The sequence below is a fragment of the Gorilla gorilla genome, chromosome 12, assembly GCF_029281585.2.
Source record: "Gorilla gorilla gorilla isolate KB3781 chromosome 12, NHGRI_mGorGor1-v2.1_pri, whole genome shotgun sequence".
NCBI lineage: Eukaryota > Metazoa > Chordata > Mammalia > Primates > Hominidae > Gorilla > Gorilla gorilla.
This window is the reverse complement of record NC_073236.2, coordinates 90053078-90341435: the sequence shown is the minus strand read 5'-3', so window position 1 is coordinate 90341435 and position 288358 is coordinate 90053078. Positions and strand designations below refer to the sequence as shown.

General features: G+C 36.7%; 1 long non-coding RNA gene across 4 annotated transcripts; it reads right to left on the bottom strand.

Moving 5' to 3' along the window:
* Positions 1–68546: 68546 nt before the first annotated feature.
* On the bottom strand, positions 68547–279047 carry LOC129531819 (uncharacterized). Of its 4 annotated transcripts, none has more exons than XR_008677246.2 (6): positions 278897–279047; positions 100577–100792; positions 92688–92745; positions 88547–88718; positions 75335–75407; positions 68547–69711 (listed from the first exon to the last, which is right to left on the bottom strand). It is a non-coding gene; the product is annotated as an uncharacterized lncRNA (long non-coding RNA). The 4 variants fall into 4 exon arrangements; XR_008677244.2 differs by lacking the exon at positions 68547–69711 and adding an exon at positions 91729–91979 and having other exon boundaries at positions 73184–75407; XR_008677245.2 differs by lacking the exon at positions 68547–69711 and adding an exon at positions 88216–88335 and having other exon boundaries at positions 73184–75407.
* Positions 279048–288358: the final 9311 nt, after the last annotated feature.

Here is a 288358-nt window from a genome sequence, read left to right as displayed (position 1 = left end):
TCTTCATTCATCAGTTTTCAACATTTCTATTTAACTTAAACAAACTCTCCAGTACCATATGTGCACATCACCTATCCTATCTTCTCCAAACAGTTGTATCAATTTGGGGGAGGTAAAATGCATTAAAACTCTTGCTAATCTGACCAAACAAGTAACATATCAGTTATTCTACTTCTTTCTTTTGAATCATTCCAGAGTCTTCCCCCCTCCTGCTCCCATCTGGTATGACTGTTCTCTCAGTGTCTGCTCTACAGCTGACCTCCTTGCTCTTCCTTCATCTTCACCCTGGAAATTCCTTTCCCTTCTCTTTTGCATTAAAGCAAATGCTTTTGTTTCTGGGTTGTATCATTGTATCCTCTTGGTTTATTCTTTGTATTTTTTTCTTTAAGCTTTGGGGCATCATTTCTAGGATGGAGGGCAGATAAAATATCTCTTCACAAGCCAGAAAATATCCTTCTTGTATCTTACAATAGGTTGACAAATTAGTTAAGCACAGAATTCTGAGTTGGATGTAACTTTACTCAAATTTTTGAAGGTATTGCTTTCTTACCCTCTATATTTAGCTATGGCCACTGATAATTCTGAAGGCAATGTGAACTTTAATTCTTTTCCTCTGTGATCTAATTTTATCAACTCCCCTAAAATAGTCATTTTTATTAGAATTCTGAAATTTCAAGATGATGTATCTTAATAAAAATTTTATATTTTTGTTTTCTTTTATTAATGATCTATATACTTAGAGGGCCCTTTCAGTCTGGAAACTCAAGTCCCTCAATTCTAAGAAATATTTTAAATTACTCTTTTTTGTTTTTTTTGAGATGTAGTCTTGTGCTGTCGCCCAGGAGTGCCACAGCGCGATCTTGGCTCACTGCAACCTCCATCTCCCGGGTTCAAATGATTCTCCTGCCTCAGCCTCCCATGTAGCTGGGATTACAGGTGCCCACCAGTATGCCCAGCTAATTTAATTTTTGTATTTTTAGTAGAGATGGGGTTTCACCATGTTGGCCAGGCTGGTCTCGAACTGACCTCGTTATCTGCCTGCCTTGGCCTCCCAAAGTGCTGACGTTATCAGTTACAGGCATCAGCCACTTCGCCTGGCCCTGATTTATTCATTTTATAATTTACTCCAGTTTTTTCTTCTTTTTCGCTTTCAGAAAGTATTATTCTTCATTTCAAAGTTGAATCTTCAGGAAAAGTCATCTAATTTTGATCTCCCTCTTTATTTTCTTTTGCTATTGCTCATTCATTGTATATTTGTTCTATTTTTTAATTTACTCAACTCCATTGTCTAAACAGCTATTAAATTATTTCTTTAATAAATTTTAATTCTCAAGAACTATTTCTTTTTCTGTAATCATCCATTTATTTTAGCATCCTGTTTTTTTCATGTATAAAATATCTTCTCTCATCTCTGGTGATATTAATTGCAGTTCTTTTTAAAAGCTTTGTATCACATTGATTGTATTTATTTTTTAACTTTTCTTGTTTTGCCTTTTCTTTTAGGCTAATGGTTTCCCAATATATCTTAAATTCTTACCTGCCTTTCATATCTAAAAATGAGACCAAGGCATTGAAAGTTTGATTGGAAACTGCGTGCCTGATTAGGAATTTTGACCAGAGAAATTCAGTGGAGAGTTATCAGGCAGAAGCTCTGGCATTTCATCAAGGTACCCAAAGTGTCAGAATCTCAATATATCTGAAGCAATGTCTTTGAAGTAATTACATATTTTTAGGTTATCCTGCAATATTCTGACTGAGTAGGGGACAGATGATAGGCCTGTTTATAGGTTTTTAAAAAGGTAGAATTGTCTCATCAATCATTATAAATGAGACAGTTATTTTGAAATAGCAGAATTCAATAGAGTATAATTCCATAAAGAAATTTTGGGGACACATTCTGGGTTTCTAAGCAAATCCCCTCACTGGGAACCTGCGTTTACATTTACCATATTCTGCAATGCATTTTTTCTAGTGGTCTTTTTTTCTTGCTCCCTCTAACCCTAAGTTTCTGGCAATGCAAATCCTCCCTATGGGTCTCATCATCAGGCTCTCTCAAATAGAATTTTAAAAGGCCCCCAAGCCTCTTCCTACTCTTGGGTCCTCATCTGGCCCTCATAACAGGCTCCTTTGCCTCATCATCTAAGAATGTATATCTACTTTACACTGCCAGTCTCTTTTTTGCTACTCAGGACCAGGCCATGGTTCTGGCACCAGTTTCTGCTTCCTGAAAAGTCCAGTGAATACAGACCAGAGTCTCTCAGGAGTTCTCCTGGAGCTCCTTTCATGCATTTTAGGCTGATTGTTAAGCAGTCCCTTTCCTTTTCCCACGGGGGAAACGTTGCAAAGAGATTTTCTCTGAAAATAAAACTCCTTCTTGGCATTTCAAATCTTTTATGCGCTCTCAAGGTAAAAGTTGAGCTACAGAAAACAAACTGGCCTTCAACGCACTGCCTTTCAAAGTTTTTCTTAGGTGGTTCAACATCTAGCTATTAGATACAGTGTTTGGTCTAGGCATCCAAAGCTTCAGACAGAACTGAAATGGAATCTTAATTTGAGATCATGTTACCATCTCCTTTATCTCTCAAATAAATTGTTTATAAAAAAATAAAAAGGCCGGGCACAGTGGCTCATGCCTGTAATCCCAGCATTTTGGGAGGCTGAGGTGGGCGGATCACCCGAGGTCAGGAGTTCGAGAGACCAGCCTGACCAATATGGAGAAACCCCGTTTCTATGAAAAATACAAAATTAGCCGGGCGTGGTGGCACGTGCCTATAATCCCAGCTACTCGGGAGGCTGAGGCAGGAGAATCGCTTGAACCCCGGAGGCAGAGGTTGCAGTGAGCCGAGATAGAGCCATTACACTCCAGCCTGGGCAACAAGAGTGAAACTCCGTCTCTAAATAAATAAATAAGAAGAAAACATTGCTTACAGTTACGTTCTGGCCAGAGTTCTGCATATTTTCATAATATCCAGAAGTTTATCTTGTTTTTGTTATGTGATATTTCAATTTGTTTTTGACTCTTGATACTTATGGATTTCACCGTTTTGGTTCTTCCCTCCGTGGTCAAGTTTAGAGCAAAGAAAATCCCACTTTAATATCATGTTTTGTCGGGACTTTTACGTGATCTTCATGAAATCATGTCAGTATGTCAGTATTATTTGGTTCATTATCCCCCAATGTTCCATGATTTGAGGTCTCTCCAAACTCGGGTTTTGAGAGAAAACTCTTTTCTTCTGCCACAGTAGGAGAAGAATTGTCATTTTGCTGTGACTGTTAAGGAAGAACTGTAAAGCATTAATTGCTACTTAAACTGACCCTTAACCAATTTTTTGCTCTTCACGCCACCTTTAAAGGTATCTGGTACCATCAAACCGGTGTCTCCACACCAGACATGTTTAATGGATTACCACTTTATCAACATCTGCAGTAATTCAACCTTCTCAGACACCAACTTAACTCATTTACAAAAGAACTGGGTTATGCAATCTCATGTCAAAGGTTTTATGGCTTTTCATTCATCAAAATAAGTTTGTCTGAGGTAGAATTCAGTAGCCACCTAAACTTTCAATAAAATTAGTATACTAGCTTTCTATTTCTGACAAAAGAAATGTTTTCCTAATGATCATGATTTCACTTCCTAAAAAGGCTGATCAGTTATGCCTTAATGCACAGATCTTCATACTGACACATTCTCAGCTGTCTGGAAACATTTCACTGCATTTTGAATTTAATGTGTTTTAACTGTCTACTGGCACAGTAGATTTATGTGACCCAAATAACAAGACTTGCAGTGGTTCTGTCAAAGCTTCATCTTAGCAACTTCAACTGGGAAAATTTTATTTTCCAAAAAATTTAAGGAAAGATTTCTTGAAACAACAACAACAAAATACTAACTCTTATACTCAGTGTTGATCTATGAAATAAGCTTAGAGGGGATTTCATTTGCACATCTCACCAAGGGGCTGCCACATATATTAGCTCATTAGCCCTCCACTGTTTCCCTTTTCCCTGGAGATGAGTATTTCAAACTGGCTTTAAATTGATCATTTCCTCCTTTAACTCACCCCAAGTCTAATACTAATCATAACTAGAGTCACTGGACTGAAAAATTAGCACGAATATAGATGAAGGGACTCAGTATTTACTGAACATCTTCCATGTTTCAGACACTTTATATGAGTTGTAAATGAAGTAATTTTCAAACATTCCTAAGAAGTAGGTACTATTCTTCTAATTTTCTAACATTAATAATGAGGAACCGGAGGCTTGAAAAGCAGGGTCTTATAGTTAGTAGTTGTGGTCCAAATACTAAAATATGTTCCTCTCACTTTAAATCCCATGCTCCATGCTTTACATAGCTTTGCACGAAGGTCAACATGGAGTAAAAGACCCTTCAATTTCACAGGTAATCTCTTGAGGTCTGACTAGTTTCTGCAACCTGCCCATGACTTCTTTGGGGAGAGCTTTGTCCTCTATGAATAAATGAAACTTAATTTTCTTGCTTGAGCAGATAGAAAAGTTATAATTCAATTTGTAAAGATTGTTAGAGAACCAAAAAGCATCTCTCTCTCTCCCATATGCAAGCGTGTGCAGATACACACCCACACAGCCACATCACATCACATCACATCACATGATCCCACAGAGCAATTACATTATAATGGATCTGAATGGATATACTATCAGTCCTAAGAGCCATAAAGGCAGAAAGCAGATTTTCACTATGTCCCAAGGAATTTATCTTATTATCATTATTTTATTTTTAAATATAGGTGTGTAGATTAGACTCATATTCTCTGCCTGGATTTAAATCATGAAAAGTTTTAATAAAGTCATCCTTCAAGTTGCTATATCAATTTCAGTTAGCTGAAGAAGACAAAAAAAAGGAATGATATAAATATTATAAATATTGGCAAATTAATATATATTGCTATTTTTTCAAGACTTTGATTTGATATTGTGATAACCCATTTGCTGTTAAATGAATATGTGAACATGTTCATATTCTTTATTAATATAAATAATTATTTTTATAGCCTGGATGGTTTTATTAGTAAACCTACTCCCAGTCCCTGGAAAGGCAAAGGAAGATATTATTATTAAATAAACACTTTTAAAATTCAAATATCTGCCCTCATGCCCTCTACTTCTTTAGCATGAAAACTGTTCTATTTGTGGAAGTGTAGACAGGACAAATAAAATACAATTTTCTGGGCCTACTTCTCCTATTAAACAATAATTCCTCAGAGGTGAGAGATTTCAGAATGAGAAACTAAGGTGATTATCTATGTTTTGTTTTAATTTTTGGTAGAAGCATAAGAAATACATAAATGACTTTTGACTCTTCTCTCCTTTAATACAGTGATGAATTCAAACTGTTCATCTAATAGGTCATCTAAGGAAATGCACACTGAGTTCAACTTGTGTGTGGATGAAGAAAAACATATGGACATCCCTAGCCCACACACACAAAATGCACAGACACAAACACAAGATTTAAGTCAATTGAAAACATTGTAAAGTCAAAAATGAAGAAGAATATGTTTTAACAAATGTTTTTTATCAGATACAGGTTACAGCTGCAAGAACTATAAATGTTTAACTGGTCAATTTAATAAGAATAATCGTTCCACAATAGACTTCTTTTTACTATTAAAATTTTATCTTTTTTTTAAACATTGTACCATTAACATCTCTGCATGTGATAATCTAACCTCAGGTTTTTAAAAATAAAAATTTATATTTATTCAAAAGCGAAATTTACTTTGGAAATAAATAACAATATAAACACCTCACAGTCAATTTAATCTATACAAAAGATAGAAATGTGTAAGATATTACTATGACTTTAGCCACTAATATATGTTACATTTATGTCCTGCTTTAAATCTTCAATCAGTCTTTTCCATCTGTCAAAATTTTATAGCTACTGCAAGATAAAGGCTCTGTTGCTATGGTAATTATTCCATTACCTAGGTGACAGTGTTCAAATGATGTCCTTACTAAAGTGATCTAACTCATGAAACATTTTTAGTTTTTGTTATGGGTAGGCAGAGAGAAAACTGATTAGTGACACAAATTCAAGAAGGCTAGAAGAATGCCACTTTTCTCAATACATTGGGTACTCACAAATGAGAATTAGAAGGTAAATGCTGAAATGAATTTCCCCAATTATCTCTGCTTACAGTTGGGTCAATATCTTCATCAGCATTTCACAAAACTGAAAGAAGAGGAAGAAAGATTGCATGTGCAAGGAAAAATAAAAAGATAGCAAGGTGTTCTACTGGAAGAATGGTAGAAAAGATGTCCTATTTAAAATTTTTCCCCTATCTCTTCAGTTGAATCTCATGTGTGCAGTTATAAAAAAAAATGCACTTTTATTTTTGTACCATGATCTAATTCTTAAACAGAGAGCTGTATACAAAGAGATATAGAGAAGGACATAGAGGAGGAGGGGGAAATAGGAAATTAGGTAGAGAAAATAGCAGAAAAGATCAGAACAGGGTTATAGGTCACTGTTCAGAATATGATAAAAGAGGAATCAGAAAGCAAAAAGGAGGCAGCAAGAAGGGTGGATGACAGTTTCAAAAGTTTGTCAAACTTCAATGACTTGTTAGGAGGTGACTGCCCTGTGACCAGAACTGATTCTGTCTAATCCAAAGGACTTTTAGATGTTGTCAAACATATAGCATGACACTCTCCAAGCTTACCAAACAGGTAAGGTTGTACAAATTGTTCCCAAGAGACAGAACAACTGATCAGATGCTTTTGGAAATGTCCTTTGAGCTCAGAGGATTCTATAGCCAACCATGCTCTAATGGCTGCAGATGAATTACTGCCCACCAAAGGAAAGACATACCAACATTTCCTTTATGAAGAGAGTAAAGCATTTGTACAGAGATCCTCCTGCTCTTTTCCTGTGTTTTGGTGTTCTTTTCTACATATTGGCTTACCCTGTTCTCTCATACAATAAGGGTTGAATTATGAAGCTTGAAGAGAATGGAGAAATCCTAGCTGTATATTCTATAGGTAAGGAAAAAGGTCCAGAGAGGTTCCTTGCCTTGTGGAATGATGACTATAGTTAATAAAACTGTATTGTGTACTTGAAATTTGCTAAGAAAGTAGACCTTAAGTGTTTTTAGCACAAAAAAGGGAACTATGTGAAGTGATGTTAATTCACATGACTGTGATAATTATTTCACAAGGTAGATGCATATCAAATCATTATGTGTACATCTCAAATATATACAATTTTGTCAATTATACGTGAGTAAAAGTGGAAAAAACTCAGAGTTGTAAGACAAGTGTACACCATTTAGTCGTCTAATACCTACTAAAGGCTTGAATCCCTGCTAACACCTGCTAGCCTCTCTGTCTGACACTACAGGGCACAGAAATTCATTACAGCGGGAAGCAGCACATTCCATTTTGGCCAAGTTGACACAATCCATCGAGGACAATGCAATTATATAAACCTATGAGGACTTAATGTGTTGGTCTCTCATGATATTTAAATTTTATAACACAAACATGGAAAGAGTATAGTTTTTCCCAAAAGCTCAAATGGCAGAACTCCAGGCACCAGGATACTTAGGTTGGTCGTGGGAGGACAGGGGAAGAGGCATCTCTCCTAGAAACCACACAAATCACACTGCTGGGGGTCACTGCTCTCTTTATTTATGTCTATAGCTTGTTTGGCTTAATTGGGGAGGGTGAGCTTACACATTGTGCACACATTTATTTTCTGGAAACAGTATGAAGCAGGCAGAATAGGAATGGATGATAGCCACAAGCTCAACCAGAGAAACAACAGCTGCTAGGGCATCACCTCACTTTGTGAAAACTGGTAATGGACCCATTAATTGTAGTGTTTTAGGCAACTCCCAGAGCTAATATGAAAGCCATTCCCTGATTAATAATTAGCCTTTATCCAATTAAGAGCTTCATGCATCTTGTTCTTGGTATGTATTACACGACTTGACATTGCACTTAGGACACAGTTTTTACAAGAAAATGTGGCATGGCAACAATATTACTTTACAAATGCCCACTCATTTCAAATTCTAACAGGTTTTGTTCTTTCTCCAAGGGATTGGGGAAGAAATAGCAAAAGCTGGAATCTAAATGTCTAAAGCTCAAAGTAATATGTCAGATTGAACCACCAACATCATAAATCAAGTTCATTAACAGCGTCTGATAAAGCTTATCTGCCTCACATCACCAGGGAGGCACTTGCTAGCAGGGCCTTTGTAGATAGAATTTTTTCAATAGATACCATCATTAGAACTCAGTAAAATAGCCATCCATGGAACAGCTTGCAGCAGTTGCTTCTGTATCATAATTACAGAAATGATTACAGTAGCAAATATTAAAAATGGTGCAGTTATGCATAATTTCTACAACATCTAATTTACCAGCAGTAAAAACAGTAATATAAGCATTGCCCAGTGATGGGACAAAGCAATTTTCAGTCAAGATGTCCAAAAATAACATCAGTTTTCTTATAGCTGGATTCATTGTTAACATGGTTTGCTTAGACTCTTGCTTGAGAGAGCTTAATCAAGACCTAGGTGACAACCGTATTAGCTAACATGTGATTCTAATGGGCTTTTAAGACAAAAATAATATGACTTCTGGATTCCCTGAAAAACTACAGCTTTGTAAAAGGCCACCCACAGAAGATAATAGAGACTCATAAGAAAGGCACCACTTCTTTCAGCCAGGGAACAAAATTATATATTTAAACTTGACATGATCTACTTCCTTGAAGCCCCCATTTCCCATCCTGGCATTTAATCTTTCTATCCGCTCACCTATCTCCACTTGATATTCTACTACTTTGGATCCATACTAATGCTATTCTATTATAGTTTAAGCTCTTGGATGGAAGGGACTATAACTGATTCATGCCCCTAATCTCTCTCTCCCCAGAGAATCCAGCACCATATTAAGCACAAAGTAAATGTTACACATGTTTGTCAAATTAAATTGACAACCCTGAGCTGTCAAGTTATACAACATAAGTTAAATGTTACTCAGAAATGTTAGAAAAAAACATAATATACAATAACTGTACCCAGATGAGCTTGAATTTGTTTGCTGAAAGCAATAGTTCTCAATCCTGGCTGTTCATTATATCATCTGTAAGGCTTTAAGAAAACCTAGTTGCAAGGTGCCACCTTACACCATTTAAGTCAGAATTTCTGAAACTGAGGCCTGGACATAGGGATTTTTAAAGCCTCCTTGAGAGAACCACGGTTGAGAATCACTGACTTAAAGGGTATGAGTAAACATAGACTGGGAGTGTAAGCATGGAAAATAACTGATTCACTAGGAGTAAATAAATAGCTTCCTTTGCTCTGTGTCTTTGGCCATGTGCTAATTCTCTGGGCTTCATTTGGTCCCACTATGAATTTAGGGGAGTTCATTACATATGCTGTAATTCATAATTATTTTTCAGAACAAAATTACATGAGTATATTGCAACACCAACACCAGAAACACCAGTTCAGTGCCTAGATACTGGCTTAATAAGTCACAGTTCCCAGCAGTGGGAACCAGGAATTCATATTTCTGAAAAACTCCCCAAGCCACAAAATTGCTCTTTGGACAAAAATGACAAGAAATGATTACTTTTGTGGTGTAATCTAAGAATACAACATAAAAAATGGGAAAACAAAGTATTTCTAAAAAGCAGTATAGTCCAGATCTTGATTGCTAAATAACCATTATCCAACAAGATTTTTCTTTGAGGAACCAAGACTCTCTGGGGAAATGCTAATTCTATGATTGAGAAGGGTATTATATAGGATAAACTTGGAGTACCTTGAACGGCCAGAAAATGTTCAAAAATATAACTTAAGTGGGCATGCCAAAGGGAACAGGAGCCAGTCTGAAAGAATTTCCAATGTCCAAATGTGGATCAGTCTGAGCAACATAATGAACAGCATAGTATTGGATGATAACTCCAAGTATAAAATAAATATTTTCTATAGATTGAATGTTTGCATCCTTGTTCAAATTCCTATATTAAAACCTACTATGCAGTGTCACGGTATTATTAGAGGTGGGGCCTTTGGAAGGTGATTAGGTGATGAGAGTGCAGCCCTCATAAATGAGATTAGTGCCCTTCTTAAAAAGACTCCAGAGAATGCTCTCACCCCTTTCAGCATGTGAGGACACAACAAAAAGGCAGCTGCCTTCTATGAACCAGGACATGGGCCTTCACCAGGCGGCAAATCTGCAAGTGCCCTGACCTTGGACTTCCCAGGCTCCAAAACTGTGAGACACAAATGTTTGCTGTTTATAAGCCATCTAGTTTATGGTGTTTTGTTTTATCAGACCAAACACTGAAGACAATATTCATGGGTCCATAATAATATAAATGTTTGAGTAACTAAAGATGCGGGCAAAGGGACAAATCTCCCTTAGAGAAGAATTCCAAATAAATTATGTAGATATCTCTTCCTCTAAGAGGTGCAGCATCACTTCCATCACATTGGTTGTGGGCTGCATTTGGTAACTCCTCCCAAAGAAAGAGCATGGAAAGAAAGAGCATGGAAAGAGTATGGATGGGAAGAATCAATATTGTGAAAATGGCCATACTGCCCAAAGTAATTTATACATTCAATGCTATCCCCATCAAGCTACCATTGACTTTCTTCATAGAATTAGAAAAAAACTACTTTTAAGTTAATATGGAACCAAAAAAAGAGCCACATAGCCAAGACAACCCTGAGCAAAAAGAACAAAGCTGGAGGCATCATAGTACCTGACTTCAAAGTACACTATGAGGCTACAGTAACCAAAACAGCATGGTACTGGTACCAAAACAGAGATATAGACCAATGGAACAGAATAGAGGCCTCAGACATAACGACACACATCTACAACCAACTGGTCTTTGACAAACCTTACAAAAACAAGCAATGGGGAAAGGATTCCCTATTTAGTAAATGGTGCTGGGAAAACTGGTGAGCCATATGTAGAAAGCTGAAACTGGATCCCTTCCTTACACCTTATACAAAAATTAATTCAAGATGGATTAAAGACTTAAACGTTAGATCTGAAACCATAAAAACCCTAGAAGAAATCCTAGGCATTACCATTCAGGACATAGGCATGGGCAAGGATTTCATGTCTGAAACACCAAAAGCAATGGCAACAAAAGACAAAATTGACAAATGGGATCTAATTAAACTAAAGAGCTTCAGCACAGCAAAAGAAACTATCATAAGAGTGAACAGGCAACCAACAGAATGGGAGAAAATTTTTGCAATCTATCCATCGGACAAAGGGCTAATATCCAGAATCTACAAGAAACTTCAGCAAATTTACAAGAAAAAAACAAACAACCCCATCCAAAAGTGGGCAAAGGATATCAACAGACACTTCTCAAAAGAAGACATTTATGCTGCCAACAAACATATGAATAAAAGCCCATCATCACTGGTCATCAGATAAATGCAAATCAAAACCACAATGAGATACCATCTCATGCCAGTTAGAATGGTGATCATTAAAAAATTAGGAAACAACAGATGCTGGAGAGGATGTGGAGAAAGAGGAACACTTTGACATTGTGGTGGGAGTCTAAATTAGTTCACCAATTGTGGAAGACAATGTGGCAACTCCTCAAGGATCTAGAATCAGAAATACCATTTGACCCAGCAGTCCCATTACTGGGTATATACCCAATGAATTATAGATCATTCTGCTATAAAGACACATGCACACGTATGTTTATTGGAGCACGTTCACAATAGCAAAGACTTGGAACCAACCCAAATGTCCATCGATGACAGACTGGATAAAAAAAAATGTGGCACATATACACCATGGAATACTGTGCAGCCATAAAAAAGGATGAGTTCATGTCCTTTGCAAGAACATGGATGAAGCTGGAAACTATCATTCTCAGCAAACTAACACAGGAACAGGAAACCAAACACTGCATGTTCTCACTCATATGTGGGAGTTGAACAGTGAGAATACATGGACATAGGGAGAATACATGGACACACAGCACACACCAGGGCCTGTTGGGGAAATACCTAATGTAGATGACGGGTTGATGGGTGCAGAACCATCATGGCACTTGTATACTGATGTAACAAACATGCATGTTCTGCATATGTATCCCGGAATTTAAAGTATAATTAATAAAAAAGGAAATAAAAAAAGTTTCTGAATATGCTGAGAGGACGATGAAAAACAGGGGAGTAAGGTGGAGAGAAGAAACACAACTTAACTGGCAGTTACTATTATACAGGCAAGAAGAGATTAGGTTGTAAATAAAAGAATGGCAACGGGTACAGAAAGTAAGGGAACCAAGCAAAGGTAAAACTTGGAGCACTTGGTGACTAGGAGGTGAGAACATACGAGGTATCTAAGAAGATCCTAGGTTTCTGACTTGGACGGATGGTGCTATTTCAAAAGACAGGTGATAAAAGAAGAGGAGCAGGTTTGAGGAAGATGAGTTAGGTTTTAAATTCGTTTGGATCAAGCTCCTACTGGCATTCAAACAGAAAATGTATTTGGATACTTTCTAGCATTGGCCAAGGGGTACAATTAAAAATAACTCATTGAGATGGTATACATTTAGATAGTATCACCGAAAGCGAAAAGAAAGAAATACCTAAAGGTGGAATCTCAATGAACATCAACATTTAAACAAAGAGAAGAGAAAGAGGAACCCTAAATGATAAATGAGAAGACATAAACAGAAAGTAAGAGCAGACCAGGAGAGTGTAACAGAATATTATCAGAAAAATAAATAGAAGAGCAATTCTGAAGATGAAAGATGTGTCTAATCAACAGTGTCAGAGTCCAGAGAGAGGTGAAGCAAGTTAAGATTAAAACTATTCCTCGCTGACATGATATTTTTAACTGTTTGCTTAGTTCATATAAAAATCTTATATATTTCATATTCAAGTGTGGAGATTGGATTTAATTTGGCATGTATAATGGTTTTTATGACAAAAGAGGAAATTAGTTTTATTACTGTTCTCAACTTGCCATAATCTGGAAGATGCAGTCATCACAATGCTTAGTACTCCAGTGTTGGTATGTGAGAAATCACATGATAATCCCAATTCCTCTTTCCTATGTATTATGTATTAAAAAGGTCTCTGGAGATGCTGAGGAGAGGCCTCACATTATTCAAAATATTCCAACACTAGGATTTCCTCCCCTCCCCCTTTTTAATAACCACACTTCAGTCAGATGTGCAGTTAGGAAACCTGTATCCTAGACAAAGATGTAACTAACTAGCTGTGTATACTAGAGAAATTATTTACTTTCTTACGACATTTTTGTTCATGTATATATATTCATTGAATTGAGTTATTGAAAATAAATGGATTGAGATAAATCATGGTCTGGAAGAACAAAGCCATGCTTCTAATTGAACTGCTATACTAAACTTTCACCAAGTACACATATCCTTTCTTAGAGTTACTCTCGATGGAAATGGGCCCTTTTGCTGATCCCTTTCACACTGACTATCCTGTAAGTGCTTGTTTCATCTTTGCTTCACTTTTCTTCTCACTCTATGTGTTAGGTGTAACTCCTTCTTCCTCTTTAATTCCAAAATATACTTTACAAACCTCTATTACAGCATATATGATATTTACCCTAATTACAAGATGATGTGGTCATTGAGGCACTAACTTTAATTATATGTAAATGTGTATCCCAAACATATAGCACATGTCTGATACAAACTGAAAACACACTTACTGGTGTTTAGTGAATGTATAGGAATTATTGAGGCAAAGGAGTCAGATGTATCATGGTGTCTTCTGATAAGCTGGGAGGGAGATACGTAGCTCAATTTGCCCCAAACACTGAATGAAACTGAAAGTCTATGGATCTGTCATTGTATAGAGAGTGGTGAGAGCTCATGTGGCTCAGGACTTTATAAATGGTTCCCAAAGAAGCTTCTTTTGGAAGTCCTATTTAATTAAGTGGTATGGTGGCATTACTGACAATGAGATACTGGAGGGCACCCAATCTACTCACTTTGAAGCAACACATATTGCAGCATAACTCTTCTGGGTAGGATATACTGGGATATGGATGATTATGGAATACCTAAACAACTGCAGGCTGATAGGCTTAAACACAGCAGGAGGGATGCTTTATTAAGTGCCTGCTATACAGCCCAATTACAAATAGGGCAGAACCACTGTGCACACAGAAAGGAACTGTAGAAAGCTGACTTACCAAAGGAGACTTGGAAAGGCACTGGACAAAACCCAGTTCTCAAAATGAGATCCGTCAGGCTAAGCAAAGTCAGCCTTGCCATGCATGTGATATTTTGAAATCACTCATATCCTGGTCAAGTCTATGGGACTTTAGCTTACATTTTCATGTACTGTTGTTTTCTTTTGTTTTCAGCCAACTTCGCTATAAGCTTTTTCAGGGAATACCATTTGTTAGACCTTTCAAAGAGTAAGTTAGGATATATGTTGTTTATCCATGCAAGATGCCATTTGAAAAATAGTTTGGACATGGAGAAGATGAGATCATCACGCATATTTTGACAGTGTTTGAAGACACTACTGTTCTAAAAATCTAGTGGAGAGGCACCTCTTTGTAACATAGCATTATGTACTATTGTGCTTGTATCAAGCTGCTTAATAAATGTTTAAAGATGACAGTTTATTGATCTTTTTTATAACCGATCATATAAAGATAATAAACTTTATCTACAGTGTTATTTTCAAATAAACGATGGCATACTGAATAGATATGCGATACAGGATATAAAATACAAAATAGATGAAAAATAATTTATTAACTTCTATTATTGATTCTTTCATCAAATAGAATTTTATTTGCTGATAAAATGAAATAATCTAACCTCATCTCTTCTCATAGCTAATCCTCAGATATCTCAGGCATAGTTCAGCTTTAATTGAAAATCCATTTATAGGTAGCTAGTTCTTTGGATACTTGTAACTACATATCATAATCTTAGTTCCCACTTATTGGAGGATTTCTGGTTAATCAAAATATTAGTTAATCTTCCTTTTAGAAGGAATTTGTAATCATGATAAAGGTAAGTTTCTATACGAATCTTTAAAACCTGAATCACCAATCAAATCATTTAACACAGCTTAAGCATCTAACATAGGCAAAATATAAGACTATCAGAATACATAGCCTCAACAATTAGAGAAGAGAATGTTGGCGAGATCAATAACTATGATATAAGATATGATAAAATATATGTGATATGGGGTACAATGTTGTATTAATTAAGAAAATGCAGTCAAGTTGCAGTGATTATTGGAAATAGTGCAATTAGAACTTAGGTAATATTATTGGTTTTGCAACCTTTTCCGAACCAATGCCAAGGTTCTGTGATAAAACGCAAACAAAATATGAGGCTTATTTTCATCATACAGACAAAATATGAGGCTTACTTTCATCTATCTGAGATGAATTTATCTTATAAGGTCCATTCTAATAAATAGAATTTCTGTTAAATAGTCTTGATGCTCTAGAATCTCAAAACACTGTAGACAGGTGCCCTACTTAGAAATCAAAATTTATTGAGTATTACTTAGCCTGAGCATTACTCTAATTTCCAGCACATTAACTCTGAACCTTGTCCCATATACAAGTAGTTCATAGGAAAAAATATATGAAGAAAATACCATTTAACACTGGAAGTAGCAAATATGTGAAACTTAGTAATTTATGACTGGATATTAATGAAGAATATGAAAAGGGACTTAATCCAATTTACTACAAGAGCATACTTAGACACATGGCAATAGAGTGAGATTGAGTTCAGGAATCATTGCTTATCCTTATCTCCTATTTCTATGTATCTTAAACCAATACACTTGCCCTTTGATTCTAAGTTTCCGTGGAAGTTTGGCACTAAAAGTTAAACAGAGAACATTTGTTTTTTGTTATTTTCAAAGAATGGTGACAATTCTACCTCTTCCTAAGAGCTACTCAGCTGGAAAAAAATACTATTTCAGACCAAGGGAATAATAATTACCATTTCTAATCTCTTGACAGCTCTGCCTGTGACTAAAATGACTGGGAATACTCACTTTCTAGACTTTCTAACTGCAAGGTAGGAGGATTTTGTTTTTTGTTTTTTGTTTTTTGTTTTTTGAGACAGAGTCTCGCTCTGTTGCCCAGGCTGGAGTGCAGTGGCGCGATCTCGGCTCACTGCAAGCTCCACCTCCCAGGTTCACACCATTCTCCTGCCTCAGCCTCCCGAGTATCTGGGGCCACAGGCGCCCACCACCACGCCCGGCTAATTTTTTGTATTTTTAGTAGAGATGGGGTTTCACCGTGTTAGCCAGGATGGTCTCGATCTCCTGACCTTGTAATCTGCCTGCCTCGGCCTCTCAAAGTGCTGGGATTACAGGCGTGAGCCACTGCGCCTGGCCGGTAGGAGGTTCTTATACCTGTCTGCACTCAGGCAGTGCTACATGACAACCCAAGATCTTGAAGTAATCCGTAAAATATATCTAATAACCCAGGTATTTTTCATTGTAACATAAAATACCCAGAAACTTCAAAAGGTCTTCGAATTAAGATAGTTTTTCTAAGTGTGAATCCTTGACTGCCCATCTCAGAATCATTTGGAGGACTTGCTAAAAATACCAATCTCTAGGTTCCACCTCATTTCTACTAACTCAGGTACTCTAAAGCTAGAGACTAGGAAACTAACATTTATTTTCTTCATATGCGTAAGTTTAAGAATTGCTTATTTAAGTTGGGGATGTCCCAAGGAAAAATGAAAAACACACAGAAAGTAATTGAAAAATTCAAATAGTGTGATAACTAAAGATCTCATTAGTTATATGCCAATAACAGGCAGGTAACTCTTTTGAGTATCTGCTATATTTACAACATCTTTCATGTAGAAATTACAGCCCACCTACATTACAGATAAACCAAATTGAAAAGGGAACCACAGAATAACTTATGCTTATGAAATAGAGGTTCTACCAGACTAAAGAAACATAGTAGAGAATTTCTACACACATAGTTAATTACCACATCAGAGCCTTGGAGCTCGTGCAGATGAAAAGAAAGTATAGCCATAATTTAATACTGCACACAAACTGCCTTTTGAGACAGCCAGAACTCACCCGCCAGGCCCCATATCTCTCTCCCTCAGTATCTTACTTTCACATTCATTCTGAGGCCATTATCTCATAGAAGTGGCATATGACTGTCACTTCCTAAGATTTTCTGGTTTATTCATAAAAAGTATGTGGAGCAATGTGTTGGAAAACTTACAGTGTTTACAAGCTACTTTTTAAAATTAAGAATTTCAAAGCATTTCAAACTATGCAGGAATAAATTTTCCTCACTATATTTTGAGAAGCAGGAAATGGGAACAGGTGAAAATCTCATCATCTCATTACATTTCAGCAAAGTCACACTAGGTAAAGGATTTCCCAGACAATGGAAGCCTAATGAGAGCCTGTGCACATCAACGTGTCCTCAAATAAGATCTAAAAACAAGGTTATTTGATGCACTCAGTTGACTAAAGGATCAAACATAATACAGTCACCCTGAAGTTTCAAATAGAACTTGCATACGTAAACAGATACTTTATTCTTTGTAAAAGAGTCAAGAGAAAAAGAAAAACAGCAACAACATAGAGCATGTGAAAAGTTTTATAATATAAAAGTAAAAGAAAGTTTTACAGGATAAGCATGCTATAGAAAAGGTTCTACTATAAATAAACAAAAGACACTTTTAGACTGTATATGCTTTGTGCTCTCAACAAAATATAGAAAAGAATAACAGACTGGGCACAGGGGCTCATGCCTGTAATCCCAGCACTTTGGGAGGCCAAGGCGGATGGATTACGAGGTCAGGAGTTCAAGACCATCCTGGCTAACATAGAGAAACCTCATCTCTACTAAAAATACAAAAAAAATAGCTGGGCGTGGTGGCGGGCACCTGTAGTCCCAGCTACTTGGGAGACTGGGGCAGGAGAATGGCGTAAACCCGGGAGACAGAACTTGCAGTGAGCCAAGATCGTGCCACTGCATTGCAGCCTGGGCAACAGAGTGAGACTCCATCTCAAAAGATTAAAAACAAAAAAAAAGAATATAGCCTAAAATAAGACACAACACTTAGATTAAAATGGAGCTCTCAGATATAAAATATGCAGGAAACAATAATAATGCAGGAAAGCCAAAAGCAGAAAGAATTAAAACTCTGTATTGGCTATATTAAGAGAAAATATCTTTATCAGAGTAAACTAAATCAATAAAGAAAAATCTAGTGATATCTCAGGAAATAAGGAAAAAATCTTCAGAAATGCATTTGTGGGATATAAACACACTCCCCTTAGTCTTTGAGATATCAATTACATCAAACATACATAAAGAAAAAGATTAATGGAAGGTATAATGTGAGGTATTTTACTTTGCGGAGTTATTTTTGACATGTCCTAAGTCAGCAGCTTCAGTCTAAATCTGTCTTGCCACCTGTTTTTGTACATAAAGTTTTATTAGAACACAGCATCACCTGTTCATTTATCTATTTATCTAATGTCTATGACTATGTGCATATTATGTGTAGAGTTGAATAGTTGTGGCACAGACCATATGAATTACAAAGCCAGATATTTATTCATAGGCCATATGAATTACAAGGCTACATATTTACTATCTAGTCTGTATTAGTCCATTTTCATGCTGCAGACAAAGACATACCTGAGACTGGGAAGAAAAAGAGGTTTAAGTAGGCTTACAGTTCCACATGGCTGGGGAGGCCTCAGAATCGTGGCGGGAAGCAAAAGGCACTCCTCACATGGCAGCAGCAAGAGAAAATGAGGAAGATGTAAAAGCAGAAACCCTTGATAAAACCATCAGATCTCATGAGACTTATTCACTACCACAAGAACAGTATGGGGGAAACCACTCACATGATTCAAATTATCTTCCACCAGGTCCCTCCCACAACATGTAGGAATTATAGGACTACAATTCAAAATGAGATTTGAGTGGGGACACAGAGCCAAATCATGTCCTAGTCTATACAGAAAATGTTTGCTGAATGCTACCCTAGACCACTGGACATATAGACACATTAAATCAGCAGATCCCTGAGTGTTCATGGCTTGTATATGGTGTTTAATATCATATACATGTGTTATAAAGGCCTCTAAAGAATTTGTTACTCCTTTCTCACCAGACCTAATTATTATGATATCATCAATGTACTAGATAAACATAACATGTCTCCAGATGAAGATACAATTTAAATTGATTGCCACATGGAGTGGGAGAGTTAATATTGCTCTGAGATAAAACAATAAAGGTCAATAGCTATTTCTGCCAGTTAAAAGCAAATAGCTTTATCTAAGTATTTTTCTAATTGATATAGAGAAAAAATAGATTGGAAGATGAAGAGAACAGCTTCAATCAGAGGTACTTTTTAAATAAAGCTTATGATATGCTATTGCCATTCCTTAAGATCCATTTGTTTTCTGCACAGGACAAAATGGGCATATTTCATGAAGATGTTTGAGTAAGCACCTCCATCTGTTAAGTTTTTTATGAAAATACTTCCATGGTTCCAGGGATGTAAATAGTTTTGAGAGACTGTCGTGATAAGATGGGTTACCTCAGGGGACAACAGCAGCAAAATGGTGGAACAGGAATCCCCAGGCCCTCCCCTTACCGTGAAGACATGGACTCAACAACAATCTATAGACCAATTCCATTTGTGAGAAATCAGAAACCATTTCAGAGGCTCCTGTACTCCAGGCAAACATGAACCAGTAGGAAAATTAATGGCACTTACTCACCGGAGTCTCACCTTTTGACAGCATGAGGCAATCAGGAAACTTCTGGCTCCTGGTTTTGTCACTGGGGGAAGATAGAGAAGACTGAACCATATGTCCAACATTTTGACTTTGTGTGAGGTTGGGGGGATTGCTGGCTGACAGACTAGCTAGTCTTGCCAGAATCTAAGCACTGACAGGAAAAGGTGCCAGGTAGAATCCCACTGAAAACAAAGGCAATACTTAAAACTCTCACACATACACACACACACACACACACACACACACACTCACTCACTGTATTCCCTTCTTCTGTCTCAGCACAGAATGAGAGGGAGAAAATGCCCAACTTCTATCTTTAACCTGGGGAGAAAAATATTTGGAGAAAATGTTCAACGTTTTGGCTTTTTGAGAGACTGCCCAAGAAATCAGCTTCTGTCTCACCTGTTTCAAAGAATTAATGGAAACCAGCATATTCTAGATGCCTAGGGGCTACTAAGAACAAAAGAGAGCTGGCCAGTTTGCTCTTGCTCTAGAAGACCCACAGTATTGCAAACAGAGGCCAATGCTGTTTGGTAGCCTCTCAGCTGGAAAAGAGAAGAGTAGAATCGACATCCAACATTCTGCCTTTTGGAGGGGCTGCCAGAGGAACTGATTTCTGTATTTTCCCATTCAGAGTACTGATAGAACCCAACATACTCTAAAAGCCTGAGGACCACTGAGCACAAAAGTGAACTAGGTGGCTTGCAGCAACTAAAGAGAATCTGCAATACTATAGACACCAAACGATGCAAAATATTATAAGCTACATTAAATAAAGAAACCAGCAAATTCCTGTAATTAGGAAATTACCCACACAAGTCCAGAGAAGATATATCTACAGAAAAGGTACTGTATTAGTCTGTTCTCATGCTGCTATGAAGAACTGCATGAGACTGGGTAATTTATAAAGAAAAGAGGTTTAATATACTCAGTTTCACATGGCTGGAGAGGCCTGAAGAAACTTACAATCATGGCAGAAGGGGAAGTAAACACATACTTCTTCATAAGGCGGCAGGAGAGAGAAGTGCAGAGCAAAGGGGGGAAACGCCCTTATAAAATCATGAGATTTCATGAGCACTCACTCACTATCACAAAACAGCATGGGGGAACCATCCCTATGATCTAACTACCACCCATGAGGTCCCTCCCCAAAGACATGGGGATTACACTTTGGAATACAATTCATGATGAGATTCGGGTGGGGACACAGAGCCAGACCATATCATTCTGCCCTGGCCCCTCCCAAATCTTGTTTTTCTCACAGTTCTAAACAAAATTATGCCTTCCCAACAGTTCCTCAACGTCTTAACTCATTTCAGCATTAACCCCAAAGTCCAAGTAAATAGTCTCATCCGAAACAAGGCAAGTCCCTTCTGCCTATGAGCCTGTAAAGTCAAAAGCACGTTAGTTACTTTATCAACACAATGGAGATACAGGCATTGGGTAAACACACATTTTACAAATGGGAGAAATTAGCCAAAACAAAGAGGATATAGGACCCATGCAATTCTGAAAACCAATGAGGCAGCAATTAAATCTTAAATCTTCAAAAGAATCTCCGTTGACTCAATGTCTCACATCCAGGTCATGTTGATACAAGAGATGGGCTCCTATGGCCTTAGGCACGTCTACCCCTGTGGCCTTGCAGGGTACAGCCCCCAACTCCTGGCTACATTCATGAGCTGGTGTTGAGTGTCTGCTATTTTTCCAGGTATGCAATGCAAGCTCCTGGTGGGTTTACCATTCTGGGGTCTGGAGGATGGTGGCCATCTTCTCGCAGCTCCACTAGGCAGTGCCCAAGTGGGGACTCTGTGTGGGGCCTCCAACCCCACGTTTTCCTTCCACACAGCCCTAGCAGAGCTTCTCACTCTGGGCCCCACCCCCGGAGCAAACTTCTGCCTGTACATCCAGGAGTTTCCATACACCCTTTGAAATCTAGGCGGAGGTTCCCAAACCTTAATTCTTGACTTCTGTGCACCTGCAGGCTCAATGACACATGGAAGCTGCCAAGGCTTGGGGCTTTCATTCTATGAAGCCATGGCCCTAGCTCTACCTTGGCCCTTTTTAGCCAAGGCTAGAGTGACTGTGACACAGGAAACTAAGTCCATAGGCTGCACACTGCAGGAAGACCCTAGGCCTGACCTATGAAACCATTTTTTCCTTCTAGGCCTCTTGGCCTGTGATGGGAGGGGCTGCCATGAAGGTCTCTTACATGTCCTGGGGACATTTTCCCCTTGTCTTGGTGATTAACATTAGGCTCCTTGTTACTTAAGCAAATTTCCACAGCAGTATTTTCTTCCTAGAAAATTGATTTTTCTTTTCTATTGCATCATCAGCCTGCAAATTTTCCAAATATTTATGTTCTGCTTCCTCTTGAATGCTTTGCCACTTAGAAATGTCATCTGCCATATACCCTAAATCATCTCTCTCAGGTTCAAAGTTTCACAGATCTCTAAGGCAGGGGCAAAATGCTGCCAGTGTCTTTGCTAAAGCATAGCAAGAATCACCTTTATTCTAGTTTGCAACAAGTTTCTCATCTCCACCTGAGACCACCTCAGCCTGGACTTCTTTGTCCATATCTCCGTCAACATTTTGGTCAAAGCCATTCAACAAGTCTCTAGGAAGTTCCAAACTTTCCCACATTTTCCTATCTTCTTCTGAGCCCTCCTTCTTCTGAGCCTTCTGGGTAACTGTGTGTTACCCAGTTCCAAAGTCACTTCCAGATTATCAGGTATCCTTATAGGAGCACCCCACTATCTGCCAATTTACTGTATTAGTTCATTTTCACACTGCTATAAAGACCTGCCTGAGACTCAGTAATTTATAAAGAAAAGAAGTTTAATTGATTCACAGTTCCACATTGCTAGGGAGGCCACAGGAAACTTACAATTGAGGCAGAAGGGGAAGCAAATATGTTCTTCTTTACAAGGCAGCAGGAGAGAGAAGTGCAGAGTGATGGTGAGAAAAGCCCACTATAAAACCATCAGATCTCATGAAAACTCACACACTATCACAAGAACAGCAGAGGGGGGCACAATTTAATCACTTCCACAAGATCCGTCCCTGAATGCATGGGTATTATACTTCATATTACCATTCAAGATGAGATGTGGGCGGAGACACAGAGCCAGACCATATCAGGTAGAAAAAGCACCAAGAATCTCTAGCTAGATTGATTGGTGATCTTTCTCTGTATGAAGCCAGTTCATATAGAAAAAGAGGTGGCTGTTTTTAAAATGTATAGATTCCAATACATATTAAAAAGTCTGAGAAAGAAACAAGGAAACATAATCCAATCAAGGGAACAAAATAAATCTCCAGAAATCAACCTTAAAGAAAGGCTGCAATGCAAGCTTTGCATTGCATGCCTGGAAAATAAGAATTTTGGAGCCAAAGAATACAATAACTGAATTGAAAAACTCTCTAAAGGGGTTCACCTGCATATTTAATTAAGCAGAAGAAAGAACCATTGAACCTGACGAAAGGTCATTTGGAATTATCCAGTGACAGTAACAAAAAGAAGGGAAAAGAATGAAGAAAGCATATGAGACTTATGGAATACCATAAAGCAGACCAATATACTCATTACAGAAGACCTAGAATGAGAAAAGAGAATGAATGTGACAGAAAGCTTATTTGAAAAAATAATGTTATGAAACTTTCCAAGTCTGAAGAAGGAAGAAAACACCCAGACTTAGGAAGCACACAGACTACAACTAGAACTACAACTAAAATAAATTCAAATAAGTTCACACTGAGAAAGACTGTAATTATATTGTCAAAAGTCAAAGACAAAGAAAATGTTGAAAGCAGCAAAAGAAAGGAAATTCATACAGTATAGGGAGTCCAATAAGACTCTCAACAGATTTCTCAGCAGAAACCTTGCATTCTAGAAAGAAATGCAATTATGTATTCAAAGTGCTGGAAAAAACAAAACCCTGAAAACCAAGAATACCACATCTGACAAAACTGCCCTTCAAAAATGAAGGATAAAAAAAGACTTTCTTAGATAAATAAGCCCTGAGAAGATTCATCACCACTAGACTCATGTAATAAAAAAATTTAAATGGAGTCCTTTAAGGTGAAGTGACAGGATGCTAGAGAGTAACACAAAAGCATATACAAATATAAAGTTTATGATTAAAGTAAATATATAGACAAATAATGGATACTGTAATATTTTTTAAATGGTGCTTAAATAACTTTGAATTCTGCTATATAAATTAAAAGTAAATAACATAAAAATAACTATAACAATGTGCTCTAATAGATACACAATAAAACGGTGTAATTTGTGACATAAAATGATGTGTGCATGGGAGAAGCAATAGAGTTTAGTTTTGTATGAAGTTAAATTATGTTGTTATAAATTAAAAGAGATAGTTATAAGATGTTTTACAGAAATACCATGATAACAACAAAAAAAGCCTATAGAAGATATACAAAAGAAAATGAGAAAGAAATCAAACCATGTCACCACAAAAAAATTAATGAAACACAAAGGAAGAGAAGAAGAAAGAAAAAAACGGGCAAAAAGTTGCAAGGTAGACAAAATAATTAACAAAATGGCAAGAGTAAGTTCAACTCTATAAGTAATTACTTTAAATGTAAATAGATTAAATTTCTCAATCAAAAGACAGAGCAACTGAATACTTTTCTAAAAAACAAGACCCAACTATATGCTGTCTACATGAGACTTACTTTAGATTTAAGGATACACATAGGCTGAAGTAAGGGATTTAAAAAAATATATTATATGAAAATCGTAGCCAAAAGAGAGCAGAATTGGCCATAGTTGTATCAGACATAATAGACTTTAAGTCAAAATTTGAATTAAAAACAAATAAGAACGTTATATAATAATAAAAGGACCAATTCACCAGGAATATATAATAATTATAAATATATTTGCACCCAACATCATAGTACCCAAATATATAAAGCAATAACTGACAGAACAAAAGGAAGAAATAGCAATAGAATAATGGGGATTTCAATATCCAACTTTTAATAAACAATGAAACATTTAGGCAGAAGATTAATTCAAAAACAGAACAATGTTTCAAAATTGAACAATATTATAGATCAAATAGACCTAACAGATACATGCAAAACACACTACCCAACATTATCAGAATACATATTCTTCTCAAGTTTACATGGAGCACTCTCCAGGAAAGATCACATTAGGTCACAAAGCAAGTCTTAACAATTTTAAAAGATTAAATTATACCAAATATCTTTTGGAATAAAAATGGAATAAAGGTAGAAAGAAAAGAAAAAAATTTAGAAGTACATGGAAATTAATAAAACATTCCTGAAAAAAATTAATGAGTCAAAGAAGAAATCAAAAAGGAAATTAGAAAACATCCTGACACAAACAAAAATGATAACATAACATGCTAAAATTTTTGGGATAGAACAAAAGCAATACCAAAAGGGAGGTTTAAAACAGCAAATGCCTACATTAAAAAATAAGACAGATAAATAAAAGACCTAACTTTAAACCTCAAAGAACTAGAAAAAAATTAAGTCCAATCTCATAGAATAAAGGAAATAATAAAGATTGGAGCAGAAATAAGAAAAATTAAGAATATTAAAACAGAAAAATATTATTGAAACTAAGAATTTGATTTTTGAAAACAAAGTTGACAAATTCTTAGCTAGATTAAGAATAAAAGAAGGAAGAATTCAAATAAATAAAATTAGAAATAAAACAGGAGATATTAAAACTGATGTTGTGGAAAGAAAAAAAGGTTATAAATGATTATTATGAATAATAGTACACCAAAAATTGGATAACCTAAAAGAGATGGGTATATTCTAGATACATATAACTCATCAAAACAGAATCATGAAAAAGTATAAAATCTTAACAGACCAATAATTAGCAGGGAGATTCCATTAATAATCAAAAAAATCTCTCAACAAAGAAAAGCCCAGGACCTAATGACTTCACTAGACAATTCTGCTAAACATTTAGATATGAATTAACACTGATTCTTCTGAAACTCTGCCAAAAATGAAAAAAAAAAAAAAAGAAACAAGGGTGAGAACACTTCCTAAATTATTCTGTAAGGCCAGCATCACTATGTTACCAAAGTCAGAAAATAACTCTACAAGAAAACTGCTGGCCAATATCTCTGATGAATACAAATGCAAAAATCCTCCACCAAATGTAGTGGTCCTTCTGTGGGCGATTGGTTTCAGGACCCACTGTGGATACCAAAATCCACAGATGCTCACGTCCTTTATATAAAATGGTGTAGTATTTGCATATGACCTACACACATTCTCCCATACACTTTAAATTATCTCCAGATTACTTAAACTATCTAATACAATGTAAATGCAATGTACATAGTTGTTATACTCTATTGTTTAGGAAATAACAACCAGAAAATTTGTACATGTTTAGTACAGATGCAATTATCCATATTTAAAAAATTATTTTTGATCCATGATTGCTTGAGTCCACAGATGCTGAACTCACAGAAACAGAGAGCTGACTATACTAGCAAACCGAATTCAACAGCACATAAAAAGTGCTACACCATAACCAAGTGGAATTTGTCTCTGGGATGCAAAGATGGTTCAACATACCTGAAGCAATCAATGTGATATACCACTTTAACATAACAGAGTATAAAATGTATGATTACCTAAATAGATGCAGAAAAAGCATTTGAAAAAATTCAACCCCATTTCAAAAAAACTCAACAAATTAGAAATAGAAGGAAATTACTTCAACATAATAAAGGCCATATATGAAAATACCACACATAACATCAGTATCAAAGGGAAATGCCTGAAAGCTTTTCATCTAAGATAAGGGACAAGTCAAGGATGCCCACTCTTGCAACTTCTCTCTATCTATCCAACATGGTACTGGAATTCCTAGCTAGTACAATGGAAAAGAAAGAAAGGAAACTAAGTCAATAATCAACTCAAAAAGGACAAAATAACTAAACATATTGAAACTGTATCTCTGGTATACTTGAAACTATAAAACTTCTAGAAGAAAACATAAGAGAAAACCTTTATAACGCTGTTCTTGGCAATGATTTCTTGTATGTGACACCAAAGCACAGACAACAAAGCAAAAATAAATAAGTGGGACTACATCAAACTAAAATGTTTCTACATAGCAAAGAAAACATCAACAGAGTAATAAGGCAACATACAGAATGGTAGAAAATATTGCAAACCTTATATTTGATAAAGGGTTAATATCCAAAATATATGAAGAATTCAAATCAATAGCAAGAAAATAAACAATTTATTTAAAAAATGGGCAACAGACTTTAATGGACATTTCTCCTAAAACATATACAAATGACTGACAGATATATAAAAATATTCTCAACATCACCAATCATCAGAGAAATGAAAATTAAAACTATAATGAAATGTTACCTCACACCTGTTAGAATGATTATTATATTAAAGAAAGAAAGGAAAATAACAAACCTTGGCAAGGATGTGAAAAATTGGAGCTCTTGTACACTCTTGGTGGAAAAGTAAAATAGTGCAGCCACTTTAAAAAACAAGATACAAATTCCTCAGAAAATTAAAACTAGAATTACTATATAATCCAGTCATTTAACTTCTAAGTATTTATCAAAAAGAATTGAAATCAGGATCTGGGGTGGGGAAAGATATCAAAATAGAAGGCTCCACTGAACAGTTCCCCAAAAGACACCAATTTAAACTATCTACACACAAAATAAGCACCTTCTTAAGAACCAAAAATCAGGTGAGTACTCACAGTACTGCTTTTAACTTCACATCACTAAAAGAGACACTGAAGGCCGGGCATGGTGGCTTACGCCTGTAATCCCAGCACTTTGGGAGGCCAAGGCAGGTGGATCATGAGGTCAGGGGATTGAGACCATCCTGGCTAACACAGTGAAACCCCGTCTCTACTAAAAATACAAAAACAAAATTAGCTGGGCGTGGTGGTGGGTGCCTGTAATCCCAGCTACTCAGGAGGCTGAGGCAGGAGAATGGCAAGAACCCGGGAGGCAGAGCTTGCAGTGAGCGGAGGTAGCACCACTGCACTCCAGCCTGGGCAACAGAGTGAGACGCCATCTCAAAAAAAAAAAAAAAAAAAAAAAAAAAGAGACACTGAAGTGGTAGGAAAAACAGTCTTTAATAATTGACACCATCCCTCCCCTATGCCCTGGCAGTGGTAGTCACCCAGTACACTTTTAGTAGGGGTTGCCACAGGATTGCTTGTGTCACTCCATCCCCAGCTCCAGGTGGCTCAGAACACACACACACAGAGATTTTGTTTGTTTGGGAGAAAGCAAAGAAAGAGAAGAAGAGTCTCTTCCTGGCAATCTACAGAATTCTTGTGGATATTGTTCAAGACCATCAAGGGGATACCTCTATAAGTCTGCAAGAACCACAGCATTACTGACTTAAGAGTGCCTCCTAAAGTAGATATAGCTTAGATAAACAACACTCAAATACTTTCAAATATCTGAAAAGCCTTCCCAAGGTGGATGAATACAAATAGGCCCAGGATGAGAAGACTGCAATAAATATCTAACTCTTTAATGTCCAGACGCAGATGGACATCAAGTATCAAGACCACCCAGGAGAACATGACCTCAACTAAGGAACTAAATCAGGCAACAGGGACCAATCCTGGAAAAACAGAGATATGTGACCTTTCCGAAAGAGAATTAAAAATAGCTGGGTTAAGGAAACTCAAAGAAATTCAAGATAAAACAGAGAAGGAATTCAGAATTCTACTAACAAATTTAGCAAAAATTGAAATAATTTAAAAGAATCAAGCAGAAGTTCTGCGGATGAAAAATTTAATTGGCATACTGACAGATACAGAGGAGTCTTTAATAGCAGAACTGATAAAGGGGAACAAAGAATTGGTGAGTTTGAAAACAGGCTATTTAAAAATACAGTCAGAATTGGCAAAAGAAAACAGAATAAAAAACAATGAAGCATGCCTATAACATATAGAAAATATCCTCAAAATGGCAAATCTAAGAGTTATTGGCCTTCATGAGGAAGTACAGAAAGAGATAGGGGTAGAAAGTTTATTGAAAAGGACAACATTAGAAAACTCCCCAAAGCTAGAGAACGATATCAACATTCAAGTGCAAGAAGGTTATAGAACACCAGGCAGATATAACTCAAAGAATACAACAAGGCGTCTAATAATCAAACTCCCAAAGGTAGAGGATAAAGAAAGGATACTAGAGAGAAAAGAAACAAATAACATACAATGGAGCTCCAATATGTTTGGCAGCAGACTTTTCAATGGAAACTTTACAGGCCAGAAGAGAGTGGCATGGCGTTTTTACAGTGTTGAAAGAAAAAAAGTTGTACCCTAGAATAGCATATCTTGTGAAAATATCCTCCAAAGATGAAGGAGAAATACTTTCCCAGATACACAAAAGCTGAGGGACTTTTATCAACACCATACCTGCCCTGTAAGAAATGCTAAAGAGAGTACTTCAATCAGAAAGAAAAGAATGTTAACAAGAAACAAGAAATCACCTGAGGTAAAAAAAAAATCTCACTGGTAATATTGAATAAACAGAAAACTAGAAATTCATAACACTATAATTGTGGTGTGTAAACTACTCTTGAAATCACCTTTGCAAAAATTATAACTGAGAAAATCATAACAGTGAAGGAGATCTGACCTAAGTAACTCTATCTGGCTTCTAATCTCCAAGCTGTCCTTGCTCATTCCTAGGCATCAGCCAAACTAACTTTGGGAAGAACTTAGTTTATAGTTCAACTTTGAAACAAAGACAAAAAGAGCCCTGGCCCAAAACAAACCACCTTCCTGCTTAAGGACTAGCCTGTCTTTGCAGAACTAACAAATTAACCACAAGATGAGAAATTATGGTTTAGGAGTCACACAGCTGGAGGCTGCAAGATTCTGAACCTCCCCAAATTGCTCCTGGGGATAACATCACTATCATAAAACCTAAGATCAGTGCTTGAGATATTTTGCAGACCCTGTACTTGATAGATAAGCTGGCATCACCAAAATGGATAAAATGGTTCATCATGTATTGGGGCCCCTACCCAGGAAGTGACTTAGCAGAAGATGACAGCTTTGACTCCCTATGACTTTATCCCTAACCCAACCAATCAGCACTCTTGACTCACTGGCCTCCTATGTACTAAATTATCCTTAAATATCCCAATTCCCAAGTTTTTGGAGTTACTGATATGAGTAATAATAAAACTCTAGTCTCCCATACAGCTGGCTCTGCATGAATTAAACCATTTCTCTATTGCAATTCCCCTGTCTTGATAAGTCAGCTCTGCCTAGGTAGTGGGCAAGAAGGACCCATTGGTCGGTTACACTCTTATCTTAGACTAAATGATGAACCAATCAAAAATAACACCTGTAACAACATTTCAAGACATGGACATTTTAAATAGAAACAACAAAAATTTACAAAGTTTAGGGACAAAGTTGAGGTATAGAGACCTTATGAGTCCTTATTAGTTTTCTTTCACTTGTTTGTGTGTGTGTGTTTGCAAATAACATTAAGTTGTTATCAGCTTAAAATCATGTGCTACAAGATAGTATTTGCAAGCCTCATGTTGACCTCAAACCAAAGAACATACAACAAATAAACAAAAAAATACGAAGCAAGAAACTAAATTGTATCATCAGGGAAAATCACCTCAAGTAAAAGGAAGAAAGAAAGAAAAAAAGAAGATTACAAAACAACCAGAAAACATGTAACGAAATGGCAGGAGAAAGTACTTACTTATCAATAATAACATTAAATGTAAATGGACTAAACTCTCCAAACAAAAGAGACAGAGCACCTGAATGAATTAAAAAACAAGACTGAATGATCTGTTGCTGAGAAGAAACACACTTCTTCAATGAAGACACATATAGACTAAAAATAAAGGAACAGAAAAAATATTCCATGCAAATGGAAACCAAAAAAGCAGGCATAGCTGTACTTACATTGGAAAAAAACAGACTTCAAGACAAAAACTAGAAGAGGAGACAAAGAAGGTCACTATGTAATGATAAAGGGGTAAATTCAGCAAGATGATATGGCAATTATAAAAATATATGTACCCAATACTGGAAAACCCTGATATATAAATAAATATTGCTAGAGCTAAAGAGTAGAGCTACTACTCCAATGCAGTAATAGATGGAGACTGCAACACCCAATTTTCGTTATTGGACAGATCTTCCAGATAGGAAATCAACAAAGAAACTTCAGGCATAATCTCCACTATAGACCAAATGGACCTAATAAATATTTACAGAACATTTCATCTAACAGCTGCAGAATACACATTATTTTCCTCAGCACATGGATTATTCTCAAGGATAGTCCATATGTTAGGTCACAAAACAAGTCTTAAAACATTAAAAAAAGTGAAGTAGTATAAAACAAACATCTTCTCTGACCACAATGGAATAAAAGTAGAAATCCATATAAAGAATTGTTGAAACTATACAAAAAATGGAAATTAAACAATATGCTGAATGGCCAATGGGTCAATGAATAAATTAAGAAGAAATTGAAAAAGGTCTTGAAACAAATAATAATGGCAACACAACATACCAAAACCTATGGAATACAGCAAAAGTACTACTAAGAGGAAAATTTATAGCTATAAGTGCCTACATTAAGAAAGAAGAAAAACTTCAAATAAACAACCAAATGATGAATCTTAAAGAAATAGAAAAGCAAGAGCTAACTGAACTCAAAATTAGTTCAATAACGACAATGAAAAATAAAAACAGAGAAAAAATGAAATTGAAATGAAGAAAACAATACAAAATATCAATAAAACACAAAAAGTTCTTTTTTTGAAAACAAACAAAATTGACATAACCATTAGCCATTCTAATAAAAAATGGAAGATCCAAATAAATAAAATTATAGTTAAAAAAAGAGACATTAGAACTGATACTGCAGAAATTCAAAGGATTAGCTAGGCACAATGACTCATGCCTATAATCTCAGTACTTTGGGAGGCCGAGGTGGGTGGATAACTTGAGTTCTGGCATTCAAGACCAGCCTGGGCAGCAAGGCAAAATCCACCTCCATAAAAATTAGAAAAATTAGCCAGGCATAGTGGTGTTCACCTGTTTCCCAGCAACTTGGGAGGCTGAAGTGGGCGGATCACTTGAGGCTGGAAGGTAAAGGTGGCAGTGAGTCAAGATCACACCACTGCACTCCAGCCTGGGCAACAAACTGAGACCTTGTCTCAAAAGAAAAAAAAAACACTAATTCAAAGGATCATTAGTGGCCTGATGAGCAACTATAAGCTCATACAGGAGAGTCTAGAAGAAATGAACAAATTCCTAGGCACATGCCACCTACCAAGATTGAACAAGGAAGAAACTCAAAACCTGGACAGACCAATAACAAGTAATGAGGTTGAAGCTGTAATAAAAGTCTAGTAAAGAAAAGCCTAGGACACGATGGTTTCTCTGCTGAATTCTACCAAACATTTAAAGAAGAACTTATAGCAATTTTACTAAAATTATTCTGAAAAACAGAGGAGGTTGGAATACTATCCAGCTCATTTTATGAGCCCAGTATTACCCTGATACCAAAACCAGACAAAGACACATCAACAAAAAAGAAAACTACAGGTTGATATCCCTGGTAAATATTGATGCAAAAATCTTCTACAAAATACTGGCTGACTGAATTCAACAATATGTTTAAAAGATTATTCATCATAACCAAGTAGGATTTATCCCAGGGATGCAAGGATGGTTCGACATATACAAATCAATGAATGGGATACATCATTATCAACAAAATGAAGGACAAAAACCATATGATCACTTCAACTGATGCTGTAAAAGCGTTTGATAAAATATAACATCCTTTCATGATAAAAACTCTCAAACAACTGGTATAGAAGAAACATGCCTCAACATAATAAAAGCTATACATTACAGACCCACAGCTAGAAACATACCAAATGGGGAAAAATTGAAAGCCTTTCCTCTAAGATCTGGAATATGACAAGGATGCCCATTTTCACCACTGCTATTCAACACAGTACTGGAAGTCCTAGCTAGAGCAATCAGACAAGAAAAGGAAATAAAGTGCATCTAAACTGGAAAGGAAGAAATCAAATTATACTTGTTTGCAGATGATATGGCCTTATATTTGGAAAAACCTAATTACTCCACCAAAAAACTATTCAAACTGATAAACAAATTTAGTAGAGTTGTAGGATACAGCAGCAACATACGAAAATCAGTGCCATTTCTATATGGCAATGGTGAACCTTCTGAAAATGAAATAAGAAAAGAAATCCCATTTATGATACACACAAATACAATCAAATACCTAGGAATTAACTCAACCAAAGAAGTAAAAAAATCTCTACAATGAATACTATAAAACTGATTTAAAAAAATTGAAGAGGACACTGAAAAAGGAAAGATATTCCATGTTCATGGATTAGAAGAATCAATATTGTTAATAAAATGTCCATATTACCCAACACAATCTATAGATTTAAAGCAATCACTGTCAAAATAGCAGTGACATTCTTCACAGAAATGGGAAAAACAATCCTAAAATTTCTATGGAACCCCGAAGATCCAGAAAGTCAATGCTATCCTGAGCAAAAAGAACAAAACTGGAGGAAAAACGTTACCTAACTTCAAATTATACTACAGAGGTATAGTAACCAAAAGAGCATGGTACTGGCATAAAAACAGACACATAAACCAATAAAACAGAACAGAGAACGCAGAAACAAACCCACACACATACAGTGAGCCAATTTTTGACAAAGGTACCAAGAACATACACTGGGGAAGACTATCTCTTCAATTAATTATGCTGGGATAATTGGATGTTTATATGCAGAAAAATGACACTAGACTTCTGTCTCTCAGTGTACACAAAAATCAAATCAAAATGAATTAAAGACTTAAATCTGATACCTCAAACTATGAAAACACTACAAGAAAACATCAGGGAAACTCTCCAGGGCATTGGCCTGGGCAAAAATTTTTTGAATAATACCCCACAAGCAGAGGCAACCAAAATAAAAATAGACAATTGGATCACATCAAGTTAAAAAAACTCTGAACAAGCAAATGATACAATCAATAAAGTGAAGGGACAACACATAGAATGGAAGAAAATATTTGCAAACTACTCGTCTGACCAGGGGTTAATAACCAGAAAATAAAAAGCTCAAACAACTCTATAGAAAAAATCTAAGAATCTGATCAAAAACTGGGCAAAAGGTTTTGTGTTAGTCAGGGTTGTCTAGAGGGACAGAACTAATAGGATATAGATACATACACATATATGATATAAAGGGGAGTTTATTAAGTATTAACTCACATGAACACAAGGTCCCACAATAGGCCATCTGCAAGCTGAGGAGTAAGAAGAGCCAGTCTGAGTCCCACAGCTGAAAAACCTGGAGTCCGATGTTTGAGGGCAATAAGCATGCAGCATGGGAAAAAGATGTAGGCTGGGAGGCTAGGCCAGTCTCACGTTTTCACATTTTTCTGCCTGCTTTATATTCACTGGCAGCTGATTAGATGGTGCCCACCCAGATTAAGGGTGGATCTGCCTTCCACAGCCCTCTGACACAAATGTTAATCTCCGTTGGTAACACCCTCACAGAAAAAACCAGGATCAATACTTTGCATTCTTCATTCCAATGAAGTTGACACTCAGTATTAACCATCACCAAGTGTACCCCTTGTCAACTTGAACCCACACACATCTCCTGAGATCATACATACTCTTCAAATAAAGATAATAATAAGGTCATAATTATGCCTACCATAATACAACTATCCTTCGTGCAACCAGAAATGCACCAATCCCTAAACCAAATATTATCACATAAAGTTAACAATACTTAAATGCTGATATGAAGTCAATAAATCTTATGTCACATGATAAAGGAAAAGGAAATAAAATGAAGATATTTTCTTAGTACAAGTGTATGCACGCACAAACGTTTTTAACGAAAGAAGGAGGATATACTTATGACAGTTACAGTCTTCGTTTCTGCAGGTAGTCATGTGGTCGTAGCTGCTATTGATGACTACCTTCCTCTACCACCCATTATGTGTTCCCTTTGCCTTCAGCAAATAGCTCAGCAGGTCGTGTTTTTTTCCTGGTGGAGTGACCCAAACCTTCATTCCTGAAGGGTCGGGGCCATTTGTAGTCCTGCCTGGATTGGGCTTTTGTGGTTTCCCATTGATGTTAATCACAGGGCATGGTAATACTAAGAGATGCCCTAATGGATCTCCTGTATTCCATGTACACTCTTCTTTACCTTCGTTGTGGAATAATACATCATCTTGATAGTCTGGGTCAATCACTCCAGCCAACTCCCTTCTTAGCCTGTTGACTTAAAGGTAGGAGGAGCCCAAAGCACCCAGGCGGCAATCTTAACTTCCAGTTTAATGGAACCATTGTTGTGCCTCCTAGTGGCAGTCTTCCTCCCTCTGGAACTAAGACCTCCAGGCCAGGAGAACATAATTTCATGGGAGTAGGAAGCAAAAATTTTGCTAGTGGATCACTAGGGGTGATGGTGAGTGGTGCCACTTCCACTTTTACCCTTTGATTCCTGGACCCATGAGTCTTGGCTATGTGAGAAACAGTACTATATATCAGATGCTGATTCAGAGCAAACACAGCCTTCTGGAGAACTTTGCCCCAGCCCTGCAAACTATTGTCACCTAGTTGGTGTTATAATTGTGACTTCAAAATGCCATTCCACAGTTCTATAAATCCAGCCGCTTCAGGACGATGAGGAACTTGGTAAGACCAGTGAATTCCATGACCATGAGCCCACTGCTGCACTACTTTAGCTGTAAAGCAAGTGCCTTGGTCAGAGGAAATGCTGTCTGGAATACCATGATGGTGGATAAGACATTCCATGAGACCATGGATGGTAGTCTTGGCAGAAGTATTGCATACAGGATAGGCAAACCCATAGCTGGAGTGTCTATTCCAGTGAGGACAAACTTCTGCCCTGTCCATGATGGAAGAAGTCCAATATAATCACCCTGCCTCCAGGTACCTGGCTGAGCACCCCGAGGAATGGTGCCATATCGAGGGCTCAGTGTTGGTCTCTGCTGCTGCCACAGTAGATACTCAGCAGTGGCTGTAGCCAGGTCAGCCTTGATGAGGGGAAGTCTATGTTGCTGAGCCCATGCATAACCTCCATCCCTGCCACCATGGTCACTTTGTTCATTGGCCCACTGGCCCACTGGGCAATGACAGGGGTGACTGGGGAAAGAGGCTGAGTGGTGTCCACAGAATGGGTTATCCTATCCACTTGATTATTAAAATCTTCCTCTGCTGAGGTCACCCATTGGTAAGCACTCACATGGTATACAAATATCTTCACAGTTTTTGACCACTCAGGGAGGTCCGTCCACATACCTATTGCCCAAATTTCTTTGTCATCAATTTTCCAGTCATGCTTCTTCCAAGTCCCTGACCATCCAGCCAAGTCATTGGCTAAAGCCCATGAATCAGTACATAATTGTACATCTGGCCATTTCTCCTTCCATGGAAAGTGAATGCCAGGTGAATTGTTCAAAGTTGTGCCCACTGGGAAGATTTCCCTTCACCATTGTCCTTCAGGGATGTCCTAGAAAGGGGCTGTAGTACCAGCTCCTCTTTTTACCTCTGGTAGAATTCGGCTGTGAATCCATCTGGTCCTGGACTTTTTTTGGTTGGTGGGCTATTTATTATTGCCTAAATTTCAGAACCTGTTATTGGTCTATTCGGGGATTCAACTTCTTCCTGATTTAGTCTTGGGAGGGTGTATGTGTCCAGGAATTTATCCATTTCTTCTAGATTTTCTAGTTTATTTGCATAGAGGTGTTTATAGTATTCTCTGATGGTAGTTTGTATTTCTGTAGGATCTGTGAGGATATCCCCTTTTTCATTTTTTATTGCGTCTATTTGATTCTTCTCTCTTTTCTTCTTTATTAGTCTTGCTAGTGGTCTATCAACTTTGTTGACCTTTCAAAAAACCAGCTCCTGGATTCATTGATTTTTTGAAGGGATTTTTTGTGTCTCTATCTCCTTCAGTTCTGCTCTGATCTTAGCTATTTCTTGCCTTCTGCTAGCTTTCGAATGTGTTTGCTCTTGCTTCTCTAGTTCTTTTAATTGTGATGTTAGGGTGTCAATTTTAGATCTCTCCTGCTTTCTCTTGTGGGCATTTAGTGCTATAAATTTCCCTCCACACACTGCTTTAAATGTGTCCCAGAGATTCGGGTATGTTGTGTCTTTGTTCTCATTGTTTTCAAAGAACATCTTTATTTCTGCCTTCATTTCGTTATGTACCCAGTAGTCATTCAGGAGCAGGTTGTACAGTTTCCATGTAGTTGAGCGATTTTGAGTGAGTGAGTTTCTTAATCCTGAGTTCTAGTTTGATTGTAATGTGATCTGAGATACAGTTTGTCATAATTTCTGTTCTTTTACATTTGCTGAGGAGTGCTTTACTTCCAACTATGTGGTCAATTTTATTTAATAAATGGTGCTGGGAAAACTGGCTAGCCATATGTAGAAAGCTGAAACTGAATCTCTTCCTTATACCTTATACAAAAATTAATTCAAGATGGATTAAAGACTTAAATGTTAGATCTAAAACCATAAAAACCCTAGAAGAAAACCTAGGCAATACCATTCAGGACATAGGCATGGGCAAGGACTTCATGACTAAAACACAAAAAGCAACGGTAACAAAAGCCAAAATTGACAAATGGGATCTAATTAAACTAAAGAGCTTCTGCACAGCAAAAGAAACTATCATCAGAGTGAACAGGCAAACTACAGAATGGGAGAACATTTTTAACATCTACCCATCTGACAGAGGGCTAATATCTAGACTCTACAACAAACTTCTTAAACATATTTACAAGAAAAAAATCAAGTAATGCCATCAAAAAGTGGGCAAAGGATATGAACAGACACTTCTCAAAAGAAGACAATTATGCAGCCAACAGACACATGAAAAAATGCTCATCATCACTGGCCATCAGAGAAATGCAAATCAAAACCACAATGAGATACCATCTCACACCAGTTAGAATGGTGATCATTAAAAAGTCAGGAATAAACAGGTGCTGGAGAGGATGTGGAGAAATAGGTACACTCTTACACTGTTGGTGGGACTGTAAACTACTTCAACCATTGTGGAAGACAGTGTGACGATTCCTCAGGGATCTAGAACTAGAAATACCATTTGACCCAGCCATCCCATTACTGGGCATATACCCAAAGGATTATAAATCATGCTGCTATAAAGACACATGCACATGTATGTTTATTGTGGCACTATTCACAATAGCAAAGACTTGGAACCAACCCAAATGTCCAACAATGATAGACTGGATTAAGAAAATGTGGCACATATACAGCATGGAATACTATGCAGCCATAAAAAACGGATGAGTTCATGTCCTTTGTAGGGACATGGATGAAGCTGGAAACCATCATTCTGGGCAAACTATGGCAAGGACAGAAAACCAAACACTGCATGTTCTCACTCACAGGTGAGAATTGAACAATGAGAACACTTGGACACAGGATGGGGAACATCACACACCAGGGCCTGTCGTGGGGTGGGGGGAGGGTTAACATTAGGAGATATATCTAATGTTAAATGACGAGTTAACGGGTACAGCACACCAACATGGCACATGTATACATATATAAGAAACCTGCACATTGTGCACATGCACCCTAGAACTTAAAGTATAATAATAATAATAAAAAAGAAATGGGCTGTAGTGCTATAGCTGTCCACTCTTGGGTGGTGCCTACATATCATGCAGAACTACCTGTGAACCAGGCCCTAGTCTTCTATTCCTCTGTCAGCTGATCATAGAGAACTCCCCACGAGGTCATCAGTGCAGGCCGGGGGAGAGAAGGCAGGGTGGCAGGAATGGAGACCATAGGCATTTGAGCCACTTCCTTGTGTAACGTACTTGTGCCTTCAGGACCTGTTCCAGCCCAATCATGTATATACCACTTCCATTTGATGATGGAATGCTGCTCTGCATCACCCACTTTATGGCTAGATGGGTCAGAAAGCACTCAGTTCATGATAGGCAGTTCAGGTCATATGGTGACTTGCTGACTCATAGTCAAATGTTGTTTCCACCAAAGCCCAGTAACCGGCCAAGAGCTCTTTCTCAAAAGGAGAGTAGTTACCTGCAGAAGATGGCAGGGTCTTCCTCCAAAATCCTAGAGGCCTCCGCTGTGATTCACTTATAGGGGCCTGCCAAAGGCTCCAAACAGCATCCCTATCAGGCATTTCCAGGTCTCTCACAGTGGGCCATCTTTTAATCCATATTTCAGCTAACCAAGCAAATAAATTATTAGAACCTTTTTTAACTCCCCAAGCTGCAACATTAAATGCTGAGTCCCTACTTAGTGGGCCCAAATCAATACAGTCAGCATCATCAAACTCTACGTTCCTTTCACCATTATCCCACACTCTTACTATCCATTCCCATGCCTGTTCTTCAGATTTCTGTTTATATAAATTGGAAAACTCAAGCAGTTCTTTTCGAGTGTTATGTACCTCCTCATGGGTCACACTCTCAGTCTCACCTCTAGGGGCCTGCTGAGACTTTAATCTACTTATAGGTTTAGAAGCAAACAGGGATATTAGGGGTGGCTCTTGAGGAGAATCAACATTATCTTGCCTGGCAACTGCCTCAGGGTAGGCCATCACTGCTGCCTCAGGCAGTGCAGGGTTTATCTCCTCAGACAAAGGTGGAAGGGCTAATGGCAGCATGGGTTGGGGTGGGGATGTTGCCATCACTGGGAATGGGGAAGTTGTTTCTTCTGGCAAAAAAAGTTCATCAGAGTTTACAAACTCACTGTCCCCAGCTTCATCAGAGTCCTCAAACACGTCCCCATTCCAAGTTGCAGGGTCCCATTCTTTTCCAATCAATACTTTCACTTTAATCGTAGACACCTGGCAAGGCTGTGCATGCATCTTTCATTGCAGGCTAGCCACTCGCATGATAAGAGCTTGTGTCTGCTTTTCCACAATTTCAGTTCTTTCTGTATGGAAGATAAGACTCTCACTCAGAACAATATTAGCAGATTTGAGGCTCAGTATTCGCTTCTGAAGCCAGGAAATAGAATCCCTGAGTTCAGCTTTTTCTTTCATCACTTTGTCCACTGAACTTTATTAGCAACCAACAAGCTTGGTTGGTTCTCCACATATGGTTAAAGGTATTACGTACAGGTTCACTAAACTCCTTCCCTCTCATGAGTGGTGAATCAGGAGTGTCAAATTCATTTATTTTGCATAACTCTCTAAATAGTTCATGGCAAGGACTATCTTCTCTATACTGTTAGAAGTAGAGCCCTTAATATTTTTGAGTCTAATCATATTAAGCAGCCAACTCCAGAAACCCCAAAACCAACAAAAGAACTCCATTCTTAATATTCTGTTCCTCTGGAACCACTCCTGGTACCAAAATCTGTATTAGTGAGGGTTATCTAGAGGGATAGAATAGAGGTTTACTAAGTATTAACTCACACTATCACAAGGTACCACAATAGGCTGTCTGCAAACTGAGGAACAAGGAGAGCCAGTCTGAGTCCCAAAACTGAAGAATCTGGAGTCCGATGTTTGAGAGCAGGAGGGATCCAGCATGGGAGAAAGATGTAGGCTGGAAGGCTAGGCCAATCTCACCTTTTCATGTTGTTCTAACTGCTTTATATTTGCTGGCAGCTGATTAGATGGTGCCCACCCAGATTAAGAGTGGATTTGCCTTCCCCAGCCCAGACGTAAATATTAATCTCCTTTGGCAACACCCTCACAGAGAGACCCAGGATTAATACTTTGCATCCTTCAATCCAATCAAGTTGACACTCAGTATTAACCATCATAAGTTTCAATAGACATTTCTCAAAAGAAGAAATACAAATGGCAAACAGGCATATGAAAACGTGCTCAACATCTTTGATCATCGAAGAAATGCAAATGAAAACTACAGGGAGATATTATCTTACCTCAGTTAAAATGGCTTTTATCAAAGACAGGCACTATTAAATACTGGAGAGGATGTGGAGAAAAGGGAACCCTTGGACATTGTTGGTGGAAATGTAAATTAGTATAACTACTATGGAAAACAATTTCGAGGTTCATCAATAAACTAAAAATAGAACTACCATATCATCCAGCAATCCCACCACTGGCCATACACTAAAAAGAAAGGAAATCAATATATCAAATAGGTATCTGCACTTTCATGTTTGTTGCAGCCCTGTTCACAGTAGCCACAATTTGGAAGCAACCTAAAAGACCATCAACAGATGAATGGATAAAGAAAATGTAGTACTTATAAATAACAGGGTAGTATTCGTCCATAAAAAGAATGATATCCTGTCATTTGCAACAACATAGATGGAACTGGAGGTCATTACGTTAATTGAAACAAGCCAGGCACAGAAAGACAAACGTATGTTCCCACTTATTCATGGAATCTAAAAATAAAAAAAATTAACTGGCTGAGACAAAGAGTAGAATAATAGTTACCAGAGGCTAGGAAGGGTAGTGGAGCAAGGGGGAAGTGCTGTATATACAATAATGTTTTCTTTACTTTTTGAAAATAAGTATGCATTCATGTATTACTTTTATAATATGGAAATAAAAAAGCATGGCCTCAGTTACAAAAAAAAAAAGAGAGAGACGGGTTTCTTTCAGAGTATTTTGCTTGCCCTTTCTAGCATAGTAGTCTTTACTATTTGAGTCAGTAAAATGATGTGGGGATTATCCCATCGATGAGTACATCTTGGACGCTTCCAGGAATTGAGGAAATGATTAGTAGGTTATTTTACAGACTCACTGGTTCCATTGTCCAATGGATTTTGGCCAAAATGCTTATCTCTTGACTTCCATAAGTGTCCTCTCTGATGGCTAGGCCACAGAGAATTTCCAGTTTTTCTGGATTACTTCAGCTTTAAATTAACATCCCATTAAAGAATAGTGAGTGCTTCACTCTTCCTTAGGTTCAATCAATTTGGTGATTCCTTGCAGGTCTTTTAGCAGAAGGATAAACAGAAAATTACAGGATATACCTATGGCAATAGGATCTGGCTTCCCCTTTGTGCCAAACATTGCAGGTCTCTAAATTGGCTCAGATCTTAGAATTGGATGAGAGGCTCTAATTCTCTATTGTGGAGTAAAACTGTCTCTCCACCAGACTGAATTTTTTGCTTGTCATGGAGGATTACACTGAGTAACTTTCTAATGTTAAACTAATGATCATTCTTGGGTTATGCTCAAGTAGGTTGTGAAATGTTATACTTCTCATATATTGCTAATATATGTTATTTTCATCTATGTCCACAAGTGAAATTGGTATGCTATTTTTATTCACAAAATTTCATTGTCCTGTTTGGTACCAAGGTAATGGTAGCTTTATTATGTGAATGGAGTAATGTTCTCTCTTTAGCTATCCTCTAGAAGACATTGTATAGATTTGAATTTTTTTCTTTTAAATATTTGACAGAATTCTCTTGAAATCTACCTATGGCTTAACTCCTCTGTGGAAATATTTTTGACTAATTCAATTTCTTTCATGGTTATAGGTGCATGAATTTTTCTTTTTCTTGAATTTGAATGTGATGTTAATTTTTCTAAAAATGTAGTCATAACATCTGTTTGAAATTTATTGTTATGACATTTTTCATTACATGTTCTTATTACTTCTTATTATGTGCAACACCTGTTACGTCTAACTAGTAAATACTGATATTTGGTCATCCCTCTCTTCTCTGTCTTATATAATCCATTTTACCAGAGGGATGTCAATAGTATTAGCAATTTATAAGAAACAACTTTTGACTTTGTTGATCTTCTCTATTATTTTTAGTTATTTTCTATTCAATACATATTTTTTATTTTCATTATTTCATCCTTTTTCTGTATTCATTTTGGAATGCTTTATATCTGACCAATTACTTAGAAAAAACAAATATCTCTATTCTTTAATGTCCCTTATTAATAGCATTTACAAATTTGAATAATACAGATATTACCTATAAGAGCAATGCTAACATTAAAAATCTAAAATATGTGGCTCTTTCTTCATGATTATTGAAAGTCAGCAAGGAAATGGCTATTGCAAGCTACATAGTTGAAGACCTTTACTATGCAGACAAATATTTCATTATGCTGGCATCTGAAATACCTTGGAAAGCAGATTTAAAATTATAGCTTACATAACTTTAATAGAATTGGATGGAAACCCTTAGAATATTGCTATGTCTTACCTTCTTTTGTGAGCTTTGCAACATAGGCTAGTTAGAACAGGTTGCTCTGAACAAGCAGCCTTAACAGTTGATAAGATTGTGTCCTCAAGTCCTTCTCAAGCAGGTCCTATAGGAATTTTCAGTTAGACAATGAAAGTGAGTTTAGGAGCAAAAATCAAATTAAGATGTTCGCCTTTCAATCCATTAAAGGTAGAGTAAAAGAATCCAGTAAATTAAAGAACAGTGTGTTCAAGTATAAAAAGTGTTTTTTATGAGATTTTTGCTTATGATTAGTTGCAGAGGATATTGATTAGAAGCCTACTAAATGTTTTACGGAGTTGTATTTCCAAAGAAACACAAACCACCTAAAAAACCCTGTGATTTTTTTAAACCCTGAAGCAAAACCCTGACTTCATACCTGTACCGCTGGCACGCAGACTGCACAAACTATCCAGCCTCTAAAAACACACTTTTCAATGTTTTGATTATGAAGGATAAGGAGAAGAAAAGTTTCCCAAAGGACAAAACCAAGAACCACAATAGCAATTTCCAGAGGGTATTATAATACAATGAGCTACCATAAGTAAACCAAGGAACTTAATTCAGTGACAAAACAAAGACTTTTCATGACTCTTGCCTAGTGGGATTTGATGGTTGCTACAAACTGGTAACTGCTTAATTTCCTATGCTTCTTTTGAAAAGATATTTTAATACATTTGTGCCATTATTATTTCATCACTACATATTGACATAGGAGAAAAAATATCATTTTCCCTTATGTTTTAATATTCCAAATCTGTTGAGCCACATCAAGTGAACTGCACATCAATTTTGGAATTGTCTTCCTTGGAATATTCATTCTATCTACAAGGAAGACAATCACAAAATTGCATCCAACTCGAAGTCCATCTCTCTGGGTGATGTGCAGTCCTCTCTATCAGGTCTTGTTGTGGCTCCTCATGTTGCAGTTTGATGCATGGTAAGAAGGGATTTGAACTTTTAGAGGAGAGATAAGCAGCGGACCATGGCAAAGACTGATCTTTTCTCCTTAGATATATATTCTACCCCTCTTCTACAGCTAACAGAACTTTAGTGAGGCATATGGCTGCACAGTTATAAAGACAATTTCTAGCCTCCCTTGAATCTAAATGTGCCTGTGTCCTGGCCAATGGGTTATAAGTTAAAAGTAATCATAACTTCTAGGTTATGCCTTTTTAAAAAGTAGCTCGCTTTTCCCTTTCCCTTTCCCATTATCTTTTCCCTGTGGTTGGCTGAATATGGACGACTTAGCAGGAGCTAAAGAGAAGTTATCTAAGATTGGCAGATATGTAATGCCTTAGCAAGAAGAAATAAAGGCCCTTGGTCTCTAACACAGTAAAATACTCATATCATTTCTAGACCATTTATTTTTGGACTCTATATGAGAGAGACATGAACTTCTATTTTGGCCTTCATTACAAGAAATGAATCTATACTTTAGTAAAATGCTAATGCCAGCAATTATAATGTTTGTATGCAGATAGCTGAAAATTTTCCCATTCTTCTTTTCACATATTCAGAATCATATTATTTGAACTTTGAAGAACACTTGAAGTTTGTATTAATCCATTTTCATGCTAAGAATAAAGACATACCCAAGATGGCAATTTAGAAATGAAAGAGGTTTAATTGACTAACAGTTCAGCATGGCAGGGGAGGCCTCAGGAAACTTATAATCGTGGTGGAAGGGGAAGCAAACACTTCCTTCTTCACATGTCAGCAGGAAGAAGTGCAGAGCAAAAGGGGAAAAGCCCCTTGTAAAACTATCAGATCTCATGAAAGAACTCACTCACTACCATGAGAACAGCATGAGGGTAACTGCCCCCATGATTCAATTACCTCCCACCAGGTCCCTCCCACAATACTTGGGGATTATGGGAACTACAATTCAAGATGAGATTTGGGTGAGGACACAGCCAAAATATATCGAAGTTATTAATGAAGCTCAGCCCTGCCCCCCTTTGATTTGAAACAGATACAGTGTCAAAAAAATACCAAAATTATTCTTATAGTAAGTGATCTGTCCACTGCATTTCTCTCTTTGGCATTGGTAATTCTCCATTACTGTTTGAGTTTCAGTGGTTATTTTAGTTATTGTTTTCTGCCTTATCTCCCTGCATTTAGTGAAATCTCTACACTCCTCCTGTTACTGAACATAATAAATCACATCATACTCAAGCTATCTGGAAACTAAACCACTGGCATTTAAGATAATAAATTTCACAGCAAAAGCCCTTCTCTCTTCTACCACTAATCTCTTTTCCATCCTCAGTCTATGACTAGTTGGAAATAACATTGCTTTGGTGTTGAGATGGCAGAGGATATAGAAATTCATACTTTGTGATAGTTGATAAAAATGAATTTTATCAGGAAAATGAGAAAGTGTCTTCATATACTGAACTTTAGATAACTGTAGAAAAATAATCTGGGTATTTACTGTGAGATGAATACTTAGATTACTCAACTAGACTAGCAGAAAAAAAATTATTTTTTGGATTTTGTATTACATTGAGAATTTAAAAACCCTTGACCCCTAAAGGCCTCCCAAATGCACTTAATATACCCAATGACTGTTATGTGGTTTATTCCATGCTTCCAAGAACATTTATTCTTTTTAGGTAGGTGAACAAACGTTGCAAGGAATATTCATAAGTCATGTTTTGAGTCACTAGAGGAACCTGGACTGAATTCTTGAACCTTTTCTCAAACCAGTTTAGTTCAATTTTTACTACATTGTATATACCTGAAAATTTTCAGTGCTGTATATGAAGCATTGTTTTGCATGACTCTCTGATTTTCACATTTTCTTATCATATTTTTAGTTGGCTATGTTTTACCTTTTTTTAAAGTCAGTCTAACCATCTAATCTTACAACGTCACATTTCTTACCCTTAGGTTGTAGGTGTGCATTATACAGCTTATCACATTTGGGCTATGCACAGATGGTGGGTCCAAACCACTAAAATTTACTAAGCATGTCAATGCAAAATACAACAAAAGAGGGAGTATTTAAAGAGATTAGCCCTGACATTGGTGAGCCTAAATATGTCTTTATAGATGTGTCCTTTGTAGATGTTAGAGGCTACTTGTGTGTAATAAATGTGTAATAAATTAAATGTCATAAAGTGAGGTGTTTAGAGTCCATGGAAATGAAGTAAAAACTCATTTTATAGCCAATTATCTGACTATAGGTTGGATGATATTAAGGCATCAATTATCTTTTTCCTAAGCATGCAGCAAGGTATCTTGTATTTCCTTTAGCATCATACTTTTCCAGGATTTGGCTATTCTGAAAAAGTTGAATGATAATGGGATTCTCTTTACTCTTTTTCAAAATTAAGATTTCCTTCTTTATGCTTTCAAAGAAAACAGAATTCAATTTTCTCAGCTCTTTTTCATCAAACCGTAAGGAAAGATATATGTTCTCAGAAGCACCAGTCACACCCGAAAGGAAAGTGTTTGTCAATGGCTCAATAGACCAATCAATGATGTATACTTTTACAACTGTATGGGTACACTGAAGTACTTAAAATAATAATAATATTGTACACTGATAGAAGTAACAAATATTATTATAGAAATATCCAAACTAATCAGTATGATGAAGCCTCATATGCATTACTTCTCTCCATCCCTCCTGCAACTTACTCTTTATTCTGGCAGTATGCTGATTCCCCCACATTCCTTTCTGTCTTTGTTTTGTGATCATTTACTATGTGTAAGGTAATAAGAACGTTAAAGAAAACAACATTGCCAACCAGCTATCAAGATCCATGTTGTATAGAGAAGAATAAACTTATACAAGTGAAAAGAATAAATAGCAAGTGCCCACGTGAATGACACAAACAAAATAATAACAACAGCAATAAAATGGTAATTAATATTCATTGAGCATTTACTACTATCTGTGCTAAACTCTTCCAGGTACTATATCACTGAATCCTCACAGCATCTGTGTGAGACATGAACTAGTAGTATCCTCATTTTACAGACTGGGAAGGATTCAAGAGGTTGTATAACCCACGTAGGTTTACCCAACTGGTAAGGGATAGAGATGGAACTGGTTTTCTGAGATCATAACTTCATAATACTCTAAAATGAAGAAGCTATTTTTTTTCTGGGCATCACTAGGATGGTGTAATTAAATGATGTATAGAATACAACTTACTCATTATAAAATAATTTTTTTATGTTGGGGCACAATAAAGGCACAACTTTCATATGATTTCAGCTTATGGGAAGAGAGAGATTTCCCCGGGGTTTTACTTCACCTTTGGTTAGAATTGGTGCTCAGCCAACCTTATTTCCATAATGTTTTGAAGCCTTGCTGTATTAAGCTATATTCAGGATAAACATTGACAAATCAGTGTGGCACATACTTAAGATTTCAAGTTTTCAAAATCCATCCAAGATAACTTAACAGGATAAAAACATTGTTCCTAATATTGCAGAAGTTACCGTGGTATATTTCAAATCGCAATTCTGAAACCGAATCAGCATACGTGATCATATTACTAATTGAATCTATAGCAAATATAGAAACAGGTGCATACATAAAAATCTACTTTGATAATTGAAATCCATTTTGAATAAACAACAAACAATATATCTTAAGTTGTCATTACTGTAGTATTCAAATGAAAAGAGATTCATGAATGATTATGCAAATTTTCAAGAAACACATTCAAAATGCGGTTTAAAAGCAGTGTGCAAAACATGAAAAGATGTCTATGCCTTGTTTTCTTTGGGCGACTAAGGTACTTGCATTTCATAAATCTAATATTGAAGGAGGATGAAGCTGGTAATTTAGTTGTCATGGCACAGATATAACTATGGGAAATTCCTATAAATATTGTTAGTCAATTAGTGTTGGCCAGGAAGTTTGAAAATACACGATTTATGGGGAAAAAGACAAAAAAAAAATCTTCAAACCATAAGACAGTATATAAAGAAACAAAGAAACAGGAGATTCATTCATTCATTATTAATTAATTCAATAGATTCTTATTAAGCACTTTCTGTTTGCTGTGCAAGATAAACAAGTGGGCATGGCCTCTGCCTTCACAGCACATTTTAGCGAGAGGTGCAGAGATTCTAAGACTAATAGCCCAATTCATTATTTAAGTAAAATTATGATAAATGCTCCTAGACATCAGAGTGGACTATGAGTGTCTTAGGAGGGCTCAAATTAGTGGGAGGCAAAAAAAATAGGGGGCATGGCAGGCACATCAAAGATAGATTCATTAGTGAAGCAACATTTGGGCTGAGATCTGAACAAACAAGGTCAACTGATTATGTGAAAGAGGAAGACAGGCAGATTCTTTTGTGATGTGAAGTCCAGTGCCAAACAGAACTGTCATGGACATAACATGGAATGGAACCTCAATGGTAACAATAACCTCTACCATTTGTATAGTGCCAGTCACCATGCTAAGAACTGCACACATATTTATTCACTTATTTATTATACCAACACTCTGAAGTAGGATTCATTATTATCCCCCTTTAAGGATGAGAGAACAGAAGTGAAATAACTCCAGGACCATGCTGCTGGTTTGTGGCAGAACCAGTTTGAGCCCAGGCCATCTGCTTCCAGACACTACACTCTTGATCACTACCCATCCAGTCAAGGCACTCAACTGTAATTGTCCAACCTTAATGTGAGTTCTAAACAATGATTTTTTAAAATAGCATGGTAAGGTATTTGCTATAGAGTTGAGCGTAATAATGGTAGAGAGAGATGTTTGAGAAAAATGCTGTATTTGGAAGAAGTACCACATGGTAGTTAAGTCTACTCTGGAACCAAACAGCCAGAATTTGACTCCCTGCTCCACCATTCCTTATTCTCTGTGTGAAGTTGGGCAAATTTCTTCAGTTTTCCAAGTATTGATAACTATAAAATTGGGATAATAATGATGTTTCATCACAGGATTGATGTAGGGTTTACATGAGATAATAAATGTTCAGTATATCCCTGGCACAGAGTATTTGCTCAACACATGTCAGCTATTTTCATTAGCAGATAAAAAGATTGAAAATGAATGTCAAAGAGGACTTTGAATGCCTTTCATAGGAGTGTAAATGTTATTCCATAAGCAACAGGAAACCATTGAAGTTTTGTGAAACAGAACAACTTAAGCATACAGAATAAATTATTAGTGATAATCTATAGTTTAAAAGTGTTCCCAAACAGATTATTTAATTCAACATTCACCAGTCTCAGGGGCTGGGGGTGGTGGTGATATTCTGATTACCGTTCTGCAGATAAATAAACAAAACTTTGTTTAAATGTCTTGACCAAGAGCTCATGGGCCTTAGTAGCATAGTTGTGATTTAGATTCAGGACTTCTAGCCAAAGAACAGTATAATTTTCACTGTAACACAGCTGGCAGATGATTTTAAAACACATCGTAAAGAGGCTACATGGCAAAAGTGGGGGCAAAGCTGTTTTGGTTATTCTAAATTTGAAGTAAATTTATTTTTTAAGTTTTAAATGACAGTGGGAGAAACATAGGTATCCAGTGAAGGTTTGGGACGCTGCAAGATTTGGTTTTGTTCCCATCTCTACCATTCTTTAGCTTTGTGAGAAGTCACAGACAAGTCATTTAACCTTTATGAATCCTTGTTCGAGAAAAGAAAAATATCTCATTCTTGGGAGTACACAAGCAATCAAATAGCTCCCATGCCACCTGCCACCCTCCAAAAAAGCCACAACAGAAAATTAAAAAGGCAAACACACATATCATTGTTGTTTTAAAAACACGAACTTCCATTTCCAACCTTGATTTTTAAAACCTATAGGAAAAAATAAAGTTAGGGCCACTGGAATTGAGAATCTATCAAATATTTTTGTTTGTTTATTAGAATAAAGTCAAATATATAGAAAACTGGGAAGATTTTTAATGCCGTTAACACACGTTAACCCATTAATAGTAGCAATGTCGTGTTGTTTTCCATTTATTGACACTTTCACTGGAAATATTTTGGGCACCCTTTTTCCTTCAGTTTGAACTGTCTTGGCTTGTTATAGATATCATATGTACTGAATGATATTTTTCCAAGTCTAGTACTCTATCCAGAATTAAGGCTTTGTTTTGTTTTGTTTTTTTCCAGTTTTAGGGCTTTGCTTTCTGTGCTCCACCATGATTCCAGACATATAACTTTCTTACTTAGAGGAACAAGAGCAAAATCCTAAGGTTTTTATATTCTTCTCACCTTCCTTTATTGTTCTTAATCCTTCTAGAGGTAGTTGGGGTTGGGATGGAACTGCCTACTCATTCCTTTCTTTTTCTATAATCATCTGAATTTATATCTGATAATGCCTGGTGGAGAATTTTGAGATTTCTAAAACTTTTCTCAGATACAATGCCATACATAGTAGAAATTTCTATAGGATTATTTATTTTGGGGGAGTTTGATAACCAACAACATATTGTAAGTCTTTATAAAATTACGGCTTGAAAACTAATGGAATTTCGACCTGTATGTAGAATTTATGTAAAACCTGGAGCATAAGATCTTATTTAACTGCTTGAAAAAAACCTGTATTAAGAATTTATTTTTCCCCATCTCCTTTGCCTAAATTAGATAATCTGATATCTTTCTCCAGAAAGTCATAAGAAACCAATGTGAAGGATCTTTACATGAAAGAGAGTATACGAAGAATGATGAGATAACAGACATAAATATGTTAGAGCTTGGTTTTGTTGGAATGTTAGAGACAGCACAGTGTTTTATATACTTGTAAGACAACTTGGCTCACATGATAATAAAATCCATATTACAGAAAAGCAGTCAGCATATGAAGGAATTTTATTATTCTGCAAAGGTAATCTTGATTTATAATAAATTATTGTTCTTTGCCACACTAGCCACAAAGATGCTTAGAAACTAAGATAACTAGAATCAGCATAACCATTTGAAACCATGTCGTCCAACATTCTTATTTTATACAGGAGAATTCTTGGGCTCAGGAGACAGGTGAAATGGTTAACCAAGGTCATCATATTTCTAGTTTGAGGCTCCAACTAGGACCCTGACATACTGATTGTAGTGCACATCTCCTGCATTAAACCTTATTTTTTTTTCAGTGTGCTCCATGTTTTGTTCACCTCAAAACAGAAAGACCTTATCTGGGATTGAGTTTTCACTCACAGGTGAGAACAAGCAAGATTCTAGACTAGTTCCCCATCTGAGTCAATTTGAAGCAAAGTACTGGATAATAAAAGATGCCAACAAATAAAACAAAACTAATAAGAAAGGGATGTTTCGTGGGCCAAAGAAGTGACTTTCACACCAGTAGAAGTAGAATCAGTGTTGAATGCACTGTAAGATGGAGGAGCAAGTGAATTATATATAAAGATACTTCAAATTGATTAAGGCAGCAAAAGACTAGCCAAGGACATTCACAGGCAACCTTATTAAAACATTTCTCCATTCTTCTTCACAAAAATCTTCCAAATCCTTGACCTGGAAGGCAAAGGCATCCAGGTAAACAGATAGCTCATACACCATTGCACATTGTCAGAGAGCAATGCCTTTGCTTTCCAAAACCCACCAAAATTAAAAATGTAAAAGCCAGGTAAGTATGCTAAATATGGTTCATGTGACATTATTGTGCAATAGAAGCAATGACAGATGATAAAAGGAAGGCTAGATTACAGTTTGAAAATCTGCGTAATGAATGCTTCTTCCTAGTCACTGCCCAAACAAAAGGGAGAGAAAGCAGTACCAACCTGAGGAAGGCTTCCCAGCAGAATGAAGGAGGGAAATATGCTTGGCGTAACTGTTAAGTTTTATCTTAGAGGCTGAAGGGCACTAGGCATTCATTGTGAGTAAAGAGTGGCATGTTATTTTAGAAGCTGCTTTCAGGAGAGAATACATCTGTGAAGTGGAGGGCTGTCTTCACAAGTAAAAAAATAAAATAAAATTGAATGGGTTATGTTGGTGTGGAAAACCTTGAAATCAACTCCAAAAGCAACCTAGGATACTTGTCCCCAGCACTTGTATTTTCTTTCAATATAGACAGCCGCTTTCTCTTCACTACACAAATTATAATCAACCACCAGGCTTAGGAAGCAGTGTGATGTGATCAAAAGTCACTCAACTGCCCTTCTGTCCTCCTGCAAATTTACTCACTGAAGTGAAATTTCTCACTGAAAAGTTTTCCATCACCCTTGTCCTACAGTCATGTGTGACCTCTGAAGCCTCTTGTCTTGTGTTTCTATCATCACCAGTCAAGTCGCTCCAAAGCAATGGAGAGAAAGAAAACAGGTGAAAAGTAAAGGCCACCTGTGATGACAGATGAGCAAGGAAATCACTAAGGCAACTGAAGGGAGGCACATTTGGAAGTCCTAAAAGAAGCCAAAAATGAAAGGGCTTTACTTTTCCCCAAGGAAGTGCACAGTTTCTCTCTACCACCAAATGTTCAGTGGAGTTTTCAGTGTTTGGGAAATGATAGTAACTCCACTCTGAAAAACCACCAACCTGATCATTGGTGTCTCCATGAGCAACCATGATAGGAGGAGCTGCATTAATGAAATCACTCATAGCTAGAGGGAGATGAGGGTTATGAGACTGAGAGCTATATATTAGCAGGTTTGGTGAAGACTAAAACCTTCCATAAAAGAAAAGAAGGGCATGCTTTAGGGACTATTTAATGTACTCCATGGCCATAGGTGGGAGGCTAAAATTATTTAGGTTAGGCTGTCCATTCTATGAAAATGTATGCAAAAGTGTGGCTCTAAACTAAGGAAATGGCTTTGCACCACTGGTTATCAGACTTACCAATGACTGGTTTATTTGGTCGAAAAGGTCCAAATATGGAGGGGAAGATAAACACTGATTGCCCTCTCTATTACTAAGGTACTCAGCATATGTACATCTTATAAACTGATCTTATAATCATTCATTACTGATAATGAACTAAGCCTTTTTCACAAAAGAAAATGAATCTGTCACTTCCTTCAGCCAAACTTATCAAATATTTGGAAGGATTTTGACAGATTCTATAGATTTATTTATTTAGGTGAAAACACCAGTAGAATACTAGGCAGCTAACCAGAGGATTCATATAGATTTAAGCAAGTGTAGCAAATTTGCAAATAAAACTTTCAGTGTTTTGTTTATGGATGATCAAGTATCTCTTGGGGGAAAGGAAATCTGTGTGAAGGTTTGGCTCAGTGTCAGTGGGTCAGATTAAACTGAGAGGCAGACTACAGAGTTGTCATTCTCTGGTGCTCGAGTTTAGAGAGAGTAGGCTACAACCAAAATAGTGAACAGAAACCAAAGAAAACTGCTTCACTATGAGCACTATGGAATAAGTGTTAGGGTTTTGGAGGGAAGGGTCAGTGAATTACAGTCATTTTTCCTCTCCAGAATTCAAAACTAATCAAAAGACAGACACAAGGAGTATGCAGTGATTTAACAAAAATGCCCATATTATGAACTGTTAAAAGATAAACATAAGCACATTAAAATTTTAAAAAGTTGGAGGAGACAGCAGTTTATAAATCAGGCAGCTCCAGACCACAAGCAGTTTCTGGGCTGTAACAAAAGGGTGTGGGGGCGAGGGTGTTAGGGAAAGGATTTTACAAGGTGAACACAGGTGCAAGACAAAGAACATTTTTGCAGTAGCCTCATTTGGAGCATTCCAGTGGAAAGTCTTCAGTGAAAAGTTAGTTGATGTTTTTCGATTCAGCTCAAGTTTTGTTTTACCATTTACACTGGTTTTAGTTTGCTTATATAAGAACACTGGGCACTAGAGCAGCTTTAGCCTAATGGCCTCCCACTTATGTGTTTTTATTGTTGTTGTTGTTTTTAACAGAACCAAACCTAGAATGAAAGACAAAGTTTCTAGCTACACCCAAAAGGATTTTACTAATGCTTTATCCCTGAATTAGGCAGACTTACCTAACCAGCTCCTGGCTCTGCTGGACAGCTGCATGATGCTTTCTGCATTTCAGAGAGCAGACTAGAGATAATTCATCAGGGACTGAGCCACACAATCCCAGTGACCACTGCCAAACTTACTCATCAGATATGTGCTTTACGTCTCTTCTCCAAGGAAGAGGAAATGTGGAGGGGATACTGGGAGTATGGTTGGGTGTGCTGTTTTTCTTCCCAGGGAAACGTGGTGAATGGGGAATACATAGTTTTCTCAACAATACAAAGAATACAAGGAGTCAGCAGATGAGGGGCTAGAAATAAAAAGGGACAATGGAGATAGTGCTCTTAACGGACTTACTCCTCCCCGCATATGGTATAAATAACTGAGGGTATAGACCTCAGACAATAGTAGAGGGAATTTTTTTCAACCCCATTTATGGCGTGGAAGATAATGTGTTCGCCCAAAGCCCACAATATGCTGGAGTGCATGCCTCATGTTAATAAAATGTAAAATTATGTTTCAAGTAGTTTAAACCTTATATGTAGATAATTACATACAATTAGAGTATCAATTATCCTAAGGTCTCCCCATTTCAACCATTTGGAATCAATGAGTAGTATCTGATTGAATAAACATTTCTTTTTAAAGATTCATTACATTTCAGGCACTGTTTTGACAAAAGACATGGTGAGATAAATTAGATACATTCTCTGCCTTAAAAAGTTCCTATCAGATAGAATTGTAGACATGTAGTTAAATAGTTGCAATAAAACAAAAGTGCATTGACAGAGGCCATGGAAAAGTAGAAAATAAAGAAATGTGTTCAGATCTGCTTGGACTTCAGCAAAAGCTAAAAGTATCCTTCAACAGGCTCCTGAAAAATAAGTGAGATGTCATCCATTGGAACTGAAGTGAGTAAAGGCATTCCAGGTCGCAGTAGCAGCAATTCTGATAAATAATGGAATTATCTGAGAAATTATAGATAATGCAATTACTAAAAGTAGAATTAAACTGGAGGATTGACAAGAGGTAAAGGTCATGATGTAGGTTGAGGCAACCTCTTAAAATATATTGTGTACCACGTTTGTGTTATTATTACCACAATTTTATTACTTTGGTTTGCTTTTGCTCTCTTCTTTAGCAATAGATATTGGCATCTCTTGCTAAAAAATAGATGGGGCCTAGATATCACCTTAGAACCACTGCAGTTTGTTGCACTCAGAAGAGTAAATAAACGGCGAAAAGTCCCAATCTTTCTGGGAGGAAGGGGAGGTTCCATTTTGAAAGGAGTTTAATACCGAGCTTGGTAGTTCTACTTATATGATGTAGTAGACATTGGTCTCAGTCCTACCAGCATTTGTGGGTCTGATTTGCATGGCAGGAGGTAATTTCATGACAAAAAAATAGATTTATAGATCTATAGTACTTTCTGACAGCCTATAACTGACCTTGTTGGCAAGTAATTGCTCCCCCAATTACTGTTACAAATGAGCTTGGCTTCAACACTGATGATAGCTGCAGAAGAGAAATGACCTCCTCCACCAGTGAATGTTGGACCAAAACTTTAAGGTCAGTTTTATCATTTTAAGAAGTCTCTCATTTTCATATAGTGTAAATCTTCTGAAGAAAAAACTAATCTTTCCCTTTGTTCTGCCACAAAGACTCACCATTCCTGAACCACACAGATGCAAGCACCACTTGTCCACAATAGCTGATTATCTCTGCCATATCCTCCCCATGAGGTGAATGAAGTGAAAAGAATTTTAAATCAAAGGACTTTAGCTAGCTTGGCTGGAGGCCATCCACTAAGCAAACCACTGGGGAATGGGCATCCTTCTCTTTAATATTTGTCGTTATAGATAATGACACTGCCTTAGTACAAGTGACTGCTATGGAAAATGGGATTCAGTCATTTTCTTTACTTGGGACTCAAATTATTAAGTTAGTTTGCACAGAGCCTCTAGCATTTATTAACCACACTCAGTGTAATGAGACTGGACTGATCCGGTGGAGCTTTTCTTTATCAATCAACATGCTTACGAATACTAAAGAACCCCGGGAACATACAAGGAAGGAAAGAAAGATCCTTGAAAGAAGGAAAACTGGACTTTTGAATATCTTGCTTTACTTGTATAAGAACCACTCAAGGATTTTGCACTTTTAGAACTGACTGGGACAGTTTTTGAGCTCCTAAAATCTGTAGAGTGTCACTCTGGTTTAATGAAGCTGCTAGAGATTTCTCCAATAACCAGGAAGGTGACACTCCATGGTTAGAATCAAGGGAGATAAACATGATCAAATGTGCTTTGTAGCAGTCCCTACTGGCAATGATATAGTGAATGATTAGCAAGGAAGCTATTGCAAATATTCAGGTCCAGATTGAGCAAAGCAGTAGTGATGGGGAGAAGGAACTATATCAATACTTCCTCACTGAGTGTATCCACATACCATTAATGTATATTTTATTTCAGGGCATTATTCCTTGGGAAATATTTATTGCAATCCAAGTATGACAAGTCGGCTCATGGCTCAACGGATCATTTATTTGAAGGAAATGAATCAGGCCATGTCCCACTTTTAATGACTTGGTTTGGAGCCATGTTCTCTGGGGAATGTCAGTTTCCATCTTCCTCCTGACTTTATTCCTGTGTGAAGAGTCTGGATTTTCATCTTAAAAGAAATATCAGGTGCTGGTTCTGTATAGAGTAAGTTGCTGCCAAGATGAAAAAGCTGCCTAGAAGCAATAATTGAAGGGTCAGACAAAAATAACTGTCCAAATGGTGTTCTTATAAAATGTTCCAGAGTAACTTGTAGTTAGAAAAAGTTAGACTTGAAGGCAAAAAAAAAGGTGTAATCTTGAATTTTGTCTATTGATTACATGCAGAAGAGCTGGTTGTATATATTTTCATAATACTTTGGTAGCCAATACAATTTATGGCAAAATATTTTTCTGAGCCAAAAGATAAACTTGTAAGACAAAGAATTGTAGCCATATATTTAAAAAGATAATGCTTTGTTTTAGAAATGAAGTACTTTGCATCATGCATTGGAATGAAAATAGAATGAACAAATGACTAAGGAAATATAGTTTGAAGTTATTCAGCAAACACATGATAGTTATTCTCATTGTTTCTGAAATTATGTTATATATTTTAGGAAGGTGCACACTATAAGCTTCTGTTGTGATAGATATAAAACAACAAAGACAATAACAACACACATACAAAAACAAACCCAACCAAAACTATAAAATGTGTCACATTCCTGGAGGGAAGAATAAAAGCCCACCAACTTCACAAAAATAAATAAAGTTTTTGTGTAGATTAATATCTACCTATTAATGGCTCACATTTCCTCAGAAAAAAACTCTAATTAGAAACATTCTGTAGATGAAGGATGGGAAGAGATAACCATATGAAATTCAACTTAGTTCTCTAGTACCTGCTATAAAAGCTACATTTTCACCACCACAAACTAGTGAATCAAAGGTATTGAGGATTCAAGCATTTTTTTCCCCAGCAGTGGATGGGCCAAGTGCTCCAATCCAGCTGTCTTTTTATATTAGTGAAAAGGCTGAAATTGTTGTGACTCATGTAATATCCCATTTGCTCTGCTACCCTCACTAAATTTTCTGAATTTTGTCTGATATCTCTCTCCCACTAAGAGGATGAAACTGTGCTACTATTTCTCTGTTTAGACTGCGGTATAATTCCTTTTCTCAGGAAGGGAAAGTATAGAAGCATTCAATTTTACACAGAAGTCTGACATCGGAAGCCTATCTTTTTATTAGAGAAATAAAATGCAGATGATTAAGTGGTTATGAATTTTGCAAAACTTAGTTCCTTGTTTTTTAAAAATATATTTATCAGCAGTTTATTTTCACTGCTTACTGAATCATATGGTTGCAAGAGAATTTTCTCAAGAATGGCTAACCATTTGGCAATAAATTCCAATGGCATGTTCCTTTTGAGGGCAGGAATTCCTTCTGAATGGTGAATTTATCTTCCCTTTAATGGTTTATGCAGTTCCCTATCTCCTCACCTAGTAGGGGAAAGGTAGCGAGGGAAGTGGAGGAGGAGACAAAAATGGAAATCATCGCATATAAAATTATGGAAAATTATTTTGAAAAGTATTTTAAAAATAATTAATAAATATATTTGTCCTCCTATGAACCCCAGGACTGTGCTAGTGGGGCTGCAAAGAGATTAAAAAGAAATTTAATAAGATATCTTTCCCTGCTCTGTTTGGAGAAGCAAATTTAATTTAAAATTAGAGAGCAATACATAATAGTGGTAAAAGAGGAAGATAATCCTCAAAACTTTCAACTTTACCCTCTTTTCTCCTCCATGTTGGTATTTAAAATTTGTTCCTTCATAGGCTACCAATACACTATATTAATTTGCAATCACAAGAAGACTAGTTAAGCAAAAAGCGAAATGGATTCTAAAAACAAAATAGTATATAATGGAATATAAAGGCCAGCTAGTTTAAGTCTTAGGCAAAGACTAGAACACCTATAAATCTCTCTCTCTCTCTCTCTCTCTCTCTCTCTCTCTCTCCCCCCCCCCCACCCCGTCCCTCCCTCCCTCCCTTTCTCTCTCTCTCCCTTTATTTATTTAGGAACTTTATTTTATTTAGGGAATTTATTTTATTTTATTTAGGAAATTCCTGACCACCCCACACATTCCAGGTTTCCATATCAGTGCCAGTGATGCTCAGAAATGAATGACCCTCTCTTGCTCAGTCACAATTCAAAGAGAGAAAATTAGACTGTCTCAGCTTGGGTAATCAGGTATGGTCAGGGGATGGGATCACAGTTTAAATTTAATCATGGTTGGTGCAGAGTCAAACTATGGCTCATAGTTCAGTTATTGAAGAAAAGCAGATGACTCTTGAATTGTAGAGATACCCCAAAGAGTGTTTACTATGCCAACTTGAGTAACGCACTAGAAGTACAATGTCTAAAATGCCTTAGTTTATCAAGAGCTACACGTATTTCTTATTTCTTTCTGATATTTCTGAATAAGGAATAAGAAAGTAGGATGCCACCCTGCAATGGAATAGATACACTGATTTATTTTCTGTCAGTTAGTGTGTATGTGTGTTTAAGACCAAATTATTTCTTGACTTTCTTCTACAATAGAAAATAGAAAGGCAGTCAGCACCAAAGTCAGCTTCTTGCCCTTGACTCTACCACCTTGTCTACAAAACTCTTTTACCATATGCTCATTGCAATGTTCAAGCAGATCTATATTATGCAGGAACCATATGTGGATTTTGCAATAGCATATTTTCTATCTTTCGAAACTGAGCCCACCATATTGTGGACGCAGGCAGTGGGAACCTCAATATCCCTCATTTGAATGTCAAGATGGCATTAAACATGTGTGCAAATGGTGCAGCTAGATATATGATTGCTTGGCTTGAGTAAGTGAATGTAAATGACTGACAGATAATTCTACCTTGTTGAGAATCCCATGAAGATTCTCAAGATTAGAAATCAACCCAAGGCAAAAGTCTTGCTCTGTTTTGGGATCTTCAACTGTCTTTTGATCTCTGCTGAAAGGCTCTTGCTTTTTTCCTATGGTTTCCAACTTAAAGATGTTTTGGAATTGACTTTCAAAATGACAGTTGTTGGAAGAAAAGTGAAGGACAGCTTAAAAATTAAATTTGAAAAATTAAAGCTGTCATATTGAAATTATGACGGATTTTCCTTCACAACTTTTTACAGAGATGAAGCTTTATTTTGAAAAGTTGATAACTGTTATCCTTATGTTCATGTGTCTACATATATGTTCTATGTATTCTCATACTTTTAACTTTAGTGAAAGTTTCTTTTTAAAGGAATAAATTATTCTGTTGTGGTTGGGTGCCTAAAATGAGATCACTCTTCTCTACCCTAAAGGGTGTATCTCATAAACTAGTGAGAAACATTGAATATTGTATATTTTTGAAGCAAAAGAAGGTAATTCACAGAGATTTTTTTAAAAGGTCTTTTTTAAGGTTTTTAGAGAACTTGTTAAAAAACACCCACAACCATATTTCAAGTCACATTTCTTCTCCTGTCTCTTCTCTCCACAAAATGCTCAGACTGCCAATTTAAAGGAAAAACATAGTCAAGCCAGCTAAAAAGCATTCAGATGAAGAGACGGTTAATTGCGGATGGTGGGGTGGTGGGGGATGGTGACCAAAGCAATCTGTTGTTTTCTTCAGAATGACTACATTTAGCCATTTCTTCCCCTGACCCATGAGACATACAGTCTAGCATTCACTAGTCTTAGGTCCCAGGTTGTAACAGTGTTGATCCACAGTGGTGAATCTTCCCCATCGTCAACCTTCTTTTGGTCTCAGTCTTGGGAGGGGAGCTTGGGAAGGAGGAGTTAGGAACTCATAGATAAGAAAATAAGGAGAGAAATGAGTAAGAATGTGAGCAACTGGAGTCTGTGGTTTAACATTTTTAAGCAGTAAGCAAGAGCTTCTGTCTCTTCATCTAACCCAAATAAAACCATGAAGAGAGGCAATGTTTTAAAATGTGATTGCTAAAGGCACTTTTCAGCTTCATTTTTAGCTCATGGCATGACAGCCCACTGAGTTGTCATGAGAAACAAAAATTAGAATAAAATATAAATTCAAACTTGTATAAATGGTGCATTTTAATTCTTCCTTGCTCCTTTATGATAGCAAAAACTAGGCTTTCATTCTGAGTTTTGACCATCTCCTACTCAGGCTTTGACCTTGGTTCCACTCATAATTATTACAGCATACAAACAGCTAGCTTTCTTATCTGTATAATGGGAATGCTAACAGTACTTACTTCATAACTACTATTGTAAAGATTGAATAAAACAATGGATATATAATACTTAGTAGAGGGCCTGGCTACTATTAAGAGGTAAAAGAGTATTAACTATCTTACACTCATTATTTTTTTGTTAGAAATTATATACTTATACGTATAATATAAACTTATAAATATAATTATAATCTGTTATGAGTCAGAAGAATTGGATTCTAGTACTGGCTTTGCCACTAAGAAACTGGAAGTGCTTCCGATAGTCACTTAACACTCCTGGCCTCATGCGATAAAATGAAAGGTTTGGGTTAGATAATTGATATGGTAACTTCTGGACTAACATTCTGTGTTTTATTTCTCCATTGCAAATATTTTCTACATTGAGAATGGATGAGCTAGGGATCCCCCTCCACAACATAGTTCTCTTTTTAGAAATGCACAGATAAGAAGCTTTTCTTCCAAGAATCAGTTTGATGGTCAGCACCAAGTGTCACTTTCTTAGAAATTTCTGAGTCCATGCCCAGTAAAAAAAAAAAAAATTAAAAAAAATGTATTTCCTTACAATTGAATATTTTTAGAAAAAAAAGCTAGTACAGTAACAGTACTGGATGAGCAGTGGGGTCTGATGGGAGTATGAATCATATCACAGGAATTATGGAGCAGCACAACAGTGGCTGAGGGAGAGAGCATACTGTGTAGAAGCAGATCTGGGTGGAAAGCCAGCAGTAAAACTTCTTCTGGGATCTCTAGGCACCAAATCTGATTTCATATGTGGTTCTGGCAGCGGAAGCTTCTAGGATCCCAAAAGGATATGGATAAAAGACAGTGACTAGGAATGGGCTGGAGGAAAGTATTGGCTGAAAAACAGACAGTCAGTGGCTTTCATTCAGGGAGTTTGTCCATAGGAAGCTAAAAATCAAATGTGAGTGGGTTTCAGGATAGGGGTAACCAAGAGCAAATCCAGTCCTGGAAACTGTGGTAACATTTGGATGCAGGAGAGAAATATTACAGGGACAAATTCCTGGACTCCACTGTTCACCATCATGGCAACTGAATATTGAAAAAAGAGAAAACAATCTGGAGCTACCCTTTATTTCAAGGGACCACTCTAATAGAATAATTGATAAGGTAACCTCTGGGTCTCATATTCTTCTGTGTTTCCCTTCTCCATTGCAAATGTTTTCTACAATGAGAATGGCTGAGGTAGAGATCCCGTCTCCAAAATGCACAGATCAGAAGTAAGCTCTCCTTCCAGAAATCAGTTTGATGGTCAGCACTGAGTCCAATATGACTCCTGAGGGAGAGGTCTACATACCAGATACTTGTTCTGAGCCACTTAAAGTTGAGGTTTTGGTAAAACAGATGGGCAAAAGGATAATATGCAATCTTGCTCTGATTTGGTCAAGGAAAGAACACTTTAAAACATCAAAAACATTGATCTATATTTGACCCGAATTACAATCCTGTCCTTTTTGCTGTGATTACAGTAGAAAGTAAACTGGGTAACCACTACAACAGGTTCTTTATTTTCTGAGTCAAGGTAGCACTAGAACTAAATGCCATGGTGGCCCTCTCCCCATTGTTGCATGCAGATATCTTAGCAGGATGTTTGGTGTCTAGGTTAAAAGTAGATAAATTCTGGGGAAGGTTAAAACCCTAATGCGATTCATGACCATGACAGAAAAAGCAAAGCAGAGTTTGAGTCAGCATCAGAAAGAAATGTGGAAGAATGAAGGCGAAAAAGGAAAGGTAAAGGAACCAATTGGGAAATATGCAAATTCCTCCATTTCCAAAATAAACTTTTCACTATATCAATATGTCTCCCTTTGCACCTCCACTGACAAACCCCAAAGAAAAACCTGCCCCTTAGTAGACCCAGCCTCTTACATGGAGCCCATAGTCCTGTTGAGGGGACTGGAATGTGAGAGGAACAGCCTCACCAACTGGAAAGAAAACTAGGGCTATCAGCACATATCAATCAATATAGTTATTCATCTATAAATATTAATAGACACTCCATGAACACTTGACATTTGAAAACAAAAAAAAAAGACTCAACAATACAAGCAGGATAAAGGAGCAAGATTAACAAGTGAAACAACTAATCATAAGCGTAAAAATTTTAATTCATGGAAGAGAAAAGAATGTTATAAAAATTCTCCTTAATCCACAGATAAATTATAAGCAGATTGCACCCAAATAAACAAGAACAGGATACTATATTGTATAGTATTGTCAAGATTGTCAGATAACCAAAAAAGTTATTTTTTAAAATTAGTTTTTAGTTTTTAAGGGGTACATAGGAGGTGTATGTATTAATGTGGTACATGATACATTTTGATACAAGCATACCATGTGTAATAATCACATCAGGATAAATGGGGTATCCATAATCTCAAGCATTTATCATTGATTTGTATTATAAACATTCCATTCATACTCTTTTAGTTATTTTTAAAGGTACAACAAATTATTGTTGACTGTAGTCACACTGTTGTGCTAGCAAATACTAGCTCTTATTCTAACTATATTTTTATACCCATTAACCATTCCTGCTTCTTCCCACCCCTATCCTTCTCAGCCTCTGGTAACCATCATTCTACTCTCTATCCCCATGAATTCAGTTAATTTATAGATCCCAAAAATGAGTGAGAACATGTGATGTTTGTCTTTCTGAACTGGCTTATTTCACTTAACGTAATAACCTCCAGTTCCATCCATAGTGTTGCAAATGCCATCTTATTGCTTTTTATGGCTGAATAGTATTCCATTGTGTATATATACCACATTTTCTTTATCCATTCATTTACTCAAAGTCACTGAAGTTGCTTCCAAATCTTGGCTGTTGTGACTAGTGCTGCAATAAATACAGGACAGCAGACATCTCTTTGATATACTGATTTCTTTTCTTTGGGGTATATACCTAGCAGTGGGATTGCTGGATCATATGGTAGTTCTATTTTTAGTTTTTTGCGGACCTCTATACTGTTCTCCATAGTGGTTGTACTAATTACATTCCCACCAACAGTGTACGAGGGTTCCCTTCTCTCCACATCCTCTCCAGCATTCATTATTGTCTGTCTTTTGGACAAAAGTCATTTTAACTGGGGTGAGATGATATATCATTGTAGTTTTGATTTACATTTCTCTGATGAGCAATGCTGTTGAGAACCTTTTCTTTTGAAAGATGTCTATTCAGATTTTTTGCCCATTTTCAATTGGATTATTAGATTTTTTCCTATAGATTTGTTTGAACCCCTTATATGTCCTGGTTGTTAATCCCTTGTCAGATGGATAGTTTGAAAATATTTTCTCCCATTGTGTGGGCTGTCTCTTCACTTCGTTGATCGTTTACTTTGCTGTATAGATGTTTTTTAATTTGATGTGATGTAATTTGCTCATTTTTGCTTTGGTTGCCTGTGCTTTTGGGGTATTACTCAAGAAATTTTTGCCAGACCACTGTCCTGGAGAGCTTCCCTAGTGTTTTGTTATAGTAGTCTCATAGTTTGAGGTCTTAGATTTAAATCTTTAATCCATTTTGATTTGATTTTTGTATGTGGCAAGAGATAGGAGTGTAGTTTCATTATTTTGCATATGGATGTCCAGTTTTCCCCAAGAAAAGCTTCTAAACAATGAAAATAGTTTGAAGAAAATACAAAACATATGTTTTAGTAATCATGATTTCTAAAAATCTCACGGTAAAGGCCAAAAACTTTTATTTTCTGGAAAAATAATAAAAGACATGGCAAATCAATTTTGAAAAAACAATGTCTATTTAGTATAAGGTCCAGGAAGGGAAAGCTGTGGAAATGGATGGGAAGAAGCTATCAAATAAATAACAGTTGAAAAATTTCTGAGCTAAGAAAAGGACCAGAAAGTATTCAGATGAAGAGGATCTGCTGAATGCTGAACAAAATAAAATAACAATAGTTAATGTTATTGCATTCTTTATATGTGTTGCAATCTTTATAACAATTGAACAACATATTGAATTATTTAATCTTCAATCAACCCTGAGAGCTGAACATTCTCATTATTTTATGATCAAATAAAGCAAAGAGAGGTTTGCTTCGTAACTCACACAAGGTTCCACAATTAGTAAGTGGCACATTCAGCATTAGAACAGAGAGTGTAGCATGAAAAACCATCCTTTTAGTCATAAACAGACTAAAAATATACTCACAAATTAACTGGAGAGATAAAATACCCAAGTTTAGATAGATCATTGTGAGTGTCAAGGATAAAGAAATGACACTTACTGGTTTGCAGTGAGAATACAGTTGCGTATGAAAGGCTAAAATCTGAGTTACTATATTAGTTTTCTTATCTACATACTTGATGTTGATAAGAAATTTTGAGTAAAAATAATTTTGATCCTAAAAAATTACCATATGGTCAACCAAACCATCAATAAATTCAAACAAAAGGATATTTTCAAACCCGTAAAGTTTTAAAAAGTTTATTCCCTATGTACTCCTTTCTTAAAAGCAACAAAAACAAACCTTAAGAAACTACTATAGCAATATGAAAAATGCATCCAAGAATGACGTGGGATTTAATAAATAGTAGAAATGATCTTGGATTTCAATAAACATCCGGGATTATAGTTGTTCAGTAAAACCAGAAAGCATTGGTTAAAATTAGAATGAGGAATATCTTCAGGAATGAAATGAATTCTAATTACTGGAAAGGAAGAAAGACTTAATGTCTCTTCTAACAAAAATAGGAAAGAATGACAGTAAAAAAAATGTTATAAAAAGTGGCAGTGTGGTGAAATCATGGTCTTTGCATAAAGCAAACCAAAATTTTCAACTATTTTGAGCAATATTTTTGGAGCACTAAGATAATCCATTTGCTTTTGATGCTTGGAGCATTCTTCAAGTGGTGCAGATTTCTAAGACGAGATTACATTTCTTTTCCTACAGATCCAATCATACTACTTGGTTTTACAATTAATAGTCTTTACACAATCATATTATACATCCTAATAAATGTGATTCAATGTTTAGAATAAAACTAAAGATACACAGAAGACTTTGATATATTTACAGGGGAGAATATAAATGTTACAGAACTTGGCAGTATAAAATAATGACGCAGCTAACACAGTGAGGAGGTAAGGAGGGGAAGGTATAGAGATGAGGGTGTGTGATTTTTCTCATCTTACAATGTGGAAATTCAACTGATACAAAGTCAAAATAGTGGGTTCAGAAATAGAGGGTTAAGAAAAGTATTAAACATTAAAGTATAAATATGAAAAACATTAAAAGTAAGGTAAGTTGGAGAAAGAAAAAAGGGTGAAGGGAGAGAGTGGTAGGATAAGTATACACAATTTATCACATTTTATAGATAAGAACTGATAGTATGTAGTGGTTAAAAATCAAGAAGCACTAATAACAGCAGAATTAAAGTGATTAAGAGTGAAGAAAGAGGGAGGAATTGGGGGTCAAGAAAGGAAGAATTTGACTTATTTGATCCTCTTCTATGAATGTACCTGTGCTATATTTTTCTCTTAATGCAGGTATTATATTTTTGACTAAATATCTTAACAGATATTTTTCTGTTAATGCAGGTATTATATTTTTCTGTTAATGCAGGTATTATGTTTTTGCCTAATATCTTAACAGGCATATTAGCACAGGATGCAAGAGTTAATAATTTTACGAAGGCCAGCTTGATTACATCACTCATTCTTCTTGGCATAGAGATATTGTCCAATACTGCTTTTATTTGATATTCAACTCTTGAGAATTACTGTTGTCTTTGGGTTTCACATATTTTCAATAATGATTTTATTTAATACTCATGCAGTGGGTAAAATTAATACCAGTCAATTTTACTGGTAGAAGATTTTAAATTTAAAAAGAAAAAATGAAACATAATCTGGATTTTTATATGAATCCATGTTAAGCTTTGCCATCAGTACCAGAATGGTCCCTCTACCATTTCCACTGCTTCCCTTTCAGTCTGGATTGCATTTGCTCTACTGCCTGTTAGACTATCCTAGAAAATTGGGGAGATTCTAAGTCATCCCACTCATAACGATTACTAAGGTTTTTGTCAGTCTACATAAAACTTAGTCATGTGCCACAGATAACTTTAAAAAACCCAATGTATGCAAAGATTTTGTTTTGTTTGTTGTTCATATGTATTCTTTCTGTTTTGTTTCTGAAATATTTCAATATCTAAGACCAACTATTGGCATCAGGTCTATATCACTAAACATAAATATTAAATGTTGTACTTGAAAAAAACTTTGTAAGAGTGTTAATTTGTAGTAGTCTTAGAAACAACACGTAATAAATGCTACCCTATATGCATTAGGAACTATGGATGAATGTTTGCTAAAGAGAGGATTATTCATATTTTTTTAAAAAGGAAATGGCTCAGTTGTCATCCTAAATACTTTATTTTCCATCTATGTTTACACCATGATGTTATGCCATTAACTGCTCTAGCAAACATAAAAAATTAGGTAGCCATGGATTGTAGTTATTCATTCTTCAATAAAATGAATTATTTTTCAGATATGATTGCTATAATGCTTACTTGTGAACTCTATCTATGCTAAGTAAAACAGAAGAATCATGTTTTCAATGATGGCTGTAGAGTGATACAGAATAAAACATCTCAGTACAGGAGTAAAAAACACAGAATCCAGAGTAGAAAGCTGGCACATGGACAATGCTATTCACTGTGAGTCTTACCAAAAACATCCCATAGGTTCTGGTTCTGTAGTTTACTGGCAAAAATGACTATTTCATTCACTTAGAGTGAGGCTCCAGAGCCACCGAAAAAGTATATGTCAGTTTTGCTAAGGTGTGGCCAAGACACAACCAGAGAATCCCGTTTAAATAAAGTATTTCCAACAGATTTCATCTCTTTGTGCAAACTTTCTGCCAAAAACACTGGGAAGTTATGGCCCTTATCCAGAGATTGTAAAGCATTAAAACAAATGTTCCAGGGTCCAACTTCTGCAGCATTTGCATCCCACCAAAGTCACCTCTAATGTCATATCCTTCATCTGATGTTTCTGACACATGAATTACTTATTCTGACAAATTTCTCACCTTGTTTGTCTTCTCTAACAAGTGGGATAAATAGAAAACTAAAAGAAGCAGAGAAGAGAACATAGAGAATATCAGCCTAACAGTTGTTTGTGGCAGTTTAGCACAGAGCAAAGCCAGTACTTTCAATGTCACAGAAATATATATATTAAAAATATTACGGGCCGGGCACAGTGGCTCACGCCTGTAATCCCAGCACTTTGGGAGGCTGAGGCAAGCAGATCACCTGAGGTCAGGAGATTGAGACCAGCCTGGCCAACGTGCTGAGACCCCGTCTCTACTTAAAATACAAAAATTAGCCTGGCACGGTGACAGGCACCTGTAGTCCCAACTACTCAGGAGGCTGAGGCAGGAGAATCTTTTGAACCCAGGAGGTAAAGGTTGCAGCAAGCTGAGATCACGTCACTGCCCTCCAGCCTGGGCAACAGAGTGAGACCCTGTCTCAAAAAAATAAATATATATGTGTGTGTGTGTGTATATATATATATATACAGCAATGGAGTTTAGATATATAGTAAAAAGATGCATTGGGTTATAGATATGCGGAATCCTCACAGCCCCACAGACAATGGGAATAGAAAAAATATTATGTAGAAACGGGCACTGCAATGAAGAGAATTTTAATATTCAGAGAATTTAATGTATTTAGCTTTCAATACATTAATATAATAAAGCAAAATTATTTGGGTCAACAGAGGAGGTGCAAATGATATTATTAGAGCATTAGAGCTTGATTCCTTTGAATATGTTGAATGTAACAATGAGTGCCATGATGAATCCTATATTTGTTTATCTTTAGTTAAGTGAAAGTCTGTTTAAAGTGCTTTTATCCTTAATGTATGAGCAGATGTCATTTTATTTCCAATAAATGGTTGGTGGTCTACAGGAAACATCTGGAAATATCTACAAATTCTCTCCTCCTACTCCACAATTTTAAAATAGTAGCCTCTGGATTTAGAACATAAATACAAATGCTTCTGTGAGGTTTAGAACATACAGTTGTGAATATAACTGTTGGCTGAGGAAGCCCCATGATGGAACAGATTGATCTGGCAGCTGTAGGGAAGAGTGTCCACTCTGTGTGTGAAGTTAAGTACAGAGAGAAAAGGAAACTCATCATCTGCAAGGGGAGGGGATAGGCCCCAGTGGGCACTACAAGTAAAAGATCAGAGAAATTAGGGAGAGAGGAAATGAAAAGTTAAGCAGGTAAATGGATGTCTGACAAATTCCTCTGCATTTCATATTTGGTAAGCATGCTAAATAAACTTCAGTATGCATACTAAATACAATGGGAAACATAAATTCAGGAGCACTGGTTCTGATTTCATGCAGTGTAAGTCTATGTCTCAAAAAGTGCCTCATTTATTTAAACAATGGCATACCAGTTTCTGAGCTGTCCTTTGTTGATCTTTTTCAGATGATTAAAATTACATTATTAATTTATTATTTATGTTCTCAGTCTTTTGACCTATTGACAAAGCCTTCACTTTGTTTCTACTCTATTCTACAGAGAATACCAGCTCTGTGCAAGACAAAGAACTGGTCATATTGTAGGTTCTAGGAAGTACAGCAAAGAACGTAGTCTTTGTGTAAAGAGAAAACCTGGGAATAAAAAAGTTAACCGTATAAAAGAAATTATGCTAATACTAAGTGACATACAGACTCTACAGCATCTACAATAGGGAAACACTGATAATGGCCTACAGAAGTCTGGGAAGAATTCAGCTGACTCACAATCTGAAGTTGGTCTTGGAGGATGGTCAGATTTGGATCAATGCAGATGTTGAGAGATGGCATCAGAAGCAAAGGTGGTAGCATAAACAAAAGCCTAAAGGCAGGGATACATAACGAATGAGCATCAGACAGTGATGGAGCCAATCTGACTGGAGTGGAAGGATCATTAATATGACAAAATCATTAATATGAGATAATCTGATAAATATAATTTTAGAAGGGATGGTGGAAAATAACATCTCCAATTTCAGACTATCTAGCAGGGGATTTTGTCTAGATTTTGTGCTCAGTCACATGAGAAATCATCATCATGGGTATTCTAACCTTTGTGTTTCATCTGACTTTTACCATCTGTCCATCCTTTTTAGTCAGATGGTATAACAGCCACCCTTACTATACAATATATAAAAAAAGTCAATGAATTAGTAGTTCTGTATAAACTATCAACCATATGGTCCAAGTATCTTGGTTTAGGGAATATGTATTTGATTAAGTGTTTAAGAATGACATCGGACAAAGTAGCGAACACAGCAGAATGGCAGGGGATACTGGCCACGGTGATGAAACAGGAAAGGTTCCCTTGTCCCCTTTGCAGGGTGTGTGACAGGAGAAGTGTCTCACTTCTTCAGTGCCCCACTTCTCAAACCTCTATGGAACCATACAGACAGGCAGGTTGTGGGGCTCCGACTCCACAGCAGTGACAAGGGGTGAATGTTTACAGCTCATGAGGCCCCCGTGGGAGGGTGTTGTAGGGTGCTCTTTTAGTTTTGCCCTTTCAGTTTTGTTGTCTATAGGCGGCTTGTGTTAACCAGCTCAATTAGACCGTCTACTTTGTCGCAAGGACAGAGGGCTTTCTGTATCCAGGGTTCTTGCCTTGGCGTACGTACCACAAGAATCAGATCAAACGTGGGCTTGGAGAATGAGGGCAAGGTTTTATTGAGTGGAAGTAGCTCTCAGCAGATGGGGGAGCCAGAAGGGAGATGGTTTTGCCCTGGAGTTGGGCCGCTTGGTGGTCCAGGCTTTCCCCCAACTGACCCAGCCAAACTCCATGTCATTCTGCCGGTCGGTGGCCTGCTGGCTATGCTGGTGCCTGTTGGTGCATTCCTCTCAACATCCAGCCACCTGTGTGTTTCTCCGCTGATGTGCCCCTCTCGATGTCCAGCTGCTTCTTTGTCTCTGCCTTGCTAGGGTCTCAGGTTTTTATAGGCACAGGATGAGGACATGACAGGCCAGGGTGGTCTTGGGAAATGCAACATTTGGGCAGGAAATGCCTGTTCTCACCTAGGTCCGTGGGGGTGGAGCCCTAGCCAGGGACCATGTCCTCCTCTACCCAGCACTTCCCTTCTGCCTCTTCTGTATCATTTAAAGGGAACACACTCTTCCCTTCCCAACACTTCCGTATCAGTGAGAGCTGAGTCCAACTGTTTAAAGCATCTAAATAATGATGATTAATTGTGGCCCATCAACAATTTACTTCTTTTAACTTTTACGTCTGTGATTGTTCCGAAGTTCAGGCTGTTGTGCATAGGCCCCAAAGAGTCCAGACTACTTTGCTTCTACAAAATCTAGGGAATATTCAGAATTTAATCTAAAGTATCTTCTCTCTTTAATTATTGCACAACCTTAACTCAATATCCACAATCTTCAGATAACTAGACTTTTTCTTACTATACTTTTGAAAAAAGGCAAGCCATATTAAAATGAGCATATGCTATTTATTTGTTGAATTGTAACAACTGATATATCTTGGGCTCAGCACATTACACACCTCATTCTCTTGTACTTGCATTATCTAGAGTACTGATAATTGAAATTGATTACCAGAATGATCACTCCAAGAACCTTTAGTATTCTTTTTTATATCAAAGAACTGTTCAATCCTCATATTTATCATGGAATGACTGGAGACTCAGAGACTTGGAATGGTTCTCAACAACATATGATTATCTTGGAGAGTTCACCTTTCAAGAATTTACCACTTTTTCCTGTGGGAATGATTTCTTTAGCTACATTCTAGATCTGGCTTTGTTCCTGAGCCCCAGTTCCACGTTTACACCTGCCTGCTGCTATTTCTATGCTTTCCTTTGAACCAAGAGAATGAATAAGAATTCATCTGCTCTCACAGGATTCATATTTTGGCTGAGAAATATTATATATGTAAACAAATAGGCATGAAAGAGACTGAATGTTTATGTCTACACAAAATGTATGTGTTGAAATCTTAACCTCCAAGGCGATGGCATTAGATGGGGCCTCTGGGAGATGATTTGGTCATAGGGGTGGAGCCCTCATGAATGGAATTTGTACCCTTGTAAAAGAGACCCCAGAGAGATCCTACATCCCTTCTGCTATGTGAGGACACAGCAAGAAGTCAGCAGTCTGCAACCCAGAAAAGGCCCTCACTAAAACTCAACTGTGCTAGCACCCTGATCTTGGACTTCCCAGTTTCCAGAACTGTGAAAAATAAATTTCGGTTGCTTATAAGCCACACAGTCTGTGGTATTTTGTTATAGCAGCCCAAATGAACTAACACAAGGAATATGCCATATTATCATATGGCACTGAATGTTTTGGGTGGTGCTAATTTTGACAGGGTTTTTAGAGAAGGCCTCTTAGATAAAGTGTCAAGTTATGAATATAATGAGGGAGAAAGGCAAAGGAATATCTAGTCAAAATGTTTTTCAGTCCAAGGAAACTATATGTCATGAGACCCTGAAATGAGATCTGCTTTGTGAGTTTGGCTAACAACAAAGAGGCCAGTGGGAAATAAAACTAGTATTTGGTTACTACTGCCTCTACTAAATATGATGGGAACTTGGTTTGGGCCTTTCTTCTGCCTTCTCAAGGCTGCTACCCTAATTAAGGTCTCAGAACTTCATCTTTGCACCATCACAGGAACTTTTTTTTTTTTTTTTTTTTTTTTTTGCAGGTTGCCTAGTCTTCCAGCTCAGTTGCTTCTAAGCCATCTATTAAACACCATTACATCAATCTTTCAGAGTATTGTTTCCTTAAACGGCTCTGTTCCCACGTTTCTATGCGTCCTAATGCTAACTCCTAACACAGGCTTCATGAAGATTTTTCATTAACCCAGCCCATGTTGAGGGATCTCTTTTCTGAATGTTTGCAGAAATACTGGTTTCCACCCCACACACTTTAATACAATGAACATTTTTCATATGCATCCATATTCTCTTCTCACATTGTGACTTCCTTGATGCAGCAACACATTTGTTTTACTTTACCCATTTAGAAAAAGAAAAGCAGATTCAGATTATTATTTATGGTACTCAGCATACTACTAGTTACTCTAAGATTACCATAATCTATAGAAGACTCACCTGTTTATCCTTAATTAAATATAAACATGATTCGTCACAACTACCTATCCTTTCAGTAGTGCATTCTTTTCTCTGAAAATCTCCTATTGGTAGGAACTGAAGAATGTTAAAATTCCTTTGAAAAAAGAGCTTTTGAAATAGTCATATTATATACATATTATAACTAAAGATATTACAATATAGTTATAGCCTAGAACAACATGGGGATTAAGGGAATAATCCCCCCCCCCCAACACACACACACAGTTGAAAAATCCATAAATAAATTTTGACTTCTCAAAAACTTAACTACTGTGATGGTTAATATTGAGTGTCAACTTGATGGATTGAAGGATGCAAAGTATTGCTCCTAGGTGTGTCTGTGAGGGTGTTGCCAAAGGAGATTAACATTTGAGTCAGTGGACTGGGAAAGGCACTACTGAGTGGGTACAATCTAATCAGCTGCCAGCATGACCAGAATAAAAGCAGGCAGAAGAACATGGCAAAACTAGACTGGTTTAGTCTTCTGGCCTACATCTTCCTCTCATGCTGGATGCTTCCTGCCCTCAAACATCAGACTCCAAGTTCTTCAGCTTCAGGACTCGGACTGGCTTCTTTGCTTCTCAGCTTGCAGACAGCCTACTGTGGGACCTCACCTTGTGATCATGCGAGTCAATACTCCTTAATAAACTCCCCTTTATGTATACATCTATCCTATTACTTTGGTCCCTGTAGAGAACTCTGACTAATACAACTACTGTTAAACAGAAGCCTTACCAATAACATAGTCAATTAACACATATCTTGTATGCTGTATGTGTTATATACTGTTTTCTTACAATAAAGTAAGCTAGAGAAAAGAAAATGTGAAGGAAAGCATAATGAAGAGAAAATATATTTGTTATTCATTAAGTGGAAGTGGGTCATCCTAAGGGTCTTCATTATTATTTTCACATTTAGTAGGCTAAGGAGAAGAGAAGGGGTTGATTTTGCTCTCTCAGGGATGGCAGAAGTGGAAGAAAATCTGCATATAAACAGACCCTCCAAGTTCAAAACTTTGTTCAAGGGTCAACTCTGTATGTGTGTGTGTGTGTGCACTCTATACATTTATTATTTTTAATCATATATAACAAATATGATTAAAACACCTTTATATAAACTAGATATTCATTTTAATACTTTCCCACATAAGATAACATCTAACATTTATTAAGCACTTGACAGTTGTCAAAACATACATATTTTATCATATGTGGGTCTCAAAGTACCCTATGAACTATTAGGCAGGGTGTTGTTTTGTCATCATCAGATAAATTAAATGACTTGCTAGAGATCATGCATCTAGTAGGTGACAGGACATATAATTTCTAAACCATTGCTTTTTCACTATAAACCAGAAATAATCTATGTTTCTTCTGAATATGCCATCATTCTGCCTTTCTCATTGATACAGAAAGAGGGAAATTTGGAGAGAGAAAAATAGGGAAAGAAGGACAGAGGGAGAGGAAGAGAAGTAGAGGGAGAGAGAGAGTTAAATTTTTTAGCAGGTTTATTTCAGATATTTTCAAACAGTGTTCTGTAGTAGACCAGATGTGCACTAAAATTGAACTGAGCACAGAAAGCTCAGTTGCTGGCACATATAGGCCCTTAATAAGTGTTTGCTGATGAATGAAAGTGTTGCCATATTTTTCTAATTTGAGTGGATTTTTTAAGACACTCTATCTCTCTTTTTAATGACTGAGATTTCACTCATCTTTTCTCACATTTGGTGGACTAAAAATAACCAGGCATAAGTTTTATTTTTTTAAGACCCTCATATCCACTGAGGTTTTACGAGGGAACTCAGAAAATATGCTTTTGGTTACTGCCTGACTGCATCATGTCAAACCTTGTGGTTACATTCTAGAAATTAGCAATGTCAATGCGGAATTATCCATGCTCTCCTTGGCAGCAAGATACGGCCAGTGTCAAATTAAAATAGCTAAGCATGATGGATGATAATAAAGGGGAGACTTGGGGGAAGCTGTTTATGGGTTGTTCTCAGAACTGCCTTAAGTAAAGAGAAAAGAATACTCTCACATTTTCATAGAGTATATGCCAAATGCACAGTCACCAATATTTGATAATTACATGAAGATTTCTAAACACTTTAAGAACTTCTCCCATCCTTGGAGGTGCAGCACCCTGTTATGTCATTGGGGAAGCTTTCCAGCAAAATCATTTCATATAGATTGCTGGTAAATAAGTTGAGATCCAAGACCAGTGTTTATTTGTTTTCTCCTTTGACCAACATATGTAGCTTTATTATTAGGATCCAACATATATGTTGATATAGCACTGATTTTTTATAGCTAGCTGGGAAATGGATTATGAAGAATATCTTATCTGCTCTTTACTTACATCAGCTTTGTGTAATATGATCAGTCCTGCATAGCCATCTCCAGTATTTCATGGGGTGTCGTACATTTTCACTCTGTAGCAGAAAAACAGGTAATTAGGTTTTTTACTTTTTGTGTATGTCTAAAAATTCTAAAAATAATGACTTTCAGGTTATGTACCACTAGCATCTAATAATCACTTGTAAAAGGTCTGATATTGTACCTCAGCCTCAGCCAATTTGGCAAGTCGTTAAAGTCCTAAAAATATCACTTCTGTTGGTCATTATGTTCCCTCTGGAGAATGTGTGCCCTTAGTACATCCGCCATCAAAATAGAAGCACTTGAAATTCTAAGCTTATATGTGGGTCAATATTTTGGGATAGATTCACATGTCTATCACAATATCAGAAATTATCAAAGTCACAAAAGTTCATCTGAGCTCTTAATGAATATGTGATCATCTGTCTATTTACCTATCTCTCAACCATCTATTGTCTCTCTGTTTTTTTCCATAGCTGAAACAAAGCTGGATTTCTGTTGTACAGAATTTTGGAGATAGATCATATGTTATTAAAGACCTTTTTTTAGTCTTCTCTAGCTGTCATAACAAAATACCACTGACTGGGTGGCTTAAACAACAGAAATTTATTTTCTCACAATTACAGAGGCTGGAAGTCAGAGAGCAGAATCCCAGTATGGTTGGATTTGGGTGAGAAATCTCTTTTGGTTTATGGATGGGCGCCTTCCTGTGTGTCCTCGCATGGGGGAGAGAGAGAGAGAAAGAATGAAAGCAAATTCTCTGTTGTCTCTTATTATAAGGACCTATCAGATCAATCATATATGGACCCTACCTTCTAGACTCATTTAACTTTAGTTACTGACTTATGGGCCTTATCTCCAAATATAGTTACTTTGAGGATTAAGGTTTCCAGACATGAATTTTGAGAGTACACATTTCAGTCCATAGCCATCCTGTAATGGTTTGACACTTTAAAGGGTTAGCTTCTAAGTATGAGAAAAACATATACACAAATAACATTCTGAAGAAAATTAAATTTTCTTCTCACAGCAGAGATGGAGGGTAAATCTACTGGACAGTGGATAGCTCACCTTTATATTTATGACAATCACATTTCTGTTTATTACATCATCTAAAATATAATTATTTTGTATACAATTGTGCAATTGGTCTATCAGTAACTTTTCTTTAAAATATTATTTGCAGCTTACTATATGCAGAAAATTCAAACTGAACCCCTTCCTTACACCATATTCAAAAATCAACTCAAGATGGATTAAAGACTTAAATGTAAATTCCCAAACTATAAAAGCCCTGGAAGACAACCTAGGCAATACCATTCTGGACATAGGAAGAGGCAAAGATTTCACAATGAAAACTGGATCTACTAGTTGATTTGCCACGAGATCCGGGAGCATCACTTAACTTCTCTAAGCCTCAATATTTTCATACACAGAATGGTGGTTAAGAAAAATAATAGAACTTCTAGGTGGATAACTTTTTAAAAAATCTGTTTACCAGGAGAACCAGGTTCAGGAAGCTTCTGGGTAGATGAATATGTGGAGATTCCTGGAGAGAGGCAGGCCGAGGACATGGAAGATGTGCACGCCTTCCCCCATACCTTGCTCTATGTGTCTCTTCATCAGTATCCTTTGTAATACCCTTTATAATAAACCAGTAAATGTAAAAAGAAAAAAAAAAGTGTGTTTTAGCTGGGCATAGTGACTCACACTTGTAATCCCAGCACCAGTTTGGGAGACTGAGGCAGAAGGATAGCTTGAGCTCAGGAATTCTAGATCATCCTGGGCAATATGGTAAAACCTTGGCTCTACAAAAAAACACAAAAATTAGCTGGGCGTGGTGGTACACACCTGTCGGCTCAGCTACTTGGGACACTGAGGTGGGAGGATCTCTTGAGCCCGGGAGGTCAAGGCTATAGTGAGCCACAATCATGCCACTGCACTTCAGCCTGGGTGACAGAGCAAGACTCTGTCTCCAAAAATAACAACAACAAACCCAAAAAAGTGTGTTCAAAGTATTTAATATCATGCTCCTCTTCCCTGTTCCTATAACACTGAATGGCATATAATACTAAGCTATGGTATAGTTAAGAGCTTTTAGATCATCAATAGTACTTACATACACAAGCTGAGACCACCTGAACCTGAGCTTGTGGCCATAAAAATAGGTACAGTTGTCCAAGAGATATGGCCCCCCTTTACATTCTGCCAAATACAGCTGTTCTGGCCTGGGTGGAAGCAACTCACTATGAGCTTCATCCTCTTCCAAACTAGTTGCCATGTCTAAACATGAGCTTCTATTGCTCTAGGTAACTGGTCTTACAGGAGGAAGAAGAGCAAGATCAAAGGGGTGAAGTAAACTCAGAAAGATTCTTAACCTTAAATATTCTCAATCTAGTCTAGAATGTGCTTATTAGATATAATATAAATAAACACTTGCAGCACTGATAAAATATGTTAATAGGTGAGGTCCTTAGAAGCTTTATAGGAGACATGTATGGTGTCATAATTGTTTCAGGCCAAATGAAACCCTCCCAACATCATACGTTGTCTAATCCTTCAAGATTTGGGAAGAGAAGGAAAACTTTATGAGCTGAATTTTGCATTGTGGAGAGAGAAGGATGAGGTTGAGTACTTAAAAATACACATTTTATATCTTCGTTGAGCATCTGCTATATAATAAACACTGTGCTAGGCACCAGAAAAAATGCTGAACAAAATGGGCATTGTCTTCAGCCCTCACACAACTCACAGTCTAAAGGGATGACATATTTTTAAGTGTTTCCTGATGCTAATACAAAGCACATTTGACTATTAAAAATGTTCCGTGTTGTTTTTCCACACGTCAGTCTCATGTCTTCTCATCCTTCCATATGGTTCTCAGCCTAGATCACTTCAAATTCATTATCCCCTTCTCACACTAACTCTTTTTGGGTTGGGGAGAGCATTCCAAAGTCTTTTTTTTTTTCATTTGGGCTTCAAACCCAGGTGTATCACTACATTCTCTAATAGTAAAATTCCTGAAATTATTGTTTCCACAAACTATCCTTTGGCCAACTTGAAACCTTCTCTTGAGAAAACCATCACTCAGTAGGTGTTTTAGAAGAGTTTTTGTTTTAGTCATAGTGAGACAACAGTTAAGGTCCCTATTCATGCACTTTTCCCCAACTCACTGACGTACTATCTTTTCAAGGATTCTTAAGTTAAATTTAGTGTCAGGATCCAGTCACGGTAACAAATTGATGAGTTTAAACAAACTGCCTCGATGGAAGACAGACCATAATCATTCCTTCCCCCATGCCTCAATACTCTGATCTTCATCAGCAGCTTCTCTTAGCACTATCTGGCCAGAGATTTCTACTTATTTTACACAATTTCTTTGACTCAAACCTCAAGAACATAATTTCCTCCTCCTGACAGCCTATGGCCTTTGAAGGGCATTTCACTTATGGAAAGAAATTAGCCTGAAAGGCTGGCCAAGTTAAATGAGGTCTATCACAGATAAAATTTAGAGAGCAAGAATGGGTAAATAATAATGAATTTATTAAACAATAGCAAATATTATTGAGCCTTTACTGTGTGCTTTATGTGCATAATGACAACACTATGAGGCAGCCACAAGTATTACATCTACAAAAGAGGCATAGAGATATTAAGAAACTTACACACAATTACACAGCTGAGAAGTAGCCAAGTGGATTTGAGTTCAGAGTAGCTCCAGAAGCCCTGCCCTAAACCACTATACTACAGAAAAATGTTTTACCATAAGACTCAGAAATAAGACTAGCTCATTCAATACTAGTAAGTTTACTATTATTATTATTATTATACTTTAAGTTCTAGGGTACATGTTCCCAATGTGCAGTTTTGTTACATAGGTATATATGTATCACATTGGTTTGCTGCACCCAAAAACTCATCATTTACATTAGGTATTTCTCCTAATTCTATCCCTCCCCCAGCCCCCCACCCCCCAAGAGGCCCCAGTGTGTGATATTCCCCTCCCTGTGTTCTCACTGTTTGACTCCCATCTATGAGTGAGAACATGCAGTGGTTGGTTTTCTGTCCTTGTGACAGTTTGCTGAGAATGATGGTTTCCAGCTTCATCCATGTCCCTGCAAAGGACATGAACTCATCCCTTCTTCTGGCTGCATAGTATTCCATGGTGTATATGTGCCACATTTTCTTAATCCAGTCTATTACTCACGGACATTTGAGTTGGTTCCAAGTCTTTGCTATTGGAAATAGTGCTGCAATAAACATATGTGTGCATGTGTCTTTATAGTAGCATGATTTATAATCCTTTGGGTATATAACCAGTAACGGGATCACTGGGTCAAATGGTATTTCTAGTTCTAGATCCTTGAGGAATCACCACACTGTCTTCCACAACGGTTGAACTAGTTTACACTTCCACCAACAGTGTAAAGGCATTCCTATTTCTCCACATCCTCTCCAGCATCTGTTGTTTCCTGACTTTTTAATGATCATCATTCTAACTGGCATGAGATGGTATCTCATTGTGGTTTTGATTTGCATTCTCTGATGACCAGTGATGATGAGCTTTTCTTCATATGTCTCTTGGCTGCATAAATGTCATCTTTTGAGAGGTATGTGTTCATATCCTTTACCCACTTTTTGATGGGGTTGTTTTTTTCTTGTAAGTTTAGTTCTTTGTAGATTCTGGATATTAGCCCTTTGTCAGATGTGTAGATTGCAAAACCTTTCTTCCATTCAGTAGGTTGCCTGTTCACTCTGCTGATAGTTTCTTTTGCTGTGCAGAAGCTTTTTAGTTTAATTAGATCTCATTTGCCAATTTTGGCTTCTGTTGCCATTGCTTTTGGTGTTTCAGTCATGAAGTCTTTCCCCATGCCTATGTCCTGAATGGTATTGCCTAGGTTTTCTTCCAGGCTTTTTATGGTTTTAGGTCTAACATTTAAGTATTTAATCCATCTTGAGTTAATTTTTGTATACAGTGTAAGGAAGGGATCCAGTTTCAGCTTTCTACATATGGCTAGCCAGTTTTCCAGCACCATTTATTAAATAGGGAATCCTTTCCCCATTGCCCGTTTTTGTCAGGTTTGTCAAAGATCAGATGGTAATAGATGTGTGGTGTTATTTCTGAGGTCTCTGTTCTGTTCCATTGGTCTATATATCTGTTTTAGCACCAGTACCGTGCTGTTTTGGTTACTGCAGCCTCGTAGTATAGTTTGAAGTCAGGTAGTGTGATGCTTCCAGCTTTGTTCTTTTTGCTTAGGATTGTCTTGAATACTAGTAAGTTTTAAATTTTTGTTATCCTTGGTTACTTGCAAGAGAGATCAGCTTTTAGTAATGTATTTCAGCTTTTGAAGTTTATATTATGTACCCCCAGTTAACCACTTTTCACACACACATCTTTAATAACATCTGAAAAACATAGTTGATAAAAAATTTGAATGCAGAATAACAATCCTACTAAAAATGGACAAACTACTTGAACATATTGTTTACCAAAGAGGATACACAGATGGCTAACAAACACACACACAAAAATTATAAACACCATGCAACATTAGAGAAGTGCACATTAAACCTACAATGGGATGGAATATGCCACACACCTATTGAAAGTTTAAAATTAAATAGAATCATCATACCAAATGCCAGTGAGCATAAGGAATAACTAAAAGTCTCGTAAATACTGGTGTTTAAGTAAAATAGTATAACCACTCTGGAAAATAGCTTGGCAATTTCTTAAAAAGGTAAGTGTACACTCACCCATTGAAATAGCCATTCCACTCCTAGGTATTTATCCAAGAGAAAATAAAGCATGTGTTCATAAAAGGATTTGTAAGCAAATGTTGATATCTGAATTATTTGTAATAGCCAATACCTGGAAACAACTGCAATATCCAACAATGTCTGAATGGCTACACAAACTGTGGTATATCTATACAATGAGATACTACTGACTGATAAAAAGGCATGAACTATTGATGCATGCAATAATATGGATTAATCTCTAAAAATAGTTATAATGAGTGAAAGAAACCAGACACAAAAAATTACGTAGTTTATAATGCCAATTATATAAAACTCTAGAAAATGCAAATAAATCTCTAGTAACAGAAAACAAAGCAATTGTTGCCTGGGAGAGCAGTAATAGGAAGGGATAGGATGGAGAAATTACAAAGAAGAAACCAATCTACTCACTATCTTTTAGTTATGGTTTTTCAAAACTTATCAAATTGTACATTTTAGTATAAGCAGTTTATAGTATGTCAAGTATACCACAATAAAGCTCAGTTTAAAACGTTTTTAAAAAAGTTTTTTAAAATGACAATAACACCCTTATTGAAAAACACAGAACTTTTTCCAAAATTTTCACTGATGTTGGTTTGTGGCATTAACATTTCTGGGGAAACTTTAATGTATGTTATTGTGAGACTAATAAGCACCCCAAATATTTCAGTCCTGATGTGTAATTCTAGAAATTTTGATAGGTCAAGGGAAATGTCTTTGCTTTCGGGGAAGCCTCCCTTTCCCTTCAAATCTACCTGGTGGTTTGGCTGCTTTTTCCTGACACAAATTTGAATAGTCCTGACTGCATATGTGGGAGGTGATACTTGATGATCTTCCTGACAAGTTGTCTCATGCATGGAGCCACCTGATCAAACTATTCCCCAGAAGCTGTACATCTGGATCATTTCAGGACGCTTACTTGAAATTGTCAATCATTTCAGAATGCCAGAGAAATCTGTTTTTCTAGGTTGTAGAGAAGAGACTTCTATTTAATGTCTGTAAGATCTCTTGTTTGGTTTACCTTAAGGTTGAAACCCTGCCTGCAGGTGCACATTTCAATTTTCTATAGTACTTATGATTAACTTTTAAGAGTTGTTTGGTTTTGTTATTGACAAGGAAACAAAAAACAAACAAAAGAAATTGCACATGTTGAACACTTGATGGGTGTTCAGTTCAATTATTTCTAACAGAATATTTAAGACTCAGTAAATATAGTTATTACTTATAAATGTCAGCACATTTAGATTTTCAACTACATAGCATTTCAATATTTGTCCATGAGATGTATATGTATATGTATATGTATATGTATATGTATATGTATATGTATATAGAGAGAGAGACAGAGAGAGAGACAGAGAGAACCTAAGCTTTCACAACCTTTTTATCCACATTATAGTACTATGAAGTAAAGATTACTATAAAATGAAGAATTCTATGATGAATTTTATACATTCTTGAACATACATTAGAGCTTTTAATACTCTGTGGGTAAAAAAATACGGAAAATAAAACTAAGCAAGTTATGAGCATATTTTATAGATATGTTAGTATTGAAGTATATCATTTCAACCTTACCTTTGAGAAGTACTTGAATCCCTCAAAAATTTAGATAATTTTTAAGGCAACTTTATTATACATTTCTTATGGTAGAATACATTTACTTTGAGATGGTATTATAAATACACACACATATATGTGTATATTTATTTATACATGTACACACACAGTTAATAATCATTAAATATGGTCTGCTTATATTTTTCATCATGCTTCAAACTTGTTATATTCAGAATTCCCACTTATATAAGTATTTCAGTAATAAAATTGATTTTTATCTTTTACTTCTCATAAGTATGATTTAATTTTACACTATATTATATTTCACATCATGGATTCAGCCCTAGGCAGAATTTAATTGATGCCTATAATAAACTCCAAGTTTTTTATGAGCTAACAAATCCTAATCCTCAAGACGAAAGTATAAACAGGACCAACATTCTTGAGTCACATAATTGTTTTTTTCTGCTAAAAATAATTATCTTTATTTGATCTATAGCCATATGTGTACCTATATTTATTTATACATACACTCACACACACATTCAAACCCACTTACACAAGCATATATAAACACATTCAACAGCAGAAGGCCAATAGTTATAGTGCTTATTTCTAAACAGAGAAACATTCCAACATAATTGTATTCTTTAATCAAGAATTTCAAAAAAAATCTGATTTATTTTCTGGGAAAGAATATAATTATTTATTTCTGTTTGTGGATTTAGATGCTATAGAAAACTGTATAAAGTACTGCTCTCCGTAAAATGTTGGTTAATATTCAAAATATTGATAGGGTTTAAAAAACTCTATTTGAGATAACTTACATATTAGGTATTTCATGTGCACAATAGCTATTGCCCTTAACTGATTTTTATGGGCTACAAATTATTAAATAATACTTTCGGATTTATCCTGTGTTTTATCTTTTGGCAAATGATAATTTATGCCTATAGCCCACTGTTCAGTTTTCAATATAGCATAAAAGGGAGTCAAATGCAAATAAAAACATTTTGATAAAACTTCATTTTATATAGAAAAAAATAGATGAGTGCACGTTTAGAAGTAGGTTGATTTCAAGTCAATATCAAATTTCCAGGAATATACCTATTTAAATTATATACAGACAGTTTTATTTTATTGGGAATAAATTAGGTGGAACAACCCAGCATGAAGACAGGGATAAATGCTCTCTGAAGATATTATGAGCACCTTTCTAGAATTCTTCCTATAACACAGCCTTATTATCAAATGGGAACTTCAAGCTAACTTAACAGCTATGGGTACACAAAGGCATACAGACTGGTATAAGGAACATTGAAGACTCAGAGGGGGAAGAGTAGGAGGGGAGCGAAGGATTAAAAATAATATACATACTGACTACAATGTGCAGCATACAGGTGACAGGTGCACTAAAATCTGACTTCACCACTATACAATTCATCCATATAACGAAAAACTACACATACCCCCAAAACTATTGAAATAAAATATACGTGTGTATGTGTGTGTGTCTATGTGTATAATTTTTAAAAGCATACCTTTACATATTTAAATATTTCTCATATTTTCATTATAAATAACTAATATATGGCAGTTTATCTCTACATTTCAGAGCTCTCAAACATAGTGATGGTTACAAAGAAAGATTCTTACCACAGTTGATATTGAAAACTCTTTTCAGTCTTACTTATTGATGTGGTTTGGCTCTGTGTCTGCACCCAAATATCATCTTGAGTTGTGATCCTTAGTGTTGGAGGAGGGTCCTGGTGGTAGGTGACTGGATCATGGGGGTGGGTTTTTCTATATGCTGGTCTTGTGATAGTGAGTGAGTTCTCAGGAGATCTGATGGTTTAAAAAGCATGTGGCACTTCCCCCTCACTCTCTTACTCTCCAGCTCCTCAGTGGGAAGATGTACCTTGCTTCCTTTTCACCTTCCACCAAGATTGTAAGTTTCCTGAGGCTTTCTAGTCATGCGTCCAGTTAAGCCTGCAGAACTGTGAGTCAATTAAACCTCTTTTCTTCATAAATTACCCAGTCTCAGGTAGTTCTTTATAGCAGAGTGAAAACAGACTAGTACAAAAAAATTGGTACCAGAGGAGGGGGCACTGCTATAAAGATACCTGAAAATGTGGAAGTGACTTTGGAACTAGTTAATGGGCAGAGCTTGGAACAGTTTGGAAGGCTCAGAAGAAGACAGGAAGAGGTGGAAAAATTTGGAAATTCCTAGAGACTTGTTGACTGGTTTTGACCAAATTACTGATAGTGATATAAACAATGAAGTCCAGGCTGAGGTGATCTCATATAGAGATGAGGAACGTATTGGGAACTGGAGTAAATGTCACTCTTGCTATGCTTTAGCAAAGAGACTGGCAGCATTTTTCCCCTACCCTAGAGATCTCTGGAACTCTGAACTTGAGAGAGATGATTTAGGGCACCTGGCAGAAGAAATTTCTAAGGAGCAAAGCATTCAAGATGTATCCTGGCTGTCTCTAAAATTATATGCACATATGTGTGAACAAAAAGATTGTCTGAAACTGGAACTTACATTTAAAAGGGAATCAGAGTATAAAAGTTTGGAAAATTTGCAGCCTGGTCATTTGGCAGAAAAGAAAAACCCATTTTGGGGGGAGAAATTTAAGCCTGCTACAGAAATATGCATAAAAGGAGCCAAATATTAATAGCCAAGACAATGGGGAAAATGTCTCCAGGGCATTTCAGGGAACTTTACAGCAACCCCTCCTATCACAGGCTCAGAGGCCTGGAGGGAAAAATGGTTTCTTGGGCCAGGCCCAGTGCCCTACTGCTCTGTGCAGCCTCAGGACTTTGTGTTCAGCATTCCAGCCACTCCGACTCCAGCCGAGGCTAAAAGGGGCCAAAGTACACCTTGGGCCATGGATTCAGAGGGTGCAAACCCAAAGCCTTGGCAGCTTCCATCTGGTGTTGAGCCTGCAGGTGCTCAGAAGGCAAGAGTTGAGGTTTGGGAAACTCTGCCTAAATTTCAGAGAATGCGTGGAAGTGGCTAGATATCCAGGCAGAAGTCTGCTCCAGGAACAGAGCCCTCACAGAGAATCTCTACTAGGGCAGCACAGAGGGGGAATTGTGGGTTTGGAGCCCCTACACAGAATCCCCACTGGGGCACTGTCTAGTGGAGCTGTAAGAAGAGGGCCACTGTCCTCCAGATTCCAGAATGGTAGATCCACCGAAAGCTTGCTCCACGCACCTGGAAAAGTAGCAGGCACTAAACACCAGCCTGTGAAAGTAGCCAATGGGGCTTTACCCAGCAGAGACACATGGACCCAAGGCCTTGGGAGCCCACCCTTTTCATCGGCATGCCCTGTAGGTGAGAGATGGAGTCAAAGTAGATTATTGTGGAACTTTAAGATTAACGACTATCCTACAGGGTTTCAGACTTGCATGGGGCCTGTAGCCCCTTTGTTTTGGCCAATTTCTCCCATTTGGAATGGGAACATTTACACAATGACTGTACATCCATTTTATCTTGGAAGTAACTAAGTTATTTTTGATTTTACAGGCTCATAGGAAGAAGGGACTTGCCTTGTCTCAGATGAGTCTTTGGACTTAGACGTTTTGGTTAATGCTGGAATGAGTTAAGACTTTCGGGGACTGTTGGGAAGGCATGATGTGTTTTGAAATGTGAGAAGGACATGAGATTTGGGAGGGGCCAAGGGCAGACTGATAACGTTTGGCTCTGTGTCCCCATCCAATTCTCATCTCGAGTTGCGATCCTTAGTGTTGGAGGAGAGACCTGTGGGAGGTGACTGGATCATGGGGTGGATTTCCCCTATGTTCATCTCATGATAGTGAATAAGTTCTCATGAAATCTGGTGGTTAAAAAAGCATGTGGCACTTCCCCCCTTGCTACCTCTCTGTTTCCTGCTCCACCATGAGAAGATGTGCCTTGTTTCCCCTTTGCCTTCTGCCATGATTTTAAGTTTCCCGAGGCCTCCCAGTCTTGCTTCTGGTTAAGCTTGCAGAACTGTGAGTCAATTAAACCTTTTTTCTTCATGAATTACCTGGTCTCAGGTAGTTTTTTTATAGCTTGTGAAAACAAACTAATACACCTCTCTATGGACTCACCTATCTTGTTATTTAAGAACAAAATATCTAATAGTAGAAGAACTTATGTCATATCACAATGGAATAGTAATCCATGGTCATAAAAATGATACAGAGGCTAGGCGTGGTGGCTCACACCTGTATTCCCAGCACTTTGGGAGCCTGAGGCAGGTTGACCGCCTGAGGTCAGAGTTCGAGACCAGCCTGGCCAACCTAGTGAAACCCCATCTCTACTAGCAGAGTGAAACCCCATCTCCACTAAAAATACAAAAAAATTAGCTGGCTATGGTGGCATGCGCCTGTAGTCCCTGCTACTCAGAGATTGAGGCAGGAGATTTGCTGGAACCCAGGAGGCAGAGATTGCAATGAGCCAAGATCACGCCACTGCACTCCAGCCTGGGCAACAGAGCGAGACTCTATCTTGGAAAAAAAAAAGAAAAAAGATACAGTAATCTTTCACTATGGATTATTATTTCACATTAATCTCATATGGTCCAATAAGGACAGTTTATAAGCTGGCAAAAAATAAAAATAAATCAAATTTTGGCAAAGAAAAATGAACCCAAGAATTGGAATGGACTATTAACAGTCATAGGGTTTTCCTTTATGTTGATAAAGGTATTTTGGAATTAGAGAGTCATTTTGCAACTTGTGAATATACTAAAAGCTACTAGCTTGTACACCTTAAAATGATGACATTTATGGTTTGTGAAATATATCTAAGTTTTTAAAAGATGAAACTACTTTGAAAAACAAAAGTCTTATGAATATGGTACTTTAAGCATGAACTTAATTTTTAATCTAATATTACTGCCATGTTGTATTAAATATATTTGTTTCAAGAGTATTCATGATAGTTCACTTGAGAATTTTTATAGCAACTCATTTAAAATCTTTGTTAAGTAATATCAACATCTCAGTCATCTAATCTTTGGTATATGTTGATTGTCTTTTCTGATGCAAGTTGATTGTCTCACATTTCTTTATATGCTGGAATATTTTCAATATTATATCAAGAGACTCTGAGTCTTGTTTAAATCCTACAGAAAAAGTTGGTATTTAGTTTTAGCCTTCTATGGCCATCAGTCCCAATATGAGTTTAATTTTTCATGTATTTACACTGTTATTCAGATCTGTCCCATGTGTGTAATACTTAGTGGTAAGTCTGGGACCCATCTTCTCATTTCTAAACATTTTTATGCTAAATAGGATTAGATTTACGTATGTGCAGTTTGGGGATGAGCCCAAAGGTTTATAAACAACTTTATGGTGTCACTTTCCCTCTTGCTCTCCATGGCAGCCCCAGTAATTTTTCTCATGCTTCCTTTTGATTGTCCAGCTAGAAACCACCTACTTTCATAATTCTATCATGCCTGGGGCTAATTAGCTGGAGGATCAAAAGTGAGAAAGAAAGGCAATTGAGTTTGGATACGTTATACTGACGCAACAGATCCACTACACGGAGATGAATGTTTTCTACATTCAGAGCTTTGGCTCCAACAGGCCTCCATTGCTGACTGATGTCAATGTCACTGATCTCTTCACCATGGGATTTCCTGGTGACTAAAGAATGAGAAAGCATAGAAAAAGAAGAGAAAGAAAGTCAAAGGATTTACCCTCATTCTTTTTGAGTTTTAGAAATTCCCTTTCAAGCTCATACATGCAGTACTCTCTATCTTTCTCTCTGCCTGCGCTACAATGCTCACTTCCAGGTTTCAGGCTTTGTTGAATTTTAGGCTGGGAGAGACCTGGAAGAAAAAAAAGATAAACTCACCACTAGTTCAATGATGCTCCAAATTCTGGCGTTTTTCTCTGATCCACTTGTTGCTATTTGCTTTTCAAGTTCTCAAATAGCTAGACTGTGAATTCTCTCCTGGTTTTATAGTTGAGTTCAGTGGAAGTGAAAAGAGGCTCGTGTTAACTCCGCCTTAGCTGGAACAGGAACTCTGTAAGGCATATAATATGCAAATATTATTTAAACAATACATAAGGCATGCAATTTATAAGTAGTAATTAGAAAGAGTTATCTTGCCTCAAATTCTTAAAATATTTTATTAAGACATTGTAAAAACCATGAAAATAATTGACCATCAGTTTAGTTTCCAAGTTTTGCTTGATCAAACTTCTTTATCAAATTATAGAAAATCAGATAAAAATTTAAATAATAAAAACACTGTAAACAATATTTATTGATGTTTTGACCTATGACCTAAGCTTGGCAAAATGGTTTAAATGTGTCCCCTCAGAAAGCGTATGTTAAAAACTTAATCACCAATGAAACAGTGTACGGAGGTGAGGTCTAGTGGGAAGCATTTAGGTCATGAGAGTTCCACCTTCATGAATAGAAAAATGCTGATAATAAAAGAGCTTCAGCCTGAAAGTTGATTTCTTGCTCTTTCTCTCTTTCTCCTTGCCCTTCTACCCTGGGATGATGCAGCAAGAAAGGTTTCACCAAATGTCAACTCCTTGATCTTGGACTTCCCAGCTTCCAGGACCATGAGCTAATAAATTTCTGTTTGTTATAATTTACTCAGTCTGGAGTATTCTGTTATAGCAGCACAAAACAGACTAAAATACTTGGCAATGTAGAAATATACAGAAATCTAAAATAGGATATATGCCCTCAAAAAACTTTTTAAACTTATCAGGAAAACTAAATATAAACTAGTAAAAAATTACGCTACAGCAAAAGAGTAAAATAATTTAGGATAACAATGGGAAGAAAAGAGGAAGGCAATGCATGTCTAAATTGACAAGAAACTCTCAAAGTCAAAAAAGATACTATACACTCTTGTGGGGAAAGAGAGATCTTAGCTGGGTCTACAAGAACAGCCAGAATGTACATTGGTAGTAGAGAAGATAGGAAATAATTCTAGGTGGATAGCGCTGCATGAACAAAGTATGACAAGAGAAAATATAAAAATAGATAAGCCAATTTGCCTGGAGATAATGACTTATGAAAAAAAGTAGCTAACTATGGTGAAAAAAAAATCGGCTATGAGTGTAAAGCTCTAAAGTATAATTTTGAGTCTACACTTTTTTCTTGGGCATATTTATATCTAAATGCTATGTAATTTGGCTTAATAAATTTAAACAATGTATTTTCAATTGCTTGGCACTAAATGTTTTTTGCTTTTGGTGGGGCAAGGCCCATTGATTGGAGTGCTCACATGGACAACGGGTAATGAATAGCAAGTTTAGCACAGAGATAATGTACAATATCATCTTTCTGTTTTTGGTGACAGAGTTCAGAGAACAGGAAGTCAATTTGGCAGCTTCAGCACAGCCTTGCCCACAATAAACCTCATGTAGTAGGACAGTTCCTGGATAAAAGCAGGCTAATTCTAGGGTCCGAAAAAGAAATCTCAAGAATCACCTGATAAGAAAGCTGCTCTGACAAACTACTGAAATAAATTATGCCCTTTGATGTATCATGCCAGCTACACTCAGAAGCAGAGATATTTTAGTTATGAAAGAACAGAGTTTGTTGATAAAGATTGTTTAGGTTCTCAGAGACATAGCTTGGGTCCTATGGCACCCAAGAACGGTGGTATCTAGATTGTATGCTACACCATGTTGTGGCAGATATGTTTAATTTGGAGAGACATGTTGCTCATACATTTCCCACTACCATGTTCTTATTCTTCAATCCTGATGCTGAGATTAGCCCAGTTTGGTTGATCAGTTTTTCCTTTCCTCTATCCCCACTTCTTTCTTTCTCTCTTACTTTTCCAATAACCTATACTCTCTGTAATACCTTCTTACAGAAATACTGCACAGTCTTATAACGATGCATTCTCTGACCCATTGGAATGTAAGACCATAAAGGCATAGGACACACCTTATCCATCTCTGTATCACCAGTGTACACAATTACTTGATGGTCTACTTTAACAATTATGACTAGAAATGAAGTAAATCAATCCTTAATACACAAAGCAAACTACGTGCTTTGTTCTGTGATGATAATCTCAGAAAAGAATAAATAGAATGAAAAAAATTAAGTGATTGAAATTTTAAACAAGGACTAAAAAACACATTGTGATAAATAACAAAAGGAAAATCCCTAAACATTCATTGTAGGTGACCATGCCAGATATATTGTTTGCATGTTGTATCCCTTTTTATTGATTATGTGACAAAAAATAGCAAATTCATTCCCATCCAAATTTACCAGCCTCTACTTGGTATGATTATTACAGTGCATTTTATGGAACTATGCTAGTTTGTGACACTAAATTCCAAGACAAATCCTATAGAGCTTTGAACAATACCTTACTGTGTCTGACAACTTTTAAACTTGTGCTTTTAATTTTAGCACAACCATATTTAGAACGTTGGTTTAAAAACTTGGCTTTTCTCTGTCCCCATGATTACAGCCTGCAAGTAATCACAGTCCTTCTCGAGCTTGTTCCTCTGCTCACTGTGCACCTTCATTCAGGTACCAATTGATTTCTAATGAGCTATTAGTTCCATGTGTCTCTGAAGACAATTCGAATCAACCTTGTTTAAACTAAAAGGTAGTAATCACTATTCATATAGACATATGTGTGTTTAATTCCTTACCGGCCACCCACTTTCAAACCTTAGCCTGATAGCAACATTTCTCATACACTTTTGTCTCTAACATCTTCATAGCAACTAGCATTCTAATTTCTCGACTTTTTTTTACTTCTATTTCCCAGTGGGAAATCCAATCTGGTGATATAGTCAGTGACAAAGAAAGTGCTAATTAGCAGATGAATGCAATTAGTATTTACCTCAAATGTTTTCAGGTAACTTCTCTTTCTGACATACATAGTTACAGTATATGTCAGCATTTCTAATTTTACACAACATATACTCAACGAAAACATTAAAACACTGAAGAAAAAGACCACAAACCTACACAATTCCATGTCAGTATTAAAAAGGATGAGAAATTCGAGCCTTTTCTCCAGTACAGAAGGTGCGTACCTGACCTCTCTGCTCAGCCGGTGATGGCCTTCTCTCAGTCTCCAGAGGAAGTAAAACCCCTTCTATTCCATGGAGCCATCTCTGTGTCCTTTTGCTATATCACCATACTCATGCTGAAGCCCAAATTTTCTTCACCAGACTTTGACAAGTGTTCACCAATTTTTCTTGGTTCTATTGCATTGTTGTCTGTTACATAATTCTTGCTTTTCATATACTGTATACTTAGCCTTCTCCAACTAGACTGGAAACGACTTGAAGAGAAAGACTATCATTTATTTTCTGCATATATCACCGTACCGAAAAATACTGCCTTATGTTTCGTAGGCCCTCAATAAACACTTGCTGACTTAGGATCTAAGTATCTCAAGCACCTAACAGTGATAGGGAAATGGATTGATGGATGGAGACATGGAATGACTGATGAATGGATGGAGGAGTCATAGACATCTGAGTAAAAGGGAACCTAATAATAATGGTCTGATTCAGGCACTTCATTTTTCAGATGAGAAAACTGGGACCCAAAAAGAAGAAATGACCTCCATTAAGGACAATACTACTTAGCATTGCAATTTTTATTTTGTATTTGCTGACTCATCTCGATGTAGTGATTCTCAAATCGTGTTCTCTATCCCTTCAACTAATTTTTCACCTCCTCTGTCTCTGTGTACTTCATTGGCATTATTGTGAGTCTCCGCATACCGCAAGTGCTCAATACTTTGAAGAATTGTGGTGGAAATATTTGCTTTTAATCTCTCCCATATGTCATACATTTGCTGGGGAAAAACAGATGATTGCCCTTTCTTTGAGTTCTGTACTTCTTCCTGCTCCTCACGTGATTATGCTCAGAATTAATAATGAGAGTGGCTCCATCATTCTGGGCTTGTGACTCTAGTCAGGTCTATTAGACCTGCTTTTCCAAAGATTTTTTCAAATTAAAACTGAGATGAGAGTTTATTTACCTGAGGGCAGAGTTAGGAAGACGTGAGCCCAGGAAGAATAGGCAGCCTTCATTGTAGCCTGAGGGAGAAAGTTAAATAATGAGAATAAAATCTACATTTAGAGAGAAGCAAAACAAGGACCAGAGAAATGACAAAACATTTAGTGAATGTCAAGTAGTCTGCCATAGTTCTACAAACCATCTTTTTTAATACCCACAAGAAATTGTATGAGCAAGGCCATTTTATGAGCTAGCCTATATGGCACCTTTGTGATTTTAAGAAACACTTTTTTTTTTAACTCCAGGCAGAGAAAGTCTTGTGCCTGGATGCATGTCTTGGTGAATATACAGCAGGCTGGATTTCAGTCCACAATAACCCCTCAGCAGGTACTTTGTGCAGTGCACAGCCTGCACAAGTGTATAGTGGCTATAAGCAAAGTTAGGTATATTATTTCCATTTTATGGATGAGAAAATTGAGGTTCTTCTATGTTAGATAACGCTTCTTAAAAATGCAGAGAGTTTCAAAAAAAATGCTTGTTCCCATAGTTAGTAACAGAGCTAGACACTTACCTGAACCAAAGGTTTGTGTACCTCTCATCTTATCTAAATGTTTGCTTATCTGTGCTTATTATTGTGCTTGCTCTCTTCCTCGCTTTGCTCTCTTACTCTCTCTCTCTCTCTCTGCAGGTATATGTATACATCTACTCTCAACTCCACTCTCATTCCTCCAATGGTCCATGGTAGAGGCATAGTCAGAAAAGACCCTAGTCTCTCTATTTGCATGGGGCTACTCAAGCCAATGGAAAATGCCAGCAGGTGTTTTGAAATATGCAGGTACATATCAATAAAAATATAATATGTTACTTCTAATAAGCATAAATTGATGTTGCGTCTTCTATCCTTAGTCCTTTCACAATTTCCATTTGAAAACAGGACAGAGATAGGGCCAGGAAGGATAGCACGCGTGTGCACACACACACGCACACACACAAGCCCCTTCCAAAATTATGAGAAAGCATACCAGCAGATCAAAGAGCTTCAAGTATCAGTTTGCACAGAGTTGGAGATTTTCAGTTCTGCCAAATGAGTCTAAATTCAATGGCAAGATAAGGAGCTAAATCTGTTGGGTGAGTTATACTTCACCTGGATAAATTAGATGTGCTTGGGGGAAGTATTCATTCTTTCAAGTTGGTAGGACAAATTTCATGCATTGGGACAATTACTTACCAAATACTATAGGCCTAAAAGAGATAACACAGTTTGTAAAGCAGTTGCATCTAATTGACAGTATAGCTTACAAAAAATCATTGATGAAGGGCCTTTTGGTACACCATTATGGCTATACTCACATTGTGAAAAGAGAACGGAATGAGACCAGAGTCTATCCTCCAGCAGTTTGTAATCAAAGCATAAAGCAGAGCCTACTTTTCAGAAGCAATGGAGCAATGGAGCACTAGGCACATTTTCAGGAAATAATTATGCCCAGTGATAAAATGTAGATATCCAGTCACCAAACTGAGAAAGGCTCTGGAGACTTCACTTCAGAAATGAGAAGAAAAAAAAAAACTTGAACTTTTAAACTGGTGGAATAAAGGCAGAGCAGGGAAATTTGATATATATGTGCAAGATGTGGTCCACAGCCCAGGGCAGGACTGAGTTTACAGGAAAGATGTCTTAAGAACATTGATATGAGGAGCAGGCTACCAGTCTGGTAGCTCTAATTGAACAAAGACCTGACCTCAAGGAATTTTCATTCCCTGGGGAAGCCAGACATATACATAATTAACTGCATTGTGTAATTGAAATGTGTTGTATCAGTACTTCTCAAAATTTAATGCACATAAAAATGTTGGGAATTTTTTTAAGGTAGATTCTGATCCAATAGGTCAGGGATGGTTACAAGAGCCTGCATGTCTAATTATCCCAGCTGATGTAGACACTGCTGGTCTGTGGATCAGGTGGCAATACAGGAAATTGTAGACATAGGAAAGTACTATGAGAATGTACAGTAAGAAACGTTCATGGAAGACAATTCTCAGAATATAAGAACCCTGAGCTAAGCTCTGGAAAATGTGAACCAAGAAGATTTGGGTTTTGTAATAAGCTCCAACAAACTGGTGAGCAAAAACTAGATATGCATTGAGGTGCACCAAATACTTGTTACTAGAAGCTTTCATATTAATTTGATCACAAGTATAAAAAATACAACAATAGCCACAATGAAAAAGGAAAGGCCATGGGTACATCTCTTTCAGAATACTAAATTGTAAAACATTTGTACTTTTACAATCTTGGAAATGTAAACTCCAATTTGTTTTTCAAAATAAGAGTTATTGTAATGTGAACTCCGAATTTTCACGTTTGTCCCTTCTCTGAGTAAGCCAAGGGGATTGTGTTTTCATTCTGCTTTTATTTTGCTTGCCTGTTAGGAGAAGCAAATTAAGGCCAAAGACTTTGTTTCCCTTGACTCAAGCACCAAATGACCTGTTTCAAGATGAGAGTAAACAGTGGTCATGTAGACAGCCTTTAACTATGCAGCAGGTGTTGACACCTGTAGCTACTTAATCCCAGCCAAGATAATTGCCTCTTTCTCAAGGCAGCTGGCTCAAACCAGCCATTGTCCTCCCCATTACTGAAACTATTTGGAGATGTTAAGGAATGGCTTTCCCTCAGGTAATACAGGAATAGAGAGGAGATTTGGCTGCTAGGAGGCCACTTTGGTCAGCAGTGCATGTGGTTTAACCCACACCCCTGATATTTTGGCAGCCAAGCCTAGAATACAGCACCTGGACAGCAGGGTCTTTAGCCAGACAACATCAGCCAGCAAAGGGCACCACCTGCCAATGGCTACATCTAGAATTGGCTAGAGGAGAAGCGCTGTGTGGGAAGGAGAGCTAATAACGCATTATCAGATTGGAAGTTATTAGCATCATTAAGATCCTCTACTAAATTTGGCTAAAATAAATTTGACCCTGCAATAGATTAAGTAATTATTTTTTAGGGTTTAAGGTGTGTATGTGTGTGCGTGCATGCACATGGGTGAGTGCTCATGATGCAAGAGTGAAAATTTCTCCTATACCCTAACAAACACACACACACACACACACACACACACACACACACATTTTTTCAGGTTGTCAGCACTACAAATAGGTTCTCATTACACTGGAGATTAGCAGATGCTCATTACCATTTATCAAATTAGGCATGAGAAGTGCAAACTGCTAGGACATTAGCTCTTCCTAATCACTGTGCCCTCACACTTCAGAAACACTGCCCTGTCTCCCATATTGCAAAATATTCTATTTCAATCTCCACTCCAAGTCCAAACAAAAACCTTTACATATAAAGCCTGTGTTTCTGAGATAATGTTAAGCCAGCTTTTAAATGAGAAAACAATAGAGTAATAGGCAATCATAAGCTTTGAGTGTTGAAATGAACTGCTGGAGGTCAAATAGTTCTGCTAGCCTTCAGGAAAGAGAGTATCTAAATAATTCTGTACAGATGGGCACTCATTCCAATTTTTAACATCTCCAGGGAAAGAAACTCTGCCTTTTCACTTGGTTATCTTATTCTAATGTATTTTTTAATGTCAATTTTTCATTTATTTAGTCTATTTCAACCATTTTTAATGAAACATACTCGCTATGTCCAGATTTATATATTTAATTTAGGACTCCCAAAATTGGGGATTATGACACTCAAAAATGTGCTACATATTAAAATTTTTTAAATGTATTATTTTCTCTATATTACATACAATTAACAGAAATTATAGTTACAGGTAGTTCATATATGAATAGTGAAAGCTTCCCATATGCTGAGCATTTTCTCAGTTTGTTCTATCAAAGCACTCATCCAAAAAATGTCAAAATATCATTAAAATCCCTCTTTACCACAACAGCCCTTTCAGGGATTTTTTTAACCTGCTTTTTTATTCCCTCAATTGTCATGAAACAAAGTGTACATTTGGAGATGGCCTAGGTAGTCGAGAAAGTGGGAAAAGGGAATTTGCTGTGCTTTTTGACAACTCTGTCTGTTGGATATAGGTGGGCTAATTTTTTTTCCCTTTCAGGCAAGATATGCACTGTATAATGTCTCTGCAAAATGCAACAACTTTTAAAATAACAAGCTATGAATAAGAAATTGGAACAGTGTTGCAGCTCTGAGCTTTATCATGAATGTTTAAGAATATGCAGGAAGTCTAATTTGGTCAATTATTTTCCCCAAAGACACAAAAATAGCAAAACAGCAGACATGGCAAAATAACCTATGTTATATGCTGTCAGAACCATATGATAAGACATTACCATCATCAGCAAAAGCCCGACTTCCCCAGCTGCAGTCTAAGGATGAATGTTTCCAAAATGTACACCATGCGCCTCCAGAGTTGGAAAAGTCTTGGAGATGCTTCTAATTTGCCTGTGGAATATTGTTCCTTAATCTGTCTCCACACAGATTGGGACACACCTAGTGATGGTTGCTCATCAAATATCTAAATAGGTAGCTAAGATACCATAGATACAAATGAATACTAAAGATCATTTAGATCAACCATTAATTTTTCAACTGGGGAATTAAGCTGCATAGATATTTAGGAACGTGCTCAGGGACATATTTTGAACTCAAGTTTTTAAAATCTCAGATCAAGGCTGAATCCGAGTATATCAAGAAAGAAAATATATTATTAAATAAAAATTTTATTTCCAGAAGACACAAATAAGGCAGAAGAGAGAGGGAAAGTTATAATAGCAAGTTAACTTTAATGTTTTTCGTTTTGTTTTTTTTTTTTTTTTTGAGAAGGAGTCTCACTCTGTCACCCAGGCTGGAGGGCAGTGGCGCGATCTCAGCTCACTGCAACCTCTGCTTCCCGGGTTCCAGCGATTCTCCTCCCTCAGCCTCCCGAGTAGCTGGGACTACAGGCGCATCCCACCACGCCCAGCTAACTTTTTATAATTTTAGTAGGGACAGTGTTTCACAGTGTTAGCAAGGATGGTCTCTATCTCCTGACCTTGTGATCCACCCGCCTCGGCCTCCCAAAGTGCTGGGATTACAGGCGTGAGCCACCACACCCGGCCAACTTTAATGTTTAAATATTAAGGAACATGTATAATACAAGTAAAAAATTGACTATGAAATCACAACATGGGGCTCGAGCCTTAGCTCTGCCACTACATGAGCAAATTCACTGGGCAAGTCCTTTTTCTGATCTTGAAAATTACAAGGTTAGAATGAACTGTTTGGAGTTCCAGTTTTACGTAATAAGTAATTCTTGAGCTTCATTGCTTGTACTTGCTTTCACTGTGTTCACCTATAATAAAGCATAGTTCTCTTCCAGATTCTTCAGTCGTTTCTTTTTCTCTTCTTGGTCTCTTAAATTTTCAGCTTTCCCCAAAGTCAGCCATTAGCCTTTTATTTTCTTATGTTTCTATTTAAACTGTGTCAACAACTCTTCTTGCTTTAATCATAATCCATACACATCTGATTTCCTAATTCCATACTGATTAATAAGATTTTTGTCAAGTCTGCCTTAAAAATGCTCGAGAATATTCTTTTCTATTCTCATATTTATGCAGTCTTAGTCCCAAAGTTTCAATATCCCTTAAAGATTTCAAAGTTTTCCCTGATAATCTCTCTGTCTTCAGCCTGTCTTCCAATCCATCCTCTCTATGTCTATCAAGGTCTAATTTTAAAATATAATGATCATTTCTCATTTTACATACCCCAATTTCAAACTCAAATTTATCTCTCCATTGAAATTACATTAACAAGAACATGCCTAATACTTTTTCTAGTTTAATTTTCTACATTTTTCTCCATATTCAGTGTCCACACCAACCTCTCCAAGGAATTTGCTCTTAAACAACTAGCCATTTTTCCGATCACTACTGATAACGAAATTAAACTAAATGAATCTTCGAAAGCTGTGAATTTCAACAGGGCATGGGTCCTATCTCAGTCATTGTTATACATGTTCAGAGCCTAGCACAGCAACTGGCACATAGTAGGAACTCCATAAATGTCTGTTGAATGAATTCAGTATTATTGAATGAATACCAATTAAATTGCTATTAATTGGTAATGCAAAATACAAAGAACATGGGACGATATTATGCAGAAGATTTTTAAGTGTTGAGCACTAAGAATATAAAATGAAAATTCCCTTTTTAAATGTTTGATTTTGTTCTGATGCAAGCTTTGGTATCAAATAGAAATAGAACTATAAATATAAATCTCTGATTCACCTATCTATGTACTCTTCTGTCCTAAAATCAGACAGAAAAAAATTACAAGTCTCTACAGGAAGACAATGATACAGCTCTGCTGAATTCTTAGTGTTGGACCAGCATATATAGCTCTGTGTATTAGCTCTCCTAAATTATAAATCCTGCCTGGGATCTTGATTATTCAGATATCAAGGAATCCATCTACTACTTCTGCATTATAACATGTTAATCCAAAGCCAGTTTTAAATTTCTTATATTTATTTTGCATGTGTTACATTTTTAAGGTGTTTTAAACATTTTAAATCTGTGGACGGCTACATATTTTTATACAATTTTCTCTGACTTCAAGGGCGTTTATGTTTCTTGGGTTGTTATCTAACATCCCCAGTCAGCCCCTTACACAATTCAGTGGACATGTGGGCTGTATATTTGAGGTAGTAAACCTTAGGCCATCTGGTTTGGATACTCAGGATATCTTAGTAGTGAGCTACACTTGCAAAATATTTTTTTCAAAATGAGAGCTACTAAGGCTATAACTAGCTATGTATATCTCACAAATTTGATGCCTTTTCCCAAGCTTTTATTGTGTGTTTCAGGGCAATTATCTAAAAATGAAAGGTTTCAATTGGGGAACTTTTTCATTTATGTTTTTATTCTCTCATTATTTCACAAGTATATGTATTATTTATCCGACAAACTGCAATATTTGATCTTCTGATTTTCTCGGGATTTCCTTTTGACACAGAAGCGTCTATTCTGGGAAATAGCTCAGAAGATAAATTCATTGCTAATTAACTGTGGATGAGTTGACCATTAACTGAGTAGTAAGCTATATAACATTTCTAAGTTTTCACAATTCTGTGGCATTTTGTCTCCCTTGCCATAAAATTTCTGAAGGAAGGGACCATATTTCATTCATTTTACAAATATGCATGAATGTCTCCTATGTGCTAGCTACTATGCTAAGCTTTAAAAATGGGACAATTGACAAAACAATGGCATCTTCAACTTATCTCTTTATTCTGTTTATAGCTCTGAAAACTATTATTACAATTGACAGCAGGCTTTTCAATAACTAAGGATAACAAAGGTCCATTTGGCACATTTCTCTACAGTGAGGTTAACACTTCTTTCATCTCTCTCTTCCTTTTCTTTTCCACAGCTCTTCTTACTGTGGAGGGAAAAGCCACTGTTCTGTCTTACTGACTTCTAGTCACGAACATTCAGAGCCAGAAAACTTGTAAACCGGTAAAAAGGCAATTACCAAATGTTTAATAAGCAACTGTTATATGCGGTTCATTCATTTACTATTCAAATGCTTACTGAGCACATACACCAGTACGGGCAGTAAGTATCCCATAGTTAGATTGAAGGCAAGCAAATATAAAGTGAAGAAGTCCTGTCCTCAAAACCTTTTAAGTTTGTTTGAGTCTATTTTTTCAGTCTACCAACTGGAGACCAATAGCCTGAATGGTGTCTAATTACTACCACACCCAAGTCCTCCAAGGAGAACTAGATGCATTCTTAGGCCTGTCCAGTGGGTCAGTTTTAATAACCTTCAATTTAAAGAGAAGGAAAAGATATGCAAAAAAGTAAAATCTTCTCATCTGTACTCTGGTCTTTGGGCTGAAATGTCAAGGGATTGTTAATGCTGCCTCATTTAATGATTAGAAATCTAATTACCTGGAATGGAGGGCTGCATTAGGAAAGTCTGGGAGCAGAAAGAATCTTTCCTATCATAAAGTGCTGCCACCCCCTCTTCCTGGGGATCATCAGTGCTGATTTTTTGTCATGTGAGGATCAAACGTGTTGAGATGACGTAGCATGTTTCAGTTAGGATATTCTTCATCAGTGCATTGGGCTTGATCCTGCTTTAGTTTTCTTAATATTCTTCATGCTCTAAGAAAAAGAAAGTTTTGGGGTTTAATAACAACTGTGAAAGCTCAGTAAAACGAAAATCTGTTTCCACGTCCCTCAGCTTCCCTAGAGCAAGACAATATTGCTTTTTGCTGATTATATAATACTGTTTTCTTTGTGCCATCCTCTTGCTGAAGAAATGACAATGACCTGCCACCACTGAGAACATCACGTTCAAATTCATGCACTTCATATTTGTGGCCTTTGCCCAACCTGGACCCACTCTGCCAATCCTGATTATCTTTTGTCACACACCCTCTACTTTAGAAATCCCATCATTTTTGTTTTCAAGAGACTTGTGGCAAAAATTTGTCTCTGTGTTCCTGCCTCTTGTAACTGAATATAGTTTGAATTCCTATAACAGTCTATGTATGTTTCACAAATTTGAGTACTAAATTATTTATCATCTCCTATCCTTTCCTCATTACTTTGTGTGTGAAGAAGACTTCAGGTCTAGAATGAGATCAAATGCAAAGTGCCATAACACTCAGTACTAGAACAAGCTCCACTGTATTTCACCTATGTGGTCTACTCACGTTACTTTGTAATTTTAAACCTCAGATTCTCTTAAGAGATATTCCTTCTAGGGCAAGAATGTACATGTACAACTTTCAGACTGAATCATGGACCACTGAAGATTCAGGGCAAGTTTCCCTTTGCTTTATATTTTTCAGAGCAAACAATATGTGTTTAATAAATAATTATTGGCTGGGAGTGGTGGCTCACACCTGTATCCCAGCATGTTGGGAGGCTGAGACGGGCAGATCACAAGGTCTGGAGTTCAAAACCAGCCTGGCAACATAGTGAAACCCGTCTCTACCAAAAATACAAAAATTAGCTGGGCATGGTGGCGGGCACCTGTAGTCCCAGCTCCTTGGAAGGCTGAGGCAGGAGAATTGCTTGAACCTGGGAGGCAGAGGTTGCAGTGAGCCAAGACTGCAACACTGCACTCCAGCCTGGGTGACACAGACAGACCGTCTCAAAAATAAATAAATAAAATTAAATAATTATCAAATTTGTAAACATTTATATAAATATTTATAATGGAACTGTATACATTTTGGTGGGTCCATCATCTCTTTGGAGAATTAACCCAGAAAAATTTTGTTCAGTCCATGTTACTTGGATAGGGTTGACCCTCCCCTGTTCCCTGTATATGCACATGATCCACACTGATTGGTTCAAGGGTGTGTTTTTTTCTCTCCCTCTCACTCTCTTCTCTTTCTCTGAAATTATGAGTTATAAGGACATAGTAAAGTTAGAGCTGGCAGAAGCCACCATTAAAAATGTGTAGAGAAAACCTGCTAATTGAATGAGTTGGACTTTTTTTCTTAACTTGTACTTAAATGATTCAATCAATATCATATTGTTATAATTTGAACCAATTATCCCACCTTGATGTATTTATACAAAGGAAATCAGGAGGAAAAAAATGTAAACACAAAGGGATATTCATCACAGCAGGGTGTGGGGCTGGGACTAAATTTCCAATATGAGAGAAATGAATAAATTACTGTGTATGAAATATTATATTGACATAAAATTTACAATTATAACATATATGATATATTATATGACATATAAATTTATAAAGTTTAACAATGTGGACACTGTAAAATCCAATATTAAATGAAAGAAGCAGAATAGAAAGCATGAATACTGTTACTGCAAGTATACATTATTTTCTGTATATAGAGGAGAATTGAAAGAAACAAAAACATATAAAAGCTATTCATATTTAAGTTATTTGAGGGCTAGAATTCTTGTCTGTTTCATTTACTGCTATAGTTCTAAACCCTAGAACAATGCCTGGCACATAACAGATGCTTTATCAAAATATATTGAACGAATAAGTATATGTCGTGAGTAAGGAGATTGTAGGTTGTCTTGTATTATTTCCATTTCTATTATGATGATTTCTGTGGAAAAACGGGAGTATAAAAGAAAACATAAGGAAAGATTCTTCTGTGAGTAAAACACATTCTTGATGTGTTTACACATGGGCACTTCTGGGGTATCCCGAGGCAAGGGAAAGGGAGGACAAGGTGTGTTACGGGAAGTCAGAGACCCCGAACGGACAGACCAGCTGGAGCCACAGCAGAAGAACATAAATTTTGAAGATTTCATTTTAATATGGACATTTATCAGTTCCCAAATAATACTTTTATAATTTCTTATGCCTGTCTTTAATCTCTTAATCCTGTTATCTTCGTAAACTGAGGATGTACCTCACCTCAGGACCACTGTGATAATTGTGTTAACTGTAGAAACTGATTGTAAAACGTGTGTTTGAACAATATGAAATCAGTGCACCTTGAAAAAGAACAGAATAACAGGGATTTTTATGGAACAAGGGAAGACAACCATAAGGTCTGACAGCCTGCAGGGTCAGACAAAAAGAGCCACATTTTTCTTCTTGCAGAGAGCCTATAAACAGACGTGCAAGTAGGAAAGATATTGCTAAATTCTTTTCCTAGCAAGGAATATTAATATTAATACCCTGCGAAAGGAATGCGTTCCTGGGGGGAGGTCTGTAAACGGCCCCTCTGGGAATGTCTGTCTTGTGCAGTTGAGATAAGGACTGAGATATGCCCTGGTCTCCTGCAGAACCCTCAGGCTTACTAGGGCTGGAAAAACTCCGCCCTGGTACATTTGCAGTCAGACCAGTTCTCTGCTCTTGAACCCTGTTTTCTATTAAGATGTTTATCAAGACAATACGTGCCCTGCTGAACACAGACCCTTATCAGTGGTTCTGCTTTTGCCCTTTGCCCTGTGATCTTTGTTGAACCCTTATCAGTAGTAGTTCTGCTTTTGTCCTTTGTCTTGTTCCCTCAGGAGCATGAGATCTTTGTTAGACCCTTATTAGTGGTTCTGCTTTTTGCCCTTTGAAGCATGTGATCTCTGTACCTACTCTCTGTTCTTACACCCCCTCCCCTTTTGAAACCCTTAATAAAAACTTGCTGGTCTGAGACTCAGGAGGGCATCATGGTCCTACTGATATGTGATGTCACCCCCGGTGGCCCAGCTGTAAAATTCCTCTCTTTGTACTGTCACTCTTTATTTCTCAGCCAGCCGACACTTATGGAAAATAGAAAGAACCTACATTGAAATATTGGGGCCGGGTTCCCCCAATATTGGTGCAATCACTCTGGCTCACATTATCTTATTGAGTTCCCACAATATTCCATGGAGGTAGCTGTTATCATTATCTTATATATGAGGAAACCCAGGCTCAGAGAAGAAACTAGCTTAAAGGCACTCCTGAGTTTAGACACCAGTACCTCTGATGGGTTGTATGTCTCTATTTAAACAAGTCTTTGAACACAAAACAAAACTAGACTGAGGACATATCAGAATTGCAGATCATATAAAGGTTGATAAACTAAGATTTAAAATAGTGTGCAATCGTCTGGGCATGGTGGCTCACACCTGGCCAACATGGTGAAACCCCGTATCTACTATGGGCTTGGTGGGGGGCATCTATAATCCAAGCTACTCTGGAGGCTGAAGCAGGAAAATTGCTTGAACCCAAAAGGCGGAGGTTGCAGTGAGCCAAGACTGTGCCACTGCATTCCTGGGTGACAGAATGAGACGCCATCTCAAAAAAATTAAAACAAAATAAAATGAGCAAGAGGCAGAGGCCAGAGTGGGCACAACACCTACATCATTGATTCTTTTAGAATTCATCTAGGTGTATAGTATAAAATAAATTTAAAACATTAAAACACTATGTAAAAGCAGCACAATTCCTTGAGCAGTATTTTGTTAGACACACAAATTCTCCTTTAATACTTGAGATTATGCCTACCATAATTGATAGCAAATGCAGTGTCAAGACACTGAATTGTGTTGTCTCAATTTATGAAACTGGAATCATCCATGTATTTGATAAAATGTGATAAGTGATTGGATTTAAAGTGAGCAGATAAAAGTAATCAGCATTACAATTTCATGTGAGGATGGTCTTTTTATCCTTATATGTGTGGAAGTAAATGACAGTAATGGGATCTCTTTATTATTAATTTGTCTAGGTGTTGTCCTCTATCAGCTTCAGATCAAAGAAAGAGAAAAGTTAAATCTTCATGGAAGGATGCTCTGTGGAATGTTTTACTATCTCCAACAAATGGCAACTGTTGCCATACAAGAGCTATAGATCATCTGTTTATGAATTTGATTTGGCAGGGGGCTGGGGTAAGTGTGTGTGAGACAGGGACTGGGGATAGTAACCAGGCAACTATTTATATTCCCATAATTATTACCTAGATTTCCTTGTGCCCAAAGACTAACTCTAGAAATATTGATAGTGGCAACCTTCTTAAGTCAGTCTATGCAAAGAACTCTAGTGAGTTCCAGATCCTCTTGCAATATTAGAGATTCAGGGTAAAAAATGTTGGGCACTAAACTCTAATGGCCTCATACCTTTTTTTTTTTTTTTTTAATCAATGGGTATTTGCAAAGAGGGAGCAATAGTTGGAATTTAGAGCCTATTTGGTGATTTCCCATTAGGAGTAAGGGCAGAGTTCAACAGCTTTTTATTTTCATTCCTATAATCAACCTCAAAGATTCTGCCCTATTACTTTAAACTTTTCATATTAGCATGTCTTATACTTTAAAATAGTCTGGGAGTAAAATGACAAATAGGACAAAATTAACTTTTTTTTTCATGTCCTCTTCTCTCTTTGGCAAGATTCCCTCTCTAGCACCCTGTACTACACACCTCTACTCAACCCCCATTATCCAGTATGCTCTGTCCAGCATAGACATGCTTCTGCTGCTAAGAAGCTACATACGTGTATCTAATTATACCTTTGTCTCCTTTCTTTTCTTAAGGTAGTTCATCTAAACATAGTTTTCACCTGATTATTGTAAAGATTAAAGTATATAATATATAAATTATTTTGAATATTAAAGTACTATATGAACGTAATTTTTACTATAATACTCCACAGATTCAGGGCTCTCACCTCAGTGAATTTCTGTTAATGTCCCTTTAGGACCTACTAGATGACAGGCAATAAAAGGAAGAATTAATAGACAATGCAAACTGAGTCAAGCTGTATACAGAAGTCCATCTAGATGAAGACTGGGAGATAATCACTGGATTTAGCAAAATAAAGGTTGTTGGTGACCTTGAAAAAGCAGTTTTAAGAAGCTAGGAAGAGTGGAAGTCTAATTAAAGTTTTTTTTGTTTGTTTGTTTTAAAGAATGGGAATAAGAGAAATCAGATGCAATAAGTATAGCAACTCTTTTGAGGAGTTTTGCTACATAGCAAATGAGCTGGTAGAGACCTAGGCTCAACAGCAGGTTTGTGTGCAAGCTGATAAAGAGGATTCAGTAGAGAGAGAGAAAAAAAAAATGACAATACAGGAGAAAGATTGCTGGAGAGGGTTGTTGCAGTGCCTTTGGATTGGCAAAATCTGACAAGATGGGGCAAAGGAGGGGTTGGTGTTAGATGGCAGCACAAACATGTCATCCATCATAATAGAATAGGAGGCTGAAGTGATGCCAGTAGCTATTGAGTGTGATGGTGGGGGCTTGTCAAACTTTTCTTCTAAATGATATTATTTTCTTGGTGAAGTTGGAAGAATGGCATAAAAATGACAGTGAATTGGAGTTAAAATGAGATGGAAAAGAGAATGGAATATTCATTTGGTTCTGTGGAAGAGGAAATGGACTAGAACATAAAAGTATGACTTCTGGGCAACATCATGGGCCCAGTCGAGGTTAGCGGTTCTTAATTTAAACAGATAGGCTATAGGCACAAAGTACAAGATGATACGGATTTCTCTGGAGTTAAGGTTTTACTAAATATAAAAGTCAAGAAGAGACAATGGAGTGTTAATGTTAGGGAGTGGTAATAATGGTTCATTATGGAATTTAAAGGTAGGTGAGGACCTAAAAAGGCTTGGAAGTCAGTGAAAAGAATGTGGGATCAATGTATAATCAACATCAGGTTCAAGGACTATTGGAGTCAAGAAGCACAAAGAGAGAACTGCAAATACAAGCAATAGTGGCCAAATGTAGAGTGACTAAAATTGAGATTACTGAAGGATTGCATTTAATGACAATGTAAAGGTGTAAGGTATGGTAAAGTCTTTCTTCAGACACCTGCATGGCTTGCCTCCTCACTTCCTTTAGGGTTTTGCTCCTCATACCACTTCTAAGGGAGACCTCTCCTCATTAACCTGTTTACAGTTTCGACTTCTTTTTACCCTCACTGGCACTTGATATCCCTATTTCCTATTTTATATTCTCTCAACGAATTTTTTACCATCTCACATTCTGTATATATTGATGTATTTATATTGTTTATCGTTTGCCTTCCTCTACTAAAATTAAAAATCAAGAAGAACCAGGATTTGAATCTATTTTGATACCTAAAGCTTCTCTAGAGACTAGAACATTCATTGCCTGGCACGTAGTAGACTAGGCACTCAATATATTTTTGTTGAATGGCTTGTATAAAGCAATTGTCCACTTGACTATGACTATCCCAAAGAACTAACAACTTCTCTTAAGTTTATAGCTTCTTCTGCATAGTTGAATTTTCTGAATAGCTGAGGATAAATTATTAAAGTTCATATTAATTTTAGTTATTTTTGAATAGAAATACAAATAAGAGGAAAAATATGGAGCTCTCTTTCACTGTAACTTCAGTTAAATGGGACACTAACCATTTTTCAACTATTTTAGGTCAGTACTATAAAACAAACTATTAGACTTTCCTGAAATATGTATGAATTTTGGTCCCTTGCAAAGAAGCGTGGACTACAGTACTTTCAGTTGCACCTATTCCTTTTGTCTCCCCTTTTCTGTCAGGCAATCAACTATTGTGTTACAGTGTAATGTGTGCACATTCCTGAAACAGATCTTCTGCCACGAACATGTATTCCTACTCCATAATTTGCTGTTTTCATATATTTTGAAAGAATTTTACAGGATTTATGTAAAAGAAGAGAATATAGACATTAATTGAGGGCACTAGGGCTACAAATTTTTGTTATCTTTATTCCCTACATCTAGATTCCTTAACTGTGTGCTAGAGAGGGGAGATTGATAGATATTGAATTAAGAAGATGTGCAAAGTTACTGTAATTTAGGTCATGTGGTATTTTTATTGCTCAAATTTCCCTTTTCTCATGTAAATGGCTGCCTTCTCTATCTATTCATATGGCCAACCCTATGTTGATAGAGCTAAACACATAATGACATCATGAAAATGTGCAAGAAGAAAGGACACCAACTAAGGTCCTCTGGAAAAACCCTGTCCTTAAAATGTGCTCATCTACTAAATTCCCAAAGACTCACAGGACAAAATTCCATTTGAAGGCATGGTCTTGCTAAAGCAACAAATGACAAAACATTTTAAAAAGAAGAAAAAGCAGTGTATTTGAGTAGTTTTAAAGATAATGCAAAGGTCTATGACAAATCTTGAGTAATTCACCTGACCTAGATTTAAATAGCACAAATAATTCTTGCAGAAATAAATGTTTAGTTCTTAACAAACGTTCCTATAGCTTCAAGTATTACATTTAGAGTTTATGTTGTTTTTGGAACCTCAGTTCTACTCCGTAATTTTTTGGGGAAAAAAATAGCCAACTAAGAGTAAGAAAAGCAGAGTTCTTTTACCGATTTCTGACATAAATTATCAAGTCATATCCCTGACTGTTGTGCTTTGTGGGCCTCAGTTTCCTCACCTGTAAAATAATCCCCAAAGTCTCTAATAGTCTAAATTCTACAACACATTGCTGTTGGATTAAAGAACTGAGGAGGAATTCTGCTTCCACCAGTAGAGGGTAGCGTTACCCAGACAAGATCTCAACATGAGTCCAGGACAGATGGAGCAAAGTAAGCCGAATTTAGAATGGAGAATTGGTAGCTACCTACTTCTCCCAGTCTTGAGTCACCAAACCACAAATGCTTCTCCACAAAATAGCAATCTTAGGCAAGTGTAGAAACGCACTCCTCCTCAATAATTTGCCACTATTCCCAAAATGGTCACATTACTCATTTCTATTGGAATATGAACAGAAATTTAAACTCCTGCAATCTGTGTTGTTTTCTGAAATTTAAAGTTTGTTCTATGAATACATTCATTTATATAAAATACAGCAGCTTGTCTATACATATTTGAACATTTCAAAATTACAGTTGAAAGTAGCAGATTTTTCCTCCTGCAAAAATATTTAAGAAGTATTTATAAAATTTGATTATGTTTAATATCATGCTGAGAGAGAAAAACTTAATTGTACTTTTTAATTTACATGTAACCAGTCATTGGCTTGTAATAGGTAATTTTGAATTTCTAAGTATATAATGTATAGTCACAATAATGGATGAAAATATGAATCTCAATCAGCCTGCAAAATTTACAGAATGCCTCTCATTAAGGTGATTCCCACATGTGTCACGAAAGTTATCTAAGAAATGGATTTCTGTCCAGGTGCAGTGGCTCAGGTCTGTAATCCCAACACTTTGGGAGGCCGAGGTGGGCGGATCATGAGGTCAGGAGTTCGAGACCAGCCTGGCCAACACAGTAAAACCCTGTCTCTACTAAAAATACAACAATTAGTAGGGCATGGTGGCATGCGCCTGTAGTCCCAGCTACTCGGGAGGCTGAGGCAGGAGAATCACTTGAACCCAGGAGGCAGAGGTTGTGGTGATCCAAGATCGCACCACTGCACTCCAGTCTGGGCAACAGAATAAGACTCCGCCTCCAAAAAAAATTTAAAAACTAAAAAAAAAGAAAAGAAAAGAAATGGATTCCCAAATAGCAAGTTCTGTCTGGTAGGATAAAGCTGATGCATGTGAAATAGTAGCAGAATTAGATAGTTTAAGATGCTGTCTGTTCAATATTAAGTCAGTAGGAGACAAAAAAAAATATTCATCAAAAAACTGACAAAACAGATGAAGACAGGATGAATTATAGTCAATGGAGAATCCTTCAAAGAGGGTGTACCGTTTAACAACTACAAATTAAAAATTAGGCAACACACGTAAAAATATATTAAAAGCGCCAAGGTACTATGCCCACGTGAAGTATTATTATTATTACAGCCTTGGGGTTCATGGTTACCATGAGGCTCTGTCCTTGGTGACCCTTGGAAGGCACTTTGGTAGAATCTTTCCATTTCTGCTTCATCTTTGACCTTCATCAATGACAGAAGTCCTACTTCGTATTTTTTTCTGTTAATATAAATGTGGAAGCCTACAAGTTAACATAGAATATGTAATTACAGAAATATTAATACATAAATGATATCATTCCACCCGGATCCAGGAAAGCACCTTGCACTGCACTAGTCACAGCCTAGACAGCAGCAATCTGTCTTTCCATGCAATACACCTCTGATGCTATTTCTGGTTGTAAGACTGCTCCCTTTTAGGTGGAGTTAAAATGTTCTCAGATTAGAAGAAAACCTGGCTACTTGAGAGAAAATAAAATCATGCTTCCTCCCACCCCCCATCCCTTCTCTTTTGCCTGTGGCAACTATAAGTGCAATAAAATGCGAGAGTGGGGAAGAATTGCTATGGCAACAAAGTGTGCTCTAATAATGAAAATGGCATGTAACGAGCAGAAGCAGCTAGAACTTTAACGGAAAGAGAAAAGAAGTGCTCCTTGAAGAAGCAGGAAGAACTAATGTAAAAAGTTTAAAGTTTTCCCTTCTCCAGCCTACATATATTGGCCCATTTAGAAAAGTTAGATTTGTATCTTAACTTCCTCTAAGGAATATTCTAACAAGATAAGGTTTTATAATTTACTGGGGGAAACAGGAGGTTGGGGGTGGGGGCAGGGGTAGAAATTACCCAGTCATTCCTAAAAGTGGAAGGAGAAATCACTTCCTTTGATCTAGAAATATAGCACAATGTACAGTCACTTAGGGGATCCACAGAGGTATGTGTGTCCAGACTCTCTGGTTCTAGGCCCAGCTTCCCAGCTTCCTGATTTCTTTGACAACATAATTCTCTTCTCCACAAGAATTATTTATCAAAACAGCTTCCAAGTTGTAGAGGGGCCTGGAAACAATGCATACTCATCATAACTAGAATGAACATGCAAGTTGAGAACCTTAAGGAAAACAGGAGGGGTTGGTGAGAACCATACATTGGGTTGAAGTAAATTGAATCTATTCCACGTATTTGTTCAAAGAAATGTATAACTGGGGTATCATTCAGAACTGGCTAGGTTATGCTGCAAAATAAGCCAACTGCAACATTTTAGTGGTTTAAGCAAAAAAAGTTGATTTCTCATTCACACTGTCAATAACACATAGGTAGAATGCTCAGCTTCATATCGTCCTCATTCTAGGAGTTAGGCTGAATTTTGCCAGTATTGGGTCACGGATGAAGAAGAATATCTGAGGGTCTTGTGGGAGTAATTATTAATAAGTGCTGTTATCTGAAAGTGAGAATTGTCACTCATGTCAATTCTACCTATAACACATTGGCCAGAATGACCCTGTCTGATTTCAAGAAAAAGATAATGAATAATCTTCTCATGTGTTCAGAAAAAGAAAAAAAAGAGACAAACATGATAAATCTACTAAAGTATGACGGTACCCAGAATTTTTATGTAATAATGTAGGTTTAACAAAGATTTTACCTAAGATTCACATTTATGTTCTCTGGCAAAGTGGTACGCCACTGCATTATATGTAAAGCCATTTTATTCCCTCCAATAATGTGTATGGATAGAGACAGGAGAGAGGCTTAAGTATTCTAGATAGCACTAGTGAAGAAGCAGTCTGGTCATTTGAACTAACATTCAAAACTGAGGGATTGCAGACTCCACCTACTGGCAACAGCTGCAAATTTTTCCAGGGGTGTAGGTTGAGGCTTTGTCATCCGTCAAAAGTTGGGAAGATGGATATAAGGTTCAGGTTTCTCAGAATCTGAAAGCTGCCGCAACCTCCTGACAGCTGCTTGTACATATTTCCTCATTCAGATCTTTGTTAAAGGTGTTCCTCAACTTAAAACAAACAAACAAAAAAAACTAAAACCTGTTTTCCTACTTTCCTACTTTCCCCTTACTTTAGTTATTCAAGCTCAGTTCAGGCCCCATTGCTACTCATTCCATTCTTTGAACTACCATTGCTCTCATAATCAGAATGCATTTCTTTTTTTGAAAAAAATAGTGGTTCTCTACAATTCTATAGATTCCACTTTTTCTGCCTTCTCAGTGTAAACCCTGTGACAACAGTAACCATGCCTTTTCTCTTTTGCAGCTTCTCCTAGCCCTTAGCACAGGGCTGTTAACAAAGTTTACAGACAATACATATTTATTGATACACCAGTAATTGGAAAAGGAAGAATAATTTTTATTGAGAATCATCTGAACTAATGCAAATATACTTTGGGTAACTATGTTGTCACTAAAGCTTTATTTTAAAAGACAGCTCTCTGATCTTGAGTCTATTGACACTTCAATCCTTTCAAGCCCCTTCCAGTGAGTTGGGACAGGTAGTAAGAGAAAAAGAGTAGTTAATGATGAGAACAATATGGCCTAGGGAAGTAAGAATTGAATTGGAAACCTGGAGCTTGGATTCTATTCTTGGCTCTGCTACTCAGAAGCTATATAAAGATGGGCCTACACATCTTCATCTATGAAAAGGGGATGCTTGCAATTGTCTTGGCTACTTTATAGAATGTTGTGAGAATCAAATAAAATCATTTAAGAGAAATCTGAAACTTTAAAAATACTTTACAAATGTAATTTTAAAGTGGGTTCACTAAGAAGGACCTAACTTGTATCTAATGTCTTTTGTGCTACGGGAGGAATTTCAGCAAGGGTAGGAGGTATGTCATAAATCTCTGATAACACATGTTCTGAACTCTTTGAAAGCATTGTATCTAATCAGCACAAAGTCCTGTTGCTAATTGCAGGGGGTTTCTCCCTGGGCATTCAGTTCAGTTTGCGAAGTGTTATATTTATAACTTTCTGAAGCCTCAGTCCCTCTCAGAATCCCAGGAAATAAGAGTGTGATCTGATTGTGACTGAAGATTGCAGGTTGATATTGTCAGGCTGGTGGTGATTTCCAACAAAAGCAAAACAGCAGGTATCACTGAGAGAAGGGTAGTAAAGCTTTCCACAGCTCTAATAGGGCCTGCCTCCCCTCCTTCCTTCCCTTTCTCCCTACCTCCCATTGGAAGAGAAAAAGATCATGGCTGCAGTCAGAATAAGCCTGCTTACCTACAAAAGTGGGCACAGGCGTAGGTGGAAAGACAGGCTTATAGGGGCTTTAGCAGTAGTGAAAGAATTACCAACAGCAGGAGAAACTCAGATTTTGAGGCATGTGGATGAGAAATAATGATAATCCTTCATGAACTGCAGGGATTCTGTACTGGAGAATCTGAATATGAGAGCTCAGCAGCCTACCCTACAAGGAGCTATTAATGGTGAGGAATATGGCAGACAACACGGGTGTGCAGGCAGGGCACCTGGGCTTGAGTTTCAGTGCCAAGTTATTACTGTCCTTAGCTTCTCTGAGCATTAGTTTTCTCACCTAAAAATAGCAAAATAGGAGCAATAACAACAGCTACTTCAAATCTTTGGTGCAATAAATGAGAATATTTATGGAAGGGCCTTTCCTTTAATAAGAGTAATTGGTACATAGCTTATAATTATGAAAAGACATTATATCAATATTCTGCAATGATCCAGGCAATGAGGATTATGAATGATTGTGATATAGATGTAAAGAAACAGACCTGGGAGCAAAACAACTTACATCAAGCATCGTGGACGTAACACAACCTGAGAGCTCGACAATGGGGAAAGCAGATTTAGAGTCCTCTGATTTTCTTAACGGAAATTCTGAGATTATAGTTGTGAGGATATGCAGTATGTGAGAATTGTGGTCTTGCAAAGATGTTAACATCCTAATGCCCAGAACCTGTGAATATATTACTTTACATGGCAAAGGGGAAGTAAGGCTGCAGATGGAGTTAAGGTTGATCATCAGCTAACGTTAAAATAAGAAGATCATCCTTCCTAGATTATCAAGTGGGCCCAATATTATCACAAGGGTGTTTGAAAGTCCAAAGAAGGCCAGGTGTGGTGGCTCACGCCTGTAATCCCAGCACTTTGGGAGGCTGAGGAAGGCAGATCACCTGAAGTTGGGAGTTTGAGACCAGCCTGGCCAACATGGTGAAACCCTGTCTCTACTAAAAATACAAAAATGAGCTGTGTGTGGTGGCACACAGCTTTAATCCCAGCTACTCAGGAGGCTGAGACAGAATCGCTTGAACCTGGGAGGTGGAGATTGCAGTGAGCCGAGATCACAGCATTGCACTCCAGCCAAGGTTACAAGAGTGAAACTCCGCCTCATAAAGAAAATAAATAAAAGTGCAAGAGAGAGTCAGAGAAAGAAATGAAATGACAGAAGCAGAGTCAGAGTGATACAATGTGAAAAATCAACCAGACATTGCTGGATTTGAAGATACAGAAGAGGGATCATGAGCCAAGGGATGAAGGCAGACTCAGGGAGCTGGAAAGGGTGAGGATGTGGATTTTCAAATTTTCTCCCAGAGTCTCCAGACTAGGAGAAATGCAGCTCAGTCTACACCTTGATTTTAGCTCAGTGGGACCCCATGTTGGACCTCTAATGTACAGAACTATACAATAATAAATTTGTATTGTTTTAAACCATTAAGTATGTTATAATCATACAGCAGCAATAGAAAACTCATGCCATATTCGAAGTAAGGTATTAAATGCTAAGTAAGGTCTAAGTGTTAATTTTAAGAGGTTTGCACATGAGAAGTGTGAGTGGGTAAGCAAAACGAAGACTGTAATGAAAATTAGTACACAAAATTATTTCTTAATATTTGCTCCACAACTTAAAGAAATGAAATTAGAGATAACCACCTACGTTCAACCTCTTCACTTCACTGAGGACATTCAATGAATACTAAAGCCCACAGATTCAGTTGTCTTTTTGTGAAATAAAGTACGTGGCTTATACAACATGTAGAGGAGTTGTTGTCAGAGTGGGTAGAAGGTTTGCTTTGGGCAAAGGGATAGTCTTTTTTTTTTTCCTTTTTTTAAAAATTAACGATGAACTACCTCAGCTCATTTTCTCATCCTACAGTCTACTGGGTATATTTAATTCAGTCTGAACTTGAGGAAAATATCATGAGTAAGGTAAATCTCCTAGACAGCTGTTTTATAAAGGAAATTTTATATTTTCATGGTGTAGTTACCAATATTCTTTTCAAATGAGATTTTTGGAAATGATTTTTCTGCAAACTTGGAATGAAAATATCTGGACCAGACTTTGAATTCAGAAGGCCAGTTTTCACCTCAGGTGTTAAGCATTTGAATCAGGACCCGTCTGTGGAGCAGCTGTGTAATATCAAATGCTTTTGGAGAACACTCTTGAATATTTGCATTTGCAGACCAGTTCTGCAAAAGGGGTATTCTTCACTCGTTCTATCACAACTTTTCCTGAAGAAAATGCCATTGTTTTATAGGAGCAGAATTTAAAGCGTAAAACCTTTTGTATCCATTACATTGTCATTGATCCCCACAAGCCTCCGGATGTTTATCTGTGTGCTCTATCAAGACAGGAAGACATGGGTAAAATTAAAATTGGCGATAAATAATGTACCCACATTTAAATATTTTCTATTTCTGGAATTATTGCTAAGATGTAATATTAATGGAGAAACATTACCAAGACACACAAGGAGCATGTGTGTACATATGTAGGTAGTGGGTATGTTTGTAGGGTCAGTAGTGCGACACCTATAAGAGATAAGAGCATTCTGTCCACAAATTCTAATTGAACACTCACAGGACTTCATAAATTTTTACAAATGCAACTCAACTATTAAACACAAAGTAAAAACAGGAGCATCACTCTTGCTCACACCAGCTATATGCCTAATTTGCAGCTTTGCAGTCTTTTCAGGTTCCCAATGGACACTATTCAAATTATGTAGCTTAAATGCACTACTCAGTTTGCCTGTCCCCCCATATCACTGCCCAGATCTTTTAGATTTATTGGATTTTCCCACAGCTACATGAAAATAACTGTTTCATCACATAATGATTGAGCTTTTAGTGTTTACCTAGTCGGGGACTATTTCTCTAATAAGCTATGCCTGAAGTAATTTCTAAAGCAACAATACTAAGAATATTTGTTATTGAATGGAGCCCTTACCAGTCATTCGTTGCTGTTAAGCCACAATTAGATCACTTTTCGACATGACATAAAATTAGTTTGGCATAACTGATGCATAGGGAAAGCTGTGTACAATCTCTTGCTTTTTGTAATTCAAAATGAAAGGTGATGCTGTATAGGCAGGGTAACTTTGGTTTTGCCCTATTTCTTTCTCTCTGTCTCTCTCTCTCTCTCTCTATATATATATATACACACGCACACACACACACACGTATATATGCATATATGTATATATACATATATACATGTATATACATATATACGTGTATATACGCATATATGTGTATATATATGTATATATGTATATATACGTATCGATATGTATATATGTATATATACGTATCGATACATATATATGTATATATATGTATATACATACATAGTGTGTGTGTATATATATACACACATACTTGAATTAAGTGTTGCAGTTTATAAATTATTTCAGGTTTAATTCATAGTCACTCCATTTGCACACTCAAATTTATCATTCCCTAGCCGATAATTGTGTATGTGTGTGTGTGTTGTGTGTGATGTAAAAATGAAGGCTAAAAATTCAAATGGTTTATATAAAGGTAATATCCATTTATCAAATGCATGATATTTTAGAAACCTCAGGCAGGGTGCACATTTTTATTCACTCTTTAGTTTAAATCTAGAAATTATTTGGCTGGTACATATGCTAGCTTTTACTAAATGTTATGTTATAAAATGCAAGAAGTATCTATGAACAGCTTAATACACTCCATTTCTGCTTCTGCCAAGAAAAAAAGTGGAAGATTTTGTGCTATTGAGAAAAGAAGTGTTGAAATAACATTTTTCTACTATTTCTTTCTATATAAAATGTTCAGGCTCTGAAAACTCATCTACAAATTACTTATGGGATATTCATAGGGTAACTACACATCTGGGTCAGCTCACAATAGTTCTAGTTTAAGCCAGTGCCCTCTGTGAATAGGAACACCATTCCACTTTCAGAAGTGTCATGGTTTGAGTGATAAATTACATGAACCATCCTAGATGTTAAGGAAATTGTTAGATATTTAATAAAATTGTTGTCCTTAATTACTATTTAATTCAATTAACAAGTTTTCCTAAGCATCTACTGAAGGCACATACAAAATGTTACAGGAATATATAACATGATTCTATGCCATAAGAAGTTTGCAACATTTGTGTTTTTAATCCAATGTAACAAATTTGACAGTACTCTCGTAAAGGAAAGCACTAATGTTTCCCAGCAAATTATAACAGTCATATGACACAAGTTTATATCTTTATGACCTTGCATACTTTATCTGACCTTGCTAAGCCTATTTCTGTGTTCATAAAATGAAGACAAATGTAGGATTCTTAACAGAATTGTGGTGAAGATTCAATGAAATAAAGTCTGCAAAGTGCTTAACAGAATACCTGTCATATGGTCAAGCTCAAAAGATATTGGCCAAAAAAGCACAGACAAATGAATAGATGGATGGATGAATTAACAATTAACATATTCCACAAAATTAATATTTTTGTTGAAATGAATGAGAGAGAGGAAAGGGCAAGCAATTTTTTATGTATCCCTCCCATTCTCTCCCTTTACTTTCTATGTGATTTGGGGCAAGTTATTTCATCTCTTTGTGCCTCAGTTTCCTCAGCTCTACCATGGGAAAAATAATAGTCCAAGTGCTGTGAGGATTCAATACATGTAAAGCACTAGTCCGTAGTAATTGCTCATGAAACTTTAGTTATTGCTATTTCGTTTAGCAGCTATTATTACATGAAAAATATAATAATGAGAGGACATGTGGACAGTGCTCTACTGAAAAAAACGGGATCACATTAAATGTCTCCATTATTAAAGATTTTTAAAAGGAATGATTTGCAAATAGGTTAAATCTAGAACCCCTCTGAGACTCAGTACTGTCCTCTTTCTTTCAGTGAGCATGATTACTCACACACATGACTATTTGCTGCAACTAAAACAACAAAAGTGAACAAACAAAAAAAACCTAGATGATGTGGTTAAGTCAGATTCAGCTCCTGAACTACAGGCAGCTTAAAAAGTTCCTTCAAGGCCAAATCTGAATGCTTATAATTCAGAATGTTTCTCGAAAAAATATTCATAAAAATATTTGTGTAAGCAGTGCTTCAGTAACTGAGTGTTCTTTATCACAAGCAGCTGTTCTTCCTAACCTGCCTTAAAAGGAAAATTGTTGCTATTATTGTAGTTCAAAAGATGAGATGGAGGGAGATGAACTGCCTGGACTAAGGTCATGTATTACATCAACAGCAGAGATACCAGAATGAAAAGTAAAAGTAAACAATTATTTTCTCCCAACAATAGTGATACTTCAATTCTAAGACTATTACCTTTCATTGCCTTGACTTTACATTTTGGCAGATTCTACTGCTTTTGAAAGCAGCAAGCTTTATACAATTCCACCTACTTGAATGAATGAGTTTTTAAAAATCACAAATTTCCAAATGCTGGTTGTTAAACTTCAACTCTCAGTGCATTTATTAAAGAAACAACCTATCGATCTAGTCAGTCTACTATGTTCTAAAATAATAAATGGAGAGTTGAATCTGGGCCCTATACTCATTAGCTGAGCAGCTAGCCTTGCTCATCTGGGGGCTTTTGACACTGAAACACAACTTTTTCAAATAGCCAGGGGGTATGTGGGACTAGCTTCTAGTTCTTGTCACGTGTCCCTGTTATTTGGGAAAGCACTTTATTCAACTGAATCATTATTTTTCATGAATATTAAAAGTGGCAGTAGATCATGGAGTTGTAGCCAGACATCTCAAGTCAATGCAGAAATTGGTGAATATCAAATTAAGCAAACATTCTCAACATTTAACTTCCAACTATCTCATGAGAGAGTCAAAGCTAAAGAGCAGAGACCATGCCTAGAAGAGCTTTGTAAGATTTCTTTAGCTTGACTTTAAGCGTTTTTGTTCTGTTTTGTTTTGCCTCCTGGCTAGTTCATCATAGTAATTAATATGGAAATGTGGGATACCTCTTTTGTTATCTGATAGCAACATCATGGAGTCAAAAGCTGGGGTGCCAATTCCTTTCCACAATCTTCAGGGAAGAGTGATTTAAAGGGCAGTGATGCAAAGCAGGCTGAGCCCCCAGAGTCTTTTAAAAGTGTATGTGAAGATCCACCTTGAGTTTGATGTGTGACCTTGGAGGTTTGAGCAGACAACTCGCATATGGAACTTTTATATTGAAGAAAAACAGTCTTAGCTGTCCAGGAAATTATAAAGGACACTCAAGAGCCTTGCTTAGTACCATCGTGGCCCCATTGCCTATGGAATATAGTCCTAGTCTACCTCTTCAAACATATCTCCTTTCAAACGCACTATGTTTTATGTAACCTAAATTATTTGCAGTTCCATGTACAAACCCAAGGCATTCCTGCCACAGGGATATCACTTAATTTCTTCCTCACATTCAAACTCATTGTACCTTCATCTCCACATGTGTTCCTTATCTCAGTAACTTGAAAATCCATTTACTAACACCACTAATTGTTCAAATTAAAAATTTATAATCATCCGTGAATGCTTTTTCCCACCTACCCATCAGACCCCTCAATAAATCCAGATTTCAACCACTTCTGACCCCTTCTCCTACTTCAAAGCAGGTGCAAGCTACCTCTTTTCTTGCCTAGATTATTGCAGTAACCTTCTAATCAGTCTTGTTTTTCCCTTTCACTGGAAAGCAGACAGCGATCTGCTAACATATAAACCATTTAAAAATATATCATTCCTCTGCTTAAAATTTTCTTTACTTCTCATATCAGCCAGACTAAGGCCAGTGTCCCAACAGTGACCTGTAAAACCCTGTATGATCCACGTTTGTCTTATCTCTTTAGTCTCATCTCCTATTTCTCTTCTTGCTTATTCTCCTCCAGTCAGAATAGCCTTTTTGCCTTTTTACAAACCAATCACATTCCCTCCTTAGACTCTTAATACTTCCTGAGCAATTTTCTTCTCTTAGTTATGCAAATGGATTTTCTCTTTACCTTCTTCAGGTATCTGCTTAAATGTCGTATTCTCTGTGAGAGCTATCTTTGGTAGTATCTGCCATCTAGCATATTGCATATTTTATTTATATTGTGTTTTGTGTTTCTTTTTCTTTTTTTTCTTTTGAGACGGAGTCTTGCTCTGTCACCCAGGCTGGAGTGCAGTGGCGCCATCTTGGCTCACTGCAAGCTCCGCCTCCCGGGATCACACCATTCTCCTGCCTCAGTCTCCTGAGTAGCTGGGACAACAGGTGCGTGCCATCACACCCGGCTAATTTTTTGTATTTTTAGTAGAGACGGGGTTTCACTGTGTTAGCCAGGATGGTCTCCATCTCCTGACCTCGTGATCCGCCCACCTCGGCCTCCCAAAGTGCTGGGATTACAGACGTGAACCACCGCGCCCGACTTTTATTGTGTTTCTGTCTCCTTTCATTAGAAGGGAAGTTCATTTCAGTAGAGATGTTTATTTATTTTGTTTATTTTTGTGTCCTCCAGCACCTAGAGGAGAGCCAGGTATATAGTAGATTCTCATTACACATCTCAAGAATGAATGAGTAAATGAATTAGTAAAGTCACCTCTTTACATCGCTAAAACTCTTTATGAGCATCTCAAAAAATAATTGATTCGTTATTCCTTGAAGGGCCGTAGTTCCTAGAGGGTTTGGAAGCACCCAATTCCCAAGTTCCAGATAGCAAGAATGATAAAATCTTTTCAAAGATATGTCACTATTACTGTTAGGTTCTGGTTACAATTCTACGAACTCCCTGTGGGCAGAGTTAATCTGAAGTGCCTTTGAAAAAAAAATGCCAATTACCTCTTGGTTTCTACTCTCCCCAGTACCATGACATCCCCCCATGATTAATTCTCACTTCATTTTCCATACCGTCAACTTCAGAGCCAGCACTGTCTTCAAACAAATTACTAAAAGCAACATGATAACCTGGCAGAATTGTCTTCACTTCAGTCATCTTTCTCTCTTTGAAGTTCAATCCCCTCTGCTCTTATCAGATTATTTTAGTAGATTGTATGTGATGTTTTATTGGTTTTGTGGTTCTATTTCAATATGAACATTTTGGCTTGTTCTAACGAGAGGTGATATAAATTTGCCAATGACATGAATAATTATAAGTCTAAACATTAGCTGGGTATGTGACGCTGGTAGAATGCCTCAGTGAAAAACAAACCCTGTAGAAGCCAACAAAGAGAAAAAATGACAACTATAATCAAAGTCTTTCTTCCCTTCTGGCAACTTATATGCAGATAGCACCTAACGCTGAGTACATGAGCAAATGGTAAGGAGGTGGAGGATATAAACTAAGTTTTCAGTTTATAAAGTTGGTAGATTACAGATAAATGGTGGATGTGGGCTGTGATGGGCTCTAAATTGCTGATTGAGATGAATAGCTCAATTAAATTTTAATTGTCTAATATGTATTATGGTCTTAATTGTTACAAGGCACTGGGGTAGGAATTTCCAAGAAAACATGAATAATATTGAGTAAGCATCATTTTTGTTTCAAAAAGCTTTTAACTTAATACAGAAGAATATAAATGACTACATTACAAAGACATAGTTGCAGATTGGCAAAAAGATATAGGCACAAATTGCAATGAAGTTCAATTGATGAAGCAGTTATAATTAATTCACCTGTGTTTGCTGAGGAAGCTGGGGAAGAGGACAGGAAATGAATGTGGATGTATGTAAATGCTGAAAAAAGCCTTCCCCTATGCAGAATCTAGGATGAGTTCTGAAATATAAGATTTTAATAGTCAAAGATGTTCAGGAAGAGCATGCCAGGAAGAAGATGGCAAGAAGTGAATGTAAAGTTGGAAAAATTCAGAATACAGTAAAATAATCCACTGGGGTGAAGCACAGGGAAGTGACAGTAAGAAGGGCAAAAAGACAGATGGAGTCAATATTTCAGACAATCCTTGAATATCAGGCCATAACTTTGTACTTAACTTACAGGAAATGGTGACCTCACAAGACTTTGGAGCATGGGTAGGAACATGATAAAAGTTCCTAAAATGGTAAGATTCTTTTAGGAATTATCAGAAGAATTGTGAAAGTGTTGCTCTCTTTCTTCCTTCCTTAGTCTCTCTCCATCTCTCTTGGTCATTGGGTTCCAGAGTCTCTTTGGAAATAATCAAACCCTTTCTAAGTAATTTACACATCAGAGTTAAGAGTTTGATCAATATAAGTCCTAAAACTGAGTAAATCCTCACAGTAATTGTACTACTATTTTTCCCATCGTAGAGCTGAGGAAACTGAGACACAAAGAGATTTGAAGTATCCTGCCCAAAGTTACCTAACTAGTAAAGGGCAGAGAGAAGGGGAAGGGGAAAGGGAGAAGGGAGAACCAAACATGCGTTGTTGAATTGTTATAGAGGCACACCAGTAGACATTTGCTTAATATATTTAAAGCACTAGAATTTTAATGAGGTTTAATGAGTTGAACTAATAGTTAGAATTTTTAAATATATTGCTGACTATTTTGGTAGTTTTAGTTAAATATTTCTCAATTGCCTTGTTATATTGAACGAACATTTCTAGCCAAAGAAGTTTACACAGGAATATTTCATGTATTCTGTACTTTCAAGGCTGTAGTTCTCACAGAAGAACAAATGGCGATATCCAAAGCATGAACAAAGAAAAAGGGGCTTCTTACTTTGAATTGTAGACATATACTTTTCTGTAATATTTAATGAACAGGAAATAGATTTGGTTTTGGAAAGTATGTATGAAAATAATTCTGCAAATGTTTTTAAAGGAAACATTCTCATTAATGCAGCTAAGGTGTTCTTGTTTGCTCCATTTAACAGCTATTCAGCTTTATTCTCACCCAGTGTGTGTGAAGAAGTCAGTTATAAAAAATGTTGTAAGTACCCTTATTTAGGGAAAAGCTAGCACAATATCATTCCCTTTTCTCCATCAACTCACCCACAAAAAGATAACTGCAGCTACAAAGGTGTTTTAAAAATCTCAAATTGGACATCATCCAGAGAGATGCAATAATAATCCCCCTTTCTCCCCTTCAGTCTTCAAAACTGAGAAGCTGTGATTGCTCTAATATATGTTCCTGCCTAGCTACTTAGCCTAAGAATAAATGTTTCTTTATTCATCCTTTGGCTACTCTTCCCTACTTGGGGCAAGTACTTGGGACAAGAGCAATGTCCGCAAAAATGCTGCCTGTGGTCCTCTGTCAGAGCTAAATGATCACAAGGATAAATTTATTCTGACTGGCTTAAATTTACTCATATGGGTATGTTTCATTTCAGTATAATTACAGTATAAAGTCCTCAGAAGGAAAGACCCAAAGAGGGTGTGTGAGTGTGTGTGTGTGTGTGTGTGCTATTGTCAAACATTTTTCTTTAATAAAAAATTGGTGAAACCTGTACAGAAAAATGCTTTGGATTCAAAAGTCAGGAGAGACTTGTTTCTGAGAGACTCGAAACCATTAGAAATCTGTAATGTTTCAGCTGCCAGATATATTGCGTATGCTTTTCTCAACCAAAGTAGACATTATATAATTCTATTTATGTATTTTCCATGAACCTGAAGCTTCATTAGAAGTTTGTATTTCGTCAAGAATTTTTAAAATGTAAATTCTACCTTATTCAACAATCCTTTCTCTAGAAATATAATTCAAGTAGCTAGACTATCTTGGCTCAGGCTTCTAGATAGACTATCTTAGGTCAGGCTTCAGAAGCAGCCTCTGAAACAAGAATTTATATGTAAGTGACTTCTTAAAGAAAATGCCCCAGGAGAAACTAGAAACATAATCAAAGAAGTAGAACAGAGAGAAAGAGTCCAAGCAAGAGTGCAAAATCAGGCAATGACCAACCGCGGTGGTAGTGGCCTGATGACATAGGTGCACTCTGCGGTATAAATTATGTCCCAAAGTTTGTCCTGATCTGTGGGAAAGGACCTGGGCTTTAATATCCTGTGCCTGCATCAGGCAGTTATTCACTAAGGGTGCTCCATGTATGCAAAGCTACTTGCTCCATGTATGCAAAGCAGCTTCTGATTCTGCCCCAGGGCAGAAATCAGAAAAGTCACAGTGCAAGTAGTGAAAGCAAAAGCACAGTGGAGATGAAAAGGGGCACACAGAACCTGCCGAAGGGATGCAAGGTTGATCTGAGCACAGTACTGAGAGTGTCCTCTACATACACCAAGGCAGTAATTAGAGGTAGATATATTTATGTCTGAGTTTATTATCATTACTTGAGAATCCAAAAAAAGGGTGATTTGCTTCATTCACAGAGTGAAATACTATACAGATATTGAAAAGTTTTCATTAATTTATTCAACAAGCATTCTTTTGAGGTTGATATATTCCAGCTACCATGAATATATCACACAATACAGAAAAAAGAGTCTGCCCACAAGAGGCTAACACTCTAGAGGGGAAATAGACAACAAACAATAAGCAAAGGAGATGGAGAACATAGAAGAAAATGGGTTATACAAAACAAAACAGAACCAGGCATGGTTAGGCAGGAGTTCCAAGGGTAAGAAGTATACATGAAGAAAGGAAAGAGATATTTTAAATTTAAAAGATAATTGAAAAGGCTCAACTGAGCAAAGATTTGAAAGAGATGAATGAGTAAATATTGACACATGCATATCTGGTGAATTGTTTTTCTAGTCAAGGGAAACAGTACAAAGGATATATGTAGAGGAAACCTACCTGCTGTGTTTGAAGAACAGCGAGAAGTTTGGTGAGCCTGGATTAGGCTGGGTAAGACATAGAAATAATGTAAGTGACAAGGTCAGAAAATCAACAATTCCAGATCATCTAGAGCTGAGTAGGTCATGGTAAGAACTTTGGTTGAGGAAGATGAAAAAGCATTAGATCATTTGAGCACAAGTGTGACATGATCTGACTTACGTTTTTAAAAGAATCACTCTGGTTATGTATTCAGAATAGATGGGAGCAAGGAGATCAGCTGGACACTACTAAAACAATTCAGGCCCATAGTAACAGTGAATTAAACAAAAAGGTAGCACTGGAGATAGATGAGAAGTACTGGATTGCGTTATGGATGTAGACCATAGAATTTCCTGGCATATTGGATAAAAGCTATGAGGGGAACAAGAGAAGTGTCAAGGAGGATTCACGTTTTCTGCCTGAGAAACTGAAAAGCTACAGCAGCAATTAATATTACTTCAGTTCCCACTTGAAGAAACACTGGCCTTCCCATATCCATTGATCACGTGACACAGGATTTCCTCTGAGAAGACATCGAGGTTTGCTGAAATTGTTGAGGGACAAATAACTCATGAAACAATCTTAAGTACCTAAACGAAGGCATCTATGAACAGGCTGGTACCAATCACTTGTTGCCTACTCTTTGGCTTAGCCCTTTGTTCCTTCTCTTTAGAGATTACTTCAGAATCCAAAAAAAGGATGAATTGCTTTATTCACAGAGTGGAATACTATACAGATATTTAAAAAGCATTTTCTTTAAGAAGTCACTTACATATAAATTCTTTTTTCAGAGGCTGCTTCTGAAGCCTGACCTAAGAGAGTCTACCTAAAAGCCTGAGCCAAGACTTGCCATAGCCTGAAAGAACTGCACCCTTCACCTCATCTTTGAACTTTAATCACATTAGTTTTATTACTTCTGCTAACTTCCACTCATGGGAAATGGACTTGCATGTTTTCTATTATTTTAAAACCAAGTAAGAGACACAGTGTCTGTATACACATGGTGATAGAATGTGTAAAAGCCTGAGTAGGATCCACCCTTTTCCTAATGTTTCCACCTGAATGTTCGATAGCAACGTCCTCTGTGAACGTCACTACCCTAACTCACATCTGGGTTAATTCTTCTTTTCCATCTTCCTTCCTATGGGTATCATTGTCTTGAGTTTTCATGAAACTAGATTTTCAGACAACAAATAACTCTATCTAGAAAAGACAATTAAAAAAGATGTCCTTAAAATGAATTCCTAAATCTGATTAAATCTATTATCAACCTAATTGGTGTCTGCAGCCCAAATTCAAGGTAATAGAATTGATAATTGGTCTACCTTTACATTCATGACCACTAGTTTCAAATTACCCCTCAAGTCTACTCAAAAGTACTCCTCTTCAAAATCATTATTTTACATTTCTTCATCTCTCTCCAAATGCCCAAGACCTCCTTAGCTTGCTTCTTGAATCACTGGAAGAAAAATAAAAGCAACCAAAAAACTGTCAAATCTCTCAAATGACTTGGATCTACAACCATTCTCTCTGACTTACCTCCAATTACAACAGTTCTCTAGTCCTTCTTTAAAGAGCAACTCCTTTACTTTTGTCCTGGATTCCACCCTTATCTGTCTTTATAAGAACTATTTTATTCAGTTATCACCTCCAATTTGTTGCATTATTAATTTATTTCTCTTTAATGGTTCATGCCCTTCAGTATACAAAAATGCTCCTGTAACTTCCTAACGAAGAGAGAATTCCTTAACGTTTTTTGCTCTCATTCTATGTCCCATGTCCCTGCTCTCCTTCACAACAAAATCTATTTTTTTTACTTTTATTTTAGGTTCAGTGGTACATGTATAGGTTTGTTATACAGCTAAGTTGTGCATCACAGAAGTTTGGAATACAGATTATTTCATCACCAGGTAGTAAGCATAGTCACTCATAGATAGTTTTTCGATCCTCACCCTACTCCTACCCTCCACCTTCAAGTAGACCTTGGTTTCTATCGTTCCCTTGTGTTCCTGTGAACTCAGTGTTTAGCTTCCCCTTATAAGTAAGAACATGCATTATTTTCTTTACTTTTCCTGCATTAGTTCACTTACAATAATGGAACTAGCTGTATCCATGTTGCTGTAAAGGACATGATCTCATTCTTTTTATGGCTGTGTAATATTCCACGGTGCATATGTGGCATATTTTCTTTATTTAGTCTACCATTGATGGGCATGTAGGCTAAGTCCATGTGTTTTCTATTGTGAATCATGCTACAATTGACATACATATGCATGTGCCTTTATGGTAGAATGATTTATATTCCTTGGGGTATATACCCAATAATGGGATTGCTGGGTTCCATGTTAATTCTGTTTTATATTCTTTGACAAATCACCAAACTGCTTTCCACAATGGCTGAACTAATTTATTAGTCAACTAATAAATTAGATAACTAATTCTAATAAATTAGATAACTGATTTCCACCTGCAGTGTATAAACATTCCCTTTTCTCTGCAGCCTCGCCAGTATCTTTTATTCTTTGACTTTTTAGTAATAGCCATTCTGACTGGTGGGAGAGGGTATCTCATTGTAATTTTGATTTGCATTTCTAATGATTAGTGATTTTTAGAATTTTTTCATGAGCTTTTTGTGTGTACGTATGTCTTCTTTTGAAAAGTGTCTGTTCATGTCTTTTGCCTACTTTCTAATGGGGTTGTTTTTTGCTTGTAAATTTAAGTTCCTTATAGATTCTGGATACTAGTGCTTTGTCAGATGTGTGATTTGCAAAAACTTTCTCCCATTCTGTAGGTTGTCCATTTACTCTGCTGATGGTTTCTTTTGCTGTGCAGAAGCTCTTTATTTTCTCACATCATATTCAAAAATCAACTCAAGATGGATTAAATACTAAAATGTAGAACCTAAAACTATAAAAATCCTGGAAGAAAGCCTAACAAATTGTTGAAGAAGTTTTTGCACTAGATGTTTCTACTCCTTCACATCGCTTTCTCTTATTAATCCATCCAGCAGGGTTTATAAGCCAACCATTTCAGTGATGCTGCTTTTACCGTGGCCCATAGCAATCCACATCCTGTCACATCCATGTCCTTATCCAATCTTTCAGCACCATTCAAAGAAAGTATAACACTCTTCTTTCTTGAAACATTTGAGACATTTTGTTGTCTTCCAAAACCACACAGTTTTCCTCCTTACAACAGTGTCTTATGTAATTTCTCCTCCAGAGATCAATTTCAAATATTAGAATAACCCAGGGCATGTCTCAGTTCCATTCTCTTCCCTTAGTCATATTACTGTTCTGTGGTTAGGTCTTGTGGGGCATATTTAAGGACAAACGTAGAAGCAGAAAGAATATGAGCAATTTTTTCATGTAGGTCTTATCTAGATCTAATTATTTCACTCATAACATTTCATAACATAGATTTCCTCACATAGCATTTCATTCTTTATTCTAGGATACTTGTGCAGCATGAAATATACATGACTGCACAGTATAATTATAAAATAAAAGGTTTTGAAAAGCTTAGTTCTATATACAGATGCTAAGAACATTACATAAGAGCAGAAGCAGACAAGATATTTTTATTTTTAAAAGGACAAATTTTTACCTTTTGAGACTCATAGGACAGTGGATTTCTCCATATTGGAGGATGACTATACATCCTAACATAGTAAAGATATATTAGCATCATTTGATGAACAAGGGAAAATATTTAACCTGAAAAGTAGACAAAATACTATTAAAAATAGGCATTCTATGTATTCTTCTTCCTCTCTTCTGATTTCAAGCAAGATAATGACAAAACCTTAAATAATTTATCACTGAGGGCTAGGTTCTCTTTTTCTTCTGTATTTAGCTCTGTTCTGCTCTTAGAAAAGAGTGAGAGAGAGAGAGAGAGTGTGTGTGTGTGTGTGTGGTGTATATGTGTGAAAGAGAGGGAGAGAATTTGATTTGGCATTATTGCCAATCAGTTAAAGAACACGGACATTCATTATTGAAGCTGAGTGAGAAGCATTCTTTCTTGCTTTTTTTTTAAAAAAAAATCTCTGATTCTTCCTAGTTCTTCCGGTGCCTAATCTCTTGCCTTCCTTTGTCAGTTTTACAAAGCTTATTTATTCAAAGCAGGGAAAAGGGTTGACCTTTCTCTCAATCCTCCCAATTCCTACTTAAGTCAAACCAATGCAAGAACCACATGGATGAGCTGGCAAGTGTGGAAGGAATGATGCGAACCTACCAAATGAAAAAGGCAGTGACCATTTTGGAGATCACAGAACTGTTCCCATGAAGCAAGATCAGATAAACTCTACTGATTCCCTGGATGATATCTTTCTTACTCAAAATGATGAGCGTACTTTATCTTGGGAAGCCTCAGGCAGCACAAATGCTCTTATTCTTTCTAGGCTTTCTAAAACTTTTGCATCCATAAATACTTATGTTCATACATTCCCATTTTCCATTCAATCCTGCTAATAAAACACATCTTTACTGGTATGGCTTTAGTGGTTCCTACTTTTTCTTTCTCTCATTAGAATGAAAGACTTTTAGAGATATGTCTGATATTTCAGGGGTGTGGCTTTGGTGAGCATCTTCTTTATAGTGTCTTGGGTTGATTGGAAGCTGCATATTAAGCTTATTTGTGACCTCAAAAAGAGAAAGAAAAATAAGGCTCAGGATTGCCTTACAATATCCATTTAGAACAATAGTCCTGGCAATTGTGGCTCTACACCTGTTCAGGAAGTGCTGAAAACTAGAGAGATCATCCCACACTTGAAAGTGCCTTTGCAAAATTATAACTGAGGAAATTATGACAGTGAAAGAAATCAGATCTAACCAACTCTATCTTGCTTCTAACCCTTAAGCTGTCTTTGTCCATTCCTGGGCATAGGCTGAACTAACTCTGGGAAGGAACGCAGTTCATGGTTTGACTCTGAAACAAAACTGATAATAGACCTTTCCCGAAAAGACCCCCTTCTTGCCTGGGGTCCAGTTTGCCTTTGTCAGACTAACAAATTAGCTACCAAATTAGAAATTACAATTTCAGGGTCATGCAGCCTCTGGCTCCAAGAGTCTGGACCTCCCCAAATTGTTCCTGGGGATAACATCTCTATCGTAAAACTTATTATCAGTGCTTGAGACATTTTGCAAACCCTGCAGCTGACACCAGTAATCTGGCTCAACTAATTCTGCCATCCTACCCAGGAAACAGATGACAGCAAGAAAACCTCATTTCAACCCCCTATGATTCCATCTCAAACCTGACCAATCAGTACTCCTCAGTTCCTACGCCACTACCTGCCAAATTATCTTTAAAAACTCTAATTCCAGAATGCTTGGGGAGCTGATTTGATTAATAATAAAACTCCAGTCTCCCACACAGTTGGCTCTTCATGAATTACTCTTTCGCCATTGCAATTCTCGTCTTGCTAAATTGGCTCTTTCTAGGCAGTGGGAAAGATGAACCCATTGAGCAGTTACACACTTAGCTGCCCACAGGAGCAATGAGTGGGCCAGAGGGGTAAGGGCATATGTGTATGTGCTATGAGTGCTGATGACCAGGGCCTGGTGGAGGACACAGGCCTAGATCCAGGGAACAGCAGCTACTCAGTACCAGTCAATTGTCATAATTAGAAATGCAGGCCCAGGTTGTCTTCTGCTCACGTTTTTAAAAAGAAAAAGAAATATGAAATTTTCCATCAAAACTCCTGATAAAAAAAAGAATTAGCTTACATTCAATTCACTATAAGTCAGTTGAGAAGTGAAATCTTAGTTTTTCTTTTTTTATTATTTTATTTATTTATTTTTATTATACTTTAAGTTTTAGGGTACATGTGCACATTGTGCAGGTTAGTTACATATGTATACATGTGCCATGCTGGTGCGCTGCACCCACTAACTCATCATCTAGCATTAGGTATATCTGCCAATGCTATCCCTCCCCCCTCCCCCCACCCCACAACAGTCCCCAGAGTGTGATATTCCCCTTCCTGTGTCCATGTGATCTCATTGTTCAATTCCCACCTATGAGTGAGAATATGCGGTGTTTGGTTTTTTGTTCTTGCGATAGTTTACTGAGAACGATGATTTCCAATTTCATCCATGTCCCTACAAAGGACATGAACTCATCATTTTTTATGGCTGCATAGTATTCCATGGTGTATATGTGCCACATTTTCTTAATCCAGTCTATCATTGTTGGACATTTGCGTTGGTTCCAAGTCTTTGCTGTTGTGAATAATGCCGCAATAAACATACGTGTGCATGTGTCTTTATAGCAGCATGATTTATAGTCCTTTGGGTATATACCCAGTAATGGGATGGCTGGGTCAAATGGTATTTCCAGTTCTAGATCCCTGAGGAATCGCCACACTGACTTCCACAATGGTTGAACTAGTTTACAGTCCCACCAACAGTGTAAAAGTGTTCCTATTTCTCCACATCCTCTCCAGCACCTGTTGTTTCCTGACTTTTTAATGATTGCCATTCTAACTGGTGTGAGATGGTATCTCATTGTGGTTTTGATTTGCATTGCTCTGATGGCCAGTGATGATGAGCATTTTCTCATGTGTTTTTTGGCTGCATAAATGTCTTCTTTTGAGAAGTGTCTGTTCATATCCTTCGCCCACTTTTTGGTGGGGTTGTTTGTTTTTTTCTTGTAAATTTGTTTGAGTTCATTGTAGATTCTGGATATTAGCCCTTTGTCAGATGAGTAGGTTGCAAAAATTTCTCCCATTTTGTAGGTTGCCTGTTCACTCTGATGGTAGTTTCTTTTGCTGTGCAGAAGCTCTTTAGTTTAATTAGATCCCATTTGTCAATTTTGTCTTTTGTTGCCATTGCTTTTGGTGTCTTAGACATGAAGTCCTTGCCCATGCCTATGTCCTGAATGGTAATGCCTAGGTTTTCTTCTAGGGTTTTTATGGTTTTAGGTCTAACGTTTAAGTCTTTAATCCATCTTGAATTGATTTGAGTATAAGGTGTAAGGAAGGGATCCAGTTTCAGCTTTCCACATATGGCTAGCCAGTTTTCCCAGCACCATTTATTAAATAGGGAATCCTGAGATCTTAGCTTTTCTTATTAACATGATGAATACTTTCTCAATAATTGAGCAAAAATAATCTAGCTAGAAGTCTAACATATGTAAGTCCAATGCACAGGGAATAGAATTATGACATAGAGCTATATGAATTATCTAACAATTATTTTAAGAAAAAATGGAGCTCATTTTTGGCCTGGGAATGTTTATTAGAGGAGACAAGACGTAAACTCCCTAGATTGAGAGAGAAAAAAATAAAAGTCAGCTCTGTGCCTCCTTGTCCAAACTCTCTAGGAGCAAGAGTTGGGGCATTTTTTTTTTTTGTAAAAAGGTTTTTCAGGCCATATGGTCTCTGTTGCAACTGCTTAAGTCTGTCACTGTAGCATAAAATCAGCAATGAATAATATGTAAATGAATACACATGGCTGTATCTCAATAAAACGTTTATTTACGAAAACAGGCCTTGCCCACTTTTGGCTCGCAGGCTGTAGTTTGCTGACTCCCTACTTTAAAGGAGGGCTGGAGTGCCTCAGTTGGAATTTCAGCTAAGCAGTTTTCAAAAGGAGGTTTAGTCTTTTGTGTTTGAGTTGCTTAAAGAGAAGGGTGAACACAAACTACAGCCACAGACAGTTCAAGTGAAAACCTGGAGACATCAAGTCTGACTTTGGGTGTAAAAATTAGATATATCACAGAAGAAAAGAGGAAAAATATTAGAAACTAAACAAGTGTGGGAAAGAAGTAACTAATAAGAAATAGAGCAATGGATGAGGCAAGAAGAAGTACCTACACTCATTTTGAATAATAAGAGGGATGGAATGTGGTCTTCCTAACAGGTCCAAAGAAGCAGACACTGCCTTTATTCCCTACTACGAATATTATTAGGTTACAACAAGAAATAGTTTCCATTTTTCCATCATCGAAAACAGCTGGCAAAGAAAGGATATTAGATGGAATAGCAAGCCTGCAGAGATACACAAATTGAAACAGACAAAAAATTTACAAGTTTTCAACTTTTCATCTGCATTAGTCCCACTTAGAGATGTCTGTGATGCAACTAACTAATCATCATATAACATCTAGCGAGAAGTTCTAATCAGGCTTGCTAGGCTATACAAGGTCGATTCCAACTCTAAGTTTATATAGCAGTTCTCGTTGCTAAAAACACCTCTTCTCTGATGGGGCAAGATGGCTGTACTTCCGTGTGTCATGTTGTGTGCTCAACTGATCTGATGGACCAACCAGCTAAAGGGGAATTGATTTTATTGCTAGTTTTATATCAATAGTGTTTCAGAGAAGATTTTCATATCACTTCACCCAAGACACTTTCAGGCATTTAAGCAAAATGCTTTTAGCTAAATGCGAATGATATAGAAAATGGCTTTTTTCATGAAATACTCAAAAGACTGTAACTTCTAGTTTCAAGGAGCATTTATTTCCATTTTACTTCTATATCTTCAGTAGATACTGTACTTAAAATTTGACCCTTGATTCACAGCACTGAACATGGGCTTCAGTGGGTGAAATAAATTAAAATTTTAAGTCCAGGCAAGAGCTCTTGGGAGAAAAATTGAAGGTCAGATAAGGTCGGGTAGCCTGGACCCCAAAATGAATGATAAAGAACTTAAGGGGACTTAAAAACAAGCTCTGACACATGACCACTTGGTATTGCTTGAACAAAGCAGTTGAAGAGGGCATGTGTGATATTTGTTAAAGGAGCAAGTACACATATTGCTGTTGTCATTTAGTGACTAGATGTTGTGGCCCAGGTGAGTTATAATTGAATATGTATTATTAAAATACACTAATGGACTTTTACTTGTTAGTTAACACATCTGCACAAATGCTGTTTATCAACCACTGACTTTCTTGGAGATCATCTCTTTCCATTTAAATCCTTTATAAAAGGCATTCTCTACGCTCATCCCAGTTTAATGGGGGGAAAGATGATAAGAAGACTAACCTGAAATAGAAATGTAACTTAATATTTCAAAGCCCTTAGGTCTCTGATTAGACCATTACTCTGCACATAATCTCTTACTAAACTAAATTGATTATTTTTCAATATAAAAGTAGTACAAAGCCTTTGAATTTTGAACTAGGGAAGTTCTGTGAGCTCTTTGAATTGCAAGCCAGAAAATAACAAATCTTACTTAATTAATAAAATAATGAGATGGGGCGAAAAACATGATGTTAAGACACAGTAAGAATTGACTGGAGCTGCATTTTTAGCTGTAAATTTGGTGAGTAGACTTTGCTTGTGAGACAGGCAACATTAATTACTCGGTTACCATAGCAGATTCTGTATTAAAAAAAAAATTAAACTGCAAAGAAGTAGGAAAGCATCTGTGGGTGCATTCCTTTACACCAATAAAATAATTTTATTGAACTCTGTTCATGTGCCTACTTAGAATTTAAATTCAGGAGATCTTATAGGCCTGTATTCATTAAATATTATGCACCATTTTATATGGGAATACTCATAAAAGGGGAATGTGGAACACAATTAGAAGAAATAAATTCAGCATGGCTTTGGCACTCTATAAAATCTCCTTGTCACTGTTTGTGTTTAACTGACTCCTTATAACCAGGCACAACCAATATTCAGTGATTGGAGAATTTAAAAGCAGTTTGCTTTTAAAGTCAAAATTCACTGTATTTCAAAATCACACTGACAGCCTAGTTTCCATTCAACCACATGATCAAATTGACAAGATATGTATTTTATAGGTTTTTGTCTTTTTTTGGTCCTAGTCATGTTGGAAAACTAATATTGGTTACTGAATCTCAATTTTACTCCTATCATGATAGTATCCTTGCCCTTATGACATTTCCATGACCCCATGTCCTCCTCAACTGAAGCCAAGTTTTTTCTTGTTCCACTTGTCTGTTCCCCTACATCTGAACCTCAGTCCCTTTATCAGGTCATCTGCAGTCAGATACCCTTATCACAAACTGCCTATTACCAACATTTTTAGATTCTGTGCTTGATCAGGTCTTTCTGTTCTCACCAGACCCCTTACTTCTTCCCTTGATGCCCAATTTAAAAAACATTTTGGCCACTGTCAAATGTCGACAAAATATAACTTGATCTATTTTCAGCCACCACGTCATTTTTAAATTGTATTCTTTCCCAATGTGCATATAAACACACTATACCAATTCCTTCCTTACACAGTTGATCATTCCTTCTTCACTGCCATTGCTGCCTCTTGTTCCTTCTTTCACAGAACAAATATAAATTCCCTCAAGATTGTCTCTTCAATCCTCTGCTATTTCCTTTCTACATACTTCCCCTTAGACACCTCAGCTACTCCTATGGTTACAGCTGTCATCACTGGCAACTGACACCCACGTCAACATCTATTTACCATCATTTTCCTTAGGCACCCAGACAACGTTGAGCATCATTTTACATTTGCCAACTACTTTAAATTATCAGTAAGACCCATTTATTTTCTCTCACATTGTTTATTTACTCCTTTAGTGAAGACTTTAATATGGGTTTTTATTAACTCATAACTATATATTTACCTTAAACTGCTATTTTCTCACCTCTCATCTTCTTATATACTACCACAGAGTAAATCTTGCTAAAATTATCTGACTAAAGCTTCAATAGCTGCCCATTAATTTATAACAGCATTTACCAAAAAACGGGACACGTAACACTGGTTACAATGGAAAAAAGTAATTGGTTTTAATAGTTATGTATTTTGTTCATAAGAAGTTTAATCATCATCTTAAACAATGATTTTATGGCTAATATTGCACAAAATGACTACAACATTTTTTTAATGAGCCAATTTAAAGAATGACCAAGTACAAAACAGTAGAAAAGCATGGCCAAAAAAATTGAGGTAATATTGACCCATTGAATAAAATCCGTCTGATTTGGTCTCCTCTACTATTTTCCTTTTTCAATCTTGTTTCCCACAATTTGACCACAGACATGTTCTCTTCTCAATAATCAATTTAGTGTTCTTTGAACATGGTATGTGCCATTTCATCATGCCAGTGAGGTTGCCACAGAGCAGTAGGACAGTAAACATAAGAAGTTCAAGGATAAATGTTTTAAGATTGTCAGTCCTCAGAAACGGGGGTCAAAGTAAAAGACGAAAGGGATGGAATAGGGTATCAAGCTGGTAAGGCCAGCCAATAACACACACACTAATCAGTGAGCAAGGTTGTAAGCAAGAAGTTTCTAAACTGAATTACAGAGTGTGGTACCAGTTACAGTGAACACTCAAAATAATCATTCGACATGAAAATCTATTAATGCTTGGAATTCAGCAGAATTTAGGCCTAGCTTTTTCAAGACTCCAAATTCCCTTCGATTTTTCTATATCTGTGACTTGGCCCTGTTATTTTCTCAGCCTCTAGTTCCCCATCTCCTAATATTTAACTTCTAAATGCTACCAGGCTTTAATACGCAGCTCAACTTCTTTTTCTAGGGTATCTTGTTTGATTAGCCAAACTAGAGTTGATACTTTCCTTATTTGAAATGTTATAGCATTTATTATCATTTCTAATCCTATGTCCTACTCATATCAACATGTTCTTCTTTATATCAAAGTGATTTGCATATATACCTTTTTATCTGTTTCTTTGAAAGCTCTTTACAAAGATTAAAAGTTGACTTGTATAAATAAATTCAGTAGTACCTCACCCATATTTTTTAAATGGCAAATTCTTGAAATATAGGCTTTTTTGTTCTAGATCTGTAAGAAAATAGTTTTGCTTATGCAATGCTTCATATTTGTTTAATTTGTTTAATATTTAAACAGAAGCCAACGATATGTCCTGCAATGTTTTGGAGATTAGTGATGATGGTAAATGACAAAAATAACTGATTTGGGGGGCAGATGCTTGTGTTAGTGCTATTCAATGACTCCTACTTACAGGAAAGAGGGAGCAATGATAGACGGTTGCCTTCCTTCTTCAAAGAAAGGAATCTATCCGGATGGATGGATAGATAGGTGATATTTGAGACCATTGTTGTGTACCCAAGGAAATTTACCACATAGCTATTTCAAACTAAGTGGTTTAATAAAGTTTCCTTATGTAAAACATAACATCTATGTTATTTTATATCTCTAGAGCCACAGGAGATAGGAAGGTAGAATTATGTATCTATATATACTTTTAAAAGGAATATGGGTACATAAGAAGAGTTTAGTAGGAACATACCTGCATTAATATTACGTTTCATCTTCTTATCATGAATGAGTTTGATCCAGATATCTACTATTCTTCCTGCAGAAATCTAAGATGACTCTGAGTTTCAATATGTTAGCCTTCCATTTGACCTGTCTGTCATGAGTCATCACTCTAATCCAGATGATTAGACTCAAAAGGAAAAATATAATTTTTCAAGTTTCCCTCAAGAATTATCTTTCAATAAAGAGAATGAAGATTCCCTTTGAAATAAAACTGCTTTTACAAATGTCAACATTGGCAATGTATGGGAACATTCCCATAGCTGCTGCTATGCCTACTTCACTGGAAATTTCTTAGGCTTCAATATTGACCCAATCTTCGGTTAAATCTATCAATAAAAAATCAGCACCTATTAATCTTTCTACCATAGCTAATTATTATAGATACGTTGAGAAAATTAAAAGTATAAAGATGATATTTCTTTCATATCCTGAACGAATGACTTTACAAGATAATAGTAGAAATAAGATATACAATATGAAAGTGAAATTAAAACAAAATTACAATTAAAATTTTAGTGAAATATAACATCTAAATACATGCTAAAATGGGAAACAAATAATATAGACAATAAACATCATGTGTCAGAGATTCAGAATAAAAATATCAATGTGGCTTGTATATAAAAGCCAGTTTTATATATCCCCTTAATAAATAATTGATCATTATCTACTTGTAAAATATAGGTTTTTAATAACTTCATTTTTTATTTTAGACTTAGGAGGTATGTGTGTAGGTTTGATACATGGGCACATTGCATAATGGTGGGGTTTGGGTTTCTAGTGAACCCATCACTCATATATGAATGTAGGACCCAATAGGTAGTTTTTCAACACTTCCCTCCACCTTCTAACCCCCTTTTGCAGTAGCCAGTGTCTATTATTTTCATCTTTATATCCATCTGTACTCATTGTTTAGCTCCTACTTATAAGTGAGAATATTCAGCATTTGATTTTCTGTTTCTGTGTTACTTCACTTAGGATTATGGCTTCCAGCTGCATCCATGTTGTGCAAAGGACATGATTTCATTTTTTATGGCTGTGTAGTATTCCATGGCGAACATATACCACATTTTCTTTATCCAATCCACTGTTGATGAACACTTGATTCCATGACTTTGCTATTGTGAATAGTGCTGATAAACATATGAGTGCAGGTATCTTTTTGATAAAACTATTTATTTTCCTTTGGAGAGATGCTCAGTAGTGGGATTGCTGGTTTGAATGGTAGTTCTGTTTTGTTCTTTGAGAAATCTCCACACTGTTTTCCATAGGAGTTGAACAAATTTACATTCTCACCAACAGAGAACAAGCATTCCCTTTTCTCTGCATCCTTGCCAACATCTGTTACTTTTTGACTTTTTAATCATAGCCATTCTGACTGGTGTGAGATGGTATCTCACGTGATTTTACTTTGCGTTTCTATGGTGATTAGTGATGCTGAGCTTTTTTTCTTACATTTGTTGGCTACATGTGTCTCTTCTTTTGACAAGTGTCTGTTCATGTCTTTTCCCCACTATTTAAAGGGTTTACTTGTTTTTGGCTTATTAAGTTTCTTAAAGATTCTGGATACTATACCTTTGTTGGATGCACAGTTTGTGAATATGTTTTCCCCTTCTATAGGTTGCCTCTGTACTCTGCTGATTATTTTTCTTGCTGTGCAGAATCTCTTTAGTTTAATTAGGTCCCAGTTAACAATTTTTGTTTTTGTTGCTATTGCTTTTAAGGACTTAACCATAATTTTTTTCCTAAGGCCAATGCCCAGAATAGTGCTTCTTAGGTTTTCTTCTAGGATTCTTACAGTTTGAGGTCTTACATGTAAATCTTTAATTCATCTTGAGTTAATTTTTGTATATGGTGAAAGGTAGGGATCTAGTTTTATTCTTCTGCATTTATCTAGCCAGCTGTCCCAGCACCATTTATTGAATATGGAGTCATTTCCCCATTGCTTATTTTTGTTGGCTTTATCAACAATCAGAAGGCTGTAGGTATGTCGCCTCTGACTTTTTCTATTCTGTTCCATTGGCTATTTGTCTGTTTTTGTTCTATTACCACGCTGTTTTTGTTATTGTAGCTTTATAGAATATTTTGAAATTGGGTAATGTGATGCCTCTGGCTTTATTCTTTTTGCTTAGGATTACTTTGGCTATTTGGACTCTTTTTTCATTCCATATGAATTTAGGATAGTTTTTTTTCTAATTCTGTGAAAATTGATATTGGTAGTTTGATAGCAATAGCATTGAATCTGTAGGTTGCTTTGGACAGTATGGACATTTCAGTGATATTTTTTCTTCCAGTCCCTAAGCATGGAAGTTTTTCCACTTGTTTGTTTTATTTATGAGTTATTTCAGCAGTGTTTTATAGTTCTGCTTGTAGCGGTCTTTCACCTTCTTGGTTAAATGTATTACTAGGTATTATATTATTTTATTTTTTGTGGCTATTATAAATGGAAGTGTATTCTTGATTTGGCTCTCAGCATGACTGTGATTGGCATTTAGAAATTCTGTTGATTTTTGTACATTGATTTTGTATCCTGAAACTTTACTGAAGTTATTTATCAGTTTTAGGAGCCTGTTGGAGAGTCTTTAGGGTTTTCAAGGTATAGAATCATATCATAACAAAGAGAGATAATTTAACTTATTATTTCCCTACTTGGATGACTTTTATTTCCTTCTCTTGCCTGGTTGCTCTAAGACTTCCAGAACTTTGTTCAGTAGGAGTGGTGAGAATGGGCTCCTTATCTCATTCCTATTCACAAGGGGAAATGCTTGCAGCTGTTTTCTGTACAATATGATGTTGGCTGTATATATGCTATAGATGGCTCTTAATATATTGAGGAATAGTCCCTTGATGCCTAGTTTTTTGAGTGGTTTTATCATAAAGGGATAATGGATTGTATCAAACCTTTTTCTGTGTCTGTTTATTTTTCTCCTCTTATAGAGTAAAATGCAAATTCTTTAGTTTGGAAATCTAATCAGATTCTACTTTCCTAAATTTACTTCTCATTACACTGCTGTCTACTCTTTATAATATGCCCCATATTTTCCCAGTCTTTGTTTATGCTGTTCCCTCTGTCTGAAAAATCTTCCCTGCTCTTCACTTTCACATCATCATTTCAGAACATCCAAATCTTTATCTTATTATTAAAGATGCATTTTAAATACTTTTCTTATAAATCCTTCATTGATCCAGTCCAGCTTAAGGTGCCCCCTTTCTTCTGAAATCAGGTCTTATACTCTGAATGAGGTATTTCTAAGGAGAAGCAACAATTCTAGGGAGCCAAAGAAGACAGAGAATCCTTCACATAAGAATCTGTAACAGAGTTCTGAGACATATAGGCATTGTATTATGCAGACAGTACGGTGCCTTTTTGAGTGTCTTAAGCATTTCCTCTGTGAGTTTTATATAACATAGCATCATAACATATCATTTTTATCCTTCATTTCTGCAATATTATTCTCTGCACTTTTATAGTTGCCTTATGAAACTTTAGCGATTTCAACCTTCCAAGTTGATAGCCTATGGAAATAAGTGTCAATACCATCCTCTTTTTACAAGTCATATTCATAGAATGGGCATAAAACATTCAAATATTTTGAACTATAATAATGTGAACATACATTACGCATTTATATATTTTAAGCTTCAAACACCACTGTGATAAATAACATAAACCACTGTACATTCACAACATATTCAAATAAATCATGATTATCTAAAGTAATTAAGGAAAGGACAATTGTAATTACATCTTTTGAATGAAATGGATTGGTATGTGATCCATCATTTTCTAAAATTTGGAGTGAGAGGGGTCTTAAAAATCAAGAGCTTAATTTTTCTGATTGTTGCAAAGAAGTGCTAGGCATACCCAACCCCCAAATCCAGAACTTTCTCTGTCTCTGACAAAACATCAAAAAACAATCTTAATCAGAAATTGTCAAATTTTTAGTTCGGCTTAGAACTTAAAGCACATGGAATTTTTCTCTAACATAAAGGTACTTTTAAAAATTGGTTTTCTTGATTTTCTATTTGTGCTTTTATGCCCAAAAGTATATCCTCACAAAACCTCTTACTAAAAGAACAAGTTTCATGATGTTGAAATTTGGAACATTGTAACAATTTTTTCATAGTCACTCCATTTATTTTCGTGTGGTTATTCATGCTGTGGCCCACCTATAATTCCCCTCCCCTGATTTCTATCTGTTGCAGTCATAGTCATTCTTTACAATCCACATAGCTAAGATAGTGTTACCCAATTCTATGAGACGTATTACTGTATAGAGTACTGTCAAAATTATTTTAATCCTTGATCTTCCTGTTATTAGCAGTGCTACTTTGGACAAACCGCTTAATTTCAGTTTATTTCTAAAATGAGGAATAAGGCAAGTTGTGAGGGATAAAATAATGCTAAGGACTTATTGGAAGGCTGGGTATGTAGGTATGAGCTGAGCAAAAATTAGTCTTTCTTCCCGTTTTGGCAGCTAAAGAGAATGCTTAGCCACCCTTGTATCCTCCGTTCTTCATACCTTCCAAGGTTCTCCTATGAAGGACTATTCTTGGGCTTTTGCAATGGAGAGTCAGGTAGAAAGGAGGAAGAAAAGAGGACTATGGGAAGCACACTGGTACAACGGCTGGAAGAATTGGGGCAGGTTTGAGGACTTAGATATAGAAGCAGCTACTTTGTGTAAGGTCATTGAATAGGAGGGAACACAGAGAGAGTTTTAGAAATTTGATAGTTGAGTAAGTGTTCTCTTCAAAATGTTTGAACAACACTAGAGACTAGTTATTACAAAATTACTTTTGACATACAAGCCCACTTAAAAGAACTCCCAATGGCTAAAGCTGTAACAGTTTGAGTAAAAAAATAAATAGTGATAATACTAGATTATAACCCACAGAATAAAATAAATATTCATGAGCCCACTGTGTAATAAATATGCAATTGAACAAATAAATAAATGGTGGATCTTGCCTCTAGCAATTATTGCTGTCTTACAGAAGAATCTTAATTAATAAATGCAGAAGAAATAAGGAAAACATATGAATGTTAAAATTATGGGCAAAAGTTTGAAAAGAAATAGAATATTTGCAGATAGTTACTAAATTAAAAAGAAAAAAATGGTAAGTCTACTGCTGAAAAGCCCAGAAGCAAGAGATCTATCTTAAGCAAGAGATCATTATTAACATCACCGGTAGTAACAAATTGACATCACGTACCTCTTAATATAATGCACTAAGAAGAGTATATTACTTATGTGGCATTCTTGCTACAAATGGCAAATCCTCAATCTAATAATGAGAAAATAGCAGAAAACTCCATGTGATGGGCAGTCTACAAAATAATTGTCTAATATTCTTCAAAAGTGTCAAGGTAATGAAAAACAAGGAAGACTATGCAAATATTACAGTTTGAAAGAGACTAATAAGACATCATAATGAAATGCTCTTTGCCATCTTAGATTGGTTCCTGAAACAGAAAAAAGACATTAGTGGAAAAACTGATGAAAACCAAATAATAAAGTCAGAGGTTTAGTTAATAGCATTGTGCTGATATTGACTTAATTTTGATAATTGCACCATGCTATGTAACAGTAACATTAGAGGAAGCTGGGTGAAGGATATATAGAAACTATATTATTTTTGCACCTTTTCTGTAAGTCAAAAATTATTTCAAGCTAAAAACATTTAACAACTATTTTGGCTGAATCAACTATATGTTTGGTTTACAACACTGTTCCAGGATGAAATATGTTGGTGCCATTAATTGCCCTCTTTACTTCTCAGAGGCACAAGCATATTTATCATTAAGCAAATAATGCTTAAACTTTAGGTCAGTCCCCTAATTTGCTTGGGGCTCTCTCAAGACCATATATTTAATGTTGAATTTATAATTTTGTATTACTGTCTTAACAAAAAGATCCTTTCTCATATTTTATAAGCTTCAAATCTCACTAGAGATCTGTCTCTGCCAGTTAGCAAAGGAAATTCAAAGATTGGTTCCAGGATGGTAGGGAGGGAAGGAAGCTTAAACCTTGGCTAAAATAACCAATCTAGATGTAGGACCAAGTACCATGGAATGGCCAACTACCTAATTAAAAGTTTGAAATAAGCATGGTAAACCATGCTTACACAGATCAGAGGTCATATTCAAGAGATCCCATCACACAGGGGAAAAATATTAGCTGCATGGTATTAAAAGTGAGACAGGTAGCAATATTTGTTTGGATATTTTTCTACTATTTAGAAGAAGCAGCCCAGTCAAAAAGAGGAAAATGAGGGATAGAGAAGGAGTTGACAACAGTTGGGTGAGATTCCAATTAGGGGTCAGTGGTAGAGCTCTAGATCTAATGAAGATAAGAAGTCCTAAGTGGTAAAGAGAAACATCCCAGTAAAAGAAATAGGAAAGTTGTGTTTTGGTGAGTGTGAGTTTTCCACACCCTTTCAAGTAATGAGAATAGGATTAGAATAATGGAGCAAATTTCAGACTATTCTCTGGAAATGGAGCTTCTAATGTTCTTTATGTCCTGACAAGTACAGGTGTGAGAAAAATGAAAATGGATCTTCAGGTAAATGTAACATAATTAAGAAAGCATAAATTGTAAATAAGTAGGATACTTTTTCCCATAGTAGAGGCTCAATAATTTTGGTTTGATTATTATCAAAACATTCACTAACTCTTTCTTGCTAACTCGAGTATTTTTATGTATAATAATTAAAGTGATCATAAGAGTAATAATACAAACATATGTACCATTTACAGAGATGGGCTACAAGCTAGACATTCTTTAGGGGCTTGTTATTTATAATCTTATTTACTTAGAATAACCTTGTTTTTTCTTTCTGAGACTTGATGACATTTGGATCTCTAGAAGTAGGGAGGAGAGCAGAGAAGTTTCTGAAGAAACCAGAAGAGAGAAAAAAAAAAAAAACAGTAGAATTGTGAGAATCCAAGGAGAAACAGTAAAGCCAAAACTGGGAGAAAAAGAGAGGTAATTTACAGCATATTATTAACTTGTGATTACTTTGCTCTATATTTTGTGATGCATTTTATCACTCTGGATAGAATATAAACTTCTTAAAGACAAGACTAAAACCCAAACACTTAAACAGGCATCAAACTATTTTCAAACTATTTAACCCCAAAATATTACTGGTTGACGTATAAACTTGCCAACTGTTGACTCTGAAGTTGAAGAATCTGAGATGAAATACTGAAATTGATTAAAAACGCCAAATGCCACATTTTAAACTCTACTTATTCATAATAGTTATTTTTTGCTTATCAAATACATATGCCAGAAAATTGAGTTCCTCTGATTTCCTTAATTTAAAATAAAAGATTAGAATCATAAAAATTATCTTGGGTGGCTTTAGACAAATGTGTGGCTAGAATCAACCAGCATATGAAGAATTCACTTTCTTTCCCCTCTACTCTTCCTTCAGACTGAGATTTTTGAATATCAGATTTTAGCTCGAAGAGACTTTTTCTGTAGTCAAGTTATAGATTCTGACAGGAATCAGTTACCACAGAACTGATAGATACTTATCTCTAACACTGCTTGTGGGTAACATTGAAAATGCCAAATCAGTTAAAATGGCAGCAACAAAACAACTTACTATATACAATCTCTTTACCAAGCTTCAGCAGAAGTAAAATGTGTAGGGCTGTTTTCCTTACTAAGCAGAGCCCATAATCTAGGAAGCCCACAGGTAGGTGTAGGGAGACATAACATTCTATATGCTCACCACTCAAGCAGGAGCTGCCTGAGGTTGCATTGAATAATTCAGTGTTTGGAACTCCTGGGTGGTGAATATCTTCCAATAGAAATACTCAGCAGAAAGAACTGGGAACTCACATGCTGTAGATTTTCTTTAATGGTTTAGCCAAGTATCACACGCAGCAGACATAATGGTGTTTAAACAGTCTGCCCAGCCTACTGGGTCTTTGCCTTTAGGTAGCAAATATTCTCTTAGTCTTGTTACTTTTTCCTCTCCATATAAGAATATTTAAGGACACAAACCACGCACTCTTTTCAGCTACTTGTCCCCATGTAGGCTTAAAATAGCACCAATATATAATGCTAAAATTTTACAACTGACTATTTCAAACATAATTGTTCTATGCATTGATGTAAAGATAAATAAAATGATTTTGCAATACAATGTGATGTTATTTACTGTAACTTGATTCAACTTAATACACTGGTTAAATATGTTTCAACAAAGTGGAATTACCTCATATAATACTATGTCGTTTGGTTAATAATCCACTTACCGTAAAGAAAACCGATTCTGTGAAATTGTACAACAAAAAATCTGCATAATCTCTTAGATATGTACAGAAATCAATGAGATTTGGGAAATAAAGAAAAATAATGTTATATTTCTCTTTTCTTGTAGTTAAATACTTCAAACAATTAAAATCATTACAGTATTTGCTTTCTTTGAAAAAAGATTTTTTAAAAATTTTAAAGTTTTTGTATAGACAGGGTCTCATTATATTGCCCGTGCTGGTTTTGAACTTCTAGCCTCAAGAAATTCTCCCACCTCAGCCTTGCAAAGTGCTAAGATTACAGGCATGAGCCACCACGCTCATATTAAAAAGGTTTTTTTTTTGTTGTGGTTTTTTTTTTTTTGAGATGAAGTCTCACACTGTTGCCCAGGCTGGAGTGCAATGGTGCAATCTCGGCTCACTGCAACCACCCGCTCCCAGATTCAAGTGATTCTCCTGCCTCAGCCTCCTGAGTAGCTGGGATTACAGGTGCCTGCCACCATGCCTGGCAAATTTTTTGTATTTTTTTAGTAGAGATGGGGTTTCACTATGTTGGCCAGGCTGGTCTCGAACTCCTGACCTCATGAACCACCCACCCTGGCCTCCCAAAGTGCTGGGATTACAGGCATGAGCAACCGCGCCTGGCCTAAAAAAATTTTCAACTTGGATAGCTAACACTATTTTGACAAAACCTCTTCAATCATAAGCATCCTATCAGATTATCATTTGGATATTCAATAAATTCTTTTAAAGTGGTTGCGACTTCCTTTCATATTCAACAATAGAGTACCATGTTGGCAGTAGAGATAAAAGAATCAGCTAATCTGGATTAGTCCAGTTGTATTTCTGATTTGAGTCCTGCACTTTATGATAAAAGAATATTTACTGTAATTTTTAACAGTAAAGAATCAGTCTTAAGGAAAGGCAGGGTGATTACCTTTATTGTCAGGAATGCTTTGCTGACTAAAAATATCTATCTCTCCTCTCTCATAGTTTTTGCAAGCCTGTGCTGTTATATTTTTTTAATCAGGTAAATAGTGAAGATAACAGTTCTCCTGTATCCAGATGAAAGTATTAGTATTTATAGCAGAGAATTTCAATGGAGAAGCAAACTGAAATCCTTTCTTGTTCAAGACAGGGTATAAATAATATGTATAAACATTAACAGGGATTTGTTTGTTATATGTGTGTCTGAGTGTGGAGACTAAGGGAAGAAGCACGCTGATATTCGGTGCTAAAGAAATATTGTTTGATTGATATGGTGCCCTATGGGTGTCGCATTAAGTTGTAGACAACCTATGCTTTAAGCAGGAATTTCAACTTGTTTATTTGCACTGGGCAGATTGAAATATCTTTACCACTTTAGGTGAGACTCAAGGCACTGCCACATGTGAGCAGTCTGAGAGAAACAGACTAACAAATCACAGAACAGTATAGAGAAATGAAGAGTATAGACTTTAGTGACAGGAAAACACACAATACCAACAATCTGGGTTTGATTCGTGGCTCTGTTTCATCCTAGCTGTTTGTCCTCAAATAAGCCATTCAACTTCCCAGAAGCTCATTTTCCTCTTTTGTAAATGGGAATAGCAGGTTATCTTGGAGAATCTTCGTGAGGATGAAATGAGACAAGGTTTTGAAAGTACCTGAGCATATATTAGGAATTCAAAAAGCTATATTCACAGACATGATTAAGTATCTTCAATCACATAGGTTTTGTTTACCCTCTTTCATACTACACATAGCTATTTCATTTTTCTCCCTTTAACTTGATTTTACTTCATAAATCTCTCCTCCACCACCCCAACAGATGTGCTGTTTAATCAAACTAAACCTGTCTAATTCCACCTTATGTTATAAATCATACCTAACCTGTCTAAAATCCTTTAACACATAATGGCTTCCCATAGACTTTTCAAATGAGTAAATCCAAGACACTAATTGAAAACGAACTTGTACAACAGAGTAGATCTCCGCTGCTTCACAGAAGGGGAGGTTGCAGGTCTCCTTGAAGTGCAAGCTCTTCATTTACAGTGAGTTTTTTTTAAAAAACTACTAAGAATAGAGTGAAAGTGTGCAGAGCCATGTTTCTAAAAGCTTGGGCTATAGAGAATGCACTGCTGTCTTGGTGCAGAGTTCGGATGCCAGCAAAATGAGCCAGGTCATTGTACTAATTAGGACTGCTCCTGCATGCACTAATATATCATGAAAAAATAGCAAGGATTACAAGAGAGCTCATCTTCTCTTCTACACATTCTCAGGGCAAAAGTTACTTCTAAATAATGACAAAGGAGTCACACAAACTGACACAGAAGAGGTTCTCTTTGTTGGGATAAATTGGCTTATATCCTCCTTCCCTTTCCTGCAATCTGAAGGAATATTATGAAACAAGTTGGATAACAACAATAATGACTTGTTTAATGAAGAGCTCATAATAGTGAGAAGTAACATTATATATTCTTTAGTCAGGCAACCTGGCATGTGTTGGCATATGCATGTAGCAAAAAGACAATAGTATGAATAATAATTTTTTTAACATTATCTCAGTCACTAGAATCATTTGTTGTAAAACCTAAAGAATACATTGCTTGTTTTCAAAGGGAAAAGTAAGGCAATATTCCAATGAAAGAAAGTGTACTGGACTGTTTTTCTTTAAGGCTATACAAGGAAATTCTCCCTTATTCTTCATGCTACCTACAGATGCAACTACTAAACACACCATCTTAACTGTTAGAGAATTACAAGTAATGTGACTTTAAACTCTAATGAGATTTTGTTAAAAAATAAAATCATCACACTCTTTTTGCTCTTTTTGGCCTGGGTACGAGCCTTTTCAGTAAATTAACTAATTTTGGCAATTTTCTAATCCCATTATACGTTTGTCAGGAGAATGATTTTTCAGAATTACAATGCCTAATGCTGTATATCTTGTGAAATATAGTCATCCAGACCAAGACAGTATCATCATTTGACTCTTTCAATATACGATATTTTCATTAGCAGCAGGATATTCATGCCTTCCCCTCTACTCAGCAGGGCTATAAATAGAGAGGCCAGCCAACCAAATTACACAATATTGAAAAGGTCAAAGAATTACAGTATATTACTATAATTTACAGACTACTGTTCATGATGTATTATAATTCTTAACAGTTTATTTATGTGCAAAGAAAATAATAAAAACATAAAGCAGTGTGGAATGGTCATGTTATTATTGCTGTGATTATAGAGATAGTAGTTAATGAAGCTTTCCTTTACACTTAAAAACCGAACATACGGGAAGGTCTATTTATATAGTCAATAACAAAATTAAAGCGATACTTCCTTCTATTAGATTGATATAGAATTTGAAAGTGAAGAAAAGGAAAGGAAAATATGAAGAAAAGAAGCACACTAGTTAAGACAAAAGCATAGTTTATTTTCCTAGTCCCAGAAAAAACTAAAACTTATAACCTATTTAGCAGGGCTGGAAGAGACCATCTCTAAGAGCACCTGTTTCCGATTAGGCATAGATGGTTTAATTTTATATGGTCGTATCTATGATTTGGGGTCAACAAAAAATGAGATTGACAATGTAGATACAAGTCTAATGCAAGGTTTTTGGTCTTAGTAATTCTTGCTTAAGCTGTCAGATTACTTGCACTGCTGGGTTAAAGTTAAGCCAAAAAGACAATTGCTCATCTGCATTTAAGCAAATGATATTTGTGGCAAGTGACTGTACAACTTCATAAATGAGATGTTAAAATCTAAATCTTATTGTTTAGGGAAAAAAGAGCTTAGATTAAGGACAGCCATATTTAAAACCTTTCAACACCCTTTTTTTTCCCCCAGAATAGTTATCTGAATATAAGAAATTCTACTGTATCAAGATATTTCTTGCCAGATATTGTGTAAGGTGCTACAGATAAAAGAATGCACAATTCCCAAATTTATCATTTCTCTTCCTTTTCTTTTTTTTCCTCTTCTTTTATAGCATTCAAACACCTCCAACTGCCATTCATGACCCTTTTTGATCGTACTCTTGCCAGTCTCTCCAGCCCTGTCTCCTCTCAGGCCCTACTTCAGGGTCACAACAGCAGCATCAATCAGTTCACAATGCCGTGAAACTATTTTTATGGGGATGGTGTAGAAAATCTTCACAAGAAGTCTGATCTTCCCAGTTCCTGCCACAATACCATTTTTTTTTCTTCTCAAGAGAATGTAAACATTAAATTATAGTCCTTCCAATTAACATCACTGGGCCTTCCTTATTTAACACAGAAAAAGGTACAAAAATTATTTTTAAAAATTACTGCCTTTGTCTCGAGGTAGAATAATAATCCATGTAAATCCTCTCCTTAAATCTGTTGTCGTGTGCTCATCTCTTCAATATATTTACCAAATTAAAAGGAGACAGAGAAAGAAAGAAAAAAAATTAAAGGTGAAAGAAAGGAAAATAAATGAAGGAAGAAAGAGATGGAAAGAGGAGAAAGAAAGTAAACATCTCAGACGGATGAATCTAACAGGGGTTTTCTGTGGGATTAAGCCACTGGCTTGATTCTGATTCATTATGACTATGTAAACAGTGACATTTAAACACTTTAATCAGAGGCCAGAGGATCCCTTCCACTTTCTGGACTAGAGAACCATCACCTGGAATTTTCCTAGAAAAATGATCTGTCATTTGATACCAAAAAATAAAAAAAATCTGTTTTCTGCTCCCAAATATGAGTGAAGAATACCAGTTCTGCTAATTAGGACTGTGTGGAAAGTCGAAATGACCTCCCTTCTAGGCAGAGCACATAAAGCAAAATAGGAGTATCTAAATATTATTATTTTTTGTACTTTCCATGTCATTATGATGAAAAGATCAAAACATGGCAACAGTATGAGAGGGGATGCAGTCTAAAGTTGGTCAGATACCCTGACCATCCCATCTAAAATGCCATCCCTGGTCTTCTCACATCTTATGTATACTTTCTTTCACTTTCTAGATATATACCTGGAATTACATAACCATTTGGTTATTATCCAAAATAATTTTGTATGATGGAAGAGAGCTTGTTTAGACATATATTAGAGATGTGATATCATATATTCTAATATTACTGTCTTCATAATTGAAGATAAATTTTAAAAATAGCAATAAAGGAAATAGTAATATCTTCTTTACTCAGTTATTAATAAGGACGAACGACTTTTCCAAAACTGACTATCTTCCTCTAATAGAATGTAAGTACCTATACTATATTGGTAACTTCTGATCCCTGGTGCTTTAATCAGTGTCTTTCACATGATAGGTATTTAAATAATATTTGTTAAGTAAAGGAATGAATCCTACAACTCATTGTAACGTTTTCTGCCTCCGCGCTACTGCAATATTATTTCCTTGCTCTGGAAAGCCTTTCCTTTTCTTCATTAATAGCTGGGATTCTAATTTGTCAATCAAAACTCAACTCAGAAGTTGCTCCTTCTATGACCCCATCCACTGTTCATTATCTTCTTCTCTATGCCTTCTTTGTGCATAAGTATGATGTATAATGGTGCACATAAAGTTGAATTCTACTGTGTGTTTACTTGTTTTTAAAACAATTAAAACTCTTAAGCTAAGCTAACCCTCTCAGTCATTGTATTTTTGTCCAGGGTAACTATTCCTTTTGGGTGGCCTAAAACAACATCTACGTATGCCTATTGTCCCCACTGAATTATTTATAACACCCTGTGATGGTTAATACTGTCAATTTGATTGGATTGAAGGATACAAAGTATTGATCCTGGGTGTGTCTGTGAGGGTGTTGCCAAAGGAGATTAACATTTGAGTCAGTGGGCTGGGAAACGCAGACCCACCCTTAATCTGGGTGAGCACAATCTATTCAGCTGCCAGGGCAGCTAGAATTAAGCAGGCAGAAAAATGTGAAAAGACAGACTGGCCTGGCTTCCCAGCCTATATCTTCCTACCCTGCCGGACGCTTCCTGCCCTCAGATACCGGACTCCAAGTTCTTCAGTTTTAGAACTCAGACTGGTTCTTCTTGCTTCTCAACCTGCAGACAACCTATCGTGGTACCTTGTGATCACGTGAGTAAATACTTAATAATCTCCCCTTTGAGTATATATCTATTCCATTAGTTCTGTCCCTCTAGAGAACTCTAATACACACCCCTTTTCATTCCAAAACATTCTCTGTTTGGAGGATTAATTATGTCATCACTAAACTCTTGAAGCTACTACCAATTGAAATGCTAAGCAGTCCTACAAAACACCTCCCATCCTGTTTGATCACATCTTGATTTTTCTGATCTCCATCTCATCTCCCTGGTCTCACAGGGTCTCAACTCATCCCTGGTTCTTGCCTTCCTGGGTATTGAAGTATATACTTGTAGTTTCTGGCTGATCTCACTCACCTTTCATGTTGGGAATTCTTTGCTTTAATCTGGATTCTACAGAGCTTTTTGCTGTTCTGGCTCCTTGGCAGAGTTTAGGTAGCTGGGCTAGTCTTGACCTCATTTTGGAGAGGAGAGGAGGGCCCAGATAATGCATCCTTATCTCTTACCAGATATTGCATTGTTCTTTCTCTCCACAATACTAGGCATATTTCCTAGCACACAGTAGAGACCCTAAACATCTATTGGATCAAATCTAGTACCTCAGAATGTGATCTTATTTGGAGCTAAGATCTTTATGGGGTAATCAAGCTAAAATGAGGTCATTAGGGTGGACCCTAACTAAACACAACTAATATTTTTACAAAAAGGGAAGTTGGACACAGATACGCATAGAGGGAAGATCCATCTATTAGTGAAGGAGAAAGACCTGAAACAGATCCTTCCTTCACAGTTTGCAGAAAGAACCAACCCTGCCAACACCGTGATTTTAGACTTCTAGACTCCAAAAGTGTAAAATAATAAATTTCTGTTGTTTGAGCCACCCTTTCTGTGGTCCTTTGTTAAGGCAGCCCTAGCACATTAATGCGAACTCCAGTGTATTTTCTCATGTATAAAATGGAGAGAGTAATACTACCTTAGAGTTTGTGTGAGGATTAAATGAGATAGTATATGTAAAATGCTTAGCAATATCCAGTATACTCAATAAATGTTAGCTGTTATTGTTATTATCTGAAGTTTCCTTGACTAGGCACTGCATTCCTTGCTAATTTGTTCTTATGAGTTATTTATTAACCTCTTACCTAAGGTTTAAAAATCTATTTTCCTGATTATTAGAATATTTTATTTCCCCTTTTATGCTTAAACATATTTTAGTCATATATTTAAGCTTCTAAGCTTTATTTTCTTTAGCTAAATTCCATAGCCCTATTTACATGTGGAACACACTACAGGAGAGTTGAGGTAAGAGACATGTTTAATAATTCAAGTACATCAGTTACTAAATGACATGCTCTTAACTGCTGTACACCATAGTTATGCAAAATCTCTCAAAACGTGTGCCTTTGAAGAGTGAACCCCATTCGCTTCTCAAAATAATTTTGTCTGATGCAGAAGAGCTGGTTCAGATATGCATTAGAGACGTGATATTAAGAATTCCTCTAATATGACTGTTTATGATAATAGAAGATAACTACAACGCATTTTAAAGCAGTAAAGAAACCAGTAATATATTTCTTCAGGTATTAATAAGGATGACCCACTTTGCTAAAATTGAAATGCAGAAGTGTATTTTAGAATATAAAATAATGTGAATGTTTTAAAGAGAATGGTATCACATTTTGGAAATTTAAAATTCAGAAGAAAAAAAATATTCCTAGCATCAAAATTCTACCTTTTGAAACAGACCAGCAGAGTGGCATTAAGTATCTCTACAGGGTATTACAGTGATCTAAAACATTCAATTGGCAGTTAATTTGTATATGAGGAATTTCTTTAAAGTGGCAATAATTTTTGGAAGTTTTGCTTTTAAGCTAATATATTCTATTCACATGACAGTGATCACAGACTTGCTTTTACCAGAACAAGTTGTACCAAGAGTTGTGGCCATCGGACTTTGGAGAGTGCTTTAGACATGAGGAACAGTGATGTGTTGGAGACTTCACTTCCAGTCAAGAGCATGGGTTGTTACTCCCACCGTTACTTGCTTGTTTCAGGAAAGTAGCATAAGCACTTTTTGTATCAGTTTCCCTGTTTGATTCAACAGAGAATAATATGTGTCCTGTTGATATCAAGATTGTTATAAGTAATAAATGAGGCAATGTATGCAAAATCCATGGGATATTTCACTTTGATTGGTAAACATAGTTTATCAAGGCACATTCTAGCTCTCATCTGTATATACTCCATGCCAACCCAATTTCTCTGATTGTTGTTATAAAAAAGGAAATGAAGAAAAGTTTTTAAAATTATTATATGAAGCTACAATTAGAAGCTATTATTTTAAGAAGACTCACTGGCAGTAGTTGGGGATAGTTTAATGGAGGGACTGTTTGCTTTCTTGGATGAACCATTTTCTCACTCCTGGAGCCATTATGTGTGTTGAGCAGTTGGTTCACGTGATGTTTTATGCTGAAACAGCAAATTAGTATCTGTATTGGTCTCTACAGATAAAACGTATTCTAACCCCATTAATGGGATTATTCCCACTGATGGATTTGTGTTCTAAACATTATGAATTTATCTTCTGTGTCTGGACACTAGTGATTTGGAACAAATAACAATATTATGAGTGCTAGAGTCTATGCTTACTCTGAAGATGGCTGGGAGAGAGGGACAGAAAAAAATCCTCTTAATTTGTACAGTGGATTGGAAATGAAACTTGACCTCTATTATGTCTCACTTTCTTCACTTTTTAAAAAGGGGTAGCCATATTTGGTTCTCTCACTGGAGTGGCACACAAATTAACTTGCTAATGATCATAAAATGCTGTGAAAATTCAAAAGACTTTCTATAGATTTCTCATGAATACAGCTCTGGAGCAAAAAATAGGGACAGTCAGTCCATTTTAAAGATCATCAACCCTAGAGTCCATTTACAGTCCATGTTAAAGTCTCCCATAAGCATAGTGGGAAACAGCTTAACTACTTTTAAGAAGTTCTTGAAACACTTTTGTGAATGTGTATACTAAAACACTTTTTATGGACTTTCCGAGACTGATAATTTTTTCTAACCAAATTAATATCCAGTCATTTGTGTAACAGCAAAGGAGATAAATTCCACTTGACTATAAATGTGGGGTATAAGCCCTCATCTCACCAATTAAGCATGAGGACCAGAGTGCCATTCAAGGAATAACAAGGTTATGTATTTAATTAATCTCTAGGCAAGGAAAAAACTCACATCATCATTATTTTTATTATTACATCAATTATAAAGTTATTTGTCAAAATCTCCATACAAAGGTCACCAGTGAAATGTGTTGATTATTCAAAGCTGACCTCTATAAATTTGCTGAATAAGAGAGAACACATTCTTCCCAGGGTCTGAGTGTGGTCTCCAAAACGAGATATATTAAGGATACTTATCAGCCTAAGAGAACTGGGGTTAGTGAAAGCTGATTTTAGGTCAGAATTAGAAAGCATAGTAGTGGATACAGATTGGTCGAGATTTATAAACCATATGAGTTTCTGAAACAGTTATAATCTTCTCTTTGAAATATGTAAACTGTGAAACATGAAATACTGACATGGAGAGTTAGTATTACTCTGGTCTTTTCCTGTATGATGGCTCTGTGAAGCTGGTTTTAAAGTAACTGGAGCTTAGATACTTCTGCTGCGTATTATGTTTGCTATACTTTATCTTCTTTGCAAGTCATAATATATTTTGCAACTTGTAGTTGATTGTATTTCTCAGTCCCAGTCCTACCCTACTTCTGGTTATACTTCAGTCTAAGTTGAAGAATAGACCATCATTATTTTAAAGGAACAAGATCAATCAAGATCTTCACTGAAACTTGATGTTTCATGATTGTGTGTCAAGTGTTTTAAGATACTTGTATGATTTGTGTAAGTGCTGGACCTTTTTTGTTCTGTTAGATGATCATATTTTTGAAATATTCAGTTTGATAGTAATCACAGAGCAGCATTTATGATTCTGGGTATCCAACACTTGGTGACTGAAACACAGATAAATGTTAAAAGCTTTCTTGAATAACCAGCGGCTTATTTAGTGCTGCTTTCAAGATCTATTGTAAGGCGGGTCTGGTGGTAATCACCTCCCTCAGAATTTGCTTATCTAAAAGATAATCTCATTTCTCCTTTGCATAGGAAGCTTAGTTTGGCTGGATATGAAATTACTGGTTGAGTATTTTTTTTTAAGAATGTTGAATATAGGCCCTCAATCTCTTCTGGCTGGTAGGGTTTCAGCTGAGAGGTCTGCTGTTATTCTAATGGGGTTCCCTTTGTAGGTGACCTGTCCTTCCTCTCTTGCTGCCTTTAACAGTCTTTCTTTCATTTCAACTTTAGAAAATGTGATGATTATGTGTCTTGGGGATAATCTTGCGTAGACTTGCAGAGGTTCTCTGTATTTCCTGAATTTGACTGCTGGCCTCTCTAGTGAAGTTGGGGTTCTTTTCATGGATGATATTCTGAAATATGTTTTCCAAGTTGTTTGCTTTCTCCTCATCCCTTCCAGGGATGCCATAGATTTGGCCTCTTTACATAATTCCATATTTCTCAGAAGTTTTGTTCATCATTTTTCTTTTTTTCCTCCTTATTTTTTTCTAACTGTCTTATTTCAGGAAGCCAGTCTTCAAGTTTGGTGATGCTTCCCTCAGCTTGGTCTGTTCTGCTGTTAATACTTGTGATTGCATTATGAAATTCTTGTAGTGTGTTTTTCAGCTTTATCAGATCAGTTAGGCTCTTTTTTTATACTGGCTATTTTGTCTGTCAGCTCTTATATTATTTTGCTGTGATTATTAGTTTCCTTGGATTGGGTTTTGACATCTCCTGAATCTCAATGATCTTCATTTCTATCTATATTCTGAATTCTATTTCCTTCATGTCAGCCAACTCGCCCTGCTTAAGAACCCTTGTTGAAGTAGTGTAGTTGCTTGTAAGACTTAAGACACTCTGGCCATTTGAGTTGTTGGAGTTCTTGAATTGGTTCTTATCTCTGTATCAGTGTTCCTTTAACTGTGGTGTAGATTGAGTACAGTTAGTAGACTTCTGTATGTTTTCACAGGGTTGAGGCTTTGTGCAGGGTAATTTTTGAAACAGACTTCTTGTCTTTGGTTTCACATGGGGTCATGCTAGTGAGGTAAGTTTTGTGTTGAAGCTTTGGGGTGTGATCCAGTAGATGGTGGTTAGACATACTGGTCAGTTGGTAGACTCTTTCTCAGTTGATTGGCTCCCCTACATTCTTTCACAGTTGCAGTCGTGTTCCCTCTCTATGCTCTGAAAGTGTGGGCTCCTCTCCCACTTGAGCGTGGACTATGCATCACAGCTTGGCTGGGCCAGGAGTGATCTCAGGGTTTATGTTTCCTCCCCAACTTGGAGACAGCAGATGAAGGGACCTTAGCAGTGGTGTGGCCAAGGGTCTTTTACTTGTCTCCTGGGGGACCCACTCCAGAGAGATGCAGGTCAGCAATTGCTCAGTGCCTTCAGCCTGAGATGGGAGATTGGTGCTGTGGGCCCAAGCCAGGGGTTCCCTGCCTAGTGATGAGCAGTGGGTGGGACCCATGGGAGGCAGACTGGCCTCCTCTCCTTGGGTCAACTGCAGCTCATTGGAGGTGTGGATAGGACACTTAGGGTCTTTGCTCCTTCATTAGTCCAAGTATAGCGGGGTTAGTACCACCGCAGAAGCAGTGGCAGAGGGGCTTTTGGTTGCCCCTGGGGGCTCCACCTCTGAGAAATGTGGAGCTGTTAGATACTGAGAGTTTAGGCAGTGAGGTGAGGCACCTGTACTGCTTGGGGTTTACTTGTTGGGGACAAGAGGGATGAGTACTCACTGGGAGGAAAGACTAGTCTCCTCTCCATATGGTGACTGTGGTGTGCTACAGCCTCAGGTGTAGCCCTCAGGCTCTTTGTTTCTTTCCCCATATCAATGGTAGGAGGGATAGAACCACTGCTGTGGCAGGGGCAGAGGTGCTGTTGGATACCTCTGGGATTCTCTCCCCAGGGAAATTCTGGGTCACTACAACTGGGTATGTTTAGCCATGGGGTGGGGGTAACTGTTCTGTTGTCATGAGCCAAGGGCCCTGCCTGGTGAATAGTGGGAGGTAGGGGTTCCCAGGGAAGAGAGGCTGGACTTCTCTCTGTATAATGTCTGCAGTGTGCCAGCAGTGCCAGCATAGTGATTAGGCTCTTTGTTCCTTCCCCAGCCCAACGGCTATTTGGGTGATACCCTACAACTGCAGTGGTAGAGGAGCTGTGAGTTTACTCTGGGATATCCTCCTTGGAGAAATGCTGGACAGCCTCTGATTCAGGTGATCAGGCAGAAGCAGAGTGGCCGTACTGGTGTCGCAAGTCAGGTGGCCCTACCCAGTAAGAAGTGAGGACTGGGACCTGCACAGAGAGCAGTGCAGTCACTTTTCCATGAGTTGAGTGCTCTGTGCTGGGGGTCTGCACCAGCCTATAGTCCCTGCAGACTCTCCAGAGCCTCAAGACAGCAATGGCAAGGGTGGTGAGACAGCAAACATGGCAACATGCCCACTGAGAGCTCTGTGCCAGAAAGTTGAAGTGCTGCTACTGGCTAGATAGCCCTAGTAGAGGGTGGCTGGAGACTCAGGCTGGAAGAAATGGGATCGGGAACCCACAAAACAAACAGTCTGGCCACTTTTCCGGAGGGTTGCTGCAGTATGTTGGGGGTCAGCTCCAGTCTCTAGTCACCTAAGATTTTCCAGCATCTGAAGGTATCAACAGTGAAAGCTGTGAAACAGCAAAGATAGAGGCCCACCCCTCCCTCTGTGAGCTCCATCCTAGGGTGGTACAAAATTGATGCTGGCCCTAACACACAGGCAGGAAGTGGCTGGAGACCCTAGTCAGGAGATCCCACCCAGTGAGGAGGAATGGGATCAGGGACCCACATAAAAATACCAGTTTGGCCACTTTTCTGTAGGGCAGCTGTGCTATGCTGGGGTCTGCTGCATCCCCTGGTCACCTCAGACTCTCTACAGCCTGAAGGCAACAACATCTAAACATGTTTGTTGTTAAACAGCAAAGACAAGGGCCTTGCCCTCCCTGTGGGAACTCTATCTCAGGGAGGTTTGAAACTGCTGCTGGCTGGAAGACACTGGGATGGGTGGCTGGAGACTCTGGTTGGGAGGCCTTGCCCACTAAGGAGGAATGGGATCAGGGACCTGCTTTAAAAAAGGAGTCTGATCTCTTTTTCTTAGAGCCATTGCGCTGTGTTGGGGTCCACTCCAGCCACTAGTCACTTCAGACTCTCCAAAGCCTGAAGGCAATAGTGACTAAGGCTCTAAAACAGCAAATATGGTGGCCCACCCCTCCCTCTGGGAGCTCCGTTCCAGGGAGGTATGAAACTGCTGCTGGCCAGAAAACACCAGCAGGGGTGGTTGTAGACCTTGGTCAGGAGATTTTGCCAAGTGAAGTGAGATCTGGGATGCATGTGAAAAAGCAGTCTGGTCACTTCTTTGTAGAACTGTTGCACTGTGCTAGGGGACCACAAAGTCCCTAGTCGCTGCCCACTCCCTAGAGCCCAAAGGCAACAATGGCTAAAACTGTGAAAGAGCAAAGATGGCAGTCCATCCCTCTCCCTGGGAGCTCCATCCCAGGGAGGTTCAGAATCACTGCCAGCTGGAAAATAGCAGTGAGGGTAGCTTGAGACCCTGAGTTGGGAGGTCCTACCCAGTAAGGAAAAGTATGGTCAGGGGCCCAAATAAAAGAGCTGTCTGGCCACTTCTCTATAGGTCAGCTGCAATGAAGGCAACAAAGGCTAAGGATGCCACACAGCAAAGATGGCGGCTTACCCCTCCCTCTGGGAACTCCAAATCAGATGAGTGTAATGCTGCTACTGGTGACTGGCTGGAGCTCCAAGTCAGTGGGTCTTATCCTGTGAGGTGCTACGGAATCAGGGCCCTCAGACCATTGCTGCCTAGTCCCGTGGATTCAGTCATTTTCCTATGGGTGTGTATGGGGGTCTAAGCTCCTACTCTGCCAGAGCTGTAGCCACTTTTGCTGGGAAGCCTGGGTATCTAAAGCTCCTGGGTCTCTATGTGTGCCTGAGCATTTGCTCTACTAAGACTCTGCATAGCTGTGTGTGTCAGCCTGAAAGCCCTTGTGAAGTGGGTTCATGAGGGGTTCTCCCGACCTGAGAGTTGCAGATATCCTTGGAAGAAGTGTGGATCCTTGGGGTCCCTCATTCACTCATTACTTCCCTGGACAGTGGAGTCTCCCCTGGCTCCATGTTACTTTCAGGTCAAGACTCCGCATAGCTGTGTGTCCACCTGAAGGCCCTTGTGAAGTGGGTTCATGAGAGGCTCTCCTGACCTGAGAGTTGCAGATATCCATGGAAGAAGCCTGGGTCCCTCACTCATTCACCACTTCCCTGGACAGTGGAGTCTCCACTGGCTCCATGTTGCTTTCAGGTGGGCAATCGTCTTGCCTTGCTTTTCTCCATTCTCTGTGGGTCAAATTGTTTGCTTGATGAATCTGAATGCATGTACCTGGATGTTTCAGTTGAAGGTGCTGTGTTTACTCACCCGTTCTATTTCTGTCCATGAGAGTGGTGCACACTAGCTGCTTCTACTCGGCCATCTTGGCCAGCCCCATCCCTCCATTAAATCTTAAAGCTCCAAAATAATCTCCTTTGACTCCATGTCCCATATCCAGGTCACACTCATACAAGGGGTGGGCTCCCTAAGTCTTGGACACCTCCACCCCTGTGGCCTTGCAGGATTCAGCCCGAGGCTTCACTCACAGGTTGTTGAGTGCCTGTGGCTTTTCCAGATGCAGGGTGCAAGCTGCCAGTTGATCCACCAGTCTTCTGCCTAGAGGAGGGTAGCTCCCTTCTCTCAGCTCCATTAGGCAGTGACCCGATGACAACTCTGTAAGGCCTTTTCTTCATTGTCTTGAATATTAGCATGGAGCACCCTTTTAGTTAGGCAGCTATCTCTAGCAAGTGGTTGATTCACAGCCTGCTTGAATTCTTCTCCTGAAAAAGCTTTTTCTTTCTCTGCCACATGGCCAGTCTGCAAAGTTTCCCAACTTTAATGCTCTCCTTCCATTTTAAATATAAGTTTCCACTTTTAGTTATTTTTTTTTTTTTTACTCCCTCATCTAGGCATAGGCTGTTAGAAGGAGCCAGGCCACATCTTGAACGCTTTCATGCTTAGAAACTTCTTCTACCAGATACTCTAAATTATTACTCTTTTGTTCAAACTTCCACAGTTTGAACAAAACTGGGCATGAACAGAATGCAGCGAAGCTCTTTGCTAAGGTATAACACACATGATCTTTGCTCCAGTTCCCAATAAGTTCCTCATTTCCATCTGAGACCTCAGCACCCTAGAGTTGATTGTCCGTAATGCTGTCAGCATTTTGGTCACAACCACTTAATCAGTCTCTAAGAAGTTCCAAGTGTTCCCTTGACTTTGTATTTTCTTCTGAGCCATCTAAAGTCTTCCATCCTCTGCCTGTTGCCCAGTTGCAAAGCTGCTTCCACATTTTTAGGTATATTTATAGCAATGCACCACCCCTCGGTACCAATTTTCTGTATTAGGCTGTTCTTGCATTGCTATAAAGAAATACCTGAGAATGGGCAATTCATAAAGAAAAGAGGTTTAATTGGTTCATAGTTCTTCAGGCTGCACAGGCAGCATGGCACAGGCATCCACTCAGCTTCTGGGGAGGCCCCAGGGAGTTTTTACTCACGGCAGAAGGCAAAGCAGGAGCATGCACTTTACATGGTGAAACAAAGAGTAAGAGGGAGAGAGTAGAGGGGGTGCTACATGCTTTTAATAACAAGATCTCATATTAACTGAGAGCTAGAGCCCACTTATCACCAAGGGGATGGCCCAAGCCATTTATGAGGAATCCACCCCAGTGATCTAAACATCTCCAACAGGACCCCACCTCCAACTCTGGGGATTACATGCAATATAAGATTTGGGTGGGGACAAACATCCAAACTATATCAACATCTCTTCCTCTGTCTGTTCATTTGTATTCTTTGTAATATCCTTTATGATAAATAGGTAAACATAAATGTTTTCCTGCGTTCTATGCACCATCCTCACAAATTAATCAAACCCAAAAACGAGATTGTTGTAACCCTTGTTTGTAACCCATTGGTCAGATGCGTAAGTTACAATCTGCTATTTTTGACTGGCTTCTGAAATGGCAGCAGTTTTCCTCAGCTGAGCCCTCAAACTGTGGGATCTGATACTCTATCCATGTAGATAGCATTGAAATTAGACTGACTTATCGGATATCTAGTTGGTATCCTGGAGGATTGCTTGGAATGTGGGGGAAAAAACTCACATATCTGACCACAGAAGTGTTCTATGTTGAGTGAGAGTATAGTGGGGAAAAACTCACATATCTGACCACAGAAGTGTTCTATGTTGAGTGAGAGTATAGTAGGGAAAAACAGTTTGTATTCTCTTATACAAAAACAAAATAAACATGAATAAATTGAATCTACATAAATAAAATTTGATAAGGAGAGACCTTTACAGTTTGATCATTAGCTTTCATTTACGAATTCTTCCACTTAATGCTCTGATTTTTTAGTTTGCAATTTTTTCTCCATGGCTGGGGCTTTTCAGTTCCCATTACATCTCTGTGAAGATTTTTAGTCCTGTTTGTCCATGAGAAGTTAATAACCACCTTTACTGAATAAACAGACTTGCATCTAGTGTTTAAAAAGGGACCACTGTGCAGAGTCTAACAACAGTGCCCTAACTTTAATGAGGCAGATCCTAATTATATTTAGTTTCAGAAGGTTGTAATATTTTTTCTTGTGGCTAAAACTTGGGTATGTCAAATAATTGATAAAGTAGGATTTTTAAAAACTTTTACCATGGATTTTTATTGTAGCAATATTTAAAATGCATTTTTAGACTTTAGGATTGCCTACATGAAACTATTCATATAACAGTTTTGTTGGTAACATACTAGGTTGGAAGAGGAAAAAGGAATTAGCATTTTCCACATTGAACAGTTAAGAATAGAGATCTGCATAAAAATTGTTACCAGTACTATGGTTTGAATGTTTTTGCCTCCTCTAAAACTCATGTTGAGGTTTAATTCCTAATGCAACAGTGTTGGTGGGCGGGGCCTAATGGGATGTGTTTACATCATGAAGGCTGTGCCCTCATAAATGGATTAATGACATTATAAAAAAGGTTTGCAGGAGTGGTTTTTCTCTCTTTCATTATTCTGCCATGTAAGGACACAATGTTTGTTCCCACTTGCCTTCTGCCATCCACTATAGGAGGATGCCATAAGAAGACTGACACCAGATGCCCAAGTTCTGATGTTGGACTTCCCATCCTCTAGAGTTATGAGAAAATACATTTCTGGTTTTTTGTTTGTTTTTTTTTTTTTTTTTTTTTTTTTTTTGTAAATTACCCACTCTCAGGTATGCTGTTACAGCAGCACAAAACAACCTAAGACACCTAGGATACAATTGCTGTGCAAAATGACCTTTTTTCATCTATGTGACTTCACATTTCCTCACAGATGTTACATGAGTCTGTCTACTCTATTGGGCATAAACATCTATAACTCACTGTATTACCTTTCAACTGCATAAATGGTGCTCAAAGACATTTAAACATCATGGCCAATCTGGTTTCAAGATGATGTACATATTTTGAAAGTGAGACGTTATGTTTATGACTCCAGCAAAAAAATACTATATTACCATTCAAAAATGGCACTGCCTTTTTGAGTGTACAATATTATTAAAATATCTCCTATTACCATTTTCCTACAGGGCAAAAATAAATAGGCAAGGAAAATATGTTCTCCTAGGAATTCCCTTTTCTCATTTCCATGGAAAATTCACACTATTCATATAAAATGTATTTGTTTTCTGTTCAGGCTGGAGTGTGTCTTACCCCGATTCAATGACATCCATTTAGCTGACTTCATGCTTAACTGCATATCCTAGGGCTATGGTAATTTGCACACCCTCTGCCTTTACAGGATGCTACAGGTCAAATTGTGCTTGTTGACAGAAAATGAAACAAAGACGTGCTGCTCCCCACCAACTCTATGCTCACGGTCTGGGCCTGGACCATTGTGCATATTTGTTCATTGGATGAGGAAAGGCACTCTAGAGGATATAAGAATAGGCAATATGATCATTAAGCAGAAAATGGAGAGTCCACTTTTAGAGGGCAAGATTGTGTTCCTACATCCTGGCAACTCCTTACTACCCATTCCCAAGCACCTGATACATTGATCTACATATAATACTTGCTTACAACGATATAATGGCTTTAAAGAAAAACAAAATTCCAATTGATATTTTGAAAGTAAAATACTACACTGAATCCATATTCTCCCTCCTTTTATCTTTAACTGATTTACCATTAGTTCCATACATGCCTTAAATTCTTTGTTCTTTTATGGGTGTATATATTTAGATTTTATTCTAAGTAGTACTGTCTTTAACTTGTATAATTTTTAATGTCCTATTTAATATTTTATTTGATTCTGGGAACCACCCTATCTCCCCTATAACATGAGTATTTTAGAACTAAAGTCTTTGTCTTATTTATCTTTGTAACAACAGTGCCTAAGAGACTACTTGACATTTTAGGTTGTCATTCTAACTGCTGAATAAAAACTATGAATAAAATAGTAAATGAATGGGTGAATCAATTTCATTGGAACATCAGGAAGTATGTCATCACAGCAGGTTTGCTTTTGATTTCAACTCCACTAACCAATGAGAAGTAGGCCAAAGGATTGTTTCTTATGAGAGAAAGCAAATAAGCGGATTAGGTTAAGTCTATTACTTTAAAAATTGGAACAACAACAAAAAATCTCCAGGAGAGGAAGAGCAAATAGACCAAGTAAAGTCAGAAGGTCGGAATATTGGAGTAGAGAAAAACAAACCCACACAACAGAGAGGACAAATACTGGTAGGGCTTGAGGCATTTTGCTCTCAAGAGATTGTAGTTATGTGGCACATATACACCATGGAATACTATGCAGCCATAAAAAATGATGAGTTCATGTCCTTTGTAGGGACATGGATGAAATTGGAAACCATCATTCTCAGTAAACTATCGCAAGAACAAAAAACCAAACACCGCATATTCTCACTCATAGGTGGGAACTGAACAATGAGATCACATGGACACAGGAAGGGGAATATCACACTCTGGGGACTGTTGTGGGGTGGGGGGAGGGGGGAGGGATAGCATTGGGAGATATACCACCAGCATGGCACATGTATACATATGTAACTAACCTGCACAATGTGCACATGTACCCTAAAACTTAAAGTATAATAAAAAAAAAAAAAAAAGAGAAATAAAATTCAAAGTCAATATAGACATTAAAAAAAAAAAAAAAAAAAAAAAAAAAAAAACTATGAAGTAGTATATTTCATCAGTATAGTGCCAAATAAAAAAACAATGCAGGTAAGTTAAGTAGCTTGCTCACTTACTTGGCTACTACATGGCAGAAGTTGTGTTTACTAACTATATATTCTGCCAAATAAAGCACAACTTCATCTAACGGTAGAAATAAAATTTTTCTTCATTTATACAGCTTTAATAAGCAACAGAAACAATAAAAAGGGAATGTAGTTAATTGCAATAATGATTGTTACTTAATAAACATAATGCTCAAATGTATAAAATTCAAAATACACCCTCTGTAAATGAAAATAAATAAAAATAAAAATAAAAATGAAAACAAAAATGAAAAAAAAAAAAAAAAAAAAAAAAAAAAAAAAGAGATTGTAGTTAAGACAATGAGTAGGAATTATAGTCACCAGAAGAGATGAGTCACCAAAAGGAGAAGAAAATAATACTTTTTGTTTGTTCGCTATTTCCATTATTTGGAAACAAACTATCACCAACATAGGTTCTGCAGGTCAGAATTCTAGGTACCCTATAGCTAGGTTCTCTGTGCAGAATTTTACAAGGCTTAAATGAAAGTGTGAGCCAGACTGACTTCTCATCCGGAGTTCAGGGTCCTTTTCCTAGCTCCTTGGTTGTTGGCAGAATTCAGTTCCTCACGTTTGTAGGACTGAGGTCCAGTGTTCTTGCTGACTGTCAGTGGAGGGGTCACTCATCTCTTTGAAGCTGCCTGGAGTTTCTACCATATGGCCTTTCCCACAACATAGCATGTTGTGTCTCCAAGGCCAGCAGGAGATCATCTGCTGTGGCTTCTCGTTTCTTTACTTTTTTTTTTTTTTTTTTTAATTTTTGAGACACGGTTTCACTCTGTCACCCAGACTGGAGTGCAGTGATGGGGGGATCATAGCTCATTGCAGGCTGGGACTTCTGGCCTCAAGTAATCCTCCCACCTGGACTTCCAAAGTGCTGGGATTAAAAGTGTGAGCCACCGCTCCTGGCCACTTGTTCTTTTAAGAGCTTATCTGTTTGATCAGGTATACCTAGCCAATCTCCCTTTTGATTAGACTATAATTATATCAACAAAATCCCCTTTGCCATTAGTTAGCCACATCACTAAATCATATCCCACATAGTCACAGGTATACCGAATTCAAGGGGAGAAGATTGTACAGGGTATGTACAACAGGGGAAAGAATCTTGGAAGCCATGCTAGAACTCTGCCTAGGGGAGAGAGTGAATAGTTAATACCCAAGAAGGGGAGAAAACAAAAGTTACAGAAAAAAAATAAAGTGAGAAATGTTTAAAAGACTTCCCAATATTTGAATGATAGCTGTTGTTGATTCCCAAAGATTCAATAAGAGAAATGTCAGACTTGGGGCTGGGGAGAGGTGAACAGAAACAGCCTCATAGAGGAAGACAGCAGAAAAAGACACTTATTAATCTTCCAAAGGATGACGGTGCCTTGTCAAGAGACGTATTAAAGGAAAGAAGTCACAGAGTGCTTACCTAGTGATCACATTGGGAGAACTATCATTATAAAATTACTGGGGATAACTCTGAAAGACATGTTGGCAGTAATTCAACTTCTGAAGATTAAATAGAAGTTTTAGAAGTGGGATAATAAAGGATGTTTTGAAAGAAATATAGTTCATAAAAAAAAATTCACCAAATTGCTGGTTTGATTATGCAGAATTATAGTGATAAAAACTACATGAATGCTATTCAGAAATGGAATGACTGCCAGAAAAGACAAAAATGAATGACTAAAAAGGCACTAGCAATGTCATAATTTTCAGCTACACAAGAATGAGGTGAAAATAAAAACTATAAGTAAAAGCACTAAGAAAAAGTTTGAAGTGTCATGTAACGCAAGGTGTTAATTCTTGATATTGATGGGTGCATTCCACTGGCTGTGTCTGAGACATCTGCGGGGAGCCTTTTCCCTAATTAGAGAGGTTTAAGCTGATACATAGGGCTGCCAAAGGTAAACAACAGGGTATTTTTAATGTGAATGCTTTAAATATGGAGAGGAGAAACAAAATGCACAGGTGCAGAAACAATATTTTAAGCCAATTACATGACATCAAAGGGCATATTTAGTCCAATAGCTTAGTCATAGCTGTAACGACTAAAAGAAAAAAATATACATGTGGAATAAAAAAGGGAAAGTCCACATTTTTTTCCCAGAGGACATAGTTTGACTTGAGAGGTTGCTCCCCATGTCACTGAAAACAGAGCCAGTGGAGTTCAAGTTGATGCAGAGAACACTAACAGTGGGGCTCAGGACGAGGAAAAAGCTAAAAAAATTCCAGAGATATGTGCATTATCAAATTGTCATGCACTTAATTCTCAGGTAAGAGTTCTTAAACTAGGAGACTAACATGAAGGAAAGTAGAAAACATTCAGAAGCTTGAGAAATGGTGACCGAGAAAGGGGAGGAGAAGCATTGAAAAGATAAATTCTAAATGAATGTCATGGAGCAATATGCATTAAAACAAAGTAAATAAGTGTTGTAAATGACAAGAGGACAGAATAGAAGCGATTAACAGAAATAATGAAAAGGGCCATAGAGTAGAAAAGAAAAGAAATAAAAATATTATTTCTTAGAAAGGTAGCATTCTGGCCAAGGACAGTTTCTTATCGAAGTTGCATTTTGTCTCCTGCTGTCTTGCCAGTCTCCACTTTTACCTCTTGAGCTGCTGCTGAAGCCAGTGTCCTCTTGTCCTTATCTCTCAAACCTCTTCTCCAAATCTGCCTTTCTTGGGAAATACTAAAAATAAATTTGAAGGACTCTATTTTATCAGAATTAAGTTGGTTTTTTTGTTGTTGTTGCTGGAGAGGAACCTGGTGAACTATTTCAAATAGTGATGCTGTCTGATAAAGCTTAATGAGATTTCCCCTCAGGAAACTGTACATTGTGTTACAAGGGAAGGAATTCCTAAGGGTGGGATTTTCAGGCAACGATAAATAGCAAATGGCTGATTGGGGATGATAGGCCTTCCCATTTCTATTAAAATTAAGCTACCTGTATAACTGCCTAGTCATCCTGCTAATACAACTATTTTTTTAAGGTTTGCAAGAAAAGTTTGGGTCTTATAATTATCAGTTATTTGGACCATGCACGTTATCAGCTGTCATCATAGAACAAAGCCAAGGCTAAATAGGTGTTGCTAATAGTTTTATTTCCATCCTAGTTTTGACAAATATTTATTGAAGGATCTGCTATGAGTTCAATAGTATTCTTGATGTTAGAGACAAAATAGGATTGAGTCCTGTTTCTTGCTGCCATGGAGCTCACAACTGAGCAATCTAGCAAGAAAGACAGTTCCGTATACAACTACCACATTTTAAAATACACATTTTATTTACATTCTTACCACCTCTGAAATCAAGATGCTCCATAAAATCGATCCTAGTTCAAAGCATTTCTCTTTCATAGTGGTATACAAAGTAATGGGGCATGTTACAATCAATGACATCTTACATTTGAGAAATGTAATAATTACGAAGAAATTAATGCTACATGAGTCTCACCAAAGAGTGAAGGAGAAAATAATGTCAGGGGAGTAATGATGAAGATTTAAAAGGATTTTACCAAGCAGGAGGGAAAAGGGATAGAAAGGCCTTCTGGTCATAGGGAAAAACAAGAACATACTGCATTTCAATCGTAATACATCGAGTAATTCAGGGTGTTAGTGTATAGAAGACCTTGGAAAAGTGGTATAAGATGAAACTGGAAAGTTAAGTTGCAATCAGATAGTAAAAATCTTTAAATGACTTTTACTGAATGTTTATAAGCATGAGTGTGATATCATTTATCCGATTTCTTTAGGCTTATTACGCCTTCTTCATGTCTCAATGATAGTGAGCTTGTATTAATTTTCATGACTGCATGGCAGTTTTAACTAGCTTAAAGGAGGCTTGTAGAAACATTAGCAGTACTCAAGGTTAAGTTGTTTTGTAAGACAGGTATTGATTTGATTCTTAGCTGGGTGACGTCTTACTCTCAAATAACAAATAAATATATAAAGATGGAGAAGAACAGTGATTTTTTTTTAAAAAAGTGATTCACTTGAAATGGAGTTTAAAAGCCTGCTTTTCCTTCCCATTTGTGGATTCTCCATCCACTATCTGGTTTTGCTAGTGTGGGATTTAATCTTTTTTTGAAGACTTAAGTGTGTATGTCCCTCTTCCCCTTTTCCATCTCTAGGAGAAGATGAAAATTATTGCTAATGTTAATATTTCTTCAGGACAGGAACATGTTTGATAATAGTTTATTATGTTAGTTTTTCCCTTTACTTTCATTAATTTAGAAATCACTCAACCCTAAATTAACAACCCATGACTGATTTAGCTCTTACAGTCACTTTTCTGGCTCCACTAGCCAGATTATTTCTCAAGAACCATGAGAAGTGCTTGGTTTGTGTTAGGCTGGCATGTTCTAGACAGCTGGCTATCAGTACAGTGCAGTGAGTATGAACGCAATGTTCAGACTCAAGCCTGGGCTGCACAGCAGGGACATCCTGTTGGCTGTGGGTAGGTGAGGGCAGCCACTGGACAGAAAGAAGCTAGCAGAGTGCAAGAGCTCTGAGGCACATTAACATATATTAATTCCATAACACATTTGTTCTACCACCAGTTTCATCAAAGCATGCAGGCTGGTTATTAGGCTATTACCTCTCCTCTCCAAATCCACCCTTTTTTTTTTTTTTTTTTTTTTTTTGAGACAGGGTCTTACTCTGTCACCCAGGCTGGAGTGCACTGGCATGATCATAGCTCACTGTAGCCTCACACTCCTGGGATCAAGCAATCCTCCTGGCTCAACCTCCTCAGTAGCTGGGACTTCAGGTATGCATCATCATGCCCACCTAATTTTTTATGTTTTGTAGAGATGGGGGTCTCGCTATATTGCCTAGGCTGCTCTCAAACTCCTGAACTCAAGTGACCCTTCCATCTCAGCTTTCCAAGGTGCTAGGATTACAGGTGTGAGCCACCACTCTTGGCCCAAGCACACATTTCTAAACCCAGTTTCCTGCTGCTGGCCTGGGACTCTGCAAACACATGTGTGTTTTTCCATCTAGCTTCCTGTTAGGCGTTCAACTGGGGTGATAGAGTGAGCCTGCAAGGCTGGAGGAATGAGAAAGACAGTCTTTCCTGCCTTTATCCTCCCTGATTGCTGTTCTAGTTGCTGTCATGCCAGCAGCACTTCTTTATCCCAGCAGCAACAGTTCTTCCCATAGATGCAAGTGAATGCCAAGAGGTCTGGGCCCCAGTCTCAGGCATCCCTTCTCTAAATTCCTATTTTTTATATTACTCTGAGCTTCTTCCTCTATTCTCTAGTGGTGGTAGCAATTTTCTGATAACTTGGGGGTTTTTTTATTTGCTTTATTTTCTTTTTCCCCATTGGTTACCTACTTAATAATTTTATGCCTAGTTAATTCTTTTTTATATTAAATTTTTCATATTAGATTTTCTCTATTTAAATCACTGGTGTGTTTTCTATCCCCTGACTAGACTGGCTGATATTGTGTCAGTGATCTGTATCTAGTACCTATATCTCAGTTTGCAAGCTTATTTGTTTTACATCAAGGTTAGGACTTTGATATTTATAAGAAATATGATTAAGTAGGTTAGAGAAACAATTTCATGCATGTCCCCTTCACATTACTTGTGAGGAGTTCAAGGATAGCAATAAATGTAAGCATCAACCCTGCCCTTTTCTTTTTGGTCAATTTCTCACTTATTCTGGTTTCCTTGCACCAAAGAGAATGCCTTGTTTGGCATTCTTACATTGCCTGTACTAATTTCTTAGATTTTCCTGTGGCAGAGCTTATAATAAGACTGCATTAATGTCCTAATATCTAAAATACATGCTAGATTTATTATATTTCAACTTTAGCTCATTAAATTGGATATACTTGTCAAGATTTAATAGATGACATAAAATGTTAGATATCAAAATTATAGCTAAATTTAAAAACATTAACACATAACAGGCATAACAAGCATATAGTTCAACAAAAATATTACATGTAAAAAATAGGCTTTTTAAAATAAGAATGAGATTGAAATGTGTTCAAACTTTCTACATGAATTTGAGTGTTATTATCGCTGCAATTTGTAATAAGGGTCTATTATGTTCTTGGTGTTATCCCAAATTCTGGAATTTTTTTAAATGAATAAAATATTTGCCAAGTGGGTGAGTGAAATAGGCAAAAAGTAACTAATTATCTTAGATGTGACAAGTAAGCTCAGAAGAGAAGGTAATCATCCTTTTCAGCATGTGAGAAGGGACACAGAAAGGGTTCAGAGGAGATAAACTAAAGTGGGTCATACAGAGTCCGCAGAAAGGGACAAGGAATGGGCTTTTGAGAAGAGAAAACAATGTGTGCCAAGGAGGAAGCATGGAAAATGTGAGAAATTTGAGATAGTTGCATATTATTAGAGTGGGATCTGTAAGAGTTGAAGGTGATAGTAGTGGTATTAGAGTTAAGGACAGAGAAGAAAAGCTGACAAGACCCTGGAAAGCTTCATGTCATCTTGCTCAGTATTAAATGTAATGGCCAAAACTGCAATTACTTTTGCACCAACCCAGTAATTTATTCATTACATAGGGACCCATTGAAGAATTTTAGGAGGTTGCCCTGAAGAGGTTTGCATCTTGCATAGGCACCCCATTATAGTCTGAAGAATGTCTTGAGGTGAGAGACTCTAGAGATAATAAAACTAATTAGGATGCTGTCTCAATAAGCCTTTGGGAAATCAACAGCAATCCCACTAATGTCATACAATTTCCTCCTTTCCTTCTCATCTATATTTTAAATATATTTTGTTTTAAATCAGAGAGATGGAGAGTTTGGGACTGTCACGTGCAGGGGCTGTGATTTATGCATCTTTGCATGCCCACTGCCTAATATGATGCTTGCCACAAAGTAGGTCCTGGATAAATCTTGATTAATAATGAGTGATGGCACCTGAATTAAGGTAGAAGTAGAGAAAGTCAAGACATACTAGTGGATTAGGGAGCTATTTAACAATTACCAGAACAACTGCTTGGTTATGGATATAGGGAAAAGGAGATGAAAGTAACTATAGAGTTTCTGGGTAGACTGAGCAATTGGACAAATGGTGATGTCACACTGAGATTAAAAAGAACAGGAGGCTGGTCGCGGTGGCTCACACCTGTAATCCCAGCACTTTGGGAGGCCGAGGTGGGCGGATCACGAGGTCAGGTGATCAAGACCATCCTGGCTAACACAGTGAAACCCCATTTCTACTAAAAAAAAAAAAATACAAAAAATTAGCCAGGCGTGGTGGCGGGCGCCTGTGGTCCCAGCTACTTGGGAGGCTGAGGCAGGCGAATGGCATGAACCCGGGAGGCGGAGATTGCAGTGAGTCAAGATCCCACCACTGCACTCCAGCCTGGGCAACAGAGCCAGACTCTGTCTCAGGAGAAAAAAAAAAAAAAAAAAAGAACAGGAAAAGTAGGGGATTGGTGAGGTTTGCCAGTGCATATTCTCTCCTTAAATATTCAAGCCCTGTTTTGCCCCATTAGCCATGCATATGGCTTAAGGCCAATACAACCAGGAGAAACTTACCCTTAAGGCCTTAAGGCCAATACAACGAGGAGGAACTTACCCTAAAAATAAAACAATTGGCCAGGTGTGGTGGCTTACGCCTGTAATCCCAGCACTTTGGGAGGCCAAGGTGGGTGGATCACCTGAGGTCAGGACTTCCAGACCAGCCTGACCAACAAGGTGAAACCCCATCTCTACTAAAAATACAAAAATTAGCCAGGCATGGTGACAGGTGTCTGTAGTCCCAGCTACTCGGGAAGCTGAGACAGGAGAATTGCTTGCACCCAGGGAGGTGGAGGTTGCAGTGAGCCAAGATCGTGCCACTGCACTCCAGCCTGGGCAACGGAGCAAGACTTTATCTCGAAATAAATAAATAAATAAATAAATAAATAAACAAATAAATAAATACAAAATAAAAATAAAACCACGGTCAGTTCTTGCTTCACCCAAGACACTGGGAAAGACAATGAGACATTTCCTGAGGTTTTTACCCAAGCTATAACTTTGTTTCATAAAACCTTAGTGCCACAATGTTTATTTATCAAACTGTCACTGAATTTTTGATAAAATAATACTTTGACATGTTATTTATCTTCTTTATCTTCTCTTTCATTACTTGGGATATCAGATATCTCTGCTAAAATTTCAACCAACTCTGCGGCTTTATCAAAATTTTCCTTCTCAATTTCCTTATAAACATACTTGTTGCCATTATTATTTTAAAGACTTCAGAGCAATTTTTAACTAGCTTTTCCTATCTCAGCTGTGGAGTGTTTTCTGCATCCTGAGATTTTACTGCCCCTAGGAGAGAGCAAGTATCAATTATTTTTAAAACAAAGATGAAAAACAGAATAACCTTCAACAGATACATAAGATTTAGAGATAACACAAATTTGGAATTGAGATATTTAGTTTATAAAAATAAAACCCTTTGCTATTTGCTAACACAGAAGCACAGTTAAAATAACTGTTCCTGACTCACTGAGAATTACGAAAGTAAAATTTACTAAAATAATACATATCTATTAAATAAACTCAGAAGTAATCAATTCAAGCCTATTAGAGTAGAATGATAGTTATCAGAGGCTGTGAAGGGTGAAAGGGGGATGAAAAGAGGTTGATGGGTACAAACACACAGTTAGGAGTAGGAAATAAGTTCCAGTCTTCAACAGCACAGTAGGGTGACTACAGTTAACAGCCATATACTGCATATTTCAAAATAGCCAGAAGAGAGGATTTGAAATGTTCCCTACACAATGAAATGATAAATGTTCGAGGTGATGGATGTCTTAAATACCCTGATCTGACTGTTGCACATTGTATGCATGTATCAAAATATCACATGTGCCTCATAAATATGTATAGGTAATATGTATTGATTAAAATAAGAAAAAAGAAAAACAAAAAACCCTATTAAAGGAGAAATGCCTAACGTGTGAACTGAAGGAAATAGATTGTATAGCTGCCCATGCCTTTTCTAGTTATAACGAATTTTGGGTTTTGTGTTTAATAATTTCAGCACTGTCAGTCACTGGCTCAAACTTTATCTGCAAAACAGCAGAAACTAACTCCTAAGTATGGCAGTTTCTGCCATCATAAACATAATAGCATTTTCTCTGGGTGATGTGTATGACTAATTCACAAACATTCCCTTTTACCCCAAATATAATTCTCTACTTAATTGTGGAGGTTCCTGTCCTCTGACTGACCACCAGATCTGAGATATTAATTTCCCTGAATGTTATTTCTCAGTGTTAATTTTCTGTGACCTTGTACTGATTTTTCCGATTGCCTCTCATTGCTTAATTCCAAAGATGCACCTTTTTATATGTCTTTTCTGACGGCCTTCAGCCTCAGTGAAGACTCAGTCTTATAAAATGGCCCATTTTCAAACAACAAATTTATTCAAAAGTCATTCTAACTCATAATGGCATTATTTGAAACACTATAGTTTATAAGTATACATAAAAATAGTTACACCAGGTAAAAATTCCTTACCCTATGGTATTATGTACTTTGCACAGTGACCTCTGCTCCACTTTGTATTTCCCATCCAACTAAGAATAGGAGGGGAGAAAACTATGCCAAAAAAGTTGACTCAGGAAACAATTCCAAAATCTCATGCACTTGAAAATATGTGTAGATAGTAAGGAATTGAGGAAAATCTGAATGAAAATGATGTAGAATCAAAACATAAATTATACAAGACTCCCCTGAACCATGCCAGTAGTTGCACCTTTAGAGCTGGCTAGAGATGCTGCTTAGTTGAGCCCTGTGCTTTAGATGGCCTGCATATTATAAACACATATTCAGAAAAATTCATTAAAGACACAGGGGGACACCTACCATTGGCATCTTGTGCTCAAGGCTAACAGAGCTCAATATAAAATCCCAAATATTAATCCTTATAACTAACACTATTCAGGGCGAAAAAAGACAGCTGCATCCAAATGTCATGAAGGTTTATGGGTTATGCTGCTGCCTACAGTACAGACTGAAAGTGCTTAGTTTAACAACAAAAAAATCAAATTAATTAACTTGTCAAATGCATCCTCTTAGATGGCACAAAGGGAAGACATTCTTGTTTAACAAAGCATTTTTTCCCAGCAGTGCCAAGTATCCGTTTCCCTGCTCCTTTTCGGGGCACTTGAATTGGTGGTTCTGAATACTCATGTAGTAGAGTGCTATTCCTAAAAGTTACAATGGAGGCTGAGAACGATTTGTCAATATTAAATAAATCACACTACTCAAATTTGTACATATGTGGGTTAGCAAAATATAAGCACAAGCCTAACACTATTTTTTTCCATTCTCAATTAATTGGACATTGAACCCTAGAATTACAAATCTTGTTGTTTGTATCTTAAAAGTTAATAAGCTTAGTTGTAGAGCAAATGGAACCTTATTCATTTTTTATGGGAATGTAAGTTAGCAGGACCATTGTGAAAAACAGTATGGAGGTTTCCTTAACAATTAAAAATAGAACTACCATATGATCTGGCAATGCTACTTTTGTGTATTTATTCAAAAGATGTAATATCAATAAGTCAAAAAGATAATCTGCATTCCCATGTTCATTGCAGCACTATTCACAATAACCGAGATACGGAATCAACCTGAGTGCCCATCAAGGGACAAATGAGTAAAGAAAATGTGGCACTTATACACAAATGAGTACTATTCAGCCTTTAAAAAGAAAGAAATCCTGTCACTTGTGATGACATGAATAAACCTGGGTGAATTTATGCTAAGTGAGATAAGCTAGGCATAGAAAGACAAATAATATGTAATTTTTAGATATGAAACTAATAGAAGCTGAAAGCAGAAGGGTAGTTGTTGGGAGCAGGGGGTTAGCAGGAATGGAAAGATGGGGGTAAAAAGTACAGTTTCAATTAGACAGAATGAGTAAGTTCTGGAGATCCATTGTACAGCATGGTGACATTAGTTAGTAATGTATACTTGCAAATTGCTAAGAAACTAGATATTCAATATTCTTACCACACACACACAAAAGGTAAGTATGTGAGATATGGATACGTTAATTAATTTGATTTAATAATTTCACAATTTATATATATTGAAATATCATGTTGTACCCCATAAAAGTAACTTAAGGTTCAATTACTTCAAAAAATTAAATAAAAATCCCATCCTCCTCAATATGTGATTAAAATCTTTGTATTAATTAATCATAATTTGTATAATGCATTTTGACTTTAATAGAAAATGTCAAATATCAGAAAAAAATTTAAAGCACATACAAAAATTTTAAAATTTTCAATCTTTTACATTATTGCTGAAAACTTTAAAACTTTGTACACTGATCACATGTCAGTATTTTTTTTTTTGAGACAGAGTCTTGCTCTGTCTACCAGGCTGGAGTGCAGTGGCACTCCCGGGTTCACGCCATTCTTCTGCCTCAGCCTCCCTAATAGCTGGGACTTCAGGCGCCCCCCAACACGCTCAGCTAATTTTTTGTATTTTTAGTAGAGATGGAGTTTCACCTTGTTAGGCAGGATGGTCTCGATCTCCTGACCTCGTGATCCACCCATCTCAGCCTCCCAAAGTGCTGGGATTACAGGCGTGAGCCACCGCGCCCGGCCTCACATGTCAGTTTTTATCTTTTATATCATTGTCTTGTTAGAATGAAAATTATGTGAAAATCTTGATTATTCCAACAAAATCAGTCATTTCGCTAAAAGGCAGAAAAGTAAATGTAATAAAGATGTACTAATTTATCATTTATATTTTAAATTTTTACCCATCCAAATATTTCCACTCAAAACCAAAACACAGACATGTTCAATAAAAATTAAGTTCAGCCACTTTTATTATTTTAGTAGTTTAATGCCCAATTTCAGGCATTAAAATAGCATAACTTTACCATTTTAAATAATCTTGTCATTATTAGGAGAACTACAAAACACTGCTGAAAGAAATCACAGGCAATACAAATAAATAGAATAACATTCCATGCTCATGGATTGGAAGAATCAATATTGTTAAAATAGCCATATTGCCTGATATGGTTTGGCTTTGTCTCTCCACCCAAATCTCATCTGGAATTGTAATTCCCATGTGTTGAGGGAGCGATCTGGTGGGAGGTGATTGGATCATGGGGGTGGTTTCCCCCAAGCTGTTCTCATGATAGTGAATTCTCATGAGATCTGATGGTTTTATAAGTGGCTCTTTTCCCTTTGTTCTCTCTCTCCCCTGCTGCCTTGTGAAGAAGGTGTGTGCTTCCCCTTCAGCCATGATTATTAAGTTTCCCAAGGCCTCCCCAGCCATGAGGAACTGTGAGTCAATTAAAGCTCTTTCCTTCATAAATTACACAGTCTTAGGTATTCTTTATAGCAGAGTGAAAATGTACTAATACACAGCACAAAACAGTTTATAGATGAAATGCTTTTTCTATCAAATTGCCAAGGTTATTTTTCACAGAATAAAAAGCAACTATCCTGTAATTCATATGGAACCAAAAAAGGGCCTGCATAGCCAAAGCAATCCTCGTCAAGAAGAAGAAAGCCAGAAGCATCTCATTACCCACCTTCCAACTGTACTACAAGGCTACAGTAATCAAAAGAGCATGGTACTAGTACGTGGACTAGTACATAGACACATAGACCAATACTTCAGAATGAAGACCCTTGGAATAAAGCTGCATACCTACAACCAACTGATCTTCAACAAGCTTGACAAAAATAAAACAATGGAGAGAGGATACCCTATTCAATAAGTGGTGCCGGGATAAATGGCTAACCATATGCAGAAGAATAAAACTGGACAGCTACCTCTCACCAAATACAAAAATTAACTCAAGATGGATTAAATACTTAACTGTAAGATCTCATATTATAAAAATCCTAGAAGATGACCTAGGAAATGCCTTTCTGGACATTGGCCTAGGCAAAGAAGTTACGAGCAAGTCCTTAAAAGCAAATGCGACAAAACCAAAAATTGACAATTGAGACCTAATTAAACTAAAGAGCTTCTGCACAGCAAAAGAAACTGTCAACAGAGTAAGCAGACAAAAAACAGAATGGGAGGAAATACTCACAAACTATGCATCTGGCAAACGACTAATATCTGGAATCTAGAAGGAACTCGAACAAATCAACAAGAAAAAAACAACCTCATTAAAAAGTGGGCAAAGGACACGAATACACTTACCAAAAGAAGACATACACATGGCCAAGAAACAGGAAAAAAAATTTTCAGCATCACTAATCATTAGATAAATCAAAATCACAACGTGATACCATTTCACACCAGTTAAAATGGCTATTAAAAAGTCAAAAAATAACATGTTGGTGAGGTTGTCGAGAAAAGGGAACGCTTATACACTGTGGATGGGAATGTGAATTGGTTCAGCCCCTGTGGAAAGCACTTTGGAGAATTCTCAAAGAACTGAAAGTTGAATTACCATTCAACCCAGCAATCCCATTACTAGGTATATATCCAAAGGAAAATAAATCATTCTACCAAAAAGACACCTGAACTTGTACATTTACCACAGCACTATCAACAATAGCAAAGACAAGGAATCAACTCAGGTGCCCATCAGCAGTGGACTGGATGAAGAAAGTATGGTACATACATTATACCATGGAATAGTATGCAGCCATAAAACCAAAACAAAATCATGCCCTTTACAGCAGCACAGCAGTGGTCAGCAACCTTTTTGACACCAGGGACTGGTTTCAGTTTCCTGGAATATAACTTTTCCATGGTTGAGGTGGGATGGGGGGATGGTTTTGGGATCAAACAGTTCCACCTCAGATAATCACGCGTTAGAATCTCTTAAGGAGCATGCAATCTAGATCCCTTGCATGCACAGTTCACAATATGGTTTGCGTTCCTATGAGAATCTAATGCCACTACTGATCTGACAGGAGGTGGAGCTCAGCAGTAATGCTCACTTACCTGCTCCTCACCTCCTGCTGTGCAGCTCATTTCCTAACAGGCTACAGACCAGTACCAGACCATTGTCAGGGGAGTCGGGGAAGGACAGGGAGAGAGGAGGAAGGGGTATAATCATCTGGAACAAAATAAAATAATATCTTCACATTTTGTGATATAACATGTTCTTGCTTCTGCAGGGTACAAAACAAACAAAAGACTTCCCAGGACCCTCAGTGACCTTGAGTCCATGTTCAGAAATAGAACATTAATTTACCAGCAACTTAAATGCTTTGCCTTCATTTCCATCTGCATGTTATAGATTTAATTTTTTAATACAACATAGAATAAAAGGTGCAAGTTCTGAAGCAAACTGAGATGCTGCAGTCCAAAGTAAAATGCAACTTATGCATCGACCAATCTGTAACTGTCCTTTAGCACATTAGAAATAACATACTTCCAATTTTATAATATTTATTTATACATCAGGCATTTGTAGAATTACTATGAGAAATTATGCCTTCCATCTCCCTCACTTCTGCTGTCGAGTTCACATGAATTCATTTCCTTAGGTCATCAAAGAGTGAATGTAAATAAACGGAGGGAGCAGCCAAGACCTGCATCTCAGCCTTAAATACACACATAGTCCCAGCTTCCTACCTCCTATGATTAGTGGTGGTTTAAGAAAGAACCTCCTTTAAAAAGTCTGTCCCTTCTTACTGAAACTGTAAATTCTTTTCACAACGAAAAAATCAAGCCACAAATGCAAATATACTAAGATAATCCTGTAAAGCACTTGCTTAAAAATAATTGTAGTCTCTTGTTTGCTGCAAGGCAGGGTTTCAACTCCTTAGAGTGTCTATCTAGGCTCTTACATTTCTGTTCTAAAACTGCCTTCGCAGCCTCTGCTCCAGCCACTTCACCCACAAATTCTAACTCTATGTTATGTGCCTGGTCATCATTACCCCAAAATAAAATTTCACCATTCCATACCTTTGGCTATGTTTTATTATCCCCAAAGACCCTCCCCAGTGTAGAACATAGGGCAAAATACTTGAAGCTTCAAATCTCAATTGTCTGTCTCTTTGTTTTCCTGTAGCTCTCCCCGACTCTTCAGTCTACCAATTCTTTCTTCATCTGCAGTTCGCTGGCACTTTATACAATTCTTTCTTGCAGCATTTATGTTGAATTTTAACTGTTTATGGACCTCCCTTCTTTGCCAGGATATGTATTCCTGAGGGATGGAGAAGGACACTGCTTTATTCATTTTTATGTGCCCAGCACCTAGAACGCCTGACACATGTAGACCCAATAAATGTGAAATTGAATTGACTCTTCCAGGGAGCATATTGGCTTAAAATCACACCAAGGTAGACATTGCTAATATAGGTCTTTCCTAAGGATAAAATGTTTATTTATTTATTTCTATTTTTAGGGGAGAGTGCAGAGAATGCTTGAGGGCACTAAAGGTGAAAACGATATACAAGAAATTTTATGACATTTTCTCTCAATAGATATTTCTAGTTTTAGAGCCACATTATACAGTGCAGAGAAAAAAAAAATCTTTTTTATTTAATGTTGATGTAGCCACTTGGCCAGCAGAGGGAGAAAATACAATACGAAATACATGCAGTGAGATTTAGCTCTCTCCATTATAAATGATGTGATATTTTATGTTTTCTTTTCCATCACTTTCAGGTCAGAATATGTATGAAATTATCCAAGAATATGTAGTTATCTAAATCATCTCTACCATCTTCCCCCAAATGTTAAAGTCTGCCTTTATTTTTCTTTAGGTTGAAAGAATTCAGCAGTGTATTTTACTCAAGAGCCAGTAAGCTCTCATCTAAAATTAATAGAAAATTATGCCTTTCAGAGAGAGCTGCAATTTCCAGATGCTCATTTCGTCTCTCATTGCACACTAATGAAATGAACTGGAATATTTAGGTGTTAGATATTCTATTGCATGGGTCTGAGGGCAGTTAGCCAAAATCTGATGGTGCAAGATAGAACTGCTCTTCCCCTATAGTACAAAGAGACTTGCTTATAAGATTGGAGGGGGTGGGTGTGTGGGTAAGGTGTGGTTGTCTATGTTGTGCTATCTAATGTAGTGTGTATGTGTATATATACACACACACATATATATACACACACATATATACAAAGACACACACACATATGCTTTTCCATCCCACTAAATTTATACTACATTTGCCTAATGAAAGCATAATGTAGAAAATGCTTATTAACAGGTAAAATGAGGATATTTACTCACATCAAAACCTGATTCTTTTCTGTACAATATAATTCAAAGCTCTCATTCATGCATGTCAAATAAAATTAGAGTTTTTAAAACAATAGGATATATAAAGTTTTCACATTCATTGCAAAACATCTACTCCTTAGGAAATTTAATTTGTGAGGAAAACAAACAAATCTGAGAGATTATTAGCAGCAGTTACAAATAGCTTGTGCTAACTGTAGTGTGCCAACCTCCCAGTCCTAAACCACACCCATCCCTTCACTCCATTAGCTCACCATCTCTTATTTCAGTCTTATCATCTTATAATCCATATTCCATGCTATAGCTAGAGTTTTTAAAAATTATTTTTTATTTTTAAATCATTGTAAATTCCATTCAATTATAAAAAACAATACAAGGAGTTTCGATGTGCCCTTTACTCAGTTTCTCCCTCATGGTAACATCTTGCAAAACTGTAGTGTAATATCACCAGCAGGATACTGACATTTATACAGTCAAGACAGAAAACATTTCCATCATCACAAGCCTCCTTCATTTTACCCATTATAGTTACACTAACTTCCCTTTCCCATCCCACATCCCTGATCTGGTCTCGATATTTATAATTTTGTCATTTTAAGAATATTATATAAGTTGAATCATATACAATGTAATCTTTTGTGATTGCTTTTTTTTTTTCCTCACTCGGCATAATCTTCTGGAGATTCATCTAGGTTGTTGGGTGGATCAATAGTATGTTCCTGTCTTTGCCAAATAGTATCCAATGGTATGAATGTACCACAGTTTAACCATTTACTCATTGAAGGAAATCTGGGTTGTTTTCAGCTATTGGCTATAGTCAAGTTGCCATAAAAATTATATACAGGTTTTTGTGTGAACCCAGGTTTTTATTTCCATGGAACAAATACCCAAGGGTGCAATTACTGTGCCATATGGTAGGTTCTTGTTTAGTTTTAAAGAAAACGCCACACGTTTCCAGAATAGCTGTATATTTTACACCCCTACCAGCACTGTATAAGTGATCCAGCTTCTATGCATCCTCACTGCAATTTGCTGATGTCATTATTTTTTAGCTACATATATACTTATATACCGCTATCTCATTGTGGCTTAAATATCTATTTCCCTAAAGGCTAGTAATATCGAACATCTATTCATGTGCTTATTTGCTATATGAATCTTTGGTGAAATGCCTCTTCATTTGTTTGCCCATTTTTTAATTAGATTGTTCTTTTACTATTGAATTTTAAGAGTTTATGAAAAAAAGAGTTTATGGTACATTTTAGATACTAGTTCTTTGTTGGCTATGAGGTTTGCAGGTATTTTCACCACTTTGTAGCCTATCGTTTCATTATTTTTTACAAGATCTTTAAATAAATTTTATAACTTTTGATGATGTCTAATTGATTTTGCCTTTTATGGAATATGTTTATGGTGTGAACTCTTAAGAACTTTTTGCCTTTCCCTAGATTCTAACGATTTTTCTACTATATATTTTTCCTAATACTTTTATATTTTAATGTTTACATTTAAATCCATGATCTATTTTGAGTTAACTTTTGAATAAGATTTGATAATTAAGTTGAGGTTCTTTTTTTTTTTTTTTTTTACTATAGATGTCCAATAGTTTCAACACATTTTGAAAGAATATCTTTCCTTGATTGAATTGCATGTACATCTTTTGTCAGAAAAGTTGGGTATATTTGTACGAATCTATTTCTGGATTAGCTAGTCTATTGTTTTAATCTATGTGTTTAGCCCTTAGCCAATACCACGCAGTATTGACTACCATAGATATAGTAATAGTACGTAGTATATGACCATATACTGTAGCTATATAATACATTCGGCATTTTCTGAAAAATGACAGGCATTGAGAGGAGTAGGATGATATGGAGTGAACTGAAGGGAAAAGTTTGGATCTATGAAAGTATAAGATACTAAACAATATGACCTGAAGAAACTGAGACTGAGATTGAGGGCTGTAAGTGAAAAGTCTAGATGTAAGTGTCTACAAAAAGTGCAACTCAAAGAAGTAGACTTTGGGAGCCAACCACCAAGACAGAGAGCATATCGGGCATTCCAGCAGAGACATTCTGTTGGAAAAGTCTGTAAGGCGACATTCACTCAGATTTCAATACATCTGACTTAAATTTATCTTCTATAACAGTGGAGATTACTATACCACAAACAGTATACATATCACACAGTGATCTACCACCACTCTATGACCAGTGAACTGATTAATGATAGATTAAATGGCAGCAATTGTTATATCAATATAGTGAATAATTTGTACTAGTGCATTGTCTTGCCAGGAGAAAAGTGCTTTCTATGTCTTGAAATAACTCATTCTCCCAACTAAATAGTAGGAAAAATATATTGGCACAATTTCCAGGGTTCAGTCTTTGTAGTTCTTAGGAAGATTGTATAGCGTTCATAGTAGCCATGAAATAGAGTATGAACATCTTTTTATGGACTGTCTTCAAGACTGAGTTCACCAAATGACAATATTGATGTCACTCAATTGAGAATGTTAACACGGTTTATATTTCTGTGATATACTGTTTACCTTACTTCTACATTTTAATCTAAATTGCCAACTTGAGGTGGCAAAAGAAAAGAGGCAATGTCAAATTTTACAGTAGTGAAATTTAATATGATAAAATTGCTTAACTGAGGCCAAAATAATATGAAATTTGCTGTCTCAGGATAGTGAATGAACCATTAAATAGACTAAAAGAAGGCTGGGGTAGAGGTATATGGAGAGCAGGGTAGAGTGAAACAAACTGAAGTACAAGATAGAGATGTGTGTTAGATATTACATGGCCTTGTAGGACACATGAAAGAACTTGGTCATTGTTCTCAGTACAAGAGTAACAGATCAGCTTTTAAGCAAACCAATTAACTTTATTGTAGTACAGCCTTGAGATAATCCAGTCATTTTCAAATCGGTTGGACTTTTCATATATCTCATCAAGCATCATAAAAGAGACATTCAAAATACTGGTGTCTGCCTATATTAGTAATTGTGGGTATACTAGATATGTTTATTTTTGAGCTCTTGAATGTAAATTTATATCTAAAGTTGAGGAAATATCTTCAACGCACATTATGAGTGACTTGAATTCTGGATTAGTATGTGCTCATGGACACTACTGGAATAAACATATAGACTACATTTTTAAAATTTTTTCTTAAAAAAAAAAAGCCGGGATACATGTGCAGAATGTACTGGTTTGTTACATAGGTATACGTGTGCCATGGTGGTTTGCTACACCTATTGACCCATCCTCAAAGTTCCCTCCCCTCACCCTCCACCCCGCAACAGGCCCTGGAGTGCATTGTTCCTGTCTCTGTGTCCATGTGTTCTCACTGATCAACTCCTACTTAAGAGTGAGGACATGCGATGTTTGGTTTTCTGTTCCTGTGTTAGTCTGCTGATGAAGGCTTCTACTTCATCCATGTTCCTGCAAAAGACATGATCTCATTCCTTTTCATGGCTGCATAGTATTCTATGGTGTATACGTACCACATTTTCTTTATCCAGTCTATCATTGATGGGTATTTGGGTTGCTTCCATGTCTTTGCTATTGTAAATATTGCTCAATAAACATATGTGTGCATGTGTCTTTATAGTAGAATAATTTCTATTCCTTTGGATATATACCCAGTAATGAGATTGCTGGGTCAAATGGTACTTCTGGTTCTAGATTTTTGAGGAATCACCATACTGTCTTCCACAATGGTTGAACTAATTTACATTATCATCAACAGTGTAAAAGCCTTCCTATTTCTCCACAGCCTCACACCAGCATCTGTTGTTTCCTGACTTTTTAATAATCACCATTCTGACTGGCCTGAGATGGTATCTCATGGTTTGGATTTTCATTTCTCTGATGATCAGTGATGTTGAGCTATTTTTCATATGTTTGTTGGTTGCATAAACGTCTTCTTTTGAGCAGTGTCTGCTCATATCCTTTACCACTTTTTGATGGGGTTGCCTGTTTCTTGTAAATATTTAGCAAGAAAGTACCCTTTCTTCCATCACTCTACTTGACTACATACTTCCCACTCAATACTTCGTACATTTGTGAATCCTTAGAACACTACGGTGAACTAACATGAGGTCTAGCACACAGCTTTGAAAAGTCCGCTAATATAAAATGTTTTTAGCCACATCTGTCCATGGCATTCATCAACAATTTTTGAGAGACCTATTATAGATTCAATATCTCAATGCCCTACAAGTATTGCTCTCACTTCTGCTAAAGCCAAGTAGATTTTTAATAAATGACTAGGAAACATTTGGGAAAGATGATAATAATGTAATAGAAGTATGTCAAATGTTGCTACTCAAACCCCTCAGAAAGAAGAAAAAGACGCTAGAATTTTACTCCATATAGGTCAGAGTCTTCAAAGGAATGTCCTTAAAAACTCTGCATTGTCCATCTTTTTGCTTCCAGTGATATTAATGCTTTTTATAACTTGCTATTTCGTTCCAGCTTATATTTGAAGTGGGACTAGAATCAGCATAAAGAGATAACAGAGGTGAAAATGTATTACATCTCTTTCCTTCCCTTTTGTATAATATGGAGCTCCTCTTTAACCCTTTCTCTAATCTAAGAAAAATATAGGTCCTAGACATTTCAAAGGTTAGAAATTTAATAGATGAGAGATAAATATATTCTGTAGCTTCTATGACTAGATATTACCCTGTGGGTGATCTCACAAGTCTCTGGGTTGATGACAAGTGCTTAGAAGTGTAAAATCAAGTCTGCCTAGAATTTTTGTTCACACCTTTTATTGAAGAGAGGGTTACCTCCCAGACACTCTTGGGTAGATATCTTTCCCACCACTACCACCATGTCTGAATAATCTAACCCCCAAGAAATAGCAAAAATATTCAAGGGGAGAGAGGTCAGTGTTATGTAGAGAAATTACACCTCAAACCAGACTGTTAGTACCTAAGGTATTTAAACCTCCTGGTAGATATGACAGTGTGCAATGTGAAATTTCTATTATCAGAAATTTTATTCATGTATCTCTTCTCAAAATACACCTAAGTCCATCATCTCATTTGGTTCTTACAATTTTTAAAGTCCCCACATTTAGATAAGACTGAATCATGGAAAAAGAAGTATCTGTTGAGAAGTTAAAATTCCCTAGGAAACAGTGAACTTAAAGCCTAGAGTTAGTATTCAAATTTGCTTTGACATGGCCTTGATGGCTCAGAATATTGCCTTACTATAATCTGTGCTATTAACATAGCACAGAAGCAAAATATTTAAAAGCATAATAAAATATCTCAATTATGGGGCAGATAAATATGTAACTAGAGACATCACAAGGCACCATTGCATTCTAGCATTCCCTGGAGCAAATTGGTTCACTGGGCACTCTCCCTTGTGCCGAAAGGGGCCCAGGCAGAATGATTCCAATGTCTGGATATGTTTGGAATTGCTTTCTTGAGGCATTCTACCTAGGGCTTTTGTCCTGGTTGTTGGGTGAGTTCCTTAATGCCTCTCTACCTTGCAGCTGCTAGGGCTGGAAGGCTCAAAATAGCTTCTCATTCACTTGTCTAGTTCCTGGAATGAGATGGATAGACCAGCTGAATCTAGCCAGGCATTGTTTCCTATCCTTGTGGCCTCCCCATATAGCTAGCTTTGACTTTCCCACAGAATGATGAGCTCAGGCCGAGTGCAGTAGCTCACGCCTGTAATCCCAGCATTTTGGGAGGTCAAGGAGGGCAGATCATCTGAGGACAGGAGTTCAAGACCAGCTTGGTCAACATGGTGAAACCCGTTTCTACTAAAAATACAAAAATTAACTGAGCATGGTGGTGGGCACCTGTAATCCCAGCTACTTGGGAGGCTGAGGCAGGAGAATCGCTTGAACCTGGGAGATGGATGTTGCAGTGAGCCAAGATCATGCCACTGCACTCTAGCCTGGATGACAGAGCAAGACTCCTTCTCAAAAAAAGAAAGGAAAAATAAATAAAGAAATACAATAATGGTGAGCTCAGAGTAGCTTCCTACAGGACAGCTGGTTTCTCCCAGAGTGACAAGGTCACCACTGGGAAGAATTATCAAAGATTCTTATAAAGCCTCAGAACATTACTTCCACTGCATTACATTATTGAAGCAAAACACCAAGGCCTGCCCAGGTTTAAAAGAAGGAATTAGACTCTACCTTACAATGGGGGAAGCAGCAAAGAATTTTCAGCACCTGTAATGTAGTACCTATGAAACAAAAAGACACTTACAGTGAGGGTGTGTGTGTGTGTGTGTGTGTGTGTGTATATATATATATATATATATATATGTGTATATATATATATATATGTGTATATATATATATATATATAAATTTTGTTCCTCTCTCATGTACTTTGGCAAAGGCACTCATTATTTGTCCCAATTTTTTTCAACTGCAAAGTTGTAATAATGATCCCTGCCTCCTTCTCTTTACTAGTAATAATGACACAATACAAAAGGTAAAAATATTGACAGTATATTAAGCTGTTTAAACAAAAAATATATACTACATAAAAAAGAATAGCATCAGACCTAATACCATTACCTTTGGATTAAGACAGAAGTAATTTAACATAGCTCTGCCACATTTTTCCATAGGGCCATTGACAAACTAACTAATGTAAGTGAACCTCTATTTCCACACTTCTAAAATACGGAAGAGCCATAAGAAATCCAACCTCAATGTTTATTTTATTTAACATACTTAACACAATTCCTGTTATACAGCACACAATAAATATTAGCATATTGCTAGTGTAAGTTCTTCCTATCAACTGTGAATTCATGAAGGTAAACCTCTGATGGCAAATGCAGGACTCACTTTAGATATATTGATAAATATCAGACTCTATTCAATACCTTGGAGATGTCATCGTTTTGCAGAGGCAATGTGCCATAAGAAATTTTTGTCTTCTCTTTGTTTTTTTCAATCAGTGCACAATACACTTCTTGTTACTGAAAGACACCAGTAGGGAGGTCAATATAATTAAAAGATTGATCTTCTAGAAACAATGCTTAATAACAGACACGAAAAAGGGAGAGTGATTTTGCATTTTCAAACACTGTCCTCAAGTTAATTTAACCTGAGCTGTTTGTGAGCCATCTAAAAAGTCTAGGATCAATATGTCCAGGCTCAAATCAATGGACCAAAGAGAAAAGGAGACAAACTCCAATTGGCTAGTTCATTCAGGTCGGTGACAGCCTTGTGAAAGACACTTGGTGGAACATCCATTTCATATGCTCCAGATGCTAACAGCTTAGATATGCGGGGCAATTGTTGTATTTTGCTTGTTCTCTAAAGTAGAAATTAATTATATATGTTTACTTGCAGATACACATAAACAAACACATTTTTATGTTAAAAAGTAAAAAAAAAAAAGTGGTTCTGAGAACCTTCTTTTTTATTCCAAAATCTCTAAACAGAAACAAACAAACAAACAAACAAATAGACCTTCAATAATCATCTACTGCATTGGTTTTCAAACTTTTGTCACCTAAGGATCTTCGAACATCACATTTTTATTATCTCATTTTGATCTTTTTATTTATGTTCTTATGGTTCTTGGCCAGTAGTCCTCTAAACTTGATTTTTTTTTCCAAGCCAATTTCTCTTTTGTTCTATCAGTCTCTAATAGTTATTTTTTGTCAGAAACTATTTCAGTTCAACATTCATTGAGAGCTGAGCATGAGCAAAGCCTAGCATAAGATGTTCTCCCAATGTTGTAACCTCTGGGACATATATATTCTCTCTTCTTCCTTAACAGGAATTTGTATGAAAGATACCAAAAGACTTACACAGTACTTCCAGGTTATTATGGATTGTTAGGTCTAATACAAACCATAAATGAATGTCAAAAGGAATACAAAAACAGAGGTCAATAGAATTTCCTGAATGGTCATACGATCCAGCTTGCAGGAAATTTGAAAATTTTTTGCTTCTGTAAGTTATTCAAGCCCATAACAACCTACACAGAAATCAAGTAAAATACTCCTGACCCAAATATTTCAGTGATTTTTTTTCTAGGTCATTGTAATTGTATAAACATAAATAATATTGTATGCAATTATTCAATGTAAAAAACAGCACAATCATGAGGGTGGATGCAAATTTATTTCATACTCATTTTGTATTCACATAACTTTCACTAAAGCAAAAACATTTATTGTTCATGTGGGATATATCACGAACATTAGAACACATTATCCAACTAACTTATTTATGTGGAAATTTATATATGTCATCTTCACTTTCAATTAACATCTAAGAAATTTTTGAGGAATCCGAGAGCTCACCATCAAAACAATATACCCATGTAACAAACTGCACATGTCTAAAATACAAGCTGAAATTATTTTTTAGAAAAGAAGCTTACCAGTTAGTTGCAAGCAGAAACACGAAGAATGGCATGGCAAAAAAAGTTAAATTCGACTTTTCTGATTGAATTATGTGTTGGAAAATACAAAAATTAAACTTTTCTACTATTACATTTTTCACAAAAATATAGATGAGAAAACCATTTAGGGACAGAATGAACTCTACATAGAGGAATGGAATGGGTTGTTGAGTGATTATACAACTTTAAACAATTTAACCACTGACAATATTAAAATTAATATTTAGCAAATAACTCTCTCTGAATCTAGTGGAATATGTGAGAAATATGAGGTACACCCTCCATAAGCTTCATAAAATAAATATTAGTAACAAAGTGAATGAAATAGTTAAATAATTACAGTATGGGCCAAAGGGTTCTGTTTAGTTGGCCTTTCTCGTGATGCTGTTCCTAAATATCCTAAAAAGCTTAGCAGCTAATTATTAACCAAAAATAACACCAAATCAAATTCAAAATTTTGACTTTGTTGGACAAAGTACAGAGAGTCAAAAACCCAAGTAGACAATATTCTTATTTTTTATTAAAGGTAAAACTCTCAAACCTATTTATGTTGCTATTATGATATAAAATGTTATATATTCTTTACAGGAATCTGGTCTGTGAAAATCTAGTTATTAGTTTCACAAATGATTTCCCATAAGATTCCTTTAAATAGTATACTCTTATAACACATTTAAAATTGATTATCGCCACAAAGCTTAATTCACAAATAATAGTTAATATATGATATATAGCCGTTGTTTTTATGTGTATCTATTTTCTCAATATTTTACGTTTGTATAACTCATTACAGTTTAATGTGTTTAAAACAGATTATTTTATTTTATGTATTTGATAATTATTTTAAAAAGCCTTTTAAAGTTGTTAGGGAAATTATTATTGTCACCCATTTCATAGGGAGGGAATTGGGGCTGAGAAAGGTGAATTTTTCAAAAGTTAACCAGCTTCTAACAGACAAAGTCAGTGCCACACCCCAGGTCTTCTGTTCTAGACTGTCACATACTGTCACAATATGACTCAAATTTTAAAATATCAGGGGTCCTTCCTATTGCTAATAACATTTCTTTGTGAACTGATATACAGTTTCAAATCCCTTGTTAATGTTTCTTCTTATTTTAGGATTTTAATTCCAGACTAGACATACTGTGAAATATTTAATTCAATTCCTTCATTGGATTACAACTATCTGTAATAAATCATATAGATAAATCTTCTCTCATATTTAATAATCTACTGTTTATACTATATTTTCTGAGTTTTCAGTCCATTGTTTCCTTTCAGTAATGACTATCTTCAAATATTACCGAGTACAAAACTTCCAGTATCTAAATTGTCACCTAATCTGGTAAAATATCTGATTTTAAAAATAAAAAAATCCTCATGAAACTCATCTCCAATAAAATTAATTTTTCATATTTACATGTTTTTCTATTGTACTGTTCCAACTCTATTTATATGCATTCTCTAGGTACTTATGCTCTTTCTGATACCACAATACCTGTGCACTTTGATATGTATGTGATCTGTGATCCTTGAGCACTCAGAGGAATGTTCAACATAGTTAAAATCATTCTCAGAAATAAAAGATGTCAGAAATTCCTTTCTCACATATGTTTATTGCAGCACTGTTCACAATACCAAAGACTTGGAACCAGCCCAAATGCCTATCAGTGATAGACTGGATCAAGAAAATGTGGCACATATACACCATGGGATACTATGCAGCCATAAAAAAAAATGAGTTCTTGTCCTTTGAAAAAAAACGATGAGTTCATGTCCTTTGCAGGGACATGGATGAAGATGGAAACCATCATTCTCAGCAAACTAACACATGAACAGAAAACCAAACACAGCATGTTCTCACTCATAAGTGGGAGCTGAACAATGACAACACATGGACACAGGGAGGGGAACATCACACATCGGGGCCTTTCAGGGGTGGGCGGCTAGGGGAAGGATAGCATTAGGAGAAATACCTAATGTAGATGACGGGTTGTTGGGTCCAGCAAACCACCATGGCACAAGTATACCTATGTAACAAACCTGCACGTTCTACACATGTACCCTAGAACTTAATGTATAATTTAAAAAACACACATTGAACTATGAGAAGGAAAAAAGAAAAAAAAGAAATACCTTTCTAGTAGTCCTACTTTTCTTCAAAATGGCTCAATATATTATCACATATGGTATCTCAATTGCACTTTCAATTTTACTGTTACAGATCTAACAGATATGAGGAAGATCTTATTCATTGTTTACCATAAGGAAAATCATAACAAAAGATTTTGAGCAACACAGTACAAGTTTTAAGGCATTTGGATAATCTTATTTATTTTATTCAACTTCTCTTGACTCAGTACTAATGTATAGGTTTGTATTGTGTTTTTATAATCAAAAAGCAAACTATTTTTCCATAATGTATTCCACATAATCTAATAAAATGAACATGTGCCTAATTACAGAAACCACCAATTTGAAACCATGACATTCCTGGGCATTCACGGTGATTCTGCCTTGTGATTTTAGTTCTTTCCTTCCTTGAGAAGTGGGATTTCCGGGCTGTCCAGGAATTAGAGTGTCTGGATTCTACGTGATAATTAGCAAGCCCAATTCTTAATCACTTGGCTTTCAATTGTGACAGGACTGACAGAATGAAGACCCTCGAGTTATTAGCAAGAAGATGTTAGATTAAATCTTTCCTGTATCACCCATGAGTGGAAGTCAAATTTATCTCAGAGCTCATATTCAACACATCCTTAATTTTCCCATCCTTCTTAGGCTTCTCCAAAATCAACTTCCTTTTTCTACTGTGCCCACCATATTCCAACCAATCCATTATTTTCAGGCGCCCATAAAAAATTTATGGCAGGAATGTTGAGGCATTTATTTCATCAAGTTAGTACAGCCCAGTTTGTAAGGTTCATAGTATTTTCTTTCTCTTCTCTGTTTTCTCTTCCTTTAGATATTGTAATTTCCACTTGGGTGGCAGATCTCTGTATTAGACTCTTTACTTCTTTCCTGGAATACTAAGCCAAGTGACAACATTTACTTACTTTTCTTAACTATGAGAAATTAAAGTAATTTTACATTTGCATCTTTGGATTCTTTGTCCACTTCGCCTATTTTGATGACTAAAGTTCATTTCATTCAACATAAGATATGTGAATCATATTCATACTTTTTACCTTAGTACAATCTGTGATATTCTGACAAAGGTAGGGAAAAAAAATCCTGCGTTTCCAATCACTTTTTGGGAAGAGAGTGCTTTGCCTCAACAGCATTAGTATAGTACTTTGTACTTTTAAAGAGAGTACAAATATATTATGCTATCTGATCCTCTTAAAAACCCTCTGAGATAGGCTGGACACTTTAAAGACAAAGACATAGGCTCAAAGAGATTTTCTAACAAAGCTGGTTAGTTAGTGGCAAAACTAGATCTCCTGATGCTTAGCCTGTGCTCTTTCTGCTACACCAAAGGCTTAGCTGAAAGAGTTGAAAGGAAAATTTTCCAAGGCTTGCAATATATCATTTTTAAAAGTTTTTTCTTATTTTTTAAGATAAAAAACCCATCTTCACTTTAGATAAGTTGTAAAACCTTGAAAATATAAATAGATTGAAACTCACCAATAATGTTAGTATCTGAAGGAAAACTTTTTCCATAAATATATTCATTTATATTTACATAGTTGACATCATTAAAATTATAACTCAATTTCCTATTAACACTATCAATTTCTATTTATATCAAATATATTAATGTCTTTGAATATTTTTCAGACATTTCAAAAGAGGCTATATAATATTTTATCACCTGCATACACCATCATTACTTTTACCATTTTATTATTGGGCAATCAAGTTCTTTCTAATTTTTCACATAATAAATAATAATGTAATAACCTTGCAATTACATCTATGTTGAAAATCAAAGAATTACTAGTCACAGGATATAAATATTTTTAAAATCTTTGCTGCATACTGCCAAATGATTTTCTAAAGCTTTGATCAATTTACTTTGTTCCAACAGTGTAGGTAAATATCCAGCATTAAATTGTGTAGCTTAATTTTTGAAATTTGACCAACTTGTCAACTTGTTTTGTTTCACATTCTTTTGATTACTAATGCTTTGTTTTCAGTTTTACTAAGAAATTTTTGGTTCACTTTCCTGCATGATATTTTAAACATACTTTTCCTTCTTATGCCTTTAATTTTTGCACTATCTCAAATCACTCCTCCCTTACTGTGTCCTTAGGTCAGTGGGTTTTTAGCCTTATGCACTAGAGAAAACTTCTCGAGAGAAGTACTTAAATCATAATTAGCCATGTGTTCGTCAATATTCTCTTCTACTGGTTAGAAAACAATTTTTCAGGTTTTCCCAAGAACTGATGCTGCCAAATTCTGTGATGCTACAGAGAATGACAGCTCACTATAATAAAGCCTTATAAGTTAAAAGGTTGATTCAATTCAATTCCATTTCTTCTTCCTTATAATTGCTGGAAATCCCACTCTTCCCTGGTTAAGTCGCTAAGAAAAAATAAACGTAATTGCCTACATGCTACTTTACTTTATTTTACATTTTATGTATTTAGGAGCCATATAAAAACAGGGTCATTTTTATATATTCTTCTGGGATTGCTTACTTAACATACTTCTGTGTTTATCTATGTAGATGCATATATCCATAGCTTATTTTTATTGCTGTACAGTATTTCATTGTGTAACAATACAATTTATTGGGCCAGGTGCAGTGGCTCACGCCTGTAATCCCAGCACTTTGGGAGACCAAGGCTGGTGGATCACTTGAGGTCAGGAATTCGAGACCATCCTGACCAACACGGTGAAACCCCGTCTCTACTAAAAATACAAAATTAGTCTGGCATGGTGGCGCATGCCTGTAATCCCTGCTACTTGGGAGGCTGAGGCAGGAGAATCGCTTGAATCTGGGAGACAGAGGTTGCAGTGAGCCAAGATTATGCCACTGCACTCCAGCCTGGGCAGTAAGAGAGAAACTCCGTCACACACACACACACACACAAATTATTTACGGATTCTTCTAAACATGACTATATGAGTAGTTTTCAGTTCTTTGTCACTAACTCTAATGCTATGGGCATTTTGTGCATATTTCCTGGTGGCCATTTGCAAAAACTTTCCCAGAGTAAATAAATATAATTATTGGATTATAGGTTGTCCTCTTGGGAAGAGGCATAATAAAACCTGTATAAAATAATTATATTCTTAATCATAAATGAGGTGCTTACAACTTTCTTGGTTGCTATAATTAAGGCAAGATAAGAAATTAGTTTCAAAAGACTTATTTTTTAAAAAAAAAAGAAGAGAAACAACAACAAATAAAAAACAGAGCCACCTCCAAGTTTAACCCAGTTCTTATTTCCTTTGAATTTTCTTCCAAAATTATATGTTATGCCATCAGAGCCTAGTGGTGATGCATGCATTGTGGACAACGGCCTTCAAACATATCCCAGGATGCCATCTTAGCACAGCAGTAGTACAAATGGCCTAGGAAAGACACACTATACAGTACCAGTCTATGGGCTTTCTAAAGCAGGAAGAGTTGTGAGCATTCGTTATTGATTACATTTATTTAATACTCCCATGGTGTCAAAATTTGGATTCAGGAAGCAATAAAGCGAATGAAACTGGAAAGCCTAAGCTTGAAAATCCAAGTAGATCCACAAGGTAAGGCAAAAGCCAGGTGTCAGAATGTGGAATAAGGAAAGGAGTGAACTATTTCAGATAGGAGCGCTCAGAGATAAGTGACCAAATGAGGGTCAGAGGACTGATGAGCGTACTCGGATGACAGACGCAGAATGACCATGAGTCAGCAGACAAAACACACAGAGATCTAAGCAACTGTCTACTCCAGCAAGGCAACCAAAGGAAGCCCATCTGAAGGCAAGTTGTAGAGAACCCAGAAGTCATGTGTGTGTTAGAAAAGCCTAGCAACAGTTCTCACAATTGTGATCAGTTGGAGAAAATATTATTCCTAAAACTGCCCCTTAGGGAGAAGGTTGTATTTGCTTGAAAGGCAAGCAGTGACAAGTGTTTTTGGGGAAAAAAAGCTCAAATATTAAAGGCACCAATAGTGATCAAAATTTTAGAGGAAGGAATGAATCCAATTCTACCCGAGGAACATTAAAGGAATGTTTTTCTCCTGAGAAGGAGAGAAAATAAAAATAGTTAGAAGAAAGGAGAGTTAGGGAAGGAGGAGAAACAACATGCAGGGCTCAATTAAAAGCCTTTTCATAGACATGGAGTCAACCCAAATGCCCATCAATAATACACTGGATAAAGAAAATGTGGTACATATACACCATGGAATACTATTCAGCCATAAAAAGGAACCACATCAAGTCCTTTACAGGGACATGGATGAAGCTGGAAGCCACTATCCTCAGCAAACTAACACAGGAACAGAAAACCAAACACCACATGTTCTCACTCATAAGTGGGAACTGAACAATAAGAACACACGGACACAAGGAGGGGAACAACACACACTGGGGCCTGTCAGGGGGTAGGATTGAGGGCGGGAGAGCATTAGGAAAAACTCCTAATGTATGCTGGGCTTAATACCTAGGTGATGAGTTGATAGGTGCAGCAAACCACCAAGACACACATTTACCTACGTAACAAACCTGCACTCCTGAACATGTACCCTGGAATTTTAAATTAAATAATCCTTTCCAAAACTGCTTCTGTAAACCTTCAACATTTTTCTCATGAAGTTTATGTGTGAGTATGTTTTTTTAAAAAATCAAATCCTGTTAAAGAGATGAGTTTCAAATCTGCATGGAGCTAGGGTGAGATCAGGGCAGTGTGCAAAGTAGGGGTTAAAAATGGAGGTAACCAAGGGGAGATAAGTACTAGGGATCTTTCAACCACCACAGTGAAAACTTTTAGTCTGTTGCCAGCTACAGTCTGATGAGCAGTTTAAATTCTAATGTACTGCCAGGTTAGACACAAAAATTGTTCCAGGGCCAGAAGTTGGTTTGAGCCCATAAGGGCAGAGTGGAATGGTTTGTTATGTTAGGATTAAAAGAATTCAGACAAGGGGTCAAATTCATAGCACACATGAGTCAAAATGGGCATGTGGAATCAGTGTAAATGCCAAATACTGCCTTAAAAGATAAGCAAGGATGACGTTAATAATAATGTGTACAAATATATAATATGGGTTATTTTTAAAGTTAGCCTAATTAAGATTTTTGAAACAATTTTCTTTGTTACATTTGTTTTATGCTAAAGATTTTCCACACAATCTGAATGAAGTATTAAAGGGAAATTGTGAAGGAGTGCATGGTGGAAAAATTGAAAACCAGCAACACAAAACAAACTCTGAAAAGACAGGCAGAGAGAGAGTGTTAGGAGATAATGGAGAGAGACCAGATGAGAAGAGGTGGGCGAAGCAAACTGCAACATCCAACACATCCAGCCAGATTAGCCTTCTCGCAGATTTAATTTTGCCATATTTCCATGTTTGCATGCTTTTAATAAGGGCTATAAATACCCTTTAATAAGGTTAGGTTGAAAAATAGGGAGGAAATGAAAGGTAGGATTTAACTTAAAGTCATATTTTATTGAACGATTTTATAATCACCAGATACCTTTCCTGTATTGTAAAAAGCAAACAAACAAACAAAGATTAGGACCATCTTCCTAGTCCTGTGAGTAGCATCTGTCATGACCAATCAGCTGCTTCTTTGCACTTTTCTTTCCTCTCTTTGTATATTGATCTTCTGATTGTCTCGCTTTTTGTCCTGACTCTAGTCTGTGTGTTTTCCAGCCCGATTTTAACATGAGTATTCCTAAAAGTCCTCGCCATGGACTTATCTCTTTTCAAACTATACTTTCTATTGAGAACAGCACAGTTTCAAGACTAAAAATACATAGTTTGAAGATAGCCTGTCTGGATTTGAATCCTCACTGTACAACACACATAGAAATACTCTCTCTGGGCCTCTCTTTCTCCATTTATAAGATGGTAACAATAACAGCACCTTCCTCTCAAGGCTGCTGTGAACGTAAGTAATTTAAAGTATGACAAATGCTTAGGACAATGTCTGGCATACAATACAATTAATACTTTGGCCTTGCTATGATGATGCTTAGAAAAAGGTTACATCCATTCCTGTATCTTCAAATTCTGGCCATCCTGAGAATAATTTTTGATTCTGTTTTTCCTCCAATTCTTCACCTGTAACTTTACTCTTGCAGTGATAAATTCCTGTTGGGTATTGCTACCTGATCATTCTGCCAGCACCTCCACTGAACATAACCAAATCTGAAGTCAGTCTTCGGTTTTTTTTTCTTCTGATTATTCTTCTGACACTATTCTCTTTTTGCTTTTTTGTTTTTAATGATATGACAGTCTTTCCACTAATTGACCCTTAAACTTTCTTGGTCAACTTACATATCTTATTCTTCAACTTCCACATCTCATCTGCCTTTAAGTTCTAGCTTCCTTTCACAAATGCTTGTCATATGCATTCACTTTTTCTATTTCCTCTTCACTGCCTAAATCCAGACACTCATCACTGTTTATCTGAATTAGTCCACATTATCTGTGAACTGATATCCCTACTTCTATCATCTCTTCGACGCATCTGCATGAGCAGCACATGTTAAAACTGCGCTAATCATTCCTTGCTCAAATTACATTTAAAAGTTGTCATATTTAAGAGTACTTTAAAATTCATTAGTTTGATTTTTATATTACTTTCACTTATTTTTCTTTTTAGAAATTGTATGTATTTAAATATGCTTTATCATCTACCCACAAGCTATGTCTCCATATTTGTCTTCCACGACAATTAAAGCCTTCTCTGCTCCAGTCATGTCCACAGCTCAGAGATCCCCAATCATGCCTAGGTTTCTCACCACCATGTTTTGCTAACTAGAATACATTTCTCCCTTATTTCAGCTTATCAAAATTTTTACCAACATTTGAGACCCAATCCAAATTCCTTTTCTGCATGAAGCTTTTCTGTTCCCCTGGTACAGTAGATTCAGCATTTCTTTCCTTTTTCCAATCCTAGCACTTATTTAGAATTGATAAAAAGCTGCCATGCTATGTACCAGAAAGCACAAACAAAATACTTTAAAAAGGGTTGGATATCATAGGACTGTCATTTACATTACTCATAATATCTCTATAATGTAGGTAAGTATATTTTGCATGTTTAAATTATTTATATTTGCATGTGCAAAAATTGAAGATGAAAGGTTAAACAAGTTTCCCAATTATATTCCTAGAAACAGCCAGAAACAAGAAAGCATGCCAAATATGTGTGTCTCTTAAATCTGTGCTCATTAGCATTAATTTTGGTATTTTTTAAAGGATCACCTACATCAGAGGCATCTTGAGGTGCTTACTAAAATGTAAATTCCTACTTACACGGCTACTGGGGAAGGGATCAGACTCTGTGTCTTTAATAATTTATCCAGGTGATTCTCATGTACTGTACAATTTGCAAAATAGTTCATTGAACCTTTTTTATTATCTATTACTATATATATTAAATTCAGTGAAGGATTAGTTTCTTGTGGGCAAAAATCATGTCTTATTTCAAATATGTACCTATAACAGTTCATAGTACAGTGCCTGATACATAATATATGCTCAATACATTTTGGTTGAATTATTGCCAATTTCTATGTTTCACCACAGCAAAAATTATTATAAACCCATCAGCGGTCAGTAATATATTTGCCTTATGTGGCAAGCTGTAAGAAATATATTCGAAGATTTAACATATACACAGAAATACACTCACATATGCATATTAACTGCAGAATATTTGGAAAAATACAGAAAAACAGAAGAATGAAGATCACCCAAGGAGAAAGCCTTTTGTCATATTTATGTATTTCTTTAGGAATTCCCTCTATATTATGTATAAGTCATATTTATACATATGTAGATTGTATATATATGAACACTTGCTTACAAAATAGAAAAACGGTAATGTTTCTGTCAATTTCTACTTGATATAAAATGTGGTGCTACTCTTATTTAAGTGCAACTGTCTATATAATGACCTTTTCTTTGCAATGTTGTTTCCAGATTCTTGTGGGGCTTCCAAAATAATATAAAAGTCTCCTCACCTTCTTTCAAGAAGAATCACAGAAGCTTAGAAGTGAAGTAGACAATGATTTAACTTTCAGTGGCTTCTTATCATTGTGTTGACTTTATTTGGTGAAGACATGAGGTTCAGCACAACCTGTATTAGAAGGGTCTCTCTCGTATTAACGACATATGATGCACCACCCAGGTTAACAGAAACAAAACTTCAAAAGGGTTTCAGAAGAGGAAGAAACTGTAACTCTGTCACCTGAGGCTCTGCATACCCTTGAACATCTCTTACTTCTTTCCAGCGGATAAAAATAATGGTAATTCCAAGGCGATAAGTACAATGATCCATCTTTGAAACTTTGACTCAAGAATAGAAACTATTTTATCTGATTCTCTTCTCACATCTAAGAGGAATTCATATTTTCAAACTTTTCACCTGCTAACGGTGAAAAAGGCACATTATCCTAGTAGGGATAGGGGAGTTTAAAGCAAAAGATGGCAGATTCACTAACTCATTACCTACTCCCTCTCCTAAAAGTCCCTTACAAGGACAGTAAAAATATTAATGCATGAAATCAAAAGAACAAAAATAATACAAAAGGAGATCATAGCAAAAGCTTTTTGGAAATGGATAGAGCAGAAAGATGAATGACAATTCATTAGCAGATGCAAATAGCCAAGTCTCAGGATGGCATTTAGGAAAAATTAAGAGGCAGCAGAAATTGTGCTGAAGGTCCCAAAATGTTCATAGAATGTTTATTTCAAGTCTTTCTAGAAGTGCGATAAAAAGTAGAGTTGAACACAAGTGGATTTGTTAAACTCTAAGAAGATAGGTCCTTAAATTTCTTTCAGCAGCCCACCAAGCTGAAAATGGCTCATTCAAAACCTTCACATAAGACCAGAGGAACATGCTCTCGAAGTACTGATACAAATGGGACACCTGCCTCACACTGTATACAGAAATTAAACCCATATCTGTTGAACATCAGCGCTGTCACTTACCATTATACTACACTGTTGGTCACTTTTTTCATGTACTTCTATCGCCAGTAATAATAACAAGGAAGAACAAATTTGGATACACTTTCACATGGGATCTTACTATAAGCAAATTCTTCTTCTCTTGACATTTTGGAGATAGTTTTATGTTTGTACCTCAGTCTTTGTAACAGCTGCATCCCTATTCCTATAATAATGTGTCATATTTTGTTATTTTCTCACTCTTATTTTGTCATGTAGCCTGTTCCCATTTTTTTATGTTACCATAATTATTGCAGTGAACATGCTTGTGCAGTTTTTCCTGTTTTGCCCTTGCACTGTAAATTCACAAAGACATATTTTGAGAGAGAGAATTGTTGGTTCTAAGGGTATGTGTGTTTTAAATTTTGAGATATAGTGCCACATTGCCCTCCAAAAGAGGTTTTAATACTTTATACTAATACTATAATTACAAGAAAGGGGCTATTTCTTGAATATCACCCATCACTTAAAATTGTATCAACATTTTAAGTTTTGGTCAATCCTTTATGTGAATAGATCTCATTTTAAAAGTTTAATTTCTGGTATTAGAGAAGTTGAACATCTTCTCCCCTGCTAATGAGCACTTGTGTTTCTTCCATGAATTCTATTGTACCCAAATATTTCTCCCTTGCACACTATTACTATGGGTAAGCCCTCTGTGCCATGCCTAAAGCCTACCCTTTGATTAGCATTAGGTGCCATCCTTCATCTACATAGGGCCCCAGCAGTACTCTTGTTTCCTAAATCATTTTTCTCTCTTCGATGAATTATTTCAACCAGCATATAAACATGCCATAATTTCTCCAAAAGAAAAAATTTTTTGTGATCTTCAACTTCCATTCACCTACTAACCCATGATGTTGTACCCCTTTCAGCCAAACCCCTTTCTCATTGTTTCCAAATCCTCTCCTTCAGTTCTCTCTTATACCTATTCCAATCAGGTGTTATTCCTCACCATTCTATCAAAACAGCTCTTGTCTATGGCATCCATCATTTTCATGCTGCTAAATTCAATATCTTACTCTCAGTCCTCATCTTCCTCTACCTTTCTGCACCATTTGACACAGTTGCTTACTCCCTCCCTCCTGAAACTCTGTGATCACTTGATGTCCAGGAACTCACTTTCTAGATTCTTCTCATGTGTCATTTGGGGGCTCCACCTTCCTCGCTTTCACTGATGCTCTGCTTTTTGGACTACACCTGAGCTGCTTCTTGAACCTCGTCCTCATTCCTCTCACAGGTTTCCCCATCTCAGCAAATGGCAGCATTACTCTTCCAGTTACTCCAGTCAAAATCCTTGCTGTTATTTTACCCATTTTCTCTCAAATTTAAGATTAAATCGATCAGCATTTCACATTAAATCTCCCTAAATAATATGTCCAAAATCTAACCATCTATCTTCTCCATCACATCTACCCCTATAGTTCAAGGTAGAGTATCTCTTCCCTGGATTATTGCAATAGCTTCTCATCTTGCCTCATTTCTACCCGGTACGTCTCCCTGCAGTATATCTTCTGTGAAGAAATCAGAGGAACCCTTTAAACATGTAAGTCAGACCAGGTAATTCCTATGTTCAAAACCTGCAGTTGATTCCCATATCACTCAGGATAAAAGCCAACAGCCTTACAAGGATCTACAAAATATTACATGATCTCATTTTCTACTGCTCTATGCCTTGCTGAATTTACTGTAGACATGCCATCTTTTTGAAAGTCCCTCAGCTATGTCCAGTGTATTTCACTCTTTGAGTCTTTGCTCTTGCCTCCTTGCTTCTTTTGGATATTTTCTTAAATTTCATCTCATCAGAGAGACCTTCACTGATGTACTCTGTCTTTTAAAATATTATTTATTATTTACATGATTTACACATATAAAAAATTCAAGCAGCACTTAAATGTGTAATGAAGAAAAATATTACCCCAAACCCTAACATTTATAAAAAAAGTATTAAGTAATCAGCTTTCTGTTCTTGCAAATGAAGACATATGTGTTTAGAGAAACTAGAATATTTCTGTTGAAAAGTATTATATTTTTTAAAAATGAGAAAGTGAAGTAAAACTAAACAAATTGTTAAACATGTAATAAATGTTCCTTTACTGTAATATCTAGTATTTTTCAAAGTATCATGCAAGATTAAAAAGCGATTATGAAAATCATTAAGATGGTAAATAATTTACCTGTGGCCACACTGCTGGCAAATGATAGAACTGGCATTTGAATGGACACCTGTATCCCCAGTCCTTTTCTGATATACGTTTCAAAAACCACAAGATTTAGTTTTCAATGTAGTTCTTGTTATGATGTAATCAGCATTCTTATTTTGCCTTATCCAATCTTTACATTATAAATTTGATTTTATATTATTAGACTAATATTTAGATTCCATTGTACAACTATAGTTTTTATGACACTTTAGTTTTAATTCAATGTTTAAATAGATTCAATCTTACTGTCAGCTTTATCTGGCTTCTTCATTCTTAAATTTTTTCATTTTTATTAATCTTTTAATGGGTTGAATTTTCTCTTCCTGATTTTTTGCAAGAATGCAGCATGGGTGCTTTATTTCCTGAGTTAGTTTATATTTGAGGCCATTTCTTGGTTGAATTTGTATTTGAATATCTTTTCTGAGTATAGTCTTTTTGGATCATATTTTATTTTCCATAAACTAAATAGATGCTTCTCTGGTATATCCTGCCACTGAATGCTGTGGTGAAGTTATCTGGAACCAACTTAATTCCCCACCCTTGCTTGTTTATACATACGTTTTACCTAGAAGATGGAGAGATTCATTCATAATAACAAGAATATACACTGATATCAATTGTTTTGTATCAATTTCCTTAATTAAACCATATACTTTCAACATTAAATTCTCAAATTTTTCACTGCAGGGAAATCTCATATTTTTAAGTACCTTTTTTTTTTTTCTATCCATTGAATTTTCTACTCCAGAGACACAAGCTATCCTCCTGCTGGATTTTTACTGCTGTCTCTCTTATCTATTGTATTCAGTCTAATTTATATCTTTGCATTCTTTGTGATTACCGCAAATCTTTATAGACTATTAATGTTATTTCAGCCCTATCTATTCTATTATTTGGTTTACTTATTAGTTTGACTTTTCAATTTGCTGTCTTAGCACTGCAATTTCCTTTGTAATTTCATTCTGAAGTGAATTTCTAATTTTAGCAAGTTAATATTTTTACTGACTTGTTCAACAGCACGGAACACTTACAGTGTAATAGCTTGCATGTCTTGGATGTGTTTCACATTGTCTTCTTTTCCTAGATTGTTTTTACTATGATTTTTTTTTCTTTCTCCTGTTTCAGAGACACACAGCTACTCCTAACATCCATTCTTCCCTTCTATGAAGTAATAGGGGCCTAATTTTGGGTGCATGGCTATTTGAATTAAAATTCTCTTTTTCAGCTTCCTTTGGAGGTAGGTATGGTTATGAGGTTAAGGTTATGTTCTTGGCATTTGATGTAATTAGAAATGTCTTTAATGTCTTAATCCTTTAAGAGGTGCTGTATGCCCTTTTTTCTCCTTTTCCTGCTGCCTGAAATATGAATACAAGGCTGTAACTTAAATGGTCATTTTAGAGCTGTCACTACATGTTGAAACCTGGATCTCTGATTACGTTGGTAGCCGCCTTAAAAATGTGAACATTTTTCTACAGACCCTTTTAACATGAGAGATTAATAATTATGTTGTTTAAATTGCCATATTTCAGGGTTTCTTTTGATTGTACCTAAAACTAATCCTGCTAGTCTTCCTCCATTCCCTTTTCCCTGCCTGTCTCATTTTTCTTTCTTTTCTGGTTACTTCTTTGCATAATTTCAGACCATTTTTCTTTTTCATTTTGCTCACGCTTGGCAGCTCTGTTGAGGCTTTTTGGCTGTCATGTTCTGTGGGAGATTTCTCTGTTATTCCCTTCTGAGACGTCTTTGGGTTCCTCTCTGAGTTACAGTCTGTGAGCAGGGTTTTATGCTGTGTGCATTCCTCTGTAGCATGAGAGCTGAAGCACGTGTGTAGAAGTGGGACCTTCTGAGGCAGTGTGCCCCCTTGAAGATGGGGATACAGGTGTGCATTTAAATGCCAATTCTATCATTTGCCAGCAGTGTGGCCACAGGTAAATTATTTAACTGTGCTGAATCCCAACTTCCCCATTAGTAAAGGGACGTAAAATATTAAATTCTTTCCTGCTTCACAGTGTTCTGAGGACCAAGTAAGACAATAAACTAAAGGTTTAGAACTTCGCTGGTGGATTTGGAGTCTGTGTCAGAGCATAGTTACCACTATCATCATCACCTATTCTGCCGCCGCTTCTTAGCTGTTGTTAAATGTTGTACATTGAGTATGCTCTACATAGTCAAGTGTGCATCATTTTGCCAGGATAGGTACCCTTGACCTTTGAGGCTTTCTGCCAATCTAGTGTGGGGTTCTGGAGCATTCCTGCTCCTCAGACATGCAGCTATGTGTGCTTCCTTTCTAGTTGCTCCAGTTCTTCACCAGACATTTCCATTCCTTTCAAATCAGGAAAGAGAAATGCTAGTAGCACCCACTTATATCCCTTCTCTAAAGACTTGGGGATGTTAGTGAGAGTGTTTGAGATTCTGTCAAGTCAAAAATGTAACATCATAAAAGTGAAAACAGGATTGATTTCTGTAGGACCCAAATCATCTGTTTCATTCCTCGGTCATGTTGAAGTTTATAAACTTTGGTTGTGATCTTCATTATTTATTGTTCTTTTTGTTTTAGTATGTTTTGCTCCTGCTTGTAGAAGATTTACATTTTTAATTTTTATTTAATTCAGTTTACCTTTTATTTTTTGGTTCTGTCTTGTACAGAAGGCTTTCTTTCATTCTAGGATTAAAGTATATTGTTTTTTATGTCATTTTTATATTTTGATAATGTTCAGTCTTTAAATTATCTGGAATTCGTTTTGTTGAGGACAGTTAAAGACATACAGTTGTCCTTGAATAAAACAGGTTTGAACTACATAGGTCCAAATATAGGCAGATTTTTTTTTCAACCAAATTCAGGTCAAAATACAGTATTCAAGGAATACAAAATCTGTGTTTAAGGAGAGACAACTTTTCATGTAAGTGGTTTCCTCAGGGCTGACTATGGGACTCAAATGTGCTCAGATTTTTCTAGGGGGTGGTGGTCGAGTTTTGGAACTAGTCTCCCACATATACTTCAAGATGACTATAATTTGTTAATTTTTTTCCAAATGAATAACTAATTTTATTAATATTATTCACTGAATTGGCTAACCTTTCACTGCCAGACTAGCAAGACTCCTTTATGTTAAACTGTTTCTATTTATATGAATCTGTTTCTGGTTTATATTTTGTTCCATTTATCTATTTGTCTAGTATCGGCACACTGATATATGTCTAAATGATCATAGATTCGTCATATGAGAAAACCATAATCATGTATAATTATCATATATTGTAAAAATAAGTTATGACTATCACGTGAAGTATCATATATTGTATGAAATAAATTCTCTTATTTTCAGAATTTTTTCATTTTTGTGTGTATGTATTTGGTCTTTCAAATGATGTCAGATTTCCTGTTGAGGTTTTTACTGGGCTTTCTTTGTAATTTAACATTATTTCTTATTCCTTTAGTATATGACATTCTGTTTCTTTAGGCCATTACATTCTTCAGTACAGTTTATGGTTATATTCACATAGGTCTTACCCATCACTTATTGATATGGGACGGGGGAAGGGAAGTGGTAGGTAGAGAAGAATGGGGTCCGTGGCCAGGGCTCCACCCTCAGGCCTGTGCCCACAGACCTAAGTGAGAACAGGCACTCCTGTTTTCAAGCCCAAATGTTTCATTTTCCAAGACCAGTCTGGCCCACCACACCTCCCTGTCCTATCCCCAAATAAGCCCAAGACCTCAGCGGGCACACACACACAAGTGGCTGGGTGTGGAGAGGAGCAGAAGAACACACCAGCAGACACTGGTAGACCAGCGACGGTAGAACGACGTGGACGCCAGGGAAGTTCAGCTGCGAGCCATCAAAGGAATCTGGCCTCTGGGCAGCCTGACTCCAGGGGAAAACCACTTTCCCACTCCATCCCCCTTCCGGATCCCTATCCCTCTAGCTAAGAGCCACCTCAACCACTCAATAAAACCTTGCACTCATTCTCTGAGCCCCCAAGTGATCCGATGTTTTTGGTACACTAGGGTAAGAACCCAGGATACAGAAAGCCCTCTGTCCTTGTGATTAGGCAGAGGGTCTAGTTGAGCTGATTAACACAAGCCACCTGCAGACAGCAAAGCTGAAAGACTGCACTGTAACACATGCCAACTTGGGCTTTGGGAGTTGTTAACACTCACCCCTAGACGGTACCGTGGGGTCAGAGCCCAAAAGCACTCCCCACGACCATGTGCCTGTCTGGTCTGCATGCTCCCCTAGGGGTTTGAGCAGTAGGGCACTGAAGAAGCAAGCCACACCCCTGTTATACTCCCTGCCAAGGGAAATAAGGGAACTCTCCTATTTCATTATGAGATTACTTCAAATGTTCTTAATAGTTTTATTTGCTATTATGAAGGAGATCCTTTTGAACTTTTCTCTACCTTGTTATCAGTGTATATACAGTAAAGCTATTGATTTTCTAAGTTATATTTGGATCAACCACCATACTAAATTTTGATAGTTTCTTGTTACAGTTTTCCTGTAAATTCTCTGAATTTTGTAGTTTAAAATTTTGTCATCTAGTCTTCTCCTTGCCAATATTTATACTGCTTCTTCCTATTACTTTTATTATTGCCTGACTAGAACTATATTGAATAGTAGCTATCTTATTGCAAATTCCTTTTTTATATCCAGTTTTAATGAGAATTCTAATAATATTTCAACAGTAAATGTGAGTTTTGCTTTAGTTTTTACAGGTTTTCTAGTTTTTTCTTTATGGATATATTATCTGTTCTATTAGCTTTGTGAGACTTCTCTTTCTCCCCATATACATGTGGGGGGGATATATATATGTATAATCACACAACCACATATGTATATATAAATAGTAGCTGCAAATTTAACTTAGATTACTTTTGTTTCCTTGTTTTATTTTTTATTTCATGTCCTTTTGTTGCTGTTATTGATATCATAGTAACGTATAACATGAACTAATATTTTCAGGTGTTTTCTACATGCCAAGAACAGTTTCAAATACATTATAAGTTTTAAGTCCATTAATCTTCACAAAGAAAACTAAAAAGAGATACTATTATTTTGACAAATAGATACTAGGCACCTAGGATGCTATAGTGTACAAAACAAACAAAAATCTGTTTTTATTGAACTTATATTCTTTTAACTTCTTTATTTAGATACGAGAAACTGAGTGATTTAACCAAGGTAGAACAATTACCAAAAAGAAATGAGATGGACTTAAAAATTAATAAATTCATTTTCAGAACTTAAAACTTTAAACCACTACTCTTTACAAATATTTGTTCACCTGACTTTACTAGGTATTTTGTTTGCAATAGCCTGGCCGTGTGGAGGAAGGTAGGCAATGATTCCTGGAGTTGTACACTGGCAAAGAAAAACAAAGCCAGGTACTAATTAAAGAGGTCAGAACAGGTTTTATTCAGTACCTATTGGAAACAGACAAAGAGTCAAGTATGAACTAAACCCTGGAAACAAAAGGCTAGATGTTTTTTAAAGGCTGGAGTATGCTAAGAGCAAAGCACTGAGGGATGTCAAGGGAACCTCTCTTAACCATGGGACTACCTAGATTTGTAAATCAGTGCTCACTGGAAGAAGAAAGAAACTTCTACTTTCATGACAGAAGGCAATGGGGCAAGCTGAAGCAAGGTGCCCACTGAAAGTTGGTCCTATCCCCCCATGGGACTGGGAGTGGGAACAGGAGTTATCTTCCCTGAATGTTCTCATTTCAAAAATACAACTCTGAGATCTTTAAGAAAACCATTTGGGGTCGTAGACTTACAGCTTTAAAGGCAGAGAAAGTATTCATAATTGCAAGCTTTCTAAAGTAACTGTTCTATAGGGGGTTCAGAGGCCTATCTGCATATCAACAAATTTTGGCTGGAACAAACCATAAACTCACCTGCCAGCAGTGAGCTGAGGCAGGCATTTTAAAAGTAGAGGTTGGAGAGGTAGGGTCATCCTAAGGACACAGCCTTAAGCTGCCGGAAGTCATGCTGGAGTTTGCCAAGTCTCTCAGAGCAGAGGGTTGGATGGAGTTGTTATGGGCCAAGGGTCCTATAGTTCTTAACACCCATAGCTGTGGTCTGGTTGTGGAGGTTATCTGCCACTCCTGGGGTCTGTTACTACTTGGGCCACTGTACGTATGCTTGATGCTTTGTTCCAGGGATGCTTATCCTTGCTGTTTCTTATTAAGCCCAAGTCAGGGAAAGAGGGCTTAATTGCTATATATATATTAAACATTCCAATTGTTGCTTCTTATTGCTGTACTTCACTTGTGCTACTTCCAAACTATCTCTATCTTTACAGCAGTCCACTTGTGGGTGATTTAGCAGGTTGTTCTGGTTTCACCTGTATGTCTGCATCATCCAATTTGTTTTCTACTTTTGAGTGATATCAACTATTCTTCTGCAGATGACAGTGTATCATGTTTTCCTACATTGCTATGGATTAATCCTCTAACTTTCTCTTTATTCTCCCGATCTTTATTTCCATCTCTAGGTACCATCTATTTGTATTTTTTGTAATCACATGGGACTTGGGCAGAACTCAGTGCTTGATTTTTCTATCTTGATCTAGTCAGTCTTTCTTTTCAAAGTAGAATTGTAAACTCTGAAAAAAAAATACCTATGAGCTTTATACCCTTAACAGAATATAGATTATGTTTTATTGAGTTGCATTTGTATCCTATTTGCTTATTTCATAGGCACTGAAATCTTTCCAGTCTTTTTTGGTATAAGGTCTTCTTATGAATACCCTTCAAAAGTGGAAGCTAGTTCTATTAGCCCTCAGTCTCAACAATAGCATAAATTTTGTAATTATGTCATTATCTGTGAATATTACATTATCGTTGAGGTTCACGTCTTCTATTTTAATAACATTCTGCAAACTCTTTATCACAGAGCTATAATCCTGGCTTATTTTTATATCTTCTATCATAGGTCTCAAAGAGCTTCTATAAACTCTCGCTACATCTCAAGGTTATTAATCTTATTTGGACACGAAGGACTTGACAGTCACAGGTTAAAAGCAGTGTGTGAGCAGCAGGAACTGAGTCCACACATCCTAATTCCTGTCCAGTGCCCCATTCACTGCTTAATCTTTCACAGGTCCTTTCTGAGGCACGCCACATTTGTTTCACAGCTGCAGAGTCTAAAACAGTGTAATAAATAGAGGTACAAAATAATGATCCAAAATTCTAATCACAAATTACAATATTTAATTATTTGCTTCTTTTCAATATATCCCTTAATTAATTGAATCTAATATTCCTTTTTGACAAGCCAGCTCTTTTCATTACTTTTTAAAAAATAACTGCTAAATAACTCTGCTGGTCTAAGAACAATTGGCACAGATTTGAAAGCACACTTGCAATGAATTATTTCCAAATTGTAAATGAATTCTCTTTACACTGTCTTTCTCTTTACCTGACCCACAAAACATAAACTCTGCTTTCTTATATATTAAGCTGCCAGCTTTGACCCCATTTTCAATTTGCTGGGGGGTTGTTTGTTGTCATTGTTCCTCCGCTCATTTTTGAACTGAGAAATAAGATCATTTTAAAAAATCAGATACTTATGAAAATTCATCAAATAAGATCTACCTTAAAATTTAGTATATGAAAGATTTCATGTTGCCTTTCACCTACTGTGATAAATACTGGGAAGATTAGGAGAAGGTGACCTAAGCGTACCATTTTCTCTCTTCTATTAACTCCATTCAACTACACACACAGAGAGGTGGCAGATGACAGGTAAAGCTGAGAGCAGAGAGAATTTGCCATGCCTTCACAGGTAACACTGTGCTATGTGAGTGAGAACAATGGGAAGAAGAAATAATGGGAATATCTGGACTTCCAGAATTCTGAATAAAACAATGATTAGTCTGTGTTATGCCATTCCAAAGAAAAAAAAAACAGGAGGGCAGTGTATATTATGCACCAACCATGTGATAAGGTTTTCAAAACTTTAAAAATCATTTTCATGATTTTCTTCTTTTTGCAGAAATAAAGAATCCTATAGTCTTAAAAAGAAAGCAGCACTGGGAACAGCTTTTTTTTTTTTTTCAAAACTTTTATCATTGAAATAAACGCTAAGAAAAATGAGACACAGGAAAATGCCATTACAGAGAAGAGCGGAGTTAAGTATGGCTATGATCATACTTGAGAAATTCGGTTATATCAAACTGAAAATACGTTAGCCGTGTTGATTAGATACAGAGGACGTGAAGTAGGTCTAATATAGCCCTAGATTATTTTATTTAAAATTTTAGCAGGTATTGGTAACAGGGTGTTTTTCCCTGTTTGAATTGTTTTCCCTTACAATTAAGAAGGTTATATCTTAATTGTAAACATGGCTCTTTTCCAAATTTCTGTCAATATTTTCTAGCATCTCATGTCCAGAACTGGACCTCATGATTATTTTTAAATTATTCTAAATACAAGGATAGAGTTTTGTTTCTTTTGTTTTTGTCTTCTAAGCATATTTGAGTTTATAATATTTAAATTTTAAACTTTCTGTAATTTTGACTTCCTCAATATTTTTAATATTTATGTCATATTTCACCATTTTTATGATTGCCTAAAATATTTTCTATAAATAATAAGATTATCAGTATTTTCAAGGTTGAGTAAATAGGCTAATTATATAATATATCTTTATATTTGTATTGCTAAGGTCTGGTTTTATGGCTCGTCAAAATTCAATATTAAGAGATAGATGACACTCAGGAAAAAAACAGATAAAAATAAGAACAAAATAGTAATTATTGATGACTTTAAATTGTGTTCAACTATGTGTGTTCTATTTAGGTAAATAGCAATTACTGATATAATACCACATCCACTTAGCAATTAGTATTTTTTCTTTTGGTTTTGGCCACATAGGAAATTTTACAAACCATGGAAACAGAACTCTCAAGTTTGCACTTAAAGTAATTAATATGCAACTCATATCCATATTAAAATGAGTCTGATATTATCGACCCACCTCCCCTGAGCCAGCTTTCCCCTTTATCTTGTTCAGTCTGGCTTCCTCCCTAAATACAATACTTAAACCACAGTTACTAAGGTCTTTAAATATCTTTCATAATGTCTCTAAAATCTATCCCTGTGTCATGTACATATTCCAGTGGTTTACACTCTACTGTTGCCTAAGTCCTGCCACTTTAATAAGTTAATCCCCAGAATCCAGAACATATACATACCCATTCACACACATTATGCATTTTTATCATATTTTCTGGGCTACGAGGTCATAATATTGAGGATATTTCAGCTGCAAGAAAAGTTTAGCTTAAACACGATGTAATTAATTAGCTCATGTAATAAAGTACAAGTGTAGGGTAGTTCTCTAGGTTAGTTGATTGAGAAACTCAATAATTTCCTCAAGTGTCCAGCCTCTTGTTATTACTTATCTCTGCAAACCACAGCCACATTTGCAGTATAAGACTAGTTCTCTTAATGGTCTTAAAGTATCTCTGAGGAGGAAGAAGGTCTACATTGTTCCTTCTTCCTATTCATAAGGATAGAAGGACATGCTCCCTGGAAGTTCTCTCTTAATTGTAAATATGACTCTTTTCCAAATTTCTGCCAATGTTTTCTAGCATCTCATGGCCAGAATAGGACCACATGATTATTTCTAAATCATTTCAAAGAGAATAGAGCTTTGTTCCTTTTGTTTTTTGTCTTCTAAGTATATTTGAGTTTACAATTTTTAAATTTTGAACATTCTTTGATTTTGACTTCCTCATTTAAAAAAAAATTTATATCATATTTCACCATTTTTAATTGTCAATATATAATTTTCTATAAATAATATGATAAGTAATGAAAGGGCTGATTTATAGGGGTGGTTCTTTGTTTTAGAAGTAAATGAGAAAAATGAATGATTTAAAAAAATTAAGTTCAAGGATGGTAAATGCAGAAGTTAAAGTACCTGCTTACAGAAACTGGTGATACTTTGAAGTTTTATTGTGGAATGAGAAACGGATATGACAAAACCTATTTTAATGAAGAATAAGAGATTTCATAATTAGCCAATTTAATAATACTGGAACTAAGAGGAGTCCCTTGACACTGGAAAGATCTGTTTAAAACAAATAAAGGATGCGTCCCCTTAAACTTTTGACAGAAGATCAAACCAGTAAAAATGTTACTGGTGCCTAAGATGCCATGGCAATGTACTAAGAATCATAGAGAATGCCAGACATGGAAGACAGTTTCTTACCATAAAGAAACTTACATATAGAAGGTTTAGAAAATCATGTGAAACATTGAACAGCAATAACAAAATAATTAAGCAATACTTGAAGACAGCCACTGTAGATGTCTTATAATTAAATATATCATAATTTGCCAAGAGAATTACTCTGATAATAATGTCAACTACAGGTCATATGGGAAAAATCATTAAATGAACATACAAAATTCATTAATTAGAAAGTTACTACACATCAAAACATCAGTTTTGTATTTATTGCTAATACCACCAAACATTTGAGGAAGAAGCAATAAAAATCTTGTACAAACTCAAAGTATAAGAGGAGGGAATACTACATTATCAAGTTGGCATATCCTTGATACCAAAAACTGAACAAAGATATTATAAGAAAATTACAAATATTCCTCCAGAATGTAGATCCAAGTATCTTAAAACAATATTCACAAATATATTTGTATGCTTTATATATTCAAATAAACTTAAAAGCAAAACGAAAAAAACCCCAATATATTAAAAGACATATTGACCAAGTGGAGTTTGTTTTAGGCAGACAAGGCTGTTTTAATACTTTAAAGTCCAGCAGTATAATTTACTACATTAGCAGAATAAAAGAGAAAAATCACGATACAGAAAAGGTATTTGAAAACATTCATACATATCCATGTTTTAAAAAAAGTCAGTGAACTAGTAGTTCTTAGAAGGAAATGTCCTCAACCTGAAATATAGGGTATCTATGAAAATCCCACAACTAACATCTTACTGAATGGTAAAATTGTGAATGTTTTCCTCTTTAGATCAGAAATAAGGCAAAGATGTATTCTTACAACTTCTATTTAACTTTGCATTGGCAGTTTCAGAGAATACAGTAAGACAGGGAGAAAAAGCAAAAGGAATATAGGCAAGCAATTAAGAAGTAAAAGTCCCTTTATTTGGAGACAATGTGATTTAAACAATCATCAAATGTATGTTTTGATATATAGTAACTTTCTAATAAAGAATTTCTTATGTTCATTTAATGATTTTTTTCCCTATGACCTATAATAGAAATTATTATCTGGGTAATTCAGTTGGCAAATTATAATGTATTTAATTATAAGCCATCTAGAGTGGCTGTCTTCAACTATTGTTTAATGATGTAGAAAATCCTAAGGAATCTATTTTAAAACTAGAATTTATAAGGGAACTTAGCAAGATCACAGGAGACAAGGTCAATATACAAAATTAAATTGTATTGGTATTCTTAGCAGCAGTCAATTGGAAAATGAGATAATACCATTTATATTAGTGCAAAAAACCATAATATACTCACAAATAACTTTCAAATAAGCAGTGCAAGATATCTGCACTATAAACAACAAATCACTTAGACAACTTTTTTAAAACCTGAAAAACTGGAGAAACATACAATATTCATTATTTTGAAAACAATATTATTTTCAATTTTCCCCCCATTTGATGTATATATTTCATGCAATTCAATCAAAATCTCAGTTATACTTTTGTAGAAATTGATAAGTTAAATGTAGAATACAAGTGAAAACGGGACCTGGAATAGCCTACACATATTGAAAACAATGAGCAAATTTAGAGGACTTACATACCTATTTTCAAGACTTGTTATAAAGGTACATTAATCAAGACAGTATGGTATTGGAATAACAGCATATTTACAGGTCAATGTAGCAAAATAGGAAATCCAAAAATAGATTAACACATATATGGTTAACTGATTTTCAACAAAGAGATCAATGCACCTCGATGGGGAAAAAATCATTTCAGCAAATGATGCTCGTTAAAAGTGTGGGGGAAGAAAGTGAACCTCAACCCAACCTCACACTACACACAATAATTTGAGATGATTCATAAACTTACACATAAAACTTAACATATAAAGCTTCTGAAGAGTCATAAAAGAACAACTTTATGTTCTGAAGTATGCAAAAAAATTCCTGGGCACAAAAGCACGAATTCAAAAAAGAAAAAATAAAGGAAGGGTTAAGTAAGTTTTACCAAAATTAAGAACTTCTGCTTATTGAAAGCTGCCATTAACAAAGTCAAATCACTGGATTGGAGAATATAGTTTCAAGACATGAATTTTACAACAGACATATTCAGACTATATAATGAATTCCTATGAATCAGCAATATAAAGAAGACAACCAAATTTTTTAAATGGCAGTGAGACAAATTTTTCAAAAAAGAAAATTATCCAATAAGCATATGAAAAATGCTTCACATCTTCAGTCACAAGGAAAATGCAAATTGAAATTTTAGTGAGATACTGTCTTCATACTCACAAAAATAACCCAAATTTTAAAAACTGATAATGTTGGGAGGATATGTAGCACCTGGTACTCATACATTGCTGGTGGGAGTATAAAATGGAGCCAGTTTAGAAAGCTATCTGACAGCTTCTTACAAAATTAAACATACACGTTTACTATAACCTAGCAATTGCATTTTAAAATATTGTCCCAAGATAAATGAAAGCACGTTCATAAGAAGACATACAAAAATGTTCCCATTGGCTTTATTCATAAAAATAAATAACTGAAAAAACCCAATGTACATTACCAAAAGAGTGGATAAATGAATCATAGCATATTTAAAGAATGGAAAACAACTCCACAATAAAACATAACAGTTACTGATATATGCAATGTTATTTGATGAATCTCAAAAAAAATTATGTTGAGCAAAAGAAGCTAGACACAAAAAATTACTATATATTGCATTTTATGAAGTTCTAGAATAAGCAAAACTAGTCTATAGTGAAGAAAAGCAGAATTGGTTACTTCCAGTAGAGTTGTAGGGTGGGAGGAGAACAGGAAGAGATAATAGAAATATTCTGCACTACTGTGTGGCTACCTGGGTGTATACACTTCTCAAAATTCATCAGATTATATACTTAAGACACGTGCATTTCATTGCATGTGAATTGTATCTCATTATTTTACAAAATATAACAATGGAAAATCCATATACAGGCATGTGACACTTAATGACAGAGATATATTCTGAGAAATGTGTTAAGAGATTTAGTCACACAAATATAATAGAGTGTACTTACACAAACCTACATGGTATGGCCTACTATACCCTTATGCTAGATGGAATAGCCTATTGTTCCTAGGGTGCAAACCTGTACAGCATGTTACTGTACTGAATACTGCAGGTAATTTTACCACAATGTAAGAATTCATTTATCTAAACACATCTACACATAGAAAAGGTACAATTAAAATATGGTGGGTTTTATAGTATTTTAGGACTATCATCACATATGTGGTCTGTCAGTAACACAAACATTACGCAGCACATGACTATATTTTAAGGAAAAGTTACAGAGGAAAACCATCAGGATCTCTTACAGAACGTGACTCCTTGTCAATAATAAAATGAATGTGAATCTAGGGTAATTCAGCTGGGCTAGGCAGAAAGGTTAAAGGGGAAAGCAAATATACATGGCTACACATGTAGGTACCACTAGCTGGTCATGACCTAGACAAGGAGGCGAGTCTTTTGCCTTTTCTAAATTTCAATGTTTTCATCTGTAAAATTAACATTATTGAATGTCAGTGCATTATGCTGTTTGGAATTTTTTGTTGTTGTTCTTTAAAAAAGCAAACACATAGAAATAAGAAATGCAGTGGTATGGGGTTTCAGATCACAGCCCATTTAGGTCTCCTTGTCTTGACTTCAGTGGCTTCTAGAGCCACTGTGTTTAATCATATGATTCTGAGGAAGACAACTCAAAGCTTTGGATGTATGTACCAATCAGCCTAAAGTTAATTAACCTACACTTATACTTAATGTACGTTACATGTTGACATATTATTCTGATGTTTAATGGATCTGGATTATTTTAGGATTTTATAACAAATTGAAACTTTCAATGATACAAAAAAATGAAATAAAATAAAGACTTCTGGCCCAGGGCGTTATTCACTGTTTTCTGTTTTTTTTTTTTTTTTCTTTTTTGGAGGGGGAGGGATGGGGCAGGGCAAGCACACATCTAAACTAGATTTTTTGTTTTTTAAAAATACAGAAAACCCATATTTTTTAAATTGGACTTTCTTCAAAAATATTGAGCAAAGGAAGCAAACATTTCACAAGGCTGTAAAGATCCTTAAAATCTTCTTCAATGGTGATTTTTATTAATAGACAATGCTATGATACAAAATAAACTATATAAACAAAAGGAACAAAATGCTGTTATCTGGAATTAAAAGCACATACTTAAAGTAAAACATGAAATATATACACTGCATTATGGAAATAGGTTTACTGTCAAGCAGGCAATTAAAAACTAAAATATAGTGAGCCACAGACACATTCATTTTCTAACACTGGATGAATAACAAGTGGGCTTTTTTACCTTTCTTTTTTCTTTCTTACAAGGAACACAAGAATACAATGTATTTCACATAGAGTGGAGTACATATTTTCAAACAATGCTGACACATCTTTATTGTTCAGTCTGTTTCTAGGAAAATTAAATCTCCTTTTTCAGTTTGTGGACAGTTAGCTCGGCTGCACATGTTAATAGAGACCCTCTACCTGAGTTAATTTACCATTTAGAACTATCTGAGTGTGAAAGTAATCCTCGTGGTAAACAACATGTACTCCACGGTAAACACGGCATTATCCCCAGGCCCAATGACGGAGTCAACTCAATAAATAGAAGTCCTGGCAGTAATTCCTACCTTTTACAATTAAAAACTAATTATTGGTTGAAAATAAACAGTGTGGTAATTTCATTCATTACATGCAACAAACAAAGCCCTGCAAAGCTCACATATTTGAGAATTTGTTGTATTTTGGTTAATGAATGAACATTAAAATACATATACATATTTTTTACCATATTTCTTGACAATTTCACAAGGACAATTACAGCACAGGCACAAGGAAATTGTTGTTAAAAAATGCAGTTGACTTAAATGTATACCACAGAAGATGATCATTTGTCCAATAAAGATTCTAAGACATCAATGACACAATTAGTAAAGAAACAGAAGTTTTCTACTGCCAAGACATTTGCTGCAAATATAACCTTCAATCTCTTTTATTAAATCACAACTGAAGACATCAGTAATATGGTTAGCTAGAATATGCTCTATTAATGGCTAATATTTATTAATGCATAGTAAATAGCTATTATACATAATTTACATATATCCTTTAATTCTCACAACAATCATGAGACCTACCTCATATTCATTGTTCATTTTGAATACATTAGATTCATTTTTATGCATTTAATTCATGAAAAATTCATAATAAAATTGGTTTTGAAGCCGAGTGGAGATGCTTCCATCAAATCAAAGGCTACAGTAGATACTAAAAGATACTAGAATATTTATATACATTTACACAATAATCCACTACTGGAAACTTAACCTGATAAATAATCATAAAAGTACTTGCATAAGTCACAGGAGAAAAAAAATGAATCAAGGCAAAGTAAAAAAAAAAAAGGTACAGTAGGAAAGAAAGTCCCTGTAAATTTACTACAAAGAAGTTGTATTTAATATAAAAAAGTATTGTGCATAATTGTTAGAGTTGGGTTACAAACTCAACTCTGATCAAAGCAGAGAGAGAAGTCAATTATAAGATTTTGATATGGTTTGGCTGTGTCCCCACCCAAATCACATCTCAAACTGTGATTCCCACCTGTATTAGGCCATTTTCACATGGCTGTTGAAGACATACCTGAAACTGGTAACAAAAAGAGGTTTAATTGGACTTACAGTTCCACATGGCTGCAGAGGCCTCAGATTCATGGCGGAAGGTGAAAGGCACTTCTTACATGTCAGTAGCAAGAGGAAAATGAGGAAGATGCAAAAGTGGAAACCCCTGATAAACCCATCAGATCTTGTGAGACTTATTCACTATCACAAGAATAGCACGGGAAAGACTGGGCCCCATGATTTAATTACCTCCCATATGGGTCCCTCCCATAACACGTGGGAATTCTGGGAGGTAAAATTCAAGCTGAGATTTGGGTGGGGACACAGGCAAACCATACCACCACCTGTCAAGGGAGGGACATATAATCCCCACGTGTGGAGGGATGGAGGTGATTGAATAATGGGGGCAATTTCCCCCATAGTGTTCTCATTATAGTGAGTTCTCACGAGATCCGATGGTTTTATAAGGGGCTATTCCCCCTTCACTTTCTCTTCTCTCTCCAGCAGCCTTGTGAAAAACGTGCCTGCTTCCCCTTCTGCCATGATTGTAAGTTTCCTGAGGCCTCCCCAGCCATATGGAACTGTGAGTCAGTTAAACCTCTTTCCTTTATAAATTACCAAGTCTCAGGGAAGTTCTTTATAGCAGTGTGAAAACAGACCAATACAGATTTATTGTCCCTAATATAAAATGCCAATGGATAGAATAAAGCCCATTTCCCCTCTCTGCCCTCCCTACTAAATATTAAAGTATAAGAAAAATTCTTCCATGGAGCCTCATAAAAATGACTCTTTAATTAACTTGAAAAGCTCTTCAACAGCATGCTCACCGCATCTCCTTACGTGCAAATCAAAAGTTCTAAAGTATAGCTTAGTGAACAAATCTACTAAGGGACTAAATAATGGTAAAAATACAGATGCCTCATATGGTCTTGTATGAATAACAAGCATATTTAGAGTATATAGTAGAATGAATTATAAAGTATTTAGGCTTGTAGTTTTTAAAACTGTTACACAGAACTCATGGTCTCTGTTATAGACACCAGAGAAAGAGAGAGAGAGGTGGTAGGTGTGGTGGAGCTCTGGTATCTTACTCCTGGTTTTACCCAGAACAACTCCTTACTTATTACTTCTATATTGGGTTTTCTTATTATTTGAAGAGAGGTTCCACTGAAAAGGAAAAATGGGTTTATTGTAGCATTAACCATCACTGTGAAAATATTACAACACAAAATTGCAAAAATACAGTAATGGCTAATCAGTACTCCAAATTTAGTAATAATAATTATAAAAGTTGAATTGTATACAATTATTACAGTTGAATCACAAATTCAACTCTGACAGTAAAAGAAATGAAAGAGAGAAATCAACTTAAAAGATTCAGTGCCAACATGAGCCAATATATTGCTGCCCTTGTGGGTGATGATTATGTAGAGTAAAAAGAATTAAGGAAGATTTTTATAAGATACTAACAGAATACAAAATAGTATGCATGGGATGTTTATAACTGTAAAAATGAGTACATGTAAATGATAAATGGAAATACACAAAGATGAAATTTTGTTGTGATTTCAAGGTTTTTTATCTTTAAACATCCCTTTAAAAAGATCAATGATTTTGACTACATAAAGTTTTTGGACAAAAGGCAAATCACTATATGATAGAAAAATTTGCCACAAATGCAATTGTAAAAGGCTTAATACCCTTATTAAAATTGAAAATTATTAAATGATAGGAAAAAAGTAAGACTCTAAATTTTCTAATTTCAATAATTTGGAGTTTGACTAGATAAAAATAACAGCAACAAACATTATGTAATATTACTATATTCCAGGAACCTTTTAAATTACCTTACATAAATTAGGCAATTGAATCCTCATAACAATCCTTGTGAATTAGGTACCATTTTTAGAGATGAAGAACCTGAGTCACAGGAATATGAAATAAATTGCCCAAATCACATGGCTAGGAAATGGTGGCTCCAAAATTCAAACCCAAGCAGTCTAGCTTCAGAGCTCATGCTCTCAAACAACACACTAACTGCCTGCCAAAGCAAATTACTCTCCGGCTCTACCCTATTCCAAAATATTCATACCACATCATGCAGCAATAACATTATCACCTCCTATCTGCATGCTATTCTATAAATTTCAGAGTGTTGTCATATGCATTATCTGATCCTCAGAACACTTCTGATAGCAAGAACTCTCTGCTCATGCTGTCCCTGTATCACTGATCCCAATATTGCTATTGCACAATGTTTGTTTGACATTTGCAACCATTTTGTAGTCTTGACCTCTTGTTCCCTCATCTCTTGGTCCCCTATGGACATTCTAGTCTGTAGGGTTTGATTATCTGGATTTCAGAAAGAATCCCAGGGCGTTGTTAAATTCCATCAATTATAGGTTGTTATAGAAAAAAAGAGAACAAACACATCTACTATAACATCCTGATTTGTCAGAACATTTAAATATTGAAGACATGCTGGGCACAGTGGCTCATGCCTATAATCTCAACATTTTGGGAGGATGAGGTAGGAGGATTGCTTGAGACCAGGAGTTTGAGACCAGCCTGGGGCAACATAACAAGAGCTGTCTCTACTAAACATAAAAAAGAATTTATTGGATATAGTGATGAATGTCTGTCATCTCAGCTACTCGAGAGGTTGAGGTGAGAGCATCACTCAAGCCTGGGAGTTTGAGGCTGCAGTGAGCTATAACAGCACCATTGCAATCCAGCCTGGGCAACAGAGTGAGACTCTGTATCAAATTAATTAATTATTTATTTAGGGGGGTGTGTGTGTAGACAACCAAACTTACAAAGCTAATTTCTCATGGTATATAAATGTAAAAGTGGTCAGTGATAATATTAGCCAGACAAATACCCTAACATTAGCTCTAATGTGGATAATAAAGTTATAAATGTTTTAACTATAATTTTAACTATCATTTTCTTACTGAGAAAAATTACATGTACATTATACAGCTCCTAACAGGAGGCCAGAAATCCAGGCTTCTAAGAAAGACTGTGATATACTACTGGACAATGGAATTCACATTTGAGAAGAATACAAGAAGCATCAAAAGCCTTTGTGTCCAGTCAACACTTTAGAGTTTTCCTATAAATAGAAACAAATGTCTTTGTACCCACATTTTTTAAAACTCAGTATTGTTAGTCTATTTTACTGTTGAGACCCCAGGAATTGAATAGCCAGAAAGTGATAGGTCATAGTAACAGATTCAAATTTCACTGCTGTTTCTACCTAGCAAAAAGCCAAAACCCAACCAATATTCCATTGAATATTTGTTTTAAAAATAACTAAAAATAGCTTTCTTTAAAAAGTGACTTAAAGATTACAGAACAAAGGGAATTTTTGGACAGAAGAAATGTAAAGAGAATATGATGCATGTGATTTAGCTAAAAGTATGGAAAAAAGTCAATTACCATATTTTCTTAAAATTCAGATCAGGAACTAATTTTGCAGTTCTCAATTTTCTAATAACATGAAATCTGACCTTTGAAGTATCATAATAATATATTAAAATCATTGATATTAAATATGGCCTCTACCTCATTTGGGATTAAAATCAGTAAAATCATCTCAGCTCCTTTAGTGAGAGAATTATCAGACTATGGGAAAGTAATTTTGTTTTGCTTTTGCTTTCAAATGAGCAAATGCTCCTTTTAGGAGAAAAATACAGATGAATGAAGAAAAGATATAAAATTAAAGAGATGTATTTAATAATAATCTCACCACCAACAGCTAACAAATATAATTACAATAATGCTTTGCAATAATGCAATGCAATAAAACACTGGACATGTGTGTTTTAGTCCATTAGTGTTGCTATAAAGGAAATTACAAAGAAAAGTTTATATGGTTCATGGTTCTGCAGACTCTACAAGAAGCATAGTGCTATCATCTGCTACTGATGAAGGCCTCTCACTGCTTTCACTCATGGTAGAAGCTGAAGGTAAACCAGCATATAAAGATAACATTGTGTAAGACAGGGAGAAAGACAGTGGGGAGAGAAGTGCCAGGCTCTTTTTAACAATAAATTCTCACAAAACTAATTAGAATGAGAACTTATTACCACGAGGAGAGCACCAAGCTCTTCATGACAGATATGCCTCTGTGACCCAAATACTTCCCATTAGTCTCCACTCCCAACACTGGGGAGCAAATTTCAACATGAGATTTGAAGGGGACAAATATCTAAACTATATCAATGTGCTATTACTGAAGTTTTTTTAATGTATTGACTTACTTAATCCTTATTACAAACCTGTGAGGCATGGACTCAAATTTTACAGCCTCCATTTCACAGAAGAGAAACTAAGCCATAGAAAGGATAATGTGACTTGCTTCAAATCACATAGCTACTAAGTGATGGTGAGGCTTCAGTCTCCAACATCTTGGCCTTAGATCAGTGATTGTTATCACTATTCTCTATTGCTGGCAACAATAGAGAATATATCATGGACATAAAGGAAGCAAACAGTCCACATCCACTGGATATGGACTCACGTGTCAAATATTATAGACTGTATTAGTCCATTCATGCTACTGATAAAGACACACCTGAGACTCGGCAACTTACAAAAGAAAGAGGTTTAATGGACTTACAGGTCCATGTGGCTGGGGAACCCTCACAATCATGGTGGAAGGCAAGGAGGATCAAGTCACGTCTTACATGTATGGCAGCAGGCAAAGAGAGAGGACTTGTGTAACGAAACTCCCATTTTTAAAACCATCAGATCTCATGAGACTTATTCACTATCATGAGAACAGCATGAGAAAGACCTGCCCCCATGATTCAATTACCTCCCACCAGGTCCCTCCCATGACATGTGGGAATTATGGGAGTTACAATTCAAGATGAGATTTAGGTGGTGACACAGCCAAACCATATCATTCTGCTCCTGGTCCCTCCCAAATCTCAAGTCCTCACATTTCAAATCCAATCATGCCTTCCCAAAGTCCCCCAATGTCTTAACTCATTTCAGCATTAACACAAAAGTCCACAGTCCAAAGTCTCATTTGAGACAAGGCAAGTAAGTCCCTTCTGGCTATGAGCCTGTCAAATCAAAAGCAAGTTAGTTACTTCCTAGATACAATGGGGGTACAGGCATTGGGTAAATACAGCCATTCCAAATGACATAAATTGGCCAAAACAAAGAGATTACATGCCCCATCCAAGTCTGAAATTCAGCAGGGCAGTGAAATCTCAAAGCTCCAAAATGGCCTCCTTTGATTTTATGCCTCAAATCCAGGTCACCTGCTGCAAGAGGTAAGTTCCCATGATCTTGAGCAGCTCTGCCCTTGTGGCTTTGCAGGGTATACCCTCCCTCCTGGCTGCTTTCACAGGCTGGCATCGAGTATCTGTGGCTTTTCCAGGCATACAGTGCAAGTTGTCAGTGGATTTACCATTTTGAAATCTGGAGGACAGTGGCCGTCTTCTCATAGCTCTACTAAGCAGTGCCCCAGTAGGGACTCTGTGTGGGGGCTCCGACTGCACATTTCCCTTCTGTACTGCCCTCACACAGGTTTTCCATGAGGGCCCCACCCCTGTAGCAAACTTCTGCCTGGGCATTCAGGTCTTTATATACATCCTCTGAAATCTAGGCAGAAGTTCCCAAACTTCAATTCTTGACTTCTGTGCAACTGCAGGCTCAACACCACATGTAAGCTGCCAAGGCTTGGGGTTTCCACCCTCCAAAGCAACAGTCCAAGCTGTACCTTGGCCCCCTTCAGTCACAGCTAGAACAGCTGGGACACAGAGCACCAAGTCCCCAGACTGCACACAGCAGAAGGACCCTGGGCATGGCTCACAAAACCATTTCTTCCTCCTAAATCTTCAGGCCTGTGATGGGAGGGGCTGCCACAAAGGTCTCCGACATGCTCTGGAGATATTTTCCCCATTTTCTTGCTGATTAACTTTTGGCTCCTTGTTACTTATGCAAATTTCTGCAGCTGGCTTGAATTTCTCCTCAGAAAATGGAATTTTATTTTCTGTCATTTTGTCAGGTTGCTAATTCTTCAAACTTTTATGCTTTGTTTCCCTTTTAAAACTGAATACCTTTAATAGCACCCAAGTAACATCTTGAATGCTTTATTGCTTAGAAATTTCTTCCACCAGATACCCTAAATCATCTCTCTCAAGTTCAAAGTTCCACAAATCTCTATGGCAGGGTCAAAATCCCACCAGTCTCTTTGCTAAAATGTAACAAGAGTCACCTTTGCTCCAGTTCCCAACAAGTTCCTCATCTCCATCTGAGACCACTTCAGCCTGGAATTCATTGTCTATACCATTATTAGCATTTTGGACAAAGCCATTCAACAAGTCTCTAGGGAGTTCCAAACTTTCCCATGTTTCCTATCTTCTTCTGAGCCCTCCAAACTGTTCCAATCACTGCCTGTTAGCCAGTTCCAAAATTGCTTCCACATTTTCGGGTATTTTATTCAGCAGCACCCCACTCCTGGTACCAATGTACTGTATTAGTCTGTTTTCACGCTGCTGATAAAGACATACCTGAGATTGGGCAATTTACAAAAGAAATAGGTTTATTGGACTTACAGTTCCACATAGTTGGGGAAGCCTCACCATCATGGTGGATGGCAAGGAGGCGCAAATCAGGTCTTTTTTTTTTTTTTCTTTTTGAGACAGGGTCTCACTCTGTCACCCAGGCTGGAGTGCAGTGGCACAAACTCAGCTTACTGCAACCTCTGCCACCCGGGTTCAAGTGATTCTCCTGCCTCAGCCTGCCAAGTAGCTGGGATTACAGGTGCACATCACCATGCCTGGCTAATTTTTATATTTTTAGTAGAGATGGGGTTTCACCATGTTGGTCAGGCTGGTCTGGAACTCCTGACCTCGTGATCTTCCTGCCTCAGCCTCCCAAAGTGCTGGGATTACAGGCGTGAGCCACCATGCCTGGCCGAGCAAGTCGTGTCTTACCCAAATGTCAGCAGGCAAAGAGAGAAAGCTTGTACAGGGAAACTCCCATTTTTAAAACCATCAGATCTCATGAGACTTATTCACTATCACAAGAACAGCACAGGAAAGTTCTACTCCCATGATTCTATTTCCTCCCACCAGGTCCCTCCCACGACATGTGGGAATTGTGGGAGAAAAAAATTCAAGATGAAATTTGGGTGGGGACAAAGCCAAACCATATCATGGATGCTATGCAAGTGACAAATTTCAGATAAACTTATAATCTGAAAATACCTAATATTTTAATATCTTGATATTGTCTACCAAATTAACCAATTAGCAGAAAAAAATGCAAAATGAATTTGTTAATGTGAGAAAAATTATGTCCTGAAAATGAGTTCGGTAGAAAACATAATGGTACTATTACACTTAGATTTGATATTCAATTGTCTTACTTCCATCAATTCAATACTTTCCCACACAAAGTACTTTCAAATAATGTCATGATCAATATTGATTGAAATTCAAGTTGAAGAAAAAAGGATTTTTATGTACTTTATTAAGCACTCTCTCATATATCTCATGAAGAAATCATCAGAGATGTAGCTACAAAATTAACAAGTTCACTTTTGAAGCTGATGCATGGGAACTTTATCTGAATGAGTGGTGGCCTCATTTTCCTCCATTTCTTCAAACTGCCATTTTAGTAGAGCTACCTGTGTATCTTTTTAAAAAAATACAGATAATGTCAATTCAATCATTCCCACCAAGTGATTCAAGTAGAAAATACTATATTTAAATATCAAAGCTAAAAGTGCAATTTGAATAGTCCTTGATTCTCACATTGCAATACAATATTTCAATGTTTAATAGAATCTAGTAATAGTTGTTTTATGAGGAATACATATACAGTTATTCTACAAAGACATAAAGACAACAATTTCTAAAATTTCTACACAAGAATAGAGTAAGTCTATACTATAGAAGTTAGATTACTTACGATCATGCAATTTCTCCACCCCAAATACATATGTGGTTTAGTGTTTGTATTATTAGGGGACAGAAAAGTGCAGGTTCATAATTATATTTTTATAGTATATTATATCAAGAAATAATCTTAGAAATTATCTAGTTATGGCAGAAAAATCTCTTTTAATAGTTGTGACAGAACTAAAAATTATCTAATTGCTGTTTATATAACCCAATTTTATTTCCTCTTGGGTACACAGTTAAACCACATGTCACAAGCTTCCTTGTGGCCTTGCATGTGACTGAATTCTAATGAGTAGATTGTAGGTGAGCATTATGTGTTCTATTTCCTGGCCTGGCCCACATAAGTATCTCCCACGCCTAACAGTCTATGCCTTCTTCCTGTTAACAGCTGATGGGAATGAAGAAGACACTCTGTCAGTGACACCCTGGGGATGGATGCCACCAACACACAAGAGCCTATTATTAAGTATTTGGGGATGTTGTAAGCCAGTTGTTAAAATGTCGATAGCTTGAAATTGACCATGGTGGTAGTACTGATCTAGCGAAATCAGCAGTGCTATCATTAGGGCTTTTTTTCATTTCTTTTTTGGATATATATATATATTTTTTTTTTTGGAGAGATTTACTATATTCACTAGGTTTACTAGAATACCATTGTCATTAGAATGGTTTCCTAATTCACATATGGAAGGTGACAGAGCCAAAATCTGGGAGAAATTTTTGTCTGATTCATTACTTGAAAAAAAGAAAAAAAAAAGAATTAGCTGACCAGTAACAACTACTTTAAATTGCTGTGTAGGGAGATATAGGGTGCCCAGGTTTGCTCAGGATGCTCTTTGTGCCCATTTTCCCAAATTAATATATTCCCTTTCACTTGAAAAAATGTCTTAGTTTGAATGATGGTCACTCCGCAAGATAAAAACGTAAAACGTGTCTTGTATTAACCCACTCAGGTTGGAGGTTTATCAGTCACATTCTCTGTAATATCTTTGCTAATACGTTAATTCAATCCCTTAATTTTATAATAAGGAAATTGATATTTGATCTTCATAATGATTTTTTTAAGAAAAGCAGTTAGCTCATATATAAACTGTGTCACGTATGTGTAAAGTAAGGCATAGGGAGTAAAGCAATTTGCCAAATTGATAGTGACAGAGAATTAAGGCTGCTATTTCTAAGTTTCCAATTATCTACTGAACTCAGTATGTGACTTAGGTACCATGGTACCTTTTTGTTTAGGAAAATATGTATTTCAGTTTGTATTTTCTCAGCACACACCAATTGGAGAAAGGATAGAATAGTCCATAAGTATCCTGAATGGCCATACAAAATTTATTTAACATAGTTCTTGTGTCTCCTGGAGGCATTTTGTTTCTCATCTAAACTGCAGTTGCTGCTTCAAAATGTTAAAAATTAAAGCCCACTTGGCTTCACGTCAAATCCAATGTCCCAAAGTTTTTGTTTTGTTTTGTTTGTTTGTTTTTTGCCAGCAAGTATAGTATAGAGAGACTCATTACTGGAATAAATAGTGCCTTTATCTAAAATCAGTCAGAATTATATTGACTCTGGTCATGCAAACTCGTACCTGCATGCACACACACACAACCCATACCATGCCCCTTCATAAAAGCCTCTGGATCAGAGAGGTTGGTTGACACTGGGTGAACAACAGAGTTTCTACTGTCCATATCTTTTCAACTTTTATTTTAAATTCATGGGTATATGTGAAGGTTACATAAGTAAACATGTGTCATGGGGGTTTGTTGTACAGATTATTTCAGCACCCAGGTATTAAGCCTAGTACCCATTAGTTATTTTTCCTGATCCTCTCTCTTCCCAGCCTTCACCCTCTGAAAGGCCCCGTTGTGTGTTGTTCCCCTCTATGTGTCCATGTGTTCTCATCATTTAGATCCCACTTAAGTGACAACATGTGGTATTTGGTTTTCTGTTCCTATGTTAGTTTGCTAAGGATAATGGCCTCCAGCTCCATCCATGTCCTTGAAAAAAACATGATCTCATTTTTTATGGATGCATAGTATTCCGTGGTATACATGTACCACATTTTATTCATCTAGTCTGATATGATTTGGCTGTGTCCCCATCCAAATCTCATCTTGAACTGTAGCTCCCATAATCTCCACATGTCATGGGAGGGACCTAGTAGGAGGTAATTGAATCATGGGGGTGGGTTTTTCCCATGCTGTTCTCATGATAGTGAGTAAGTCTCATGAGATCTGATGGTTTTATAAAGGGCAATTTCCCTGCACACGCTCTCTTGCCTGCTGCCAGGTAAGATGTGCCCTTGCTCCTGCTTCACCTTCTGCCATGATCATGAGGCTTTCCCAGCCATGGAGATCTGTGAGTCAATTAAACAGCTTTCATTTATAAATTACCCAGTCTCAGGTATGTCTTTATTAGCAGTGTGAGGATGGACTAATACACAGTCTATCATTGTTGGGCATTTAGGTTGATTCCATGTCTTTGCTACTGTGAATAGTGCTGCAATGAACATATATGTGTGCATGTGTCTTTATAATAGAATAATTTAATTCATTTGGGTATATCCATCTTAACTTCTGGATTATTTCGACTAGCTGTTTATGTCCAGGTTCCTCTGTCTCAATGTCATTATCCCACAGCCATTCAGTCAAAATCCTCAGCAATCTGTTTCCTTTCTACATATTTTAATTTTGGTTAACATTTATGAGTAATGTATACTTTTCAGGTTATATAATTTTGTCCTCACGGAAAACACATAAAGCAGGTGTGACTACTATCCTCATAAATGAAGAAACTAAGGTTTAGAGAGCTTAAGTAAAATATCTAAGTTCCCATAGCTAGTAAGAGGCAGAATTCAGATTTACATGTACATTATATGAATATAAAGCTCACTTTCTTGGTTACTATTCTCTCCCCAGGTACTCTTTCCTGGTATCCCATAGTTCCTCAATAGTGATCCTTTGCTCTTATCTAATTATTACCTGCTTTATGTATCTTTCTACTATCACATCTTTGCTCATACCCATCTTTACCCCCATAATTTTTCCTTTGCCTGTCTACTTGAGTCTTAATCTTCAATACTCAGTTCTAGTTCTACATTGCCCTCAAGCTTTCTTCTTATTTCAATAGTCCCTTATTTGCCTCAAATCTGAAAGCATGATATTGCCCTCAAGCTTCCTTCTTATTTCAGTAGACCCTTATTTGCCTCAAATCTGAAAGCATGAGATCAAGAGAGAATTTGAATTAGTAGTGCTGAGTCACAAATGCAAAGCAGCAAACCATTATCACCCAGGTTAAACATCCTGTTGACAAGTTTTATTTGGTCTGCATAGTCATTTTGCTTTTATTTCCATTTTTAATTTAAAATTGTTTCCAAAACTTAAAAACTTTTTTAGAAAAATGCAGGCCATGCACGGTGGCTCATGTCTGTAATCCTAGCACTTTGGGAGGCTGAGGAAGGTGGATTGCCTGAGCTCAGGAATTCAAGTCCAGCCTGGACAACATGGTCAAACCCCACCTCTACTAAAAATACAAAAAATTATCCGGACATGGTGGCACATGCTTGTAATCCAAGCTAGTCTGGAGGCTGAGGCAGGGGAATTGCTTGAGCCCGGGAGGTGGTGGCTGCAGTAAGCTGAGACTGAGCCACTGTACTTTTAGCTGGGGCAACAGAGCAAGCTCTGTCTCAAAAACAAAAAAACAAACAAAAACAAAAACAAAAAAACAGAAAAGTACAGATTTTTTTTTTTTTTCAAATGAGAAAACAAAGGCACGGAGAGATTTCAGTTTTGCTTACGAGAACACAGTTGACTTAGTGGAAGGGAGACCCAGATTTCCACAATCTGAATCTGGTGTTCCTTCAGTTTTACTTATACGTTGCTCTGCTATTTAAGCTGTATCTAAGACAGGTATGTCCTAATTAGGTTTTATAATTACTGGCAGATATTTTTAAGTATCATACTTTTTGCTTGTATTTACACAGCAATTACTGTAGTACTTGATAAATACTGATTGATTCCCTGATTGACTCTTGTGCTAACTGAGGCAAAGTCAGAACCAATTCTTCCTTCTGACAAAGAGGAAGAGAGACAAATTAGTTTTACCCAGCAGTTGATAGTCACAATGTGTTGTCTGCTCCTGGAAAGTGCTCTATTAATACCATCCTGAGGCTCTGTCCTACCATAGGGTCTGGGTCAGCCATCCTGCGCTCCCAGGTAACTGGATGGGACAAAGGAATAACAGAAGCTCTGTGAGGTTAGATCACTTTAAGTAAAGGTCCCCAAATTAAAATGTGTTCAAGGCAGACAGATTCAATTTAATCTGATTTTCTCTGGTACAGGCCCAATATTAAGAAGAGAATAATTCATCAGAATAAAAAATGACTCATTAAAGAAGTGTTTAAGATATGGAAAGAAGAACCGACAATAGAAAAAGACAGTTCTACAGTTCTAGCTCTTCAATTTATTCATTGTTTTCTTTCCCTATACATAGAACAAAGAGAAATGGGCCCACAATAATCTATTAAGCATATAAAACAAGTTCCAATTTGCTTGTCCACTAGTCAACATGGCGGTCTGTGTTAGTCCAATGTGTTGCTATAAATAAACACTTGAGGCTGGATAGTTTATAAATAAATAGGTTTATTTTGGTTCACAGTTCTGCAGGCTGTACAGAAAATGTGATGCTGGCATGTTTCTGGTATAGGCCTCAGGAAGTTTACCATCATGGCAAAAGGAAAAAGCAGAGCAGATGTATGACACGATTAGTGCAGGTGCAAGAGGGAAAGGGAGGAGGTACCACACTCTTCTAAACAACCAGATCTCACATGAACTCACAGAGTGAGAACTCACTCATTACCATGGAGATGGTATCAAGCCATTAATGAGGAATCCATCCCCATGAACAAAACATCTCCCACTAGGCCCCACCTCCAACATTGGGCATCTCATTTCAACATGTCATTTGGAGGGATCATACATCCAAAACATATCATGGTCTATTATATTTAGACAATATTGGACAAGTAGGAACTTGCCTGTAATTTGAAAGTATATTATAACTTGCAAATAAATTGTGATAATTATAGTAATCAATAGCCTAATAAAAGATTGTATAATTGCATTTTTCTGATAATTTAAATAGGGAAAAATGTATATAAACCTACTTGTAGTAAATCAACACTTTACCTAGAAATAAGTCAGTGTAATAAATCCTAAGACTGAAATATATTGTTTTTATCTTGCCCTACAAGGATGAAACTAACGGGACAAACATTTCAAAGGTTAGAACATTTTCCATCAAGCTTCTAAGACACTGAGTGATATAACACCCTTTGGTACCACATTAATAATACTTATAAATAAATGGTTAAGAAGTTAGCTAATCCGAGTTTCTTGTAGCCTGTTAGCCTTAGTTGTACTGGATAGTACAACTTTCCTGTTCCTTTCTCCCACAATAATACATTATAAACACACACCACACACACACAAACACATACACACACACACGATAGAACAGAACAAAAAAAAAGTATATCAAAGTGCTTACGCTAACAAAATCTAAAATAAAAACTGCTGGTTTCAGAAAGAAAAACCGAAATCACAACCAAAAATGTAAGTTGATCTATGAGGACCCACATATAGGAGTCAGCAAATGTGATTGGAGCTTAATCAACAAAGGGAGGACATGATACATGGCCTTGAGACCATGAGGGAACTGGTATTAAGCCTTCTGCATAAAAAGGAGGCACTTGAAGAACTCCAACTTTTGGGAAAAGTGAGTAAACCATGTATACTCACTGGCTGACAGACACAGCAAATTGTTCTTATTCTATTTGATGTTTCAGGCATAGAAAGATATTACCACCAAAAATTAAAAGATTAGACCTTGTTCACCCATTGATAAGAGGCCCTGAGAGATGCAGTATACCAAGTTGGCAAATTAATCTAAATATTTATACAAGAATATTAACCTCGGCCGGGCGCGGTGGCTCATGCCTGTAATCCCAGCACTTTGGGAGGCCAAGGTGGGCGGATCACAAGGTCAGGAGATCGAGGCCATCTTGGCTAACATGGTGAAACCCCGTCTCTACTAAAAATACAAAAAATTAGCTGGGCGCGGTGGTGGGTGCCTGTAGTCCCAGCTACTCAGGAGGCTGAGGCAGGAGAATGGCGTGAAACCGGGAGGCGGAGCTTGCAGTGAGCTGAGATAGCGCCACTGCACTCCAGCCTGGGCGACAGAGCAAGACTTGGTCTCAAAAAAAAAAAAAAAAGAACCTCAATATCTTTGAGGTTCTGGCAGAAGTCAATGCGCAATTGGCCATTAAAGACATGTTAGCCATACAGGGCTTCCCAAAGAACTCCATGAGAAGTGTGTCTCTGTGTGTGTGTGTGTGTGTGTGTGTGTGTGTGTGTGTGTGTGTGTGTGTGTGTGTGTATTGAACTCACCTTTCATGAAGTGTTTACACAAAGAAACAATAGGACCCCGAAGCCATGCTCCTCCTTACTCTCTCGACATATTTTTTAACCTGCTCAGGTGGCTGCCTTTCTCTCTCCAGGGCCTCATTACATAAGTAACATATTAAATATCTTTTCCTTTTGGCACATGTGCAGTATTCTCTATTTCAACATCTGAACCAAAACTTAGATGGCATATGGGTCTTCTCTTCCATGGAGCAAATATGAGAAACTCTTCAGAAATATAAGAAAATTTGTTTATATAGTCACATTCTTTGAGGATAACACAATAAAATTAGAAATGAATAATAAGTATCTTCCTCCAAAGAATACATACAAGAAGTAAAAATCCACTTCTAAGTAACTATTGGTGCAAAGAAAATTTTATAATCAAATGTATAAAGTACTTATAACTGAGTGATGAAAAATGTACAGTTCAAATTTGTGAGATGCAACTAAACAGTTCTTCAGAAATTTAGTCCTATAAGCTCTTAGATACCATATTAAAAGAACTGATAAATAAATCGTTAAAGCCTTATATCTGTGTATTTTAAAAAGAAAAAACCCTCAGAATTCATAACCTGAGCATTACAGTCAAGACGTTAGAAAAATAACAAAGTATATTTAAAAATATAGGATGAGGAAAAATAGCAAAGATAATATTAATTGCAAAAATAAGTTGTACAGAGGAACAGAAGAATAAAATTCTGGTAATTTGAGAGAAAGGTAAAATATACAAACCTATCTTGATATTGATGAATATACAAAAAATAATAGGAAATTAATTGTTTTTACATTTTAAAGGCTGAAAGAACTACAATATATTCAGTAATGCAGAGCAGATAAAAGTTTAAAATAACAAAGATTTGCAAATAACTTGCTATGAGTAAACATGGATATTTAAGTGAAAAACTAAATTTCAGAAAATAAAATGCATTTCCAAATGACTTCAGAAAAACAGGCATCTCAGTTCTACTCAGAAGAAAGTAACAGGTTTTGATGGTTTTTTTGGATTTTTCCAAATCTTCAAGGAACAGATAAACTCTAATTTCAAAACTTATCTGAAAGCAGAAAGATAAGCATACCCCCAATATTTTTTATGAGACCACTGAAACTTTGGTGCTGGACAAAGATAATATTAGAAATAAATATCACTGATGAATATAGATACAAAATTTGTAAATAAAATATCAGCTCTTCAAATCTAGCAATGTCTCATACATACAGTAAGGATTATTTCAAGATTCTAAGAAGAATTTAATTTCAGAAAATTTAATTATATATTCCACTGTTTAAACACATTAATGGAGGGTAAAATTTTGACAAATTTGAGAATTTGGGTAAATCACAATTCTCAAACATTGACAGTAAAATTACTTTGAAAAATAGTTTTTTGGTATCTATAAACCTGAAGACATACATATACTAGTATTCAGCAATTTCAGTCCTAGATGTGTGATAGAGAATTCATTATATGGGACCAAGAACGTAAACAATATGTGCATGATTTCTAATAAAGAATAGTAAGGAAATTTAAATGTTAATCCATAGGTGGTAGAAATGTACATTATTGTATATTCTTATAATGTATTACTATTTGATATATTAGATTATATGTATCCAAAAGAATACATCTCTAGTATATACATTTAAATGAAAAAACAAAGTTTCATCACTCCGAAAAGCACGCTACTAAAGGATATTAATAGTATAATAAAAATTATGTTGCCAGGCATGGTGACTCACGCCTGTAATCCTAGCACTGTGGGACGCTAAGGCGGGAGGATCGCTTGAAGCCAGGAGTTTGAGACCAACCTGGACAACAAAGGAGACCCTATCTCTACAAAATGAATGAATGAATAAATAAATAAACAAACAAAGGTAGCCAGGCGTGGTGGGTGCGCATCTGTAGTTTCAACTACTTGGTACGCTGAGGAGGGAGGATTTGAGCCAGGGAGTCTGAGGCTGTAGTGAGTTGTGATTGCATCACTGCTCTCCAGCCTGGGTGACAGAGCACGACCCTGTTTAAAACAAACCAAAAAGGTATGTAAACTATAAAAATATATGACACAATAATGTAGACAGACCAAAATGTAGTCAAAATATTTAAAGCTAAACCAGAAATATATAAACCAACTTAAAAATAGTAACTCCCTGTGTGGAAAGATGGGAAGGAATGATTGGAGGCTCTAACTTTATCTGTGATGTTTCATATTCTTTTTAAAAATCAGAAATGAATATATCAAAACATCAATATTTACTAATTCTTGATGGAGCATTTATGCATCACAAAATACATTTGTATTATGAGTGACCATATGGATAAGCTCTTTCTTTTTCAGATATGGAGATAGAAATCGAGACAGTTTATGGACTGCAAGATGAGAGACAAATAGTAGCATAACTAGGGAAAGAAATTCATTTTCTCCTATCTCCAAATTCAGTATTTTTTTCAATGAAATTATGCTGACTTTAATCAGGTAGGTTTTATGTGTTATTTTAATGAGGTTCAATAGAAATATTATATCCCATTCAGATTTTTTTCTTTTGATGAGTTCCCCACTGTCTTTCTTATTTGTTTCATTCTGCCCTATAATAATAAGAGTTATTTACATCTCTATCTTTCCTACTCTAACAGTCCCTGGATTTCAGGTATCATGCTTTAATCATCTTTTTATCTCCATTCATCATAGTATCTTATGCAAAAAAAGACATTCAATATGTGTTTGATGAATCAAATACATTGGTTTATTCATCCAACAGGTTGAACAAACATGTTTTGAACATTCATGATAGGTCATGTACTATGCCATGCACTGGGCTAATTGTCACAGGTAAAATGGGTGAAGGTTGAAGCTATAAAGAGTTATTTAGATGCTTTGCAACTAGCATTCATCTTGGAGTTTCTGTCACCATCACTAACCTATTTCTATAGAAATCCAAACACGTAAGGAATGCAATGTTCTCAGATTGATGAGCTAAATCTAAAGAGCTAAATCTAAAGAATCTAAAGAGAAGGCACAAGTTGGTACGATTGCCCCTCAAATAATCAATGTGTTTTTGCTAATTTTACAGCATGAAAGAATTTATGTACCAGAGTAAAGCTAATCAACCCAAAAATAAAAATCTCCATGCCTTTCCTCTATTTCCATCCTTTTAAAATTTTAATGATGTAAAAATAAGATACTCACAACACTGATAACACTTTAAAAAATTTTAGTGTTTCACATGGTAGTTTATTTCTGGGTGAGAAAGAGTTAGTCCATTCTATCCTGTCTCTTTCACTAAATACAGCTATGCAAACTGAACAGAATGCATGAAGTAGCTATTTAAGGAATGGAGAGTAAATAATATCTGATAGATTTGGACGACTGGAATTGAAAGTACCACCAAACTATTGATTAGTTTATCTTTTTTTTTTTTCCCTAGTCTTCACAATCTCAACTCAACACAATCCAAAACTAACAGGGCAGCTCCAGGGAAAGGTCTCTAGTTCTGGCTCAAATAGAGAAAAAGCGTCTCCCAGTAGTCAGAAAAGAATGAATGAAATTCATTTTCATTTATGCGTGACAATTATCCCAGTGCATGGCACAGTACATGACTTTCAATGAATGTTCGAAACATGTTTGTTCAACATGTTGGATGAATAAACTAATATATTTTATTCATCAAACATATATTGAATGCCTTTTGTGCATATGACACTATGATGGAGATAAAAAGATGATGAAATTTCTCCATTTTTCTTTTCTTTTTTCTTCTGTTTTTTCTCACCTCAGCCCTGAAGCAATCACCAACAGTGGTGGCACCAACAATGGCAGAGATAGGAGCCAACAAAAGCCTAGTTTTCTTTAGAGAGTAATCTTTCTTATAAGAAAAACTGTGATTTGAAATGGATAAATCAAATCTTCATTGCTTTTTATTTCTGTGTATCCTTGTATCGCATAGTGCAAGATGCAGGCACAGTCATGTGAAATGTATGATAGACTAGGGCAAATAAAATCCCAGCTTTCTGACAAGGGCAAAGTAAAGGATTGCAGAACCACAAAGCAGAAGAAGGATAAAAGAGGAAAACATTCATGAAAGTGACCCCATAAGTTGTCTTTGAAATTTCAGCCTCACCCTCAAGCTGCATATACATGGATCTGATCTTAACAGCATTCCATAGACTTCGAGAAGTAAACAATGGAATAGACTACCACTCAGGTCCCCAAATGGCCAGCGAGTATTATAACCATGGAACAAATATGCAAAATATTGCAAAAAGTTTGAAAATGAAATTGACGTTGAAACCATAATCACAGAAGTCTAGTCAAAACTTGTGGCCTGAATCTAACCACACCAAGGGCCTGCTCAAAATTTAAAAGTAATAATAAAGTAAAATTTCCCACAGGACTTAAAGAAGACTCCAAATTTTTTCTTTTTTCAGACAGGGTCTTGATCTGTCACCAAGGCTGAAGTGTAGTGATGTGATCATAGCTCACTACAGCCTTGGACTCCTGGCTTAAGGAATTCTCCCATCTCAGCCTCCTGAGTAACTAGGACAGCAGGCACAGACCCCCAGGCCTGGCTAATTTTTTTAAAACTTTGTGGAGATACAGTCTTGCTATATTGCCCAGAGTAGGCTCCAGTGATCCTCCCATCTTGGCCTCCCAAATTGCTGAGGTAATAAGTGTGAGCTACCATGCCTGGGCTGACCTAGTGTTTTATAACATAATACTCAAAATGTTCAGGAGACAATCTAAAATTACTTGGTAAGCTAAGAACCAGAAAAAGACAATGACAGATGTCAACGCCAAGATGACACAGATATCAGAACTGTATCATAAAGGACTTTAAAACAGCTATGATATGCTTTAATATTTTATAGTGAATGCTTTTGAAACGAAGAAAGAAAATTTCAAAGAGAAGATATTAAGAATAACCAAATAGAATTTTAAGAACTAAAAAAATCTTTTAGTAGTCAAGTTCAATAGACAACTGGAGATAATAAAAGTAAGAGCCAGATAACTTGCACATAGGTCAATAAAAAGTATTCATTCATGGATACTCTTCAGCCATAAAAAAAGAATGGAATACTGTCTTTGTCAGCAACTTGAATGAAACTAGAGGCCATTATTCTAAGTGAAGTAACTCAGGAATCAACGAACTACCTCATGTTCTCAGTTATAAGTAAGAGTAAAGCTATGGGTACACAAAGGCATTCAGAGTGGTGTAATGGTCATCGAAGACCCAGGAGGGAGAAGGGTAGGAGGGGAATGAGGGAGGAAAAAGATACCTATTGGGTACAATGTACACTACTCAGGTGACAGGTGCACTAAAAGCCCAGACTTCACCACTATACAATTTATCCACGTAACCAAAAACCACTTATACCCCTGAAGCTACTGAAATCAAAATAAATAAAAATAAAAATAAAGAATCACCACTGTAAAAAAAAAAAAAAGCGTTCATTTAGAACTAAGAGGAAAAAAAATTTCTAAAATGAGCATGTGAGACCATAACAAAGTATAAATATTCATATTATTATAGTCTAAGGAGGGATGAATAAAAACTGCAATATAGAAAAAAATATTTGAGGAAATAGTGAAGGAAAACTTCACAAATTTGGTGAAAGACATGAACCTATCAATTTAAATTGAGAGGTCAGCAAACTTCTAAACTCGTAATAATTTATGCACAAACACATTATAATCAAACTGCAGACAAGCTAAAGACATATATCTGGAAGTCAATCAGAGAAAAATAACATATTACCTAGAGGGGAACAATGATTCAAATGTCTTTGGATTTCTCAACAGAAACCATGGAGCCATATATGCAAAAGGGTTGTAAGCAAATGAGCACTAAGTAAAAAATTACCATCTTGCTATTTATTCTTAAAAGCACTGATGAAATAAGATGTTTACTAAAGTAGTATTGGTTGTGAAAATAATACAAAATTTCTGACGTTCATATGCAACCTAAAATATGAAATCCAGAATATACTTTGTTCAATTTTTATGGAAAGTGACATTTAACAAAGAGTAAAGCAAGAATATTTTATTCCCCGATTTTTGTGTGCTTAATCAGTCTTTACTTAGTTCTCATCATTACTGTAAGAAGTACACAAAAGTTCAACTTTTAAGCCAAAGATTGCATTTATGAATTCTGTAACTTAGCACTGTATTTTGCTTTAAAGCCTGAATATTAAAACTTCAAGTGAAATTTCTTGTCAAATAGTTATAATTTCTTTGAAATGCCGATTTACTAATGTAACTTGGGCAGTCAGTTTTGCAAAGTGGGCTATATCTGCATTGCAATGAATTTATACTAATTGTTTAGTATATAGAACACAACTTAGTTTCCTTATTTGCAATCTGGGTAGACAGATTGAAGTCTTTTACTGATTTTTTAAAGATGAATTGTTTGATTTCTTACAAATCAAACAATTGAGTTTTGAGAGTTATGTTAATACAATTTCTTCATTAGATATGTCATATTCAGATATCTTCTCTCAGTCCTTAGCTTAATATTTATTCTTTTCTCAGGAACTTTGGAGAGCAGAAGTTTTAAATTTTGATGAGGTCCTGTTTATTGTGGTTTTTTATTTCTATTATGTATTATGCTTTTGCTGTAATGCCTCAGAACTCCTTGACTAACCTAGGTCACAATGATTTTTCTCCTTTATATTCTTCTAAAAGTTTAATAATGTTATGGTTTAAATTTAGATCTATGACTATTCTAGTACACGCTATAAAATGTAGGTCAGTGTTCTTTTTCTTCCATATGGATATTCAATTTTTTCAACACTACTTGTTAAAAAGATGACTCTCTCTCCACTGAACTGCTTTTGTGCCTTTGTCAAAAATTAGTTGACCATATTTCTAAATCAATCTGTGATCCCTTTACTTTGTTCAATAATCTAGGTATTCATTGCTTTATCATTATCATTTGAATTATTATAGGTTTATAGTAAGTCTTAAAGCCAGATGTGATTCCTCCAACTTTATTCCTCCTTTTCAGTATTGTTTTCACTATTTTGTCTTTCCATATAAATTGTAAAATCTGTTTTTCATATTTAAAAACAAAATCTTAGATACTGATTGCAACTGCATGAAATCTTATATTATTCTGAGTAGAATTCACTATGTTGAGTCTTCTGATCTATAAACACTATGCTTCTACATTTATTTAGATCTTCTTTGATTTCATTTATTGGAATTTTTAAAAATTTAGAGCATACAGATCCTATACAAGCTTTGTTATATTTATATCAATTATTTAATTTTTGGAAATATTGTAAACGGTTTATTTTACAATAATTAGCTGCTCATCTATAGTAACACAGGTAATTTTGGTTGTTCTTGCATACTTCAGCCATACTAAGCCCATTTATTAGTTCTAGAAATATTTTTATAGATTTCTTGAGATTTTATACGTAGAAAGTCATGCCATATGTGAATAAGAACAGTTTTATTTCTTCTATTCCAATCTGCATGCTTTTTCTGTACTTTTCTGGCTTTATTGCACTGTTTAGAATTCCACAGGCCAATGTTGAAGAGCATACCATGAACATCTTTTCCTTGCTCCCTCAGGCTGTGGCCAGCTCTCCAAAATGACACAATGCTGGCTATTGGAAGATAAGCAGAAATGCACAGGAATGGTCATATTGTCCAAAGGAACATTGATGGAACCTTTACAGCATCTGTTATAGAAACTACAAGAAATGCATCTTTACTCAGAACACAAGGTAGTCGAAAGCAGAAAGTTGGGAAAAAACATATCTCAGGCAAATTCTAAAGGAAGCGAAGGTAGTATAAGATATATAGCCATATTAATATTAGATAAAGTAGAATTTAACACAAGGAGAACTACCAGAAAAAATTAAGAATATTTCATAATGATAAAAGTTTTAGTCTACTAGAAAACGTAACAATTTTAAATTTGTATGCTTCCATCCCATAATCTCAGAATATATTAAGTAAATTAGATATAACTTCAGAGGAAATACACAAATCATAGAGGTTTTAACACATCTCTTTTAGTAACTGATAGAACAGATAAAGTTACAGAAGACCTAAACAATCCATTTAACAAATACCAAATAACTTCAAAGTACAAAGTCATTTCAAATAGACCTGCAGCATATTAAAAAAATGTTTCATGTGATCAGCCTTAAAGTCTCGGAAAATGTTAAAGGCTTTAAATCATGTATAACAAAGGGGACTTAACTTAGAAACTAATAAAAATAACTAGAAAACATCTCCTCCCAATGTTTGGAATATGTGACCTTTTTAAAAATAGATCAAAGAAATAATCACAATGGAAATTATAAAATAGTTTGAGTATGACCATGAAAATATAGCATATAAAAACCTGTGAGATACAGTTAAACTCCCCTAAAGGGGCATAGGTTATAGCCTTAAAAGCATATATTAAAAGTCTACAAATGCAAAAATCCATGATTGAAAAAGGCATCACGAGAACATGGAAAAGGAAAACAAATAAAACCTAAAAGATACAGAAGGAAGGAAATAAAGAGCAAAGATGAATGAGATAAAAAAAAAAATACAGCCAAGAAGACCAGCAAAGGCATTTCCAAAGGTCCACTTGATGTTGGTCATTGTAAATGTAAAGTAACATCTGCCAGCATAATGTGTACATGTATGTTTCCATTAAATTCAGCTTCCCAAATGTAGTCGATGAAAAAATGGACTGTTGCCTTTACTAGTGCTGGTATTTTTCCAAAAGACAAGAACTGAAAATAAAGAGGGACAGGAGAGAGGGAGATGGGTATGGAGGGAAGTTTTGATAATGAGACTGTTACAGCTAAAATAGGTAAGGAAGAATGTAAAGAAATGGGGGCATGATTGACAAATGATGTAACATCAACGGACTGAATAGGGCAGTGTAAGAGTGGAGGGTTTGAAACTGAATCATGAAAGGAGTGGTATAGTTTTCACTAACGACATTCTTTGTGTCATAATCTCTGGGAATAAATACATCGAGCTATAGTGAAAGTTTGTTGGATAAGAATGGAGGTTTGAGTTTTAGTCCAAGGTAACAGAATATTTAGAATTATGAGGAGATAAGTATTCGTAAAGAAATTCCCTTCATAAGGGGAACATCACACCCCGGGGCCTGTTGTGGTGTGGGGGAGCGGGGAGGAATAGCATTAGGAGATATACCTAAGGTAAATGACGAGTTAATGGGTGCAGCACACCACAGGGCACATGTATACATATGTAACAAACCTGCACGTTGTGCACATGTACCCTAAAACTTAAAGTATAATAAAAAATAAAAAGAAATTCCCTTAAGCACTATAACTTCATGTCATGACTCATACAGATTAAAAATCTCAATATAGATATCTCTAATATTTACTCCCTTCAACAATTATTATAATCTCTCTAAATATTCTAAAGATTTTATAGAACAAATCTATGGCTTCTTCAAATGTATATTATCAGTGCCACTTTCAAATAGACTTTCTGAAATTTTCTAACTTAGGACTACAATGTCCCTTCTTCCTCTAAACAGCCGCTCAATGTCTCATTTTCTATGCTTAGAGGTCCAAGACTATGGTTTACTTTCATTTTAAAGAAAACTTACTGAAATAAGACTTCGATATCAGTGTTATTTATTCTCACCATAAGAATTGTAGAAATGTTTTTTATTAAACAACAACTGCTGTTCATTTTGCATGCTGCCAAATGATACTCCTGGATTTATTCACTCATACATGCAACGCATGCAATAATATTTATTGAGCTCTTTTCTACATACCTGGTATTTTCCTAGATAATAAGCAATGACAGTGAATAAAAAAGACCAAGTTCTTACCCTTATGAATCTTACATTTTAATTGGAGGAGACCAGTGATAAAAATAAATAAAAGCCAGTGAATTTGAATGCTATAAAATAAAAGCAAGATAAAATGATAGATGGAATAACGGTGGTCTTCTTTTATATAAGGTGGTCAGAAAAGACCTCACAGAAGAGGTTATTTGAGAAGAGACCAAAATAAAATGAGATAGTAAGTTATAGGGATAAGGGAAAACTCACAGAGTCAGAGAACTGTTCCTAGTAAATGCAAAGGCCTGAGACAGGAACATACCTTGTTGTTTGAGGAATGGTTGAAGCAAGCTAGTATGGTTGGTACAGTGAGCTCATGGGAGGAAGCTAGCTATAAGGTATGAGAGGAGAAAGTGGAGTTTAGATAAATAAATCACATATGGCCCTAAGTTAACAAGTTGCATTTTATTCTGAGTGAGCTGGGGAAGGTTTTGGAAAATTTTGAGCTTAGGAAGTTATTCTATTGGAATTGCATTTTTTAAAGAAACACTGGCTTCTTTAGAGAGAATAGATTGTAGGGAGATAAAAGCAAATGGATGAAGACCAGTTAGTAAGCTGTGGTAATAGTTCAATTGAGATAATAGTATATTTGTATCAAGGAAGATATGAAAAGTAATTAGATCCCGGTTGATTTTAAAGAGAGAACACACACATTTTGTCACTAAATTGGATTGAAATTGAGAGGGGATTCTGAGAGAAGGAAAGGAATCAAGGATGATTCTATGTTTTTTGTCCTTAAGCTACTATGTGAATGCAATATCCATTTACTGAAATGGAGATGACTGAAAAAAGCAGAGTGAAAATCAAGATTTCACTTTTGGTGGATTGAATCTGAGATGTCTTTTATACATCCAAGTGCAGAGATTGAATATGAGTCTGAATTTCATGAGAAAGATCAGGGCTGAAGATGGTATTTAAAGCAATTGAATTAGATGAGTAAACAGGGTGAAAGTAGATAGAAAAGAGATAAAATCTGAGAATAGAGCATTGAAGATCTGTGATATTGAGAGGCTGTGAAGATGAGAGTGATTCACCAAAAGAGATGGTAAAGAACAACCAGAGTATAGGAGAAGGAAAAAAAGGGAATATTGTCCTGGAGGCTAAATGAAGAAAATATTTCCAGAAGAAGTCAAGTATGGATTTTGCTATTATCAAATAAAATAGGAGAAAGATAAGCCAATGGACTCGGCAAGGTGAAGTCTACTTGGTGACAATAACGACAGAAGATCTGATGAATTTATGGAAACAAATCCTGATTGGAGCAGAGTCAAAAGAGAGAAAGAAAAATAGAGACAGTGAATATAGACAATATTTTAGGACATTTTCTCTAAAGGAGGGCAGAAAAGTGGGGTGGTATCTGGATAAAGATATCGGGATAAGATAATTTTTTAAAATAGAAGACATTGCAAGCGAATTAACACAGGAACAGAAAAACAAATACCACATGTTCTCACTTATAATTGGGAGCTAAACATTGGACACTCATAGCCATAAAGATGGCAACAATAGACACTGGGGACTACTAAAGAGGGGAGAGAGGGAAAGAGTGAAAGAAGGGCTGAAAAACTAACCATTGAGTACTACGCTCAGTACCTGGGTGATGGGATGAATTGTACCCCAAACCTCAGCATCACACAATATACCCATGTAACAAACCTGTACATGTATCCCATGAATCTAAAATAAAAGTTGAATTACAAAAAAAAGACATTGCAGAATTTTTACACAGAGAATCAAAAAATTAAGTAGGGAGGAGGAAATCAATTCTGTAAGATGGAAAAGGATCAAGTGTAGGAGCAATATTCATAAGTGAGTCAGAGGAAATGTCATTTACTGCATATATGGAGAGACGGACCTTAAATAGAAGCATGAAGAGTCATCTGTTCCAGGTGGAGTAAGACAAGGTATATGGGTTTAGATGAAAGTAGGTAGTTTTGATGCTAGAACTATATAGACATTACCTTCTTATTGTATCTCTTTCAATAGTAAAATATGGAGCAAGGTTATTAGCTAAGAATAGAGGAAGGCTGTTAAAAGTTTTGGAAATGAGAAGATATAAAATAGTTGTCTCAGAAAATGAGAGAGTGAATTGACTTGGGAAATATGAGAGGATTTCCAGATAACCCAGTGGCCAACCAAAGGTTTGTGGTCATAATTTTAAACTGAGTTCAGCTAAGAGTGGTCGCTCATGCCTGTAATCCCAGCACTTTGAGAGGCTGAGATGGGAGAATTGCTTGAGGCCAGGAGTTCGAGACCAGCCTGGAGAACAACATAGTGAGACCCGGTCTTTACAAAAAATTTTAAAAATAGACAATCAGTTGGATGTCATGGTGCATACATGTGGTCCTAGCTACACAGGAGACTACTAAGGTGGAAGCACTGCTCAAGCCCAGGAGTTCAGGGCTACAGTGAGCTATGATCACGTCACTTCACTCTAGTCTGGATGACAGAGACTCTGTCACTAAAAAAATAAAAATAAAAATAAAAAAATTAAGTGAGTTCAGTCAACCTGGATATTTTTCTCCAGTTATATTGTAGGTACTAAGAAGGTGGGTCAGTGGATGTGGCGGTCTTGTCAAGTTGGTGTGACTGAAGGGAGAAAAGGAAAACAAAGATGAGAGAGATATCTGTGATCGGTCTATTGAAGCAAAGACTGATAAGGAAGAATGTGAGGAAATGAGTCATGCAGAGCGCTAGTGTGGTGTGTCAGTGGATTTGAGGCCCTAGTGGAACAACAAAAATAAAGGGAAGCACCATAAAAGGGGAGTCTGCCTGTGGAACATTGAAAATGGAGATTATAAAACGAATGCTGTTATTGCAAATGGCAATAGCTTTGGTCTAATCATAGAAATGGGTTAGCTGATGTCATTAGAAGACAAGATAATTGGAGGTGAGGAGACCCAGAATACCAGAAGGATCATTTTGTGGATATTGAAGTCATCAGTTATAATGACAGGAGTGGTGGTGAAAGAGGATTAAGCAGGTACTAAAATCTTCAGTGGAGGGAGTGGGAGCAATTACCAACAGGAGAGCAGATGACTGCAGCAAGGAAGGTTAATGGGGTTTTGTTTAATCATAGGCATTTCAATGGAGCTGGCATATGAAAAAAGTAGGAGAAATTGTCTTGAAGTAGCAGTGAAGAGCCAGAACTGTATCTACTCAATCTCTAAGTCCAGTGCCACATGAGGTGAGAGAGAAAATACAACCACCATTTGAGAATTCTGCAGGGCAAGCAGAGACCTCAAAAGAGAGCTGGATTTTATTTAGAGCCTTAAGAGAAGAGGTTGAGGATACAAAGGGCTTTATTGATTACGGACCGTGAGTTATGCAGAAAAAAATTTGAATGTCATGTTTGGATGTAAGACTGAGTCAGAGCAGAGGCTGTACAAAGCTATATGGAGTGCAGGTAATGAAAGACGACCCATGAATTGTGTCTTTCAGGGTTGAGGGGGTTAAACAGACAGGCATATGATGGGTTACTCCTGATTATATCTTGGAGGCAGGTGGATCATCAGTTTAATTGCATGCTACTAAAATGGGTGACTGGTTTTAAGCACTTTGATGTGGAGAGAACTCAGTGAGTTATGCAGGACAGAGCTGTTGTCTTGCCAGGATGATGCGGCATAGAAGAGATGATTTTAAAGACAGTCCTCTCCCTTAGTGTATCTTTCACGTAACTCTATTCCCATAACAATATTACTTCATCTCATTAAATTTAAAAATATATATCCTAAACAGAAGTGTTCTTCTAAATGAAATGACCGTGACCATACTTTCCAAGTTCCAAATTAAAGAAAAACTTTATTCTTCTGTTATGTTTCTCATTTTAGTTCAGCCAAAGGAGCGAGACATGTGTTCAACATGTTTTCTCTACTTTCCTTTGGTTCTCTAAGACGCTCACAATTTCTAAGGAAACTACTTGAAGTAATTTGGCCTCAAAATTAGAGTGAAAGTCGCTGAAATTTCCAAAACACCCTAGAAGCTTTTCATTCATATTTTACCTATGCCTTCCTTCTTTACTGTCGTTTTTTCTCTTCGAAGAAGACAATGATTTTGAGATTCTCTGACTAGTAAAACCTTATCCTAAGACCTTTCCCTGGTATTATTCTGGCTTTTAATTTTAGTGCTAGAAATTTAAATTAAGCATCCCAATCAAAAGTTCTGATCCCAGGTGGAAAAATATTGTTCTCACCAAAAATCTTTAAAAGCTAAAGAACTAAGAACCCAAAAACTGAAGAATAAAAATACTTTGAACAACTAGGATTTTCAGTTAATTTTGGAGAAGCACTCATGGGCTTAAAGCATCTCCAATCATTTTTATCTTGGTATCCTCCAGGGATTGAGTGCTCACTGCAAAGCAGTGTATCTGCAAACTTTTACTTAGATACACTGTTAAGTATACAGATTTTCATTTGGTTATTTTTTTGGAGGTAAAAGATAATACTTCTCAAAATTTAGGAAGACCTTTTTGTTGTTCCTTCTGTTTGGGCATAAAATATATTTGGCCTCATAATGGATTTGGTCTTTAATTAAATCTTGCTGTCCCTTAAAGAGAGTGGTTCAGGTATGCTCTTCCCCATACTCCTCCCTCTGCATGACTATAGTAATACATGCATTTTTCATTACATGTAGAACACAGAAAAGCTAAGATAAGTACATACTAGCCAGGTGCAGTGGCTCATGCTTGCAATCCCAGCACTTTGGAAGGCCAAGGAGGGAGGATCACTTGAGCCCAAGAGTTCAAGACCAGCCTGGGCAACATAGTGAGACTCCATCTCTACAAACAAACCCGCCAGGTGTGGTGGTACCTGCCTGTAATACAAGCTACAGGGAAAGCTGAGGTGAGAGGATAGCTTGAGCCCGTTAAGGGTGTAGTGAGCCCTGACAGGCCTACTGTACTCTAGCCTGACTGACAGAGAAAGAGGAAGGAAGGAAGGAAGGAAGGAAGGAAGGAAGGAAGGAAGGAAGGAAGGAAGGAAGGAAGGAAGGAGGAAGGGAGGGAGGGAGGGAGGGAGGGAGGAAGGGGGAAGGGAGAGAGGGAGGGAGGGAAGGGGGAAGAGGGGAAGGAGGGAAGGGTGGAAAGGAGGGAAGGGTGGAAAGGAGGGAAGGGGGAAGGGGGGAAGGGGGAAAGAAGGGAGAGGGAGGGAGGGATAGCGGGGAGGGGAGAGTGGGCTGCGGGGAAGGCCAGCTTCGCCATTACTCCACAAACTTCTGCTGAGTTTTCTCTGTAATGAGATCAGGACAGCTCTTACCTGGAGGACTCTGAAACTGACTCCCACCTCATGTTTATTTCATGTTACATGCATGAAATAAAATGCATGTAACAATGTTTTGAAGACCTCACCCATATTGCATAAGTATATCTAGTTAAGTTTGTTCTCACTTCTGTATAGTATTCTATCTTAGGTATCTGCCACATTTTACATATTTTCTTCCCTGGAATGACTAATATGTTGGCTTCCAATCTTAGCAATAAGTGTTCTGTATGTTTCTTTGTGCTTCTACGTGACAGTTTCTCTGAAGTGTGAATACCTAGGAGCAGAATTTCAGGGTTCTAGGGAATACACATAATTAGTTTCACTAAGTACTGCCAAGTATTCTCCAAAATGTCTTTACTAATTATATTCACATCAGCTTTGACAGCATGTTAGTATTAGTAATTACCTATTCATAACAGCATTGCTATTGCTCATTATTTTTATTATTTTAATGGTGAAATTTTAATTTTGATATCAAAGCTCTGGAAATTTTTAATATGATTGTGGATGTAGATATGGGAGGAATTTTTGGTTTTATTTTCCTCATTCACTGTCTGCAGACCACACTTTCTTTGCTCAACTCAATGTGTAAGAGTAAAGTTCAAACTCCTGTTAACATCTGCTTTTCATTTATAAATGTGCTTTTCTTTAGTTAAATGTTCTTTTAGGCTAGAGTTTCTATATTGATTGTGATCATTAGCATTTGAAATGTATCAGTTATGCTAAATTCCTCAGTGTTGAGTAACATTTAGAGAAATATGGAAACCTGTAAGTTGCTTGATGACTTTAATTATGATACAAGTCTTTCTTATACAAACAAATAATTCATCTTTGCAAATTATAAATAAATATAAGCAAATAACATAAAGAATCCTAATTTTTCCCTCTTCAGAAATTAACAGTAGTTTAGCTAAAAGCCTGAGATTTCTTGTTTGTTAAGGTGTCATTTATCGTTAATATCTGTGTTCTTTGGGCAATAGCTTTTATTCTTTTAGGTACAGATATATCAAAATTCCTCCCCACTCCCCGAATTCTTATACACTATTGGTAGAAATGTAAGTTAGTTCAGCCACTGTGGTGATTTCTCAAAGAACTTATAACTACCTTTCAACCCCACAATCCCATTACTAGGCGTATATTCAAAAGAAAATAAACCATTCTACCAAAAAGACACATACTTATATGTTTATCATAGCACTATGCACAGTAGCAAAGACTTGGAATCAGCCCAGGATCCCATCAACAGTGGATTGGAGGCTGGGCACGGTGGCTCACCCTTATATTCCCACACTTTGGGAGGCTGAGGTGGGTGGATCACCTGAGGTCAGGAGTTCGAGACCAGTCTGGCCAACATGGTGAAACCCCCGTCTATTAAAAATACAAAAATTAGTCAGGCATGATGGCACGTGCCTGTAATCCCAGCTCCTTGGGAGGCTGAGGCACAGGAATCATTTGAACCTGGGGAGGCAGAGGTTGCAGTGAGCTGAGATTACGCCACTGCACTCTAGCCTGGGCGACAGAGTGAGACTCTGTCTCAAACAAAATAAAACAAACAGTGGATTGGATAAAGAAAATGTGGTACATATACACTATGGAACACTACATAGTCACAATAAAAGATTGATATTATGTCCTTTGCAGCAACATCGTTGCAGCTGGAGACCATTAGCCTCAGTTAATTAACACAGGAATAGAAAAACAAATACTGCATATTCTCACTTATTGTAAGTGGAAACCAAACATTGTGTATTCAGGGACATAAAGATGGCAACGATAGACACTGCAGAAAACTAGATGGGGGAGAGAGAGGAGGTTGAGTAACTATCGGGTACTACCCTAAGTACTGGAGTGGTGGGCTCAAACTTACCCCCCCAAACCTCAGCATCATGCAATATATACATGTAACAAAGCTGCCCATGTACTCCCTCAATCTAAAATAAAAGTTGAAATTATAAAATAAAACAGAAATTCCCCTCATATCTGTTAACATATTCTTCCATTTAAGATTCCTTTAAAAAGAAAAGGTATTTGGCAGGACAATATTAAAGATAAAGATTGCCGCTTTAATTTTGATTAATCATTTGGGGTTAAGATTCTATAATCCATAATTCGAGTACTGATGAGAGACTGCAAAAAAAAAAATGGGCCAAATTAAAAAATATATACTGGTTACTCAGAAACACTGCCCAGTTGTTCTTTTTGAGGTAACTTTTTGCTCCCAAATTTCCTATACTTCTTAAAAAATAAAAGTCCATTTAAGAATAATTACATGCCAGGTCATTTTGCTTATTGATGATATGGTTCTTGACATTAGCACAAATTATAATAATCAAAATAAAATGATCCCTAAATTTCTGAGTCAATCTCAAAAGATTTTTAAATTTTAGGTATCTGAAAGCCCTTATACTACCATTACATTCATTGGGGGGGTTCATCATAGAGGAAAGTAATAGAAGAATTTAGTGACTTATACAAAATAGGTTATGTGTATGTGTGTATACATATATATATACACATATATACATATATATACACATATATACATATATATACACATATATACATATATATACACATATATACACATATATATACACACACATATATATATATAGAGAGAGAGAGAGAGAGGCTGCATATATCCCATTTAAGTATGTGGTGGGGGAGGTCTTACTTATTCTGGAACATGGTTATGGCTAGCACAAATGTATTAATGCCCTTGCAATGATAGAAGATGAGGTTTTAAGGATAGGGGATGAGGCTTTGGCTTGTTTATCCTTTGCAAGTAGCACTTTCAGGGTCTAAGGGATCCACCCAATAGGAAAAGTCTGCAACAAGGTATTTTTAGCTTCTTTGAATCTAGATTTTGTTTAAAGTCTCTAATAATAATTTTTTTAAAATAGATCACACCTTGGGAAAATTGAACACTTCAATTTGTACCAACCTCTTGGTGTCAAGATGCAAAACCAAGAAACAAATATAGAAAATATAAACACAAATACACAAGAGGCCAGTCTCACACTCCAAGCCACATGAGATTCCATCAGAAAAAAAAGTCTGGGTAAAAATAAACGTGAACTCAAACATTACAAGGTATAAAGAGAAGCAGCTGATCAAAAAAGAAGAAAACATAAAAGAGGAGAATTAACATGCTAATATGTTTGAATGAGAGAGCAACTGATTTTAAAATAAATATATTTTAAATGATTTGCTGCTCTAAAGAAGGAGTCTAAATGTTAAGACAAATTTGAAAATTAAAGGAAACTTGGAGAAATATATAAGGTTTAAAAGTCATTAAAGGAATTAAGCAGCAGACTAATAATGAGTCCATTTTTGAACCAAAGCTAGATCAAAAAGAAAAACAAATTAGAACATATAAGATATAGAGATTTTAAAACATTTAAAGAAATATTAATAGATGTGGAAGTTGAGAGACATAGAAGATAGAATGAGGAGAGGTATCAGTCAAACAGGAATTCCGGAAGTAAAGAAAAACAGAAAATGGGAGAAAGGTATGATTTGACTAATTAAATGAAGTGATTTTGGCCAGGCCCGGTGGCTCACGCCTGTAATCCCAGCACTTTGGGAGGCAGAGGTGGGCAGATCACGAGGTCAGGAAATTGAGACCATCCTGGCTAACATGGTGAAACCCCATCTCTACTAAAAAAAAAAAATACAAAAAATTAGTTGGATGTGGTAGCACACGCCTATAGCCCCAGCTACTTGGGAGGCCGATGCAGGAGAATCGCTTGAACCCAGGAGGTGGAGGTGAGCCAAGTTCGCGCCACTGCACTCCAGCCTGGGCAACAGAGTGAGACTTAGTCTCAAAAAAAAAGAAAAAAAGAAGAATTTTAACAAGTGCTTCTTACTAGAAGTATTCAAAAAAAAAATGCTAATTCCCTGCTCCTCTTTCTTGCTATTTCTTGCTTTCTAATTAAAAACTGAAATTAAAATTTAAGATTGTTTCGATAACTTCTCCTATAGGCTTGTTTCCTAGTTTATGCCCAGGACTTTACATATGCTATTTGTTCATTCTAGTAAGAATGCTACAGTATTGCTTTATTACTTCCATTCATCAGAAGAAGAAACTGAAATTCAGAGAGGATAATAACTTGCATGAAATCACACTGCTGGGATTCAAACCTCATATATTTCACTCCAAAGCATTGAGTTTTACCTCTCTGTTATGATGCTTTCATCTGCAATTTTCTAATATTAATTATATTAAATAGCAAGAAGATTACTTCATCAAAAGATGCTTATGGGATAAAGACTTTTACATAAAACAGAGCAAAGCTCTTTATTGAAAGTAGAAATATGGAATAGAAAGCATGGACATATACATCAAATGTTGAATTTATAAAATTTTTCAAAATTACTATACCATTAATTGGAAAAAATTCATTTCTTTTCCAGATAATATCTTATAAGAAACAATTCAGCCTTAAGCAATTTTTCCCTCTTCTTTATGGAACGTAAGCTGAGTTTCTAATGGATTTGCTGGCAGCCCTGTAAGCCACTCAGCAAATGCTAGAATAGACAATTTGTGTTCTGGCTTGCTATAATCACATCAAAATTTCTGTTGTGTTTGCTCAGTAAGGGGATGTTTGCTTTCCAGTTGAACTCAAAACAAAAGGCTTGCACACAATCTTGTATATGCTTAGTCTTCCATTTCTTTTGTGATGTGTATCTGCGTACACATTCCATTTATTCATTTTTTTCAATATTTTGCAACTGCTATGTGCTAAGCATTGTGTTTATTCCTGAGGATTAATTACAGTGAATATAAAAGTTTTTTACCTCACGGAGCTTACCATCTAATGGAATGGCAAGAAACAATGAAGAAATTAAATAAAATAACTATAAATTTTGATTAAATGCTATGAAAGATACAAACTTAAGGTGTTGACCTATTTTTGATAAGATGATTAAAAGATGCCTTTCTAAGTACTGATTCGAAGTACATGAGGACCATATTTTTTAAAAACTTTTTTACATCAATGGATATTGCTCTGCCAGACCTGATGATAATGGCTTAAGAGCCGCATTGTAGGAATGGGGCAGCTTCATCACATAGCCACTAAATGCCTCTAGGCAGGCTGGCATGTTAAATATGGGACAATAAGAATTAAGCTTTCAACAATAGGCAACATATCCAGCTTTCATTTTCTCTCTCCTTCCTTGCCCCATTTACCTTCCTCACCATATTTTACTCCCACCCCAAATATTATCTTTACTATCTTCTGCTCCTTCAGCCACTGTCAGTCCTAGGACCCACCTCACCACCATGTATATATGAATGGCAAGTGCTTCTTCCTATCTCCAAGTCTTTGCTCATGCTTCCCCTTCTGAAGGCTCTTCTCCATTCAGCCCAGCTCAATTTTCCTTCAAAAGCAAATTTACTGTGCAGTTCACCCAACAAAACATGGAAGGTAAAACTTAAAATTTATTCATTCTTTCATTCCTTTATTCAACACACTCCTTTTAACACTAGGCAATGTGCTAGATTCTGAGAAAATATGAAGTGAAAAAATATATGCCATGAACATCATTTGTAAGAGATATCATGAAAAACTCTGAAATAGGTGCTTAATGAATTCAAAGTATGAAGAACAAATTTTGCATATCTTAAACAACTTGTCACAGAAAGAATTAGGATTATTTACAATCACTTGTGAAACCTTACACACATTACAAGAAAATGATAACATTTTAATAAATCATAATAAAAATACACACATAGAAACTGCCATATTTACTTTTCCATGTACAGGAATTTATTTATCTCCTTTTTAGTCACTGAATTAATACTCACTGGTGGGTTGTGAAATATATGTACTGGGTTGCAACCAACATTATTTAAAAAATAAAATGGAAAAAGACAGAAGGTATTTAATCATATTGTATGTGCTAAGTGTGAATTTTTCATGGATATTTTGTTCCAATAATATGCATGTGTGGTACCTGGTTGTGACAGAAATTTATTTTTTTTAGTGTGCATCACAGTCAGTACAACTTTAAAGCCTCATGATTAGGCTGCTTATGAAGTCCTCCTAACTGGAGGTTAAACTTTACGCAGCAATAACTGAAGAACCAGTCATTCAACACTTTTGTTCATCAACTTTTCAATCTATAAAAGAAAGACTGCAGATCCTATTCTCTGCCAAACAGTTACTATTAACACAAGATTCCCCCATTCAAATTAACCGAAATAAAAATGTTAGTTGGCTGGAAGTTTCACTTTAAGAATAGTTTTTTGTTGGTGGTGGTGTGTAAAGGCTGATTCTACAAAATGACTGTCATCGATTGGCAACTTTCTGCTCACCACCTTATTGATTAGCTAAAGCAAATTTTAGTTTTTCCACAAGGACAGGGCCTTGTCTTTCTTCTATAATAATAATGCCTACTGTAGTGCCTACCACTTATTAAGTAAATAATTGCTGAATGAAAGACTCATTCAATCGGTACATTAATTTTAAACAGTGCTTTTTACAATGCTAAAACAATTCTGAACTACTTATTTTCTTTATAATCTATTTTATATGTCATTTCTATTTCAGTTCAAAATTAGTATGGCAGAGTCTAAGCTAATAAGGTTGCAATGTACATGTTGTACCTCAAACAAGCAGAGACAATGTGCAATACAAAAATTACATGGCTGCCTAATATAGAGCTCCCAGCTAATATATGGGACACGGCAAGCAACTGATCCATGCCTGTTGATTTGATTTTTGATTTGACAGGTGAGTTGGAGAGCAAAGGCACTTAAGCATTCCAATCTGATTTTTCTATTTACATCATTTCCACCAGGGAGAACATGTCTCTGGTCTCACTATGTATCTAAATTTGTGGGCTTATATATCTGTATATGGTTGAAATTTTTACCTGGTTTAATGAGCAAAGTTATGTGCAACTATACCTAATAACTATTACAAACATTACCTTAAAATTAAAAACAAAAACAGTATATCATCAAGATGCTCAACCTGGTTCCTAAATAAGCTCCTTGATCATGGTTATTTTGTTTAAGCATGATAATTAACTCTCTCTAGCCACCCAGGGAAAATAAGTAGAAGTAGCAAATTCTACCTTCTGTGCTTTCCAGTGGGCAAGAAACTATTTTCTCTGCCACTTTATCTGAAGTTAAAAGCAATGGTTCAAAAAACCCTGACCCCTAATTGGAGACGAATATGACTGACCTAGTTTATGCAAAAGCTGCTTTACCGTGTGGCTTTAGTGCAGACTGGAAGAAACACAATATTAAACAGTAATCATGAGCAATATTTGATGTTAAGGATAAAGGTGGGAGTTTTTTATTTGCTAACAGAAAAAATACATGCAAAAAGGCCATTTTCTGACATAAAATATATTCTTCAGGCAAAAATATACATGTTGCTTTCTAATTGTTGCTGGTATTCTTAAACGTTGAAAGAAGCAATTTTAAATAGTGCAGTTTTATGTGAATTTTTTAAATGACAGGAATTTGATAAAAGGAAATTAAAAGGATTGAAAGGTACATATTAAAGTTTTGAGAAACATAAGAGCTGGTCAATAGGACCACAGTTTACCTATACAGCTGTATATAAAATCTCACTGTTAAAGACTGAATGTTTATGTCCCCCTCAAAATTTGTATGTTAAAACCCTAAACCTCAATGTGATGCTATTAGAGATGGGGCCTTTGGCGGGGCGGGGGGGGGGGCGGGGAGGGAAGGGATTAGATTATGAGAGTGGACCCCTCATAAATAGGATTTGTGCTCTTATAAAGAAGATCTCACAGAGCTGTCTTCCCCATTTTACCATGTGAAGACACAGGGAAAAGTCACCATATATGAACCAGGAAGCAGGCCCTCACAATGCCTTCATCTTGGATTTCCCAGACATCAGAACTGTGAGAAATATATTTCTGTTTTTTATAAGCCACTTGGTCTCTCATATTCTGTTATAGCCACCAAAATAGACTAAGGTACTCACCAACCCAAATGTTTGTATTGGGTTCATATACCAGACTTGTACAGAAGATAATGACAAAGAAAGAAGTCATATAAAGACAGACGTCTCTCTCGAATCTTGTTCTATTTGGAAAAACATGTTCATATTGGGCTCTGCTCCCTATCCAATCCCCTGATATCCAGAAAAGGGAAATACTGAGAATTAAGTCAAGGAAAGACCAAATTCAATGACATTGTTAGAGTAAACATCACCATCACTATATTTAGGGTTTCTCTGTCTTTTAGACTTATACCTTTCTGGCTAACATGAGGAGGATAAGAAGGAAAGTGTTTGATCCTATTTAGAAGGATGGCCATAGAAAATCTTGGATCTTCTGGCTTCTGTGAGTTCCTTTCAGGGCTTAAGAAGCAGCAAGTTTCTTTCCTTCACATGGTTTTTCTTAGACCTGGTTTTGGGGCATGAAATAAATCTTAGCATCCTCAACCCAAGAAACTCACAGGGTTTGGGACATGAGCATACTGGCAATAAAGAGAAAAGGCTTTGCGTTGGTCTATCCTTTGGCTCTGCCTATTGCTCTAAGTAAGTAGCTTTCAGAGATGACTGTGAGAGGACAGGATGTGTGCACTTACGCTCTGGGTTCTTGGCCATATATTATCTCCATCCCAGCAGAGAGCCAGCCATTCTCTCAGTACCTTTCCCACAGTACTGCTAAATACGGCTAACAGTTTCAATAATCTCCTTTCCCCTGAGACTACACTCTAAACTTTATGCCCAGAACGAAAACATTTACAGTATTGTCATGTGGGGGCTGGTAACTATATGTAAACTGCCTTAAATAATAGCATATGTTCTTTAAAGTGTGTGTCTGAATGAAACCAGTTGTTTTGAAATATAACTTCTTTTGTTACCTTTAAACCACTTATAAGTGGTAAAAGTGAAGAAATGTATTTGGGAAATATTTAATCTTAAAAACTTGCTTCAAATAATTTCATTGTTCCTTTAACGTAAGTACCTTATGTTTGCAAGTTTTCTAAAACTTCCATCCTATAGTCCCCATGAAGGAGAACAGTCATAGAAAGTATATTAAAATAGATGTTTCCTCAGTGACCAATGTACAAAAATATCTCTGAATAGTTATTTGTTTCTGTTTGTATGACTTGTCTACCCAGTTTGCTTAACTCTACACACACCCATGCACACAGTTTAAACGAATCAGATATATATGTGTGTATGTATGTATATGAAATAAGCAAGCAAAAGGAAGTTTAACATTCAGAATATTCTAGTTTATATTTTGATATATTAGAGGAAAACATTTTTGGAAAATCTAAAAATATTATATTGTTTTCTAAGGAAAAATTATTCTTACAGTAAGCTAGATTGTCTCTGATCCAATGTTTTGGTATAAAGAACACAATATAGATATCTGCTAATTATTAACATGTGAGACCTTTCTAAGTGTCAGCTAGTGTGCCAAATGGTTCATGTACATTGTTTTCTTTAAATCTTCCAACAGCTCCCTGAGGTAGGTAACATAATTATTTCCTTTTAGAGTTAAGGAAACAAGGCTTAGAAAAAATAACTTGCTCTAGGACACATCGGTAGTAAGTAGTGGGGCCAAGATGGGTGTAGAGTCCCTAACACATGGATTTTAACCCAGAATGCTCTGCTTAGTATTCTTGAAGTCAAGGACTTCTTGACCTTCAAGAAGTCACTGTTTTTACTGAATCACATATTTCTTTCTCAGAAAATATCATGAGACTCTATTAAGAGATATAGACAAGCATTGCAAATTTCTCAACTACATCGTTGGAAACTAAAATATCTGAGCTGTTTCTATTTCCACACTGTAATATCATGATCTCTTTTTCTGAATATTATTCTTTTTGAGTTTCTCATGGCTGCCTTTTCTAAAAATTCAAATTTATTGTATGCCTTCCAATGTCAGCAGACAAATTACATAGAGCAATAGGTTTTTGACTAGTGTACATGGCTGGCCTGTTTGTTTCCCATATGCAAGGACAGGATGGAGAGGGGAGGAAAGCATTTAGTAGTGGGGAACGGCTCTAGCTGCGCTATAGATACCCTCACCCGCTATACTCCAATACCATTTCCCCTCCACTTTCAATGACACCCATTTACACTGAATTAAGACTATTCTGGGATTCTACCAGGCAGGTAGATTCACTTATTCTGGAAATAACTTTATTTAATCTGGTAACAGACTGCATGTTTTCTATCTGCAAATGGTATATTAAAACATATTTTCCTTTTGTAGTGCCTTCTCTATTATGTTTGTTCCTATAGAATTATTTATATGCTCTCATTGTATTGGGGTCTTATGAGGGAGGTGGGCTCTAGCCACAACTTGAAATAGAAGCTCCTTACTTATTTTTAGAAACAGGAATATATTGATTTTAGAATACAGAATATTGATAGGATCAACCAAATTTTGTGGCATATGAGTGTTCTGTTGCACGTGGTTTGGAAATACATTCCATCCTAGAGCTCTGTTTTTTTGTAAGCACATCATCTTGTCAACATGTAAAACCCTCAATGTCAGGTAACGTGTCTTTTATTTTTCATTTGGCCCTCAAAAATGTATACGTTGAAAGATTTAAATCTTTTGGTTAAAAGGATGAAACTAAAAGAATAACAGACAACTTTTGTAAATCATAGAGAAACTTAGCATCTTCCCATTGTACTTCTGCAAGTACCCATCATTTATTTCCTCAGCTGTGACCTTTTCTGTGATACAAAATAGAAAGGTTAAGAACTTTTAAATATTATGTAATTTGTTACCTTTAAGAAAGGATATTTGGGGTGTATGTCTACAGTAATTAACACCTGCTTGTGTTTTATAAACATTTCTAAGTATTGAAATATACATATTCTTCAATCCAACCGCAAAACAACCTCAAGAAGTAGGACAAGTATTTTTAACTGCAACTCATAAATGTAAAGGTTAGTGACTCTGCCAAGATTTTCAGTTCGTGGTAAATCTGAAATTGAAATGAAGTCTTTTGACTCCTGGGAGATAGGTTTTTACATTAATCTACATTTTTGTTCAACAATTAAACTTCATCTATATCTCGTAGGTAATTTTTCTAGACTTTAGGACAGGTAAGAGTATGCATATGGAAATAGAAGGACGGCAAAAGTAAAGTATGGAAAAATATTCAAATGATAAACCATAGAGGAAATTAGAGGAAAAACAATCCAGGTTAGTAGCTGCAGGGAAATTTCAGGCTCAGCTGGTCCTTTCATAATCAGGGAGAGGAAGTCATACTCATAAGAACTGTAAGATATACCACTGCCCAACTTCAGGCCAACACACAAAAGGATGAGACTTCTCTCTTCAACCTAAACATGGCCCATGTGTTCAGGCCAGCTCCTCTGCCTAACCTGAATATCATCCTCCTCTGTTTTCTCATAATAAGAACTCCGGGAAAAGCTATCAGATCAACCATGTGGTGAATCCCTACTTCTTTTTTCTTATGCCTATCCCAGCTGTTATGTGAGAAATTAACTGAAAAAGAAAAAACACAGATGTCCTTGTCTCTTCAGCAGGGAGTCAGACAGGCCTATAAGCTGAGCACTGATCAGCACAAAAACTATGATGCGATTGCTCAGACTTTTCTTTAATTATTATAGAATTATGAGATTTTGGAGTTGGCCTAAAGACAGTAAGGGCAGGAGAAAACAGAAAAGTATTTCAGTAGTTGAGGTATCTAAAGAGAGATATTTTTAGAGAAAAGATCATCTTTCTTTTGCCCTTTACTGGTAAGACAGAAAGGAGGGGAAGAGAGAGAAAGCACAACTTTTATGTCTTTAAGAAGTTTTCTATATTTCAGTAGACAAGAAAACTGAAAATGATAAAGAAGACACTATATGGTTTCTAGATTATATTAATTCAGGACCCAAAGAAAAGATACTTTCTATTATTTCAAGAACTGTAACAGAGAAGTGAGAAGGTGGACAAAGACTTTTAAAAAAAACTTTTATACACATAAGGAGTCATGCCTCCGTATGTGATGTTGGTATATTCATTACATTCAGTAGAGATAAAGAATTATCCTCCTAGTAATTAATAGAAAATACCACAGGAGAAGTTTTCTGGGGGTGGTAGTGTTCTAGCCAGTATATTTATTTATATCACAGTTTAATAAAACATTTCAACTTTAAGTTTAACAAACCAATTTTAGAAATGAAATTATGAATCATATAATTTCTGTTAGTGAAATAACTTTTGCATTGGGCATTATGGGCCTAGTAAGTTGTCAGATACATGGTAGGATTAGAGGATAAAAGGAGGAAACAAAATTATTGATACCTAATATGTATACATCTGTATTATTAAACACTTTGTTACTGCCTTTAGAAGAGAAGAAATAAAGGTCTCTGTAGTCTTGGTGAGGAACCTAGAGACACTGCCAAATGAATATTGAACATATGAAGAAACATACACTTTCTAACTTAGGGTAGTCTTCTTGCGTTCTCCGTCTATATTTTATCCAAGTTTTAAGATCAAACTCAAATTCTGTCTCCTTTGTAAAACGTCTCTTCTTATCCAGTCTAAACTGCTCTCTGCTCTTCATCATCCAAACGGGTCTGTCTAGTTAGTGTTTGTCTGGATCCTTCATTTGGCAATCAGTCATATCCTACATTACGACGTGACTTGCTTTTTCTTGAAAATGTTTTAAACCTCCCCTTTCCAGGGAGACCATAGCTTTTTAAGAGCAGAAATGATTTCTTCTATTTTTTTTGTTCAATAAACACTCATTGATTTTTTTATTTCGGAAAAAAACAGAAAATGAGATCTAGCATATCAACAATGTAGTCAATTATTTACTGACAGCTCAGAGAGGAGAAAAATTGGTATAGGCAGAAGCATTTGGGAAATCTTCAAGTAACAAATAGAACTTGAACTGGGCCCTGAAAGGTAGAATAACTTGGGGAGAAAGTGTATGTTAGCTGAGGCATTTGAAGTAAACTACCTACCATGCAATTTCAACGTAGCAGGGACTTATATACTACTGCCTAAACAAAGAGTCTGTCTCCCAAAATGAACCTATGAATTACTGTTAGATGGTTCAATATGACTTTAAAGATGAGATTTTGGGGCTGCAATGAGTTGCTAGTGAGGTCATGAATATTATCATGAACACTAATTCTAAGATATAGAATTAATAAAATGTAATAAGTTCCACTTTCCCTTTTCCCCATCTTTTTTTTTTTTTTTTTTTTTTGGCCCTTCTGGATACTTGTAATTGTGGTTGAAACAAAACCACATTTTTTCCATAAAAAGAGACATAAAAATATGAAGAGATAGAAACAGCAACAGTGAAGCTAAATTGAACCAAGATTGGTCAGAGTGCTAAACACCATCTTTTTTTTTTGGGTGGTGGGGGTGGGGGGAGGAGATGGAGTCTCGCTCTGTCACCAGGCTGGAGTGTGCAGTGATGCAGGGGTGCAATCTCGGCTCACTGCAGCCTCTGCCTCCTGGGTTCAAGTGATTATCCTGCCTCAGCCTCCCAAGTGGCTGGAACTACAGGCACGCCCCACCATGCCCAGCTAACTTTTTTTGTAGTTTTAGTAGAGGCATGGTTTCACCCTATTGGCCAGGATGGTCTCGATCTCTTGACCTCATGATCCACCCACCTTGGCCTCCCAAAGTGCTGGGATAACAGGCATGAGCCACTGCACCCGGCCTAAATACCATCTTTAATTCACAGTGCAGGGTTGTACTACATTAAAGATTTGGGATTTTTGATTGAAAATATATGTGTCTTTAAGCATAAGTGATTAATAATGAAATATGATTTTAAAAGAATCCTATGTTAAATTGCAGCAAGATCCTAGCAAGAAATGCATGGCACCCTCAGCTGGGATTTTTGAGACACTCTGAATACATTCCTTTTTCTATCATCTTTGCCCTAAAGTACACCTCCCTCCCTTTGCCCAATGCCTGATATTAGCAGGTAAAAAAGATACTGTAGTCTAACAGGCCTAGTCAATTCTCTAAACTGCCTAAGCTCAGGACCCATTTAGGCAAGAAAAGGTGTTTAGCTTTGTCAGGAGTTTGTAATACCCACAGCACATCCCATTTATGAGAGAATTGAAATCTAGGCCTATACTATCAGAGTTCCCACAGGTTCTTTTTTCCTTTATTCAAGAAGTATTATCTGGGGGAATTGAATAAAATTATATTGATATTATTTTTAATTGACAAATTATAATAGGCTGTATTTTTCATGAAAGTACCATCCAGAGGTGAGACAAATGTTAATAGGTAGGATTAAGGGAATCAAAAAGCAACGTAGAAGATCTAGGGACTAGCAACTGTGGGAAGCTCTGCACCTCTATAAAAGGTTTAGCTTTCTAGGACAGTCTTTTCCCTTATTCAATCCCGATTTCATCCAGCCCCATCTTCCTCCACAGCGCCCGAAACTAAGGTCAGTGTATAGCCGGTATTGAGATGCAGCCTTTTTCTCCCCATTTCTAACTCCTCATCTCTTAGCTCTTAGTTGATGCATCTTTTTTCAAACTAGTTTGATTCCCCCAATAATAAGGTTTAACAGAATGTTCTACCTCTCATATTGCAAAATTACTGCATTATACTATTGACTGTTATCACACCCAGATGGTAGTATTAATTAATCAATACTTATAATAGGAAGATGAGGTATACAGAAACCACTCAAGGGCACCCAGCTAATATATAATAGAAAAGGTGTTCAGTGACTACCTTTTGTCCATAAAGGAAAGCCCTAACTCTTTTCATTAAAAAAGCCTTCACGACCCATCCCATCCCCTATCATGTTTCCCCTTGACCTCTAGCCACTTTCTTTATAAATTGCTGTAGACTGAATTGTGCTCCCCAAAATTCATATGTTGAAGCCCTAAGCCCCAATGTAATGGTATTTGGACATGGGGGCTTTGAGAGGTAATGAGGGTTAGATGAGGCCAAGAGGGTGGGGCCCTCATGATGGTGTCACAGGATCCTTGAGGTGTCACATTTCCAGCTGGAAACCTCTGTGGCCAGTGTGCCTTTGCCTGAGTTATGGTCAGCATGCTGGACTTGTTCTACCCACTTAGCCCAGCAGGCTGCGCTCAGCTCACACTACTGGCTCAAATCCCACGCCTGCCAAGGGTGAGCCAGGCACAGAGCAGTGAGGGGTGTGTGAGCAAGTGCAGGGTCTGGCCACTGTGCACAGCCAGGTATGCCAGCTGCAGCAGGGTGGGCAGCTCCAGGCACCAACTCCATACAAGGCTGTGGCTGGACCAGGGATGCTGCAAGCAGCTTCAGCTGCAGGCACTAGGGAACACGATGGTGCCCAGAAGCCTGGAAACACCAGCAAACACAGAGCCCCAAAGAGGGCATAACAGCCCTGGCTCAGGGAGCCCCTAAGTCTGGACTCCCCAAAGAACAATGGCTCTCTCCTTCTTATATCTCACAAGGTGGCAAGCAGGGGACATGTTTCATCACTATTTGTGTTACAGCTCTTTCAATATCGCCATTCGGTGGGTTTGGGTTTTTGTCCCATATCCAGGAAGAATGACGTACATGGACAACTGGAGGGTAGCAAGGTGGAGAGGAGCTTTGTTGACCAACAGAACAGCTCTCAGGAGACCTAAAGTGGGTAGCTCCTTTCCACAGGTACGTTGTCCCAGTGAGAATCCAGCACTCAGCAGAGAGGAGACCTGTGGTGGGTAGCTCCTTTCTGCTGGCAGGTCATCCCGATGAGTTGAGGAAAGCCTATGTGGGTGGCTCCTTTCCATAGCTGGTAGCCCTGACATCTGTGTAAGTCTGGCTGAGTCCAGGGGTTTTTGTTTGTTTGTTTTGAGATGGAGTCTCACTCTGTCACCCAAGCTGGAGCACAGTGGTGCATTCTTGGCTCACTGCAACTTCTGCCTCCCGGGTTCAAGCAATTCTCCCTGCCTCAGTCTCCCAAGTAGCTGGGATCACAGGCACCCAGCACTGCACCTGGCTAATTTTTGTATTTTTAGTAGAGACAGGTTTTTGCCATTTGGCCAGGCTAATCTCAAACTCCAGACCTCAGGTGATCTGCCCACCTTGGCCTCCCAAAGTACTGAGATTACGGGCATGAGCCACCACACAGGCCTGAGTCCAGGGATTTTATGGGCTCAGAAGAGAAGAAGTACATGCTGATTGGTTCATGGGCAGCCATGGGTAGGCCTGGAAAAAGCATCATCCAATAGGCTGAATGGTTATCATGGAAGTCCTCGCTGAATGAGAAGGTCAACCAGAACTGGCTCCCAGGTCCCCAGGCTTCAGGCCATTTCTGACCAAAGTGGAGTTTCAACAGGGACTGTACCTTCCCATCCTGTCTGCCTCCCACCATAGAGGGTTGCCTGCAGGCCCGTGCCAAGCCTCCCTCAGTGCCTCCCCACCAACACAACAACCCGCCTCCCAAAGTCTGGCCAAAGTCCAGAGAGGACCAAGGCGGCAGGGGACTGGCGTGTCAGTGCCATCCTGAGTGCATGCACACCCAGCCGGGTTTCGACAGCATCCAGGGTCAGCTGCAAGTTTTCTCTGCACCAGAGAGGACACAGGGCGTTGGGAGGAGGCCTGGGAGCAGAAGCAAGCACTTCCGAGCCTAAGGGAGGAAAAGGGTGCTTCCCACCCAGAGAGCACGCAGAGATGCCTGGGTCTGGAGCCTCAGTTGGGCAGCTGCAGCTGTGCCCACAAGTACAGGCCTCCTGCCCCACCAACTCCCTAGGAGGCATGGCTCCCACCTGTGCCGAACCCTGCAAACTCCAGGGAGCCTGCTGCCCCAGCAGGACCTCCCCTGCTGAAGCTGGCATCCCTGCAGGCTGCTCCAGATGGGCCGCTGCAACCATCATTGGGATTAATGGCTTTACAAAAGGAAGAAAAGAGAGATTGCTAGCTCCAGCATGCAAGGACATTGCAAAAGATGCCATCTGCAAGCCAGGAAGACCCTCACTAAAAGGGGAATCAGCTGGCACATAGATCTTTGACTTCCTAGCCTCCATAAAATAAATTTTTGTTGCTCATGTTCTCAGCATATGGTGTTTCGTTATAACAACGTGACCTAAGACCAATGTGGTATGCCTTGCTACAAAAAAAAAACTATCGACCTTTCTCTGAATGTGAAAGTGATTAAAACATCATACCTTTGCTTAGCTTTCCTCTGCTTTCAGTGTTCTTTAACCACCTGCGCTTCTTCCGTGCAACCTCCCCACATTCGCCCTGAACAAGCAGGCACACCTTTTATGCCTGGTAATACTCTAAATTGCTTTTCAAAATTCAGCTCTCTACTCCCTATAAGCCCTTCCTCAAATATTTTAGGTAGAAGAAATCCTTTCCTTAGCACTATTCAAGGAGCTTTATTAGGGAGATAGATACTCTATTTCTCCAGGGATTTAGACTGATTCATCTTGGCTTATCAGCATCTAGCATGTTTTTTTGCAATCTAGAAAGTTTCCAACATTTATTACATTAATGAGATAATGAATGAAAGAAGGAAAGAATGTAAATGTTTAAGTCAACCAGAAACTGAACAAAGAAACTTACATTTCTGGAGTATTTTATTTGAAATAGTCAATCTTTGATGAATAAATTTCTGTTTAAGACTGAAATTGGACCTTATATTTCATTTGTGTTAGCCTGCTACTATTTAATGGCACTGTGTATATAAGATATCAGATTTTAAAAACAATGAAATATTTCAAAATATTTCCCAATTTTTACTTTTGTATGCATTACAATGTGTTTATTTTTCTAAGAATGCTTTCGGAAATGTGATATCTCAAATAACAATGAAACTCTTCTGCAATAACATGCCCACAAAATCAAGAATTTCGCTATGTCACACCTAATCAGTGCTTCACAAATGAGGACTTTCTACATTAGAATCTCTTGTGATTACTAATAAAATTTAGATAAGTGGAATTCACCCCAGACCCCCTACATCAGATCTTTGGGGAATAAGCCCAGAAATTTTCACTTTAATACGTTCATCAGTGAATTTCCAAAAACACTCTGTTTTCTTGGATGTCAGCATAGATTGCTTTCTTATCTCCTTTTGGTTTTTATTGACAGCAAATACGTCTCAAAGATATCTTCTCTGATCACTCTGTTTGAAACTATAACCTCCCTATCTCAATATTTTATGTTCTTTATCCCCCTTCATTACCTTATTTTTGTCCCTAAAATTGATCACTCTCTGAAACTCTCTGTATATTGCTCATTTATTGCTTTGTCTGCCCTCTTCCAACCCACTTCTTGGCAACTAGAATATAAACTATGACAATAGGTATTTTTAAAGACTATGTTTTGCTCACTGTTGTATGTCCATTACCTAGTAAAGTCCTTGACCATTATAGTGTTCCATAAATATTGTTAAATAAATGAATCACTCCATCAAGTGTTTTTGAGTTCACATACTACAATATTAACATTCGTTTACCTCCTTTCTCCCATCAGAGAGAGATCTCAACTCCACCTCTCCCAGAAAAAGAAAAAAAAGCAGTGTATAATTTGGATCTGTAGATGAATGTTTCTTTGAAATATGTCTTGTGTTCTTCACACTACAACCTAGCAGAAAGCTTTTACTCTCTCTCTTCATCATCACCATCTTTGTGTATTTCTTTGATGTCAAACTCTAAGGTCAAAGATGGGGTGAGGATGAAATTAAAAGAGAAAAATCAAGAAGTGTCAACCTTAATGGTAGCAATAAATAATGTTTGAAAATCTTCCTAAGAATAGATGACACAGTCTGTGTAGGAGTATGTAAATGATATGCAAATCACAAACTAATTTTAATGCAAATGCATATGTGGTCCTCCTAACTATTTCATGCACCTGGATAGAACCCCTAGGAAAACTCTAGTGGAGAGAAATATGCTCTCAGCAATGTTTTAATGACTGGGTGGATTGGAGAGCAGAGAGTACCACACCTGGCATGCATTAGCACGCTAGTTAGCTGCTAAAAACAAGCTTTTATATATGTAATATTGCTTTGCAGCTTGGGTGAGCTACCAATTTGAATTGCACACACCTTAGCGTACCTGTGCTATAAATGGGTATAACATTGCTTTGCCTCAACCTAGTAGACAGTGTTTATCAGCTAACACATTGTTTAAAGCAGGCATGTAGAGACATTTTTGGAGCAAAGGTACTGCTAAATATAAATTATCCCAACTCAGTGCTGTGGTCATATTTCATTATGAAATATTTCACTATGTCTCACTGGGTAATTTGCATCCTATGAGTAATATGAATTTTATAAAATGGAGAAAAACTGTTGTAAAAATAACATTTAAGGTAAAATAAGTTTGCCACTGTTGTTTTGAGAGCTTAAATGTCATCAAAATTGACAGAAGAAGAAAAAAAGGCCAAAAGGAAATGTCTCAGTTCAAAGACCATATATGGGAAACAGAGAGACCAAGTACTATTTTGTCTTATGACTGCACTGCATAATTTGTCTGTTCATTATGGAGAATGAAAGAGAATTGTATTAGGTCACACTTTTTTTTTTTTTGAGACAAAGTTTCACTCTTTCTCCTCTGCCCTCTGGGTTCAAGTGATTCTCCTGCCTCAGCCTTCCAAATAGCTGGGGACTATAGGCTTCCACCACCTCACCTGGCTCATTTTTGTATTTTTAGTAGAGACGGAGTTTCACCATGTTGGCCAGGCTTGTCTCGAAATCCTGGCCTCAGGTAATCCATCTGCCTCAGCCTCCCAAAGTGTTAGGATTACAGGCGTGAGGCACTGCACTCAGCCATATTAGACCATTCTTAAATTACTGTAAAGAAATACCTGAGACTGGGTTATTTATTTATTTTTTAAAGAGTTTTAACTGGCTCACAGTTCTACAGATCGTACAAGAAACATAGTGGCCTCCATAGAAGCAGAGGCCTCAGGAATCTTCTAATCATGGTGGAAGGCAAAAGGGAAGCAGGCTCATCACATGGTGAAAGCCGGAGCAAGGAGGGGGTCGGGGAAGTGCTGCACACTTTTAAACAACCAGTCTTGAGAAAACTCACTATAGTGAGGACAGCATCAAGGGGATGGTGCTAAATCATTCATGAAGGATCCGCCCTCATGCTTCAATCACCTCTCACCAGGTTCCACCTCCAACAGTGAGAATTACATTTTAACATGAGATTTGCGTGGGGCAAATATCCAAACTATATCAATAATCATGAAAAATTATCACCGTACATTTCTACAGCCTTTTATTATTATCAGTGTTCTTCAGACTATTGTCTCCACTGACTGTTGTGACAACAACTAGATATGGCTCCATTATGACCCCTATTTTATTTTTTAAAGTATTTTAAAAAGTAAACCAAACTTTTGTTTCTGGCACCATGACTGACAGTGTGCTCTAAAGGGCCTTCCTGCATCAATACACCATGTATTGTATAGAATACACATTTTATGGTATCACTGTTCTAACAGAAGTAACTCTTAACGTCTCTTATTTTCATATGGGAGATGCAGGATTTTTCTGAGAGCCAACTACAATACCATTGGTGTGATCAGGATAATGAGCTTTGAGCTAATTGTGTGGTAGGGCAGTTACCTGTACTGTTTCAGGTCAAGGCAGATGGTTAATTGGACCCAGTTTCTAGGAAGAATCATCTGGCTTCCAGCAGACACCGAAGCTGAAGCAAATATAACTTCATGCTACTCCAAGTGTGGTCTGAGGACCAAGAGCATAGGCATCATCTGTGAGCAGGTTAGAAACCCAGACTCTTAAGTCCCAACCCAGATCTATTGAACTATAATCTATATTTCAGTAAATTATTCAGGTGGTTCTGATGGATATTATAGTTGGAAAAGAATTGTTGTAAACAAAAATATTTCTTAATATAGGCCCAAAAGACAGCAAATGTAAAGTAATGAGCTCAGAGTTACAAACTACAAAGCACTCAAAATAAGCAATATATGGTAATTCTATTTTTTATTTATGAACCTCCATGCTGTTTGCCATAATGGCAGCACCAATCTACATTCCCATCAACGCTGTGTACGTTCCTTTTCTCCATACCCTCACCAATATTTGTCATCTCTTGACTCTTTGATAAAAGCCATCTTAATGAGTGTAAGGTTATATCTTAAAGTCATTTTGATTTGCACTTCCTTAGTGATTAATGATGCTGAGCATCTTCTCATAAAACTGTTGACCATTATTATTTCTTCTTTGGAGAAACGCCTATCCAGGTCCTCTACCCATTTTTAAATCAGGTTATTTGCTTTTCTACTATTGAATTGTATAAGTTCTTTGTGTATTTTGGATATAAATCCCTTATCAGTTATATAGTTTGCAAAATTTTTTTACCAATCTGTAAGCTGCCATTTCTTTTTGATAATTGTTTCTTTAGCTGCGCAGAAGCATTTTTAGTTTGAGGTAGTCTCATTTGTTTTTGCTTTTGTAGTCTGAGCTTTTCTTATGATATCCAAAAATCATTACCAAGGCCAATGCCAAGGGGCTTTCCCCCTGTTTTCTCCTAGGGGTTTTTGTGTCCTATGAATCCCTCTTCTGGGCATAAACTTATTGGAAATAAGATTACCATCCCATAAAGATATCTTCACTTCCACATTCACTGTATCACTATTCATAGCTGCCAAGACATGGAAACAATCAAAGTGTCCATCAACAGATGAATGGGTATGTGTGTATACACACATACACACACACACACATATATATAGGAATATTATTCAGCCACAAAAAGGGAGAGCCTGCCATTTGCTGCAACTGGATAAACCTAGAAAACATTATGCTAAATAAGATAAACCAGACACAAAGGAAAATATTTCATGATCTCGCTTATATATGTGCTCTGAAAGAAAAAGAGTCAAATACACAGAAACAGAGAAAACAGTGGTTACCAGGAGTGGGGTGGGGAGATGTAACTTAGAGGTTATAAAGTAGCAGATATACAGGCTGAATAAGTCTAGAGATCTAACGTACAACATGAAGACTGTAGTTGACAAACTTATATTGTATTTGGGATTCTTGCTAAAAAAGTAGATTTTAGCTGCTTGCTTAAAAAGAAAAATCAAAATGACTATGCGATATCATAGATATGTTAATTTGCTTCACTATGGTAACCATTTTACTATCTATATGCAGTAACATCATACTGTATACTTTAAATATACACAATAAAGTTTCTCTTCAAAATAAAAATATAATTGTTGAAAGAAAAAGAAAAATCACAGCAGATTAGACATAGCTAAAGATAAAATAAATGAGCTGGAATACATATGTGAATAAATTATCCAGAATGTAGCACTAAGGAAAAGATGATAAATTTAAAAATGAGCCTAAGAGCTATATAAGACAGATTGAACCTATTAGCTCATATACTTGGAATGCTGGAAGGACATATTAGAAGTAATATTTTTAAAAAGTAATGGCTTAAGTTATACAGCACCAATCAAAAGTAATAAATTCACTTGTCTTCATAAAACCTGCCTATATATTGAAATCCAATGTCAGAAGGCCCTAAAGACAAAAATATCTTTTAAAAAGTCAGAGAAAAAAAGAGATCACCTAAGAAAGAAAAACAAATAGAATGACAGCAGAGTTCCCAACAGTAAAAGTGAAAGAAAAGTAATTTAATAATATTGGCCAACTTAGATTGTGAAGCCAGCAAAACTACTTTCAAAAGAAAGGACAAAATTTAAATGTTTACAGAAAAAATTAACCTTAGAGTGTTCAGTGGACTGGAAAACAAACTGTCACTATGCTTCTACAGATTCAATGTGTGCTTTCATCTCTAACCCATGTTCCTTGTTTTGTGTTATTTTTTAACTTTTATTGTAAGTTCACGGGTACATGTGCAGGTTTGTCACATAGGTAAACGTATGTCATGCGGGTTTGTGGTACAGATTATTTCATCACCCAGGTAGGTATTAAGCTTAGTATTCATTAGTTATTTTTGGCTTGCATACCTAAACTTAATTTCTTTGTAGAGGGGTGAGAGGGTCATTTCCTGTCAATCATATTTCTTATCGATCTTATTCCTCATTATAGGAAGCTTATTCCTAAGAGTCAGTGCATATTTTCAAGACCCAGTCACCTGCCCTAATCACATGATTTTTGTGTTACCCAAACCATCGACTGCTTACATCCAAATATGCCTAATTCCCAATGCGTATCTGACTGAAGAACTTCCATCCTATGGCCCCAGTAACATGTGCACATGGTTTTTTTTCTATAGGAATTGAGAGCTGGCTATATTTTGGGCATTTCATAGCCCTTCCATTTACTTTCTCATTTAATGAATACCGTGGTATGCTGAACAGAACACCAGGATGTCATTGCCAGACGAGTCTGTTCTAGCCTTCATTTCAAATTTCTAGGCAAGGGATCTAAATAATTTAGTCTCTAATTCTCAAATGCTTTTGCTTCCCACCCTCATCTTGACTCTGCTCCCACCTGAATTCTGATAGATCAGTTTTTTTTTTTTTTTGCCTCATTTTAATCTGCATTGCTTCTGCTGTGTCCCATCAATGAACATTAGTCACCTTTAAAGCACTATCCGGGGCCCGGTGCAGTGGTTCACACCTATAATCCCAGCACTTTGGGAGGTTGAGGCAGATGGATCACTTGAGGCCAGGAGTTCGAGACCAGCCTGGCCCACATAGTGAAATCCCTTCTCTATTAAAAATACAAAATTAGCTGGTGTGGTGGTGCACACCTGTAATCCCAGCTACTTGGGAGGCTGAGGTAGGAGAATCCCTTGAGCCCAGCAGGTGGAGGCTGCAGTGAGCCAAAATCGCACCCCTGTACTTCAGCCTGGCGACAGAGTGAGACTGTGTCTCAAAAAAAAAAAAAAAACCACACACACACACACACTATATATATATATGTGTATATATATGTATATATACACATAGATATGTCTATAGATATATATGTATACAGATATGTATCTACATATATATGTATATAGATATATATCTAGGTAGATATATATGTATATAGATATATATATATGTGTATATATAATCACAATCCAAATACCAAGGTTTTGAGGCCAGACCAATTATTCAGAAGTCTGAAATATTCTAGCAATCTCATTCCCAAATATTTCTCTCTCAGAGTCTATGGTTGCCAGAAATGATTGGGATTTTCAAACCTGTCATATGCAGCCCCACAGCAATTCTGCTCTGATATCCACCGCTCTCATCACTTGGGATTTTGTTTCTAATAGGTTTCTGTTTATTTCACCGCCAGGGCTTTTGACCTTCTGCTGTTAATTTTTAGTTCTCTTCTCCCCTGTAGAGGGCAAACACCTTGCACTACCTATCACCAGTTCTGTCAGGGGAGCTCAGAAAGTGAGCAATGGTCCCTGAATGCAGAGACATTTCCCTGAGATGGAAACCCACCCCTTTCAAGCAAGTATGGCACGCTGCAGGTAGGAAAGGAGGAGTTGGTCTGATGTGTTTCACACCATATTTGGGACCATTGTTTTGACAGCTAGTCACTGCTGCCAAAATGCTGGCCCATTTCTCCAGATTCCTTAACTCACAGTAATTTTTCTTTTAAGAGGCTTCAGTTTTTCTTCAGTTCAATCTCCTTAGGGAAAACCAAGTTTTCCAATTGGATTTGTACATGTTTAAATGCCATATGAGGGATGAATTCAAGTTATTTCCCACTGTGCTCTGTGTTTCATGAATATTAAGTTATGAGGACTGAACCTCTGTTTCAAACTCCTAGAATGGTCCACAGTAAGTAAGACGCTCTTGGATGCTTGACCACTGGAGGCTGGTTTGCTAAAAGCACAGAGAACTTTACCAGGTAATGAACAGCTCCCTGATTTTGACTTGAATTCTCTCATTGTCGTTTGTCCCCCGTGATTTCCAGCTCCTTCTGAAAGACAGGGAGAGTCCCTGATCATTGAAACTTTCCATTTGCCCCTCCCTATGTAGGCTATGAATCATTTTCTATTTTTTCAGTGGGCAATTTGCTAGGTCATGTGATTACAATGCATTCGATCCAGTTTAGCTCTGTAGCAAATTTTCTAAGAGTTTTTTTCTTTTTATTCCTTGGTAAAATGATGTTCTCTCTTCTTATTTTAATAGGGCATATGGTTTACAAGAATAAGAATACATTTCTCAGAGCCATTTTTTTTTTTTTTTTTTTGCTGCGTATGGTCATATGACTATGTTCTGGCCAGTGGGAGGTGAGCAGAACTGCTCTGTGACATTTTCACAGACTCTTTCTTAAGAATTATTGTATGTTCCCCTTGTCTTCATGTTTTCCACCGCTGGAAACACAGATGACATAACACCAAGTAGGACACAAAGAGAAGAATCTTTGGCCCCAAACACTATACTATTTACGCCTTGATGTGCCAACCCAGACTCTTATGTGAAACAGAAATATACTTCTAACCTGTTTTGGCCACTGTTATTTGGGAGGTTTCTTTCCCTCACACTCAACCAAATCCTAATCTCTGATAAGTTGTGTAGAAATGTCCTACTTGATGCTTGAAGCCCAATTTGCCTGATCTTACCAGTTCCACTCCTCGCTTGTCTTCCCATTTTCTCAAACTTTTATGCACGGAGAGCTTTGCTAGGATATAGATGACTCCTTGATTTTGACTTCAGTTCCCTCACTCAAGTCAAATTATCTCATTTAAAATGGTAAACTTTAAAAAGAGAGAGAGATTCTGAGAATCGTTCATTTATGTTCTTGCTTCTTCCCTTCAGTTTGAGAGGTGAGCCAGTTTCCCCAGGCCTCTGATTTCATGCAGTGCTCTGCTATAGCTTTCAATTTTTTTTCTCCTCAGCTCATTGATTGCACAAATACTTCTCTAGATACTATCTGACCCCACTCAGTTCTGGGTCTTCTGGAGCCCTAACACACCCTCTGGGGGCACAATTGGACACACCAGGCTATCCAAGACAAAGGGTTTGTGTTCTCCAGCTTGTCCCTTAGTTTTCCCTATAGAAGGCTTTGTAAAACTCACTTCACTTCACCATTTTACCTAGGACAGATGAAGGAACACAGAAAGAAAACTAATTTCTATGGAAAGAATATAGTGAAAGCACTCGAATATAGGAAAGCGGCAAACTTTTTATCTGTCAAAACATCTTCCCCAACTCACAGGCCAGCCAAACGCTTTTGAGTGGTCGGATGTTATTTCTTTTACCATGCTGAATTGACCTTCTCCAACCACCTTCCCTGAGATGCTCCTAATTTCCCCCATATGAATGTCTCTTATTTTCAGCGGCATGAATAGACAATAAAAAGGTACACCCTTCCCTCAGTCCTAGAATAGAATGTCCATTATCATTAATGATGATCATAACCTGAGAAAGCAGTCAATTGGCCTCTTAGCATATGCCTGCATGCTACATAATCAGACTTCCTGGGGATTTGGTCTGCATTTGATAGGACAGGATTAATTCAGCATAAAAACGTTCTCTGGCCTATTTGAACTTTGAGTAGAGTACAAAATGACCTACTTTGACAATATATTTAACTTTTCTCAAAGTTACTATTTTTTCCAACTCCTTGTTCATTGTCTTGCCAAAGTGTTTCTGTGAAAAGATTCTTAAACTCTTACAGCTACACCTATACTGGAATGTTAATACTTTTTTTTTTTTTTTAACACCACCATATAGTCAAGAAAAGCCATGGCAGGAAGTAAGCAGGAAATTAGTATTAGCAAGGGATGAAAAGTGAATCTGAAATGAAGACTTGGAGAAGTAAATCTTCAGAAACTCCATTTGGCAGGGATTTCTGATCTGATAGTATGCCAGTACACTTAATGAAGAAAAAGGTGGTCCAAGGAGAAAAAAAAAATACATAAAATGGATTCAAAAAGATTCAAAATTGATTCAAAAAGAATCAACTTAAACTTTCATAAAACAAGCACAGTTACTTTGTTAGGCAATCTAAAATAAAAATTTCACCAATTGTGTTTACTCCTGAAGCCTCCAAATCAGAAATATTTTAAACAATCTATGAAAAGAAAAACATAAAACACTTATAATTGTACTGGTATTGCTATGATTCAATTTTGGTGAGTCATCATCATGTACTTAAACAGTCTTTCACCTCAAAGATGGTTGATCCTATGAAAACCCAAAACTGGTCATTGGTTCATGTACCTTTATTTTCTGTTTTTAACAAAATTATCGACCTTGAAGGAGAAGTTATCTGTATTTCTCTTGCACCGCATATTAAATATAGAGCAGCACTAGACCCATATTTGGTCCTCAATGAATTGTGAATTGGTTTAAATATTTAGGATCATATGGCATAGTAATTTTTTTAATATGAGGGTCTAGGTATTGAACTAATATCACAGATCAATCACAAACAGAGGTCTTATCTATACAACATTAAAATAAGTGTATTAAGGGGAAGTTATTACAACTAATTATTTAGCACTAGTGACAAAATTAACAATGGGTTGAAGGTTGAATTTTTAAACAATTTTAAAAAATTTTAAGTGTAAGACTGTGTTTATTCACAACTCTTGATGTCACTACTCCTTCAAAAACTTCTTTTTGGACAAAATGACAAGAAAAAATACAATACCAACCAACAACTGAAGATGCACAGAAACTCTGAAAAGCATAATTTAGATAATTACAGGGTAAATTAACTTTAGATATTTTCAGTGACACAAAGTTGAAAGCCTGTGCCTTAAATGAAAGCTATTATGATGTAAGCAAACTGGCTTTCATTCACTTACTTTGGCAAGAGAGAACATAAGGAATCAACTCTAAATTGGCATCTCGTTACAGGAAGTGCATATACAATTTTTATTTCTTATGGATTAAACTCAGAAAGGTAATAGATTGGGATAAAAGGAGAGCAAATCTTCGAACTGGTTGATTTTTAAAAGACTTATGCAACTAGGTGAGATTCTGAGCAAAGATGAAAGTGTTATGAAATTCATAAGATATTTTGTGGTTCTAATCACACAAGTGACAACAGGAGGTGGTCTTTCTAGTTCTGGTCTCAACAGCTTTTGGCCATCTTTTCACCAGGCCAAAGGGTTGGCCACAAAAGCAGTATCATTCCAGATTACAGCACTGTCATGAGCCCTGATATTATCATCTTTTTTTTTTTAAGGTTTAGAGTGTCTAAACTTAAATCAGTGTCTATTATTTTGCGTATTTTGTTAAGGGATGAGTTTTTGGATCATCTGATGTGACAGTGGCTGCACAGAAGCAAGGAAGATTGAAGATGCACACAAAGTAGAAGAGTGAAGACTGAACTTTGCAGAATGCCTCCAAGCCATATACAGAAATTACTGAACCCAGGACAAGAAAATATGTCTAGAATCTAGGAGGATATTCCTCGGAGAATCAACTGGCTGACCCCCTCAGTTTAGAAGAGCATTGTACTTGGCTAATAGTATTTATTCAAGTGTAACACAGATTGCCAGTAATGGCACAGATACCATCATGACTGGCTAGTAGAAAGTCTAAAGCTACCAGATTTTCTACTTCATGTGAGTCAAATAGTTGACACTCATCATTCAGCTTTGAGAGCTGTGAAAGTGTTCTTTAAAACTTCGGACAAGGTTAACAATAAATTTCTGGTCACCTATTCCAATTATATAACCCTCATTGTAGAAACCATTACCCAGATGTTGTGCATAAAAAGTGAATCAATATTTCCTCTGGGTAATTGTCCTGAATAGCCTATCATGGCTTCATCTTACATGTTCCTAGGGACACGCCTCAATGAGACACTGTCCAAAAAGGGACCCAGGAACTTGGATTTCTGAAGTCTCTGACAATTACCCTGCAGGCACAAGGTAAGTTAAAGTGAAGGGAACAGGTGAAGGCTTGACTTCCCTGTAAAAATAACACACCACTGCAGTGTAGGTGCCATTTAAGAGTAGTGTGCCAATTATCTCTTCCTTGAGAAAAGCAAATGGCCTGGGTGTAGCCAAATAACTTTTAAAGCTCTTGTGCTGAACCCCTATTAACCTCAATAGGGAAGTTACCAGGTTCAAGAGGACAAAGAAGAGATTTGGAGCCAGCAAATGAGACATGTGGTTTTATAAGGGGCTTACATAGAGGCAAGGGAGTCCAGTGGCAGTAGGCTACATAGAAAAATCACCTTATATACAGTCCAGTGGTGCAGGCTGGACAAGATAACAGCCAGTCCAGTGAGCACGCCAGTGAACAGTCCAGTGACAGTGGCCACCTTACATAGTCCAGTAGCAACAGGCTGGACAATATATCTGCCTTACCTATAGTCCAGTGGCAGTGGGCTGGGCAAAATAACCACCTCACCTACAGTCCAGTGGTGGCAGACTGGACAAGATATCTATCTTACACACACACCAGTGGTGGTGGGCTGGATGAGCTAACCACCTTACTTATAGTCCAGTGGCAGCAGACTACAGTCCAGTGGTGGCAGGCTGTAGTGAAGGGCTGGACAAGATATCCATCTTACATGTAGTCCGTTGGTGGTGAACTGGGCAAGATAATTGCATGGCCCAGTGGTGGTGGGCTGGTCAGGAAAGCCACAATGGCTTACAAACAGCATATTCATTTATCACCCTCTACTTATGAACCTCTTCATCATAGCCATCTTTTAACCCAAACCTAGGGCCTCAATCCCCTGCACAGCTCGTGTTCCACTGGGTGGGCCAGGTTCTTAGATGTTCCTCATACATAAGGAACGGAATTTTAGGTTGGTCATTCCTGACTTCCCTACCTTGGAACACACATTCAGGTGTGTCTGCCATACTCTTATTCTAAGGGTTTAGGTAACTTATTACTCTCAGGTGCGTTTATAATATAGCTCTTAACAAAAGATTTTAGGGTCATTCTCTTGATTTTATCTCATGTTTTCCTGTCAGCATCCTGGATTTAATTTTTGTCTCACCATATATTTCTTTTCTCTCTTTTTTTTTTTCTGGAGACAGACTCTCGCTCTGTTGCCCAGGCTGGAGTGCAGTGGCGTGATCTCGGCTCACTGCAACCTCCGCTGTTCAGGTTCAAATGATTCTCCTGCCTCAGCCTCCTGAGTAGCTGGGATTACAGGCATGAGCCACGACGCCTGGCTAATTTTTGTAGAGAAAGAGTTTTGCCATGTTGGCCAGGCTGGTCTCAAACTGTTGACCTCAGGTGATCTGTCCCCCTTGGCCTCCCAAAGTGCTGGGATTACAGGCACAAGCCATTATGCCCAGCCTCATCATATATTCTTAATTTTAACATCTACCATCTGGAATAAGCTGAGAATAAAAAATAAAAATAAATAAATAAATAAATAAATAAATAAACAAACACCACAAGTCCTGGCTGTCTTTAACTAGCTGGAGACACCAATTCCTTGCCACCTAGGCCTCTCAATAGGGCAGCTCATAACATGAGCTTTAACATTCTTTCCCTCAATGTTTCTATCTCTCTTCCCTTTTTATTAGAAACAGCATGAAGAAACCAGGCACTGCCTTCAACACTTCGCTTGGAAGTCTAGCTAGATCACCCAGTTTTTAAGTCACATTTTCTACATTCCATGTTACTGCAGGCAGTAAATAGTATTGCCAAGATCCCTACTGCTGTATAATAAGGAACACCCTCCCCTCAACCTTTCTCTAGTTTTCAATACCTCACTTCTTTTTTGAGACCTGATGTATCTTCAATGTCCATGTTTTTAACAGCGAATTCAAAGCATTTTATGTTTTCACGAACACTCTCTTCAAAGCCCAATATCCAGCCCCAACACCATCCCACATTTTAGATTTTTATATAGCAGCACTCCACTTTCAGGTACTGAAATGTGTATTTCAGTACCTGAATACAAGACCTCCACTTTCAGGTCATATTTCAGGTACTGAAATATGTATTACTTATCTATTTATATTAACAAATTAACCCCCCAAATCAGCAACTTAAAACAATAAACAGTACCTTCCAGATTTCGTTGGTGAGAAATCCAAACGCGGCTTAGCGGATCGCCTGTGACTCAGGTTGCAATGGCATTGTCCCCTGAAGCTGCAGTCTTCCCGAAGCTCAAGTGGGGAAGCATCCACTTCCAGGCTCACTCACGTGGCTCTTGGCAGGCCCCAGTCCCTCACTGATTTGCTAGCTGGAGAAACCAATTCCTGGCCACCTGGGCCTCTCAATAGGGCAGCTCATAACACGGCAGCTGTCTTCACTTAAAGTTGAGTGAGAAAGAACCCTGTCTCTCTCAAGAAATGTCATAATCTTTTTCTAACCTAACCTGGGAAGTGATATCTTATCACTTTGCTTTATTCTGTTAATTAGAGTCAAGCCACCCTGTCCAGCCCACATTCAATGGGACAGGACTGCACAAGGGCATGAAGATCAGGAGAAGGGATCATTTAGGACAATTTCAGACCAGCCTATCTCAAAGGCAAGTCTGTTTAAAGTAACAAGGACTGTAATGGGTGAAATCAAATTTTCCCAGAATAACATACACTCTGATGTGGAACATAACAAAATCTGAGCTCAGACAGAACATGTGACTCACCTCTCCACTGAATTCCAGAAAACTTGAGGTGAACAGGTGAAACTGTCCTTGAAAGATATGTGCACAAGTGTGAGGGTCTCAGCTGAGTCTTGTTGAATCTTCAAATTGTGTAAAGCTCCCTCCATAAGTAAAGAAACTTGTTACTGTATCAGTAGAGTAAGTTTTATTGACTTACTTCAGCAAGAAAAAATCGCTACAAAGGCAATTCTGAAATTGAGTCATAGTAGCGGAAGTAAATGCATAGTTTTTGTTGCTTATAGCTTAGAGGTCATTAGGATGGGACTATTTGAAGTAGGATGGAGTCTTTGGATTGATTGACGTGAAGCAAGGCTTTGAGCAAGTGAGTATCGGGCAAGTCATAAAACATTCTGCAATTGCTATTGTATAAGTATGAGGGTGGTTGTTCCCGTTTTTAGTGGCCACCACTTAATTTAAGACACATTAATCATATCATTGCCTAATGTAATATACGGGCATACTTTGGAGATATTGTAGGTTGAGTTCCAGACCACTGAAATAAAGTAAATATGACAATAAAGTGAGCCACACACATTTTTTTGGTTTCTCAATGCATATAAAAGTTATAGTTACACTATAGTGTAGTCTATTAAGTGTGCAATAATATCCTAAAAGAACAATGTACTTTAAATAAAAAAAAACTTTGTAGCTAAAAATGCTAGCAGTAGCTACTTTTTAATTTCATTATTATTTTATTTATTCATTTATTTATTTTGAGAAAGGGCTTGCTCTGTTACCCAGACTGGAGTGCAGTGGCACAATCATGGCTCACTGCAGCCTCAACTTCCTGGGCTCAAGCAATCCTCCCACCTCAGCCTCCCAAAGTGTTGGGAATACAGGCATGAGCCACTGCCCAGATTCCTTACCTCTCTCAGCTTTCATAGAACTGAAGAAAGCCTTGCTCTGGCTTAGGCTTTGGCTTAAGGAAATGTTGTGGCTGCTTTGATAGTCTACTCAGATCAATAAAAATTTTGCTGTGTCAGCACTAAAAATGTTCTTTCTTACTATTTGTGTATTCACTAAAGTAGCTCTTTTAATTTCCTTCAAGAACTTTTTGTTTGCATTCACAATTTGGGTAGCTGTTTGGTGCAAGATGCCTGGCTTTTGGCCTGTTTTGACTTTCAGCATGCCTTTCTCACAAGTTTAATCACTTTCTAGCTTCTGATTTGAAGAAAAAGAAGTGCACGCTTTCTTTCAGTTGAACACTTAGAGGCCATTGCGGGGTTATTAATTGGCCTAACTTCAATAATATTGTGTCTTGGAGAACAGGGAGGCCTGAGAAGAGGGAGATGGAGACGGAACGGCAGTGGGAGCACGCACCTTACATAGGTGCAGTTTGTGGTGCTCCAAAACAATCACCATTGTAACCTAAAAAATCACTATCAGCCGGGCGTGGTGACTCACGCCTATAATCCCAGCACTTTGGGAGGCCGAGGCAGGTGGATTACGAGGTCAGGAGATTGAGACCATCCTGGCTAATATGGTGAAACCCAGTCTCTACCAAAAATACAAAAAATTAGCCAGGCGTGTTGGCGGGTGCCTATGGTCCCAGCTACTCAGGAGGCTGAGGCAGGAGAATGGTGTGAACCTGGGATGCAGAGCTTGCAGTGAGCCAAGATTGTGCCACTGCACTCCAGCCTGGGTGACACAGCGAGACTCCGTCTCAAAAAACAAACAAAACAAAACAAAACAAAAAATCGCTGATCACAGACCACCGTAAGAGATATAATAATAATAATAATAATAACATTTGAAATGGTGTGAGAATTACAAAAGTGTGAAACAGAGGCATGAAGTGAATGCATGTTCTGGAAAAAAAATGGTGCTGATAGGTGCCCAATGCAGAGTTACTGCAAACCTTCAAATTCGAAAGAAACAGAAACAAACGAACAAAAAAATGCAGTATCTGCAAAATGCAATAGAGCAAAGCACAATAAGACAAGCTATGCTTGTATTGCATATTTGGTCCAAATATGTTATCTTTATCCTGTGAAATAAATATGGAAATGTGACCAGAGAGCTCATTGCCTAATATATAAATTCAAATATCGAAATGGCCAGTAGTATATTTTAAGATTTTTTAGACTATGGAGCCAGAAGCCAGTGTTTAAATCCAGCACTGTCACTCCCAAAATATGTGAAATTGATTCAGTTGCTTTAACCTCTCTATGCCTCAGTTGTGTATTTTAAATCAGAGATAAAAATAGCAAATATACCATAGAGTGGTTTGAGGATTAAATGAGTTAATACATATAAATCACTCAGAAGAGTGCCCAGCACATAGTTAACACCTAAATAAATGAAAGCTATCATGATTCTTATAGTAATGATAATGTCTTATTGTTCATGTCAAAAAGTCCTTTTCAACTCACTCCCACATATGGTCTAAATTAACCAAACTAACAACAAAATATGTACTAACAGAAAATAACATCTTTGTACTTATTATCCATAGGATGTTGGATGGGGAATTTCACTCTAGCATTGGGTATGCCTGGTATAGGATAAATTCATCTTTGGCTTGCCTGGGTTGCTAGTCCTTGCTTTTCTTGGTTGAAGTTTCCCAGCATTCAGGGTTAAAATCTATAATACAGCACACCCAATAGCTGTGTCTGCCTCTTTAAGGTTTCATCTTTCTCTTACCTCGGGAGCTCGGGGGCTTTAGTGTGTTTTCGAAAGTCTTTACTTATTAACAGATGACCTCTATTAATTTGTGGAGAAAATTAGATATTATGACAGCTAATGCCCAAACCTTATAAGCTATACCTCCAGAAACCTGATAAAAAATCTCACTTCTTTGCCTGTCCTTTCCAATTTTTCATCCTGTAATGCTGTTTCTAGTGTGATATCACAGTCAGTAAATTTTTCACTTCAGGTCGTGGCGAGAAGCCAGGTGGTTTTAAAGTCACTTGCTCAGGCGAAAGAAGAATGGTATATTTGGAGTTGAAGTATCCTGGAGGACACTGTTGCAATTAGATAGATGTATGACCATGGGTTTTAATTAGAACACTAGGTATACACTCCATATCATTATTCTAAGAAACTGCACTCACAGAGTGAGGTAGCGTAATACTACTGAGTCAATATCCCACAGATCTGTAAGCACAATTTCTAGGTAGGAGCCATCTTAAGTCTATTTATTTATACCTTTATTATTTTTAATAGACAAAATCACTCTTGATTAACCCTATAGTACAGTTCTATAATCAAATTAATTTAAAGTCAGTCAGAGGAAGGAAAAGAATGAGCTTTATAAAGATCAATATTAATGTTTCTTTTTTATGTCCTACACCTAGTAATAATGCTATTACCCTGTTCTTCCTAACATAGAACCTATGCTCTTACAAAAAAAGGAAACTGTAACAGCTTTCTGTAGACTTCCTTCACATTACATGTTCATAAAGTTGAGACAAATATGTTATTTCTCCTCTTTATTTAAAGACTTTAAACCAAACCTTGAAGCAATTAAGTTAATAACTATAAAGACTTATGGGTAAAATGTAATTATAACAAATAAACTTAACATAAAATTTCTCCATAATAAAACAACTCCTATGTCTTCATTCATTCATTCATATCAATTTTTCTTGATAATCAACAGCTACCTTTATACTGAATGCCTAGATGGCACTACAAAAGATTCTAAAAATATAAAGGGATATGTAATATGATCTTTATATTTAATAGGTAACTTTTAGAGAAAGAAAATATGGACATTTAAAGGATTAATAACAATACAGTAAAGCAAATTTCATCCATCAAACTGGGCTTCTTGGAGAAGTAATGAAGGAATGTTCCTCATTATGTTCTGTCCCTGTATTTAAAAAGGTTTGCTCGGTCGGGCACGGTGGCTTACGTCTGTAATCCCAGCACTTTGGGAGGCCGAGGCAGGTGGATCACTTGAGGTCAGGAGTTCAAGAGTAGCCTGGCCAACATGGTGAAAGCCCTGTCTCTACAAAAAATACAAATATTAGCCAGGGGTGGTGGCACACACTTGTAGTCCCAGCTATTTGGAAGGCTGAGACAGGAGAATTGCTTGAGCCCGGGAGGCAGAGAGGTTGCAGTGAGCCAAGATCATGCCACTGCACTCCAGCCTGGGTGAAAGAGCTAGAATCCATCTCAAAAAAAAAAAAAAAAAAAAAAAAAACCGGTTTGCTCAATGCACTGCCACTCTGACTTTCTGAAGAAGAGCTACAGAGATTCAACATCAGCACATCTGTTGGGCATCTGAGGCAGAATTTATAGAGATTCTTGTTGAATATGTATTATCCTAATTTTAAAAGCCAGGGTCCTTCAAAACCCCACTAGAAAAATCATCTGGGATCTTCTGCCAATTTTGACCCCAAACAACTTTAAACACCCATTCCTCTTCCATAACCTCAACCACTTCCATCTCCTTGCTGTAAGAAATATTCTGAAATTTGGTTAAACCCTGAAAACATTGCTTTCCTTTGCAACTATTTGGAATGAAAACCACTGCTTATTAACGATAATAGTGGTCATTTATTGAAAACCTTTTTTAAAAGCCTTGCTGTCTTAGGCAATACAGGCTGCTATAACAAAATACTACACAGGCTTGCTGACTTATAAACAACAGAAATGTGTTTCTCACCATTCTGGAGGCTGGTAAGTCTAAGATTAATCCACCAGCAGATTCAGCATCTGGTAGGAGCCAGCTCCCTCATAGATAGCTGTCTTCTCACTGTAACCTCGCATGGTAGAAAGGACAATAGGGGGTTTTCTGGGGTCTTTTTTATAAGGGCACTATAGGGAAAAGCTAACTGTTTTCTCCTACTGTCAACTCTAGTACTCACACTCAATACACTTCTGATCACAAAAGAAGAATTTCTCCCCCACTGATCAGTTCTCCAGCTGGGCATCCTATAATTCAATTAAATTCTGACACTAACTAGAGTTGGAACAGAACATACAGATTAAGGACTCAGTTCCACAAGACTGCCTCCAATTTCAGATACTAGGCTACCTGTGCTTCTGACCAAGTGGCTATTTGTTGGAGGTTCGTACAACCTTCTTCTCAGCTTCAATCATTTGCTAGAGCAGTTTTCACGTAACTCAGAAAGGCACTTATCTTATGTTTGCTGGTTTATCATAAAGGATATTACAAAAGACACAAATGAACAGGTAGATAGAAGACGTGCATAGGGCAAGGTATGTAGGGATTGTGTAAGCAGGATTGATTAAATCATTGGCCATTGATAACCAATTTTACCTTCAGCCACTCCTCCCCTCTTCAAAGGTCGGGGAGTAGAACTAAAAGCTTCAATCCTCTAATCATATATGTAGTTACTCTAGGGCTAGTTACTCTAGCCTTCTCTGTCATCAGTAATCTCATTAGTATAAAAAAAGACATTTATCACTTCCAGACTCCAAGGATTTTAGGAATTGTGTGCCAGAAAATAGGGCAGTGATGAAATATATATTTCTTATTTATGTCACAAGTACTAATGTCATTCATGAGGGCTCTATCCTCATGACAAAAATCCTCCCGAAGGCCCATCCTCCTTTCCGAGCTAAGAGTTACTATCACCTTGGGGGTTAGTTTTTAAAGATATGAATTTGAGGATGATGCTTGCCAAGCAAGGTAAAATACGACTATTATATCTTTTTACTTTATTTAATCCTCACGATAACCTATAAGGTAGACACTATTATTTCAAATCATAGCTAAATGAAAATAAAACAAGAGGTTAAATAGTTTGCATCAAATCATAAAGCTACAAAGTGGCAGAGCTAGGATTCAGTCAAGATTGCCTACAAAACCTTCCTCTTTAAATTTTTAAAATAATTTCAGAATTACATAAAGGTTGACAAAATTACCTAATTAATTTTTAGATACCCTTCACCCAAATTACCCACATGTTAATGTTACCGAAATGCTAGGGGTTCAGTCTAGGTCCTATAGCTCACTGCACAAAAAGCCAATCACTGAGACAATGAGTATCGCCAGGGAAGAAGGCTTGAATCAGGTGCTGCAGTAGAGGAGAAAGGGAGATCAGTCTCACATCCGTGTCTCTGATTAACTAAAATTGGAGGATTTATATAGCAGGGAAGAAACATAAAACAGAAGTTAGGGAGGGGTAAAGAAGCAATCACAATGAATGAGGGGTCTCATTGTGTGGATACCGTAATCTGTTGAGGTTTAATTCCTTTCCTGAAGGTTAGTTTCCTGAGGAAGGAACTCAGGTAAGACCAATGTAATTTTCAAGTTTTTGTTGTCGTTATTTTTTGTTTTTTGTTTGTTTGTTTGTTTTGAGATGGAGTCTTGCTCTGTCACCCAGGCTGGAGTGCAGTTATGTAATCTTGGCTCACTGCAACCTCCACCTCTCAGGTTCAAGTGATTCTCCTGCCTCAGCCTCCCAACTAGCTGGGATTACAAGTGCGCACCACCACGCCCAGCTAATTTTTTGTATTTTTAGTTGAGGTGAGGTTAAATCATGTTGGCCAGGCTGGTCTTGAACTCCTGATCTCCAGTGATCCACCTGCCTTGGCCTCCCAAAGTGCTGGGATTACAGGAGTGAGCCACCACATCCAGACTTAAGCTTCAAGTTTTAAGTCTAGGAAAACTTGTTTATTAAAAAAAAATAAAAGAAAACCTATAAACATTATTTCTATAGGATATTTGGGTCATTTTCATTAACATTTTATTACAATTGCTTTATCATTTTTTCTCTCTCCTTCTCCATCTCCCTCTTTCATTTGAATTATTTGAGAGTAAGTTTCAGGTATGATGGGCTTTTAATCTTACATACATTCTTGTTTATTTCCTTAAAATAAAGACTATTCTTTTTCATCCACAATAATATCCTTTATAATAGGAGGAAAGTCAGAATTATGTGTTGCATTCAATGTCTTGTCTGTTTATTTTCCTTAATCTGGAATTATTTCTGAGTCTTTTTTTGTATTTCATGATATTAACATTTTCAGTATCATTGAAACATTCCCTGAAGATTCCAAGGAAGTTTTTTGTTTGATTTTTTTTTTTTGAGAGAGAGAAAGTCTCGCTCTGTCGGCCAGGCTGGAGTGCAATGGCACGATCTTGACTCACTGCAACTTCCATCTCTCGGGCTCAAGCAATTCTCCTGCCTCAGCCTCCCAAGTAGCTGGGATTACAGGCATGTGCCACCACACCGGGCTAATTTTTGTATTTTTAGTAGAGATGGGGTTTCACCATGTTGGCCAGGCAGGTCTTGAACTCCTGACCTCAGGTAATCCACCTGCCTCAGCTTTTCAAAGTGCTGGGATTACAGGCGTGAGCCACTGCATCTGGCCTAATTGTTTAGAATGTACCTCCATTTGGGTTTCTTTTATAGAAAACCTTACTCCTAACTACAACATCTGCTATACGCTCATTCCATCATCTTACATAATACAGCTGTTTTCCCAAAGGCTAACGGTGACACATTAGTGGAATAAGTATTCACTTTTTGCATTCATTTTTTAAAGAGGGTTCCAAAAGTATATTAGCTGCAGTTTCCACAAACATATCTGTCCCTGCTCCAAATATTCCATGTTCACATGTTCAGTTGGAATATACTAACTTTCCTCATCACAAAAGATAAGTCAATCTTGCCAACATTCACTGCCACCCTAGGTGTCTCTCATATACAGTTGGTAACTAAATCTTATCCATATTACTTATAAGAGTTTCTAGAATGTCTAACTTGCTTTGTCTCTAATATTGCTGTAGTCTCCCAGTCTCTCATTCCTGACCTTTAGCAAGTCTACCTTGTCTCTCACCTTCCAATTTTGTCACCTCCATCATCCATTTTCCTTCCTCTCTTCTTTTTCCATTACAGTGACTTGTATTGCATAACTAGATTGCTTAAAATGAGTCAGTTGCCTGAAATATAACCATTAGGATAAAGACTACACCCTTTTTTTTTTTTTTGAGACAAAGTCTCACTGTTGTTGCCCAGGCTGGAGTGCAATGGTGCAATCTCAGCTCACTGCAACCTCCACCTCCTGGGTTCAAGAGATTCTATTGCCTCGGCCTCCTGAGTAGCTGGGATTACAGGCACACGCCACCATGCCCGGCTAACTTTTGTACTTTTAGTAGAAACAGGTTTTCACCACATTGGCCAGGCTGGTCTCAAACTCCTGACCTCAGGTGATCTGCCCGCCTCGGCCTCCCAACGTGCTGGGATTATAGGTGTGAGCCACTGCACCTGGCCAAGACTACACTTTCCCACACACAAAGCCTCTGTGATCTAGTTTAGTGCCAACCTCTCCATAGTCATTTCCTACTCCTTCAACATTGTTTACCCGATCTAATGTTCTCTGCCTGTATCTTAGTAATTCAAAACCATCAATATTCCAAATATCCTATCATTCCAAAATACTCATGAAATGTACCAGACAATGTTATAACCCTGAGTCTCTGCATATGCCGTTTGTTTTCTTGGGCTAGAAAGCTTTATCCCACTATCTCCATCTGATGAATTTCTACCCATCCTTTGAAAATATCAGGTTAGCTCTTTTATGAGGCATTCACCAGAATCTCTTTGTGGAATGGTTAATTCCCAACTTTATTTTTCTACAACTTTATGTATTTTTACCTTGATTTTCAGACATTTTTATGTTTTTGGAACTTACATATTTACCTTTGTAAATATTACCTCTGTCACCCCCCACTGGAGTGTGAACAATTTGAGAGCACGGACTGTGTCTTAATTAGTTAATATTACTGTTGGTTGAACAGTAGCATGTAGCAAATGAGTCACAGACTTCTGCTGAATCAATATATTAATAAATCTTTTTCTGTGGATCTCAGATCTTTCTCCATTATAATGGAATCAGCTTTGACTAATAGGAAGGATTTGAAAGATGTGTCAGTCCAGGTC